Genomic DNA, 288,358 nt, shown 5'->3' with positions numbered 1-288,358 from the left:
CAACCACTGCTTCCCTTTCATGTCCCTCGACTCTTATAACTGCCATCTGGTTTCTGTACAAATTGTAAATAGCCTTTCGCTCCCTATATTTTTACCCCTACCACCTTCAGAATTTGAAAGAGAGTATTCCAGTCAACATTGTCAAAAGCTTTCTCTAAGTCTACAAATGCTAGAAACGTAGGTTTGCCTTTCCGTAACCTATTTTCTAAGATAAGTCGCAGGGTCAGTATTGCCTCACATATTCCAACATTTCTACGGAATCCAAACTGATCTTCCCCGAGGTCGGCTTCTACAGGTTTTTCCATTCGTCTGTAAAGAATTCGTGTTAGTATTTTGCAGTCTTGGCTTATTAAACTGATAGTTCGGTAATTTTCAGATCTGTCAACACCTGCTTTCTTTGGGATTGGAATTATTATATTCTTCCTGAAGCCTCAGGTTATTTCGCCTGTCTCATACATTTTGCTCATTAAATGGTAGATTTTTGTTAGACCTGGCTCTCCCAAGGCTGTCAGTAGTTCTAATGGACTGACCTTAATTTGAGAAATTAGCCAAAACCAGGAGTAAATCTTGCTAAAAAAAGAGGTATCTTATCATTGTGTACATTTTTGAAACCACTTAGCTGAGAGGCTTACATGTGTCCTAAAGACGGAATGTGTGATTAATGATGCCCCAAATAACATGTTACATGTGAATCGGAATCTGAGGACTAAAGACTGTGCAGTAACCATAAAAATAATAGAGCTAGAACATTTGTAAAACAAAGATGGTGAACAGTAAATATTCTATGCAGTAACAGCGTTAATTGACTTTTGTTGTGTCCACCACACGAATCGGAAAAAAACACAATTTTCTTCACGTCCACATATATGGCCAACACTTTCTGAATAAAATCATACAAACATGAACACACAGACTGTGGTTTTTTTCTTGGTTCTGTTTCCAAGAAATAGCAGGAAGAGCTGCTACCATCATTATGGTAATGAATATTAAAATTATACAACGAAGGAAGTCGTTTGTAAAACTGTAACATTATATTTAATGTAGGTACAGGCACGTTCTGGGCATAATTAAATTCTAGAAAAGAATCATATCGTCAGAGACAGATTTAATTTCTTGCATCAAATCTGCCTTTGGCACATGCCTTAGGTAGGTTATATTTAACTTTACATTGGTCCTCAGGATTTTTTGCCAAAAACACATCAAACTCAGCATAAAAATCACACCTAACTGATCTTGGTTGCCTTAAAGAATATTGACTATGTTCCCTCCAATGCCTGTGGTAAGTGCTGTACTTCATTTTAAGTGATTTCCCCTCTAACTCATAAAAATGTTGCCTAAAGCATATATAAAGTTTATGAATAGTTAATTCAGGATTATCAAAATACATCCTTTTGGTGCTGGCAAAGCTGTATTGGGAGTCCTTATGAGGGAACTGGGACCAATGTTCTTCAACATGATGCCAAACTTTTTTTCTATCTTCTTGGTTTGATTATCGTGTTTACCCCTTTTGACTTCAGGAATAGCACCTGGAACATATCAGAACCACCCCAAATAATTTTTACTGAATCCGACTATTGAAGAGAATATTACAGACGTTAAAACAATATTTGTGACACGGGTAAGTCAGTGTTAACATATCATACCTATCTGTATTTATTTTGTACTGATCTCAGCCTCATTTCAGAAATCTGCAGCACAGATCGTAAAAATTCCTAGCGAACTATTTTTAGGAATCCATTGTTTGTGGTATACGTATTCCATCAAATCGCATCCTGAAGTATTTGTCACTACTATCCCAAAATGCAGTAAACAGTTGCTTCTGTTGATCGATTTGTAAACGCTGACAGCATCTAGATAGATTGCAACAAAAAAATGAGCAGAGCTATGTAATACTAAACTTTGTCCATTTGAAGGCATGGCAGAGAAAAATGAACAAATAAAACACAGACCACTTCTTGCAACACGATTCAACTGGCTTGAACTTCTTGGCTGATATTTTCTTTCCTGTACATTTTGCCAGAATTTCGAAGCTTCTTAGCAATATTTAGTTTCCACCCTTCCGAATTGCGTTCTCGTTTTAACCCTACACAGTTACTGTCATTGTCATCAACAATAACTTCTTCTTCCGAAGTAACATATTCATCACTAGCGTCCAGCTTCAACATGTGGCCGCGCTGCGTTTGTGAACAATGAACTAAAGTCATGGGTGCAACAAAAGCGATGCACGCGATCTTCTTTCCAAAGAGCTCCTGTCGTGTAACGACGTCATACGGAACTAATTTCTTTAAAGACGACAGTCAAATGTTTGAAGAATGCAATGCACGCGTTTACGCAATAACAGCGTTAGCCGTTTAACGATCTTGTTGCACCCAGGTACTCAAATGTAAGGACGCCGCTGTCTCATTGTCATAACAATGACGTAGAGCGCGAAAGAAACACATTCGTGCCAGAATAATTTTATTAATGTACGTACCAACCAAACACACTGTCATGTGGTTAGTGTTGCTAACTGACAGTTCTCAAAATAAGTAGCAAGAAAATAAGAACGTTACAATGCCAGTATTTCCATTTACAGAAATGTAACTCTCGATTTTAGAACGGTGTTGCTTGGTAGCTCTAAAGTAAAAAAATTACAAATTCACATTATCGATAGTAATGACCTACTGTTTATAGAAAGGAAAGCTAATTTTAGTAATTTAGTGAATGAGACATTAACATAATTTCGAAAAAAGTCAGTGTCTTTATATCGCAAAACTCATTTAGTGAATCATATTGAATGTTACCCCACACGTAATAAGCTAATACCCAGCCTAACAGATAGCAGAGGCTACAGAAATGTTACAGTCTGATGTCTGTAGTTGTGTTCTGATATCCTCATAATTGGGCGCATCTGGCTCAGGTTAGGTTCCCACACAAGCTTCTGACTGGCCACAATACCTCTCGTATTCTACGGGGTTCAGCAGCTGCAGTTTCAAGAGGACAGTGCGAAGCTGCGTACTGAATGACGGGAAAATTACTTTCTATGTGTCTCCGTACTTGCCCTAATAGCCTGGAAGATGTTTATGAATCACGATTGTGTCAGTTTTGCAACAATTTATTTAGTACTGTACGTAAAGATGTAAAATTTCGATCATTTTTCTACTCATATATTATTACCAGCGAACCTGGCATTGTTTCGCAATTGTTAAATATGTATGGGCACTGGATATACGTCATAACCTCCTCCTCCCCCTCTCAATGTCTATTTCCTCCCCCCCCCCCCTTTGTCCTCTTCTTGACCTTGAGCCTTGTATATTGTCTTTGCAAATTCAGATCCCATAGTAGTATTCTAATCATAAGTTGATAAACCATAACTACAACTTTTCTGTTTTCTGTGAAAACCGACTGCAAGGAAGAGAAAAAAGCAACGCAACGGCGTGTGTATCTAATTGTTTAAATAGCCTAGTAGCTTAGTACTGATTGCGAGAAAGCATACAAAACCGCACATATTCTCAGCAGACCAAAGCACAGCGTTTTCTTTTCACAGTCGGGTTTAAGGGAAAAACTATAAGTTGTTGTTAAAAAAAACATACAGACTGCGTCCATTTCAATATTTATTAGACTGTCCTGTAAAAATTTGAAGAAAGTTGGTCAAGGACTTCTCGAGGTTTCCGGTAACGATGTTAAAAAAATGGCTCTGAGCACTATGGGACTCAACTGCTGAGGTCATTAGTCCCCTAGAACTTAGAACTAGTTAAACCTAACTAACCTAAGGACATCACAAACATCCATGCCCGAGGCAGGATTCAAACCTGCGACCGTAGCGGTCTTGCGGTTCCAGACTGCAGCGCCTTTAACCGCACGGCCACTTCGGCCGGCTTCACGATGTTACCCTTTAGTATTTAAACATGTATTTATAGGTTATAAGCTGGCGCTCAAGTAAGTGGAGGTGGATGAAACTGCTGATTGAATGCAACGTTTTACCGTAATTTCAAAGCCATCGGTGAAGAACTTTTCGGGATTTAAGACTTTTAACAAACGAATATTTGCATTTTTATTTACGTAATAAAATTTGGCCGTGTCCTTAAGAAAAGGTCTGGTTTGGCACGCAACAACGGTTATCGAATGGGTGAGAGGTTGCTCGCTTGTGGTAACAAGCCGCAATGGTCTGGTCCATTTATTGTGGAGAATGTTCTGGTGTGTTCTCTACTACGTCTAAGGATATCAGCATATTAGTGTCACATGGTCCTTAAAAAAATAAATGACGGCGAAGGTTGATTTTTTACGCAAATGAGACGGAGCTGTTAAGGTAAACTTAGCTTTTGTTCTGCAGTTGATGACTTTTTGTAATCCTGCGAAATCATAAACGTTCCCTGAACCTGACAGAACATACAGACTGTCACTTAAAGTTGTGAACTCGCTCCCTATGCGCTGCGAGCACATCAGGAAGAGGTTCAAAACCTAATCCAGTGAGAGGATAAAGGAAGGAGCTCAGACGCACTTATCTTATTTACGCGAGATACGCGACGGTGGCAGCAGAACAACCGTGGTCGGTGCGCAGACGGCAGGGCAGGTCACGCGTGGGGAGACCGGCAGTGGTAGGGGTTGTGGACGGGCGCTGCGAGGGGAATGCCTACCTTTGGAGGGGAAGTGACGTTCCAAACTGAAGCCTACAGTCACATTTTTTTGTAAATATTCAGTGGGACACCTCCACGCCCACAACTCTACTGTGACCATTCAAAATGATCTCTCACCTCTGCTTTGGTTAGTACCTAAAAATAATTTCGTTGAAAATGGAGTGATCTATTTTTGCCTGGCTTGTTAACCATTTGTAACTTTCAGAGAAGTGTCACTAGTAGCGAATTTTTAGTAAAACCTACAAATTTCTCTGGCTGCCATGTTAAAGTTTGCTTCTTTTGCCAAAACACAGCTGAGTTTGTGTAAACTGTGTAGTGTTACCTCACTAACATGTCGTGAAGACAGAATTGCGAGAGAATTCTGAAACAATGTGAGGCGTAGCGCCACATACCGATCCTGCCTTGGAGGCGGTTAAGTGGGAGATGTGTCTCAGAGTTGGACAGTGACAGATGGTGACGCGAGACTGGACGAGCACGTAAAAAAATAGTTCAAATGGCTCTGAGCACTATGGGACTTAACTGCTGTGGTCATCAGTCTCCTAGAACTTAGAACGACTTAAACCTAACTAACCTAAGGACATCACACACATCCATGCTCGAGGCAGGATTCGAACCTGCGGCCGTAGCGGTCGCGCGGTTCCAGACTGTAGCGCCCAGAACCGCTCGGCTACCACGGCCGGCTGGGAGCACGTAATTTATGTATCAGCCGACAGAGGACAATATTGGATAGGGGGACTGTGATTTTAGTTTCGATTGTTCCCACTAGAGTGCACTAAAGTAATATAATGTTTTTCATAAACTGTTCTAGTATTTTCATAAAGTGTTATTATGTCTTTTTGTGTATGTAAAATGTTATAAATGTGTTTTAGCAGTTGAACGATGCGCGAGTGTTGTTTAAGGTTAATATGAAGATAACTGTTTAACGAGTTATGTAGTAGGATTTAGTGTGGGAACATTTCGAAGAAGTATGGATATGGACAAAGGGGATTTTTGTAGAATAGATTTGTAAAGTAAGTTTATGGTAAAGGGAAAGTTAATTCAGGTTTAAATAACAATAGTAAATAACTTTATGCATGAACAAAACTTCAGCATATTAGATAATTACGTCGGTAAAAAGTGCAGTCGTGAGGTTTACTATTTTGCAATTGGTTATGGATGAAAAGCGCGGACTGACGCGGGAGAATGTTGTTTTGCTATTGGCTGTTGAGTACAGTGACCAATGGTAAAGCAATATTCTTCGCGCGCCTTTCTCTGCTGGTAGAGAAGACTTGGTGTTCTAGAGAAGAGTCGAAGCCTAGCCATGAAACATATCGGACATGTGTAGTAGTAGTTCCGAAGGAAATGATTAGTTGCCGGATCTAGCAGTGTTTCATACATCACAAGTGTTGGAAAGTGAAGGCATAATTATTCCGATGTGTGTGTAGAAATTTCGGAATTTTTAAGTGAATTTTGTGACGTGAAAAGACATATATTCCGCGTGGAGTATTGAGCAGGTCGGTGGCTAAAAACTGTGACTGCATTTGGTACCGACAGACTTAATATTTGGCGAGCATTATCAATCAAAAACAGTCAGTATTTTGTAGCTATTACGTTTTCGGGAAATGCAACACCATAAACTTGCTAACGTGAGTGAAAGGGATTGTGAGTGACTGTGTTAAGGCTAGCACGGGCTTGGCAGTGATACTTGTTCACCTAAATTTCAGAATATATTAACTGGGGACAAAATTTCCAACCTTTCATTTCTTGTGAAAACTTTCTCCCGAAACGTAGATTAATGACCTTAATTGCAGCCTGGTTCACGTCGAAGTACAGTAGGTTTCGCTCGGCTTCCCTACTGATGAAATGCTGAGACAATGTTCGCAGGTAGGTGCAGGTTCGTCGTAAAGGGACAGAAAGAACCGCGCCACCGCAAATGGTTTACGTTTATTTAGTGAGCAAATGAGGCAAAGTAAGGTCAGAATTTTATGAAAATGCACATCCTCACCACAAAATAAATGTCTAATGTCTTCACTTACGTTGTTCCAAAACCTATAACATTTCTCGTTTCACCAGCTAAAAATCGCCCTTTAAAAAATCACATTCCTCCATCGAAAAAGTTTGTAGTTAGTGGAGTAACACGGTAGGAAATGAAGTTTCGCATAATAATCATATGGCAAGATACTCTCCTCTTTGCGTGCTATCATTTGCCAAAATCTCATTTCGGTATCTCAAACCGTTTACGAAATGTGAGGAATGTTGTGCATACTTCACTCTGGCTTTATCACTGGCGTGACGCGATCGCAAATGAGTGTGCTACATCAAATCAATTTTCTCGAGACTGGTGACAGATAGAGACGTCTACCAAAGTCTAAAGGAGAATTCAATATGTTAGCTAAACTTCATATGCAGTAACATATTACGTAATACGCACCAAATGCAAAATCAGATCGACCCCATTTTTCATTGGAAACTTTTTCCGATTTCGTGCAGTGGCTTACTTCCACGTAAATATCACAATAACTGTCACCATTAACGAAATGATGGGCACATCATATTGAAACTGACATATAAAGCTACAAGTAAAGCAGAAATGAAACTTTTTTGCCGAATAGATTCTGTAAAATCGGTTGAGAAAGATTGCAGGCCGTGCGCCTCGATTCTGTGATCGCTGACTGGCCGTAAGGTGGCAGACATTGTCGGCTCCCCTTTCCGAACAAACAAATGAACTCGCCCAGCGCTTTGGACAAAACTTGGTCACTGTGAATGGGCCACAGTATTCTGTGCAAACTCCGCACAATCTTCCTAGAATGCCGATTCTTCGAATTTACCCAGCTGGGCATTGAGGCCAGCAGGGAATCTAAATGCGATACAATTTGTGAGAAGATAGGTGGTAAGATGCATCATACATGATCGTCGAATGCTTTCAAAGACCCCTGCCTCAGGAGCGGTAGTAGCAGAACATTTCCTGGTCGTGGTATAGCACGAATATTGCTCGGCGGCAGGGGACCCGTACCAAGTAAGATTGATGCAGGGAATGGACAGATCCGAAGAAGAGAAGCACGTTTTACTACAGATTCATTTAGCGAGCATAAAAGCGTCACGAGATGATCAAGCAACTCCAGTGGTGGATGTTACAAGAGAGCGTTCGTTACCATTGTGTGGTTTACTGTTAAAGTTCCGAGAGCCAACAAATCTATTGGACCCTCCTACATATATCTCGCCAAGAGACCATCAAGATAAAATCAGAGAGATTCGAGCCCGAGCCCACACAGACGCTTACCAGCAGTCGTTCTTCCAACGAACTATTCGCAACTGGAACGGGGGAAATGACAGTAGTGCCCAAAGTACCCTCCGCCACCCATCGCAAGTTGGTCTACAGAGTATAGATGTAGCTACCGATGCAAACGTATCATTAGGTGGAGATTTCATCTCACCAGTTATAGACTGGCAGACTCAAGCTTCACAGGTAGTAGACACAGGGACTCATGTGAAGTTGTTGTACAAGCTTTATCCGTAAATTACCTTCAGTAGTTATTCAGAGAACCAATAGGTGAAAATAAAATATTAGATCTCGTGATCAGCAACAGGCCCGAACTTTTCGACTCAGAGTAGGTCAGGGAATCATTCAGTATACACTGAAGCGCCAAAGAAACTGGTGCAGGCATGCGTATTGAGATACGGAGATAGGTAAGCCGGCAGAATATGGCGCTACAGTCGGCAACGTCTAAATAAGACGGCAAGTGTCTGGCGCAGTTGTTAGATCGGTTATTGCTGCTACAATGGCAGGTTATCAAGATTTAAGTGAGTTTGAACGTGATGTTATAGTCGGCGCAGGGCGAGCATCCCCGAGGTGCGCTGAAGTCCGGATTTTCTCGTACGACCATTTCACGAGTGTACCGTGAATATCAGGAATCCGATAAAACATCAAATCTCCGACATCGCTGCGGCCGGAAAAAGATCCTGGAAGAACGGGCCCAACGACGACTGAAAAGAAGCATACAACGTGACAGAAGTGCAATTCCTCCGCAGATTGCTGCAGATTTCAATGCTGGGTCATCTACAAGTATCAGCGAGCGAACCATTCAACGAAACATCGTCGATTTGGGCTTTCGGAGCCGAAAGTGCACTCGTGTACCTATGATGACTGCACGATATGACGATTTACGCCTCGCCTGGGCCCGTCAACACCGACCTTCGACTGTTGATGACTGGAAACATGTAACTTGGTCGGAAGAGTCTCGTTTCAAATACTATCGAGCGGATGGAAGTGCACAGGTATGGAGACAATCTCATTAACCCATGGACCCTGTGTGTCAGCAGGCGCTGTTTAAACTGGTGGAGGCTCTGCAATGGTGCGGGGCGTGTGCAGTTTGATATGGAACCCCTGATAAGCCTAGATACGCCTTTGACAGGTGACACGTACGTAAGCGTCCTGTCTGAGCACCTAAGTCCATTCATATCCATTGTGCATTCCGACGGACTTGGGCAAATCCAGCAGGACAATGCGACACCCCACACGTCCAGAATTGCTACGGAATGTCTCCGGGAACACTCTTCTGAGTTCAAACACTTTCACTGACCACCAAACTTCCCAGATCTGAACATTATTGAGCATATCTGGGATTCCTTGCAAAGTGCTGTTCAGAAGAGATCTCGACCCCGTCGTATTCTTACGGATTTATGGACAGCCCTGCAGGATTCATGGCGTCATTTCTCTCCAACATTACTTCAGACATTAGTCGAGTCTATGCCACGTCATGTTGTGGCACTTCTGCGCGCTCGCGATGTCCCTACACGACGTTAGGCAGGTGAACCTGTTTCTCTGGCTCTTCATTGTAAGGCCGCTATGGAATCACTCAACACAGTTGTAAAGATGGATATAAAGAAACGTACGGTAACAAAATATTTCAGCTTATCAAGAGCAAGAAGACACAGATTTCAGATTACATAAGCGATCAACATGAAAGTTTCATCCCCAGCATAGACAATGTTGGGCAATAACGCACAAGGTTCACGAGAACTGTACAAAATGCTTTAGACCCGTAAGTGCCGATCAAAGTACTGAGGGATGAAAAATACCCACCGTGATGCGACAGCCGTGTCAGAAAGCTGCTACGAATGCAGTGAGACTTCTATTACAAATTTAAACGAAGCCAAAACCTCACAGAAGAAAACTGAATGAAGCCAAATTAGCATACAGTGAGACACGCTTAAGACGTTCGAAGAATTTTAAGGTAATATATTGACCGAAACGCCCAAGAAATTTTCATTTCGCGTTAAATCAGTAAACGGATCGAATATACCTGTACAAGCACTTTCTAAACATAATGGCACTGAAAGGGAGAAAATACAGAGAAGGCCGAAATACGAAACTTCTTCTATAAGTGTTTCACAGAGGAAGATCACATTCTAGTTCCTCCTTTAAATCGTCGCTCGAACGACGAAATGACAGATATCGAAGTAAGTAGCCACAGTGGATTTGTAACCCCTCTGACTGTTGATCTGTCCCCTTTGAAGTGTACCTCAACCGCAATTTTTAGGGACCGTTCAGAACCATTCGACGAAATTTGAACGTGATTCGAAGCAGCTAAGGATGTTTACCCTTCTTCATTCTTCCTGTTTCGCGCCCTTCTGTGGCATGATCACAGAGGAAGAAGTCATGCGACATTGACCCATACAAGAAAAAATGCCAAAGAGTCCTTCCAAGATTTCCCCCCCCCCCCACCTCCCACCCCCCAATTTGGCTACAGCCTGTGCCACCTGCGCACCTTTGTTGCGCACTTCAAGGTCTACCTGTACAGAGAAAACTCTTGACTGATTCCTAGACTCCCAGAGGCAGGCAAATTCTTTCATACCCTACAGCTAACCGGCAGTGCACTATTGCTTTAGCACCCAGTCGTGGGCATGCAGAATCTGAGAGGTGTCGAACGGGTTGCCTGTCCACATGTGCCTAAGAATCGGTCAAGGATTGTCTCTCTGCACATACATTTTTAAAGTGCTCGTCAATGGTACACAGGCGCCATTGAGGATGAGCCACAACTGGGGGTCTTAGAGGGACCCGTTTCCATTGTATTCCCCCACATGTCAGTGTCAAACCTTCCACTGGTCACACCACAGGAGGGTGCAAAACGAGCCGCGTGGGGTAATGCGCGGGCTTAGGGGTCTTGCCATGGTCCGCGCGACTCCCCCCTTCGGAGGTTCGAATCCTCCCTCGGGAATGGGTGTATGTGTTGTCCTTAGCGTAAGTTAATTTAAGTTGGATTAAGTAGTGTGTACGCCTAGAGACCGATGACCTCAGCAGTTTGGTCCCATAGGAACCTACTACCATCGCAAAACAGGAGAGGAGGAAAAGCATAAATACCCTTTGTTGCTTCAGATAGCGTTCCAGTTTTGACGAATAGTTTTGAACGGTCCCCAGTGGTTCCACCCTGTATACCAGATCAGAAATTGCGGTCCTGCTGCACTCCAAAGGGGTCAGATCACGTTCATGTGGTTGCAGCCACGCAATGTCCTTAGAGAAGCGTTGAATCATGCGGGCGGTGTCGGCGGTGTCAGATGTCGTTAAGAACGTAGTTCTGTTGAACATCTAACTGCAAAACTGTCGTCTTCGACCGGGAAATGAGTGTAAATGAACGTCCCAAGGGAAGGGATGGTTTCATTGACATTGTTTATGCCACCTCATGAGGCCTTTTCGCATCGATTTTGAGTGGTGGTGTGCCCGAAATATTTCCTCGGCCACCACCGGTAAGAAAACTGCGTGACTCAACCACGGGCGTCGCGGTTCTGACCTCCATTGCAGAGGCGTCAAATGAAGGGGTGAGATTAGGTTAAAAGGGGGGGCAGGAGTGATGACCTCTCCATGGTGTGACACTTCCACAGTGGCGTTGGGCGGAAGTGTGATGAAATTTGATGCCAACGTGACCTCATTATCCCACTTTACACTTGACATGTACCATTGAGCTTGCGCTTTTTTGTGCACGCGTTGACACCCTGCTGTTTGAAGCTTCACCGCACCAGATGGTGACAGTGCAGGACGCCACGCTTTTGCAGCATTATAAAGATTTTGGGCACTGTTGAGCCAAATTTTGCCCTGGAGAAAAATGACGGGATTTTAAAAACGTGACCCTTTAATTTTTTCGCACAGTATATACAGACCTAGTGAATAACGTCGGAAGTTCCATGAAGCTTTTCGCGGGTGATGCTGTTGTATACAGGGAGTCGCAACCCTAGGAAACTGTAGGGAGACTTGCAGAGGATTGACGCTTGGTGCAGGGACTGCCAGTTGGCCCTCAACGTAACTAAATGTGACGTACTGCGCTTAAGGAGACAGAAAGACCCATTATTGTATGATTACACGATTGCGGAACAATCACTGGAAGCAGTTGCACCCTTAAAATACTTACGAGTATGCGTACGGAGTGAATTGAAGTTGAAGAACCACATAAAACGAATCGCCAGTGAGGCAGTTGCCAGGCTAAGATACAATGGGAAAATCCTGAAGAAATGCAGTCCACCGACACAGGAGGTAGCTTATCAACCCTCGTCCAAACGTTACTTGTATACTGCCCGTCAGTCTGGGACATGCACCAGACAGGACTGACAGAGGAAACAGAAGAAATTCAAACAAGAACTGCGCGTTTCATTACAAGTTCATTTAATAAGCGCCAAAGTGTCCATGGAGATGTGCTCAGTCAGCTGCAGTGACTGGCGCTGCAAGAGAGGCGTTCTGCATCATGGCGTGGTTTACTGTTAAACTTTCTAGACGGATAAACCAATACACTGCGTCCTCCGACGTATATCTTCTGGAAAGGCCATGAAGGTAAAATATAGAGATTCGAGCTGGCATGAGGGCGAACCATTCACCACTGGGACAGTGATAGTGGTGCACGAAGTACTCTCCACACACACACACACACACACACACACACACACACACACTCACACACACACACACATCGTAAGGTGACCTGCGGAGCGTAGATGCAGATATAACTGAGTTAAGGGTTGAGCCCATAACACCGCTCTCAGATAACTGAGTTTCAACTCAGCTTCTGTTGGCCATGGTTGGCTGTTGGATTTCTGAATGGCGACACACGATTTCCTCAAATGACACTATCGTTCTAGAAGCCTTTCCAAGTCTAAAGCGTCTATGATGTATACATGCTGACTGAAGCATGTAACGGGACATCCTCTTCTAGTATTACTTTTCCTCAACAGTACTTGTCAAATGGTTCAAATGGCTCTGGGCACTATGGGACTTAACTTCTGGGGTCATCAGTCCCCTAGAACTTAGAACTAATTAAACCTAACTAACCTAAGGACATCACACACATCCATGCCCGAGGCAGGATTCGAACCTGCGATCGTAGCGGTCGCGCGGTTCCAGACTGTAGCGCCTAGAACCGTTCGGCCACTTCGGCCGGCTGTACTTGTCGATACCAGTACTATTTTTCGACTTTTGGACAGATCAGTATTATCTCAGTTGCCTTTCTGAAAACTTTCATATTGTATTATACACAGTAATCAATATTTCAGCGAGCCGTTGTGACCGAGCGGTTCTGGGCGCTTCAGTCGGGAACGGCGCTGCTGCTACGTTCGTAGGTTCGAATCCTACCTCGGGCATGGATGTGTGTGATGTCCTTAGGTTAGTCAGGTTTAAGTAGTTCTAAGACTAGGGGACTGATGACCTCAGATTTTAAGGCCCATAGTGCTCAGAGCCATTTGAACCATTTTTTGCAATATTTCAAGCTAAAATTTATGGACAGGAATTACCTTATACAAATGTTTTAGTTTCGATGTTACAATCCGTAAATACTAGTTCTGAATGCACAGTTAAAATTATTTTTTTAGAAACATCTGAAATTACGAATTTGTACACTTAAAATTTCTATTGTTAATTACGCAGTCCTATACTGTTTATTATGTTTAGTTCTGGATTCATTTATCAAATAATAATGGAAATTAATAATGCAACGAAAACTATTAGGAATTCATTTGTTAAGAAAAATTGTAAACCCCTTGGAGTATTGTAATTTCCGCAGAATGTGAGAGTCGTAATCTTGCCTCTGATGTGATTGGACGTATTTTTGAACAATAGGTGCGAACAATGTAATTTCGACTTGTTAATGCGAAAAATCAAAATACTGTATGATATACTAAAATGCGAGAAAATCGGTGGAAATATATTTACGTAAAAATGCTGCAACAAAAATCTTCAAATTTATTTAGTGAAAACCGACCGTGAGGACCTGAGGTAAGATTTTCATCTTCAAGAATCAGACCCCTAGACAAGAAGAACTGGAGCCATTCCAATATGACAGACTAAGTAAACTTGGAAGTTTATTGTAATCTTCACTCCTCTCAAATCTTCAAAAAACTTTGCTTATTAATTACTTGGGCTGGACATTGTTAAATATGGAAATAGATGGAAGAAGGAAAGAGGGGGAGAATGCAAGCAACGAATGAAAATTTGTACTAATGTCGGATTCGAACACGGTCTCTTCCTCACTAAGCAGATGTGGTAACAACTACGCCATTCTGGCACAGTGGCTTTGCACAATTGCATGGACTACCCTAGCACGTCTCCCTTCTCGATTCAAATTCCTATTTACACATCAGACCACTAAACTCGAACACCATTGTAGAGGCTCTGAACCGTATTGGAATAGCATCTCTGCATCGAACGAAATGGGGCATCCCGCCTGAAACCCAGGGGGAATACCACATGATGCTGAGGCGTCAGCGGGATTTTGGATCGAGGAGAAGGGTGTGCTAGGGTCCGGTCACTGTGCCTGGGTAGCGTAGTAGATAGCGCATTTGCCTAGTAAGCAACAGACCAAGGTTCGAATACTGGCACTGGTACGAATTTTCATTCATTACTTCAGTCTGCATATAAACAAATTTCCTGTATGCCAGAATGCATGATAGAATTTTGATTTAACGCTGTGGGCATTCGAGCAGGGCAAGGGTGGGGCAGTGGTTACTACACCTGATTCGCATTCAGACGGTTGCAGTTCACATCCTAGTCCATCTGAAACTTGTCGGTGGAGTTAGTATCCTCCCCCCATCTCCTTTCCCCATCCCCTGTACATATAGAAGACAGGCCCAGAATGGAATAAGCCGGCCGGTGTGGCCGAGCGGTTCTAGGCCCTTCAGTCTGGAATCGCGGGACCGTTACGGTCGCAGGTTCGAATCCTGCCTCGGGCGTGGGTGTGTGATGTCCTTAGGTTAGTTAGGTTTAAGTAGTTCTAAGCTCTAGGGGACTGATGACCTCAGAAGTTAACTCCCATAGTGTTCAGATCCATTTGAACCATTTTGAGCCAGAATGCAATCTCTGTTTCAAACTGCAACATTCATGACAAGATTTCAGTACAGACCTACTTGCAGCGAAAAACAAACCCAACGCGTTTTCTGAGTCCATAGCCAGGGCAAACCACAATAAGCTGAGTAAAGGAAGACAGAAAAATTATCCACGAAATACCTGTGGATTACAATTACGAGCAGTTTATAGTGGAACCACGGCACAGTATACGTTATAGGGAAAGCGAACCATAGACTGCATTTTATTGCCACAAAACTTAGAATACGTAACAGGTCTACTAAAGAGACTGTCTACACTAAGTACATCCGTTCTCTTCTGGAGTAATGCTGCGCTACATGGGAGTCTTACCAGATGGGATTGACGGAGTCCACCGAAAAAGTTCAAAGAAGGGCAGCTCATTTATCACGAAATAGGGAAGGAAGTGGATGGATATGATACGCAAGTTGTGGTGGTAATCATTAAATCAAAGGTATTTTTATTCATGGGGAGACCTTTTCAAGAAATCTTAGTCAGCAACTCACTCCTCCGAACGCAAAATATTTTGTTGCACCCCACCTACATAGGGAGAAATGACCGTCGTAATAAAACATGAGAAATCAGAGCTCGTGGGAAAGATTTACGAGGGCGTGCTGTTGTTGTTGTTGTGGTCTTCAGTCCTGAGACTGGTTTGATGCAGCTCTCCATGCTACTCTATCCTGTGCAAGCTTCTTCATCTCCCAGTACCTACTGCAACCTGCATCCTTCTGAATCTGCTTAGTGTATTCATGTCTTGGTCTCCCTCTACGATTTTTACCCTCCACGCTTCCCTCCAATGCTAAATTTGTGATCCCTTGACGCCTCAAAACATGTCCTACCAACCGATCCCTTCTTCTAGTCAAGTTGTGCCACAAACTTCTCTTCTCCCCAATCCTATTCAATACCTCCTCTTTAGTTACGTGATCTACCCAACTTATCTTCAGCATTCTTCTGTAGCACCACATTTCGAAAGCTTCTATTCTCTTCTTGTCCAAACTGGTTATCGTCCATGTTTCACTTCCATACATGGCTACACTCCATATAAATACTTTCAGAAACGACTTCCTGACACTTAAATCTATACTCGATGTTAACAAATTTCTCTTCTTCAGAAACGATTTCCTTGCCATTGCCAGTCTACATTTTATATCCTCTCTACTTCGACCATCATCAGTTACTTTGCTCCCTAAATAGCAAACCTCCTTTACTACTTTAAGTGTCTCATTTTCTAATCTAATTCCCTCAACATCACCCGAATTAATCCGACTACATTCCATTACCCTCGTTTTGCTTTTGTTGATGTTCATCTTATATCCTCCTTTCAAGACACTGTCCATTTCGTTCAACTGCTCTTCCAAGTCCTTTGCTGTCTCTGACAGAATTACAATGTCATCGGCGAACCTCAAAGTTTTTACTTCTTCTCCATGAATTTTAATACCTACTCCGAATTTTTCTTTTGTTTCCTTTACTGCTTGCTCAATATACAGATTGAATAACATCGGGGAGAGGCTACAACCCTGTCTCACTCCTTTCCCAACCACTGCTTCCCTTTCATGCCCCTCGACTCTTATAACTGCCATCTGGTTTCTGTACAAATTGTAAATAGCCTTTCGCTCCCTGTATTTTACCCCTGCCACCTTCAGAATTTGAAAGAGAGTATTCCAGTTAACGTTGTCAAAAGCTTTCTTTAAGTCTACAAGTGCTAGAAACGTAGATTTGCCTTTTCTTAATCTTTCTTCTAAGATAAGTCGTAAGGTTAGTATTGCCTCACTTGTTCCAACATTTCTACGGAATCCAAACTGATCTTCCCCGAGGTCCGCTTCTGCCAGTTTTTCCATTCGTCTGTAAAGAATTCGCGTTAAAGCAAAACCTCCGATCTTTTATTCTGTTCCCAATATCGACTGAGGTATTAACAGGGCCGATCCCAGGAAGTTTGCCGCTCCGTGCATGAATTTCAAGTTGCTCCCCGCCCCCCCCCCCCCCCCGCCTCTGCCGAACCACCCCCACCTCCCCCCATACATTTTCAGACACAATAACCTTTCCTAAAACGTCCTTCATCCATGACGTTTTATTTTCATACATCCCACCTACTGACACGTGTTTTTGACGTGTATACGGCTTTAAGAGCAGAGCCAGGTAGGTATAGGGCAACAGTCAGTGAAACAGAAGTGAAACGTTTACAGTGTAATACATTTTGAGTTACAATCCTGACAGATTACTCTGTAACTGCAATATACTGATATGAAGATGGGCAGCTAGCCTGAAACCGGTCACTGAAAATAAAAAATAGCAATCAAAGACTGAAATGCCATGTTTTTATTCTAAGAACGATCGCGCCAATCCCAATAAGACAATCATGTCTAGTTTTGATAATCCTAAAATTAATTGTGTCGACTAAAGTAATGACACTTGCAGAGTCTACAAAGTGTCGCAGGAGGAATTGCCAATATTCAAGGATATGACAGAAACGATCGTTCAGAGCAACGCCGCCTGGTAAACATGGGTTTTAAAATGTTTACCTTGCGAGCTAGGAGCACTTGTACGGTACAACAGAAGTATTTCATAGTAGCGAAGAGCAACAGGTGTTCATAGGTCTTAAGGTACGCACTTTAAAGCCCATGATTACTAGACGTCATTGCTCTGAACGGTCGTTTCTTTCATGTCCCTGAATATTGCCAATTCCTGCTGACACACATATCCGTAAGTAAAATCTGTTCACTTTTTTCTCGTTCCCTGAGGAGAAGGGATCGTGCGGCGTGAGACCTGAAGCAGGCAGCATAGCTCAGTACTGCATCGTAGGCGGTGTTGGTGGCGCTTCTTGCTGTACCGAGCAGAAGGTAATAGGGCAGTGGGTGACTTACAGATAGGCTTCATTTGTTGAAAAAAGTTTATAGATTGCCAGTTCATACTTAGTATATACAGGAAAAACTGTTGTGGTTGGAAATCGAGAAAGGGTACTTTCCGGTATGCCACGACCACGATTTATGGCTCAAAACAAGCAGTTCTGAAAGCACCTTTATTTATTGCAGCGAAAAGTAACAGTTAAAACCTAAATAAATTCGTTGAAATACGACGAAAGTGGATTAATAGTTCGTGCAGTGCAGTTTAGTTGTATCAGCTCCGAAGAAAGGTTTAGCCCTTTTTTTTTTAATTTATCGGCTTTCGGAACGTGTCCGTACAGTGATATCAGCACTGGAAATGTATTACAGTTTGTTTCGACGATTCAGAATATACATTAGTTTAAGTCGTGCCCTGGTATGCGGTTGCATAGGATTAACAACGGACAGATTCCGATGTAAAACGAACTTTACATCCACCGACACAAAACAAACATTACACCCACAGTATACTAGAAAGAGTAAACTAGACGAAAATACAACACAAGGCTACAATAATCCTACTAGTAACGAAATAAGAAATAATAAGTCGCAGTTGTTACAAATTTGGGAAATCCCCAATTCAGTCCATATTAATGACTACCTATCTAAATTAGCAGTAAAATGGCCTTTTGTATGTCCTGCAAGAATTCAAAAGCTGCGGACAGCGACTTGAATATTTGGTTCAAATGGTTCAAATGGCGCTGAGCACTATGGAACTTAACATCTGAGGTCATCAGTCCCCTAGAACTTAGAACTACTTAAACCTAACTAACCTAAAGACATCACAGTCCACCACGGCCGGCGAATATTTGGTGGTGCTGGTGGTGATGGTATACATAGGACGCTCAACAGCTGAATCATCAGCGCCCATACTCCACTAACGGAATACGATAGTGGTTATTAGTTGTTAACAGCATGCAACGAAATGTAAATTGGAAAATGGAATCTGCAGTCATCCTACGACTCTCTCATTCACACCGTCACACAAAAGAGCAAAAGGGAATTGAATATTTGTGCAGGTTTGTAAGTGTCATGTAGACAGAACATGGAATAGTATACATATGTTAAGTATTGCAGCTAATATGATCTTAATACCTGCTGTTTAAAATTTCAATATCGAGAAAGAAAAAAAGGAACGCGGGAAAACTCAAGAAGATGTTACAGACGACAAAGCAGAAAAATTAATTTACGGGAAAGTAGCAAGAAGAACAGCAATGTAAATCCTGTTAATGGCAGATCCGAAGGAGAGGGAGAGGCGGGGGGATGACTACATCAGTGCCTGGATTGAAAAGACTCTGCTATGTGATGGGGCAGTGCACATTTTACTTATTCTTTATTTATTTATTACGAACCATGAGGCGATACTGCACCAGGTGCTTTAGGCCATAATATGCTCACATTTATCTTCATTTCTTAATCATAAAGTTTTTCGCTTTTGTAGACCTCTTCAAACTGACGTGCGTGCATTTCAGTATTGTGCAGGTGCATGGTAGAAATTCAATTGGCAACGCCGATACTAACAAGATTTGTTACTTTGAAGAACGCAAAGAAGGTTTTTGTCGCCTGTTTCACAATACCGTAGATAATTTCCAGTAAGCCTCTAGAATTTATTAATGATTTGTATTTCCAACTTCTGTTTGCACTTCTTCGTTTATGCAAGACTTTCATTGTTTTCTACAATTCGTCCTTTTGGACCATATTAGCTTTCAACTTTTAACCGCCCCCTGAGCTCTGCGGCCATGGGTGCTGGCACGGTTCGCTCCCCCCCGCCAACCACCAGCCCGCACCATAGTCGACCACGGGATTTGCATGTCACGCGCAGTACTCATTACGCAGTCAACTTACCCGCTTCGCTTAAGCCAGCTGCAACCCTCTGCCGCTAGAGGGCTCCGAATAAGCGTGTAACATAGCGGTGTGTAACGAAACTACACTACTGGCCATTAAAATTGCTACACCACGAAGATGACGTGCTACAGACGCGAAATTTAACCTACAGGAAGAAGATGCTGTGATATGCAAATTATTAGCTTTCAGAGCATTCACACAAGGTTGGCGCCGGCGGCGACACCTACAGCGTGCTGACATGAGGAACGTTTCCAACCGATTTCTCATGCACAAACAGCAGTTGACCGGCGGAGCCTGGTGAAACGTTGTTGTGATCCCTCGTGTAAGGAGGAGAAATGCGTACCATCACGTTTCCGACTTTGATAGGATTGTAGCCTATCGCGATTGCGGTTATTCGTATCGCAACATTGCTGCTCCGCTGGTCGAGATCCAATGGCTTATAGCACCATATGGAATCGGTGGCTTCAGGAGGGTAACACGGAACGCCGTGCTAGATCCCAACGGCCTCATATCACTAGCAGTTGAGATGACAGGCATCTCATCCGCATGGCTGTAACGGATCGTGCAGCTACGTCTCGATCCCTGAGTCAACAGATGGCGACGTTGCAAGACAACAACCATCTGCACGAACAGTTCGACGACGTTTGCAGCAGCATGGACTGTCAGCTCGAAGACCATGGCTGCGGTTACCCTTGACGTTGCATCGCAGACAAGAGCGCCTGCGATGGTGTACTCAACGACGAACCTGGGTGCAAGAATGGCAAAACGTCATTTTTTCGGATGAATCCAAGTTCTGTTTACAGCATCATGATGGTCGCACCCGTATTTGGTGACAGCGGTGAACGCACATTGGAAGCGTATATTCTTCATCGCCATACTGGCGTTTCACCCGGCGTGATTGTATGGGCTGTCATTGGTTACACGTATCGGTCACCTGTTGTTCGCATTGACGGCACTTTGAACAGTGGACATTACATTTCAGACGTGTTACGACTCGTGGCTCTACCCTTCATTCGATCCCTGAGGAACCCTACATTTCGGGAGGATAATGCACGACCGCATGTTGCAGGTCCTGGACGGGTCTTTCTGGATACAGAAAATGTTCGACTGCTGCCCTGGCCAGCACATTCTCCAGATCTCTCACGAACTGAAAACGTCTGGTCATTGGTGGCCGAGCAACCGGCTCGTCACAATAGGCCAGTCACTACTTTTGATGAACTGTGGTATCGTGTTGAAGCTGCATGGGCAGCTGTACCTGTACACGCCATCCAAGCTCCGTCTGACTCAATGCCAAGGCGTATCAAGGCCGTTATTACGGCCAGAGGTGGTTGTTCTGGCTACTGATTTCTCAGGATCTATGCACCCAAATTGCGTGAAAATGTAATCATATGTCAGTTCTAGTCTAATATATTTGTCCAATGAATACCCGTTTATCATCTGCATTTCTTCTTGGTGTTGCAATTAGTGTATTTGTAAAATCTTTAAGAGTTTTCACATAAAACATTCGGCGACATCACTTTTCAGCACGCCTTTCTACGTGATTGCTTTCCCCAGCGTTACTCGAGACTACACAGTCGAAAGATAATATGAAAGTGATTGTATGAAGCCCCTGCCAGACACTTAAGTGTGTCAGAGTTGTCACGCAGATGTAGTTGAAGAAAAATCTGACTTTCAAAATGTAAGCGGAAATGACCGGAGGGGAAAAAAGGCTCACAGATTTCCCCTCATTTACACACTCGTACTATTGCCGTTCTTCTCAAACGTTTGGGCGTATGTTTTTCAGAAGCAAAATTATTTTTTCCGAATTACTATTTTTGGACGTAACGCAAAGTATTGTTTTATTCACTGATGTGAACAAAAAACATTATTAATATCTCATTATTATTTCTTTCCTTTCTCAGACGTTATGTATGGTTAAAAATGGAAAGTAACGCGGACCGTGATCAAGCGCGACTTCCTTTTAACTGTGCAGTATATGTTACATTGCATTTAGGAACTTTCGGGTAATTGAACATGTATCAATAATTACAGATTTCTGTAGTTGTATATATACGTTTGGATGTAGCTGTATTGCGTTGATGTACTGGTGGATATTGTGTGGTATGACTCCTGTAGTTGATAGAATAATTGGTACAATGTCAACTTTATCCTGATGCCACATGTCCTTGACTTCCTCAGCCAGTTGGATGTATTTTTCAATTTTGTCTCCTGTTTTCTTGTGTATTTTTGTTGTATTGGGTATGGATATTTCTATTAGTTGTGTTAATTTCTTCTTTTTATTGGTGAGTATATGTCAGGTTTGTTATGTGGTGTTGTTTTATCTGTTATAATGGTTCTGTTCCAGTATAATTTGTATTCATCATTCTCCAGTACATTTTGTGGTGCGTACTTGTATGTGGGAACGTGTTGTTTTATTAGTTTATGTTGTATGGCAAGTTGTTGATGTATTATTTTTGCTTCATTGTCATGTCTTCTGGGGTATTCTGTATTTGCTAGTATTGTACATTCGCTTGTGATGTGATCTACTGTTTCTATTTGTTGTTTGCAAAGTGTGCATTTATCTGTTGTGGTATTGGGATCTTTAATAATATGCTTGCTGTAATATCTGGTGTTTATTGTTTGATCCTGTATTGCAATCATGAATCCTTCCGTCTCACTGTATACAGTATATTGCCTTTTCTTAGCCATGTGTTGGATGCGTCTTGATCGATGTGTGGCTGTGTTAGATGATATGGGTGCTTGCCATGTAGTGTTTTCTTTTTCCAATTTACTTTCTTTGTATCTGTTGATGTTATGTGATCTGAAGGGTTGTAGAAGTAGTTATGAAATTGCAGTGGTGTAGCCGATGTATTTATATGAGTGATTGCTTTGTGTATTTTGCTAGTTTCTGCTCGTTCTAGAAAGAATTTTCTTAAATTGTCTACCTGTCCATAATGTAGGTTTTTTATGTCGATGAATCCCCTTCCTCCATCCTTTCTGCTTAATGTGAATCTTTCTGTTGCTGAATGTATGTGATGTATTCTATATTTGTGGCATTGTGAGCGTGTAAGTGTATTGAGTGCTTCTAGGTCTGTGTTACTCCATTTCACTACTCCAAATGAGTAGGTCGATATTGGTATAGCATAAGTATTTATAGCTTTTGTCTTGTTTCTTGCTGTCAATTCTGTTTTCAGTATTTTTGTTAGTCTTTGTCTATATTTTTCTTTTAGTTCTTCTTTAATATTTGTATTATCTATTCTTATTTTTTGTCTGTATCCTAGATATTTATAGGCATCTGTTTTTTCCATCGCTTCTGTGGAGTCACTGTGGTAATTCAATATGTAATCTTCTTGTTTAGTGTGTTTTCCCTTCACTATGCTATTTTTCTTACATTTGTCTGTTCCAAAAGCCATATTTATATCATTGCTGAATACTTCTGTTATCTTTAGTAATTGGTTGAGTTGTTGATTGGTTGCTGCCAGTAGTTTTAGATCATCCATGTATAGCAGATGTGTGATTTTGTGTTGGTATGTTCCAGTAATATTGTATCCATAATTTGTATTATTTAGCATGTTGGATAGTGGGTTCAGAGCAAGGCAGAACCAGAAAGGACTTAATGAGTCTCCTTGGTATATTCCACGCTTAATCTGTATTGGCTGTGATGTGATATTATTTGAATTTGTTTGGATATTAAGTGTGGTTTTCCAGTTTTTCATTACTATGTTTAGGAACATTTCAATTTAGGATCTATTTTGTATATTTCCAATATTTGTAGTAACCATGAGTGGGGTACACTATCAAAAGCTTTTTGGTAATCAATGTATGCGTAGTGTAGCGACCTTTGTTTAGTTTTAGCTTGATAAGTCACCTCTGCATCTATTATCAGTTGCTCTTTACATCCTCGTGCTCCTTTGCAACAGCCTTTTTGTTCTTCATTTCTAATTTTGTTCTGTGTTGTGTGTGTTGTATATTGTTGGTAGGCATGTTATGGGGCGATATTTCGCTGGGTTTGCTGTGTCTGCTTGATCTTTAGGTTTCAGATAAGTTATTCCATGTGTAAGTGTATCAGGCAATGTGTATGGGTCTGCAATGTAACTGTTAAGGGGCTGTGGAACGCCCTATACTTGCAATGTTAAAATAACGCTTATAAATTACATCTTTCCTCACAAAGTATTTGAGGTACGAAGTTGAACTTTTTACAGATTATTTATTGGAATATGGGCTACAACTTAACACAGAGATTTTACAAAATTTTAGTTCAGTTATTAAAGATGATTTTTTTTTCAATTGTAATGAAAATTCACAACATTTTTTTGCAATTTTTTATTTATATATTCAAAAATATACAGTTTTTTTGGAAAAAGGCTGTGTTAAATTATTCAGAAGGTACTGTGTAACATTTACTGAAAGTTTGAAACAAATATGTTTGGAAGATCCTTAGAAAACATGTAATTAGTATGAGAAAATAAAAGTTTTGGGAATCGAGCGACAAAGATTGGATTAACTTTTTAGTGCATTCCAGGTCCATAGGATGGATTATCTTCATCCTCTGAAAATTCCTCCTCCAGCTTCCTCTTGTTCCTCCTCCTGTTTACTCTTGCTTGTATTTCTAGACTCTTTACAGCCCTGTCTGCAGCCCGAAGGCATTCCTTGTCTAAAGCAAGCATCGCTCGTTGTTGTGTTCGTAGATTTTGCTACCATTTTCTTCAGTTGCAGTTACTGCAACACTGTTCCAGAAGGTGGTCATGTATGAACACTTATCACATTTCAGTTGTATTTCACTAGCAAGTCCTACGTGCTTTATTATGGAGAGTTCCAGACCAACTTCACTACAATGAATACATCTTACACAGTTTGAAAAAATTCCTTTGAGAACCGACATATCAAATATTTCATTCACATCCGATTCGCCCACAAAACATTCATAGTTTTCACTCATTGAAACAAGCTTCTTCTGTGAAGTATTTTCTTTCTTACTTTGACTGCTATGGGCAGGTGTACTTGAGAGGTTTGGTTCACTCACTTGGTTATCGCCTTTATTGTTTACAGTAATAACACATACCTTTGGCTTTCCAACATTTCTCCTTTTCTTAAAAGCCTTCAGAGGATTTCTAATAACTTTACTTTTACTCATTATTATACTTCAACAAAACAGAGACTCAAGAAACAGAATTAATTACGAATATTTTCAAGAGAACGACAGAGTAAATAAACATGAAACAATCGACAATCACACCAGCGATATATATTGAACCATCACAGGTTAGCCACAACACATACTTTATCTCACATCACTAAAATGTACCTGATGAACACGGACGTTAATAATAACACCATTTGACAGCAGTTTAACAGCGCCACGGTGGGTCACGCCCATGTAGAACACATTTCAAAAAAAAATTAAAAATAGTTGTAGTCTTCGGAATTGAATAAATTATATATCTATTAAAAGGTAATAGTCTGCAGATTCAGAAAACGCAAAAAGTAAAAATTGAACTTTTCATGATTTTGAGCCTTTCCGGAGCCCCTTAAATAATTTAGTTAGATGTGAATGTGTTGAGGTGAACTTCTTTAGCCAGAAATTTTCTATTTTATCTTTTCCAGGTGCTTTCTAACTGTGCGTAGAATTAATTGCTCGGGTGACTTCATGTTGCAAAATTGTCATTATTATTATTATTATTATTATCGTACCTCTTCAGGGGACACCGCCTTAACGAAGCACTGTCCGTGCGGGCGAGGAGGTTTGCGTGCCCTGGATCCAGAGGCTTATGCCGGCGGTAGCTTAGCTACCACAAGGGTCACCCAAGCTGGACAGGCCGAAGGGGAGGAACCAGACAGAGTGTGTCCCACAACGTCCTATCTATCCCCATTTTCCTATACTCATCCTGTCCTAGCCTTGTCTTTTCACCTACCATCCCTCGTTATAAGTCATCGGTGTAGGAGGCGGGTAACGTCGATAGGCAAATACTCACGGCTCCTGTATCGATGAGGCAAGGCATCTGTGATATGCCTTAAGGGCGTATGTCAGGATACTCCTACTGGCATGCGGTCATTCACTGCGTCCTCTGCCTCTCGGCAGTCGTATAGGCCTTGCGATCCACTTTCAACCTAGGTTAAGGACGAGAGAGTGGAACTGCACCTGCGCAACTGCTTGTCCACTTAAATATAGTCACGCGCAGATGACTCCGGCAAAGTGTCATGTTTAGGGGGTTCAAATACAGGCAACTGCAGTATTAAGCTGAACAACAAATATTTGGAAAACGTGTCACACTTTAAATATCTAGGTGGCCAACTCAGAAGCTACTACAGCCTGACAACAGAAATTGCAGCCCGTATACCCAATGCAGCCTCAGTTTTCGGCAAACTGAATCACCGAGTATGGAAATACTCAGATACAAACTAAAATTGCGGTCTACAAAGCAGTAATATTACGAACTTAACTCTACGGCTTGGAAACGTTATAAAGCTGAGATTAGGAGGCTAGACACGTTTCATCTTCGCTGCCTGAGATCCATTCTCCGCATGAAATGGGAAGACCGTGTTCCAAACACGGAGATTTTGCGTTGCGTGAAACTGCCTGGCATTGAAGCTCTCTTAATGAAACACCAACTGAGATGGAGTGGCTATATCATACGCATGGACGACAGTAGACTTCCCAAAGCGATGTTCTACTCAGAGCTCTCGTGTGGAAAGCGGCGGCAAGGTGGCCAACACCTGCGATATAAAGACACCATCAAACGCCACCTCACAGCCTGTGGCATTCGGAGCAAACGTTGGGAGCAGCTCAACTGTACACAATAGTGTGGAACAATTCGAGCATATCCGCCTAAAGAACCTGGACGATAAACGAAAGCTCCGCAAATCTAAGCCCAAACCTAATTACATCTATACGAATAACTCTACTGGGCAACTGTATTGCACTGCGTGCGACCGGATCTTCAGAGCAAAAGCTCGGTTTTGCGAGCACCATCCGAGCCCGCCACAATATGGACTGCACGAATGACGGAGTCGCTGTCGCCGGACATGGCGAGGAGGACATCATCATCATCATTATCGTACACATTTGTGGCGCGTCAAATGTGGGAATGACGGCAAGAGTAGGAGGGGAGGGAGACAATGCCAATTACAAACCGTGACAATTTTCCCCTCCGCCGCGGAACCGAGACTCGACCTGCTCATCAGCATATACGCTATTCAGCGGCAAACATGCTTCTAAATGCATAAATCCTCTTCTGTTGTTCTTATCCTGTTAAAGTTTTCACAGCTTCGCCCGCTGCTGCTAGCGAGAGTAGCAGCTCCTTCCACCTAGCGGCAACCGTTTGAACTACCAGCCGATGCCTTCGCCTCGTATCGGGCTAGCCTTTCATTTCCGTCGCTTCCGCTTTTATTTGGCAAATGTTTGAACGCTTTCGTTCGTCTTCTTATTTATTCATCGCATGATAACTCGTTCACAAATTTCAGGGAACTATCACGTGCTCCGATACACGACCAGCATGGAGAAGAAAACGTCAACCGTGAGAAACCCAACTCTTCACGAAATCCGTGATGAATCGAGGTAACTATAGCCGGATTAAAATTGCTTGATAGTTGACGTCTGTCACTTGCAGTTACAATGTTGCCACATCGGCTACCCGCTACCACTCGCTTATAGGTGACACACAAACACGGTGGGTCACTCCACAAATGTTGTTAACTTGTAACGCGGAGTAACGTTGGAAGCGGCCGCCGCGAGGTATGACGTAAATGAGAGATGGGACAGCTGATTTTAAATGAGCAATGACTTAACTGCGGCAGACGACGGGTTTTGTAGCTCTGAATTTAAACTCATGTCCTAACCTAACCACAACCACGTGATGTGCAATGCATCCGAGAAGACGGCGGTCAACAGTCAGTGGCAGAACTAAAAAAAATGGTTCAAATGGCTCTGAGCACTATAGGACTTAACTTCTGAGGTCATCAGTATCCTAGAACTTAGAACCACTTAAACGTAACTAACCCAAAGACATCACAAACATCCATGCCCGAAGCAGGATTCGAACCTGCGACCTGAGCGGTCGCGCAGTTCCAGACTCTACCGCGTAGCGTAGAACCAAAGCCGCGATGGCTTTGTTCACTCAAGACAGTTTCAGCACCAAAAAAAAAATTGTAATTTCTCGCTATCATTCATTTCTTACCTGAAAGTATTCTTACACTGACTACATGAACTGCCGTTGTATCAAGCGATGAGCAGTCCTGGTTGGCACTTGGTTGCACATTATAGACGATACTGGCACATTCCAAATGAAAAATGATAGGAAGAAAAATAGGGGCAAATAAAACAGTCAATACAATAATGAAAAGGAGGTGACAAAGTATCAGAAATTTAAAAACAAAATTACATTAAAATCAATTAATTGAATAAAAATAATAATGAAAGTCTTTTGATTACATTTAGAAAAAAATTGATGTTTCAAAAGTTTTGAACCTACAACTTTCTACACGACAGAACAATACGCTGACTTATGGTTCCCAGATGTCCCAGTTTTCCGGGACAGTCCCGGTTTCGGATTTTAAAAAATTGCTTTCGGGACGCCAGTTTCGTCTCAGTTTTGTGACGCCAAAGAAATACTCTCATACTGGCTATTTCTTCCCAAATGCTGGCGTGGATTTGTACTTTAACTGTCACTGTTAAGCAAAGTAATGATTTTTGTTTCATTGTTGCACCTGCCAGTGTCTATATAGGGATTTTATTGCGCGTAATGCATCTTTCTGTTATTGATTTTTGTCTTGGGATTCAGTTCAGTTAAGACGTTGCAGCTACGTGTTCTCTGTCCGAGGCTAATTGTGCTTAGTTTATATTTGCGTATGTGTGAAGTGAGCTCCAATGCCAAAGCGAAAGTGTTCCTTTCAAGACAAATATACAGAAGAATGGTCTTCCATTCAACGAGGAAGACATGACTGTGTAGTGGAATTTGGAATATGTAAATCATACGTTTCCATTTCACATGGAGGACGGGCAGATATTACACTACTGGCCATTAAAATTGCTACACCAAGAAGAAATGCAGATGAAAAACGGGTATTCATTGGACAAATATATTATACTGAAAGTGACTGTGATTACATTTTCACGCAATTTGGGTGCATATATCCTGAGAAATCACTACCCAGAACAACCATCTCTGGCCGTAATAACAGCCTTGATACGTCTGGGCATTGAGTCAAACAGAGCTTGGATGGCGTGTACAGCTACAGCTGCCCATGCAGCTTCAACACGATACCACAGTTCATCAAGAGTAGTGACTGGCCTATTGTGACAAGCCAGTTGCTCGGCCACCATTGACCAGACGTTTTCAATTGGTGAGAGATCTGGAGAATGTGCTGGCCAGGGCAGCAGTCCAACATTTACTGTATCCAGAAAGGCCCGTACAGGACCTGCAACACGCGATCGTGCATTATCCTGCTGAAATGTACGGTTTCGCAGGGATCGAATGAAGGGTAGAGCCACGGGTCGTAACACATCTGAAATGTAACGTGCATTGTTCAAAATGCCGTCAATGCCAACAAGAGGTGACCGAGACGTGTAACCAATGGCACCCCATACCATCACGCCGGGTGATACGCCAGTATGGCGATGACGAATACACAATATGCGTTCACCGCGATGCCGCCAACATGCGACCATCATGATACTGTAAACAGAACCTGGATTCATCCGAAAAAATGACGTTTTGCCATTCGTGCTCCCAGGTTCGTCGTTGAGTACACCATCGCAGGCGCTCCTGCCTGTGATGCAGCGTTAAGGGTAACCGCAGCCATGGTCTCCGAGCTGATAGTCCATGCTGCTGTAAACGTCGTCGAACTGTTCGTGCAGATGGTTGTTGTCTAGCAAACTTCCCCATCTGTTGACTCAGGGATCCAGACGTGGCTGCACGATCTGTTAAAGCCATGCGAATAAGATGCCTGTCATCTCGACTGCTAGTGATACGAGGCCGTTGGAACCCAGCACGGCGTTTCGTATTACCCTCCTGAACCCACCGATTCCATATTCTGCTAACAGTCATTGGATCTCGACCAACGCGAGCAGCAGTGTCGCGATACGATAAACCGCAATCGCGATAGGCTACAATCCGACCTTTATCGAAGTCGGAAACGTGATGGTACCTATTTCACCTCCTTACACGAGGCATCACAACAACGTTTCATCAGGTAACGCCGGTCAACTGCTGTTTGTGTATGAGAAATCGGGTGGAAACTTTCCTCATGTCAGCACGTTGTAGGTGTCGCCACCGGCGCCAACCTTGTGCGAATGCTCTGAAAAGCTAATCATTTGCATATCACAGCATCTTCTTCCCGTCGGTTAAGTTTCGCGTCTGTAGCACATCATCTTCGTGGTGTAGCAATTTTAATGGCCAGTAGTGTACTTATCATTAAGGCAGCCAACATCATAAATCAAAGATGTGCACTTCAAAAAAATTGACATTTTTTTTATTTCAATGTTATCGAAACAGAGCCAATCAGTAGCAGCAGCGGAATTAACAATGTTAAATATCAAATGTTTTTGAAATCTGTAGACTGTACTTCTGTCACAGCAAAGAGTGTGACGTTGGGCAGAACCAAATAACAGCACTTCTGAAAGCAGTTTTGGCGCCTGACTCTGTCAAGCAAATATGCGACGACCTTTCACTGGTTCGCTATTATTCAGTGGCTACAGATGCGGGTAATCACAGAGCTGAAAAAATATTTCCATTAATTGTTCAATATTTTACACCTCTGAATGGCATTCAAGTGAAATTGCTTAAATCAGTTGCGCTGCCAAATTAAATCACTTTTACAATAAGTACGTATTCCATTACTGCATTAGAAGAAAATAAAATTGATAAGAGTAAGTGTATTGCATTTTGCGGTGACAATGCTAACACTAGTTTTGGAGGAGTGCGACGAGCAGGTGCAAACAACTTATTTGCTAGACTGAAAAGTGAAGTAAACGAAAATCTTTTAGGAGTTTGTTACCCTGCTCAAATACTACTGCCAAGACAGCCGCTGACGTGTGAGTGTTGACGTAGAAACCTTTATAATTAAACTTTTCAATTACTTCTCTATATACGCAGTACGAAGAGATTGTTTGTTGCTGTAGAGAGAGTACTGAAGTTGTATGATGCTTTTAAATCATTCTTCCTCTTAGAAGACAAGGCACCTAAATTTCAGACAACCCTCTTCCTGAATCCGTTAACGGAACCATATTACTGCATAGTCAGTTGAGCGTGTTTCAGAGACAAATACTTAAACTTGAGAAAGCAGACAGCAGTGTCACATAAGTAGCTGCGATTTTGGAAAGTACTAGCAGAATCACAGAACGTCGCAAAGGGCAAAGATTTATTTCAATCAAAGTGACATCTCTCTTGCAGAACAGCGAGATTAACTAGTAAAATTCAAAAATTCCATGTTGATATGGAACAGTTTTATGAAACGTGTACAGCTTATTTAGAAAAATGGTCAACAAATCTCAATGAGTTTTCCATTTTTAAATGGATGTTGCTGGACGCAGAACCGTGGTGGAGCAATGTGACAACGACAATAACATTTGTACTAGGTAGAGGACTGTCAGTAGATGATAGTTTATTGTATGACCAGTTTTCTTTACAACAGTTCACTGAATTAGAAATCAGCAAAAATAGCGATAACTGGGGTAGTAAATTATGTCAGAAGGAATGGACCTATTCTTTCGACTGATTGGACGCGAAGAACAGAATTCTCAGTTGCTGAATCTGTGTGAATTCGTCTCCACTATTCCAGGGCACAATGCAAACGTGGAACGAGTATTTTCTTTCTTTTCATTGCACTTCAACATACAGTGTTTCTGTAGACAATTTTGTATCTAGTATTAATGTTTCAAAATAAAAAATTCATGTGTTACTATTACTAATATTGTAAAATGTTATTACGATTTGAATGCCCTTCCTTAGGTTTTATTAAATTAATTACAGTATAGTGTTCATTTATTTTACTAAATCATTTGAATACAGCAGTAATTTGCAAAATATTTCACTTTTTTAATGTTAAGAAAAGTGTCCCGAAATGTCACAGTTTACGATTCACTAATTATGGCCGTTTTTAGTTCATTTTAGAGAAACGTCCCGGTTTTCTAGCAAGAAATTCTGGCAATCCTACGCTGACCACAGCTCTGCGACACTATTCTGGGTACTTTGGTTACATTTATGACAATGATATTTCTGTAGCAACGACGAATTGCAGCCTTGAAAAAATTTGACTTCACATAATTTCGTGCAGATCTTCTCTAATGTAAGCCTATCTCTGTGATTATAGTAATTGAATATGTAACGTTGAATCGCGTCTTGTGCGGAAGTATCTAGTAGGGTTTAGTTAGTGCTGTGTATGAAATGCGTTTATGTCGTTAGCATCATAATGTGCTTGTGTGTGTGTTTATTGGTTATCATGTGTGATGAAACACGAAATTGAAGGGTCAGATCCAGCATTTGTGATCCCACCGCAACAAGAGAGAAAGCCGAAGAAAGTGAAGTGACCAATTGTTGTGGCAGTTTGACCACGGCGAACCGTTCGGGTGCGATGTTGAACGCACTGATTGGAGGAAACCAGCTCCTACTCATGAAGTATCAACTATCAAGCAATTTTAATAGGACAACAGGTCCGACAGGTGCTTCTAAAGTTTCTAAGAGCTTCTCATTCAGTACCACATAGACATCCACACTCCCTCTACGATTCTTACCCTACACACAGCCCTCCAGTACTAAATTGGTGATCCCTTGATGCCTCAGAACATGTCCTACCAACCGATCCCTTCTTCTAGTCAAGTTGTGCCACAAATTTCTCTTCTCCCCAATTCTATTCAGTACCTCCTCATTAGTTATGTGATCTACCCATCTAATCTTCAGATTCTTCTGTAGCACCACATTTCGAAAGCTTCTATTCTCTTCTTGTCTAAACTATTTATCGTCCACATTTCACTTCCATACATGGCTACACTCAATACAAATACTTTCGGAAACGACTTCCTGACACTTAAATCTATACTCAATGTTAGCAAATTTCTCTTCTTCAGAAACGATTTCCTTGCTATTGCCAGTCTACATTTTATATCCTCTCTACTTCGACCATTATCAGTTATTTTGCTCCCCAAATAGCAAAACTCATTTACAACTTTAAGTGTCTCATTTCCTAATCTAATTCCCTCAGCATCACCGGCTTTAATTCGACTACATTCCATTATCCTCGTTTTGCTTTTGTTGATGCTCATCTTATATCCTCCTTTCAAGACAGTGTCCGCTCCGTTCAACTTCTCTTGCAATTCCTTTGCTGTCTCTGACAGAATTACAATGTCATCGGCGAACCTCAAAGTTTTATTTCTTCTCCATGGATTTTAATTCCTACTCCAAACTTTTCTTATGTTTCCTTTACTGCTTGCTCAATATACAGATTGAATAACATCGGGGAGAGGATACAACCCTGTCTCACTCCCTTCCCAACCACTCCTTCCCTTTCATACCCCTCGACTCTTATAACTGCCATCTGGTTTCTGTACAAATTGTAAATAGCCTTTCGCTCCCTGTATTTTACCCCTGCCGCCTTCAGAATTTGAAAGAGAGTATTCCAGTCAACACTGTCAAAACCTTTCTTCAAGTCTAGAAATGCTAGAAACGTAGGTTTGCTTTTCCTTAATCTATTTCCTAAGATAAGTCGTAGGGTCAGTACTGCCTCACGTGTTCCAACATTTCTACGGAATCCAAACTGATCTTCCCTGAGATCGGCCTGTGGTGTCACCGCCAGACACCACACTTGCTAGGTGGTAGTTTAAATCGGCCGCGGTCCATGTAGTACATGTCGGACCCGCGTGTCGCCACTGGGATCGCAGACCTAGCGCCACCACCTAGGCAGGTCTCGTGATACGAGTGTGGACTCGCCCCAGTTGTACGAGAACCAAGCTACCGCCGAGTTGTACGCGAACCTAGCTATCGCCCAGTTGTACGAAGCCTTTCTCTCTCATTAGCCGAGAGACAGAATAGCCATCAGAAGTTAATGGCTACGAACTAGCAAGGAGCCATTTGTATCAGTGCCTATAGCTTCGAGTATTCCAGAGAGATGTATTCCAAGGAATAAATAAAAGATAAGTAAAAAGTATCTACATACTTTTCTTCTTATTCATTTATAAGTTCTCATGTTCCAGACTTCACGCCCGTCTGCTTATTGCCGTTCGTGCACTATCGGCCACAGCATTAGTATAGCGTAGTCAAGCTTTCTTTTTCAGCAATCCACTTCACAGTGTCGGTCCAGCTACCGATACTACATATGGCGACGAGATAAAGAGTTTGTATTACTTCGTTTGTTTGCTTCATTGGCGCCGTTTTAAAGTTTTCTGATTGCTTACATTTATTTGTGTCATGGCTTCGTCACATTCTCCAGATGTACTGTCCGAATTTTATCGCTTGCAGACTCAGCAGACGCAGGCGTTACTGGATGCCCTTGGACAGCTCGTCCAGGGTCAACGTACCATTCAAACCGATGCGGCCGCCGCCGCTTCTTCGCTACCGCTGCCACTGAACGCTGTTGCACCTCCCTTTCGACCATACGTGGCAGCCGATGAGACCTGGCAAGAGTGGTCTCGTCAGTTTGCATTTCACCTGGCTGCATACAGAATTCAAGGTAATGAGCGGCAGCCGTTTTTGCTTTCTTGTGTCGGTGTGTCCACATACCGTGTGATAGTGAAATTGTTTCCCCGACGCGACGTAGCAACTTTGTCCTACGAGGAAATTTTGTCTGCATTAGATGCCTATTTCAAAGAAACAGTTAATGTGGTTGCAAAACGGTATACGTTTTTTCGTACAAAACGTACGGCCGGTCAAACTAATAGGGAGTGGGTAGCAACATTGCAAGGACTTACTAGGGACTGTGCCTTTGAATGTGACTGTGGTCTTTCTTATTCAGATACCATGGTGCGTGATGCAATTGCACAGAACGTTTCTGATGTTCGCATACGGGAGCAAATTTTGAAACTAGTTAATCCCTCCCTTCAACAAGTGATAGACATATTGGATAGACAGGACACACTGGACTGTGCTCAGGAATCTTTTGAAACTTCGCCAGCCGTGTGTAACATTAACCGGCCCGCTGGACGCGCAGCGCGGCCAGGTAACCGGGCCTCGCGCACGGACGCACAGCGACCGCCGCGTGCTACGCCAGGTGTGCCGCGCCGGCCCACAAATGCAGTGAAATCTTGCCCGCGGTGTGCTACTAGACATTCGCGTGAACATTGCCCGTCACGCCACGCTATTTGCTTTTTCTGCAATAAGAAAGGACATGTTCAAAGTGTTTGCCAGAAAAAGCTCAGATCAGACTCTCACAATCATTCCAGGCCCTTTGCTTCGCGCCGGAATCGAACCAAGGACACTCAGGCTCGTGGACCTTCGCCTATGGACATTCATGTCGTTAATTCCACTTCGTCCAGTGACACTTTCTCTAACAGTAACTGTGTTCGTCCCACAAAAACTGTGCGTCGACGTCGCCGGAAATCACGTCAATTAGCAAGTGATTCTGTGCCAGTGTCTGTTCCCATTGCACAAAACAGTCGCTCTTGTCGTCAGCAGGACAATAAACTTTTTGTGGACTTAGACTTTGAAGGCAAAGTGATACCATTCCAGCTCGATACCGGAGCTGCAGTTTCATTGCTCAATCACGACACATACAAACAACTGGGCGCACCTCCGTTGCGTGCCGCAAATGTTAAGCTAACTACATATTCCGGACAGAAAATTCCTGTGTTAGGACAGTGCAGCCTTTTTGCAACATACAAGGGACAAACAAAACTTGTGTCCTTTTACGTTCTTCGTTCTTCTTCTGCTGTGAATTTGTTTGGTCTAGATTTATTTAAGTTGTTTAACATGTCTATTGTAAATCAGGTCCTCTCAGTGAATCAGACTGTGCCTACAGACAGTGTTTCTCGGCTGTGTGACGAATTTGCAGACATTTTTGCACCGGGCTTAGGTTGCGCTACAAACTATGAAACACATTTAGAACTGAAGGTCAACGCGCAACCGAAATTTTTCAGAGCGCGCAATGTTCCCCACGCATTGCGTCAGGAGGTCGCAAGAACATTGAACAATGTCGAATCACAAGGTGTGAGTCAATGTGCGCAATGCCTCTTCCATTTCAGCTCCGCTTCATCGCTTACGCCGTAAAGGTGTTCCGTTCGTCTGGACGACAGAATGCGAACGCGCCTTTCGCCAGTTGAAATCGGCGTTGCTTTCTAATACTTGCCTTACGCCATTCGATCCCCAGAAACCCCTTTTGTTGATGGTAGATGCATCGGATTTCGGGATCGGTGCTGTGCTTGCGCACAAAGTTGGCTCCCATGATCGCCCTATTGCCTTTGCGTCCAAATTGCTCTCGTCTGCGCAAAGAAATTATTCACAGATAGAGAAAGAAGCTTTGGCTCTCGTGTTTGGTGTTACTAAGTTCCATGATTTCTTGTATGGTCGTCACTTTACCATCATCACAGACCACAAACCTTTGACATCGCTTTTTCATCCGACCAAGCCTGTACCTCCACGTACAGCGCAGAAATTCATTCGCTGGTCTATTTTCCTCTCGCAGTACCGCTACGATATCTTGTATCGGTCCACTGCTAAGCACGGAAACGCCGATGCGTTGTCCCGTTTGCCTGTTGCTGAGGATAAAGCATTCGATTCTTCAGAACTTGCTTGCATGTTCATTGATTCGGAAACCGATGAAGTGGTCGAATCGTTTCCGATTGATTTTCGTCGTGTCGCTACAGCCACAGCTGCTGACCCTGTCCTTGCTACTGTTTTACGTTTTGTTGCTACGCAATGGCCTTTGTCAAAGTCTCGGATCGAGGATCCGTTGGGTCGCCGATTTTTTGCTCACAAGGAGAGACTTTTTGTTCGACGTGGTGTTTTGTTGTTGCGTTCTGATAATGATCAGTCCCGAGTCGTGGTCCCACGTTCGTTACAGTCCTCTGTTTTACGGCTTCTTCATCAAGGACATTGGGGTATAGTGCGAACGAAACAACTTGCTCGTCAGCACTGTACTTGGTTCGGAATCGATGCTGCGATTACGAATATGTGTTCTTCGTGCCCGGCGTGTGCCGAACAACAGTCCGCACCGCCGCGGAAAGTCTTTGCGTGGCCAAAAGCCACTTCCCCTTGGCAACGCTTGCACATTGATTTTGCTGGTCCATTCTGGAATGCTCGATGGTTGGTTCTGGTCGACGCCTTCAGTAATTTTCCTTTTGTTGTCCGGATGTCTTCCACGACGTCCTCCGCCACCATCCAAGCGTTGTCTGCTATCTTTTGCATTGAAGGTCTTCCGCAGACTATTGTTTCCGACAATGGCCCACAATTCATGTCCGCAGAATTTCAGTCTTTCTGCCAGGCCAATGGTATTCAACATCTGACATCCGCGCCGTTTTCGCCTCAGTCCAACGGTGCTGCTGAACGATTGGTCCGGACTTTCAAGTCACAGATGTTGAAATTGAAAGAGTCGCATTCTCGGGAGGACGCATTGTTGCTTTTTTTGTCTTCGTATCGCTCTCAGCCCCGAGATGGTCGCTCGCCGGCTGAGTTGCTCCACGGTCGTCCTCATCGCACCTTGATGTCTTTGCTGCCTCCGCCGCATCAGGTTCCTGTGCAGCGGCAGACTCCTGCTTTTGCTCCAGGCGACGTTGTATTTTATCGCAACTATCGAGGTTCACGGCGTTGGCTCGCAGGGCGCATTCTTCGCTGCCTCGGCCGCGCGATGTATTTGGTTTTGGGGGCCTCTGGTGAGGTGCGTCGGCATCTCAATCAGCTGCGCCTCTGTCGTCGCTCGGGTTCTGCCGCTCCCCGTCTGCTTTCAGCGACGGTGCCGTCCGGTCAGCGCCCTGGGGACCCATCTACTGGCTCGCCTCATCCCCAGGTGTTGCCGACGATGCCTTCCATTTTGCCCCATGGCGACGCGCCGCCGCCGCCGCCGCAGCAGCAGCAGCCGCCGGCGCCGACCGCATTCGACGCTTCGTTGCAGCCGCCAGGCGCCTCCCAGGGTCACGCGCCGCCGATCGCTTCCCGTGACCAGCTGTCCTCCGCCATGGAACTCCAGCCCGCACCGGACCACATGACGTCATCGCGCGTCGGCTACCCCGACGCCATGGAAATAGACCCTTCAGTACCTCATGTCTTATCACGGGCGCCTACACCGCATGTTGACGTGCACCCTGGACTAGTTTTGCAGGCGTTTCCTAGCTCCCCTCGGACCGGATGGCCGGGTGCGGGTGGCACAGCCTCGCCTGTTGTTAGGCTCCCCACCTCATCGCATACGTCAACATGTGGACCTCCCCACGGCGGGCGGAAGCCTTATTCCACGACCGTTCGCCGATTTGCGGGGGAGGAATGTGGTGTCACCGCCAGACACCACACTTGCTAGGTGGTAGTTTAAATCGGCCGCGGTCCATGTAGTACATGTCGGACCCGCGTGTCGCCACTGGGATCGCAGACCTAGCGCCACCACCTAGGCAGGTCTCGTGATACGAGTGTGGACTCGCCCCAGTTGTACGAGAACCAAGCTACCGCCGAGTTGTACGCGAACCTAGCTATCGCCCAGTTGTACGAAGCCTTTCTCTCTCATTAGCCGAGAGACAGAATAGCCATCAGAAGTTAATGGCTACGAACTAGCAAGGAGCCATTTGTATCAGTGCCTATAGCTTCGAGTATTCCAGAGAGATGTATTCCAAGGAATAAATAAAAGATAAGTAAAAAGTATCTACATACTTTTCTTCTTATTCATTTATAAGTTCTCATGTTCCAGACTTCACGCCCGTCTGCTTATTGCCGTTCGTGCACTATCGGCCACAGCATTAGTATAGCGTGCCTTTCTTTTGGCTACTACCGTGTGGCGTAACAGTCTTGTTACGTCACAACACGGCCTCTACCGGTATTTGCATTCGTCTGTAAAGAATTCTTGATAGTATTTTGCAGCCGTGTCTTGTTAAATTGATAGTTCGGTAATTTTCACATCTGTCAACTCCTGCTTTCCTTGTGATTGGAATTATTATATTCTTCTTGAAGTCTGCGGGTATATCGCCTGTCTCATACATCTTGCTCACCAGATGGTAGAGTTTTGTCAGGGCTGGCTCTCCCAAGGCTATCAGTAGTTCTAATGGAATGGTTTCTACTCCCGGGCCCTTGTTTCGTCTTCGGTCTTTCAGTGCTCTGTCAAACTCTTCACGCAGTATCATATCTCCCATTTCATCTTCATCTACATCCTCTTCTATTTCCGTAATAGTGTCCTCAAGTACATCGCCCTTGTATCGACCCTCTATATACGTCTTCCAACTTTCTGCTTTCTGTTCTTTGCTTAGAATTGGGTTTCCATCTCAGTTCTTGATATTCATACAAGTGGTTCTCTTTTCTCCAAATGTCTCTCTACTTTTCCTGTAGGCAGTATCTATCTTACCCCTAGTGAGATACGACTCTACATCCTTACATTTGTCCTCTAGCCATCCCTGCTTAGCCATTTTGCCTGCTTCATTTAAGGCATTTTATATTTCTCCTTTCGTCAATTAAATTCAATATACCTTCTGTTACCCAAGGATTTCTACTAGATGTCGTCTTTATACCTACTTGATCCTCTGCTGCCTTCACTATTTCATCTCTCAAAGCTACCCATTCTTCTTCTAGTGTATTACTTTCTAAAATTCTTGTCAATCGTTCCCTAATGCTCTCCCTGAAACTCTCTAAAACCTCTGTTTCTGTCAGTTTATTCAGGTCCCAACTCCTTAAACTCCCATCTTTTTGCAGTTTCTTCAGTTTTAATCTACAGTTCATAAGCAATAGATTGTGGTCAGTGTCCACATTTGCCCCTAGAAATGTCTTACAATTTAAACCCTGGTTCCTAAATCTCTCTCTTACCATTATATAATCTATCTGAAACCTTCCAGTATCTCCAGGCTTCTTCCATGTATACAACCTTCTTTTATGATTCTTGAACCAAGTGTTAGCTATGATTAAGTTATGCTCTGTGCAAAACTCTACCAGGCGGCTTCCTCTTTCATTCCTAACCCACATTCCATGACTATTAAATTTTCGTCTCCCTACACTATCTGAATAATTTCTTTTATCTCATCATACATTTCATCAATCTCTTCATCATCTGCAGAGCTGGTTGGCATATAAACTTGTACTACTGTGGTAGGTGTGGGCTTCGTATCTATCATGGCCACAATAATGCGTTCACTATGCTGTTTGTAGTAGCTTACCCGCACTCCTATTTTTTATTCATTATCCCTATTTGATTTTGTACTTATAAGCCTGTATTCACCTGACCAAAAGTCTTGCTCCTCCTACCACCGAACATCACTAATTCTCACTATATCTAACTGTAACTTATCAGTTTCCCTTTTTAAATTTTCTAACCTACCTACCCGATTAAGGGATCTGACATTCCACGCACCGATCCGTAGAACGCCAGTTTTCTTTCTCCTGATAACGACGTCCTCTTGAGTAGTCCCCGCCCGTTGATCCGAATGTAGGAGTATTTTACCTCCGGAATATTTTACCCAAGAGGACGCCATCATCATTTAACCATACCGTAAAGTTGATGCCATCGCGAAAAATTACGGCCGCAGTTTCCCCTTGCTTTCAGCCGTTCGCAGTACCAGCACAGCAAGGCCGTTTTGGTTAGTGTCACAAGGCCACATCAGTCAATCATCCAGATTGTTGCCCCTGCAACTACTGAAAAGGCAGCTGCCCCTCTTCAGGAACCACACGTTTATCTGGCCTCTCAACAGATGCCCCTCCGTTGTGGTTGCACCTACAGTACGGGTATCTGTATCGCTGAAGCACGCAAGCCTCCCCACCAATGGCAAGGGCCATGGTTGGTGGGGGGGCATGCAGATGTAGTTGAAGAAAAAACTGACTACCAAAACGTAGGCGGAACCGACAGGGGGAAAAAAGGAAAAAAAAAACATTTCTTTCATACTGAGGCTCGTGCTATTATCGTTCTTCTCAACTCTTTGGGCGTATGATTTTCAAAAATCAAAGTTAAATTTTCGTGAAATGCCATTTTTGGACGTTATCGCCAAATAATGTACAATTCTCTAATGTAAACAAAAACATTGATATTCCATAGTTATTTTTGTTAAAATCGTGCACATCTTGCGCAAGTTAAAAGCGCGAATGACATCAAGTTACATTAGTGTTGGAGGGAGAGAGAGTCAATTACAATCCTTCTCCACACCTCAAACCGATTCTGTGTCAACCAATGAGTATATACGTTATGCATCGGCGACACTTCCACGTAAATACATTTCAAAGTAAATAAATGCTCTTCTATTATCTCTTACTCTATTCAGTTCTTCAATTTCGTATACGAACGCAGCAGCTTCAGCCACTACCGTGAAGTAGCGAGAGCAGTCAGCTCCTGCCACCTAGCGCCAGCCGCTAGAACTACCAGCCGATGCCTTTGCCTCGCATAGGGATAGCCGTTTAGATACTTCCCGTTTTTATCTGGTAAATGCTCGAATGTTTTCGTTCGTGTTCTTATTTATTCTCCTCATTGTAACTGGTCCATAAATTTCAAAGAGCTATCACGTGCTCCAATAAACGTCCATCATGGAGACCGTAAACGTGAACCTTGAGAAATCGGCGTTTCTAAACTTTTTAACAGCTCCTGATTCAGTAGCGCACACAGACGTCGAATAAAGAAAATACAATCCTATAACGTCATGCAACCGACTGAATCGAATTTCTAACAGCAGAGCTGCTCCTCGATGGAGAGTCTCTAAATACGTATATTGAAATACGATCTAGACTCTAGAGTGCCTCAGAAGAGTGTCACGGGACTGTTACTGTTTGATAGATCAATGACAGAGGACAATATGAGACAGCCATATAAATTGTCTACTTTAGAACGATAATTAACAGAATGTTAAAACTCCCACTGCCGGCCGCGGTGGTCTCGCGGTTCTAGGCGCGCAGTCCGGAACCGCGCGACTGCTACGGTCGCAGGTTCGAATCCTGCCTCGGGCATGGATGTGTGTGATGTCCTTAGGTTAGTTAGGTTTAAGTAGTTCTAAGTTCTAGGGGACTGATGACCACAGCTGTTAAGTCCCATAGTGCTCAGAGCCATTTAAAACTCCCACTACAACAAAATGAAACGAGTAAGGATCTTCAATTCGGAAAAGTTCGTTTACAATTACCATTGTCACAAATAGTCGACAAATTATATTAAAATGTATAAGAAGGATTTCACAACAAACTTTTAACATCTTGTCGCTAGTAAAAATAACATTGAAGAGAAAACAATACATGTTGCGTCGTGACATACAACTGTTTCTGACAAAATGGGCAAATGGTTTCGGAAAAACAAGTTAAAAGCAAGTTTTCATTTCGAGAACACGCCTGGAAATAAGCTGAAATATAATACAGTATATCAAGTGATGCACAGGATGAATATTCGATTTCAGGAGTGTATGAACTGAAGTGCGGTAGTTTCGACGTAGAATGTATTGGTCAAACAAGAATAAACTCAATGACTCGAGGAAGATACGTACAAGCACACCAGTAGGGCTGCATGTGGTGAACACATCATTGCCACTTGTCATACACGTATCCCGTCCAACTCAAAAGTTTTTCTTCGCGAACAGGAAGGCAACATATTTAATGTACAGGAAGAAACTGAAATCCTTGCTAACCTGTATGGTAACGGCGAGGACGAATGTGAATAATGCCTACTTCGTCATTTTTTGTGGATTTGCCACAACAATGTTAATTGTGGCGGTATCTTTTCACAACTTGATTCCTGTCATTTCCTTCGTTACTCATTCTGTGAGCTAGCTGCTTGCCGGTGCCGACATCAGCGCAGCCTATCGGTGTCAACACGAGCCTGTGACGAATACAACGCTGCCACCTGACTGCATTCCATCGCTGACTTTTCTACGGCTGCTACACGTTAGTGGACTGTCCGCTCAGTGAGAATACTGAACAGCCACCTCCTAATCGAAACTACGTTTTTGGTGTATATTTTAGTTATACTCCTTTTTCATTTTGAGATGTATTTTACATTATCGCTACTACTTTCAAAATATCCGGTTATTTTTCTTTAGGTTCAGTATTTAACCATTGCACTATTTTCTATAACGGTTTGCTAAAACAATTCTTATATATAATTGGCAGATGTGGGATCCTCCCTTTTGACTATGCTTCTTAACGTTTAATTACTCTCAATAAACATTTGCTTTATAAGATCTGTCACTGTTGCCTCCACCACAGCCAAGATTTTTAACTGTCACTCATCATTTAAGAATTACATGCACTGTTTGTCGTTTCAATTAAGGACCACGTGTCCTCTACTTCGCTGCCTTATATTTAAATAATAAGCTTGCTTTTTTCGTGCTATTATGTATGTAACAGGTTCATGATTCACAAATTCTAAAATTTTCTTATTTTTTTTTCCTTTTAGAAGTCCGATGATGGCTTTAAATCAGAATCCGGCTATCTTTGTAAATAATGTAAAATGTGACAGAGACCGGGAAGTCTAAGAATTATTTAGGTTTCAAGACCACAGCTCTCCTGCAAATGGCAAAGCGGCCTCGTTTCGTGTTCTGTTCCAAAAGTAAATATGCATGCATAATATATGGAAAGAATTTTTACTTCTAACATAGTGCTACGTATTTTATCCTAGATTTACGTTGTTATCAACCTCCAATACCATTTTTCTAGTAAAGAAACTGACATGTAAGCGCAAGAATCTCCAGGCCGTTGAGGAAGCTTTGCAAAGTGTTCGGTTAATCAACTTTAGACGATACTGACAGCACTCTTATAGTGAATAAAAATTCTTTTGACTTAAGCAACAAATACCCCAGAAAATTATGCCACAGGGCAGTACTGAGTAGAACTGTCTAGTCAACTAGCGGTCCTTCGTGCAGCACAACGCAGTGAGAGATACACTCCTGGAAATGGAAAAAAGAACACATTGACACCGGTGTGTCAGACCCACCATACTTGCTCCGGACACTGCGAGAGGGCTGTACAAGCAATGATCACACGCACGGCACAGCGGACACACCAGGAACCGCGGTGTTGGCCGTCGAATGGCGCTAGCTGCGCAGCATTTGTGCACCGCCGCCGTCAGTGTCAGCCAGTTTGCCGTGGCATACGGAGCTCCATCGCAGTCTTTAACACTGGTAGCATGCCGCGACAGCGTGGACGTGAACCGTATGTGCAGTTGACGGACTTTGAGCGAGGGCGTATAGTGGGCATGCAGGAGGCCGGGTGGACGTACCGCCGAATTGCTCAACACGTGGGGCGTGAGGTCTCCACAGTACATCGATGTTGTCGCCAGTGGTCGGCGGAAGGTGCACGTGCCCGTCGACCTGGGACCGGACCGCAGCGACGCACGGATGCACGCCAAGACCGTAGGATCCTACGCAGTGCCGTAGGGGACCGCACCGCCACTTCCCAGCAAATTAGGGACACTGTTGCTCCTGGGGTATCGGCGAGGACCATTCGCAACCGTCTCCATGAAGCTGGGCTACGGTCCCGCACACCGTTAGGCCGTCTTCCGCTCACGCCCCAACATCGTGCAGCCCGCCTCCAGTGGTGTCGCGACAGGCGTGAATGGAGGGACGAATGGAGACGTGTCGTCTTCAGCGATGAGAGTCGCTTCTGCCTTGGTGCCATTGATGGTCGTACGCGTGTTTGGCGCCGTGCAGGTGAGCGCCACAATCAGGACTGGATACGACCGAGGCACACAGGGCCAACACCCGGCAGCATGGTGTGGGGAGCGATCTCCTACACTGGCCGCACACCACTGGTGATCGTCGAGGGGACACTGAATAGTGCACGGTACATCCAAACCGTCATCGAACCCATCGTTCTACCATTCCTAGACCGGCAAGGGAACTTGCTGTTCCAACGGGACAATGCACGTCCGCATGTATCCCGTGCCACCCAACGTGCTCTAGAAGGTGTAAGTCAACTACCCTGGCCAGCAAGATCTCCGGATCTGTCCCCCATTGAGCATGTTTGGGACTGGATGAAGCGTCGTCTCACGCGGTCTGCACGTCCAGCACGAACGCTGGTCCAACTGAGGCGCCAGGTGGAAATGGCATGGCAAGCTGTTCCACAGGACTACATCCAGCATCTCTACGATCGTCTCCATGGGAGAATAGCAGCCTGCATTGCTGCGAAAGGTAGATATACACTGTACTAGTGCCGACATTGTGCATGCTCTGTTGCCTGTGTCTATGTGCCTGTGGTTCTGTCAGTGTGATCATGTGATGTATCTAACCCCAGGAATGTGTCAATAAAGTTTCCCGTTCCTGGGACAATGAATTCACGGTGTTCTTATTTCAATTTCCAGGAGTGTATTTCTATAGGCCAAATTCCCTGCACTGATTTATTACGACTGAATAATTTTGTGCTAACCTACGAGTAGATAACTATCTCAATATGGAGTTTTGGTTGCATACGTAGCAGTTAACTCTTGGTTTCTTCTCTCTTTATATTTTTTTTTTTTTATTAATTTTGCCTTCTCCCACACGAAGGCGATGAGAGCTTACGCTCTTTTCAGCCATTTGTTTAGTTTTTTTTTCTATTTCGGCAAAATTTGATTGAAGGCAGTGAAAAAATTGGTTTGAATATGTTATCTTTCTTTCCCTCTAAGAACCTGCGTGGCGTTATATAGTAGGTTGATGACTGTTTCCTAATTTGGCTTCAAGAACTTGCCCGGAACTATAGCGTGGACAGCTATTACCTAGATTGCTTTTCTTGGCGTTCAGGTATTTGACCCGACCGCTGTGGCCGAGTGGTTCTAGGCGCTTCAGTCCGGAACCGCGCTGCTGCTACGGTCGTAGGTTCGAATCCTGCCTAGGACATGGATGTGTGTGATGTCCTTAGGTTAGTTAGGTTTAAGTAGTTCTAAGTCCAGGGGACTGATGACCTCAGATGTTAAGTCTCATAGTGCTTAGAGCCATTTTCAGGTATTTGAATATCTTGGAGTTAAAAAGTAATGTACATTTACACATTACTATACTTATGAACTCCAATGTACATGTACAATTACACATATAACTGCGAGTTTAATTATACTCCAGACTGTCTTTAATGGTTTATTACAAGATTCATCGTTCGAAATTAATGTACTGGCTGGTCAGCAAATATGAAAATGTTTGCCCTTCTAACATTTAACTTTCCCAGATACAATAATATTTCATATTAAAATGTAAAGATTCTCATTTACTTTTGTGTTCCATGAAACATGCGCTTCCACAGCTGTGTCGTGTTGTGAGATACAAGTTGCAGTCCCGTCTCTGTCGTGTTGAGGTTCGAAACCAACATCTAAGAAGGAGTGAGGTCAGATCGTCCAGCCCGTGCGACACAGCAGTTTTGACAAGCTGGGACATACTGCTCGAGGGACACTCGAAAGTAGCTCCTGTGAAAGAGTTTTCATCACTACGACTGTGTTTTCGAAAATCGAGGTCGAAGGTCATACAGCAGAATCCCTTTCCGCCAGGTGTAATAATTAAGCCTCTTAAAAATTAAGACATTTTATTTGTACGTATCAGGTCTCCGAACCTAATAGTTTCCAATGGATCCAAGAAGTGATACACTACTGGCCATTAAAATTGCTACACCACGAAGATGACGTGCTACAGGCGCGAAATTTAACCGACAGGAAGAAGATGCTGTGATATCCAAATGATTAGCTTATCAGAGCATTCACACAAGGTTGGCGCCGGTGGCGGCACCTACAACGTGCTGACATGACGAAAGTATCCAACTGTTTTCTCATACACAAACGGCAGTTGACCGGCGTTGACTGGTGAAACGTTGTTGTGATGCCTCGCATAAGGAGGAGAAATGCGAACCATCACGTTTCCGGTTTGATAAAGGTCGGATTGTAGCCTATCGCGATTGCGGTTTATCGTATCGTGACGTTGCTGCTCGCGTTGGTCGAGATCCAATGACTGTTAGCAGAATATGGAATCGGTGGGTTCAGGAGAGTAATACCGAACGCCGTGCTGGATCCCAACGGCCTCGTATCACTAGCAGTCGAGATGACAGGCTTCTTATCCGCATGGCTGTAACGGATCGTGCAGCCACGTCTCGATCCCTGAGTCAACAGATGGGGACGTTTGCAAGACAACAACCATCTGCACGAACAGTTCGACGACGTTTGCAGCAGCATGGACTGTCAGCTCGGAGAACATGGCTGCGGTTACCCTTGACGTTGCATCACACTCTGGAGCGCCTGCGATGGTGTACTCAACGACGAACCTGGGTGCACGAGTAGCAAAACGTCATTTTTTCGGATGAATCCATGTTCTGTTTACAGCATCATGATGGTCGCATCCGTGTTTGGCGACATCGCGGTGAACGCACATTGGAAGCGTGTATTCGTCATCGCCATACTGGCGTATAACACGGCGTGATGGTATGGGGTGCCATTGGTTACACGCCTCGGTCACCTCTTGTTCGCATTGACGGCACTTTGAACAGTGGACGTTACATATCAGATGTATTACGACCCGTGGCTCTACCTTTCATTCGATCCCTGCGAAACCCTACATTTCTGCAGGATAATGCACGACTATATGTTGTAAGTCCTGCACGGGCCTTTCTGGATACAGAAAATGTTCGACTGCTGCCCTGGCCAGCACATTCTCCAGATCTCTCAACAATTGAAAACGTCTGGTCAATGGTGGCCGAGCAACTGGCTCGAACAATACGCCAATCGCTACTCTTGATGAACTGTGGTATCGTGTTGAAGCTGCATGGGCTTTACACGCCATCCAAGCTCTGTTTGACTCAATGCCCAGGCGTATCAAGGCCGTTATTACGGCCAGAGGTGGTTGTTCTGGGTATTGACTTCTCAGGATCTATGCACCCAAATTGCGTGATAATGTAATCACATGTCAGTTCTAGTATAATATATTTGTGCAATGAATACCCGTTTATCATCTACATTTCTTCTTGGTGTAGCAATTTTAATTGCCAGTAGTTTATTTAGATTCGTTGCCTATAAACCTGAGGAGGAAAGCACCTGTTAATGGGGACGGAGGCCAAGCGGTATGTGCTTTACATTTAGATAGCTTGCCGCCTTCAGTGTAGCTAAAGTCGATAGGTACACTCACGCATACAAGCGTACTTAAGAAAATATGTATAAATATTTGCGATATCTTTACCTGATGTGGTTTATTAATTAAAACTCCGACAAATATCGTGTAGTCATATGTTTTACTGTTATAACGACTCACATGATTAATAAAAAATATCCTATCGTAAAAGGGAGAGAAAGAGAGAGATATTTCACAGCAATAATTGTTTAACACATTTAGTCGATTTTTCCTCTTCGCATTCCCTACGAAAACGGCAAAATATTTTTTTGTGGGGAAAAAAGCGCAGAAAAATGCAATACAATCATGGAGTCTGCATTGAAGATCAAATACGTGTCATCACAATGTACAGGCACATAAGCTGATTACTTTCTCTTTCTTCACAATAAAATTACGTTACGTAAAGCAGCAATATGTAAAATACGCGTCAGCTTTCATTTTGTTACCAAAGAGTAAAACATACCGCAAAAAGAGCGAGTTGAACGCCCGCGCACGTAGAATAACTAGACTAGATTTTCTGATGGGTATAGATACCCCTGTAGTCAAAGGATCGGATCGACTTCTGTCATCCCTGCCTTTTGTCTGATGATAGTAGTAACGGACTGATGGAATTTAGTGTTGTGAATCTGTGTTCAGCTTGGATTTCTAAGGTATGGATTTTTCTGGGAATGCAATCGGCTTGGTGGCTGCCTAAACCTTTTGGGAGGCGGCCAATTCGTGCCCCTTCCAGGTCCTTGGAGATCCCCACCGCCAGCTTCTTCTTGGGCGGCGGCGGGACTGGATCTGGCTCCGATTCCGTAGTGTCCATGTTCTCTGTGGTCTCCCGCCCCGAGAATAACTGTGGCCTGAAAGCAGTTTTTATATCAAGCAGGCAGCAGCATTCCAGTTACCTACATATTTCCTTATCAAGAACATGCGTAATCTGTAGAAATCAGTGACTATTCCATTTCTCAGAAACTACACTCCTGGAAATGGAAAAAAGAACACATTGACACCGGTGTGTCAGACCCACCATACTTGCTCCTGACACTGCGAGAGGGCTGTACAAGCAATGATCACACGCACGGCACAGCGGACACACCAGGAACCGCGGTGTTGGCCGTCGAATGGCGCTAGCTGCGCAGCATTTGTGCACCGCCGCCGTCAGTGTCAGCCAGTTTGCCGTGGCATACGGAGCTCCATCGCAGTCTTTAACACTGGTAGCATGCCGCGACAGCGTGGACGTGAACCGTATGTGCAGTTGACGGACTTTGAGCGAGGGCGTATAGTGGGCATGCGGGAGGCCGGGTGGACGTACCGCCGAATTGCTCAACACGTGGGGCGTGAGGTCTCCACAGTACATCGATGTTGTCGCCAGTGGTCGGCGGAAGGTGCACGTGCCCGTCGACCTGGGACCGGACCGCAGCGACGCACGGATGCACGCCAAGATCGTAGGATCCTACGCAGTGCCGTAGGGGACCGCACCGCCACTTCCCAGCAAATTAGGGACACTGTTGCTCCTGGGGTATCGGCGAGGACCATTCGCAACCGTCTCCATGAAGCTGGGCTACGGTCCCGCACACCGTTAGGCCGTCTTCCGCTCACGCCCCAACATCGTGCAGCCCGCCTCCAGTGGTGTCGCGACAGGCGTGAATGGAGGGACGAATGGAGACGCGTCGTCTTCAGCGATGAGAGTCGCTTCTGCCTTGGTGCCAATGATGGTCGTATGCGTGTTTGGCGCCGTGCAGGTGAGCGCCACAATCAGGACTGCATACGACCGAGGCACACAGGGCCAACACCCGGCACACTGGCCGTACACCACTGGTGATCGTCGAGGGGACACTGAATAGTGCACGGTACATCCAAACCGTCATCGAACCCATCGTTCTACCATTCCTAGACCAGCAAGGGAACTTGCTGTTCCAACAGGACAATGCACGTCCGCATGTATCCCGTACCACCCAACGTGCTCTAGAAGGTGTAAGTCAACTACCCTGGCCAGCAAGATCTCCGGATCTGTCCCCCATTGAGCATGTTTGGGACTGGATGAAGCGTCGTCTCACGCGGTCTGCACGTCCAGCACGAACGCTGGTCCAACTGAGGCGCCAGGTGGAAATGGCATGGCAAGCCGTTCCACAGGACCACATCCAGCATCTCTACGATCGTCTCCATGGGAGAATAGCAGCCTGCATTGCTGCGAAAGGTGGATATACACTGTACTAGTGCCGACATTGTGCATACTCTGTTGCCTGTGTCTATGTGCCTGTGGTTCTGTCAGTGTGATCATGTGATGTATCTGACCCCAGGAATGTGTCAATAAAGTTTCCCCTTCCTGGGACAATGAATTCACGATGTTCTTATTTCAATTTCCAGGAGTGTATTTAGTTGCAGGTATGATACATATATATAAAATTTCATAGTTTTCATTTGCTTTAATGACTGCACCCGATCCTAAACGGTAACGTCGTGACGTTTGACCTCACGAGTGGTCCCAGGATAATATGGCGAAGCTCCCCAAATTCGGTGGTTCGCAGGGTCTCATCCCTCCTGTTATTGTACGTTGCATTTCCTGTTATTGTACGTTGCATTAGCACTGAATACAGCCAGGTTTCTGTCATTACGCACTATGTGGATGTAGGTGACATATAGTCTAAATATTTTACATTTGAAAAGAAGAACTTTCTGTCTGAAATGAAGAACTGACTTTAACACCCGACCGATTAGTATTACACGCAGTACGGCAATTAACGGAATTGTGCCACATTCACAATGATTGTCGGTTAAACAAACTGGCCATCTGAAAGCCTAGCAAATAAAGTTTGTAAAGTTGTATATGCAGTTTATTTTGCGCTTAGGTCATACAAGCGCGAGGATCAAATTTTCTTGGTAAATTCTCTTTTTGCTACAGTGTGCGTCATTTATTTCACAGCTTCCACAGCGATGAAAGATAAAGTATTATTTTAGTAGAAAACATTTAGTTTTCAGACGAACCTCAAAAATGCATGCGATGTTTTTGACCTCCCATTCCATCAATTACGTCTGGTTTTTATGCTAATTTTTGTACAAATTATAACATGTCCCCACAAGCCGTGATCCTTACCGAGGTGGGATAACTTGAGTGCCGTAACAGTACAGATAGTCGCACCGTGACGGAGATTACTCAGAAGAATGTCATCAGGAAATACAAAACTGACGTCCTACGGATCAGAGTGTGGATTGTTAGATTCCTTAATAGGGTAAGTAGTCAGAGAATTTCAAAAGGAAAACGGATAGGATGTCGTTAGATGTAGTGGGAATTAGTGAAGAACAGGACTTCTGGCCAGATGAGTTCGGGGTTATAAATACAAAATAAAACAGCAGAATGCAGGATTGTAGCTAACAATGAATAAGAAAATAGGAATTTGGGTAAACTACTATGAACAGCACAGTGAACACATTATCGTAGCCAAGACAGATATGAAGCAAACATTCACTCACAGTATTCCCGATTTATTTACCAAATGTCTTCGCACCGGATCAGAGAGTGAAAGAATGTGTGTAAGATAAAAGAAATTTCTCAGTGAAGGGAGACGGAAATTAAATTATAATTCGGTGGGCCTGGAATTCGACATTATGAAAAGGAAGAGAAGGAAAAATAGCAGGAGAATGGGGGAAAGGAATTTAATACGTATAATTTTGCCTAAAGCAATAGTTAATCATTGCAAATACTTGGTTCAAGAATGATGAAAGTAGGTTGTACACGTGGAAGAGACCTGGAGAGAGAGAGGGAAATTTCAGACGGATTATATGATGGTGATATAGAGACTTCGAAACCAGATTTAAAACTAAGTCATTTCCAGAAGCAAACGCGTGCTCTGACCATAAATTATTAGTTATGAATTCCAGATTGAAACTGAATTAATTGCAAAACGGTAAAACATTAAGGACATGGTATAGTGAAGGCAGCACAGGATCAAATAGGTACAAAGAAATATGTCCAGCAAAAGTCCTTGGGTAACCCAGGTGATATTAAATTTAACTGACGAAAGGAACAAATATAAAATGCTCTAAGTGAAGGAAGCTACAAGGAATACAGACGTCTAAAAAATGACGAAGTGAAAAATGGGTAAATAGAAATGGCTGGAGGTTAAATGCAAGGCTGTAGAAACAAACATGGCTTGGTGAAAGATAGATGATGCCTATAGGAGAACTGAATAGATTTTTGAAGAAAAGAGTAGCAGCTCTATAAATATCAAGATCATAGATGCTGAGGGAATGGCAAGCTAAGAACGAAAATGTTCAAGGGGGAGGTAACGTGCAAAAGGTCCGTACGAGGGAAACGAACTTCAAGGCAGTAAGGGAGGAGGAAATACATGAAGATGGTATGGTAGACATGATACTGCGAGAAGAATTTGGCAGAGCACGGCAAAACGTAAATCGTAACAAGGCCTCTGGAGTAGACGACTTTCCCTCAGAATTAATGAGAACGTCGGGAGAGTCTGTCATGACAAAACAGCTAGTGTGCAGAATAGATGAAAACTGGCGAAATAACCTCACACTTGAAGAGTAATGTAATAAATCTGGTTTCCAAATGAGTTAAGGTCCGACAGGGGTGGATATTGCCGACTTATCATTTTAATAAGTCATGGTTGTAAAACACTGACAACTGTTTACAGAAGATTGGAAAAACTAGGAGAAGCCCAGCTCGCGAAGGACCGGTTTGGGTTCCGTAGAAATGTAAGAACACGCGACGCAGTACCTGCCTACGACTTGTCCATAAGATTGGTTAAAGAAAGGCTTTGTTGACTTGGAGAAAGTTTTAACAAAGTTGATTGGAATACACTCTTGGAAATTCTGAAACTTGTTGTTGTTGTGGTCTTCAGTTCCAAGATTGGTTTGATGCAGCTCTCCATGCTACTCTGTCCTGGGGAAGCCTTTTCACCTCTGAGTAACTACATCAACCTAAATCTTTCTGAATCTGCTTACTGTATTCTCTTGGTCTCCTACGATTTTTACCCCCCCCCCCTCTCCATGCTCCCCTCCAGTACTAAATTGGTGATCCCTTGATGCCTCAGAATATGTCCTATCAAGCTACCGCTTCTTCTAGTTAGATGGTGGCACAAATTTCTCTTCTCCCCAATTCTGTTCAGTACCTCCTCACTCTGAAAGTAGCAGGGGGAAAACACAGAGAGCGAAAGGTTACTTATAACTTGTACAATAATTAAACTTTAATTATAAGAGTCGATGGACGTGTGACGGTTGAGAAGGCAGTGAGACAATTTGTAAGCTACCGACGACTTATTCAACCCAGACATTGGGCAAAAAGTAAAGGAAACAAAAGAGAAATTTGAAAAGAGAATTAAAGTTCAGGGAGAAGGAATAATACTTCAGACCGTTTTAACTGAATTGTTCTTGTTAAAACATTGTAAATTAACTAAAGAGACACTGTTTGTTGCCCTGTTTCACAAATTATAGTATCGTTACTGCACAAACTACGTTGTCAAATACTTGAAAATGTGCTTTTAACCCAAAACGTAGGCTGTGCAGTAACCATAATAACATTTGTGAAAGAAGGCAGAAACAGTATTTTTAGTTAAAAACTCAGACATTTGCCAACGATACTGTTACTCTATCAGAGACGGCCAACGAATTGAATGGGTAGTTGAAGGGAATGGATATCGTCTATAAAAGAGGATATAAGATGAACAACAACATAACAAAGGAAATGGAATGTACTGGAATTAAATCAGGTGACGTTGAGGGATTTACATTAGGAAATGAGGCACTAAGAGTATTAAATCAGTTTTGCAGCAAAATTACTGATTATGGCTGAGTTGGAGTGAATACAGAATGCAGTCTAGCTGTAACAAGAAAAGCATTTCTGAAACAGAGTTATTTGTCATTCTTCAGGCTTTCCCGATAACTTGTTGACGTCTGGAGGTATCGGGTGTTCTGCCACATATCACTGTCGTCCATACACGTGCGTGGCAGACTGCCAACGCCTCAAGATCTCAAAGCGTTATTTGTTAACATCGAATATAAATTTAAATGTTTAGAACTTTGAAAGCAAATATTCTCTTGTGTAGTCTTGTACAGTTCAAGTGAAACGTGGGCAGTAAAGAAGTTTAGAAAAGAAGAGAGTTGAAGCTTTTGAAATTTTGTGCTACTTAAGAATGCTAAAGATTAGATGAGTAGACCATGTAACTAACGAGGAGGTACTTAACAGAATGAGGGAAAAAAGAAATCTGTGGCACAACTTGACAAGAAGAAGGAATCTGTGGATAGGACACACCTGGAGTATCAAGGAATCGTCTGTTTGGTTATGGAGGGAAATGTGAGGGTAAAAGTTGTAGAGGGAGACAAAGGCATGAATACAGCATCGGTTCAAATGCATGTAGGTTGCAATATTTATTCTGAGTTGAAGAGACTTGCACATGATAGACTATCGTAAAGAGTCTTCGAAATGAAGACCACAGCAACAATTAAATCCAGTACAGGTAACGAAACAATATCAAGATCTGTAGCAGAATATCTGACAAAGGTTTGATTGCTGAGAAAGGAATTGTAAGTACTAGGCTATCTAATCTGTGTTAGAGAATGAGGACAGTGTTCTTACTTGGTGGGTGTGACTGAAAAGTTTTGTTTCTGGTGACTGAGAATTTACGTTTCTAAGCATGGAGCGAAGAGATTTAGCAGATTCCTTTTGGTTAACAGCAATGAACACAAAAGCAAAATGAACCAGGAGTTGTGATACTAATAACACAAACGTTTCCTTAATCAATGCCTGTGGCACAGGAACACATCAGTTATTTAATGTTGTGTCAATCAAATTTTCTGCACTGATTCTGAACATAAACTGACAACGGTTCTCTTATCAACATTTTCAAGTGTATATGCAACGTTCTGATGACAGTGTTTTGCAGTTGCTGTATCATGAAAATTAATACTCTTTTTATGGGAGCTCTTATTCAGCAACAGTAACCATGCAGTTTTTCACAAATTTTTATCCAAACGAAACTGAACTTCAGCTAAATGTTGATTTTTGAACGACTGAAGCTCCTGCGGAACTTTTTTTTTTTTTCAGTCATATAGATAAAAGTAGAAATAAAAGTAGGAACTGAAGCCAATGCTGTGCTCTCATTTTGTTTGTATTTTGCTTCGCGTTTAGCACTTAAAAATGAAACCAAAAATTCAGAGAAATACTTAAGCACCAATTGCGTCTGAAATTGATGTATAATACTTCAATTTGCGTCGGAAAAAAATGACAGCTCAGCATTGGCTTCAGTTCCTTTCCGATCTCGCGTAAAAACATTGTTGTTTGCTGCATAGCTTTTTGTAGTCGTTACTCGTAAAATTATCCCTTTTCAAGACGGGAATACAAACATTACTTCGTACTTCATCTGTGACAAGCTGTTTTTAATTCTGAGGTTACGAAATAGCAAGTTACGAACAGGAAGAGAAAAAAAGAAGAAAGACCATGGAATTAGTATTTCATAAATTTCCGCTCGTCTTTTTGCGAAACAGATATTTTATGATGCTTATTATTAAATTCACATTTATACACAAATTAACAGTCTCAACAATTCGCATCTGTTCAAAAACGGTATCATTCCATAGCTTCAACTTATAATTCGTTGACGTGACCTGTAAAAATGAGTTCCCAATTTTTTAATTTTTAGAGCAACATTTGTTGTGGTACGAACTATCACTTCCTTACGTGTGCCATCCCACCCAACTAAAGGCCGTAGACACTTTCACCATTACGATCAAAAATATCTTGACTGAAAACACGACAATAAAAGAAATTTACATGGTGCCTGCAACCGGTATACAAACGTAAGCTAACAGAAATCTTGGTTTCAAGACATAGTGTCGACATAGTGTCGAGAGTTGTCTCCATTGACTCTGTCTCTCTGAACGAAGGCTGCTCTTGCAATGTGGCTGCGCACCATGTGCCAGTTTCAACATTAAATACTTCGAAAATCAACGTTTCAGCAGCCGCAACTCGTTAAAATAAGTCCTCGTAGTGTCTCAGAATTTCTCCACAGACCGTAAAACCGAGACAAGGAGGGTTAGGTTTCAACCACACAAATTGCGTGTACTGTAATCACTGAATTTATGTTCGTGGTCACCGTTGTGTATTTCGGTACTCTGGCCTTATGTAAACAACGGAAAGTCAAATACATGTTACGCATTTAGTTAAACAGTTATTCATTTCCCACAGCGTCCGTTGCGGTTAAAAGCTGATGAATTACGACAGCTATTGTGTACATGTACGCTGCCCGTTATAGCCCAACGTTAATAATTATTGTCCGGTGTATTTATCCAAAACGCTTATGCACTGATCAACAATATTCTAAGCATCAACTATTTTTCCGTCACGACTTTTACACAACATCGAGATTGGAATGATGTTGAACACTCCGGCCAGACTCTCACATTGCACTGTTTCTATTTTCCCCCTCTTTTGTTCGGTCATAAAGCTGGAATATCTTTGGAGTAAGTTTTCATGAGCGCAGAACAGACTTTCTCGTCGCCAATATACGTTGCTTCTAAAGTCTCCTGAATGCGTGAAGTTTCCTGATTTTGAGGTTCATAAGTGTTATGGGTTTTATATACACTGCTCAAAGCCGTCTTAATAATATGCTTTCGACATTTGGAATGAACTTGTTTAAAGGCTCAGAAGGGATAAATGCAACGGCGTTTCACTTGTCTGTCACAACTGTCATAGTTGAGTGACATCTCCTTCTATACTCCGCAAGCCATCTTGTGTGCGGCTGAGGGTACCTTGTGCACCACTATCACTCGCTTTCCTGTTCCAGTCGCGAACAGTTTGCGGTAGGAACGATTGCCGGTTAGCCTCCCTGTGGGCTGTAATTTTATCTCCATGATCTTCTGGCGTGGCATACGTTGGAGGAAGGAATCTATTTGTTGACTCTTCTAGAAAAGTACGCTTTCGCTACTTTAACCCATTTCTGATTAGCGTAACATATATGTCACGGAACAGCCTGTCATTGTTTTCTCTCATTGGCAACAATGTCTGAATTTGGAGTGGCTGTTGTTGTATGGCTTGCAGATAAGGAGGCTTTGTTAGGTAGGTTTCAGTCAGTTGCAAGCATTAAGTGGTCAGTGACTGGTGCTTCAAGTACGGAAGACTTTTCTGAGTGAGATTATGTCTCGGAATAAGAAGTAAATATCATTTTTTACTGCAAATTATAATACAATTTGTTTAAATTATGGTTGGTTATAACGTTAAAAGTACTGAAATTTACGTTAATGGTTATCTACAAAATGCTATTCTTATTTTTGTGGCTTCAAATACAGTTTTAATATTGCGTTGCGTATATGTCACGCTAAGCAAAACTGTGAATATAACGATTCGTTCTCTTTAGAGGTCTATCTGTCCATGAGATCATGGGGAGGAAGAAGATGCAACAGATATATTTATTGAACCTTCTGAAGCTAATGTAGATTCGGATGAAGAATCTGGGGAAGAAGATGGGGGCGGAAACGTCGATAATCTTGGACCAAGGCAACTCCAGGCTGGTGCAGAAGTGGTTTTAGCAAGTGAAAAAGGTAGTGAACCTGAGATTAATTTGTCTCCTGATGATAAACCAGATGAACAGGAAAAGTCACAGATCTTAAAAACTGTAATCAGAGATTGGAAAAAAGATGATCTGCGTAGTGTTAGTTCCGTATTTCCTGAGAGTGATTATAGTAAATGCAGAAACTTGTCTGCAGTTCCGTGCTTCGAATTATTTTGGAACCACGAAGTAATTGAATTTCTTCTCAATGAATCGACGAAGTATGCTTTGTTCATGAATCCTATCGAACATTTATGGGACATAATCGAGAGGTCAGTTCGTGCACTAAATCCTGCACCGACGACACCTTGGAAATTATAGGCGGCTATAGAGGCAGTCATATTCTCCATATAGTTTGTGTGATGCCCCCGTTTCTTCTCTTTCCTCGTTCTAACACACAATATTGTCATCCTAATCCTGCAACTATTCCAACCATTGTCAAAACTTATTCTCCAAAAACTTATTATCACTACCTCTGCCACAATCACCAATTTAGTTATTCCGCGTTTATTCTCCGGTTAGTCGTTGTTACCTCTTCGTACAACGCGTTTTCCGCGCTGTTCCGCGAACAGAACTTCAACAGCTGCTAACTGGGAACTGAACAACTGGCTCCAAGTAGTGTAACGATCTAGGAAAAATTTTCTGTCAAAATTTCATTTTCTTGGATACACCAACAAGACTAATATGTAATCTTTCTTACCTGTTATTCCTGTTAGTGGTTTATTTCCACTCTGGTAGTATGAATCCACGGATTTCGTTAGTAATTATAATAACGCTTATCACTCTTACACTCAATCAACTCTTGGTCTTGCGGTAGTGTTCTCACTTCCCGTGCACGGGGTCCCGGGTTCGATTCCCGGTGGGATTAGGGATTTTTCCTGTCTTGAGATGATTGGGTGTTGTTGTGTCGACTTTATCATCACCATTCATCTCCATTACGGTAGGAGGAAGGCAATGGCAAACCACCTCCACTAGGACCTTGCCTCGTACGGCGGTGCGGGTCTCCCGCATCGTCCCCTACGCTCCTCGAAGTATGGGACCTCATCATCATCAATCCAGTCAATCACATAAACAAACATTCACCCGTTCGTGTTTATTCAGCTCAGCTCGTATAGCCCCATCCCCTTTTGTCAGAGGGCAAGTTTTCTATTTCCTCTGGCACAGACGTTACATACACTACACACACATTCAAAGATCTGCTTATGATTCGTTCACAGATCAACTTAGAATATGTTCAAAATCCAAGAGGGACATGTTTCAAAATCATATGAATAATCGATAGACCAACGTGCGTTGGATGCTGGGCGTTTGTGAAACAAGGTTCTTTTGCTAAAAGAATATGAATTTGGCGCCGCCTGAAACTGCCGCCAGGGCCAGATACCCGGTTAGCTACCCCCCCCCCCCCCCCCACCGCCCCGCCTAGATCCGTGCCTGCCCTCAGCATGCCATCTATTGACAAACCAGTTCAATCCAGCCACCCACATATGTGTCAGATATCCAGCAAACGCGCAGCTTTCTCGCGGAACGTCATAGGAAAGCCGTTATTTGCCGTACTGTCGTGGACTGTAGTCTCCCGTATGGCTAGCGGTGTTTTCTATGAGCCATTGTAGCGGCCTGTTTTCAGAAGACTGGCTGAGTGATTGAGACGCGCAGACACTGTGTAGTATAAGAGAACAACTGTAGCAATCCTCTTCCGTTTTTCGCCTCCTCGTATCCCCATACCAAAGCTCTCCTCAGCATGTGCTATTGGATGGATGGATGGATGGATGGATGGATGGATGGTTGGATAGATGTGGGCGTCGGACGCTCAGCAGGAAGTGGAGCGCAGATAATGGCAAGCGCTCTTATTTTCGGCGCTGTCGCACTGCGCGGGAAACCACCGCAGCTATCTTCCCGATCCCTTAGGTCGCCTGGTCTGCTCCAATGTGCACTGGCTCTGTCTGCTGCAAAATATTGTCACAGCTTCCCCTCTTTCATCACAAATCTTTCACTTGTAACCATCAAAGCAAATAAGTCAGTTCAGTTATTAATGTTACTATAGTGGTCGCTCCCACTGGATTAAAGCCATATTTTTAATGTGTAACGTTTTAATCCTGAATGTCCACACGTTGATACGTCTGGAACTTGTGAAGGGCGTAAAAAAAATTACAAACCGAGACACAGAATGAAAGAGCCGAGATGGTTGGCGCTCCGTAAATGATAGTTCATAGGCGAAGGACTTCAAAATTTTCTGCTCGTATTCATGAAGTGAAAGAAATTTCAAAAACGGGATGATGTTGTAAGTATTGCCACAGATACCATGCTGAATCTGTCCCTTCTCGCCATATCAGTTGAGGTTCAAATGGCTCTGAGCACTATGGGACTTAACATCTGAGGTCATCAGTCCCCTAGAACTTAGAACTACTTAAACCTAACTAACCTAAGGACATCACACACATCCATGTCCAAGGCAGGATTCGAACCTGCGACCGTAGCAGTCACGCCGTTCCGGACTGAAGCGCCTAGAACCGCTCGGCCACCGCGGCCGGCATCAGTTGAGGAAGTGTTCTGCCTTCGGCAACTTAATGTTAGTGTGTTCAACATCTATTACCTCAAAACAGGACACGCAGCATTGTATATTTATCACGAAGATGTCGCAAAGAAGAGTCCCGTTGAAGTCTGTACTTTTCTGCTGGATTACATACGGAATGATTTGCCACCAAACATATAATACCTTTATATGATTTCAGGTGCCTGCCCAAGGTAGATCAAGAATAATACTACAGTAAGGTCTTTCATGGCATTTGCAGCATCTGGTCGTTTTGTCACAGTTAATCATTATTTCCCGATCCGGGGCCATTCATCCCAACCCTGGGACAGTGAGTTTGCGATGATTAAGAATAAAACTAGAGCTTTCGCTCTACACATGCAGTGTGTAGAACTTCTTGTTGTTGCAAGTACCTTACAAAAATACCGCGGTGATGCTGTTTCAAAAGTGGTGGCCAAAATATTGTAAACGCAAAGTCTTTACTTTGGAAACAATGAAGTGCAAAGTAATCCCATGAAATAAGAAACAGTCTTTCATCATATGAGACTTCATGGAATTTGAACACAAACGCGAGTGTAGTGGAAATGTGGCAGTGAGTCACACTTTTAGTTTACTTATTCATTTAAACACGACAGTAACTCTTCCAGCTGCTGCAGCATACGAGAACTGTGTTCCACTAAGTAATAAAACAGCTGACCTCAAGAGATTGTAGTCATATATTCCTGAAATGCAGATATCCTTTTATAAAGCATTCTACAACTGGCCTTCAGCAGGCTGTGAAGAGCCTGACTGTGAGTAAGAACTATGGGGACAAGCAATATTTCGCCAAACTTGTTATTTAATTTACTGTGTTCAGTAGTTAATATAACGGTTTTGGTATTGGGAAACAATAACGTTGATTTTCGGAGCCTATTATGTTGCGTTACAATAACAGTTTCTGTGTTGAAATCAATAAATTTTAAAAGAAACTGATGAGTAACATAGAATTATATTTGTGAAAGACAATTGGTTTCAGAAACAATACATGTCCACCGATATTAAATATGAAAACCATTACATAATCTAACTACAATATCATTGAAAATAGTGTCTGTATATCATCAGAAACTGTATCCTACAAAGTAAGATAGAAATGACAAAGAGAACAGAATACTTCGGCACATCACAAATTTTTCCGTTGTTCTCAAAGTCAGTAGGTATGGACTAGCGATGTTTCTGCAACCAGTCATTCAGTACATTTTGAAAACCTGTTGTGGCAAATGAATGGTAACTTACTATTATTATTATTCACATTTGTTTCAGCAAATGAAGCCGTTGAAGAGGATGACATGGCGGTCGGTCCGTCTGGAACATGGAGCATTATTTGTTCACTGTTTCTTTGTTCTCATATTAGTTTCATTTCCTCGCAGTGCGCTCTTTTCCTGTCGCCAGACAAAGCTGTTACTGTCTCCATGAGTTTTCTGCCAGGCCAACTGTTTAGTCGTGATTTTTCTGCTGCCTACAGAAATGTCTATCTGATGTATCATCTCTTACGATGCCTGCATGCTTTTGGTCTACCTTTACCGCCCTGGTCCTCTGTATTGTTTCACACATAGCTTTGCTGCGATTTTCGTATAACTCCACAACCATCTAGTTAATATTTCTGGTTCAATTCTTTTAAACTACCCATAGAATTTTAGCCTGTGTTTCTGTTTTTCATTTTCGAATAAAAGTTTATAAACTTCTCACTTTCCCTATTCGCTCTTCTTTTGTATTTCCTATCTTTAGTCTAATTTGAGCCTAAAGTTTTCCTGACTTAATTTCGTTCCTCTTTTGAATTACTCCCATGTCTTTCTCACTCTTCAGAATTAGTGTTTCAGTCCCATAAATACACTCTGATTTGGTGACTGCGTTGTATTGATGCATTTATTGCCACAAGTATCTTTATAATACTGAAGGCTATTTCCATTCTGCAGCAACTAAATTCATAACCAGTCTCTTCCAGTGGTTCCAGTCTCCTCATTCGTTTCGCCGAATTGTCTGAACAGAGCAACTCTCTCGATTTTCCCGTATTTAATTTTTAGGACTGTGGGTGCCAGATCGTTATCTTACAAGTATTACGACAGAGAGTCAATTTAAGTGTTTATTCTGTGTGATGATTTTTTAAACTGCTGTTTTCACAGTACAGACAAACTACAGTCACTTACATACTCTTCATCCAAATTAATCCGTCAAGCCTCTGATTGCAAGAGCAGTGTAGTGTATTGGAGGAAACTATGCGAAGGATCGCAAATCCACGAAAAACTAATCCCCGCCACCCGTTTTGGATTACTCGCGCCAATTTCACTGCTGTTTCCCAATATATATAAGCACTGACCGCAGTCGCAGTGACTTTTCACATTAAATCCGTCGAGTGAACTGTTCGGCGTAACGGCGCGCCGGTCAGTAACGTTACAGCAGAGAGGGCTGTGAGGCGATGTCAGCCAATAGTACGCTGACCAACCCTTCTCTAGGACGACAACGAAACGGCCGCGCCATCTACACGAAGAGAACATAAGCATCGCGACGTCTGGCAGTTGAGGTCTAGGCAATCTACGAGTTTGACAGCAGCGACTTAGGAAATTTATTGTTTCACTTTACTGGAATTGTATATACTGAATAACTTGCTTATATTTGTCTGTCACCATTTGCTTGCGGCGACACCATTGTAAATTGTCAAAGTTAAGTACTGTCGCCGGCGGTTGTGACCGAGCGGTTCTAGGCGCTTCAGTCTGGAACCACCGCGCACCACTACGGTCGCAGGTTCGAATCCTGCCTCGGGCATGGATGTGTGTGATGTCCATAGGTTAGTTAGGTTTAAGTAGTTATAAGTTCCAGGGGAATGATGACCTTAGATGTTAGGTCCCATAGTGCTCAGAGCCATTTGAACCATTTTTTAGTGTTGTCATTTATCTTGTAATGTATTGTATGGAACTGGGGACCTAGAAACGACGGAGAGGCTTCATCCCCTCCGTAGCCCTCAGTGGTTCGCAACCCCACAACGGGCTACAACAGTCCACTCACCCCACCGCCGCCCCACAACGAACCCAGGGTTATTGTGCGGTTCGGCCCCCAGTGGAGTCCCCCTCACCCCCACCCCCCGGGAACGTCCCACACCAGACGAGTGTAACCCCAATGTGGGTACAACAGCAAACAAACAGACAGCCATATGTGCATATGCGTATGTGTGAGGTCGAATCCTTATGTCCGTCCAGTTGACTACTAAAAGTTATATTTGTCAGTTTGATTGTGTCGCTCAGGCGTAACAGTTGACACACACGCTACCTTATCAATGAGAGTACTTGTTGCTCAAAGTTTCACTTTCTGTACAAAAGCTGTTCGTGCCTTTTAACACCATGTTGTGTCACTAATGATGGTTAATAGTAAGGTATGTCTATAAGCACACAAGTACTTGTAATGTGGACACACATACTGTAAGTAAAAATTACTGTACGACAGGTACTTTGTAACTTCTAGGTGTGTGTTTAAGAATGGGCGTGTCGCCGGCCGCTGTGGCCGAGCGGCTCTAGGCGCTTCAGTCCGGAGCCGCGCTGCTGCTACGGTCGCAGGTTCGAATCCTGCCTCGGCCATGGATGTGTGTGGTGTCTTTAGGTTAGTTAGGTTTAAGTAGTTCTAAGCCTAGGGGACTGATGACCTCAGATGTTAAGTGCCAAGGTGCTTCGAACCATTTCAACCATGGGCGTGTCAGCCCGAATCCGGTAACCACTTCAGCAAAAAGTGGTTCTTTGTGCAACTGAAACGAGCAAAATAAAAAAATTAACAAATTTCTACAATAAATAAATAAATTTATTGCACATAAATAAGCGAAGATATCCATTAGCTATCCAAAGCGAGCAAAAGTGGAATGACTAAATAAAAGAAAATTTGTGAGAAGTAGATGTCAGGCTGAAACTGACTGCAAGATTCTTAAGGAAATGTAATTCGTCCACAAAACCAGTGCCTCATAAAACCCTTGTAAGGCCGATTTCTGAGTATTAGTCTGCAGTTTGGCGCTTTTAGCAGATTAGATTTACAGAAGAGGTACAGAGGAACCAACGACGATCACTGCGATTCGTCGCAGGATCTTTTAGTCTGTGCGATAGGGTCAAGAAATTCTCATCAAACTCCAGTGGTAGATGCTACAAGATTGGCTTTCTTCATTACAAGGACGTTTACTGTTCTGATTCCAAGATCTTACATTAGAGAGCAGGGTACCATATTACTTGCTCTCTCATATGTATCACGAAATGACCACAATGAAAAAATTAGAGGAACAGCAACTCATGAAGTTTACTGACAATCATTCTTCCCACACACCACGTGAGAATGCAGCAGAGAAAGATGGAAAAAAGTATTCTCCGCCACACACCATAAAGTAGCTTGAGAAATATAGATGTAGATGTAGACATAAGAGGGTGTTCTGAAAAGTAACGCGTGTGAATTTTTTACGTGAAAACTCCAAACAAGAGACCAGTTTGTTGATACCATCATTATGGAATGTTAGATTTTTTTTGACGGTGCCACAACCTCACCTCTACCTGCTCTGCTTCATCACTATCAAAGCAAAGTCTTTTTTTTTCCTTTATTGTGAGTTCATTCCTCTGCCCCATATTGGCAGGGGAGGGCTGGCAGTGGCACAATCTGCTGCTCTTCATCTGAGTGGCATTACATTGAAATAAAAAGAGGAAACTATACATAAAAAGGGCGGAAAAAGGGGGACATAAAAACATAGTAAATGGAGACAATGGGGGTTAAAACATACATAGACTCAGGGACATTCTTTGTTGGACAGTTAAAAAGTCGACATAATGTTAAAAGAACACAGTTGGCGAGTCGTGGAGCACTTAATAGTCAATGGAGTCACACGCACAAGTTAAAAGTAGGCCACAGTATAAAAACACAAGAACAAGAGACACTTAAAGACACTTAAAAAACCACCATAAGCGATGGAGCACACATGAAAAAGAAAACCTGCTGGGAGGGACTTGCCGGGGAGAGGGGGCCTGAGAGAAGGGATAAAGAAGGGAGTGGAAGGTGCAGCGGGAGAGGGGGGCAGGAGGGGTGAGAGGAAATGGGGGTTTGGGGGGGCACACTAAGAGGCAGGAGATAGAGGGGCAGGAGATGGAGATGGAGAGTGAAGGCAAGTCAGGAGAGAGCACAGAGACACAGAAGGGGCCATGGGAAAAGGAGGGGATGTATGAGGGAGGAAAACCACTCAGGGGAAGGGAGGAAGAGGGGAGGGGGAGCCCTGAGGAGTAGGAATGGGGAAGGTGAGGTTAGAGTTGGTAGGAGGGATAGAAATCACAGCGAAGCTCATCATCCAGAAGGGGTAGGTGCTGGAAGTTGCATTGGGAAAGGAGGTGGAAATGAAATGAGCGTTTGGTTTCATTGGCTGGGAGGCCCCTTGCGGGACAGGTCCGGCCGCCTTGGTGCGGGTCTTATTACATTCGACGCCACATTGGGCAACCTGCGTGTCGGATGTGAATGAAATGAGAATGAAGACAACACAACACCCAGTCCCTGAGCGGAGAAAATTTTCGACCCAGCCGGGAATCGAACCCGGGCCCATAGACGGCAATTCGTCATGCTGACCACTCAGCTATTGGGGTGGGCAGGAAAGGAGGTGAAGGGTGTGGATAGGGAAAGAGGGTGGGACACCATGGTAAAGGCATGGTAATGGCCTGGGGCTGGGGGCAGATAGGATAGAGGACACCAGGAGTTGGGGGGGGGGGGATCGAGTTGGCAGACAATGGACATGGTGCGGATGTGTTTGAGGAAAAAAAGGAGATGTGGAAAGGGAATGAGGTCATAGAGGATTCGCTTGGGGACAGAAGGCAGACATGGAAGGTGAGTCAGAGTGCATGTCATTCGAGGATTTGGAGGCCTTTATAGAATCTGGGAGGGATGGAAACCAAGGCGATGCTGACATAACAAACTATGGGTCGAATCAAGGATTTGCAAGTGTGAAGGATGGTGAAAGGATGCAGTCTCCATGTCCGGCCGGACAGGAGATAAAAATCATAGAGTTGGAAGAGTGGGTGGTATGACCTATGATGATTGCCTGGGTCTTGGAAGGGTTGATGTGAATATGGTGAACTGGTCAAGGTGTGTGTGAAGGGTATGTTGGGACAGTTGAAAGGTAGGATAAAGGGCCAGGAAGGTGGTGTGATCAGCAAACTGGAGGAGGTGAACAGGCAGGGAGGTTTGGGAATATATACATTATACAGGAGATAGCGGAGAGGGAAAAGGACGGAGCCTTGGGGCTTGCTAGTAGTGGGATAGAAGGTATGGGAGTTGGTATTGAGGATAATGACATAGGAGAGACGATTGGAGTGGAACGATTGGAGAGCAACGAGATGGACGAATTTGATGGTTACAGCATAGGTCTGGAGCTTAAAGAGGAGCCTGGGATGCCAGACACGATCTTAGGCATTCTGGAGGTCGGCAAAGTGAAGTCCTCAAAGGTGTTCTTTAAGATGAAAATCGGTTGGGGCCAAGTCGAGACTGTATGGAGAATGATCAATCACAGTGAATCCAAGTCGTTTTTTTGTTGCAGATGTCGCAGCGCTGGTGTGTGGCCTGTCATTACCGTGCTGAAGGAGAGGGTACTCTACTTGTGGACTAACTCTTCGAATTCTAAACTCGATTACAATACGCTGTTTCTCACGCACCGACGTGGTTACGTTACACACCGCCAATGTTACACGTTACAATTTGGAACCCACTAGCGGCAGAGGACTGAAAATATGTAGACATGAAGCTTAAAGATGTAGAATGTTACTACTGTTTTTTTTATTTAAAAACCTTTTAATAGTTGTCGTACAAAAATTCGGAAGCATTACCTTTCAGCTCGCGCTCGACGTATCTGACCCACCTTTGTTTTATTGGGGGTATTGTACTGAGCGCTCGTAAAGTTTAAAACGAATGGAAGAACTTAAGAGGCGACATTGAAGAAGGAGTCAAAATCGTTCAATAAGACTGAGAAAGTATAATAACGACATCCAAAAGAAAATTGTACAAATTAATAATGAAGTAATGGAAGTAGCTGGTGATTCTTCAGTATTTAAGGAAGCTGAAGACAATTACAAGGCAGAGATAAAAAAGTGAAAGAAGCAGCGTTGGTCTGGAACGATTTCGGTACACCATATGGAGTTTACCAATTCTAAGTTTACAATGGGTCTTAAACGGAAAGTTTAAAACGTGTTTTGCCAGTTATGGTTTATGGTAGCAAGACATGGACTTTTAATACAAAATCCGTCAGAAACCAAAGACTGCTCAGCGATGAGTGCATGAATGCATACTGGGAATTGTTAGAAGCGAAACGAAAACAAGCAAATGTACAAAGCTTTCTTTTATTTTTTTGTCGTCTTTCATTTCTGTCTCGAGAGAGTAGGACGGTCTGTTGCGGGATCTCGTCCTTTTCACCCAAATATCCCAGCAGGCTAGGCGTGCGGCAGATTTGGGAGAAGATTAATAGTTCCTCCACTCGGCTGGTGAACAAGAGAAGCCTTCCGAAAACTTGGAGTGGAGTAGGTGACTGGAACTACTTTATTTAATTTATGGGACACCAACGTTGTCTACTGTTCCAAACAAATTTCATGGGGAACAATTTTGGTAAGAGACAAAGTCTTACTGGCCTTACCACTGACACTAGGCATACTTTAGTGCTCGCCGATCTTGGGACAACGAGATCGTATCTACAGGCAACTAGCAGGATCTACTAACCAAGTGTGCAAAGTACTGTCTAACCCAGTGAATTGATTGAGTGATTTTCAACAGGAGAACCATACAAAAGAGTGTGTCTAAGCAGAGAAAGATATTTTGGAAGCGAATCACGAACTTCAATTTTTCTGGGCCTACTGCTTTGACGCCGAGTAGATGACTGGATGATGTTCAACACACACAGTACTTACAAACGCTGCAGAGTGCCTACACCCAATCACATCTCTCAAGTATGTAACCAGTCTTAAACGACGCTTGGCGTCGACGGGAATCACCAGCGAAGATTTTGTCTGTAACAAAAGTTGGTTCACACGACGTGATCTGCCACCCATAGACGCTCGTCGAAAAGGCTTTGAAAGACTCCGCACATATATTTGTTTTGGAGATGTTTAGCTGGAGCCAGTCATAAGAAATACAGCACTGGCCATTAAAATTGCTACATCAAGAAGAAATGCAGATGATAAACGGGTATTCATTGGACAAATACTCGTATATTATACTAGAACTGACATGTGATTATATTTTCGCGTAATTTGGGTGCATAGATCCTGAGAAATCACTACAAAGACCAACGATCTCTGGCCGTAATAACGGCCTCGAAACGCCTGGGCATTGAGTCAAACAGAGCTTGGATGGCGTGTACAGGTACAGCTGCCCATGCAGCTTCAACACGATACCACAGTTCATCAAGAGTAGTGACTGGCGTATTGTGACGAGCCAGTTGCTCGACCACCATTGACCACACGTTTTCAGTTGGTGAGAGATCTGGAGAATGTGCTGGCCAGGGCAGCAGTCGAACATTTTCTGTATCCAGAAAGGCCCGTACAGGACCTGCAACATGCGGTCGTGCATTATCCTGCTGAAATGTAGGGTTTCGCAGGGATCGAATGAAGGGTAGAGCCACGGGTCGTAACACATCCGAAATGTTACGTCCACTGTCCAAAGTGCCGTCAATGCGAATAAGAGGTGACCGAGACGTGTAACCAATGGCACCCCATACTATCACGCCGGGTGATACGCCAGTATGGCGATGACGAATACACGCTTCCAATGTGCGTTCACCGCGATGTTGCCAAACACGGATGCGACCATCATGATGCTGTAAACAGAACCTGGATTCATCCGAAAAAATCACGTTTTGCCATTCGTGCACCCAGGTTCGTCGTTGAGTACACCATCGGAGGCGCTCCTGTCTGTGATGCAGCGTCAAGGGTAACCGCAGCCATGTTCTCTGAGCTGACAGTCCGTGCCGCTGCAAACGTCGTCGAACTGTTCGTGCAGATGGTTGTTGTCTTGCAAACGTCGCCATCTGTTGACTCAGGGATCGAGACGTGGCTGCACGATCCGTTACAGACATGCGGATAAGATGCCTGTCATCTCGACTGCTAGTGATACGAGGCCGTCGGGATCCAGCACGGCGTTCCGTATTACTCTCCTGAACCCACCGATTCCATATTCAGCTAACAGTCATTGGATCTCGACCAACGCGAGCAGCAATGTCACGATACGATAAACCGCAAACGCGATAGGCTACTATCAGACTTTTATCAAAGTCGGAAACGTGATGATACGCATTTCTCCTCCTTACGCGAGGCATCACAACAACGTTTCACCAGGCAACGCCGGTCAACTGCTGTTTGTGTATGAGAAATCGGTTGGATACTTTCGTTATGTCAGCACGTTGTAGGTGTCGCCACCAGCGCCAACCTTGTGTGAATGCTCTGAAAAGCTAATCATTTGCATATCACAGCATCTTCTTCCTGTCGGTTAAATTTCGCGTCTGTAGCACGTCATATTCGTGGTGTAGCAATTTTAATGGCCAGTAGTGTACTTCTTATTATGTCTTTCATGCGACGTCCGGTGTCACCGCAGGGCGTCAGTTTGTTTCCCGCTACACACACAATAGTATTTTTAAGCACAATTTTATGTTTTCATTCGATGGATAGATCGGTCCCAAATCAGTCTAGTTCGGTATTCGTCTTACCGACATGAATTAACAAGGACAGTAAACTACGAAGAATAACCAGTACACCAGTAGCTACTGATGTGTCACCCCGGCCCGCGCTGACTGCTACCGTGATGCAGCAACGCTCTCGAGTTGCTGTGGAGTACTGGTTATCCTTCCTGTTTTACTGTTCCCATTAATACATGTTGGTTAAACGAATAACAAACAAGACTGATTTGAAACTGCTCTATCTAACGGGCGCGTAAAATTCCATTTAAAGATAAATTTGTTTCTAACAGGATACTAACCGAAGATTTCCGTCGACAGTGGATGTCGCATGAAAGACGCGATAAGCAGTATTTGTTTGGGTTCCAAAAACGAAATAGCAAATATCTGCCAAAACACCAGAGAAAATTCTCCTGGCAGCTCCTAGAAGGGACACACAATTAATTGAAATTGCACTTTCAGTAAACTGCATACGAGAATCACTACCCAGAATGACGTCTAATTTGAACAGCATGCTACTGACACAGGGGGAAACGTCATGGAAGAAAAAAGTAACGGAAATTTCACCTACAGATGGCGCTGTAAGAGTCAGAATAGGCACACCAACCTGGTCGGGGTGGCCAAGCGATTCTAGGCGCTACAGTCTGGAACCGCTCGACTTGTACAGTTGCAGGTTCGAATCCTCCCTCGGGCATGGATGTGTGTGATGTCGTTAGGTTAGTTAGGTTTAAGTAGTTCTAAGTTCTAAGAGACCGATGACCTAAGAATTTAAGTACCATAGTGCTCAGAGCCATTTGAACCAAGGCACAAAAACAGTCACGCGGCACACGGACATTCTCAATTTGCGTTCAAGACACCCAGCATGGTTGTCTCCATGAAGGATCGCCTGGTGCTGGTAAAATTCCTTTAGAAGAACCGCGACTGTGCTCCAGTAGCCCCGCAGAAGTTCCGGACACTCAGGGGTATGAAAAAAGGCATTGGTTCAATGTCTCCTAGGGGACTGGAGAAAATGATTCTAAAAGACAGGTTCTATTGAAGTGCAGTGTAGCAGAGGAAGGAAAGCAGTTAATCCAGCATCGGTTGAAGATGTGGCCACAGAACTGCAGGAGTGGTCGAGTGGTGCTGCGCAAACATATAGTGCATGGGGACTTGCCTGAACATTGGACGTGCCTGTGAGCACGGAGCATATAGTCCTATGAAACTGTTGATTCCCGTCTACTCGTCGAATATGGGGAGTCTAGGAAACCTGATTTCTCGGATCGCTGTACAACGACTCAAGCAAAAAATGGCGATGAGCACTATGGGACTTAACATCTGTGGTCATCAGTCCCCTAGAACTTAGAACTACTTAAACCTAACTAACCTAAGGACATCACACACATCCATGTCCAAGGCAGGATTCGAACCTGCGACCGTAGCGGTCACGCGGTTCCAGACTGAGCGCCTAGAACCGCACGACCACACCGGCCGGCAACAACGACTCAAGCAAATCGTATTAATGAGTTTTATTACAGAAAATAAATTATGATATTTATCTTCGAGAAATACGTATGTGTCGCAAGCAAAGGGTGACAGAGAAAATAAGAAATCTCTCAGTATAGACAATGCTACATAGTAGAAGTGAAATGACTAATCTTGATGCTATTCTTGAACTCACTGCTATAGAACTGGGCCACGACCAGTCAGCGTGGCACTTACGTTCTCTTCGTATAGAGACCGCTGCCGTCGCATTTTAAGCCTGGAGAGCAGACGGTCAATCTCCAATTGGCTGACGTCTTCTTCACAGCCCTCTCTGCTCTCTCGTTTTGGACTACTGCTTGTTCTGTTGCAAACATAGGGATTGTATGTGACCCTTCTTGCCACAAGCGCAATACTGTGCTTATCCGGATGGGCAATCTTGACGTTTGTGCCGTGAATAGCACCGAGGGCATGACTTAATTCTGTTCGCCTGTTTAGAGAGCTGCTTATGCGGCGTGGAGAACCGTTTACGCGGCGTGCCGCGTGGAAGCTGCCACTGCCTAATGGGCTACTTGCAAACAAGACACGACTAGACCTGACAAATTGGTGGCTGCTCAGATTTATCGGCCGACACGGCATCTGAATCCTGCTGATCTAGCATTTGTGCAACATGCTGAAATGATGGATCGGACTGTTTCAAAATCTGTTCCCTGAATCTAACATCAGTTACATTGTACACGATTGCATTATACAACATTACATCTCAATTTAAAGCACCACAAGCACATCTGAATTTGCGTTTCCTCGTCATACCCTGCAAATCTGTTACCCACTGGCGATAATTTTGTTCTGACTCTTTCTTGCAATTAAAGAATTGGTACGTAGCTGCTACCACATTCACTTGTTGGTCATAATGGTTAGTGAGCGAATCAACAACCTGATTGCCGCGCAGGATTAGCCGAGAAGTGCCGGCACGGTAGCTCAGCGTGTTCGGCCAGAGGGTTAGGTGCTCTCTGTAATAAAAAAACACTGAGTTAATGGATTAACGCTGAACCGAAACGGGTGTCTTGCGACGTCCGCACCGAGCTGATACAACGAACGAAAACGAACAAAATGAGACTACAAAAAAAAAAAAAAAGGGACTGATGACCTTAGCAGTTAAGTCCCATAAGATTTCACACCTTTTTTTTTTTTTTTTTGTTGAACAACCTGATCATAGGAAAGTTCACTTGGAGTGGCGTTAGGGAATAACTTCTGGATGAGGCGGAACATTGCACTTCCTACCGTTGACACAAAATTGTGGGCCGGCCGGAGTGGCCGAGCGGTTAACGGCGCTACAGTCTGGAACCGCACGACCGCTACGGTCGCAGGTTCGAATCCTGCCTCGGGCATGGATGTGTGTGATGTCCTTAGGTTAGTTAGGTTTAAGTAGTTCTAAGTTCTAGGGGACTTATGACCACAGCAGTTGAGTCCCATACTGCTCAGAGCCATTTGAACCAAAATAGTGGAGTTTTGCAGTACCTGGTACGCTGTGAGCAATAGGTGGGCTTCAAACTGTTGCAACCACTCGAGCCACTCCTCTTGTTGTTCATTAAACTGGCTAAAAGGCGGTATGGTACTAGGAGCTACTGTAGGTGCCTGTTGTACTGTATTAGTTGTTGTTGTTGTTTTTGGGGAAGGAGATCAGACAGCGAGGTCATCGGTCTCTTCAGATTAGGGAAGGACGGGGAAGGAAGTCAGCCGTGCCCTTTCAAAGGAACCATCCCGGCATTTGCCTAGAGCGATTTAGGGAAATCACGGAAAACCTTAATCAGGATGGCCGGACGCGGTATTGAACCGTCGTCCTCCCGAATGCGAGTCCAGTGTCTAACCACTGCGCCACCTCGCTCGGTACTATATTAGTAGTTTGGATCACCAATGGCTGCTGTCCGAGTTAAGCAGCGATCCAACCTGTTGCATCTGAAACTGAAACATCTATGTTAGCTACGTTGCATCTATCGTTTGCAGCTGTTGTGCCTGAGCAGGGGGCGGGAGAGGCGGGATGGGCATGTTGTAAGAGAAAAGTGCAATAAACGGACAAGGCAAGCAACAAAAATAAGTACACAAGCAAAGAAAATTGCTGCAGCGCCCAGCTGAAAACACTGAAGTACAAAAACGCTATAAGACACACCATTAAAACAAGTAAACACACCCATACAAAGGCAACACAATGTCGAATTAAGGCGCCAACAAACAGAAAAGCACACGAAAAACTGTGGCTGCCAGGTACGGGGTTTCTCGTACAACTCGTCACCAATGTTGAAGCCTGCCTACTCGTCGTCAGTGTTGAATCCTGCCTACTCTTCGAATATGGGGAGTCTGGGAAACCTGCTCTCTCGGATCGCTAGGCAACAACGCAAGCAATTCGTATTAATGAGTTTTATTACAGAAAATAAACGACGATACTTAACTTCGACAACTAGGCAGGATGCAACAGAAACATCCTGCATTGCTATCCATAGAAAATCGCCCGTGTTCAGGAGTTGCTTCCTGCTCACCTGCCTGCTTCCTACTCCTTAATTTCTTGCTCGCACGAAAGTGGACAATGAATCCCCATGGACCATCCTGTGGACAAACGAAGCCCATTTCCAAGGATATGTCAACACGATGAATGGCGATCTTTTACAGAAGCTCGAAATGTAGCGCGGACATCAATACGAAATGTTTACAATAGTTTCCACGCGAAACTTTGTCCTGAAACCTCCAAAGGGATTCTAGACGTGCGTAAAGGATGCTAGTGGCAAGAAACAGTAAATGCCTTCCCTGTGCGATAGCAATGGGAATACTATTGACAGTGCTGCCAAAGCAGCGTAATTAAACACAGCATTCCGAAATTCCTTCACCAAAGAAGAAGAAATAAATATTCCAGAATTCGGATCAAGAACAGCTGCCAACATGAGTAACGTAGAAGTAGATATTCTCTTAGGAGTGAAGCAACTTAAATCACTGAACAGCAGCAAGTCTTGCGGTCCAGGCTGTATACAAATTAGGTTCCTTTCAGAGTATGGTGATACACTAGTGTTCTGTCCTGCCTACTCTTCGAATATGGGGCGTCTAGGAAACCTACTTTCTCGGATCGCTAGGCAACAATGCAAGTAAATCGTATTAATGAAGTTTATTACAAAAGGAAATGATTACAAAACTTTAATCAAACAATGGAAAATCCAGGATGGAACGTAACAATACCAGAGAAGGAAAGTTGCTACTCACCATATGGTGGAGATGCTGAGTCGCGTCCGCAGCTCGTGGTCGTGCGGTAGTGTTCTCGCTTCCCACGCCCGGGTTCCCGGGTTCGATTCCCGGCGGGGTCAGGGATTTTCTCTGCCTTGTGATGACTGGGTGTTGTGTGATGTCCTTAGGTTAGTTAGATTTAAGTAGTTCTAAGTTCTAGGGGACTGATGACCATAGATGTTAAGTCCCACAGTACTCAGTGCCATTTGAACCATTTTTTTGCTGAGTCACGATAGGCACAACAAAAAGATTCACACAATTATAGCTGTCCGTCATTAAGGCCTTTGCCAGCAGTACTCACACATACACACACGCACACACACACACTCACGCAAACGCAACTTGCACACACGTATGCAGTCTCAGAGAAATGAAACAACTTCAGTTCTCTGAGACTGCAGACGTGTGTGCAAGTTGCGTTTGCGTGTGTGTGTGTGTGTGTGTGTGTGTGTGTGTGTGTGTGTGTGTGTGTGTGTGTGTGTGTGTGTGTGTGTGTCTACTGCTGACAAAGGCCTTAATGGTCGAAAGCTATAATTGTGTGAATCTTTTTGTTGTGCCTATCGCGACTCAGCATCTCCACTATATGGTGAGTAGCAACTTTCCTTCTCTGGTATTGTTACATTACTTAACTTTGTGAGATACAGACGCGTCGCCAGCAAAGGGCGACAGACAGACAAACTTTAGCAAGCTTTTCAGTACATATAGTTCGTAACACAAGTGAAACAATACAGTTCCTAAGTCGCTGCTGTAGAGCCCGTAGAACGGCCAGGCGGCGTGGCGCTTATGTCCTCTTCGTGTAGATGCCGCTGCTCTCTCGTTGTCGTCCTAGAGAGTGGTCGGTCAGCGTGCTATTGCTGATGTCGTCTCACAGCCCCCTCTGTTCTATCGTTCCTGACCGTCGTGCCGCCGCTAAACTTTTACGCCGGAACAAACAGCTCCATAGTTAACAATCATAAACAACCGTTCGCTCGACGAAAGAGACGTGCCCAAAGACTGCACAGGTCACACCAGTATCCAAGAAAGGTAGTAGGAGTATTCCAGTAAATTATTGGTCCATATCATTAACGTCGATATGCTGCAGGATGCTGGAACATGTATTGTGTTCCAACATTATGAATTTCCTCGAAGAGAACGGTCTATTGACACACAGTCAACACGGATTTAGAAAACATCGTTCTTGTGAAACACAACTGTTTCTTTACATAGGGGAAGTGTTGAGTGCTATTGACAAGGGATTTCAAATTGATTCCGCGTATCTAGATTTCCAGAAGGCTTTTGACACTGCACCACACAAGCGGCTTGTAGTGAAATGGAGTGCTTATGGAATATCGTCTCAGTTATGTGACTGGAGTCGTGACTTCCTGGCAGAGAGGGTACAGTTCGTAGTAATTGACGGAAAGTCATCACGTAAAACAAAAGTGATTTTTGGAGCTCCCGAAGGTAGTGTCACAGGCCCTTTGCTGTTCCTTTTCTATATAAGCACTTTAGGAGACAATCTGAGCAGCCGTCTTAAGTTTTTTGTAGATGATGCTGTCGCTTATCATCTAGTAAAGTAATCAGGAGATCAGAACAAATTGAAAAAGGATTCAGAAAAGTTATCTGTGTGGAACAACAATTGGGAATTGAGCGTAAGTAGTGAGAAGTGTGAGATTATCCGCATGACTGCTAAAAGGAATCCGTTAAACTTCACTTATACGATAAATCAGTCCCAACTAAAGGCTGTAAGTTCAACTACATACGTATAATTACAATTACGAACAACTTAAATCGAGAAGAACACACAGAAAATGTTGTGAGGAAGGTAAACCTAAGACAGCGTTTTATTGGCAAAACAGAAAATATAACATATCTACTACCGAGACTGCCTACACTCTGCATGTCCGTCCACTTTTACAGTACTGCTGCGCGGTGGAGTGTCCTTACCAGACAAGATTAATGGAGTACATTCAAAGAAGGACAGCACGTTTTGTATTATCGATAAATAACGTAGAAAGTGCCTCTGAAATGATACAGGATTGGGAGAGGACATCGTTAAAACAAAGACGATTTTCGTTGCGACAGGATCTTCTCTTGAAATTTCAATCACCAACTTTCTCCTCCGAATGTGAAAATATTTTGACGCTGGCCTACATAGGGAGAAATGGTCATCATAATAAAAGATGGGAAATGAGAGCACGCACGGAAAGATATTGGTGTTCATTTTTGGTTCAAATGGTTCAAATGGCTCTGAGCACTATGGGACTTAACATCTATGGTCATCAGTCCCCTAGAACTTAGAACACTTAAACCTAACTAACCTAAGGACATCACACAACACCCAGCCATCACGTGGCAGAGAAAATCCCTAACCCCGCCGGGAATTGAACCCGGGAACCCGGGCGTGGGAAGCGAGAACGCTACCGCACGACCACGAGATGCGGGCTGTTCATTTTTCCCACGGGCACTGTTGGAGATTGGAATAAAAGGGAACTATCGTGAAGGTGGTTCGATGAACCCTCTGCCAGGCACTTAAATGTGATTTGCAGAGTATCCATGTAGATATAGATCCATGTAAATGTATAAGGGCAACGGAAGATCTGCACGCACACCATCCGGTGCCACTTCATTCTGTAGAAATTACAATTATATATCAATACCTTCAGCTGCTGACGAGCGTTATTATGTATCAACGAGGACAGGTGAAAATGTGTGCCCCGGCCGGAACTCGAACCGGGAATTCCTGCTTACATGGCAGACGCTCTATCCATCTGAGCCACCGAGGGCACGGAGGAGGAGGAGGAGGAGGAGGAGGAGATAACATCTTGGACCTACTGATAACAAACAGGCCCGAACTTTTCGACTCTGTAAGCGCAGAGCAAGGAATCAGTGAACACAAGGCCGTTGCAGCATCCCTGAATATGGAAGTAAATAGGAATTTAAAAAAAGGAGGAAGGTTTGTCTGTTTAGCAAGAGTAATAGGAGGCAGATTTCAGACTACATAACAGATCAAAACGAACATTTCTGTTCCGACACTGACAATGTTAAGTGTTTATGGAAAAAGTTCAAGGCAATCGTAAAATGCGTTTTAGACAAGTAAGTGCCGAATAAAACTGTGAGGGAAGGGAAGAACCCACCGCGGTTCTACAACAAAGTTAGGAAACTACTGCGAAAGCAAAGAGAGCTTCACTGCAAGTTTAAACGCAGCCAAAACCTCTCAGACAAACAGAACCTAACGATGTCAAAGCTAGCGTAAGGAGGGCTATGCGTGAAGCGTTTAGTGAATTCGAAAGTAAATTTCTATGTACCTACTTGACAGAAAATCCTACGAAGTTCTGGTCTTACGTTAAATCAGTAAGTGGATCGAAACAGCATATCCAGGCACTCTGGGATGGTGATGGCAATGAAACAGAGGATGACACGCGTAAAGCTGAAATACTAAACACCTTTTTCCAAAGCTGTTTCACAGAGGAAGACCGCACTGCAGTTCCTTCTCTAAGTCCTCGCACGAACGAAAAAATGGCTGACATCGAAATAAGTGTCCAAGGAATAGAAAAGCAACTGAAATCACTCAACAGAAGAAAGTCCACAGGGCCCGACACGATACCAGTTCGATTCTACACAGAGTACGCGAAAGAATTTGCCCCCCTTCTAACAGCCGTGTACCGCAATTCTCTAGAGGAACGGAAGGTTCCAAATGATTGGAAAAGAGCACAGGTAGTCTCAGTTTTCAAGAAGAGTCGTCGTGAAGATGCGAAAAATTATAGGCCTATATCTCTGACATCGACCTGTTGTAGAATTTTAGAACATGTTTTTTTGCTCGCGTATCATGTCATTTCTGAAACCCAGAATCTATTCTGTAGGAATCAACATGGATTCCGGAAACAGCGATCGTGTGAGACCCAACTCGCTTTATTTGTTCATGAGACCCACAAAATATTAGATACAGGCTCCCAGGTAGATGCTATTTTCCTAGACTTCCGGAAGGCGTTCGATACAGTTCCGCACTGTCGCCTGATAAACAATGTAAGAGCCTACGGAATATCAGACAGCTGTGTGGCTGGATTGAAGAGTTTTTAGCAAACAGAATGTTGTTCTCAATGGAGAGACGTCTACAGACGTCAAAGTAACCTCTGGCGTGCAGCAGGGAAGTGTTATGGGACCATTGCTTTTCACAATATATATAAATGACCTAGTAGATAGTGTCGGAAGTTCCATACGGCTTTTCGCGGATGATGCTGTAGTATACAGAGAATTTGCAGCATTCTAACTAACACTTTGCGTGGTTTCTGCGACTGTTTGTTCTAAGTCGTGTCTCCCTACCACTTTCGCGCAACGACGCTCTGAGCGCGTTTTTTAGGGAATTGACTAGTTTGAATCTGGGACTTGTTGCTGGTAAGGAGACCCCAGACCACACATGACATGTAGAGTTCAGAAGAGTTCAGTGAGACTAGCGATGATATAATCAAATACTTAATGATTTCAGCGTCAGCTCCACTGCACTCACTGTAAAAGAATCTTAATACTAACTAAATTTAGTGGATGGGGTTCAAGGCTTTCCTATTTTTAATTAGCTGGTAAAATAACGTCGAAAAAGCAGTTAAGTTTACCATTGGAAATTTTATTCTACTCACAAAACATTGTTTATAAATTGCACTATTGATAAAAGGAAATATTTTAATTCAGGATGATAAAAACCAACTTCGTTCAACAAAAATGTGAACGAATATTCCCTGAATGGGTTTCCAAATTCTGCAATGGATCGAACGATGACCTATGCCATATCACATCTATAATCTAGCTTTAAATTAAGTTTCATAAAAGAGAAAACTATCAGAATGGTCTACAGTGACCCTCAATTATCTTAAATTACTTATTTAACTTGTCATAAATTACAGCGGCTGATGTGGCTTCTCAATAATTATATAACAGAAAAATCACCACGTTTCAGATTTTAACTTCACGTAGCAAATGTGAATACCATGAGCTTTAATTGACGATCGACACTAGTATTACACAAAACGGGGGTGTAACAGATGAGACTTCTGCAGCTCTGAGTGAAGGTTTATGCGCTCTCATGCGGCATTGTGTGCATTCATTACCTTGTTGTTGGTTAGGCAGCGTCAGGGGGTGGCAGGCGGCGCAGCTCCACACCTCGCCGTCTCGGAAGCAACTCTCTCCAAACTTCTCCTTACTACAATTTACCGAAGTTGGTTTCAACTGACCAATCAGGGTCTCAATGTTAACCTTAAGCTCCGCCTGCAAAAATCTGTCTATCCAATGGAAAACGTTATACTTTTCGTGATGGGGCAATGTTTTTAACGTTTGCAACGTAACAGGGACGTGTATAGTCTCACACTAAAACTTTCAGCTGGTGTGGTCCTTTTAGTGTTATCGTAAGATCTATACTGTTCTTCTGGAGGGCTCTATCTTTTAACATGGTCTGGGGAGGGGGGGTTCTGTCGGTCGGCTGGCGACGTGGATGTCCGTCCCTTATCGTAGGGCCTCCTAGCCTACACGAGTCTGCTCTTGGCTTCTGTTCTCGTTTCTCCCCTCAGAACTGCGTCTGTTTCACGGTGGGAAGGTATGACATGCATTTAGGCGTTCTTGTATTAGTCTGTGGTAATCCATTTGCTCACTCGTTGATCGTATTACTTTAGTTAATTTAATGTCAGGATTTATTCGGAGCTATGTGACATACTGCCAGATTTGCAATCATGTCAGGGTTTACATGGAAGGTGTTGGATTTGTCTGACACCTTACAGTATTAGAAAATTGCAGAGAAATGCAAGAAGATCTGCAGCAGATAGGCACTTGGTGCAGGGAGTGGAAACTGACCCTTAGACATAGACAAATGTAATGTATTGCGAATACATAGAAAGAAGGATCCTTTATTGTATGATTATATGATAGCGGAACAAACACTGGTAGCAGTTACTTCTGTAAAATATCTGGGAGTATGCGTACGGAACGATTTGAAGCGGAATGATCATATAAAATTAATTGTTGGTAAGGCGGGTGCCAGGTTGAGATTCGTTGGGAGACTCCTTAGAAAATGTAGTCCATCAACAAAGGAGGTGTCTTACAAAACACTCGTTCGACCTATACTTGAGTATTGCTCATAGTGTGGGACCCGTACCAGGTCTGGTTGACAGAGGAGATAGAGAAGATCCAAAGAAGAGCGGCGCGTTTCGTCACACGGTTATTTGGTAAGCGTGATAGCGTTACGGATATGTTTAGCAAACTCAAGTGGCAGACTCTGTAAGAGAGGCGCTGTGCATCGCGGTGTAGCTTGCTGTCCAGGTTTCGAGAGGGTGCGTTTCTGGATGAGGTATCGAACATATTGCTTCCCCCTACTTATACCTCCTGAGGAGATCACGAATGTAAAATTAAAGAGATTCGAGCGCGCACAGAGGCTTTCCGGCAGTCGTTCTTCCCGCGAACCATACGCAACTGGAACAGGAAAGGGAGGCAATGACAGTGGCACGTAAAGTGCCCTACGCCACACACCGTTGGGTGGCTTGCGGAGTATAAATATAGATATAGATGTAGGATAGTGCGACTGCAGTGACTATCTCGCGCACGCCTACCGCGAGACCCACATTCTCACGTTATACGCCCACACACTACATTCGTAGTGTCCCTACCCAACACACTCATTACTCGTGGAAGATATTCTTACCAAGTCCCGTAAGAGTTCGGGTAATACGTGTGCATCCGCACAGAAGAAGAAGGTCATGGCCGGTATTGCCAGAACTATATACGTATATGGATATGGTGTCTGTTCTTTCGGACATGTCCCAAAGAACAGACACCATATCCATATATCATTCTGTAGAGGTTGAAGGGAGTATACTGGGGCACATTCGTATGTGGCACCCGAATATGATTTTATAAACGATGTATGTCTTTGATAGGATTTATATCGCAGACGCAGAAATACTGCTAGTGTTGGACAAAGAGAGCGCTTGGCACACAGTTGTAGGTAGCTGTCTGTGGGGGAATGACGATGGAGTAGCCAGTTTTTGTGGTGTGCTGTGTGAAGTCACCTAGTGTTAGATTAATTTACTTATGTCAGTATTTTCGAACTTGGCAGCAGAAGTCTTCATGCAACCTAGGTAAAGATGTTAAGTAATTACATTTTCGTTTTTGCCAGCGAGTTAGTATAGATGAGTTGGCTGATAACTTGTAATTGTTGAGTAACCCCAGAATGTACGTAAACCGTTTTGATAAAAGGCTAATTAGATATTTCATTTTTGTAATGCTTCTAAGATTTGTTAACAGAGCTATATGTAATTTGATAAGTTACGTTTATGTTGGATTAATCAAGTTAGATAATACCTGCGGTTTAAATCTCATTGTTTGTGAATCAGTTGTTAGTAATATAACTTTAATTGTCAGATTTTTTGAAAGGGCAAACTTCCAATATAATTTTGCTAAAAAAAACGGTGTTAGTAATTCACCACAATCAGTATTGCCTCCCTGTCCAGGTCATATATTTTTTAAAGAAGTTGGATTTTCTTAAATGTTTTCGTTTATCAGCCTAAAAAATTTCAAGTGCATTTCAAAGTATTATGGCCAGAATTGCACACTGCTGAGCCTGTAGCTAGCATATTTTCGATTTTTATGAAAGACCAGAATATATCGCGTTACTCTGTTGTTGCTTTAGAGGTAAGACAATTTAATTTATTTTTTATGTGCACAGGGACCAAAGTTACCAGTTTTGAACAGGGCCAAATGATTCAGCGCCTAAGGGGCTGAATATCTATTTTGCAGTGACTGTATTTCTTTATTGGTATTGGGAGTTGCATTGCCCAATCAATTCGTATAAAGTTTTGCCAACAATAACACAGAGTAAGCACACCACTTGCAGCTACAATACGCTACACGACAGTTCGAGTTATGCTTCCATTCCACGGTTCGGACATTCGCTCAACGCAATCTTAAAGCATTAATAGTTATAAAGAACGTTACAAGGTGACTGTGTGGTGCGGGTTGACGGCATCGTTTGTCGTAGGGCCGATTTTTTCAAGGAGACGAGTCCTGCGGATTCTGTTAGCTGTGCCGTCACTGGTTAACGCTATGAGAGTCTTTTGCGCATCAACGTCATTCCAGCGCTTCAATAGTGTGAATGTATGGGTAGGACATTTTTTATGCAAGATGGCACTGCCCCGCATATTGCCCAGCCAATGAAGCGACTGCTGTAGAGACATTTTTGAAATACTAGAATTATTAGCCGTCATTCCCCTACAGCCTGGTCGTCCACATCACCTGATCTTAATCCGCGAGACTTCTGGCTGTGGGTGGAGTGAAAGATGTTGTGTTCAGTGATCCAATTACGAACGTGGCTGAACTGAAGGCACGCATTACGCAACGCATTCTGAACGTGACCGCCGGGACACAACGACCTGTTGTGGGATATGCTCTTTATCGATGTCAACTTCTGGCGGGAAACCGTGGACACAACATTGAAAACATCTTGTGCCAGTTTCGCGACAATTATAAACCAATGTCATTTTGTATTTATACAGTTTTTGGTTCAAAATGGTTCAAATGGCTCTGAGCACTATGGTACTCAACTTCTGAGGTCATTAGTCCCCTAGAACTTAGAACTAGTTAAACCTAACTAACCTAAGGACATCACACACATCCATGCCCGAGGCAGGATTCGAACCTGCGACCGTAGCGGCCTCGCGGTTCCAGACTGCAGCGCTTAGAACCGCACGGCCACATCGACCGGCTACAGTTTTTGGTCCAACGACAGGAAGAAACCGCTGCCATTTTGCTTTTTATGCGGGTTTTGGCCTCAGGACAATTAAAAACCGGTTTTTCTGTCAGACACCTTGGCATGGTGGATATGGTGCAACAACTGTTGACTTGCCGAACCTGTATAGTCATGCACATTGAACCATACGGATTGTGTAATGTGCAACTCAAACCATAGCCGCCGTATTGCGATTAACCTGTCATTTGTAGCCGACTCGATTTACGTTATGATGTTACAGAGTCGTCTATTGGTAAAATTTTCGTTACTTTTTTTTCTTGTTCCATAGAGTTTTCCCCTTGCGTCAGTAATATGCGGTTCAAATTTGACGTTATTCTGAGCAGTGGTTTTCTTTCTACAGCCTTTTGAAACTGGAACTTTAATTATGGACTTCATGTGTGTGTGTGTGTGTGTGTGTGTGTGTGTGTGTGTGTGTGTGTGTGTGTATGAGGAGAGGGGTTATGTAAAAAAAAATTTAATTATCCCTGTTAATTCTGGCTGAAGTCTGTGGGTGTGGAGCGAATTACTTGAAGAAATACAGCAACCAGCCACTTTTTCTGTAGGCTTCACCGCATTTCAGTCTTCAGCTGGCCTGTGGATTTATATTTTCGTCAGTGTGACGTTTTTATCGACTGCATTTTGAACCTTGAAACGCCTTTTTGTTCTGTAATTTGTAGCTCCTTCTTCCGCTTTCATATTCATAGCATAAACGCTTCGTATGTTCATTGATGCAGCTCATCAGTGCAGTTAAAAGTGTTTTTCATTCATGATCAGCTACCTAAACTACACCCAGTAGCGAAAATAGTCTTTTCTCGCCGACATTGTATTGACGCTGGACGTAATATTTGAGTTGGAGACAGTGATTGACAAAGCGCAAGAGGTGCAGACACATCGAAGTGTATGTTTCATGATGTAAGGGGGAGAAATTGCAGTCCACTCAACATGACGTTTATTATAGTCATATAGTTATACAATTACTTCTATTGTTAACCGGTTTTCGGCTTACAAGGCCATCTTCAGACACTTACTGAGTACCGACGGAAGATTCTGTTAACATCATATGCGCTGTATTTACAATATACCCGAATCTTCATTGTGAAGCAGTTCATACGCGACTTTTCTCATTCAGTGTCACCTGAACTTTTTTTAGGTGAACTACAAACGGTACATTACTCATCTGTGACTAATGTTGTAAAGTACCATCTTTTTATTCTGGATCATTCTCCTCTCCTTCATGTATTTGCGAATCATTACTGGGCTAAACCAGTTAAGGGTACCAAAGAAACGGGGTTTGAGACAAGAGTATCAGCAGTGTGTCGCCATCGCTGCCAATATTCACTGCGTCTGATAACTATTACATAAATTACAAGTTAACACATACCTCTTTGAAAATACCTGTTTTCTTCCTTGGCGTTAATATGTAGAGGGCCATAACAACAAAAGGCTTTTGAAAGCCTTATGAAACGTCCCCTTAGAAAAATTATACAAGACTGTGCTTAAACTGACACACAATATTTTTTAGCGCAACGCAATCTGACTTTCAAAAATCCCTACAAATGAATGGCCCTGACTAACATTAACCTATACGTTTCACAAATCACTTACATCACAAAAATCTTCGTTACTCGAACAGCGAGCACCACTACTGCCAGCTAAATAAAAGATTCAAACTACGGAAGGCACTAACTACTGATAGGCATAGTTAGCAAATGAAAGATTTTAATAGAGAACAAACAATGTATTTACCTTAATAGTCATAATATATATAGCAGTTCATGACATCCAGTCTTACAAATTTCAAAACTCTGTCATCTCTCACCCCACATCCACCACTGCTGGCGGCTCACCTCCAACTGTGCAACGCTACGCGCTGTTCACATCCAGCTGCCCAACACTACAATGGCAGACAACAATCCAAACTAGCCACAGACTGCACACAGCACAGCCAGTGATTTTCATACAGAGCGCTACGTAACGTTGCCAATAAGAAAACATAAACAGCCTACTTACATAGCCCCCATGCTCCCCACAAAAAATTTTACAAATTGTTTTGGGCAGTGGCCAATAATGATTTGATAAAATTTTTCATAATTACAATAACAGAGATATCAAATGCACACACTTATTGATACAATGTTGGCCGAAAGCTAAAATTTTCTCACAGTCCATAAAGACAGTCCTAATCATTCATCACAGTAAAATAGCAGTGTTTTTCTCAATGTTTGAGCAGTAAAAGAAAATGCACACAGAAGTAGTGGATTTCCATGCAGTCTTGAAGAAGTAGTGTTGTCCTTCCAACGGAAAGACAGTGATGACTCGTGACATGCAGACAGGTAATGGTCCACAACAGAGCAAACCCACAGCAAAGTCATTCGAAGTTTTGAAGAATACTGGTAAGTAGGTCATCACAGAGCAGACCCACTGTAGTCCTGGTAGAGATTATGGTATTGGTGGGCTACCAGAGGTGCAGACCCACTGCAGTCCTTGTAGAAATAATGGTATTGGTGGGCCATCAAAGATGCAGACCCACTGTAGTCCATGTAGAGATGGTCAGCAGCCATCTGTTGCGACTGTGCAGGTGCACAATCACCATCAAAGTCTTGCGGAGAATATAGCAAGTCTATAAACCACCACTTGTGCACTCACAAAGTTTTTGGAATTGTCCTTAGAACCAGCAATGCTGTTAATCAGTTCCTTGCTTAATTATTAACACACGTGCAAACACTATCAGTCTCTACTTCTCACATATTGTCCATATACTACGACCAACAGAAACATGTGCAGTGAAATGTAACTTACAAGTTACTTAATCTGATGAACTGGTGTCCATTACAATTTTATAACATAAGAATACAATTACAAAGATACAGAATACATCATTAAAGAACATAACAATACAGATAACATTTGTAGTAATAGGGGCTTTACAAAAGAATAGAAATAAACACATACATCAGTGTTACAGGAATTATGACATAAGTAAATACATAAAAGATCAGAATCACTTTTGAAACATCAACTTCACACACAAGCATTAAAACAAAACAGAATAAATAATGTCTAAACATCTTTACAAAGTAAATAACATATTATCAGAAAAATTCTACAACGTAACTCTCATCAGAGAAACACATAAAGACAGGAAGAACATAAATACCCAAGGGTACACAAACACATAGTGGGATAACACAAGGAAAGGACAGGGTTTGTTTTACTGCAGTATTTTCCAAACAAAACTTTCTTTACTTCTCGGAGATCTCCCTTCATTCTTCATTATTTCCAAAAAGTCTTATCTATACCTGCTTTCTGTACTTTTTTCATATAACTTCTCAATGCATTTCTTCCAATGCATTGCAACTCATTCTCTTATATAGTCTACCCCCTCTTAAGCTAACTTAAATCTACTGAGCTCAGATGCTAAACTGAAGGACGAGGCAATGCAGCAGCACAAAACAATTAATACAAACAGCAATGAAAAAAATGGAAATTGCAAAGCAAGCTACAGTAAATCTAAATTACCAAGAAAATGCAACATTGCAACTCATATGAGCCAATGTGTAGCAACAAGAAAAATAAATCAGTAGTAAAACTGGCTTAACAGAGTAATACAAAGTGAAATTTAGTAGCACTATGCCTGGCAAACAGCAGCAGCAAATGCAATAACTTATATCTAAACATGACAAAGCTCAAGCAGAAAAATATTACAGTAAAGACAACAATGCAGATAAGGGAAATGTCTATTCACATCTTAATATCTATGTCATTAAAGTGGTGCACCACAAAAACTAATTGTACAAAAAATTAACAAGCACTTGAAAAGAAAATTATATATGCAGTTACTGTTATTAGTCCCTTCTTATTGTTCGTTCCATTCGAAGAGCTCCTTTTCGAAGAATGTGGATCATAAAATAATTATTTAATAGCTCTGTTGACAGAAAGTGTTCCCATTAGTAAATGCATTTAAGTTTATTTTATAAAACCAATGCTGCAACACAGCTGGAAAACAGATATCAAATGAAATAAGCAATTACGCAAACCACAGCATAAAAACATCTTTCAACAGCTATGTGGCATTTCATAAGTCAGTAGAAATTCTCTCAATTCTCGTAGAAAGACACTTGTCATAATCAGGTGTGCAGATGTACGAATATTTCCCATCAATTCATAAGCATTTCAGTAACACAAAGTATGAGTAATCATGTTTCCAAGTAATGAGCGTGTCGTATTTGCAATGCTTTCTACAAAGAAATGTCAATAGCGAGGATAATGGCCTCTTTTTTTCTCCACCTGTGCCTCTGAAAGGCACACACTAATGGCTTTTTTCCAGGCAGGTGGTACAGCTGGGCGTCCACGACGCATTACGTGAAGGTCACTTAACTTTCTTACCGAAATATTTACGACAGCAGTGACAGTCTCATATAGGAATTTCACAGGTCGAGAATTTGCGTTACAACTGTGAAGAAACAAAATCCTGTAAATATAACAGTGTCCAAAAAAATTTCGCTGGCGTTGTGATACATTCAAGCATTTACACACATTTCATAAATCTTGAAGTACGTTTCTTGATTTCCAACATACTTTTCCACAAATCAGAGTCCCTAACCACTACTCATTATTCATATACGTATTCGTCGACATTTCTTCAATATTTCATCAAAATAAATACGTAGCATAATCAAATTCCTCATTTACGGTAGCATCATCTTATTGATCATAAACATACCTCAACAGCATAATACACATTGTCGTCGAAAAAATAACATCATAACACTTCAGTCAAATCTCAAAAACGTCGTAGTTTCTGCAATAATGTCAAAACCTAAAAAAAATTCTCTGCTCATTTCAATAGTGTCATCTACCTTAAACGTACTTTAAAATCATGCTCCCTTACCAAATACATCATTCAAAGCTCTCATAGTATCACAATGGTTCCGAAAAAATATGAACAGTTCACAAAGTACAGACAAAATACAATTTCATAAGTGTGAAGTTACCCAACTGTGTAATTGCGTAAACATGTGTCACTGATTTAGTAAAAAAAAATGTTTATCTCTCAGTTAAATGATCAGATAGCTGTGTAATTTGTGTGTTAGAGAAACATGGTACCGATGTGTAAAGTTGTATAAGCAAATACCATATTAGCTAGGGCTCCTTGTGCTTGCCAAACACATGGTACACAAAGTAAGCGTGTACCCCCCTGAGGATTAATGTAATTATACCCTCAGGTGTTACAGATTACAGCAATGGAATGAAATGTATCACGGAAAACTTTCTTTGTAATTCAAAAATCTTGAAAAATAAGTCGTTTAAGTACAAAATTAATCACTCAAATGCGTGTCCTGTAGCGCTAAATGTGCGTCTTGCTGTAAGATTATTCTGTGGAAGTGTCATAGTTATCGTCCTCTGTAAGCAAAGTTCTGCTGAAGTCAATGTACTTACCTCATCATAAACGAAAGTGAAATGCTTTGCGTATATATATCGTAGTTATTACGTACCTTACCGTGATCAAGAAAGTACTATAATGTGATGTATTGTTGTGATACGAAAAAGGCTGTCTTATTGTAGCTATACCACAAAAGTTACTACTAAAACATGTTTTACTTCCCAGAATAATTCAGAAAAACTGTGCAGATGTTAAACAGAAACAGAAACCGCAAAAGCAACAATGTAAATTGTATCACATATTAATAGCGTCGTGATATAATCGTGTAGCTATCAAAGAAACCAAACGCTAAGTCATCATGAATCTCACCGAATGTACTTCAAATAAAGAGTATCTTTTCAAGTAAACCAAAATGTTGCATTAAAATCTCATTAGCAGCATAAGTTCTAAGTATGTAAGCCTGATAGTCGTTACGTAATCGTGCAACTTGTTGCAAGAATGTATAACACTGTATCGTCTGTTCACTATAACAATGTATTCGTAATTACTGTCTAAATAAGTTCCCCAGGTTCTTGACTGGATATTTATCTTCAAACATTGTTGCATGGTAACAGTTTCTTAAGTCTGACAAAGCATACTAGAAATGTGAAGTGAAAAGTTTTATGGCAAAGACAAACGGTTTTACATGTGAAATGTGGTGTAAACCTTTATTCTTCCTAGTACGCAGAGTTTCAACTTCAACGCAATTACCATGTGGTATACGTCGGATTCTGTAAGGTCCATCGTAAACTAGAAAGAATTTGTGACTCAAGTGTTTCTTCTTATGTGACAATGAATGAGCTTTAATGAGAACTTTCTGGCCAATATATAATTTCTTTGCATTTGCTTTACCGTGTAGTTTTCTCCTTTTGTCTGGTGCAGATTTTATATTTTTAATAGCCAAATCAATTATGTCTTTGTGTCGAAGTTCACGTGTATTCGGGAAAGGTACAAGCTCTCTGATTCTTTTCGGTGTGTAACGCTACCTCCCTGCTCGGACGTACGTTAGCTCTATAAAGCCTGTACTGTAATAAGTTCACGGGCTTCACCTTATAAACAAGGATTTTAGTACATAAGTTGACCGCGTGTACCTAATAGAAGCAAGATCGGACTTGTACTCAGTCAATAACTACAGTGATGCATCAAGCAAAAGCAAAGTATAATCACTCTTTCGCATGAACAAGAAGTACACACAGTAGATACTACCTATTATTAATAATTCGGTCGCCAGCCTAGTTAGGCAATGAGTGAGTTTTTCCTTGTATAAGTGGGTGCATGTACAAGCATAACTACACGTAGTAACGTTGCGTTATATGGCAAAGTTTGGAACCGGAAAAATCCACTGAACTAAAGTTTTCTCTTTTTGTACTAATTTGGACGAGTGAAAATTACACAACACCATACAGCAATGATTACTACGAACTGCATTTTGTATATTGATCAGACTGAAATCGGGCATAGATTGCCCTAGCATCGACAATCTTGAAAGTACACACACAATGTCACTATTAAGGATGGAAAAACACTAATACACTTAGGATTAATATAGAACTTAGCTTTACTGGACAAATCTGATCAGTACACTTCAACGTTTGAAAGAATGGACAAGAGAAGGGGGCGGGGGGGCCCTGAAACTGTTATGGTCGTTATACTGAAACTATTAGGTACTGAAGGGAAATTAACACTCAAAATTATCAATCTATGGATAACTACTCTTTTGTCTTACTTCTGAATAATTTAACTGTCATTATTTCTGTCTTAAATTAATTAAATAACATCGCTACTCAATCCAATAAAAACTCTCTTCCAATTTAGTCATACTTTTGTTCTTTACCAACATTTGTAATAACACACAGAACTGTAAACTTCTTTATAGCAAAGGTTTGACTGCTGATAATTCTTATTGACACTAATTTTAAACTTTCAGTTCAGGATACTCGGGTTGCACAATACGAGGTAAGGATCCTGTCTAGGTCAGTGATCAGGATAAGTCACGGCTAAGGCAATTCTGGTAAAAGTCACGTTATTATTGAACAGTTAGAAACAGTTTCGACACTGGTCCACGCAGATACACTTCTAAAGATGAAATAAATGTTTGACCTGTGCAAGTCGGTGCGGCGGATGGCGGGCAGCGAGATAGCGAGAAGCACGGCACACATGCAAGCACGGCTAAGGCTCTCACTGCAGCGGCACTTTCCTTCTTCTTAGCGTCGTTATCTTTCCAACTTTGTGCCTCAGAATATAGCCATGCCAAGTAGTCGTCGGAATCAGTTCATCCGAGGCTCAATGGAATCCACTTTCCCTGGGTAGCCTCCTCGGTACAGTACGTGTTCCTCTGACCGACACCCAACTCCGACCGACGCTCGCCTCCGACTGTTATACTGAGCCCGTTGTGCCGAACCGCGCCAGTGTGCGTTTTCCCGCGCTCGCCTTTTCCCGCTCCCCTACAGGTAGGGTATTCACCACAGGTTTTCTACTACACATATCCTAATGCGTTACCTTTCCTACGTATGGACCAAGTGTATAAATTACAATTTTCACATCTTACAATAGTTTTAACGTTAAATACACTTCCCTTTTGATTACCACATTATTTAAAATCTAGCATAAATAATAATATTCATTTCAAAAGTTACTCACAGTTTCTTTAACATCACGATACGAACCGAAAAAGAAGTTCAAAACATTACTTACATTAATTTATCTAAATTTATAAAGAAAAAAAAAATTTTTATATGTACAGTTGTCGTTACAGGTGGTTCTTCATTCTTCAGTACAAGAGTAGGTGGTAAAGCAGTGGAGTCATGAGGCATTTCATTCAGCACATTTTGAAATAAGTGTAAATATCTGTCCCAATGCTGATGCTTTCTGTGACAATAAAGTCTGCAAAGCTTATTGATTTCTTTCATAATCCGTTCACACGGGTTACAATGTGGTGAGTACAATGAAATAAAAACAGGTTTGATTTTATGGTTCCGAAGCATGCGTGACCAAACAAAAGATCTGAATTGCGGTCCATTATCTGAAATGACTTTAGCAACGTGGCCAACTTCACGTAAGAAATTTTTAACAAAGGCGTTGGATACAGACCATCCAGTGGCTTTACGTAACGGAGTGAAAGAAACAAATTTTGAACTAAGTTCAACAGCGACTAGAACGTACGAAAATCCATTCGATGTTCTGACAAGGGGTCCCAAGAGATCAACAGCAGCAAATTCTTTTAATTTAGAAGGAAAGATAGGAAACAACAGAGCACGATGTGAGATAGTAGATGGTTTCGCCTTTTGACAAAGTTTACAAATAGACAAGACTCTTCGAATTCTCTTTTCCATATTGTTAAAATAACAAGTCGTCCGAAGAATATGATAACATTTTCGTGGACCAAAATGTGCGTAGCTGAAATTATGTACCAAATGAGCTTGTTAACAAAATCATCTGGAATGCAAAGTACCCATAGCTTGTCATCAACAGTGCAGCGTTTGAACAGTATGTTGTTTCTAACCAGATAATAATACCGAATCTGTGTGTGTCTTTTCATGCCATTTACTTTTGATGTCTTTCCAAATCGGATCTTTATCTTGTTCATGAGCAATGTCCTTTAAAGATGTGGTGATGAAGTTTTCAAAGGCGACTTTCTGAATGTAAAGAATACTGAAATTTTTCTCGAGGTTGCCTTCTGTGTTACTTTTCTCAAGCCCACCCGTGCGCGTGACAGTGCGTCCGCAACAATGTTGTCCTTGCCGGGAATGTAGACTATTGTGAAGTGGAATTCTTGCAGAAACAATGCCCAACGTTTTAAACTGTCATGATTTAATTTTGAAGACATAAGAAATTGTAATGCACGATCATCACTGTATACTTTTACGTGCTCACCAGAAAGAAAGAAACTGAATTTTTTAAATGCCCAAACTATAGCTAAAGCTTCTAATTCAGTAACGGAATAATTTTTTTCAGCTTTTGTTAGCACCCGGCTGGCAAAAGCAATGGTTTTCTGAACAGTAGTGTCATTTTCTATGGCATCTTGAAATAAATGGGCACCAAGACCGACTTTAGAAGAATCCGTGCTAAGGCAGAAATCCTGTGACAGATCTGGACGAGCTAGTATTGGCGCGTTAAGTAGCGATTCTTTTAAAGAATTGAATTCCAACTGTGCTTGTTCGTCCCAGTTCCAAATAGTATTTTTTCCAGTGAGAGAACAAAGTTTTGGTGTAACTAGAATTTGCATATTCAGAAAACGACGGTAAAAATTTACAAGACCTAGAAAACTGCGGCCTTGTTTTTTTGTGGATGGAACTGGAATGGCTCTGATTTCTTCTAACTTTTCAGGATCCGGCTGAATGCCTTCAGAAGAAATAATATGTCCCAAAAACTTCACCTTTGTCCTACCGAATTCGGACTTTTCCAAGTTAACTGTAATTCCAGATTCTGCAAAAATATGTAACACGCTGTTGAGGATGCGATTGTGTTGTTCCCATGAGGCTTCTGCTATCAGAATATCGTCCACATATAAGGTGATGTGACGTTTTAAGAACTCAGGTAATATGGAATTTAGCCCCCGAATGAATGCTGCCGAAGAAATGTTCAAACCAAAAGGAAGTTTGCGAAACTGATAACAGACGCCGAAACAAAGGAAAGCTGTGTATTTTCTACATTCTAGATTAAGTTCGATCTGATAAAAGCTGGATCTGAGATCAATAGAATACAACACTTTTACGCCATTAAAATTTTGAAGAAGTTCTTCCATCGTTTGCGGCCTGTCTGTTTCAGGAATGATGATAGTATTGATTTGTCTCGAATGTAAGACAAGTCTGATCGATCAATTTTTCTTCTCAACAACATGTAATGGATTGTTGTATGAGCTTACTGCAGGCTCAATAATGCCTTCGTCAAGCGTAGATTGTATTTCTGTTCTAACACGGTCCCTACAATGTGCCGGAATTACGTATGGTCTAACACAAAATTTAGTATGCTCACGAACACGAAATTGGTATTGAAATCCCTTGATTGTTCCTGTTCTCTGAGTAAAAACTGTGGAATGTGCTTGTAAAATCTCAAAAAGGTCTTGCCTATCAGTGTCATTACAATTCTCAATTGTTTGAATTTTATTCTGAATTAACTCATTAGTATCAAATGCGCCATCGATATCATCCCTGTCAGTACTTGCAGAGTGATTGTTAGTGTCAAGTTCCGTCGAAAGTTCCATACTGTTGTCTCACAGGAGGTAAAGCCGATTAATTTCTTCGTCATGGTTTGAGAGCCAATCTTCAAATTTCAAAGCTATTGACTTACCTTCTTTCTCTAAACTTATTTCAGTATCGTAAAAGTTTAAGATTACTTTGTATTCATTCAAAAAGTCTACTCCCAATATAATTTCCGTCGACAATAATGAAACAATAAGAAAGTTCATAGAGAAGCTGTGGCTTTGACAAAAGAATTCTAAGTTGGTTTGTTGCCGTACATCTACACTTTTCCCAAAGATTGCACCTTGTAATTTAATCTTCCATAACGGAAGTGTGGGACAATCGTTCGATTTGTTGCATTTGCTAAAGGCTTTTCACTAATTACTGAAATGAGACTGCCAGAGTCAAGTACTGCTGTAAATTTTACGCCATTTACTGTAATGTGAATCACAGGATATGCAATGTTGTTATGTTTTACGTCGTGCTCCTGGAGTAAGATGTCCCTAATGTCTTCCATTTTTATGTAATTACTAGCTACGGCAGCTGCGTCGTCAGTTTCAGAAGTACGTTTTGTGGCTGCCAGCGGTATGAGTCATTGACTATTGTCTCTTTGTTGGCGCGCGTCGTTATTGGGATTTGGATACCTAACTTCTACAAATTCACCTTGTCGAGAGGGCCCCGCCCTGTTTGAATCCCGCCAGTTCTGATGCAATTCAGGTCTGTCGTTACGATCATATCGTCTGTCATCATGTCGGTAGATTCCATAGTTTCTTTCTTGTCGGTCACATGGTGGAGAATTTCTCCCTGAATCGTATCTGCGCGCTGGACCGTTGCGTCTAAAGTTATTCTGTCTCCCTTGATAATAATTATTTTGGTTCCCATATTGTCTGTTTCTCTGATTGTCTCTGTGATAGTCACTACCATGGAGAGGTGATCTTTCCCTGTAATTATTACTACTCTGCCAACGGTTGTCATACAGGTGGTGTCTGTTTTGGTCACGATTTGTGTTGTGAGAATAGCCTTGTCGTGTTCAGTTATTATTTCTTTCATCGCGGAATTGCGACGGATGTGGCCCGTAATTGTTGTGTTCCTGTTTTCGCATTCCGCGATTGTCAGTGTCAATTTCTAATTCTTGTACGAGTCCCTGAAAAGCTTCAATGTCGTCTTTGCAACGTCCTGCCAAAATAATATGTCGTAAATGTTCAGGCAATTTGATTAAGCAAATGTGGATGAGTTCTGAGGGGCTGTATGGGTTTAACAGGTACTGATTCTTGTGCAACATGTCTTCAAAATATTTCTCAAGACTGGAAAATTGAGATTGTTCGAAATGTTTTATCATTATGATGCTATGTTTTACTCGGTCTTCTGTAGCTTGAGACCAGTATGCTGAGAGGAAGGAATGATAAAATTCTCCTTCACTGTGGCAATCGTGAATGACCGATCGCATTCTTACAGCTGGTTCATTCTCTAAATAGCCACACATAAACTCTAATCTGTGCTGTAATGACCAGTTGGGAGGAAAACAATGAGAGAATTGATGGAGCCATGCTTGTGGATGAATGTCGTTGCCAGAGTTGTTAAATGTTTTGAATTTACGTGTAGTATTGAACAGCTTATAGTCAAAATCATCATGTCGGCGAGTCGCATGTCGGTCATTTTTACGTCGTTCCGGCGGTTCCATCTCAAAATTCGGTGTACCTTGCCAATTTCTTTCATAATTTCCGAAGTGCCCTGAGTTATTATTTTGTGGCTGTTCCGTATTTCTATGTCCCTCTTCCCGTATTGGAGCGCGAGTGGCCTCTAAAATATGTAATTCCTGTATTACCTGTGTCAACTGATCTTGTACTTCCCGGATTTCTCTTTGGTGTTGCGTATTAATTTGATTCTGATTTTGTTTGAATTTCCTAATTTGTTCGCACTCTTCTGTGTCATTAAAGACTACTGGTTTTGTGTCATTCAGATTATCATCTACCTTCGTAGATAAATTATTTAGCTGATCCAAAAGTTCAACTACTTTCTCTGATAATGAACTAATTTCCTCCATGTGTCTTTCTGAACCAATTTTCAGAGTATCTACTGTGTCCTTTAAGTTTTCCTGAGTTTTTGCAAGTTGCGTAACCGAATCGGTAGATGCAACTGAGTCAATTTTAGCTTGCAAGGTGTCGTGATTTTCATGACAGTTCCTTTATGGCTGCTTCGTGATTCTGTAATGCATTTTCATGACGCGAAAAAATAGGTTGGAAATGCTCACTAATTTGTGTTTTTACGTCATTACAGACTTTTTGACATTTCGATTCGATTTTATGTTACTCAGTAGTTAAATTTTCACGTGGTTGTTCAAGTGTGGTGTCTAACGTTTGAAGATTTTGTTCCATTGCGTCTAAATGTTGCTGTGTTTGTCTCTGGTGTTGTTCCATTGTGTCTAACTTTTGAAGATTTTGTTCCATTGTGTCTAACTTTTGAAGATTTTGTCCAATTCGTTTCTGATTTTGTTCAAGCGTTGTGTCTAACTTTTGAAGATTTTGTTCCATTGTGTCTAACTTTTGAAGATTTTGTTCCATTGTGTCTAACTTTTGTAGCCTTTGTCCCATTTGTTGCATTAACTGTAATAACAATGCACTGGTGTCTGAAACATGTTCCTCAGTGCTTTTCGGCAGTGAAGTTGCACCGGGAACATTCACATTTTGACAAGCAGAAAATGTGTCTTGACTTATTTGAGAAAACGGTGAGGACCCAAAACCTGAGTGTACAGTATTTGCAATATTGCGTTCTGTCATTTCGGATTCCTGAGGCGAGCTGTTGCCGATCGATCGATCGATAATGCTTCCCTGTTCACTACTTGTTTCACTGTCTACACCATTATTTGCCGCCCACTCCATTTCCCTATGCACAATTACCAAATTACTACAGTGAACACTTGTTAATTCATTACACGGTGGCGCTAACACACTGCTTTCGTCTTCACTGTCATTTCTCAGTTTACTTTGGAGCTAGTATTACGTTTTTCACACGCCATTATTGTCACAATATTTCACATGGCAACACAGAAAAGCACAATTTGAAGAGCACAACAAGAAAATACATTAACATAGCACTGAAAATGATATCTCGTTAACTGCAAGCGCAGCTGCGAAATACTTGGTGCAAATCTACATGCATGCCACAACTGTTTTACTGTACAAGAATGAAAAACTACAACTACAAAGGAAATTCTCTCTACAATTACGCGCTAGCAATAAACAAAAGCTACACTAATTACACAAACTACAAGAAAAAATCAGAAGACTCCAGTAAGGTGTCCTCGGCTAAGGGTCGACATATGAAACGTCCCCTTTGAAATATTATACATGACTGTGCTTAAACTGACACACAATATTTTTTAGCGCAACGCAATCTGACTTTCAAAAATCCCTACAAATGAATGGCCCTGACTAACATTAACCTATACGTTTCACAAATCACTTACCTCACAAAAATCTTCGTTACTCGAACTACTGCAATACAGTGAGCGCCACTACTGCCAGCTAAATAAAAGATTCAAACTACGGAAGGCACTAACTACTGATAGGCATAGTTAGCAAATGAAAGATTTTAATAGAGAACAAACAATGTATTTACCTTAATAGTCATAATATATATAGCAGTTCATGACATCCAGTCTTACCAATTTCAAAACTCCGCCATCTCTCTCCCCACATCCACCACTGCTGGCGGCTCACCTCCATCTGCGCAACGCTACGCGTTGTTCACATCCAGCTGCCCAACACTACAATGGCAGACAACAATGCAAACTAGCCACAGACTACACACAGCACAGCCAGTGATTTTCATACAGAGCGCTACGTAACGTTGCCAATAAGAAAACATAAACAGCCTACTTACAGCCTCTTCGAGTTTGCTGCCGTATCCTAAAATCAACTTTGTTCAATATTTCGGTGATCCAACTGTTCTCCATCTTCAGGAGAACGCTGCTTCTGCTTCTGAGCCCCGCAAGGAACTGGGTTCAGTGCTCAGCGGGACCCTGCAGCAGAAGTAGCGTTCTTCTGAAGATGGAGAACAGTAGGATCACCGAAATAGTGAATCAAATTGATATTAGGATCCAGCAGCAAACCCGAAGGAACTTTCAAGACTTATTACAGCGGAAAGCTACGAAGTCACAACAAATGACTTTGTTTACGTTCACAGTTCTTTATCCCCTCGTCTCCGTTCTGCGTGCTGCTTACGAGGCCTTTGATGAGATTAAATGATAATATTGTTCTCAGCTATCTGTGAAATCCGTTTTTCAGTTCATAAATTATCTTCTAAAAAGCTAAGTCTATGTCCGCACTTTTTACGCTCTGTAATCTTCTTTCATAGTTTCACGGAGAAAGGGAAGGGGAGATTAGTGCAGCATGGTCGTAAAATACGTTTGAAATGAGAAGGAAATGGTGGCAAAGAGAGCTCATCCGAATCAAAGTCCTTTTATCTTATACATTTTCATTATGTGTACTGAGCAAGCACAAAAGGAAACGAAGGTCGTATTTGGAAAGGGAATTAAAATTCAGGAAAGGCGATGGCATTGTAAGCCTGTCAGAGACAGAAAAGGACTCTGAAGATTGGCTGAACGGAATACAAAGTGTCTTGAAAAGATATTATAAGATGAACTTCGACAAAAGTAAGAGAAGCTTAATGGAATGTAGCCAAAATAATTGTAAGTGATGCTAAAAGAATTGAGTTAGGAAATGAGACACTATAAAAGTACAAAAATGTCGTGTGACTAGGGCCTCCCGTCGGATAGACCGTTCGCCTGGTGCAAGTCTTTCGATGTGACGCTACTTCGGCGACTTACGCGTCGATAGGGATGAAATAATGATGATTAGGACAACACGACACCCAGTCCCTGACCGGAGAAAATCTCCGACCCAGCCGGGAATTGAACGCGGGCCCTCAGGATTGACAGTCTGACACGCTGACCACTTTTTTCCCTTTATTAAAACAATAATATAAGCACATAAGCACAAAAATAAAATAATGAAGGACTGGAACTGTTTCAACACGAATTGTATCCTACAATAGACTGAAGAACACATTTCAATATAGTGCCATATAGTGCCATTAGTAAGCTTACGAAACAGAACAAAATGACAATAGCATCTTCAGTCCAGACAGAGAGATAGAACCAAAACGCAAACATATTAAAAAGAATTACAAAATATATATGACTGTCTTAACTAGAATTGCAGTTCTGTCAATTGATTCACAAACGTCCATAATCTTCACAGAAAGTCAGTTGGAGCATACAAACGAATAATAAAGACATGCACAGGCAACATAAATTAAGGAAAACGTCAAATGAAGTTAATAACACCATTGAGAAGTCGGGAGCAGTCCTAGGAACAGGTGTAACCCCTTATTCGTTGTGTATTGTGTTCACTACATAGTCTTGCACGTGATTTGTGTCCTTACCGGCGTCGAGAATTAACCTACCCCTTGTTTTTCAAACATTATGTCTAACATGTTACCAAACATCGTCCTGAAATCTGGGTAACGTTTCATCTTCCAACGTGCCGTTTTCATATAAGCCACGAAACTAATGAGATTATCTTCACTATTGTGAATGATGATATATGTCACAAACTGTTCTAACAGCCACATGACGGTGTTGTTCTTGGTGGCGGGAAAACGTTTCGCGTCCGGCCAGAGCAGGATGTCGGTGCAGTGGCTGCCTGGGCTGCTGCGGGTAATCAGGTCCAGCCTCTGCTGCACCCATTTCCAGTTAATGAGGTGACCGCCACAAGTGAAGCGATGGCGTAAGGTGTCGACCAGACCACAGCGGACGCATTTATCAGTGTCACTTAAACCGATTCTACGCAACCTTTCATTAGTGGGTATAACATCGTTTACCACTTTATACCATGTGGACCTCACTTCAGCAGTGTGGACAGTTAAACTTATGTTGTCCCAAACTGCCTTCCAATGAACACTCGGGTATTTAAGTTCAATGGGATTCCGGACTATTGAAGATGTCCATCTTTTTAATAACAGGTGCGTCGTCGGTAAATCCTGCGTGAAATAATGTCCATCAATATAGCTTACTTCAAGAAAAAACTGCTTGACATGTCGTAGTTTGTAACGTATTTTACCTACATCAATGGGTGGGTGCATATCGGTGGGTTGTAAGGTTCGGAAGAGCCAACTGGTTACGCTGAGAGATTCCTTGTCCAACAAGTGGGTGATTCGTTAATGCCAGGCATGTTGAGTCCGCCGGCCTGTCTGGAAGACGTCAGCGTAGTGTATTTCACTTTGAACAAATGCCCTTGCCAGATAAATCTATTAGAGAGTTTCATCACGTGTTTGGCCTGAATCTTGGGGACTGGAAATATTTGGGCCGTGTAGTACGCTTTACTGAATATATAACTGCTGAGGAGTCGTATGCGTTGGAGAATGTCAACGGACCGCCAACTGTTTTCATAGATGGCACCTTGCATTTTATTGGTGACCTGCTTCCAATTTTTTGCATTCCTTTTTAGCGGGCATTTGTCGATAATCATCCCCAGAGTGGTGTGGGTTTCGACACGCTTCGCCCAAGGTACAATGACTCCGTCGAATCCTCTGATGTTGACAAAGGTGCATTTACCGGCGTTGATTTTAGTACCGGAAGCACGTCAGTACTCGTCTACCGCGGTCTTGAGGGTTGATACGTCTCCGTCGTTGCGCAGTAACTCTCCGACGTCGTCGGCGTAAGCACGAACCACGAAGGACGTCCCGGCGATCGAAAGGCCAGCAAGTTTGTCATGAATAGAGCGTAAGAGCGGCTCGAGCGATAAAACAAATAACATCATGGAGAGAGGGCTCCCCTGCGGCACTCCTCTTTGGACCTCGACGGGTTGAGTAAGATGTCCATTTACGCTGACTCTGGTTGTAATGCCTGTGACGAAATGTTACACGACATTAATAACCTGTTGATCAAAACCACAGCGTTGCATTAGCTGTAGGAGGACTCGTGGCGGGCGCGATCAAAAGCCTTGCAAAAGTCGATAAACAACAATGCGAGATTCACGTTAGTGACTGACGCTATTATATCTCTATATTCCGAAAGGGGCGTCATAATAGTGCGACCAGAGAAGCATGATTGATGGTTGTGAATCACTTGCTTCATTAATGGAGACAATCTGCTGTTGAGTGCTCTGGCAAGGGTTTTGTAATCAAAACTGAGTAAAGTAATCGGTCGGAAGTTATCTAAGGTTTTTCGGTGTTTGCTCTTTGGTATCAGTACAATTCGACCTTCCTTCATTTCGGCCGGCACGGCACTCCCTCGCATCACTTCATTGAGAACATCAATAAAGGCGTGTCCGATTATGGGACAGAAATGCACATAAAATTCCCGTGGCAAACCATCAGGGTCAGGGGATTTATTCGATGGCGAGCCAGAAATCAGTTCAAGGACTTCGTCTGGAGCAAAATCGTGTATGACCGCCGAGTTCTCCGCAGGCGTGACTACGGTGGGCAGAGCACGCACGATATCGCCGCCGTCATCACCATATGTATCGCATTGCGAGTACAGATCCGTGAAGTGCCGGTAAAATGCAGTAAGAATATCACTCTGTCGGGTCAAACGGAGTCCATCATCTGTGTCCAGTTCCCCGATAAAAGCTCGCTTGTGATTGGCACGATGTTTTATGAGGTGATACAGCGATGCAAGTTCGTCCTCTTGAAGCGATTTTGCTTTGGATCTGATCTTCAGCCTTCAAGCTGCGTTCAATTTATGCCTATAAGCTTCGCCTTTATTTGTTTGATGGTCGTCAGCTGCGTGTTGGTTGGTGACGTAGTCGCATACAACTCTCGCAGAACTGTCTGGTAAAAATCAATCGTGCGTTTGAAATCTTGCACCCGTTGCCAACTGTAGTTTCTTAAGGACAATCGCAGTTTCCGTTTTACCATAGCATTCCACCAGGCTATCTTGCTCGGATATCTGCAGCATTGCTTGAGACAATCCGCCCATGTCGTGGAGATGACATCTTGTAGCGCGGCATCGGCGAGAATAGAAACATTTAGGCTCCACGGAATCCTATGTCATTTAGTATGCTGTTTGGCCAGATTTATCGTGACACAGAGGGCGCAGTGGTCGGAGAAACTAACCGGAATGACATCGGCGTCCAGAACATGGCAAATGTTCTCAGAAATGTACAAACGGTCTAGACGGCTACATGCGGTGGCGGTCAGGTACGTGTACTTTACCAGGGTAGGAAATTTCAGTTCCCACGCATCCTTCAGCTGCAGGTGACGCACCAGATCATGTAGATCCCTACAGTAATTAAAGTTTGGCGATTGATCTTTCCTGTGGATCACACAGTTAAAATCACCACTAATTATCAACTGGATTGGGTTGCGGCGTAACAAGTAGATGATGTCTAGTTTAAAGAAATTAGCTCTTTCTGATTTTAGGGTCGTTCCAGATGGAGCATAGATATTGACGAGGGTGACATCAAAAATTTGGCAATCTATGCCTCTACTGGAGTCCAACATTTCGATATTGCTCACTGGGATTCCGTCTCGTGATAGAATGGCCGTACCTGTACCCCCGTCCGCCGCGGTGTTTACGATTGTTGCAAATCCTGATACAGGAAAACTTAAGATAGACACTTCCTGTAACAGAACTATATCAGCTTCGGACTCATAGATAAACTGCCGTAGCATTGCTAATTTTAAATCTGTGCTAACTCTGTTGATGTTCAGAGACAAACACTTATAAGCTTGACTCTTGATCGTCAGAGACGTTTGGGTGCTGGGAAGCGTAGGAAGCCCAGTCCATCTCACCGTCGGACTTAGAACCTACATCCGCAGGTTTTGTACCAGTTTTTGCGCTGACTACTTTTTGACTTACTTCCAGCCACGGAGTTAATTAATTTAACTTTATTTTGCCGTCGCACAGTCGTCCGAAGCGTCATAGAAGACGGCGGAGTCGGCGAGTCATGGCTGTAAGCAGTATGTGAAAGTCCTGTCTTCGGAATGGGTGACGGCAAGTCCGAAGATGCGGCTTCACAGGCTCACTGTGTTTGGTTGGAGCCACACTGGCTGTTTGTATACAGCTTTCCGGTTCCTCGCGTTGTTTGAAAGCAGTTCCAAGGTGGAGGGTGTTTATGTTATGCTCTACACCGCGTGCATGTCCTCTGTGTTTACGATGTGCAGTTGACTGACTGCCGCCTCTTGTGTGTTGACCACCTGTGGCGAGTCGAGAAACGGCAGCGGAACGGATTGCTGTAAACACTCGACTGCACTCGTATTGACAGTTTCTGCGTCGGGAGTTTCAATGTGAATTTGGCGGGTCGTAACTGAGCCATCCGAAATATGCGTGTCCTGTGTGGAGGCCCGTGACTCCGCGTCATCGGTTTGATTTTTTGCGACCTGGTCACCGGAACCACTAGCGTCACTTGTATGGCGTTGTTTGTTTCCGGCAGATAATGCAACACCGGCGGCTAAGGAGTGACTGGCCACAGCTTTCTGAGGCAATGGTGGGAAGGTGTCGTTACAGAGGTCGTTGTCCTCTGACACAGATGCACTCGGTTGGGAGTCAATCACAGAAGGCGCCTGATTTTGAGTTAGGACATCAGCCAGTGTTAATCTCTGTCGTTGTTGCAGATTGTTTCGAAGTACGACAACGCGCCGTGGGCAATCTTTTCGTAAATGGCCACTCGTGTTACAGATAAAACAAGTGCCTACTTGTCCATCGTAAATGACATGAGCCTTATAACTACAAACCATTATATAGGATGGGATATTGACTTTAACGGCCATGTCAACTGAGCGAACCCCACTATAACATTGGAATTTGTGACGGCTCGACCATTTCTCGTTTCTAATCTGTCGGATGTCACCGTATTTGGCGAGGACATATCTAAGAAAACAATTCTCAACCTCAGGTGGCAAATTGAACACTCGCACTTGTTTATAGCCAATATCAGCGTTAGTTATTGAAGCTGTACTCACCGACTGATCACGATGTCGAAACTCTGCTTTCCCACCAGTATTCACCAAAATTTTCTCCAGTTTTATCTGGTCTAAAAACTTCACAAAGAAACAGTATTCCGCCATGTTATAATATGCTGTGTGGACCAGGCCGGACTTGATGCCAATGATATCTACTATCTAGTCATGGATTTCTAGAGAACTCGGTTGCACATTCCTGGAAGATTTCTCAAATGCAAAACACAGGGTATTTTTACGTGGTACCATGGGAACCATAACTGCACTGTATGAGCGGCCGAGACCGCTGTGAGTGAATTAAGAATCGTGTGTACGACGATAGTGAAGAAGCACTGAGAGTATCACAGGTCACAATCCAAGAATTTCTATAGACACGGCTTGCGGCGCTACGACCTCGTGGAAGTACCGACACGTCCGGTCGCTGTCGCGTCCCAAGCGGAACTGACCTCTCAGCTACCGGGGGCGGACAATGAGACACTGAAATTAGAAGAATAATTTTACTATTTGCGTGGTAAAAGTAAGTGGCAATGGCCAAAGTAAATATCTACTGTTCTGCTACCGATTGAAATCGATCCTTCAGCATTCGGTGGCACGCCTCTGATGGAGACAAGACAAAATCTCGCAATATATTTCGGTAAATGGTCAGTCCAATTCAGATGGCTAATGAAGTCGTATTTCACTTTACAATGGGCTTTGTTGTTTTGTTTTGGCGCCTCTAACGGCGAGTGGCGGTACTATATCGGAGGGATTCCAAAATGTATCCGGACTGCAGACATTTATCAGCAAGCAAACAATATTAACTGTATGTGATTTATATCTTCTGGGTGATAATTAAAATTTTATGACTGACGGAAAAACCTAAGGAGTTTTGGTCTTTCGTTTAATCAGTAAACGGATCAAAGTCCTCTGTGCAGACGCTCTTCGATCGTAAAGGCATCAAAACGGAGGATGACAGAGAGAAGGCCGAAATACTAAACGCCTTTTTCCAAAACCGTTTCACTGGTGAAGGTCTCTCCATTAGATCATCGTATGGACAGGAAATTGACAGATATCGAAATACGTGGCCCCAGGATAGAAAACCAATCGAAATCGATCAACAGAGAAAAAGCAACAGGGTATGATCAGATACCTACATTGTTTACATGTAGGATGTATCAAACCTTTTGGGTCAAATTCAAACAAATGGTAGTGTGAAATTACAATGGAATGAACACCCTTAGCTGCTTACAAGCGTTGACATATGTCAACGGGGACAGATGAAAATGTGTGCCCCGACCGGGACTCGAACCCGGGATCTCCCTCTATCCATCTGAGCCACCGAGGACACAGAGGATAGCGCGACTGCAGGGATTTATCTCTGGCACGCCTCCCGCGAAACCCACATTCTCAACGTATTGTCCCGCACTACATTCGTAGTGCCCCCGCCCATTATACTCATTACTCGCGGCGCGTTGCCGATTCCCGTAAGAGTTCGGGCACTGTTTGTGCATTCGCACTGTGGTGTGCGTACTGTAAGACCTTCGGTACACACACCATCAGATTATTTGACTTGTCGCTCTAACGAAGTAGGCGAGTGTCAGCAATATGTCTCGTGGTCTTATCGTGGCGTGTTTATCTTCTGCCGTTAAGTCAGAAATGCCACTTGCACGCTTAGAGTAGCAGATTGACGGTGACCAACTTTAAACAGAACTTTATTAATTTTCACACACATTTATTAAAATAATAATAATCATAAACCTTACTTAACTTGATTCTGGATGCTCTTTACAATTGACAATCTGAAGTTCCTTTGGTCTTGGTACATAAATCTTATTCTCACATATCTCTGATACTTGACAAAGCGTCTATACATTTCTCTTCATGACTATGTACAGGAATATGATAATCTTATTAGGCGCAGACTGAAACTTGACTACAGACTAATGCAGACTAATGCAGACTGACTAATCGGAGGTCTGTACACTCGTTATAATACCTCACTGCGCGAGTGTGATCCGCGAGGAGAAAAGGTTCAACGTTAGCAGCAATCTCATTGGCTGCGTTACATTTTAATACACGGATCGGCGGAAGGAGAATTTGGTCCATCTCTAAGACAGCGCCATCTCGTAGTGCAGAGATGGACGAGCGCTGCGCCTGCGCTGTTGTGCTTAGCGGGGCGCACTCTAGTGGGAAAGTTGTGTACACGCTGACTACGCGGAACTATGTACACAACACGCACAGAAGACGAAGATGGTCAAGTGGCCGGAAACCAATGGTCCGAAATGCATATTTATTGTGTTATGTGCATACACAGCGTACACCGCATAACAACAATAACAACAAAGTGGTTCATAATAAATGTCCAGAACGATGGGTGGGAGTCTTAATGTATGTACTGCAACGGCGCATGCAGTTCTGCCGCACTCTCGCGAACATCCCAGGAACCTGTTGCACACTGGGACAGGCAGTTGCCAATAAACAGCGCGCACCTCTGTCTACCGAGCACACATACCGTATACAACTTATCTTATAGCAAGTGTGTCATGTGAGGACTGCATGTGTCGCACCGGCGCAGTAATCAGTGCCGCACGCACACCACTATCCCTGACGTCAGCTGTCCACTGTATCAGGCGGCTTGTGATGTGTCCATCGTGAGGTGTGTTTCTTTTTACATTGCATAATGCATAATCAAAGATGGAATGTGACTCGTTACGAGAGTTGGCAGACATGCATTGAATGTCCGGTGCTGCAGTATGCAGTTCCTTTAAAGCAGCACGAATATCCAGAGGACGCTTTCCCAATTGGGAGAAGGTTATACCAGTGGATACCAACTTAAGGGAAACAGGATTGATCATGTGACAGAATTCTGCTTGAACACCACACTTCGAGGAGATGGTGCTGTATCATATGGCCAACCACACACCCGTCAACTTGACTGTGAAACACACACTTCGAAGGACGGTATGGCGTGTATTGACGGAACATGTATTAGACCACTATCATAACGTGTGCAAGCCCTGCATTAACTTCTGTCAATAGATTATCCATCGCACTGCTGTAGTGAAAAACTTCGTCGAGCTCATACTGTTTACGGATGAGGCCTCAGTCACCAGTGATGGTGTTTTCAGCAGCAGCAACAGCCACGTTTGGAGCGAGAACAACACCCACACCATCCACATTAGTGGCCACCTGCAGCGATTCTCTGTCAAAGTATAGACGGACACTGTCCGAGATCACTTAATAGGACCTTGTATGCTACCTCCCCATTTGACTGGTCCATATTACCTGATGTTCCTGTGAGATGTGCTGCCACACTTCTTGGAGACTTTCCCGCTGGGACCTAAAATCATGAAATTTGGCAAGAAGCAATGTTTAACAGTGCAAGTAAAGCAAAAGATCCGAAAATCGTTAATTTGCAATTATATCACATAAAGCAAAAATATTTTTTGCCATTTGTTTTCCTTGTGTCTGTCTGTCCATCTGCTGAGACCCCTTTTCTTCAAGAATGGGTAGAAGGATCAATTTAATATTTGTGTCAGTTACTAAGGTCTATTTTCCCTTGGCAGTCTATATGGCCATATTTTGATACTGGCAAACCCACTCATCAAAAACTACACAGGATGATTGACGCACCCCTACTTATGGATCTTATGCAACCAGCAATGCTTTCAAAAGCCAAGGCGCGAGATTATCATATTCTCTCTCTCTCACTACACGCCAACTATTAGTGTTACAGAAAAAATGTACAGGACGTTTTTACAGGAAATTTAATGTAGTTAAATTTTGTACTGGGATACGTTTCCGCTAGAGACCATAATTTTCGAATTATTCAGGAAGAACGTACAAAAGTGATCTACAAACATGCTTTTCTTGAATAACTTGAAAACTGTGGCCTCCAGCGAAAAGCTGTCCTAGTGCAAAATGTAAATACATAAAATTTCCTACAAAAAGCTTCATTTTTTCTGTACGACTAATAGTTTGTGCGTAGCAAGCGAGAGAATATAGAAATCTCGCGCATGGCTTTTGAAGACGTTGCAGGTTGCATAAAACCCATAGGTATGGGCAGCTGAGTCACCCTGTAGCTCAACTATCTCTCACTCTCACTCTCTCTCTTTTCTTCTTCTTCTTCTTCTTCTTCTCTCTCTCTCTCTCTCTCTCTCTCTCTCTCTCTCTATCCGAACAGGCTTCAGAAGGCCCAACGGTATCGACCAATCCCAGTGTCATCTTCAGCCAGTAGACATCACTGGATGCAGATATTGAGGGGTATATAGTCAGCGCACCGCCCTCCCACCTGTTGTCGGTTTTCGTGACCAGAACCGTTGCTTCTCAGTCAGGTACCTCTTCAATGGGCTTCACAAGGACTCAGTGCACCATGCGTGCTATCAGTGCTTGGCAGACGCAGATGGTCACCCATCCAGGTGGTCTGATGGAAACCGGTGTTACCACTGTGGCAAGGCCGCTTGTAACGTCGGAAATGCATATCCTCCTATTTCCATCTATTGTACTATAAATTTTTTCCTTATTTTGTTATCTGAATATATGACATTTCTGTGTCTTTATATATTGTAATTGTTTTACCATTTTATATATTACAATATATAAAGACACAGAAATGTCATATATTCAGATAACAAAATTATATATTGTAATTGTTTTACAATTTTATAAATATATATATATATATATATTACAATATATAAAGACACAGAAATGTTATATATTTCCTCATATATATATATATATATATATATACACACACACACACACACACACACACACACACACACATATATATATATATATATATATATATATATATATATATATATATATATATTTATGTCGATGTGTAATTGGTTTGTTTTGTAAATATTATTTGCATTTTTACGTTGGGTCTTGCCTAGGGAAAACTATGCAATCGAACGATTGCATCGATAGGTCGTGTGGAGAAGCAAAGTGTTTAGGATCTTGGGGAGTGTTAACACTGCCGCGTGGAGCGCGGGCAGAGCGGAATCTGGCTGGAGTAGGGCGGTGGAGCAGGTGTGTTGAGTGACGCTCCCACGTGTTGCCGCGCTTTCGGGGTTTGGCAGCATGTAATTGCGCTCGACTTGCTATGATAGTTTCTGGCACAGTGTCGCGGACGGGAAACATTAGCTGGCACACATCAAGAGCCCGTTTCGCCTGGTGACCGTGTCGAGAAGAAGGCACGTCAACATCCAGCTTCTGCAACAGCGACGGCTGACAATGAGTGATTGTCGCCACCTCCTCGATTGACGACTTCAAACCTTCAATCAACCAACGAGGAAGTCTGAAAGCACGTAAAGTTTTAGAACTGTATGGCAGAACTCAGCTTTTCAAACTGTTCCATTTGCATCACTAAAATACAGCAACTTAGCATGAACCTTTTTTGCTCATTGTCCCAATTGCATTACCAAGCAGGGTCCCTTTCATTTCCGAAATGAACCCGTGTGTCGTTGAAATTCAAACTCCAGCATTAAAGTAATATCATTCCAGTTCACTTCTTTAATTTCAAAGTTCAGTTAAAGTATTCTTAGCTGGTTACAATAACCAAACAGAACTATATTTAGATTACACAAGTACAAATTAAGAGTGCAAGTTTTGTTACCATATTTTAGCGTAGTTGTGACTGCAGCTCAGCTTGGTACGTACTAAATTTTACTATTGTTAATTGTTCAGAATCATTTAATTCAAGTTCAAAGTTAAATCTCTTATTTCTAAATTGCGTAGATTCAAGTTGCTTTTGAGATGATTGTTGGGGTAGCCCAAGACTAACCTTATTTTATTTAATTTCGAAGTGCTTCAGAAACAAAGTTCACTATTAATTTCAGTCACTAAATTAACTTTCAGTTTTCCGGTTTTATTAATTCTTTTGCTAAATTAAGTCAGAGTGTAGTGAAATTTATTACTTCTGACAAATATTCAGTTTTCGCACAACACGTGTCAACCTTCAGTTGCCACGCTTTTAGTGATAATTATATGTGCATTAACCTTTCTTTTCCAGTTATTACAGTAGTTGTGCATAGGACTGGCGACCGTAGTTTTCCCCAAATCTCAAATATCTAATTAACGCCACTTAATTGTTAACGTAACGACCGCACATCTACTTTCTTTATTACCCTGTACCCTTTGTCAAAATTGATTTCCACCAATTTCATTTGCAGTTTTCCTTTCCTTTAGATGTAACCCTTCTTCCCTCTTTACCGACAAATTAACTTCGGTGACGATTGCTTTTCCAGATCTCCATTAGGCACACGCGGCGACGCTGCAAAAGAAGACACCCGCCCCCGATGGCACCCCCACGGTGGTACGACAAGCTGGGGAGGATGTGTCTACACAAACGGACGTTGCTCCGGAACCTGTAGCAATACAGGAAACCGGGGAGACGCCCATGGACGTGGTGCAGCCTGTACCGCCGCCGCCACCGCCGGATGTGGAGAAGAGGCAGCAGCAGGACAAACAAGATCAAGAGGGAGGAGGGATGCACTCTGAAGTCATACCTTTCCCGGACGTCACGAACCTGCCGGCGATACTCAAGAAGATCGAAACCATGGTGCGAGAGGGGCGGTACGACGTCCAAAGAAAACCCTACCTGTGGCGGATATCGGGCAATTATGCTCGAATTCGTCACGAAGAAGGACCTCCACACCATCAACTCGAACCCAGTCTTCACGCCGCGCGACTGGGGCTTCATCTTGGAGGATGCGGTCGCGCGGCTGAAGAAAGAAGTCCGAGATGGAGAGAGGAAGCTCTCACCCGAGCTGGAGTCTGCACTGAACAACATCGCGCGCGAGGGGAAGAAGAACTAGTACACTAACAGCCAATATCACCACCATCATGCCTGCATGCTGGCAACCAGGATTTATCACCAATAACACGCAAGGACCATCCACAACGAGAGGCAACACTATTCCAACCCGTAAGGATCTTGGAGGAACAGCTATCCACAGCTTAGACTCCAAACCTCGGGCCAAGGACTAGGCCCGTATGTATAGCGTCAGCATCAGGTACACGCGGTTTAATTTTTCACTGTCATTAAGGTCGATAAGTGAGGGGGAGGTTACACATTGACGAACTATCTATATACTTACACATAATTAAGTCTATCCGAAACCCTCAGAGCGAGAGTCCTAGTCGCATTTGTACGGTTTTTAAGAACGAGAGTCGCAACGTAGTGTGTGGCATATTGCGGGGTACAGATGTAGATGTAGGAGTACCCCCAGTGGGTGAAGACGGGTGCAGGTCGTGCAGGGCGCTGCTGTGCTGCGGACTTGACAGCCAACGCGCGGCCGTTTCTCTGAAAAGGTGCAGCGCGTGATTCACCGTGACTCGGGACAAAGCCCGCTCCGGGAGGGAAATACGCCGCGGACCGCAGATCGGAGTCCCAGCTGTCGAGGCGTTTTCGCAAGTGTGTGCGGTGGCGCGGAAGAGGCGCGCGGCCACCGCTGTCTATATGTCGGCCCCCCTCTCACACCCCTCCCTCCCCCTGCTGACGGTGTAACCAATCACGCGGAGCGATAAGCCGGCAAGCGAGCGGACGTCGGCGTCGCGGCGCCGCGAGCCGTCAGTCGCTGAGGAGACGCCGGTGGTCGGTGGATGGCGCTGTCTGCGGCGACGACATGGAAGACGGCGTCCGCAGGAGAAAGGTAACCACAGCTCTGGCTCTCACACTTGACAGCCGGCGGTGAGCCTGCAGCCGAAGCTGCATAACTTAGCTGTTTCCACAATGTCATACCTCACTGGGGTATCAGGCAAAACTTGTGAATGGATTCAGGTTTTCTTGGTAGGGGGGAAGTACACAATGTTTGTCTTGGATGGAGAGTCACTGACAGAAGCAGAAGCACCTTGAGGAGTACAGGAGTGTGTTAGCGACCTTGTTCTTCGTGTTATACAGGGTGGTCCATTGATAGTGACCGGACCAAATATCTCACGAAATAAGCATCAAACGAAAAAACTACAAAGAACGAAACTCGTCTAGCTTGAAGGGGGAAACCAGATGGCGTTATGGCTGGCCCGCTAGATGGCGCTGCCATAGGTCAAACCGATATCAACTGCGTTTTTTTTTAAATAGGAACCCCCATTTTTATTACATATTCGTGTAGTATGTAAAGAAATATGAATGTTTTAGTTGGACCACTTTTTTCGCTTTGTGATAGATGACGCTGTAATAGACACAAACGTATAAGTAGGTGGTATCACGCAACATTCCTCCAGTGCGGACGGTATTTGCTTCGTGATGCATTACCCGTGTTAAAATGGACCGTTTATCAATTGCGGAAAAGGTCGACATCGTGTTGATGTATGGCTATTGTGATCAAAATGCCCAGCGGGCGTGTGTTATGTATGCTGCTCGGTATCCTGGGCGACATCATCTAAGTGTCCGGACCGTTCGCCGGATAGTTACGTTATTTGAGCAAACAGGAAGTGTTCATCCACATGTGAAACGTCAACCACGACCTGCAACAAATCATGATGCCAAAGTAGGTGTTTTAGTTGCTGTCGCGGCTGATCCGCACATCAGTAGCAGACAAACTGAGCGAGAAACGCGAACCTCAAAAACATCAACATCGATTGCACCCGTACCACATTTCTATGCACCAGGAATTCCATGGCGACGACTTTGAACGTCGTGTACAGTTCTGCCACTGGGCGCAAAAGAAATTACGAGACGATGACAGATTTTTTGCACGCGTTCTGTTTAGCGACGAAGCGTCATTCACCAACAGCGGTAACGTAAACCGGCATAATATGCACTATTGGGCAACGGAAAATCCACGATGGCTACGGCAAGTGGAACATCAGCGACCTTGGCGGGTTAATGTATGGTGCGGCATTATGGGAGGAAGGATAATTGGCCCCCATTCTATCGATGGCAATCTAGATGGTGCAATGTAAGCTGATTTCCTGCGTATAGTTCTACCGATGTTACTACAAGATGTTTCACTGCATGACAGAATGGCGATGTACTTCCAACATGATGGATGTCCGGCACATAGATCGCGTGCGGTTGAAGCGGTATTGAATAGCGTATTTCATGACAGGTGGATTGGTCGTCGAAGCACCATACCACGGCCCGCACGTTCACCGGATCTGACGTCCCTGGGTTTCTTTCTGTGCGGAAAGTTGAAGGATATTTGCTGTCGTGATCCACCGACAACGCCTGACAATATGTGTCAGCGCATTGTCAATGCATGTGCGAACACTACGGGAGGCGAACTATTCGCTGTTGAGAGGAATTTCGTTACACGTATTGCCAAATGCATTGAGGTTGACGGATTATTTTGAGCATCTGTTGCATTAATGTGGTATTTAGTGGTAATCACGCTGTAACAGCATGCGTTCTCAGAAATGATAAGTTCACAAAGGTACATGTATCACATTGGAACAACCGAAATAAAATGTTCAAACGTACCTACGTTCTGTATTTTAATTTAAAAAACCTACCTGTTACTAACTGTTCGTCTAAAATTGTGAGCCATATGTTTGTGATTATTACAGCGCCATCTGTCACAAAGCGAAAAAAGTGGTCCAACAAAAACATTCATATTTCTTTACGTACTACATGAATATATAATAAAAAATGGGGGTTCCTATTTGCGTTGATCTCCGTTTGACCTATGGCAGCGCCATCTAGCGAGCCAACCATAGCGCCATCTGGTTTCCCCCTTAAAGCTAGACAAGTTTCGTTCTTTGTAGTTTATCGTTTGACGCTTATTTCGTGAGATATTTGGCCCGGTCACGATCAGTGGACCACCCTGTATAGTAATGGCCTTGCGGACAATATTAATAGCAACCTCAGACTTTTCGCCAATAATGCACTTACGCACGAGGGCTATTCGGAGTGGAAACCATAGACAGCGAAAATCCAATCCTATGAGGCTTTGGATAGATGTGTTGGAGAGTGTCTCTAGTATGCCTGTCGATCGCGTCACATTGATCTTTTCAGTTCTCAGCGCACAGTGAGCACTTCAAGATGCCCGCAAAGTATGGATGCCTGTGAGAGATTTTGCCTGATTTCATCCAGCCCACATAACAGTCATGCATTTCCTTCTTCTTGACAATTCTCGGCCGCACACTGCAGTGGTAATGAGGACGCTCCTGCAGCGTTTTCGATGGGATGTGCTTGATCACACGCCGTACAGCCCGGACTTGGCACTCTCTCATCTTCATGAAAAAATTGTTCAAATGCTCTGAGCACTATGGGATTTAACATCTGAGGTCATCAGTCCCCTAGAACTTAGAACTACTTAGACCTAACTAACCTAAGTACATCACACACATCCACGCCCGAGGCAGGATTCGAATCTGCGACCGTAGCGGCCGCACAGTTCCAGACTGAAGCGCCTAGAACCGCTCGGCCACACAAGCCGGCCATCTTCATGAACCGCAGGCTATGAGGGCCAACATTTCGGCACAGTTGACGACCTGCAGATCAGTGTAGATAACTGGCGGAAAGCACAGGCTTCGGCGTTCAGTGACGATGGTACTGGAAAATTGGTACAATGCTACGAGAAGTGTCTCAGTCGGACTGGCGGCAATGTAGAGAAGAGACTGTAAGGCATAACTAACTGCTGAAAATAAAACATTTTTGATTTTCATTGTGGTTTCCATTTCGCGAACGGTCGGACCTTACTTTCCGAATAGCCCTCGTGTAATGCACTCCTTGACGAAAGCTGCGCAGGTATTCAACCACAGCTTGATAAATTTGCAAAGTGATGCGGAGTTTGACAACTTGCTTGTATAAAAACATAACATATTGCTCCTCACGAAGTTACAGAAACTTAGAATTCTATGACTACAAAGCAATAGTTCACAAGTGGAATTAGTCATTTCATACAAATACCCGGGTTCGATTCCCGGCGGGGTCAGGGATTTTCTCTGCCTCGTGATGACTGGGTGTTATGTGCTGTCCTTAGGTTAGTTAGGTTTAAGTAGTTCTAAGTTCTAGGGGACTGATGACCTTAGATGTTACGTCCCATAGTGCTCAGAGCCATTTGAACCATTTTTTTCATACAAATATGTAGGTGTAGCAGTTTGTGCAGATATGAAAGGGGACGATCTTAAAGGCTCAGAAGGTAGATAGCAGACTTCCGCTCATAGGCAAGATGTTGGAGAAATGCAGTCTGCCTACAGACTGCTGACAAACCACTCGTGTGTCTCATCTCAGGGCATTGCTCGGGTGTCTGGAACCCGTACCAAACGGGACTAACAGAGGATATTCGAACTGATGCACAAAAGGCGACAGGAATGGTCACAGGTCTGCTTGACTGAGAGGAGAGCGACACGAAAGTATTGAAAATTCTGAATTGCAGACTCATGTAGGTATACGAAATTATTTCCACGAAAGCCTAATTGCGTAAGATCGAGAGCCACTATTAAGTGAAGAATCTAGAGCTATTCGTCAGGTCATTACGTGTTCCTCCCACAGGGATAGTGTAGACTAAATTATAGTCCCATACACGAACGATGGCGATCCGTGCATGTCGAGGCACGAACGGAGATTGCATTGTTGACGATTCCAAGCGACAGTTGCGGTACGGGCATGCGCATGCTTTCCGCTTGAAGGAAGTGTAAATCCCGCAAATTATGTCTGTCGCGTACTTATGCAGAATTTATCACTTACCATCACAATTAGCGATAACAAATGGAATCGAAATTTAATAAACAACCCCCACGATCACGTTTAATGCTAGCATTAGCTATGGCATTCACAGAAGAGCGCTCAGAACATAATGAACACTCGTTGGCTGTCGGAGCATGTGTGACGTAGGTGTGCAGAACAAGCCTAAACTCGACGGCCGTCGTTCATGACTCTAGCTATAACTGCAGCATGAACGGAGATATCTAAGCAGCCATTCTTCACTTACTCCATTCGTGATTAGGTCAGGAAGAAACGTTAACATGTCATGCTATGCTAAATACCCCTTGCCATGCCGTTCATAGTGCTTCACAGAGTATCTATGTATGTGTGTAGATACAGATAGGATAATATTTTGGCCGGGCCGGTGTGACCGAGCGGTGCTAGGCGCTTCAGTCTGGAACCGCGCGACCGCTATGGTCGCAGGTTCGAATCCTGCTTCGGGCATGGATGTGTGTGCATCCTTAGGTTAGTTAGGTTTAAGTAGATCTAAGTTCTAGGGTACTGATGACCTCAGATGTTAAGTCCCATAGTGCTCAGAGCCATTTGAACTATTTTTTGATAATATTTTGGAAAAGTCAATCACCTGCAAAAACTGAAACAGTAAAATTTCTGTACAACAGAAAACCGAGTTGATCAGAACTATGTGTGGAGCCCATCCGAGGAGTTGATGTAGAAATCTATTCGAACAGCTGGACGTATTTCACCGTTACATGTCAGTGCGTACTTCCTCTTATGTCGTACGTTATCGAGAATTTTACATCGCACAAAATGAACAAAAAGTTAGCACGACCACAGTACAAAGAACAAGTAGCAGGCATGTCCGGAAAGTAAGTACCGATTAAAAAAAAAAAACATAAATCATTTTTTTAAATCAGAATTTATTTTACACGAAACAGCAATTCAAAAACTATTTTTCTACATTGTTGCCGCCATTGTTCAGACATTTGTCGTAGCGGGAAACCAACTTTTCTATGCTCTCTTCACTGAAAGATGCCGCCACTGAAGATAACTATTACTAAACGCCGTTTTTTTACTTCATTTTCTGCTTGTTGAGTTCCTTCGCAGTGGCGGGACCGCCAATACGGCACGATACAGTGAATCTCACGCGCGCAATTCAAGCGCAAGGCGTGGAATGCTCAGTGAACGCATTGCGTTGCTTTACGACAACGCACGCCCACCCCTTTAGCTGCTGTGACTCAAAACCTTTTTCAACAATTCGTTTGGGAGCAGTTCGACCATCTGCCGTATAGCCCCGATCTCGCACCCTGTAACTACAATCCGTTCATCATCAGAATATGTTGTTGTTGTTGTGGTCTTCAGTCCTGAGACTGGTTTGCCAAGCTGTCTCGCGTACTGTCAAGTACAACAATAAGGGTACGTTTTGTGCTGTGCGTGGCGCGCAATTCGACTTAGCGATACTGCGGGACAACAGCTTTACCGGGGCATTTAGCTTGGACACCACTGGCCGCTCAGCTGGTACAGCTAGCCTACAGTGACGTCGCCAGCTGCAGTTCACACGTAAAAAGAGAAGAGCAGAGGAGCAATACAGCTTCGAATGTCATTTAATTTTTAAACAGAATGAAACTATACACTGCAAATCTCCCACAATACGCTCCTTAGACGACTAGACGAAAACCGCAACAGGTTATCGTTTTTAGCTAACGTATTATTGTAAATGAAAACAAGAATGATGAAAATTCCTGACTTAACCACAGGGTAATTTTTTGCATAAGTTGTCTGTAACGTAAGAGAGTATTGAAGTATTTCACCGTATAGTTAAATATTGGAGCCACTGAAGGAATTACTTACAGTCAGTCGTCTGTTAATCTCTTAGCTCCTTCCTTATCCGAATCCGAGAAATACATTTCAGTTCTGGAAGTGTCACCTGCTACGTTGATAATGAGCCTATCAACAACAGAATCTACGAAGCCAACCAGGCGCAACATTTTCTCTTTTTCTTTTATGACGAGCCGTTCTATATCCCGCCAGCGTTCGGCAGTGACGTGTGAAAAAGCTGCGTGCCTTAGTTCCAAAACGTATGGCAGCTTAACAGCCGTGTTACTTCTAGGGCCAAATACCGTAGCTTGGCTCCAGATCTGTTCTATTGGGTTCATATTGTTATGGTACAGCAGCAAACGTAAAAATTCAGAAGTTGTAAGATTTGCTCGATGCTGTGAAAATGATGGTTTTTCATGTTTCTACGGTACTTATCTAACTCTGTGGTATAAAACGATGGACAGAGTACAAATAAAGAGGATTTGTTTTCTCATTTTTGCCTTAAAAATTAAATTGTTATGTTTTGTTCATTTAAAAAATTTTTATGAACAGATTTTCATGAAACATCGATAATTAAGAATTTCTATTTGAAATTGAAGCAGGAATTTCGCGTCTAATATGTAATTAGAAACAAGACGACGTGCATTATTCATAAAAAATGATAATGAGTTTTATAATTACGAGATGTAGGTATTTCAAATGGAAAGAGAAAAAAATTATACTGGGGAGATTTGAACCAACGCACGAATAACCGAATCGAGTTGATATTCCGTTATGCTGCGGACTGTCCTACATTTTCAGTATAGGTGTGTCTATTGGCTACAGTATATACAGTTGGGAAAACCTGAAAGCCGATTATCTCCGTAAATTTATGAAAAACATTAAGAACTGCCTATTTCTCGACACTTTTAACCGTGTTCCAAGCGCGTGTTTCACTACGGAACAGAAAGCAGCCTCAGCCATTTTCATACTGCGCATTAACAGCAGGACAATCAGAACACAACACTGCAGAGGCTGCGACTGTAGACAATTTTTTTGAAATAAAAACTACGTAGCTAAAGCGTGATTAAGAAAAACGTTGATGGCTGTTAATACATTTGAATATCTTAAAGATTCATTTAACGTAACTTAGTAACAAGATATCTAACACATAAGTTGGACCTAGTTTCAAGAGCGTAACAACACCAGTGCACGTGCGCTACGGCTTCTGACCAGTCATCGCGTTTGTGTTTGTTTACATCAGGTTTATTCTACTATGAACTGATCGTACCACTTGTCATTGACCTTCAAGAGTGATTTTCCAGGGAGGCTCTCTTACAGCGGTGATGACGCAAAAACCAGTGTTCAACAGTGGTTCTCTTCACTGGCGGAATCTTTCTACGAAGAGGGTATAGAAAAGTTGGTTTCCTGCTATGAAAAATGTCTGAACACTGGTGGCGAATATGTAAATCGTTTAAGAAATGCTCTTACTTGTAGAAATAAATTCCGGTTTGAAAAAATGTTTTTATTGGTTATTTTTCCAAAACGGTTCTTATTTTCTGGACGTGACTCGTATCATCGGTAGAAAGAGCTAAAGGATCTCAGCGCAGTACAGAACGGAGTGCGTAACTACGGGACGACGGCTTATATGATGCTCTTCCAGCCCATTTCTATTCCTTACAGGAATTTTATTATAATGCACGGTAGAGTTAGCGTTGTGTGATATGTTTACTATGAGTTTCATTGCTAACACCTACCTCTTCTTATAACTGACACTGTTTTATGTACAAAGGAATGTGTAAGAGAAACACGTACAGATTTATGGTAAAATGTATGGCACGTTCTACATCCTCGCGATTTATTCGCTCATTCGTCTGTGGAACAAGAAGTAAAATAAATGAATGTAAGTAAATAGTCCCCAAGTGACAGCTAGCGGACTGGACCTCTCCTGTCATCGATATAACAGTGGAAGCTCGTAGACTCCTGCCACTGTTGGCCGCTGCTGTGTGGCCACGCCCACTGCACACAGCACTGCGCCAGGCAGTTCGTTCAAAGAAATCATATCCAGACGATAGAATTCACCTGTTTCAAGAAAGAAATATAACTCTGCCACTCACGAAAACTAAAAACAGACTTCTGACATGTTTAGAGACGCAATAAACATCTATCCCTAACGTGAATTTAGAAGTTCTATGTCATTTTTGTAGCAGATAGTGACTTTTAACTCGATACTTGTTCGAGTTACACACTGACAAAACTGAGAAAAAATACCGCCATTTTCAGCAGCTAATACATAGCAAAAACAATGATGTACTAAACTTCGGAAATATATGTTGCGGAGGGTGTATTTTGATAATCAACAACAAGTCAATAAGGCGAGAAGAGATAAGGCGTCATCTGTATGAAATTGTTTCCCAGAAGGAAAATTTCATCCATTGAAGAAAAAAAATCACAGAAGAAAGTTAAGGTAGCTCTGATCCTACTAAAAACATAGAAGAGATTTTGGAAATGCATATAGACAGACACCTGTATCAAAAGTGAATATCACTTTTCTCCGTCATTTTTCTAGGAGACAGAAGCATTAAATGCGATTTTCTATCGCCACAGAGAATTATGGTGCCTCCCTGCAGACAGTAATCAGGCAGGAGAACTTCGCAACTTCGCACCTTGAACGTCATGTGTCAACCAACTTAAATTAGTCTACAATAGCTCTGTCAGACACGCGTGCGCCTTATCGACGATGTTGTACGCTTTAGCTTTAGAACTTCCAATGTGCATTCACCGCGATGTCGCCAAACACGGATGCTGTAAACAGAACCTGGATTCATCCGAAAAAATGACGTTTTGTCATTCGTGCACCCAGGTTCGTCGTTGAGTGCACCATCGCTGGCGCTCCTGTCTGTGATGCAGTGTCAAGGGTAACCGCAGCCATGGTTTTCGAACTGATAGTCCATGCTGCTGCAAACGTCGTCGAACTGTTCGTGCAGATGGTTGGTTGCTGTCTTGCAAACGTCCCCATCTGTTGACTCAGAGATCGAGACGTGGCTGCACCATCCGTTACAGCCATGCGAATAAGATGCCTGTCACCTCGACTGCTAGTGATACGAGGCCGTTGGGATCCAGCACGGCGTTCCGTATTACCCTCCTGAACCCACCGATTCCATATTCTGCTTACAGTCATTGGATCTCGACCAACTGAAGCAGCAATGACGCGATACGATAAACCGCAATTGCGATAGGCTACAATCCGACCTTTATCAAAGTTGGAAACGTGATGGAACGCATTTCTCCTCCTTACAGTAACGTTTCACCAGGCAACGCCGGTAAAGTGCTGTTTGTGTACGAGAAATCGGTTGGAAGCTTTCCTCATGTCAGCACGTTGTAAGTGTCGCGACCGGCGCCAACCTTGTGTGAATGCTCTGAAAAGCTAATCATTTGCATATCACAGCATCTTCTTCCTGTCGGTTAAATTTTTCGTCTGTAGCACGTCATCTACGTGGTGTAGCAATTTTAATGGTCAGTAGTGTAACATAGTAGGGCACTTAGTCTGACTGTCACTTGTCTTGAGAAGCCATTGTGGGCTAAATTATTGACACTCCCAATGTATTGTGTACTCATCAAAAATATGTCTGTTCTCGTTGCCTCGATCTGCTTCAGAGGAAATGAGTAATTATAAGATTCATTACTTTTTGTTTTCTTGCCGAATGCTTGAATACAAGGAAGAGATTCCAGTAGGCCAAACGCTTCGACGTCGTCTTTGCGCAAGGTGTGGTCGCGCTATTTGTGTCAAATGGTTTGCGGAAGTGTGAGCAGGATGCGTTGAGCAAGGGCGTGCGCTGCAGCTGCTTCCAGCGACCACGCGTTCGGCGCTTTGCCCGATAAATCGAAGGAAAGCGTGAGAGACAGGGTTGTAGTCTTTCCCCCATGTAGCTGTTCAACCCGCACACAAGCAGGTAGTAAAGGAACTGTGCAGAAATTCGTAAAGACAATTAAAGTTCAGGAAGAACAAATCGAAACTTTGAGGTTTGTCGTTGACGTTGTACTTCTGTCAGAGACAACAAAGGATTTGGAAGGTCAGACGAACGGAGCGGATAGTCTCTCGAAGCGAGATTATAAGATCAACATCAATGAAAGTAAACCAGCAACTTCAGTGTAATCAAATTACGCCATTTGATGCTGAGGGAATCAGATTAAAAAGTGAGGCACTACAGGTAATAGGTAAGTTTTGCTATACGGACAACCAAACAGCTGACCTTGGCCGAAGTAGAGACGATTTAAAATGCAGACTGGCAATACCAAGAAAACAATTTCTGTAAATGAGAAAACTGTTAACACTTAAAATAAATTTAAATCACAGGAAGTGTTTTCTGAAAGCATTTGTCCTGAGTGTAGCCGTGCACCGAAATGAAATAGGCACGACAAAAAACCGACCATTTCAAAGCTCCAACCCGAGCAAATTTTCAAGCGGTTTAGGGAAAGCAAGGATTGCCGGACGCCGTTCTTCGAATGCGAGTTCAGTGCCTTATCACTGCACCACCTCGATCGACGTGTGCGTCTGTAGTGCAGTATCATATTAAAGCGGAACACTGACAGCACGAAAAACGGCGTAGGCGACTGCGGATCGTTTGAAATGTTGTGCTACCAAACAATATTACAAATTATAGGCTCAGATCACGTGCAATATGAAGTTCAAATGTTTATGAAGTCCTATGGGACCAAACTGCTGAGGTCATCGGTCCCTAGACTTACACTAACTTACGCTAAGGACCACACACAAAAAGAATAAATGGTGAAAGGACTACGAGATGGCGCTTATCAGGAGAGAAATATAGGTTAGTGGGACATGTGCTACCGCATTCAAGAGTAATTTATTTAGCGTCACAATAAACAGAAAGGAAAGGAGATGGAATATGTGCAGGACTCGCTGACGAACATGTAGGGTGTAGCAGGTGATCAGACAGGATGCTTACATACGTGTCACCTGTAAGAGTCGTATCTAGACGTACCAGGGGTCCCATATCACTCCAACTGCACACACCCCACACCAATACAGAGCCTCCACCAGCTTGAACAGTCCCCTACTGACATGCAGGGTCCATCGATTCGTTTCTTATCATTACGCTGCGAGACTTGGTCGCAATTCGTTAAATCCATGTTACAAAGCAAAAAATGGTTCAAATGGCTCTGAGCACTGTGGGACTCAACAGCTACGGTCATCAGTCCCCTATAACTTAGAACTACTTAAACCTAACTAACCTAAGGACATCACACAACACCCAGTCATGTTACAAAGCAAGAGAGTGGTAATGCACTTTCGTTTTTTTTTTTTTTAGGAAACATTTAAGTAATCCTTACATTATGTTAAGAGAGGGGTACTTACGTGGAAGCAGTGACGAAGAATCCAGTGATAGCGACATGACTGTAAAAAGTGCAACTATAGATGACGATAGTGAAGAGGAAAATTCAGTACGTAAATCATATGCATCATGGATTTGGCAGGAAGCTAAAACCGTACCAGTCATTTGGGAATATTCTGAGGCTCGTGGTGTAAAAGCATCTGTTTCTAATCGTTTAAGTGAACTCCCAGGGTCGTTAGAACTATGTCCTATTACGTTCGAAGACAAATATTGGGAAATTCTTGTTACGGAAACAAATCTCTTCGCACGTCAGATTATAGACAACGAATGGAACGAACGGTAAGTGGGCGACACTTGGTACTCTGTTACTTTTATTTCTGCATAAAACACGAAGTACGAAACTAAACGTCGTGGGGATGCATGGAGTGTGAAGTGGCTTTAAACTACCACAGTGCTTTCGAAACTACCAGATATTGCAGAAACACTGAATTTGAGAGTTGTTGGGATTATTCTATTAGAAATTCGTTCAACGGGAGCTTTGCTTCTCGTAATTAAATTTTCTGTGACAATATCTAGTTTTAGGTGTCGTGTTATTATATTCGTCCTGAAGAAATCACACCTGACAACACACAAGAAGATCATGATTTCTATTGTATACGCATAAAAATTTATATTAATATTTTAATGTGTTGTTTAAAATATTGCACAAAATGCATAAATAGAGTTGCAACAAGAATTGGATTATTTTTGATGTCCACATGGTTTCGCGCACCACGATGGCCCGGTTAGCATGCCTCGTCTTCAGATGCTTGGGCACAGAATCGTCGAAGTAAATGGTTCGGCAGTGGGTTAATACAGGCAACAGCTGCCAAACAACTCAAGTATAAGGGCTCCACGTAGTTCTGAAGCACAGGCTCAGTTAACGAACAGTGTCAGGCACTGCGAGTTCAAATTGAATTAGCAACTACTAACCAGGTGTCTCTTGGCTGTGTGCACAGTAGGAGGAGAGCTACTCTAGATTCGTGAATACAGGGCAGTTCTTGCTACATAGCTTGTCAAATATCAGCGCCTGCCGAGGTTTCCACGAGTGTCGTTAGCATTGATTTTCTCGAAATCAATTACACACATCAACAAAAGTTTTGCATCAACCCGGTTCCCAGAACTCCTGAAGAAAGACGTTGACTGCGGATATTTGTATCACAGACACAGTCCCTTTGACTGTTCCGAGATGTCCTTAAAGCCGCCCGGAGATGTAAACAACCATGCATGAGTAGCGCCTATTAGACAGAGGGGGTCCGACAGCCGATCAGTTCAGTCATTCCACCAGGAAGGAGGTACACGGCTCGTATTGTCTGTAGTTCAACCACGCCTAGACGGTCAATACAGCGGTTCGATCGCGTCCGCATTGTTACTTTGTGCCAGGAAAGGCTCTCAACAAGGGAAGTGTCCTGGCGTCTCGGAGTGAACCAAAGCGATGTTGTTCGGACATGGAGGAGATGCAGAGAGACAGGAACTGTCTATACAAGCCTCGCTCAGGTCACCCAAGGGCTACTACTGCAATGGATAACCGCTACCTACGGATTATAGCTCGGAGGAACCCTGACAGCAACGCCACCATGTCGAATAATGCTTTTCGTGCAGCCACAGGACGTCGTGTTATGACTCAAACTCCGCGCAGTAGGCTGGATGACGTGCAAACTCACTCCCGACGTCTATGGTGAGGCCCACCTTTGCAACCACGACACCATGCAGCGCGTTACAATGGGCCTAACAACATGCCGAATGTACCACTCAGGATTGGTATCACTTTCTCTTCGCCGATGAGTGTCCATATGTCTTCGACAAGACAATCATCGGAGATGTGTTTGGAGGCTACCCGGTCAAGCTGAACGCCTTAGACACACCGTCAAGCGAGTGTAGCAACGTGAAGGTTCCCTGCTGATATGGGGTGCCATCCTGTGGGGCCTACGTACGCCGTTGGTGATCAGAGAAGATGCCATAACGGCTGTACGATACGTGAATGCCATCCTCCGACCGACAGTGCAACCGTATCGACAGCATACTGGCGAGGCATTTGTCTTCGTGGACGACAATTCGCGCCCTCATCGTGCATATCTTGTGAATGACTTCCTTCAGGATAACGACATCCCTCGACTAGAGTGGCCAGCATGTTCTCCAGACATGAACCCTATCGAACATGCCTGGCATAGATTGAAGAGGGCTGTTTATGGACGGCGCGACCCACCAACTTCTCTGACGAGTAGGACAATCTGGATTAACAGTGCCTTAATGAACTTGTGAGTAGTACGCCACGACGAATACAGGCATGCATTAATGCAAGAGGACGTGCTACTGGGTATTAGAGGTACCGGCGTATATAGCAATCTGGACCACCACCTCTGGGGGTCTTGCTGTATGGTGGTACAACATGCAATGTGTGGTTTTCATGAGCAATGAAAAGAGCAGGAATGATGTTTATGTTGATCTCTATTCCAGTTTTCTGTAGAGGTTCCGGAACTCTCAGAATTGAGTTGATGCAAAACGTTTTTTGATGTGTGTGTAGTCTTTGTTTTCTGAACCACAGAAAAACTAGCGGTCTTTCCATAGACATACCAAATGCGAAAATTGTCAGAAATATGGATAACGTGAAATCTAAGATCGTTATCCCACGAATTTTTTCAGCTATTATTTGTCATCGCAATCGATATGGTATATTCTTGATCTCACACTGCAATTTTTACCCCACATACTTGCTTTTATTGCCAAATTGGCGATTTCTTGGTACTTAATATGTGCCTTATCAGCCAATCCCTTTTTTAAAGCCGTTTATGCCAAATTGTTATTCTTTCCTGCTTTCGACATTAACCACTCCGTTCGACTTATCTTCCAAGTCTTTTCCTGTACCTCACAGATTACAGTGTTATCAGTAAACCTCAAACTTCTTACTTCTTCTCTCTGAATTTTAATTCTCATCCCAGATTGTTCCCTGATTTAATTTACTACTCATTGTACAGATTGGATGACCTGGGGGACAGGCTACAACCCTGTCTCACTCCTTTCTCAATTACCGCTTCCGTTTAGAATCCTTCGACTCTTATACATGCAGTCTGGTTTCTGCACAAGTTGTAGATAACTATCAGCTCTCTATATTGTTTCCTAGCAGCTTCGTAATTTCAATCAATTTGCAATCAGCATTGTGAAAATCTTTTCCCGAAAGTACAAATAGTATAAACATAGGTTATCTTTCCTTAAATCTGTCTTCTAAGATAAGTCGTAGGATCAGTATTGCCTCACGTGCCCCTACATCACTCTGGATCCTAAACTGATCTTCCTCAAAGTCCGCTTCTATCAGTTTTTTCCATTCTTCTGTAAATAATTCGGGTCAGTATTTTACGGTGCATTATAAAACTGGTCGTCTGGTAATACACTTGCCTTCTTTCGAGCGAGAATTATTACATTCTTAAGTAAGTCTTAGGGTATTTCGCCTGACTTATATAACTTGCATACGAGATGAAATAGTTTTGTCATGTATGGTTCTTCTGAGGGTCTCAATAATTCCTAAGGGGTGTCTTCTGCTCCAGGGACCTTGTTTCTAATTATAACTTTCAGTGCTCTGTCAGATCCTTCTACTAATATCACATCTCTCATCTCATCTTCATGTACATCCTCTCCTCTCTCTTGTACCAAATATCTGTATATTTCTTCCACCTTTCAACTTTCCCTTCTTTGCTTAATACTGGCTTGTAACCTGAGCTCTTAATATTCATACATGTGCTTCTTTTTTCTCCAAAGGTCTCTTTAATTCGTCTGGGAACACCGAATATCACTTCTGTTTTACTCTATGATTTTTCATCGATTACTGCTTACTGTGACGTTTCTGACAGGAAATCACGAGTCCAGTCGCACAACGGCATGCAATCTGATTACAAGTCCCTTGTGAGGAACTATGTCAGAAACCTTCTGTAAAGCTAGAAATATGGAATCAACTTGAGATCCCCTGTCGATAGCACTCATTACTTCGTGAGAATGAAGAGCTTGTTGTATTTCACAACAGCGATATTTTCTGAGTTCTTGCTATGTGTCAATAGACTGTTACCTTCGAGGTAATTCATGATGTTCGAGCATAGTGTATGTTCCGAAATCCTACTGCAAATCGACGTAAGTGATCCTGTCTACCTGCAGTTCAGCGAATTACTCCTATTTCCTTTCTTGGATATTGATGTGACTCGTGCAACGCTGCAGTATTTGGACACGCATCTTTTCGTGAGTTTCAGTTTGACGTGTGTCCGCTGAGTGGTCAGCGCGACAGAATGTCAATCCTAAGTGCCCGGGTTCGATTCCCGGCTGGGTCGGAGATTTTCATCGCTCAGAGACTGGGTGTTGTGTTGTCCTAATCATCATCATTCCATCCCCAAGTGGCGTCAAATCGAAGGACTTGCACCCGGCGAACGCTCTACCCGACGGGAGGCCCTAGTCGCATTACATTACGGATCTTTCGTCGAGTGAATGGTTGTTTATGATGGCTAAGTGTGGGGCTACTGTATCAGCATACCCGGAAACGAACCTTACCTGTAAGCTGCCTGAGCCGGAAGACTCGTCTTTATTACGTGCTTTAAGCTTCTTCGGTGATATCTGCTTCTGAGTTTCTCATGTTGGCATTTGTTCCCGATTCGTATTGGGGAATATCTACATCGTCTTCTTTGGTGAAGGAATTTCGAAAAACTGTGTTTAGTAACTTCGGTTTAGTGGCACTGTCATCGGTAATATTAGCATTGGTAACGCGCAGTGAAGGTTTGGATTATGTCTTGCCGCTGGTATTCTTCACACACGACCAGAATCTCTTTGAATTTTCTGTCAGATTTCGAGACAGAGTTTTATTGTGGAGTCTATTAAAAGCGTCTCGCTAAGTTTCGAGCTACAGAAAAGCATCAATCAATATTCCAGACTGTTGCCGCTGCAACTGTTGGAAAGGCTGTGCCCTTTTTTAGGAATATCGTGTTTGTTTGGCCTTTCCACAGATAACCCTACGATGTGGTTGCTGCTACGGTCAGAATATCTGTACTCTGTATTGTGGAGATACGCAAGCTACACCGCCTCGGCAAGGCCCATGGTTGATGGGTGCGGGTGCGGCAGAAGACCGGGGTGCTGGTTGATTCCACATTGCCTGAGAATGGAAAATCTTTTCCAAATTTTCGAATGCAATACACGTGTCCTCGTTTTTTTCTAAATCTGTTTTCTAATAAAAAAGAAACTGTGGTAAGATCCTATGGGACCAAACTGCTAAGGTCATCGGTCCCTAAGCTTACACACTACTCAATCTAATTTAAACTAGTCCGCAGCTCGTGGTCGTGCGGTAGCGTTCTCGCTTCCCGCGCCCGGGTTCCCGGGTTCGATTCCCGGCGGGGTCAGGGATTTTCTCTGCCTCGTGATGACTGGGTGTTGTGTGATGTCCTTAGGTTAGTTAGGTTTAAGTAGTTCTAAGTTCTAGGGGACTGATGACCATAGATGTTAAGTCCCATAGTGCTCAGAGCCATTTGAACCATTTACTTTAAACTAACTTATGCTATGGAAAAAACACACACCTATGCCCGAGGGAGCACTCGAATCTCCGACGGGGGTAGCCGCACTGACCGTGACAAGAAGCCCTAGACCGCGTGGCTACCCCTCGCTGCCTGTTTGCTAATATTATAATAGCTTCTGTAGTACCCCTTCTTCCCATGAAACTAAACAGGTCGTCGCCCAACATACTTTCAGTTTATGAAATGCAAAACAGCCACGAAGGATGTAGCTTACAGAACCTTCATCTGTTCTTGTGCTTTCCAAATCGAGGGCAAACTTTCTGTATCTCCTCCGTTTAACCCAGCTGGTAAGGGTCACGCACTGACGGGCAATACTCGAGTTCGGCTAATTGCAGATTCTGTGGGGTACTTCTCTCGTTTCGGAATTACATTTCCTTGGTATAATAGTGATTCAGAAACACCCAGAGTATTTAAGGAAGCGTGCACTTACACAGACACGAGCTTATTGCCGGTGCTTTCCTGTGCATGCATCCGCCCCTGGTAGCTGAGTGGTCAGCGCGACAGACTGTCAATCTTAAGGGCCCGGGTTCGATTCCCGGCTGGGTCGCAGATTTTCTCCGCTCAGGGACTGGGAGTTGTGTTGTCCTAATCATCATCATTTCATCGCCATCGACGCGCAAGTCGCCGAAGTGGCGTCAAATCGTAAGACTTGCACCAGGCGAGCGGTCTACCCGACGGGAGGCCCTCGTCACACGATCATTTAGTAGTTTCCAATTCACGTTAAACTCTTACCATCCCCGTAGCTGATGGTGTGAGACGGTTCTCCGGTTGCAGGAAGCCAAGATCACGCCCTCAAACTGCAACAACCGTAAAAAAAGGCATTTTCTGAAGCTGTGCTGTTTTAAAAAAAAATGGCTCTGAGCACTATGGGACTTAACATCTTAGGTCATCAGTCCCCTAGAACTTAGAACTACTTAAACCTAACTAACCTAAAGACATCACACACATCCATGCCCGAGGCAGGATTCGAACCTGCGACCGTAGCAGTCCCGCGGTTCCGGACTGCAGCGCCTAGAACCGCACTGCTGTTTTCACGTCAGCCTCTGAGGAACATGGTTGTTGATCTCCATTATCGAAGTTCACAATCGAGCTTTTGAATAAACAACACCGAAGATTAGATCCACGACAGTCTTCTCATGCACGTATCTATTTGATTACTGTCTGCTGCACAAATTAATTCTTATCGAAACTCTCAACATGTGCTTTAAATAACAAGTCTCACTGGAACCGAAGTGAAGTGATAACGCTACGCTTTCTTTGATTCATAGACTTTAGTCGCAATTCATTAATCCTGTAGTACAAGGATATACACTTTTACAGTTCATGAAGTTGTTCGCTTTGCGTATCTTAAAATGGTTCAAATGGCTCTGAGGACTATGGGACTTAACATATGAGGTCATCAGTCCCCTAGAACTTAGAACTACTTAAACCTAACTAACCTAAGGACATCACACACATCCATGCTCGAGGCAGGATTCGAACCTGCGACCGTAGCGGTAGCGCGCTTACAGAGTGATTTGCGTATCTACGTTAAGAGCAAAGTACCGGCATTTGCACCAGACTTATATTTTGTCGTGATCTAACCGGTCGAAACTGGGCCCGTGCGCGTCATAGTGACTGACGTCTCAGGGAGCTTTCACCGCGGTGAGCCTAACATCTTCCACAAAAGGGAAGGTTTATCGATTCATTTGAAGAGAAAGTGACATCTAGAGATTTTCTAGAAAACTAAATATTTGTTGTCTGAAGTGAACTGAAATGAAATGAGGGTATGGCATTGCTGGCCGGGAGGCCCCGTTCGGGGAAGTTTGGCCGCCGAGTGCAAGTCTTATTTCTGTCGACGCCACATTGGGCGACTTGCGTGCCGGTGATGAGGATGAATTGATGGAGAGGACAACACAATACCCAGTCCACGAGCGGAGAAAATCCCCAACCCTAACCCGGGAATCGAACCCGGGCCCGCTGCATAGGAAGCAAGCACGTAACCACGCAGCTAAGCAGGCGGACTGTTTGAACTAAAATATCGGAAATGGCGTAAGTAGTAAGGCTAGACAGACAAAATAATTACCAAATTTTCCCAGTATCGAAATTTTCGTCCCAAAAAATGCTTCCGTTTCTCAAAAGGTTCCCCAAGAAAGTACTTTTACCAAAAGTGCGTAATAAAACGCTCTGGAGTCGCTGGACATGGAGAAAAGAGTACGACCCACACCCGAAACGCCAGTCAAAAGAACGGCGTCGCTACGGGTCACCACGTATACAACGTAATGTGTGTCTGATCTGTTTGATCGATTGAGCTGGGGAGTGCTGTAACATCCACCATACTCCCCGGACTTATTATGCCCATGCCCGTGGATGTCTGTCCACCCAGGAAAAGGCGTTGCGTCCCAGATGGTAGGAAATTTTCATTCCTGCACCACTGTATTTTGGAATCCAAATCTATAAGAACTGGATGCCTCTAGTCCTGGACACAGGGCCCGAGGTATTTTGCTGTCAATATATGATGAAGATAGAGCATAACAGTTCCAAAAATGAGACATAAACTTCTAGATAAACAAAAAACTCAATCTCTAACTGGCTCCACAAAACCTACACCGATAGAGCGGTCCATGCTTGATTCATAAAATACTGATATGGTGCTAAAAATCATTTTTGTCTTCATTACAGACAATGCGAACGGCCTTTCTGCGGTGTAACACTGGTTCCCGTCAGATCACAAACGTTAAACGCTGTCGGTCGTGGCTAACAGATGGGTGACCATCCGGGCTGCCGAGCGCTGTTGGAAAGCGGGGTGCACTCAGCCCTTGTGAAGCCAATAGAGGAGCTACTTGACTGAGAAGTAGCGGCTCCGGTCACGAAAGCTGGCAACGGCAGGGAGAGCGGCGTGCTGACCACATGCCCCTCCCCGTCGACATCCAGTGACGTCTGTCGTCTGAGGATGACACGGCAATCGGTCGCCACCGTTGGGCCTTCCGCGACCTATTCGGACGGATTTTTCTTTGTTACAGACGGTACAAAAAACGTCAATACATTTTCTGCCTCTCTGAAAGAATAGATGTTTATGGAGGACAACAAAGTTGGGTACACTCACATGACTGAGGGTAGCAAGTTCCGTTCTCAAACTGCATGGCATTTCGATAACGCCTCCCTTGCAAGTTTTTTATCTACATCTGCGCCTACAGCCATATTCGAGAGCCACTGTGAAGTGCTCGGCATTGGGTACTAAGCATTATACCTCAAAATAGGGTTTCTACCCGTTCAGATCACGTATGGAACGTGGGAAGAATCCACAAAAGCCCGTAGGCACACTGTAATTAATCCAGTCATGTCCTCGCGGCCCTTTGGGACCGGTACTTGGGGGACGAAATATTTTTCTAGATTCGTCACGTAATGTTGGTTCTTGAAACTTCATAAGTTTGATTTCACGAGATAGACGACGTACATTTAAATCAGGTTGACAAACCTTATGCCACTTTGAAAACTTATTAAGATCTGATTGCATATTTGTGCAGATTTTTCAGACAGTACTTCGCTACAGCCACCTGCATCGTCTACAACAAGTATTAGGTTATCATTAACACTGCATACCAGGTTACTAGTGTGCAACGCGAACGGAAAGGGTTCCAGTACACTCTCCTGGCGCACACTTTAAGCTACTTCAACTTCTGTCGACGACTTTCCATCCACGGTAGCATGCTGCGTTCTCCCTACCAAGAAACGTTCAATCCAATCACAAATTTTGTCTGATACCCGCTAAAATCGCACTTTGCTTCAAAAGTCAAGAAATACATCACGCATCTGACTGGCTTGGTCCATGGATGACTTGTGAGAAAAAGGCGAGTTTGGAGTTTCGCATGAACGTTGTTTTCCGAATCTATGCTGGTTGGGATGGAGGAGGTCATTCTGTTCGAGATAGTTCATTATATTTGAGCTCAGAACATGTTATAGAATTCTGCAAGACGCTATAAATCACTGCCTGGAATTTTCTCAAATACTGGGTTGGGTTGTTTGGGAGAAGAGACCAAACAGCGAGGTCATCGGTCTTATCGGAATAGCGAAGGACGGGGAAGGAAGTCCACCATGTTCTTTCAAAGGAACCATCCCGGCATTTGCCTGGAGCGATTTAAGGAAATCATGGAAAACCTAAATCAGGATGGCGGGACGCGGGATTGAACCGTCGTCCTCCCGAATGCGAGTCCAGTGTGCTAACCACTGCGCCACCTCGCCCGGTATTCTCAAATACTCTCGTTTCCAGTAACCTTTAACTCCTCCTCTCTCCGGTATTCGAGATGCTGCATTATTTGCTTCTGCAAAACGACGTACCGAATACTCCTTCCCAGAAACAGGTTCTCGATGTTGCATCTTCCTACGGCTCTGTTAACTGTCACACGGACACGACACCATGCTCTCCTAAGGGTGCGTGGCAGCCACAACTAACGCAAACCACTAACCGCAAAATCGCAGCGCATTTACGTTGGTGCAGGGTACTCAGACAACAGACCGAGACGCTGGACTATGTTGTCACCACCCAGAATAATAGTGCTTCCAGCTGATTCGGGGAGAGAAAGATGCAAATAGCCCCTTGCCAGCCAATACCACAGTACACTACGTCAAGTTTACGAAACTTATTATCAAAACTGTAATACGTTTTAGGAACTGGGCTCCTTTTTCGACAATACTAGCTTAATGTAATCGTCCCGGACTGGCTACGAACGATTGTGTACGATATGTTCTACCCCTTTTCTTTATCTGTTTCTCAGTCGATGATGTCCTCAAAATCTCTTCTCGTATATCATGTAGCTTGGCAGTGCCCACGCATAACACTAAATCTTGCTCTACCCCCATCTCAACCATACCAATCTGGGACAAATTTCGGTTTTATCCATATCCACTCAGTAGTTACGAGGAGATGCAAGTTTTATCTGTTGCCATCGGCGTACTTTCCCTCTCAGCGTATCGCAGCTGCATCCTTTCTGTCCAACAGCGAACTCGTCTGCTCTCCTTTCGCTACCACTTCTCGATCTTCATCTGAACAGTAACTTCTTCTCCACGTTTGATTCCTTGTATGCATTTTTCTGTTAGACGTCATTATTCCCATTCGGCAAGACCGTACCAAGGAAATATTAGTAAGACATATTTCCTAAATCACATAATTCATTACCGTATCCACGTTCTTCTTCTTCTTCTCCTTCCTCTTTCTGCACTTCAAGATTTAGGCAGTAGTGTCTGTTTCGCCTTCACTTTTCACCGTCGCCTCAGTCCTGGTCTTTCTATATCCCTTCTTCCTCTTGGTTGGTAAACCGTGACCTGTCGTCGGATTTTCTCCACACTCATTCTTTCCAGGTGATGTTTTCATAACGTCTTAATTTTCTCAGTCTTTTCATCAGTATTATATCTACATCTACATGATTACTCTGCAATTCACAGTTAAGTGCCTCGCAGTAGATTGTTAACTTTCTTATCTCCTATGTGGTCTTCCCTGATAACACCTTTAATTTCCCTGAGAAATCTCATTTCAGCTGCTTGTAATTTACTTATATCCCATTTTTTTAGGGATCTATGATTCACTTCCATATACTAATACATATGTAGCCATTGTTTTATAAAATTCTAATTTTGTTTTATGCCGTGTTTTGTTGTGGAATGTTTTTTAATCTTTCCACATACTGGCTGATATTTGTTAAACTCATTTTCTATATCCCTATAGCTTAATCACGCCCTAAGAAATTAAAACTGGAGACTTGCACAAGTGGGGTACCATCTATTGTTACTTTAAGCGGTCAGTGTATTTCCCATGGTGAGCGATGATTTTATTTTCTTTACTGATATGGCAGTTTACATTCCCTTTTCCCGAATTGATGTAGTCTTGCATACACTGGTTTTTGTATCTCATCTTGTCTTTCTTCCAGAATTGTTACATTGTCTGCATACATAAATATATTACACATATTTATTTCTATTAATTTGTATACCCGAATTTACGTTCTCTTTCCAGTTCTTAACCAAATTACTCACTACTTAAACAAGGAAGGTGACAGACTACAGTCTTGTTTAAGTCCCTTATTGGTAGTGATTTCTTTAGTTTTATTATTGTCAACTTTTATACTTATTTTTGTGTCGTTGTATAAGCTTTTTATAGCTACAGTAAGATATATAGGACAACCAGTCTCATAGTTACTTTTTGACCACATTGTCGAAAGCTCTTTCTCGAAGTCAATAAAAACTACACTCCTGGAAATGGAAAAAAGAACACATTGACACCGGTGTGTCAGACCCACCATACTTGCTCCGGACACTGCGAGAGGGCTTTGCAAGCAATGATCACACGCACGGCACAGCGGACACACCAGGAACCGCGGTGTTGGCCGTCGAATGGCGCTAGCTGCGCAGCATTTGTGCACCGCCGCCGTCAGTGTCAGCCAGTTTGCCGTGGCATACGGAGCTCCATCGCAGTCTTTAACATTGGTAGCATGCCGCGACAGCGTGGACGTGAACCGTATGTGCAGTTGACGGACTTTGAGCGAGGGCGTATAGTGGGCATGCGGGAGGCCGGGTGGACGTACCGCCGAATTGCTCAACACGTGGGGCGTGAGGTCTCCGCAGTACATCGATGTTGTCGCCAGTGGTCGGCGGAAGGTGCACGTGCCCGTCGACCTGGGACCGGACCGCAGCGACGCACGGATGCATGCCAAGACCGTAGGATCCTACGCAGTGCCGTAGGGGACCGCACCGCCACTTCCCAGCAAATTAGGGACACTGTTGCTCCTGGGGTATCGGCGAGGACCATTCGCAACCGTCTCCATGAAGCTGGGCTACGGTCCCGCACACCGTTAGGCCGTCTTCCGCTCACGCCCCAACATCGTGCAGCCCGCCTCCAGTGGTGTCGCGACAGGCGTGAATGGAGGGACGAATGGAGACGTGTCGTCTTCAGCGATGAGAGTCGCTTCTACCTTGGTGCCAATGATGGTCGTATGCCTGTTTGGCGCCGTGCAGGTGAGCGCCACAATCAGGACTGCATACGACCGAGGCACACAGGGCCAACACCCGGCATCATGGTGTGGGGAGCGATCTCCTACACTGGCCGTACACCACTGGTGATCGTCGAGGGGACACTGAATAGTGCACGGTACATCCAAACCGTCATCGAACCCATCGTTCTACCATTCCTAGACCGGCAAGGGAACTTGCTGTTCCAACAGGACAATGCACGTCCGCATGTATCCCGTGTCACCCAACGTGCTCTAGAAGGTGTAAGTCAACTACCATGGCCAGTAAGATCTCCGGATCTGTCTCCCATTGAGCATGTTTGGGACTGGATGAAGCGTCGTCTCACGCGGTCTGCACGTCCAGCACGAACGCTGGTCCAACTGAGGCGCCAGGTGGAAATGGCATGGCAAGCCGTTCCACAGGACTACATCCAGCATCTCTACGATCGTCTCCATGGGAGAATAGCAGCCTGCATTGCTGCGAAAGGTGGATATACACTGTACTAGTGCCGACATTGTGCATGCTCTGTTGCCTGTGTCTATGTGCCTGTGGTTCTGTCATTGTGATCATGTGATGTATCTGACCCCAGGAATGTGTCAATAAAGTTTCCCCTTCCTGGGACAATGAATTCACGGTGTTTTTATTTCAATTTCCAGGAGTGTACATTTGTCTCCAAATTGACTTCTTGTAGTTTCTCTAAAAATTTTATGGTAAATATATTATCACTGCATGGACGGCCTTTCGCTTTGTTCTTCTAATAGGTGAGTATCTATCTATATCATAACTATAATATTATTATTAACATTATGTGGTATGCATGTGTGCTGTTGACTCATTAACGATGTCTGACTAGATGAATGAGAGCGCCAGAAGGCACTAATCTTTCCAGGTTAGACACATGCGTAAATAAATATTAAAGTAGGCTTTACGCGTACGGCTTCGAAGATAATGTTAGAAAGTGGCAAGGAAACGGGAAACCATGCCGCTATGTCATGTCTTGCTTTTCTGTGCAACGTACCTGGAACTCATTTGTCATAAGTTTAACTTTTCAGTTCATTTTGACTCACTGAAATTTCACTGTAAAACACCAGTATCGCACCATATTCTGTCCGCATGGGATGTGTCATAGGACATAGATTTGGTCAGCACTGTGCCGCACCGGATGTGGGGATGGACGTTGTCTCGTCAAATATGAGTGTAACACCCCACCAGTCACTTATCTGGTTTTGGTACGTGTTCACCCCAGGTAACTGACTAACAGATCAACAGAGAGTGCAAAACTGCCGCAGTGTCGGATAACGCAAAGAAAGTAATAAGGCACTATGACTCCTGATTGAACTACGGTGGCAGTGTTGACATTAATTGATTCAGAATTGATCCCTTTTAATTAGAAATGGGTGCACATTGATGTTATATTCAGCTATTGAACACCAGATGCAAATGTTGAACATAAATTTAATTAAGAAAGTGACTTGGGATTTCAACTACTTGACTGAAAACAGATGCAGTCGATTAGCACAGACTTATTTTAACTCACGTCCTTCAATCATCACTTATGTGACTCTCCTAACAGGCAGTGGTAATAAATTGCGTTTGCGTGGAGTAAAGCGCGATAAATCAAAAGTAATTCCTATATAATATTAAAGTAGACTTTATGCGTACAGCTTAAAAGATAATGTTAGCAAGTGGCAAGGAAACGGGAAACCATGCCGCTATGTCATGTCTTGCTTTTCTCTGCAACGTACCTCGAACTCATCCGTCGTAAGTTTAAATTTTCAGTTCATTTTGGCTCACTGAAATTTCACTGTAAAACACCAGTATCGCACCATATTCCGTCCGCAGGGGATGTGTCATAAGACATAGATTTAGTCAGCACTGTGCCGCACCGTATGTGGGGATGGACGTTGTCTCGTCAAATATGTGAAACAAAGTTTAATGTAAAAGAAGAAATCAAAATGTCAGCAGTAGAAGGATTAAAGCAAGTTGTGAAACGTAGAGAGCAACGTGACAGTGCCGCGGAGTCGGAGGGAAAGCAAAGTCTGATTCCATTCCAGCAAAATGCAAAAGAATTCCTCCGCAAGAAAAGTGGAAATCTGGAAAGCACGAGTGTCAGCCCTTCGTTACACGCCACTCAACCAAGACTGCATGGAGATATTTACTCCTGTCGTCCAACATTTACTTTTGCAGATAAGATTCAGTCTGAAGGCCGTACACGTCGTGGGAACTGAAGACAACGCAATTATACAGAAAGCCGCAGTTTTGAAGTGGAAGGTACCTTAGCTCTTTTAGGTTTAGATAATTTATTCACTGAATCTTTCGAGAACAATGATAAAAAAACCGCTTAAATGTCATCACTCGTCTTGTGCAATCGGAAGGCTGCCAGGAATTGGTGGATAACTAAATATGGGATAGAAAATTTTACGAAAATTGTTTCGGCACATTCAGAAAGATACACTACTGGCCGTTAAAATTCCTACACCAAGATGAAATGAAGATGATAATCGGATATTCATTGGACAAATATATTATGCTAGAACTGACATGTGATTACATTTTTCACGCAATTTGGGTGCATAGATCCTGAGAAATAAGTACCCAGAACAACCAACTCTGGCCGTAATAACGGCCTTGATACGCCTGGGCATTGAGTCAAACAGAGCTTGGATGACGTATACAGGTACAGCTGCCCATGCTGATTCAACACGACACCACAGTTCATCAAGAGTAGTGACTGGCGTATTGTGACGAGCCGGTTGCTCGGCCACCATTGAGCAGACGTTTTCAGTTGGTGAGAGATCTGGAGAATGTGCTGGCCAGGGCAGCAGTCGAAAATTTTCTGTATCTAGAAAGGCCCTGCTGAAATGTAGGGTTTCGCAGGGATCAAATGTAGGGTAGAAATGGCTCTGAGCACTATGGGACTTAACATCTGTGGTCATCAGTCCCCTAGAACTTAGAACTACTTAAACCTAACTAACCTAAGGACATCACACAATCCATGCCCGAGGCAGGATTCGAACTTGCGTCCGTAGCGGTCACGCGATTCCAGACTGAAGCGCCTAGAACCGCACGGCCACACCAGCGGCCTGAAGGGTAGAGCCACGGGTCGTAACACATCTGAAATGTAACGTCCACTGTTCAAAGTGCCGTCAATGTGAACAAGAGGTGACCGAAACGTGTAACCAATGGCACCCCATACCATCACGCTGGCTGATACGCCAGTATGACGATGACGAATATACACTTCCAATGTGCGTTCACAGCGATGTCGCCAAACACGGATGCGACCATCATGATGCTGTAAACAGAACCTGGATTCATCCGAAAAAATTACATTTTGCCATTCGTGCACCCAGGTTCGTCGTTGAGTACACCGTCGCAGACGGTCCTATCTGTGATACAGCGTCAAAGGTAACCGCAGCCATGGTCTCCGAGCTGATAGTCCATGCTGCTGCAAACGTCGTCGAACTGTTCGTGCAATGGTTGTTGTCTTGCAAACGTCCCCATCTGTTGACTCAGAGATCGAGACGTGGCTGCACGATCCGTTACAGCCATGCGGATAAGATGCCTGTCATCTCGACTGCTAGTGATACGAGGCCGTTGGGATCCAGCACGGCGTTCTGTATTACCCTCCTGAACCCTCCGATTCCATATTCTGCTAACAGTCATTGGATCTCGACCTACGCGAGCAGCAGTGTCGCGATACGATAAACCGCAATCGCGAAAGGCTACAATCCGACCTTTATCAAAGTCGGAAACGTGATGGTACGCATTTCTCCTCCTTACACGAGGGATCACAACCACGTTTCACCAGGCAACGCCGGTGATCTGCTGTTTGTGTATGAGAAATCGGTTGTTAAATTTCCTCGTGTCATCACGTTGTAGGTGTCGCCACCGGCACCAACCTTGTGTGAATGCTCTGAAAAGCTAATCATTTGCATATCATAGCATCTTCTTCCTGTCGGTTAAATTTCGCATCTGTAACACGTCATCTTCGTGGTGTAGCAATTTTAATGGCCAGTAGTGTATATTTTATGGGTATTTTCTAAACTTCTAAATTGCCAAAAGAGCTTTGTAGAAGCTGTGATTTTCAGTCCAAAGACTGGTTCGATGAAGCTCTCCACTTCAGTCTATCCTCTCCATCCCAGCGCGACTGCAGCATTATTCTGTAGAATTACATTTCAAAAGCTTCTATTCTCTTGTTGTCTGAAATACTCATCGTCCATTTTCACATTCGTACAAAGTTAGACTCGAGACATTAGCCGAGCGGTCTAAGGCGCTGCAATCATGGATTGTGTGGCTGGTCCCGGCGGAGGTTCGAGTACTCCCTCGAGCATGGGTGGTTGTGTTTGTCCTTAGGGTAACTTGGGTTAAGTAGTATGTAAGCTTAGGGACTGATGACCTTAGCAGTTAAGTCCCATAAGATTTCACACACATTTGAAGACATACACTCCAGACAAATATCTTCGGAAAAGACTTCATAAGAGTTAAATCTACATATATATTTGATTTTAACAAATTTCTCTTTTTCAGAAACTCTTTTCTTGCCATTGCCAATCTACATTTTGTATCCTCTCTACTTCGTCCATCGTTAGTCACTTTGCTACCCAAATAGCAAAATTCACCTACTACTGTTGGTGCCTAATTTCCTAATATAATTCACTCAACGTCGCCTGATATAATTCGGCTACACTGCATTACCATTGGAATACTTTTGTTGGTTTCCACCTTATAATCCCTTGTCAAGACACTATCCATACCGTTCAACTGCTCTTCTAAGTACTTTGCCATCACTGACAGAACTGCAATGTCATCGGCTAACCTCACAGTTTTTATTCCGTCTCTTAGAAAATCGGTTTCCTTTCCAAATTTATCCTTCTTCTCTTCACTGCTTGCTCAATGTTCAGATTGAAAAACATCAGGTATAGGCCACAGTACTAACCACTGGTTTCCTTTTATGTGTTTCAGCATTTCCAATTGCAGTTTGCTTTCTGTACAAATTGTAGATAACAGGTAGCTCTCCGTATTTTATCCCTGATACCTTCATAATTTCAAAAACTGTAGCCATATCAACATTATCACAAGCTTTTACTCTACATTTACAAATACTGTAAAGGCGGGTTTACCTTTCTTCAACCTATCTACTAACAGAAGTCGTAGGATCAGTAAGGGCTCCTATTGGATTCCGCCATTTCCCCCACCCTCAGAACGTCATCAGCTGAGGTCATGACAGAGATCTCTGGCGGCGCCGATAGGAACTAGACCTACACCACGTCGTGGATAGACTGGGTGCAGGCATCTTGAATAACGGTAATTGCGTCATGATCTGACGTCATGGTGGCGTCCTCTGTCGTTTCGACATTTCTCTGGAATCGATATTGGTCTCCTCCAAGGTCTGCTTCTGCCTTTTTTTCCATTCTTCGGTAAATAATTTGTGTTAGTATTTCGCAACTACCACTTATTAATCTGGTGGTCCGGCAGTACTTACAGTTTTAGCACCTGACTATTCTGAACTGGAATAATTACATTCTTCTTGAAGTCTGGGGATATGTCGCCTGTCTCATAGGTACAGAAGAGCTTTAGGTAATCTAATTCTTGGCAGTGCACCTTCCAAAATGTAGGCGCAATTACGAACGCTTGCATTAGGATAACAGAGCGTGTGTAAAAAAAATTAAGTGCATTAAATCACTCGCTTTTGGTCTTCGATAAATGAAATGAGCGTATGGCATCGTTGGCCGGGAGGCCCTCTCCAGGGAAGTCGAAGCCATATTGGGCGGCTTGCGCGCCAGTGGTGAGGATAACACAACAGCCAGTCCACGAACAGAGAAAATCTCCAACCCGGCCAGGAATCGAACCCGGGCCCACTCCTCGGGAGGCAAGCACGTTACCATCCAGCTAAGCATGGGTACTTGGTCTTCGATCCTGTAACAGAAGTCTTGTTTGCAGAAAAAAATATGGTAACGGAGCGTCATATATTTAAGCATAGCATAATATATTAAACCTAAATGTATAAGTATTGCATGGATCTTGGTGGGGCTCTGTGACTGTCATAAATTTTATAAACTATACCGCTGTTTCAGTTACGTTTAATAACAATACTTACTTTTCCACTACGCAGTTCGGCAGCACGCTGACATCATCATGTGCACTGACTACTTATGCCATAGCTACGACATTTTTGTCGTGATTCGTACCATCTTCACAGCCTAACCTCACTGACATATGCGACATCAAAAACATGTGACGTATGTAGTGAAACATCCCCTTTGAAAAATTAATGAATTACTGTGCTGATAAACCTCTACATTCTTTGATTTTCAAACAGCTGAGCAAAACTGAACGTACTCAGACATTATTCTCTTTACTTATTCTGATCAACACTAAACAGACACACAATATTTTTAGCGCAACGCAATCTGACTTTCAAAAATCCCTACAAAAGAATGGCCCTGACTAACAATAACCTATACCTTTCATGAATCACTTACCTCACAAAAATCTTCGTTACTCGAACTACTACCAGTTCATGATATCCAGTCTTACAAATTTACTCTTTCTAATGGACACACGTCCAGATCATCCGCTCTCAAAACTCCGCCATCTCTTTCCCCACATCCACCACTGCTGGCGGCTCACCTCCAACTGCGCAACGCTACACGCTGTTCACATCCAACTGCAAAAAAATGTTCAAAAGTTTGTGAAATCTTATGGGACTTAACTGCTAAGGTCATCAGTCCCTAAGCTTACACACTACTTAACCCAAATTATCCTAAGGACAAACACACACACTCATGCCCGAGGGAGTACTCGAACCTCCGCCGGGACCAGCCGCACAGTCCATGACTGCAGCGCCTAAGACCGCTCGGCTAATCCCGCGCGGCCATCCAACTGCACAACACTACAATAGCAAAAATTCCAACTATGCCAACCAGCCACAGACTGCACACACCACAGCCAGTGATTTTCATATAGAGCCCTACGTGGCGTTACTAACATAAAAACCTAAACAGCCCACTTACATATACAATAGCAAATATTCCAACAATGCAAACCAGCCACAGACTTCACACAGCACAGTCAGTGATTTTCATACAGAGCGCTACGTGGCGTTACCAACATAAAAACCTAAACAGCCTACTTACAGAAGTCATAAAAATTGTATTCAATCAATATATGTGCAAATGATGATCACAGTATGCTGCTGAAATGAATCGTGCTAAAGCAAATCGTGTTGTTAAACGTAACTGTACCAGAAAATTGTGTTGTTATAGAAAACTTATTATATTATGATCCTTTTTCTTTTTTTAAACAAGCATCTTTCGCCTCATTTTTGCTATCATCATCTTCATGCTTCATTAGGTCTTAATCTCTAGATGGCTAGCTTTTGTTGGACATTCATTAACTGGTTAGAGAGCTTGTGGGAGTTTGCACCCATGTTCTACACTTGCAGATGACGGCGCAAGAACATTGCACATTTTAGTGAATAGTAGTCATATGCCGAAATACTGAACTTAAAAGATTTAACATGTACAGTGTTTCTGCGCCTACATCTGCAAGTGATAAATCTGTGTGTGAAGATAAGAACAACGATTCAAATTCTCACAAGCCATCTGAACAATTAAAGACGTTCCAACCAAACTAGACCATCCGGAGGTTAAAACCTGAGCAGCATATAACCTCACTGATGACTGCAAAAATAAGTTGAAGCATATTTGGATAAAATAAGTAGTACAGTTGTGGAAAACAGTGCAAAGGCAGCCCTACGAAAGCAACAGAGCAATGTCTGAAGCATAAACGTATTAAATTTATTATGAAAATAGTAGACACATACACGGACGAGCCAAAACATTATGACCATCTGCTTAATAGCTTGCTGGGCCATGTTTGTGACGCAATATATCACCGATTCCGAGTATGATCGACTCTACAGTTCACTGGTAGATTTGTGGAGTTATGTGGCAGCAGGTTCCCGTAAATAACACTGAACAACAAATTTGAAATGAAAGTGTGCAAATTGCATGATTTTGACTTAGTTATGTTTATTTCAGTACAAAAAGATACAAAATCATTACGTTCCAAGATTCAGCATAACAAATTTTAAGTGAATAATTACTTGAATTATGTTATGTGTTAAGCATTGACAAATTTCAGTGCCATTCTGGAAGTACAAAAGTAAAATATTAAGAAAAAATGAAGATAATATTACATGAATGAAAATACTTTGTAAGTCTACTTTGTACCAGAACTACGTAAAGCACGAAAGAAAATATATAAATTAACTGGTCACAAATGTATATAAAGGATTACAAATGTTAAATGTCCCTATGTACAGTATATACAATTACATATTTTGTTGCTGGCCGAAGTGGCCGTGTGGTTAAAGGCGCTGCAGTCTGGAACCGCAAGACCGCTACGGTCGCAGGTTCGAATCCTGCCTCGGGCATCGATGTTTGTGATGTCCTTAAGTTAGTTAGGTTTAACTAGTTCTAAGTTCTAGGGGACTAATGACCTCAGAAGTTGAGTCCCATAGTGCTCAGAGCCATTTGAACCATTTTTTTACATATTTTGTTCAGAGATAAATTCAGAAGATGGCCGTTTTCGCTTGGCTTGACCTTTTTACACATACTCGGGAACATCCCTTATAACAGTCCAGCAGTAATCTGTTAAAATAGTAGGGCTCCACTATCCTTCATACCTCTTCTCAAATGTGGCAATATCTTAACGAAGTCGCACCCCACGTTCATCACTTACTGCACCACAATCTTTGAGGTAGAAGTCAAGATGACTATGTAAGAAACGCATTTTCGATGACATGTTGCAACCAAGTTTTTCATGAGATGACTGCATGTTATATACAATCTCCTTGTAATTTATTGCTCGTTTGTTCCCTAAGATATGTAAACAGACTGTCTTAAAACATTCCCATGCATGCTTCTCATCGCCCTGTATCATTCCAACAAAAGTATGGTCTCCAAAAAGTTCTCGAATCTGTGGGCCTACAAAGATGCCTCCTTTACTTTGGCATCAAGTAAGGGAATTTTTGCCTTCAGTACTTAAACGCGTCACCATCTTTGTTCATTCCCTTAACATAGTTTTTCACGAGGCCCAACTTGATGTGCAAGGGCGGGAGCAGAATCTTTTTAGGGTCTACTAGAGGTTCATTCTTAGTGTTCTTTACACCTGGTTGAAGAGATTTTCTGGTGGGTCATTCATGTTTACTGTAATGAGACACACGAGCTATCCCATTCACAGAGAAAGCACCAATATTTAGTACACCCTAACTGCTTACCTAATAGCAGTGCAACCACTTTCGAGTCACCACAAATCTGCCATTGAGAGTCATTATACTTGATGGGTTCTAGTAAAATTTCATGTTTTCGTACGACTGTTTCATATGCACGCTGTGCCGAACTGGAATAGAAGGAAGCTCATTACCAATATGTAAAAGCAATGCTTTTAAGCTCAACTTTGACGAATCAAGAAAGAGTCTCCGCTCATCGGGGTTGTAATTAATTCTGAGAGCCTTCATTAGACCATTTATGTCTACACATCACAAGTCTATCTTGCATGTTAAAAAAAGGGAGTGAATTGTTGCTCTCTTCTACAGTAGAATGAAACATTTACATTGCTTTCCAGAAAACTGCGCTGCTGCAATCTTGTGATTAAAATCTCAGCCTTAGCTTTAAGAGAGCTCCAAATCTCTAATGAGATCACTTAACTCATTTTGAGACAATTTTCGTAGACCATCAGTTGATGATATATTTCGAAGAAACTCTGGATCTTGTGCCGTACATGGTTCAGGACATTCAGAATCCCCATCAAAAGAAATCTCGTACTCTGTCGGTGGTTCAGGTATTGGCAATAGATCATTGTCCGCTTCTTCGTCTTAGGTATTCCCTTCTTAATAGGAGGAACCATACAAAAGTAGCAGTCACTGACATGGTTAGTTGGCTCACGCTAGATCATTGACACTGCAAATGGCATTGGACGTTCTTTCCCATGCATCCAATTCTTGAGGTTGCTGGCACAAGTGTTGCAGATCATATGTGGAGCCCAGGTTTTATCCTGATCATCTATTTCGCACCCAAAATAACTTTAAGCCTTTTTAATCAATGGAGTTATTTGCTGTTTTTGTGAAGCAAAAGCCACCTCTCCACACACGTAGCAAAATGTCAGCACTGTTAACACAAACTCGTGGAGTTTCTGTTCACTTTCAGTAGCAGTTAACTTGAACAACTGGTAGTTAATCTGGAAACAAATGTGCAAAAATTATTACATGCATTAATAAAGCCACTGAAGTTGAAGAGGTGAGAGACAGAAAGATCACTAAAATTGGTATCAAAATGTTTATATCCAAAATATTGCACACAAGTAAGACCAGGGACAATAATATAATCCATTGTTACTAGTTATTATGACTCTGACAAACCATTATAATATTTGATTTTAAACTTAACTTAAAAATCCGTATATAGTTGTCTCTACATCTACATCTACATTTATACTCCGCAAGCCACCCAACGGTGTGTGGCGGAGGACACTTTACGTACCACTGTCATTACCTCCCTTTCCTGTTCCAGTCGCGTATGGTTCGCGGGAAGAACGACTGTCTGAAAGCCTCCGTGCGCGCTCTAATCTCTCTAATTTTACATTCGTGATCTCCTCGGGAGGTATAAGTAGGGGGAAGCAATATATTCAATACCTCATCCAGAAACGCACCCTCTTGAAACCTGGCGAGCAAGCTACACCGCGATGCCGAGCGCCCCTCTTGCAGAGTCTGCCACTTGAGTTTGTTAAACATCTGCGTAACGCTATCACGGTTACCAAATAACCGTGTGACGAAACGCGCCGCTCTTCTTTGGATCCTCTCTATCTCCTCCGTCAACCCGATCTGGTACGGATCCCACACTGATGAGCAATACTCAAGTATAGGTCGAACGAGTGTTTTGTAAGCCACCTCCTTTGTTGATGGACTACATTTTCTAAGGACTCTCCCAATGAATCTCAACCTGGTACCCGCCTTACCAACAATTAATTTTATATGATCACTCCACTTCAAATCGTTCCGCACGCACACTCCCAGATATTTTACAGACGTAACTGCTACCAGTGTTTGTTCCGCTATCATATAATCATACAATAAAGGATCCTTCTTTCTATGTATTCGCAATACATTACATTTGTCTGTGTTAAGAGTCAGTTGCCACTCCCTGCACCAAGTGCCTATCCGCTGCAGATCTTCCTGCATTTCGCTACAATTTTCTAATGCTGCAACTTCTCTGTATACTACAGCATCATCCGCGAAAAGCCGTATGGGACTTCCGACACTATCTACTAGGTCATTTATATATATATTGTGAAAAGCAATGGTCCCATACACTCCCCTGTGGCACGCCAGAGGTTACTTTAACGTCTGTAGACGTCTCTCCATTGACAACAACATGCTGTGTTCTGTTTGCTAAAAACTCTTCAATCCAGCCACACAGCTCGTCTGATATTCCGTAGGCTCTTACTTTGTTTATCAGGCGACAGTGCGGAACTGTATCGAACGCCTTCCGGAAGTCAAGAAAAATAGCATCTACCTGGGAGCCTGTATCTAATATTTTCTGGGTCTCGTGAACAAATAAAGCGAGTTGGGTCTCACACGATCGCTGTTTCCGGAATCCATGTTGATTCCTACATAGTAGTTTCTGGGTTTCCAAAAACGACATGATACTCGAAAAAAAACATGTTCTAAAATTCTACAACAGATCGACGTCAGAGATATAGGTCTATAGTTTTGCGCATCTGCTCGACGACCCTTCTTGAAGACTGGGACTACCTGTGCTCTTTTCCAATCATTTGGAACCTTCTGTTCCTCTAGAGACTTGCGGTACACGGCTGTTAGAAGGGGGGAAGTTCTTTCGCGTACTCTGTGTAGAATCGAATTGGTATCCCGTCAGGTCCAGTGGACTTTTCTCTGTTTAGTGATTCCAGTTGCTTTTCTATTCCTTGGAAACTTATTTCGATGTCAGCCATTTTTTCGTTTGTGCGAGGATTTAGAGAAGGAACTGCAGTGTGGTCTTCCTCTGTGAAACAGCTTTGGAAAAAGGTGTTAGTATTTCAGCTTTACGCGTGTCATCCTCTGTTTCAATGCCATCATCATCCCGGAGTGTCTGGATATGCTGTTTCGAGCCACTTACTGATTTAACGTAAGACCAGAACTTCCTAAGATTTTCTGTCAAGTCGGTACATAGAATTTTACTTTCGAATTCACTGAACGCTTCACGCATAGCCCTCCTTACGCTAACTTTGACATCGTTTAGCTTCTGTTTGTCTGAGAGGTTTTGGGTGCGTTTAAGCTTGGAGTGAAGCTCTCTTTGCTTTCGCAGTAGTTTCCTAACTTTGTTGTTGTAACACGGTGGGTTTTTCCCGTCCCTCACAGTTTTACTCGGCACGTACCTGTGTAAAACGCATTTTACGATTGCCTTGAACTTTTTCCATAAACACTCAACATTGTCAGTGTCGGAACAGAAATTTTCGTTTTGATCTGTTAGGTAGTCTGAAATCTGCCTTCTATTACTCTTGCTAAACGGATAAACCTTCCTCCCTTTTTTTATATTCCTATTAACTTCCATATTCAGGGATGCTGCAACGGCCTTATGATCACTGATTCCCTGTTCTGTACATACAGAGTCGAAAAGTTCGGGTCTGTTTGTTATCAGTAGGTCCAAGATGTTATCTCCACGAGTCGGTTCTCTGTTTAAATGCTCGAGGTAATTTTCGGATAGTGCACTCAGTATAATGTCACTCGATGCTCTGTCCCTACCACCCGTCCTAAACATCTGAGTGTCCCAGTCTATATCTGGTAAATTGAAATCTCCCACATGCTGAGAAAATTTATGCGAAATGTATTCCAAAGTTTCTCTCAGTTGTTCTGCCACTAATGCTGCTGAGTCGGGAGGTCGGTAAAAGGAGCCAATTATTAACCTAGCTCGGTTGTTGAGTGTAACCTCCACCCATAATAATTCACAGGAACTATCCACTTCTATTTCACTACAGGATAAACTACTACTAACAGCGACGAACACTCCACCACCGGTTGCATGCAGTCTATCCTTTCTAAACACCGTCTGTACCATTGTAAAAATTTCGGCAGAATTTATCTCTGGCTTCAACCAGCTTTCTGTACCTATAACGATTTCGGCTTCGGTGCTTTCTATCAGCGCTTGAAGTTCCGGTACTTTACCAACGCAGCTTCGACAGTTGACAATTACAATACCGATTGCTGCTTGGTCCCCGCATGTCCTGACTTTGCCCTGCACCCATTGAGGCTGTTGCCCTTTCTGTACTTGCCCAAGGCCATCTATCCTAAAAAACCGCCCAGCCCACGCCACACAACCCCTGCTACCCGTGTAGCCGCTTGTTGCGTGTAGTGGGCTCCTGACCTATCCAGCGGAATCCGAAACCCCACCACCCTACGGCGCAAGTCGAGGAATCTGCAGCCCACACGGTCGCAGAACCGTCTCAGCCTCTGATTCAGACCCTCCACTCGGCTCTGTACCAAAGGTCCTGTCGATGATGCTGCAGATGGTGAGCTCTGCTTTCATCCTGCTAGCGAGACTGGCAGTCTTCACCAAATCAGATAGCCGCCGGAAGCCAGAGAGGATTTCCTCCGATCCATAGCGACACACATCATTGGTGCCGACATGAACGACCACCTGCAGATGGGTGCACCCTGTACCCTTCATGGCATCCGGAAGGACCCTTTCCACATCTGGAATGACTCCCCCCGGTATGCACACGGAGTGCACATTGGCTTTCTTCCCCTCTCTTGCTGCCATATCCCTAAGGGGCCCCATTACGCGCCTGACGTTGGAGCTCCCAACTAGCAGTAAGCCCACCCTCTGTGACCGCCCGGATCTTGCAGACTGAGGGGCAACCTCTGGAACAGGACAAGCAGCCATGTCAGGCTGAAGATCAGTATCAGCCTGAGACAGAGCCTGAAACCGGTTCGTCAGACAAAGCGGAGAGGCTTTCCGTTCAGCCCTCCGGAATGTCTTTTGCCCCCTGCCACACCTTGAGACGACCTCCCACTCTACCACAGGTGAGGGATCAGCCTCAATGCGGGCAGTATCCCGGGCAACCACAGTCGTGGTCCGATCGGGGGATGCGTGGGGCGAGCTGGCCGTCCCCGACAAACCCCCATCCGGAACCCCACAGTGATGCCCATTGGCAACAGCCTCAAGCTGTGTGACCGAAGCCAACACTGCCTGAAGCTGGGAGCGAAGGGATGCCAACTCAGCCTGCATCCGAACACAGCAGTTGCAGTCCCTATCCATGCTAAAAACTGTTGTGCAAAGAACGTCTGAACTAATCTACAGAGAGCGCAAACAAATCGACACAAAATTTAAACGGTTATTAAAATACAAGACTGCCTAGTAAATGCAGTAATGCTGCTACTTGCGCACTGCTGACACACTGCTCGGCGACGGAAGGAGACTACGCGATTTTACACTATTCAGGTACTAAAACGCAATGCTACAACTCTCAAATACTATAATACGCCCGAAATTTATGAATTAAACAATGCAAGTACCAAAAACACGCAAAGAAATTAAGAATTAAACTATGTAACAAATGAGTGAGCTAGGAGTATACGACTTGCTGCTGCAGCTGCTTATCCAACGGCGGCAGGGAGCACACTGACTGTGACCAACCGACACTGGCCGTTCAAAAGAAAAACAGAAGACAAACGACTACGCGAGTTTACACTATTCAGGTACAAAAACGCGATGCTACAACTCTCAAATACTATAATACGCCCGAAGTTTATGAATTAAACAATGCAAGTACCAAAAACCACGCAAGGAAATTAAGAATTAAACTATGTAACAAATGAGTGAGCTGGGAGTATACGACTTGCTGCTGCAGCTGCTTATCCAACGGCGGCAGGGAGCACACTGACTGTGACCAACCGACACTGGCCGTTCAAAACAAAAACAGAAGACAAACGACTACGCGAGTTTACACTATTCAGGTACTAAAACGCGATGCTACAACTCTCAAATACTATAATACGCCTGAAGTTTATGAATTAAACAATGCAAGTACCAAAAACCACCCAAAGAAATTAAGAATTAAACTATGTAACAAATGAGTGAGCTAGGAGTATACGACTTGCTGCTGCAGCTGCTTATCCAACGACGGCAGGGAGCACACTGACTGTGACCAACCGACACTGGCCGTTCAAAACAAAAACAGAAGACAAACGACTACGCGAGTTTACACTATTCAGGTACTAAAACGCGATGCTACAACTCTCAAATACTATAATACGCCCGAAGTTTATGAATTAAACAATGCAAGTACCAAAAACCACCCAAAGAAATTAAGAATTAAACTATGTAACAAATGAGTGAGCTAGGAGTATACGACTTGCTGCTGCAGCTGCTTATCCAACGACGGCAGGGAGCACACTGACTGTGACCAACCGACACTGGCCGTTCAAAACAAAAACAGAAGACAAACGACTACGCGAATTTACACTATTCAGGTACTAAAACGCGATGCTACAACTCTCAAATACTATAATACGCCCGAAGTTTATGAATTAAACAATGCAAGTACCAAAAACCACCCAAAGAAATTAAGAATTAAACTATGTAACAAATGAGTGAGCTAGGAGTATACGACTTGCTGCTGCAGCTGCTTATCCAACGACGGCAGGAAGCACACTGACTGTGACCAACCGACACTGGCCGTTCAAAACAAAAACAGAAGACAAACGACTACGCGAGTTTACACTATTCAGGTACTAAAACGCGATGCTACAACTCTCAAATACTATAATACGCCCGATGTTTATGAATTAAACAATGCAAGTACCAAAAACCACGTAAGGAAATTAAGAATTAAACTATGTAACAAATGAGTGAGCTAGGAGTATACGTAATAAAATAGTGTAAAATGAAAACCAGAGCTAATTTTGAATTGTCATTGTGATATTCGCTATCAACACATTAGAATTAATAGGAATTGGCTATTTACATTCGATTTAGATTTTCATTGTTGCACAGTGTAACTGGCCGCTGATTGCTGTACGCGGTGCTGGCGCTCGATAGCAACTCGGATGGAAACCATCGGATTCAAGTCAGGCGAATTTGGTGGCCAAGACGTTAACGTGATTTCACTGTCATGCTCCTCGAACGACTGTAGCACGATTCTGGGTTCGAGACACGGACAGTTAAGCTGCTGAAAGATAACATCGTCGCCAGGGAAGACATCAAGCATGAAGGGACGAAGGTAGTTCGCAGCCATCAGCGTGTCCTCGATTACTACCATAGGTCTCATGCATGCACAGGGGAGTGTCTGTCATAGCATAATACTGCTCCCGCCAGTTTGCGTCCATGGTGCGACGCAGCCGTTCAGCTCGATGACGGCGTCTGTGAAGACGACTGTCGACCTGATGCAGCAGGTGATTCTCCCGAGGGGCCGACACGTTTCCAGTGATACGCGGTCCAATCTCGCTAGTCCTGAGCCCACTACAATCTTGTTTGGCGATGTCGTTGGGTCAACATGTGAACATGCAGGTGTCGTCTGCTGCGGAGCCCCATGTTCAACAATGTACGCTGAACGGTGTGTCTGCAGTCGTGCATCAGCATTGTGCTCTTTCGACGGAGATGCCACGGATCACCATATGTTCTACTTTACAGAAAGCCCGTACCTTAATCTACTTTTCTACATAATTTCCGTCAATACTGAGGCACTTGTCATAACGTTGTACCAGTTTTTGAATACCCTCCTCATAGAAGTCTGTCGCCAGACTTGTTAACCACTGCATCACCACTGTTTTGACTTCATCGTCGTCTTGAAGACGCTGAACGTCCAGGTGTTTCTTCAAGTGCAGGAACAGATGGTAGTCACTGGGCGCAATATCGGGGCTGTACGGAGGATGATCTAGTTCCCATCGAAAAGTTGTGATGAGATCTTTGGTCTGATTCGTCACATGCGGACGGGCATTGTCTTGCAGCAAAACGATGCCCTTGCTCAGCTTCCATGGACTGTTGCTTTGATTCTGGGTTGACGTAGGCCAACCATGTTTCATTGCCAGTAACAATTTGGGTTAAAAAATCATCACCGTCGTTGTGGTACCGCTCAAGGAAAGTCAATGCACTGTCTAAACGTTTGGTTTTGTGCACATCTGTCAACATTTTCGGTACCCAACGTGCGCACAATTTTCGGTAATTCAAGTGCTCGGTCACAATGCCATACAAAACACTACGAGAAACATTAGGAAAGTCCAGAATGAGATTTTCACTCTGCAGCGGAGTGTGCGCTGATGTGAAACTTCTGCCAGATTAAAACTGTGTGCCGGACCGAGACTCGAACTCGGGACCTTTGCCTTTCGCGGGCAAGTGCTCTACCAACTGAGCTACCCAAACACGGCTCACGCCCCGTCCTCACAGCTTTACTTCTGCCAGTACCTCGTCTCCTACCTTCCAAACTTTACAGAAGCTCTCCTGCGAACCTTGCAGAACTAGCACTCCTGAAAGAAAGAACATAGCGGAGACATGGCTTAGCCACAGCCTGGGGGATGTTTCCAGAATGAGATTTTCACTCTGCAGCGGAGTGTGCGCTGATATGAAACTTCCTGCTAGATTAAAACTGTGTGCCGGACCGAGACTCGAACTCGGTACCTTTGCTTTCGCGGGCAAGTGCTCTACCAACTGAGTGCTCTACCAAGTTTCATTAGAAAAGTCATCCCGCAAGGAGGAAATCGTAATGCGTCTGTTTTCTCTCACCTTATAATCCACTTCCTGCACCAAACTTTCATTAACGACCGAAGGACGCCCACTCCGTTGTTCATCATGCACATATGTGCGGCCATCTGTAAATGCTCTCACCCACTTTCTTACCATTCCATCATTCATAATGTTTTCTCCGTAAACTGCACAGACCTCACGATGAATATCGATCGCTTTTAGGCCTTTAGCACTAAGAAATCTTATAACAGCCCTTACTTCACAGTCGGCGGGACTCACGATTATAGGAGGCATCTTAAACACTCAGTACACAACGTAAACAAGGAAGAACAGACTGTAATGGCGTCAGTGCGTAGATTAAGGACAGGCTTTCATATGAAAATAAAATTATTGAGATATCTTAGCACGTCTTTTTTTAATTTCAAAACGGTACTTACTTAAAAAACACGCCTCGTAGCGAGTGAAATTTGGACCAGCTTCGCCGTTTTCGAGCTACTCGTTCACAGGCTCTGGGCAATAACAGTGTGCCCCTTGGGAACGTTGCTTATCTCAGTGGATTTCTCCACTTGCAGCTCATATCTTCGCTAAGGTAATCCCCCATCCGTCTGTACCTAGCTTACATACCTTTCTTACCATGTCACGTGCCCGCAATGCGACCAGGAGGCATCCGGGCCTGCAGTGGATAGTGGCCACGATGTTTTGGCTTATCAGTGTGTAAGACATAAACAATAATGACAGAATGACATAGTTTCTTTCATAACACTTGTAAGAAAACAAGGCGTTTGCATTTCCTGGGTGGAAATTGGTGTAAAGGCACTTATTATCCTGTTGTGTTATTGCATTGTTAGTACTCTGTCCAGCGTCCGTTTTTCCCAGTTACCTTAAAAATTCTCTTCGGCATTGATTTTGTTAGGGTTTGCAGTTCTTGCAGTGTAATTGTGCGCTCTTCAGTACCGCTCTTTCCAGCTCACATACGGGCTCAAATTGCTTTCCATTGCGATAAATACGCCTTGCAAGAATTCCCTTAAGGCTTTCCAAGGGTTTCAAATTCAGTGCTACGTGCAGCCCAGGGCCTGTAGTAGATACATTATCTTGTTGAGACATTAGATTTTTATCCCCCAGATCCTCATGCATTCTAATCATTCTCTTTCTAACATCACAGTGTACATGTTAGAGTTCATTCTAGTGTTCAGAGAAGCAATGTATGATTTACCTTTAGCGCAGAAGGCTTCCCAAATCGTAACACGTCCATCATCAAAATTTCTGCTCATTCTTACCTGCTGTTCTGTTCTCAGATCACGCCAGTAATATTGATTCAATCCGGCCCTTCCAAATTCAACCTCTTTTCATCGCTGAAAATCACTTTATCCCATTCTGAAGTCCAGCAAAATTCGATCCAGCCAGTTAATATTTAGATTTTAGGGAAGGTTTCTGCAGTCATACCTTGAATGTCAGAAGTTTGTCGTATGACAAAATTTTTTGTACATGTCTGGCAGTTACTGGCAACTGTAAATCAGCAAAACGTTGAGAAGAGTAACAGTTTGTGGCCCTTGCTTTGCGTAAAAGTAATCGTTTCGAAGCCTCAGAAAAATTTCTTCTTTGCCCGTATTTTCCGTTCTGTCCATAGCGTGCACACAATCTAACAAAATTATCAATCATTGTACCAGCGTGGTTCAGTTTCTTGGCGCTTTGACAATTAAAGAGTCCAATTTCCTTGTACACACAGATTTTTGCTTGTTCATCTCATGATGATTTTTTCACATGGCATTGTCACAGTCTCGGTTTATGTACACAATACGCGCTGTCACTAGTCGCGTCTGTTTCCTATCTAGAACAAAGGAACGTATGCACGCACTAACATCCACAGAGCCTACTCACTATATACCGAGTTCCACCCTCTACCACCTGAACCGTTGATGTCTTTTTACGTACTGTACTACTGACATCAAATGCGATACCATTTGATTGCATTTGTCGGTATACTAGATCTCATACTATTGCATATACAGGGTGTTTCAAAAATGACCGGTATATTTGAAACGGCAATAAAAACTAAACGAGCAGCGATAGAAATACACCGTTTGTTGCAATAAGCTTGGGACAACAGTACATTTTCAGGCAGACAAACTTTCGAAATTACAGTAGTTACAATTTTCAACAACAGATGGCGCTGCGGTCTGGGAAACTCTATAGCACGATATTTTCCACATATCCACCATGCGTAGCAATAATATGGCGTAGTCTCTGAATGAAATTACCCGAAACCTTTGACAACGTGTCTGGCGGAATGGCTTCACATGCAGATGAGATGTACTGCTTCAGCTGTTCAATTGTTTCTGGATTCTGGCGGTACACCTGGTCTTTCAAGTGTCCCCACAGAAAGAAGTCACAGGGGTTCATGTCTGGCGAATAGGGAGGCCAATCCACGCCGCCTCCTGTATGTTTCGGATAGCCCAAAGCAATCACACGATCATCGAAATATTCATTCAGGAAATTAAAGACGTCGGCCGTTCGATGTGGCCGGGCACCATCTTGCATAAACCACGAGGTGTTCGCAGTGTCGTCTAAGGCAGTTTGTACCGCCACAAATTCACGAAGAATGTCCAGATAGCGTGATGCAGTAATCGTTTCGGATCTGAAAAATGGGCCAATGATTCCTTTGGAAGAAATGGCGGCCCAGACCAGTACTTTTTGAGGATGCAGGGACGATGGGACTGCAACATAGGGCTTTTCGGTTCCCCATATGCGCCAGTTCTGTTTATTGACGAAGCCGTCCAGGTAAAAATAAGCTTCGTCAGTAAACCAAATGCTGCCCACATGCATATCGCCGTCATCAATCCTGTACACTATATCGTTAGAGAATGTTTCTCGTGCAGCAATGGTAGCGGCGCTGAGGGGTTGCCGCGTTTGAATTTTGTATGGATAGAGGTGTAAACTCTGGCGCATGAGACGATACGTGGACGTTGGCGTCATTTGGGCCGCAGCTGCAACACGGCGAACGGAAACCCGAGGCCGCTGTTGGATCACCTGCTGCACTAGCTGCGCGTTGCCCTCTGTGGTTGCCGTACGCGGTCGTCCTACCTTTCCAGCACGTTCATCCGTCACGTTCCCAGTCCGTTGAAATTTTTCAAACAGATCCTTTATTGTATCGCTTTTCGGTCCTTTGGTTACATTAAACCTCCGTTGAAAACTTCGTCTTGTTGCAACAACACTGTGTTCTAGGCGGTGGAATTCCAACACCAGAAAACTCCTCTGTTCTAAGGAATAAACCATGTTGTCTACAGCACACTTGCACATTGTGAACAGCACACGCTTACAGCAGAAAGACGACGTACAGAATGGCGCACCCACAGACTGCGTTGTCTTCTATATCTTTCACATCACTTGCAGCGCCATCTGTTGTTGAAAATTGTAACTACTGTAATTTCGAAAGTTTGTCCGCCTGAAAATGTACTGTTGTCCCAAGCATATTGCAACAAACGGTGTATTTCTATCGCTGCTCGTTTAGTTTTTATTGCCGTTTCAAATATGCCGGTCATTTTTGAAACACCCTGTACGTTGTACACAACTATTCTAACTTTCCTGCAAATATTCATGCCTTTGTACTGATTTCCACTGCTGTGTTAAAAGCTTTTGGAGGTTGTGTAAAAAGCCGAAACACAATTTCTATATGTTGGTTTGATTGCGAGCACACGGACTTTAAAAAACCTCATCTATTGTGAGCTTAGAAAAACAAACGGATAGTGCCTAAGGCAGTGACTGAGGGAGTGACTGGCATTCGGGAGAAGCAGAGTTCGAATTTCCTTCTGGCCAACCAGATTTGCGTATTCCGTGGTTTTCCCTACACTGATTAAGATAAGTGCTGGAGCGGTTTCTTTGCAAAAGGAAACTGCACGTTCTTTTCCCGATCGTTGCCATATACAAATTTTTGCTCGGAAGATTACTGACCTGTTCGCTTGGTATTATGCCTTTCGTATGTTAAGTCGACGATAAGATAGAAATTGGCTTGAACTAACATGATACTTGAGAAATTTCAATCATAGTGACAGTCCGTGTGCTTACACATCTGCTCACACGATGATTAGCTTGCAGTTCACATTGTTCATTACTTTTTGCAGAATCAGGCCAGTAACCTACACAGATTCCACGGGGACTGACCTCGCTAGACAGGTGACAATTTATAGTGATTGTTCCAATACCGTTCTGAGGAAGAATGGCGATTTGCCAGCATCTGGCTGAGCACGGTTATGGCGACACGTTGTGGCGTAGCCCATGTTGTCTCTATAAAATTCCACACAGAATGTTCAACTTCAGAAAGAACTGCATATCTCATAATCACATAGAAGACAGGTATCATAGGCAATAATCGTATAATTTAACAATGAAGTTATTTTGATTAACTATTGGCAATTTATTCTTTACATTGCTCTGACTCCGGATTTACTTCATGAACGGTTTTATAATCGTGTAAATTTCCCCTAGCTTTCCTATTAACGTCCGCAAAATTATTCTAAAAATAAAATCTTACATTTAAAAGATTTCATTAACTAATGCGCTTTCTCCATTAATGCTCTATATTTTCAGAACAAAAAATAGGACTACAAATTGGTAATACTGAATTTTCGACAAGTTTACAGACGACACTTTGCACAGTTGTGTGTTTCTTACTACAACACTTTTGGACAGTGATAATTCCTGAACTACTAAATTTTGAAACAAGACGAAGTATTCTCCAGAGTGGGAGGAAAACAGATCTTTTAAAAGAATGTGTATTAACCCTGAAACAAACGCTTGTTAGTGGGGTCAAATTTTTAAGTGCTCGCGGTTTTATATGGAATTTTCCCTTCACTGAAATGCTTTTAATACAGAATGCTTATATCGAAGACATCAATCATATATAGACTGAGGTGAGAAAGGTCATGGGATGCCGATATGCACATATACAACGGCGTTAGTACCGCATAAACAAGATACAAAGCAGCAGCGCCTTGGCAGAGCTGCTATTTGTACTCAGGTAATTCGTGTGAGAGGGTTTCCGACTTGATTATGACCATATGACGGGGGTTAACAGACTTTGAAAGCGGAATGGTAGTTGGAGCTAGTCGCATGGGATATTCCATTTCCAGAATCGTTAGGGAATTCAGTATTCCGAGATCGACAATGACAAGAGCGTGGAGGGAATACCAAATTTCGGGCATTACATCTCACCACAAATGACGCAGTGGCCGACGGCATTCACTTAACGTGCCAGAGCGGCGGCGTTTGCGTAGTTGTCAGTGCTAACAGACAAGCAACACCGTGTGAAACAGCCACAGAAATCAGTGTGGGACGTACAACGATCGTATCCGTTATGACAGCGCGGTGGAATTGGGCGTTGATATGTGCAGCAGACGGCCGACGCGAGTGTCTTTGCTAACATCACGACATCGCCTGCAGCACTCTCTTGGCTCGTAACCATATCTGTTCGACCCTAGGCGACTGGAAACCATGGTCTTGTCAGATAAGTCCCCATTTCAGTTGGTAAGAGCTGACTGTAGGGTTTGAGTGCGGCACAGACCCCATGGCCCCAAGTTGTCAACAAGGGACTGTCCAAGCTGGTGGTGGCTCCATAATGGTGTGGGCTGTGTTTATTTTTTATTTATTATTTAATGTTCCGTGGGACCAAATTAAGGAGAAGTCTCCATGGTCATGGAACGAGTCAATACATGAAATTATAACACGATATTAGAAACAGATAAAATGAAATATAAAAAAAAACATATTCAGGTGACAAGTCTTAAGTTTAAATGAATAAAATCAACAGTGTAACACTGGAATTTGGTTAATTTTTTAGCTCTTCCAGGAGCTCCTCGACAGAATAGAAGGAGTGAGTCATGAGGAAACTCTTCAGTTTAGACTTAAAAGAGTTTGGGCTACTGCTAAGATTTTTGAGTTCTTGTGGTAGCTTATTGAAAATGGATGCAGCAGAATACTGCACTCCTTTCTGCACAAGAGGCAAGGAAGTGCATTCTACATGCAGATTTGATTTCTGCCTAGTATTAATTGAGTGAAAGCTGCTAACTCTTGGGAATAGGCTAATATTGCTAACAACAAACGACATCAAAGAAAATATATACTGTGAGAACAATGTCAGAATTCCCAGACTTTTGAATAGGGGTCGACAAGAGGTTCTCGAACTTACAGCACATATAGCTCGAACAGCCCGTTTTTGAGCCAAAAATACTCTTTTTGAATCAGAAGAATTACCCCAAAAAATAATGCCATACGACATAAGCGTATGAAAATATGCGAAGTAGACTACTTTTCGTGTTGAAGTGTCACTTATTTCAGATACTGTTCTAATGGTAAATAAAGCAGCATTTAGTTTCTGAACAAGATCCTGGACATGGACTTTCCACAACAGCTTACTATCTATCCGAACGCCTAGGAACTTGAACTGTTCCGTCTCGCTTATAATATGCCCTTTCTGTCTGATCAAAATGTCGGTTCTTGTTGAATTGTGAGTTAGAAACTGTAAAAACTGAGTCTTACTGTGATTTAGCATCAAATTATTTTCCACAAGCCACGAACTTATTTCATGAACTACATTATTTGTTACTGTTTCAATACTAGAAGGCATATCATTTATATAAATAAGAAATAGCAGTGGCCCCAGCACCGACCCTTGGAGAACGCCCCACTTAACAGTGCCCCATTGGGACTGAACATCACTACCACTCTCAATATTGCGGAGAATTACCCTCTGCTTTCTGTTATTAAAGTAAGAGGCGAACCAATTGTAAGCTACTCCACTTACTCCATAATGGTCCAACTTCTGCAGTAATATTTTGTGGTCAACACAGTCAAAAGCCTTCGTTAAATCAAAGAAAACACCTAGCGTTCGCAACCTTTTATTTAATCCGTCCAAAACCTCACAAAGAAAAGAGAATATATCATTTTCAGTTGTTAAACCATTTCTAAAACCAAACTGAACATTTGACAGCAAATTATGTGAATTTAAATGCTCCAGTAACCTTGTATATACAACCTTCTCGATAACTTTAGCAAACACCGATGGCATAGAAATAGGTCTAAAATTGTCAACATTATCAAGGAATGGATAGTTCCTTTGGTCCAACTGAACCGATCATTGACTGGAAATGGGTATGTTTGGTTACTTGGAGACCATTTGCAAACACTCGTGGATTTCATGTATCCAAACAACGATGGGATTCTTATGGACGACAATGCGCCATGCCATTGGTTTGATATTTACAATTCAAACGAATGATTTGGCCATCCAGATCACCCGACATGAGTCCCATGGAACATTTATGGGACACAATCTGGAGGTCAGTTCGTGCACAAATCCTGCATCGGCAACACTTTCGTAATTATGGACGGTTACAGAGGCAGCATGGCTCAATATTTTCTGCAGGGAACTTCCAGCGAGTTCATGCCACGTCGATCTGCAGCACTACTCAGGAAAAAAACAGGTCCAACACGATAATAGAAGGTATTTCATAACTTTTGTCACCGCAGTGTATACCACAACCTTTTATTAGTGTAAGCTAATCTTCAAAAGTATGTTGTGGTATGGTCTGGTTTGATGCAGCTCTCCATGCTACTCTATCCTGTGCAAGCTCCATCATCTCCCAGTAACTACTGCAACCTACATCCTTCTGAATCTGCTTAGTGTATTCATCTCTTGCTCTCCCTCTACGATTTTTACCCTCCACGCTGCCCTCCAATACTAAATTGGTGATCCCTTGATGCCTCAGAACATGTCCTACCAACCGATCCCTTCTTCTAGTCCAGTTGTGCCACAAACTTCTCTTCTCCCCAATCCTATTCAATACCTCCTCATTAGTTTTGTGATCTCCCCATCTAATCTTCAGCATACTTCTGTAGCACCTCATTTCGAAAGCTTCTATTCTCTTCTTGTCCAAACTAGTTATCGTCCATGTTTCACTTACATACATGGCTACGCTCCATACAAATACTTTCAGAAACGACTTCCTGACATTTAAATCTATACTCGATGTTAACAAATTTCTCTTCTTCAGAAACTCTTTCCTTGCCATTGCCAGTCTACATTTTATATCCTCTCTACTTCGACCATCATCAGTTATTTTGCTCCCCAAATAGCAAAATTCCTTTACTGCTTTAAGTGTCTCATTTGCTAATCTAATTCCCTCAGCATCACCCGACTTAATTCGACTACATTCCATTATCCTCGTTTTGTTTTTGTTGATGTTCATCTTATATCCTCCTTTCAAGACACTGTCCATTCCATTCAACTGCTCTTCCAAGTCCTTTGCTGTCTCTGACATAATTACAATGTCATCGGCGAACCTCAAAGTTTTTATTTCTCCTCCGTAAATTTTAATACCTACTCCGAATTTGTCTTTTGTTTCCTTCACTGCTTGATCAATATACAGATTGAATAACATCGGGGATAGGCTACAACCCTGTCTCACTCCCTTCCCAACCACTGCTTCTCTTTCATGCCCCTCAACTCTTATAACTGCCATCTGGTTTCTGTACAAATTGTAAATAGCCTTTCGCTACCTGTATTTTACCCCCGCCACCTTCAGAATTTGAAAGAGAGTATTCCAGTCAACATTATCAAAAGCTTCAAAAGTAAAGATCAACAAATTATATCTTGTACAGAATTTTGACATTTAAGGTAAATACCTAATATGGGGCACATTACACAACGAGAGAAAAAGTAGGAACACATGTTACAAGCGATATCAGAGCAAGTGGAGCTACGCTACATTGCTGTCTTCCGTCTCTGATGCTGGTGGTCGACGGGACGTCAAAACCTAATTGGCCTTGTTTATTTTTAAGATTCTACTGCATAAATACACCAGTATGGAGCCTTGTCTTTATTTCGGATGCCAAGAAATGAGTCAGTTTTGTATTGCTGTTAGTTCAAAATAAAGAAGGCTTGGTTCACTTGAAAGAGGTGTAAATCCGGCGGCCTGCCGAAAACCAGATGGGTGGCCTTGCTTGGCATGAAAGGTGTGGTGTGTTAAACACCAACGCCGTCACGACGTACAAGACAAGGCGGTTCTGCCTTCACGCCACGTCATAAGTATTATCCCGTGGCACTGTCCTGATAACTGCAAACAACAGACCGCGATAAGAAGCGACTCCGTCGTCTCAGTTTCGCAACTCCCACCAACACTAATCGCTGAATTTGACAGATATGAGAGACCTTCTGGTTTGCCGTTGCTGTGACTTGCCGCAGGTACGAGCGATCACTCAAATGTTACGTCGGATGCCGACGGATGGCGCTCAGGTCGTTTTCCACACTTCTCTGGGCGAATGTTCCGCTACCGAAAAAAACATACAAACATATAAAATACGAGCACACGCTACATGAAGTTTGAACGATTAAAAGGCGAATTTGGGAGCACAGGTTTTGTCGCTTAGAGTAACTGATGTTCCTGTCAGCTGCAAGGGCATCGATCTACAGAATAAAAATAAAACTTGTTACTTAATTTTGACGTTTTAGATCGGCCTGGCTGTGAATGTTGTGAGTATCAATTGCAAACATACAAATAACTCTAAGGGCTGTATTACCCTATCAAATTTTCTTTCACAAAGTTTCTTTGTCGGATAAAAATTGATAGTATAATAACGAACTTTGTCAAAGGTAGGCCTTGATCAGATTTTCTTTGATCAGCTGTAGCGTCTGCCTTAGATTTGATCAAAGACAGCATTCGTTTTCTGTTGACTGCATGGAGAACTGTAACAGCTTGGAGCGCTAACATCGCTGCAGCTGTCTGATCTCCAGTGTTTATCAACATGGCTTCGAGATTTGCTTGGTGCGTCGCATCTACAACGAAATTGACAGAAATGTATGAGGCAGATGAAGCAGTTTACAACTTGCGGCATGCCGAATACAAAAATAGGATAAAAAGAAGAATGAGCTGTAAACAAAATTGCGGAGACCATTAGCAGAGAAGTGGGGTCAGGATGTACCCCCGAGGAAATAAAGAAGTAAATCTACAACGTTTGTAGACATACAAGTATTTCTTAACGGCTGTAGTACATATTAAACAGTTATTTGCCTTCAGATACTTCTTCTTCAGTGTTTTACAAATACACTCCTGGAAATGGAAAAAAGAACACATTGACACCGGTGTGTCAGACCCACCATACTTGCTCCGGACACTGCGAGAGGGCTGTACAAGCAATGATCACACGCACGGCACAGCGGACACACCAGGAACCGCGGTGTTGGCCGTCGAATGGCGCTAGCTGCGCAGCATTTGTGCACCGCCGCCGTCAGTGTCAGCCAGTTTGCCGTGGCATACGGAGCTCCATCGCAGTCTTTAACACTGGTAGCATGCCGCGACAGCGTGGACGTGAACCGTATGTGCAGTTGACGGACTTTGAGCGAGGGCGTATAGTGGGCATGCGGGAGGCCGGGTGGACGTACCGCCGAATTGCTCAACACGTGGGGCGTGAGGTCTCCACAGTACATTGATGTTGTCGCCAGTGGTCGGCGGAAGGTGCACGTGCCCGTCGACCTGGGACCGGACTGCAGCGACGCACGGATGCACGCCAAGACCGTAGGATCCTACGCAGTGCCGTAGGGGACCGCACCTCCACTTCCCAGCAAATTAGGGACACTGTTGCTCCTGGGGTATCGGCGAGGACCATTCGCAACCGTCTCCATGAAGCTGGGCTACGGTCCCGCACACCGTTAGGCCGTCTTCCGCTCACGCCCCAACATAGTGCAGCCCGCCTCCAGTGGTGTCGCGACAGGCGTGAATGGAGGGACGAATGGAGACGTGTCGTCTTCAGCGATGAGAGTCGCTTCTGCCTTGGTGCCAATGATGGTCGTATGCGTGTTTGGCGCCGTGCAGGTGAGCGCCACAATCAGGACTGCATACGACCGAGGCACACAGGGCCAACACCCGGCATCATGGTGTGGGGAGCGATCTCCTACACTGGCCGTACACCACTGGTGATCGTCGAGGGGACACTGAATACTGCACGGTACATCCAAACCGTCATCGAACCCATCGTTCTACCATTCCTAGACCGGCAAGGGAACTTGCTGTTCCAACAGGACAATGCACGTCCGCATGTATCCCGTGTCACCCAACGTGCTCTAGAAGGTGTAAGTCAACTACCCTGGCCAGCAAGATCTCCGGATCTGTCCCCCATTGAGCATGTTTGGGACTGGATGAAGCGTCGTCTCACGCGGTCTGCACGTCCAGCACGAACGCTGGTCCAACTGAGGCGCCAGGTGGAAATGGCATGGCAAGCCGTTCCACAGGACTACATCCAGCATCTCTACGATCGTCTCCATGGGAGAATAGCAGCCTGCATTGCTGCGAAAGGTGGATATACACTGTACTAGTGCCGACATTGTGCATGCTCTGTTGCCTGTGTCTATGTGCCTGTGGTTCTGTCAGTGTGATCATGTGATGTATCTGACCCCAGGAATGTGTCAATAAAGTTTCCCCTTCCTGGGACAATGAATTCACGGTGTTTTTATTTCAATTTCCAGGAGTGTAGATTCGCACGATTTTGATATTATTTTCGCTAATGTGTACTGGGCTCTTCGAGGGCAGCACTGTGAACTACAGTAGCTTTTCCACGTTGCAAGAAATCGCAGTTTTACGGCAAGTCTGTCTTTCGTCCATGCAGCATTTCTGAGTTGAATGTTCTGCTTCGTAATATGACGAGCCACTTTCTTGAACAAATACTGAAATGAACTCTTGCCCATTCGCAAGTAATATTCATACAGTTTATCTCCTCGACTTCCAACTTCCGCAACAGACTTTGCGGGATGCTTTTTGCATTTCGCCGTGAAACTTCCTGCTCCACCCAAGTTCGTTTCCTTTTGCTTTTCTTCTGCTCCTCTTTCAAATGTAAGTACAGTGCAGTTGTATAGGCAACTGCAGAGCACAGTAGGCCAATAAGTCTTCGTCACCGATTCTGTAGGCACGATGACGTCAAAGATCTTTGTCAAAGAAAATCTGGAGACAAAGTAATTCCCCTATTTGTGCCACGTCAAGTATCTTTGTCAAAGAAAATTTGATGAATATTTGATCACATTTCTTTGTCAAAGAAAATTTGAGAGTGTAATACGGTCTGACTAATGACTTTTGTATCTCCTGAACCCACCTGATGTTGTCGTTTGTTGTTGTGGTTTTCAGTATGGAGATACAGCTCTCCACTCTAAACTATCCTGTGCAAGCCTGTTCATCTCTGCGTAACTACTGTTGGCTCTGGCAGGTGTATTTTCTCTTTCTAGTGTTGCTTTGATTTTCGGATGCGGAAGAATTGTCGGTCGCTCTTGCGAGCTAACATACCCATAGATGCTCGGGCGCACATGCGGTTCCTCTTCGTCGAAACGTCTTGGTTCCAACTCGTCTAGGGGTTGAACCGCGTGTGTCGCATTACACGTCTTAAATTAGGCACTTGTGACCCTTTGTATTTCGCAAACTTGCCAGGAGCCAGACAATTTAACCAAAGTTAACATACGATATATAACAGTAATAATAATATCGGGAACTAAATTAACGACCCATAAATGACGTAGGCCACACAGTTGCGATTTGGTTAGAATAATGTTTATTCAGAAAACAAACTAATAGCGAAAGTGGTCGTATTTAGAGTTACTGTTACACTTGAGCCCATATCCATTTGACCCAGCTCGATCATTCACAATCTCATCGCGAATTACAAGTCCATTACTCCACCAAGTCCAGCGATACCACACAACGCGAAATTTTCTGTCGTTTCACTTCCTAGCTGCCTAAAGACCGACCGCCCGCTTTTACGTCTCAATCCCAACTGTACCCTTTGGTGTCTCCAGCCGAACTGTCCGCTTTCCCAGTCTGCACCAGCACTGTCCCTCTGCCTGTCCCCGCCCGCGTTTCCCGCGCGCCGAATATCCTCGCTCAACTGACCAGGGCAGTTCCCTTTCCTGAAGCCGTCCATCTGATTGGCTACAGCTTATTCTACATTTACTTCTTAACATATTTAAATAATCAAAGCTTGCCCACTTTCACGTTCTAAATAAAGTAACAATAATATCCATTACATGATAAACGTTAAATTCTTTTACATGAAACGAATACAATTTCCTTCTTAGCTTTGAAAGCCAAGGCCAGTAGCCTTGCACCAATGTGCTTTCTGGTAAATAAATCAAGAAGAAAAGTAACAATTATGCACTAAACTTTACAACAAATATTCTGTTACCTAATGATTCAATAAGGTGCCAAGCTGTCTTCGTTCAATGTGTTTTGCGTGGAGGAAATAATCTGGTACTTAACTGAAAATACTGATAATTTAAATTTACTATATCTTTTACGCAAATGAAGTTACAGAGTTGATATTTTGCAACATTTGTCATTTTAATGATGCGCTTCTATATGAAATGTCGATCGTTAAGATCGATTAAAACGTTCAGATTTTAGCATTCAGCTCTTTGTTACAAAACTTGTGAATTATACCGTAACAGTAAATCCTAAACTATTATAGATATGATCTATATTCAAGTTTTATTGGGATCACCATGAAAATTTATGGAGGATGGCCTCATTCCCTGCATTACTACAGAAGTAAATAGTTTCCATAAATGTTTCCCTTTATAGCCGACCTTAGGTCCGCCATATTTACCACTGCTACGTCTCCTTGCCCACACATGCCTTCTACTGGGTTTCCCTATGACGTAGCCATCCATCTAATCTTCAACATTATTCCGTAGCGCCACATTTCAATTTTAATGCTCTTCCTGTCTGAACTCTCTCTCGTTCATGTTTCATTTCCGCACATGGCTACACTCCAGACAAATACGTTCAAAATCTCTTTTTCAGAAACGTTTTTCTTCATTACCAGTCTGCATTTTACACGCAATCTTCTTCAGCTATCATCAGTTATTTTGTTGTCCAAACAGCAAAACTAGCCTATTACTTGTAGTATATCTATCTAATCTAAATCTCGTCTACCTCACTCGCACACTACAGCGCTTAGACCTCAGTAGACAACAGACTCCTGTGAGTTTCCCCATCTCCTGGTGAATCTGCGCCTTTTGTGGCACACGGTCCTCGACGACAGGGATCGTTTCACAATTCCTGTAGGCTGACTCTTTCGGCCGTATATTTAAATGAGAGCGCAATGCTCGTTAACTCATACTTTTAATTGCAACATTTACAGGGGGCCAAAATTGTGTATTTGGAATGCGTGCGCGTGGAGGGTTTTTTCCTTGTCGCCCTCTCTCTACAAATTTCAAGGCAAGATTCCTTTATGCCTCAGGATGTCTCTTATCAACCGATTCTTTATTTTAGTCAAATTATGCCACAAATTTATTTTTCACCAGTTCGATTCTGTGTCTCCTCATTAGGTATTCGACGTACCCATCTAATCTTCAACATTATTCCGTAGCGCCACATTTCAATTTTAATGCTCTTCTTGTCTGAACTCTCTCTCGTTCATGTTTCATTTCCGCACATGGCTGCGCTCCAGACAAATACGTTCAAAATCTCTTTTTCAGAAACGTTTTTCTTCATTACCAGTCTGCATTTTATACGCACTCTTCTTCAGCTATCATCAGTTATTTTGTTGTCCAAACAGCAAAACCAGCCTATTACTTGTAGTATATTAGTTCCTAATCTAAATCCTTGAGTATCGTCTAATTTAATTAGACTACATTCCTTTACTGTTATTTTACTTTTGTTGATGTTCATGTTAAAACCTCTTTTCATGACATTATTCATTCCGTTCGACTTCTCTTCCAAGTCTTTTCCCGTCTCTGACCGAGTTACAAAGTTAACTGAATCTTCCATCGGTTATTGGCAGAACATGATAACAACGTTGGAATGGAAAACTCTTCTTAATGTTCTCGTGTATTGTATTTATTTGGTCACGAAGCGGCTTTCGGCATCTCAGGTCATCTTCAGGTGGAAAATGAATGTCGCAAACACAGACACCGGGTTCCCGGGTTCGATTCCCGGCGGGGTCAGGGATTTTCTCTGCCTCGTGATGACTGGGTGTTGTGTGCTGTCCTTAGGTTAGTTAGATTTAAGTAGTTCTAAGTTCTAGGGGACTGATGACCATAGACGTTAAGTCCCATAGTGCTCAGAGCCAAACACAGACAAACATGATGTATAGTTTACACGAAGATACAAAAATGACAAAGTGTTTACATAGGAAAATACTACAATAATTACATTAACTCAAAAAAGGAGTAAACATAGTTTGTCTGTGGAGATACATTTAAGAAATGATGAGAAATGCGGTGAACCTACAGTCTCAATGTCATCAGCAAATCTCAACGTCTTTATTTCTTCGTCTGAACTTCACTGTTAATTCCCTTTTCCAATTTATTCTTTGTTTCCTTCACTGTACCGACTGAATAACGTCAGAAATAGGCTACACTCCTATCTCACTCCCTTCTGAACTACTCCTTCTCTTTCATGTCCTTCGACTCTTATAACTACAGTCTGTCTTAAATGCCAGTTGTAGACAACTTCTCATTTCCTGTATTTCATCCCTGTTACTCGTATCTTCAGAATTTCAAAGAGTGTGTTTCCGTCAGTATCGTCAAAATCTTTCTGATGAAGGAGATATCACCCTCCGAAACGCGCAGTAAAAACATAAGTAAAAATTACTGAGTACAGCTATTTGTGTAATCCTATTGCCTAATCGTTAATGGTAGACTTTCCATTCTCCTCAGACAACGCAGTAATGTCCGGAGAAGGCGTGTAGTTAGATACGTGTTACTAAATGCTGACAGATTTGTAGTTTATAAGCGCTTAATCCAAAGGTTGGCGTGATTCGGAACATAGGTAAATGCAATGTAATGCCTGTAAATGGTCGAAACGCTCCGGCATCGTGTGACCTTGCGAACTGCAAACACTCACTGGAACTAGTAGGAGTCTTGGCCATCTAGTATCTTCTGTGCGGATTTACGTAAGCCAGAAACTCCTCATAAACATAACATCGAGGAAGACAGATGCCGGAGTCACATACACTAGAGTAAACTCTCGCACGAAACAGGTCGCTTAGAAGACTTTGTGCTATCGACTTCTGAGTACTGTTTGTCGGTGTGGTACCATTAGCAGTTTGGATTAATGGGAGTAATAGAAAAGATGCAAATATGAGCTGCACCATTCGTCACGAGTTTGAGTAGTCAATGTGAGATGGTCATTGGTATATTCGAGAAACACTGGAGATACTGCGAGAAGGGGATGGTTCCAATTACCGGAAGACTGCATTCCAAAACGACCCCATAAGTATACTACTTCCTCCGACTTTAATCTCGCAGAATAATCACGACTACAAAATTAGCAAAATCGGGTGCGTGGAAAAGAAAACGATTTAATGGAAAATAGCACGGATTCAGAAAATATCATTCTTGTGAAACACAAGTAGCTCTTCATTCACGAGAAGTAGTGAGCGCTATCGACAGAGGATCTCAAATTGATTCCATATTTCTAGATTTCCAGAAAGCTTTTGACTCCTTCCTCACAAGCGAATTCTAATCAAACTGCGTGCGAGTGACATACATTGTAATTGCGCGAATGGATTCGTAATTTCCTGTCAGAAAGGTTACAGTTCCTATTATTGACGGAAAGTCGTCGAGTAGAACAGAATTGCTATCTGACGTTCCCCAATGAAGTGTTACAGGCCCTCCGCTGTTCCTAACCTACATAAATGATTTAGGAGGCAGTCTGGACAGCCATCTTAGATTGTTTGTAGATGATACTGTTATTTATCGTCTAGTAAAGTCACCATATGATCAAAACCAATTGCAAAATGATTCAGACAAGATATATGTAGGGCGTGAAAAGTTGAAAAGTGGCAATTGACTCTAAACAATGAAAACCGTGAGGTCATGCATGCGAGTACTAAAAGGAATCCGCTGAATTTCGGCTACATGATAAATCACACAAATCTAAAGGCTGCCAGTTCAATAAAATACGTATGAATTATAGTTAGGAATTGGAAATATCACATAGATAATATGCTGGGGAAAGCGAACCAAACACTGCTTTTTATTGGCAGAACAGTTAGAAGATACAACTGCTAACGAGACTGCTAAACTACGCTTAGCCGTACTTTGGTAGGGTACTGTTGTGCAGTAGCGAATCTTTACCAGACAGAATTATCGGAGGACAGCGAGAAAGTTCGAAGGGCAGTTCGTCTCGTATTATCGCGAAATGGAGGAGAGAGTGACACGGACATGTTGCGCGAGTTGGGGTGGCAATCATTAAAACAAAGGTGGTTTTTGTTGCGACGAGATATTTTCACGAAATTGCAGTCACCGACTGTCTCCTCTGAATGCGAAAAAGTTTTATTGGTGCCCAGTTACATAGTGAGAATTGATCACTGTAATACGATTAAATACGATTTCAATCACCAGTTTTTTCCTCCGATTGTGAAAACATTCTGTTGGCACCCACCTTCATAGGGGGGAATGATCATCACGATAAAATAAGAGAAATCATGGCTCGCACAGAAAAATTTAATTGCTCATTTTGCCCGCGCGATTTCGAGAGTGGAACGGTAGAGAGACAGCTTGAAGGTGGTTCATTGAATCCTCTCACGGGCACTTTATTGTGAGTAGCAGAGTAATCATGTAGATGTAGACGTAGATGTAGATGCAGAAGGGTACCGACAATCTTTCTTCCGGCACACCGTACGCTGTGAACCCTGCGCCGCACACGGTTGCAAGTTCAGACCCAGATGCAGACAAGTGAGCCCTGAGCCAAGCGGGACAAACGCTTTTACCTCTTTACGATCGTTCGACATTCAGCCCACTATAGCTACGGTCCGCTCTCCACCTGACGTCCACGGCTGTCCCTTTGACGTAGGAGACTGCGAGAAAAATGGCCTAGAGGCGTGCCGACGCATGCGCGATTGCCCGGACTCCGCCGTCCTCAGCTATGCTCTCGGTCTCGTACATGCCGCCCGCCACGCATCGTCTGTGACGTCAAAGGCAGCAGCAGCTGTCAGCGAGGTCTTTCACAGTCCATTCCGCGCGCTGCTCGAGCATCGCTGCCGGACTGGGCCATACGGCATGCCACTCCTCGCTTTATGTATGGGATATGAATGACAGACCAGGAATTTAAAAAGGGCGTGAGACAGGCACGTAGTAATTATTTTCTAGTGTTTGACCTGTATGTCATACAAGCTATGAAGAAAAATCTTCAGATTGGAGGGCCAAAAGATGTGGTAGTCTTCCTATCGGAAAGTGAATGTTACGGCCGGTTTTACTAAGTCAGTTCGCTCTCTTAGCTTCTCGATCTCGCCGCGCAAAGATTCTACACTACTGGCCATTAAAATTGCTACACCACGAAGATGACGTGCTACAGACGCGAAATTTAACCGACAGGAAGATGATGCTGAGATATGCAAATGATTAGCTTTTCAGAGCATTCACACAAGGTTGGCGCCGGTGGCGACACCTACAACGTGCTGACATGAGGAAAGCTTCCAGCCGATTTCTCATACACAAACAGCAGTTGACTGGCGTTACCTGCTGAAACGTTGTTGTGATGCGTCGTGTAAGGAGGAGAAATGCGTATCATCACGTTTCCGACTTTGATAAAGGTCGGATTGTAGCCTATCGCGATTGCGGTTTATCGTATCGGGACATTGCTGCTCGCGTTGGTCGAGATCCAATGACTGTTTGCAGAATATGGAATCGGTGGGTTCAGGAGGGTAATACGGAACGCCGTGCTGGATCCCAATAGCCTCGTATCACTAGCAGTCGACATGACAGGCATCTTATCCGCATGGCTGTAACGGATCGTGCAGCCACTTCTCGAACCCTGAGTCAACAGATGCGGACGTTTGCAAGACAACAACCATGTGCACGAACAGTTCGACGACGTTTGCAGCAGCATGGACTATCAGCTCGGAGACCATGGCTGCGGTTACCCTTGACGCTGCATCACAGACAGGAGCGCCTGCGATGGTGTACTCAATGACGATCCTGGGTGCACGAATGGCAAAATGTCATTTTTTCCGATGAATCCAGGTTCTGTTTACAGCATCATGATGGTCGCATCCGTGTTTGGCGACATCGCGGTGAACGCACATTGGAAGCGTGTATTCATCATCGCCATACTGGCGTGATGGTATGGGGTGCCATTGGTTACACGTCTCGGTCACCTCTTGTTCGCACTGACGGCACTTTGAACAGTGGATGTTACATTTCAGATGTGTTACGACCCGTGGCTCTACCCTTCATTCGATCCCTGCGAAACCCTACATTTCAGCAGGATAATGCACGACCGCATGTTGCAGGTCCTGTACGGGCCTTTCTGGATACAGAAAATGTTCGATTGCTGCCCTCGCCAGCACAGACATTCTCCAGATCTCTCACCAATTGAAAACGTCTGGTCAATGGTGGCCGAGGAACTGGCTCGTCACAATACGCCAGTCACTACTCTTGATGAACTGTGGTATTGTGTTGAAGCTGCATGGGCAGCTGTACCTGTACACGCCATCCAAGCTCTGTTTGACTCACTGCCCAGACGTATCAATGCCGTTATTACGGCCTGAGGTGGTTGTTCTGGGTAAAAATGTAATCACATGTCAATTCTAGTATAATATATTTGTCCAATGAATACCCGTTTATCATCTGCATTTCTTCTTGGTGTAGCAATTTTAATGGACAGTAGTGTAAAATCTGAACCAGGAACAGCGCCAACCGAATGGGCCTCAATAAAGTCACTGATAATGCCCAATGATCAGTAGTTATTATGGCCGTGATAGAAATGTTTTCAACAAACTGCGTGGAGTTCATGTTGAAGATTGAATAAAGTTTAACTCACATGGAGGACGAACAGCTTCGTATTTAATTCAAGTGCTTCACAGTAACTGATTTTATTTCACCATAAATGACGACTTTCACTTTGAAGAAACTCCAGTAACAAATCATAACGATGGGAATTCATTTATTGGATGACGAATGCATTGTGCAGTCAAGTATCATAGGCTACTCACCGTGAAAATCCCTGTCTAACATTACATTCAATATTAAATACAGTCACCATTAAATACAGTCACCATTAAGTAAAGCCTTGGCCTTGCACATCGCTGATATTAAAATATAACGCATATATTATTTTAGGTATGTAGATGATACCCTCATGTTGGTATATGGCAGCCACGCAGACATCGAAAATATCCAACAAAAACTCAACCAAATGCACCCTAAAATTAAATTCACTTTGGAAACTGAAAAAAAATATCATTAACTATCGAGACCTCACAATTGGCAAAAATAATAACTGCCACATATTTTATGTCTATAGAAAAAATACCACTTCTGATAATGTTATAAATGCCAATTCCTGTCATCCAATGGCTCATCAACAAGCATTTTTCGATTCAGTGATTAATATATTAAATAACCTACCATTAGAAAAATCAGTAATTCAAAAACAACTTAACACACTTCGTTATATAGCTTATACAAATGATTTTGACCCCAACATAATCACAAAATTATACTACAAATGTAAAACGCCAAAGCAGAATACAATACATAGCGAGATATGCCTAAGTCGAGGAGCATCACCAACACGAAAAACAAGATACATGCCAGCAGTCTACCTTGGTAGAATCTCCAACAGAATTAATGCACTTTTTAAAGCCACAAATATTCAACTAGCCTTTCCAGCTAATAACAACCTTTTAATAGAATTACGTTCCGCTACCACTAGAACATCAAAATACAATAACCCAGGCATATATACATGTGGCAGCTGTGATAGCTTTTACATTGGCTAAAGAGGAAGAAATTTTAACGTGAGATATAAAGAACGCATTAGAGAGAGCAGATACAGTCAGCCGAATTTCTTTCTACACTTGAAAAATCAAAATCACATTGCTGATGCGACCGAAAATGCACTACAAATTCTGCACAAAATACAAAAAGGTTTTGTAATGAACATTCTTGAAGAATTAGAAATCTATATGTAAACGAGAAAATACCCACAAGAAATGTTGAACGAACATACAGAATTTAAACACAACTGCTACCTCAAAAAATTTGTTAAACTTTTAGAACACAAAAATGGATAAATCGGAAGTAATTAATGCAACAACTAAAGACAATTGCAACAAATTTTAGTTAATAAAATAATATCGCTGTTCATCCGCACAATCTTTGTAAACGTATAGCGTAGTAAAAGTGGAACTGTCGAACTGCTGTCACATCGTCATTGACATTGTATTTTTATCATCTTGACATCATTTACCACCTTATTAAAACAGTGATAGTGATAAGACCATCAACAAAAGCAAAACGAGGATAATGGAATGTAGTCGAATTCAATCGAGTGATGATGAGGGAATTAGATTAAGAAATGAGACGCATAAAGTAGTAAATGAGTATTGCTATTTGGGGAGCAAAATAACTCACGATGGTCGAAGTAGAGAGGACATAAAATGTAGACTGGCAATGGCAAGAAAAGCGTTACTGAAGAAGAGAAATTTGTTAACATCGAGTATAGATTTAAGTGTCAGGAAGTCGTTTCTGAAAGCATTTGTATGGGAGTGAAACGTGGACGATAAATAGTTTAGACAAGAAGAGAATATAAGCTTTCGAAATGTGGTGCTACAGAAGAATGCTGAAGATTAGATGGGTAGATCACATAACTAATGAGGAGGTATTGAACAGAATCGGGGAAAAGAATGGCTCTGAGCACTATGGGACTTAACTTCTGAGGTCATCAGTCCCCTAGAACTTAGAACTACTTAAACCTAACTAACCTAAGGACATGACACACATCCATGCCCGAGGCAGGATTCGAACCTGCAACCTTGGCGGTCGTGCGGTTCCAGACTGTTGCGCCTAGAACCGCTCGGCCACCCCGGCCGTCTTGGGGAGAAGAGAAATTTGTGGCACAACTTGACTATAAGAAGGGATCGGTTGGTAGGTCATATTCTGAGTCACCAAGGGATCACCAATTTAATATTGGAGGGCAGCGTGGAGGGTAAAAATCTTAGAGGGAGACCAAGAGATGAATACACTAAACAGATTCAGAAGAATGTAGGTTGCGGTAGGTACTGGGAGATGAAGAAACTTGCACAGGATAGAGTAGCATGGAGACCACAACAACATCAGTGATAAGACAGTTCACTAACGAAGTGATATGGACGTCATATCAGTCTAGACCTGAGTACAGAACAGCAACTTTAATACAAATGACTCTGACATCCATAGCTCTTTTCGCAAAAATTGTTAATAGCAGGTGCTTCAAAATGGCGATAAAGCCGAAACAGTGTGTCGCAAATAAAGATTACTTATTATAAGCAGCTATTTGATGCATCTACTCTAATAATCATGTCGTTATCAGACATATATTATGCTGCTGGCCCTAAAGAAGAAAAATTGTTGACGATAACGCATTGTGTTTAGTTTTCTTGAGCCGACGCTCCTGGGCGATCTTTGGCTGCCAGTGAATTATTGCCCCGCAGCACAGAGAGGCTCACTTTCGCCACGTGTTGCGAGCAGCACGGTCTAAAACTGCGTGACTCGTACATGTGCAGAACTCCTGCAAAATTCTTACTTCAACCATGTGCAGCACGCATGTCCGGTCAGCAAAGGTGACTGGTAATATATACTTATAACACTTCTGAATGTTAAAAATGAATGTTGATGGTCGCTCTAGACGAAACGTCACAAAGATTAAAAAGTCCTGAGGCAAGCATGCAATCATTCTCCTCTACTGTTTTAATCTTGCAGTTAAAATAAGAGGATTTAAATGCCAAGTTCACTGAAGAGAGTGAGGAACAATTACAGAATCTGTTGCATGGAATGAACGGGATACTAATGGGCGCAGGGTAAACCGAAGGAAGGTCGAAGTACTGAGAAGCAACACAATTGAGATCAGCGACAAGTTTAACGTCAAATCTTCTCGTCTGTGCTTCGGACATCCAGTTGCATCGCGCGAAGACAAACTCCCCTGCCGTCAGAATCTGTCTACATCTACGTCTATACGCTGTGAACCACAGTGAAGTAAAGGGAAGAAGGTAAGTCCTATTGTACCAGTTTTAAGGGTTCTTCCCATTGAATTCAAGTATGGAGCGCGGGAATAATGATTGTTTAAACGCTTCTGTACGTGTCGTAATTAATCTAATCTTATCCTCATGAGACCTATGGGATCGATATGTAACGGCTTGTAGTATATTCCTAGAGTCATCATCCAAAGCCAGTTGCAGAAACTTTGTAAGTGAGCTTTTTCGGGATAGTTTACGTCTATCATCAAGAGTCTACCAGTTCAGTTGTTTCAACATCTCAGTGACACTCTCCCACGGTTGAAAAAAACCTGTGGTCATCCGTGCTGCCCTTCTTTGTATACGTTCAATATACTCTGTCAGTCCTATTTGGTACGGGTCCGACACACTTGACCAATATTCTAGGGTGGGTCGCACGAGTCTCCTTTGAAGGCTGATTGCACTACCCCAGTACTCTATCAACAAACCGAAGTGTACCATCTGTTTTACCCACTACTGAGCCTATGTCATCTTTCCATTTCATATACCAACAAAGGGTGGCGTCCGGTATGAGTTGACAGATTCCAACTGTGACTCACTGATATTACAGTCATAGGAAACTAAGTTTTTTTTTTAATTTTGTGAATTGCATAATTTTACATTTCTGAACATTGAAAGCAACTTGCCAATCTTTGCACCACGTTGATATCTTATCAAAATCTGACTGAATATTTATTCAGCTGCTTTTAGACAGTACTTTATTATATATAACTGCGTCATCTGCAAAAAGTCTGAGGTTACTATTAATATCGTCCGCAAGGGCATTAATATACAACATGAACAGAAAGGGATCCTGGGGCACACCTGAAGTTACTTCTACATCTGACAGTGACTGTCCGTCCAAGGTAACGTGTTGCGACCTTCCTACCAAAAAGTTCTCAATCGAATCACAAGTTTCACTTGATATCCCATATGATCATACTTTTGACTATAAGCATAGATGTGGTACTGAGTCAAATGCCTTTTGGAAATCAGAAGTATTGCATCTTCCTGATTGCCTTAATCCAAAGCTTTCAGGATGTCATGTGAGAAAAGTGCGACTTGGGTTCACATGATCGATGTTTTCGAAAATCATGCTGGTTAGCATTGAGGAGATCATTCTGTTCAAGATGGCTCATTATGTTTGAGCTCAGAATATGTTTTAAGATTCTACAACAAATAGATGTCAAGGATATTGGACGGTAGTTTTGTGGTCATTTCTACTATCGTTCTTGTAGATGGGTTTGACCTGTGCCTTTTCCCAAGAACTGAGCACGGTTTTTTGTTCGCAGATCTACGATAGATAATAGAGAGAAGAGGGGCTAACTGCCACAAATTCAGTATAGAATCCGAGAGCGATTCCATCCTGGCCTGGAGCTTTGTTCAGTTTTAACGATTTTAGGTGTTTCTCAACTCCACTGACACTAACGCCCCTTTCGCTCATCTTTTCAGTGGTCCGGGTATTATACTGGGGCAATTCTTCTACGGTAGTCACTGAACGCTACATTCATTGCTCTTTGACAGCCGAACGTTTTCATTCAGCGTCTCTCTTTCTATAGCCCTACGCTTTGATTTACACCTATTATGCAGTACTCCTAGTTTCTTTAGAAGTTTCTTTAAAGTAGGAATTGGTTTACTAGGCACATATCCATCCAGCGCATGGTTATCTATCCTTTCAAACTTGAGCCATAGTCCCCCTACGTGCTGCTGTTCTGGCTAAAAGTTTCAAGCTCCTTGTTGAGATATGACACTGATGCTTTTTTAACCTAGTTTACTGAACAAATATATCGTTCTATTTGTTTTACTTGCCCTTTGTACTTTGGTAATCATTGTTGCCGCAACGACATCATGGTCTCTGATACAAATCTTCAAAGAGGTCAGGTCTGTTTTATTGTCATTAGATCTAACATATTTCCATCATTAGTGGGTTTCCGAACTATCTGCTGTAAGTAGGTCGCAGAGAAGGCGTTTAATAATGTTTCATCAAGTCTTGTCACGCCCACCACTTACAAAACTGTAATTCGATGGTTAGAGTCACCTCCTGTGTTTAAATTATTATTATGTAACTTTCGCACAGGTGAACTGCGGTTTCCTCGAAAGTTTTTGGTGCGTCTTGTGGTCGATAGGAGGATCCAATTACAGTTTTATGACCACCGCCGATAGTGAGTCTTGTCCAAACAGTCTCGCACGTTGCTTCAGTCAGCAGTCAGAGGTGCGCGGGGCGAATTACGCGACATACCGCTCGGCAAGCTTCCTCGGAACCGTCTGTTGACTGGCCTGGATTAATTCTCAGCATTGCAGCATGTACAGGGATGGGGAAAAACACGGAAAGACCCAAAACACTACACATGAGCATTCCTATTACGGTGGAGGGAAAGTGTAGGCATTCAAAACAGCTTCCAGTCGTCTTGGACTGGACACATAGAGACCCCGTACGGTTTTCAAGGGAATCTTATACCACTCTTCTTACAAAATACTGCCAATTTCAGGCAACGATGTTGGTGGTAATAGCGATCATGGATCCTTTTCTCCAAAATCGACTGGGCAAACTGCGTCAACAGGGACTCTGTCGCCTTGTAACACTGCATCACCACTGAGGGACCTGGACAGCCACAGTGTTCACACAGTAATGGGGCCTTGCACAGTAACCATGGCGCCCAAATCATCACCGATCCCCAACAAGTTTTACGCTTGCGACGCAAATTCGCCCATAAACTGAAACAAGACTCATCCGATCAAATGGTACTCTTTCATCGGTCCATAGTCCAGGTTTTATGGTACTGGTGTCACGTTTTCCTGTTATGAGCATTAGCATCACTGATGAGTGGTTCTGGAAATACAGTTTGCCCTGTATTTCCCTGCTTATGCGGCTCCATTCGTATTATTTTGGTGCTGACGGGGTTCGCGAGTGCAACATTCAGTTGTGCAGTGACTTTTGCAACTTTCGTTCTCTTATTTTTCGCCAAAGTCCTCTTCAGTGACCGTCCGGCACTCTCACTCAGTACAGACATTCGCCCGCGTTGTGACTTAGCGGATGATGTTTTTCCACTTTCTTATATTCGATATAAACGTGTGCCTCTTGAAAAACCAAACACTTCGCCTCCGATGGTTACAGAAGCACCCACCATACGAGAGCCAGCAATTTGCCCACGTTGTAATTCACTCAGCTCCGGCACCGCGCACTGACGACTGACTACACAGAACACTGTCGTGACACTCGCAGCATGTTGAGGACACACTGCACGGGCCTTGTTACAACAGCGCAACCTGCATGCTTCCCTGGGCGTAACATTGCAGAGCGAATAAGTGGGACAAGCATGTAATGGCAGTTGTGGTGAAGGTGGATTGTCGTCTTCGGTTCATTGGTAGAATTTTGGGAAGATGTGGTTCATCTGTAAAGGAAACCGCTTATAAAATACTAATACGACCTATTCTTGAGTACTGCTCGAGCGTTTGGGATCACTATCAGGTCGGATTGAGGGAGGACATAGAAGCAATTCAGAGGCGGGCTGCTAGATTTGTTACTGGCGGGTTTGATCATCACGCGAGTGTTACGGAAATGCTTCAGGAACTCGGGTGGGAGTCTCTGGAGGAAAGGAGGCGTTCTTTTCGTGAATCACTACTGAGGAAATTTAGAGAACCAGCATTTGAGGCTGACTGCAGTACAGTTTTACTGCCGCCAACTTATATTTCGCGGAAAGACCACAAAGATAAGATAAGAGAGAATAGGGCTCGTACAGAGGCATATAGGCAGTCATTTTTCCCTCATTCTGTTTGGGAGTGGAACAGGGAGAGAAGATGCTAGTTGTGGTACGAGGTACCCTCCGCCACGCACCGTACGGTGGATTGCGGAGTATGTATGTAGATGTAGATGTAGATGTAGATATAAAATTCAGACTGAAAATAGCAAGAAGAGCATTTGTAAATATGAACAAAAAATTAACAACGAATATAAATTTAAATAACTGCATTTACCTTACGTTCGCAGATTTGTTGACTGTTACACAGCCCAGTCACATTAACGTGACCACCGCGTATGTTCGTCGTCAACGTGCAATAACCACTCGCAGATTGTGGGTTGCAGAGGGTATACGAATCGTGTACCGGGAACGCGGAAACAGTGCGGTTGTTGTAAACGGAGCTATTTATCTGGTGTGAAAAAGGGCATGTCATAGCTTTTCAGGCTAAGGGAGGAAGCATTTTCGAAGTTCGTGAACTGTTCTCGTGCTGGTGTGTTTAAATATATTGTGCATGGCAAAATGGCGCCATCCAAAACCAGCGTCGAGACAATTGCGATGCCCAGGCATGAACGACGGCTGCGGAGATGTTTATAGGCGAATAAATGTGCAACTGTTGTGCTATTAACCGCGCAGGTGAACCAAGGGGCTACCCAAAGTGTCCCAAAGTGTCTCTTCAGCGAACGTTGTTACATATGGGCCTGTGCAGCAGGACCTGCTGCATGCATGCATGCATGCGGTAGCGTTCTCGCTTCCCGCGGACGGGGTTCCGGGTTCGATTCCCGGCGGGGTCAGGGATTTTTCCCTACCTCGAGATGTCTGGGTGTTGTTGAGTTGTCTTCATCATCATCATTCATCCCCATTACGGTCGGAGGAAGGCAATGGCAAACCACCTCCGCTAGGACCTTGCCTCGTCGGCGGTGCGGGTCTCCTGCATCGTTCCCTACACACTTCCGGGTATGGAACCTCATCATGACTGGCGACGAAGGCTGAAATTGGCATGTGATTACTGCAACTGGACGTCCACTGTGGCCCTTTTAGATGAATTACGTTTTATGATCCATTGTGAGGCGTAGCGCCGTATATCCATCCTGCCTTGGAGGCGGTTAAGTGGGAGATGTGTCTCAGAGCTGGATGGTGACAGATGGTGGCGCGAGACTGGACGCGCACGTTTTTTATGTATCAGCCGATAGAGGACAGTACTGGATAGGGGACTGTGATTTAGTTTCGACTGCGCCCACTAGAGTGCACTAAAGTAATAGAATGTTTTTCATAAACTGTTCTAGTATTTTCGTAAAGTGTTATTATGTCTTTTTGTGTATGTAAACTGTTATAAATGTGTTTTAGCAGTATGAATGATGCGTGAGTGTGGTTTAAGGTTAATATGGAGATAATTGTTTAATGAGTTATGTAGTGGGATTTAGTGTGGGAACATTTCGAAGAAGTATGGGTGTGGACAAAGGGGATTTTTGTAGAATATAGATCTGTAAAGTAAGTTTATGGTAAAGGGGAAGTTAATTCAGGTATAAATAACAATAGTAAATAACTTTATGCATAAACAAAAACTTCAGCATATTAGATAACGACGTCAGTAAAACGTGCAGTCGTTAGGTTTACTATTTTGCGATTTGTTACTGATGAAAAGCGTGGACTGACGCGGGAGAATGTTGTTTTGCCATTGGCTGTTGAGTAAACTGACCAGTGGTAGAGCAATATTCTTCGCGTGCCTTTCTCTGCTCGTAGAGAAGACCTAGGGTATTCTACAGAGGAGTCGGAGCCTAGCCATGAAACAGTTCGGACGTGTGTAGTAGTAGTTCCGATGGAAATTATAAGTTGCCGGATCTAGCAGTGTTTCATACATCAAAAGTGTTGTAAAGTGAAGGCATAATTATTCCGATGGGTCTGTAGAAATTTCGGAATTCTTAAGTGAATTTTGTGACGAGAAAATACATAAATTCCACGTGGCGTATTGAGCAGGTCGGTGGCTAAAAACTGTGACTCCATTAGGTACCCACAGACTTAATATTTGTCGAGCATTCTCAGTCAAAAACAATCCGTATTTTTGTTGCTATTACGTTTTAATGCAACACCATAAACTTGCTAACGTGAGTGAAGGGGATTATGTGTTAAGACTAGCACGGGCTTGGCAGTGATACTTGTTCACCTAAGTTTCAGAATATATTAATTAAGGACAAAATTTCCAACTTTTCATTTCGTGTGAAAACTTTCTCCCGAAACGTAAATTAGTGACTTTAATCGCAGCCTGGTTCACGTTGAAGTACCATAGGTTTCGCTCGGCTTCCCTACTGATGATCTGCTGAGACAATGTTTACAGGTAGGAGCAGGTTCGTCGTAAAGGGACGGAAGGAACCGCGCCGCCGCAATCTGACTGAGGTCCATTACCGTGCACGGCGGGAAATGTCTGCAAGCAAAGGTTCCAGACCGGAGAAGGCAGCGTTATGGCCTGGGGGATGTTTTCGAGGCATTCACTGGGTGACTTCGTCATTCTGGAAGACAGAATAGACGAACACAAGTCTGCATCTATCCTTGGGGACCATGTCCAACCCCACATGCAGTTTTTTTTTTTTTTTTTTTTTTGTCTCGGCACGATGGCACCTACCAGCAGGACAATGTAATATGTCATGAACTTCGCAGTATACGTCCGTGGTTCAAAGAGCACCAGGATGAGTTTACTGCACCCCACCTGGCGACCAGACTCTCGGGATTTAAACCAGATCGAGAATCTGTGGAACCATCTCGATGGGTCTGTCTGCACCACGTATGCTCAGCAGAGGAAACTAGAGCTAGTCCGGTACTGGAGTCGGCGTGGCTCAGTATCCTTGTCCGTACCTTCCACAAGCTCACTGACTCTGTTCGTGCGGGTCTTACTGGGCGGAAAGAGAACAGGAGCTTTTACAGTGTGCTGTCACACAAGACTGCTGAGTGTTAGGTGGACAAATACTGAGGAAGTACTAAATCGATTTGGGGAAACAAGAAGTTTATGACACTAAAAGGAGGAGTCGGTTGTTAGGGCACATCACGACCTATCATGCAATAGTGAATTTGCTAATGGAACGAAGTGTGTGTTGTAAAGTAACAGGTGTCTTACACAGTTTCACTAAAAGAAGGAATCATTTGTTAGGGCACATCATGGCCCATGTAAAGAAACTGGTTCTCTACTTCTGAAAAAAAAACTTTTAAATAATAAACCATGACCTATACAAGGAATCTGACTATTCCTGTTAGTCATGGACGAAGAAAAAATGGCATAATCTTTGTCAGAACGCGCAGAATCTTATGTGGGCCCAATAAGACGTCAATTTTAATCTAAATATGGTACGCCAATGTTTATGTAATAAAAAAATAAATTAGGTAATTCAGTACAATGATTATATAGATGCGATAAATCACTTCTGAAAGCTAGCTACTCTTTCTTCCTCTTTGATCGTCATATTGCCCACAAAATTAAATACAGTTAACCCAAGCAAAACACAAAATTACTCTGTCAAACTCTGAACTCGTACCTGAAGACTGCAAAAATTCGACAAGACAGCATTGAAACAATACTGTCCTCATGCTTAATGGTCGCCATCTGTAAACAAACTGCTTCTCTGCTTCTGAAATAAAACTCTTTTAAATAATTAGTCATGGACGAAAAAAAAATTGGCATAGTCCTTGTCAGAACGTGCAGAATCGTATGTCGGGCCAATAAGACGTCAATTTTAATCAAAATATGGTATGCCAATGTTTACGTAATAAAAAAATAAATTAGATAATTCAGTACAATTATTATATAGATGCGATAAATCACTTTAATGGGGGCCAAATGACAATTAAAGTCAATGTAATTCCAGTAAACCTGCAAAAGTAAAAAAAAAAAAAAAATTGTGTAGGGGCCTACATAGACATCGCATATCTGCTAGATGCCCACGAAATACGTAATTTTGTTTTGAAGCTGACAGCCAATGAGAAAATAGGTGCAAAAATACTATTGGTCAGTTTTCAAGCAGTAACAGCGGACAGCATGAGCTGGTAATATACGTAATTTTATGGTAGCTAATTTTATTGCACAAAAAATAAAATATGTACTCCCTCCAAAAGAAGTTACACTCAAACATTAAAATAAAATTATGATGAGCAGCAAAATGTCTGAGAAGAATTTTGAAAGAAAATTATTAATTAAACTTTAATTTGGCGGGTTTTCAACACTATCAACAAGACGAAATAATGGAAAGAATATTTATTGGAACTAAACAAAATTGAACCTTGATATTGTGACAGTATTTTTAAAACAGATAATTTAACTGCAAAATCTTTAATTTTGAAATGAGAGAGAGCGTAATAATTTTCTTTTAATGTCTTAGCTGTTGCTGCAGGCAGCGCGATAACGTCAGCGGTGGTCGGCGCGGACTATGTGTGAAGTTAATCCTGGTTCGTGGCGTGAAGATGATGATGAATCCTCCTGTTTCATTAATATTCCAGTTACGGCGGTGGTCCACGTCTCCGTTGTAGCCGAATCAGCTAGCAGCACTGGCGCGATAATAGTTCCAGTGTGTGCGTTGTCGTTACGCGCGCGACGTTTTATTATTAAAAGTTTATTAATCACGCGGTGCGGGTAGGTCGGAATTATGCAATGTCTTTAGTATTTACGATATATAGCCGGTTAATCCCAATACTTCGCACAGTTCTTTCACCGTGTTGCCACAGGAAATCAGTCACATGTGTTTATCACTATAACAGTCCGTTAAACATCAGTTCAATTTACGTCGTCGTCTTTAAGACAGTTTGGATGATGTAATAAACGTTTCTTGATCAAATCACAGCACTGTTTTTTTTACTTAACATTTTGGTTTGTTCCACTCACGCAATTCTAACAGTTAGTGTCTCCACACGACAATGGTGTCTGGTTCACGGCTAATTGTCACAAGTTCACACAATATGTAAAATCGTCACCGCAAACACTCGATATACTTTTCAGGTTTTACTGTTCACTTAGTAATGCACTATCTCCTATTAACACAGCGGACGCACTGTAATTAATTGTTCCTCCGCGTATCACCGTCTTTCACGCCGAACTTGCAACGTTTCTCCACCCGCGAACCAGCCACGATACACAACAACTCGCTCTCTATCGACAGTCGTTCGCTCTCTCTCTGACACAGTACTTCTCCTAGCCTAACCAAAGATTTACAAAGCATATAAAACCAGAACATTCATATTCGTACAATATAAAATATAAAACAGTAGCAAAATGAATGAAGAAACAATGTGACGTATTAATAAATAAAGAATAGTTGAAATAAATGATACATACATACTATGACAAGGTAATGCACAAAAGAAAAAAATATATGATCGACTTTCGGGGAAAGTAATGTCTTTACACCCATCAAGCAATAGTGAATTTGGTAATGGAAGGAAGTGTATACAGGTATCTTACACAGTTTCAGTAAAAGAAGGAGTCAGTTGTTAGGGCACATCATGATTCATCAAGCAATAGTGAACTTGGTAATGGAAGAAAGTGTGTTTTGTAAGGAATACTCCTATTTTGACGTCATAATGTATCGATGTTGTACTCCTTGCTTGTTCCTGGCTTTCGGAACTTTCGGAGCCTTTTGTCTGACGGAGCATTGTCTCACTGTATAATGGCAACAATGTCCCAGCACTAGTGCCTACGCACCATCTTGGCGTGCGGAGGAGAATCGGTGTTGAGCTTCGGTAGGGAGCGTGCGCGGAATGCCACACTGCGGTTGAATAACGTGCATAATTGGTAGAAAGTGGCGTTGAAAGTGTTACGTCGGTTTGTAGAAGAAAATTATTTTAGTAACTGCGTTATTTCGCGGAAAGGCGTGTGGGATTAATTAAGAGATTTATGGCTGATAACAGGGTTATGTTGCAGAATCACTCGTTGTCGTGGAGAAACATATTGTTAGTACAACCTAAATGAGAAGACTTCCGTGATCAGTAATTTCTTGTTTAATTAGTGTGGAAACGTAACGTAGCAATCGCTACTTCAGTGTGAGTGTGAAATAATCATAATTGTTAAATGAGACGAGGTGAGTGTAGGCATTGCTAGGGAAGTGCGTTACGTGCTACAGCTACAACAAAACGAAATAATTTGTTATGTACTGTTATTATTTCAAACTGACATTTTTCTTTCTTTAATTAAGTAACTTTAGTATATGAAAGCTACAAAAGACACGTATTCATATTAGGCACGTGGTCAGGTTATTTTTGTAATGAAGCGTGATCCGTGTGTAAAGTTCCCATACTTGAGTCCGATAACGGCAGAAATAAAGAATAAAGACACCAATAACGAGACGCAGGAGCTTTGGACAGTGTGTATGTGTGTGTGTGGGCGGGGGGGGGGGGGGGGGGGTAGGGAAATCGTATCGACAGACCAAGGCTACAATACAATCAGGAGGTTCAACTAGATGTTGGGCGCAGCAATTACGTGGATATGAGGTGGCCTACAGGCGATAGACTAGCATGGAGAGCTGCATCAAACTAGTCTTCGGACTGAAGAGTACAACAACATTGTAATAGCGATAACAGATTATTTTTGTAAATCATTTAGTTTCTTGAATAAACTGTGATCGAACCAACATAAACTTCTCCGGTTTCCAGTTGGTTGGTTCTTCGAAATGGTTCCACGTCTTGATGAGTCTCAGTCCCTTAGCCTTATCGCGAATATGATGTGAATGACATACACAGGAGTGTCGTGGCAAAACCCAAAAGTTTTGAGAAGTGTGCCCAAATGAAAAGTACAGTACAGTTACATGTAAATAAATGTTATTGATTATGTGGTAATTACAATTCATCTGGAACAGTACAACTACACTGATCCCAATGCGTAGGAAGGGAACGGATGGCTTCAGTATAGAAACCCGTGGGTTGCTGACGGATCCAGTTTTCCACTGTGTACTGCACCTCTTTGTCACAGATGAACCTCTGACTTTTCAGAGATTGTTTTGAGAAGCCAAAGATATTCAAGGGGAGATATCGGGGCCATAAAGAACCTTCCGTCGAAATTTTTGAAGGAACTCGAGGGTCTTCTTGGTCACATGTGACCTAGCATTGTCCTGGAGAAGCACTATCCCATTCAAGAACTTGATTGTGCACTTTTTCTCCAAGGCCTATTTCAGCCTCAGCAACGTGTTGCAACACTGCTTGGCGTTGACTATTGTGCCCTGTGGTAGCCAGTCAATAAGTAGAGGTACTTCTTCGTGGAAAAAGGAACTGAGCATCACTTTTGCGGCCTTCAAGGCAGAGTGGGCCTTTTTTTGGACGAGAGGAGCCGGGACGCCGCCACTCCATGCTCATCTGTTTGAAGGCAGAGGTGAAGTGATGACACCATGTCTCATCACATTGTGATGACCTCAACCCACAGGAAAAATAATTATCACAATCTGAACTGTGAAGTCATCCAAAATTCTGGTTGGAAACCACACTCTTTGTTATACTTCTCAATTGGTCACGATCCCACTTTGTTTATGAATTGAAAACTCTAATATTCACGAGAAACTGATCTGAAATTAACCTGAACCGACAAAATTGTGTATATATTCTCTGAAACTTTAAAGACATCTAAGACAATATCTGAAAGGAATTAGAAAAAGTGACCAAATTTCGTGAATCACACACAATACTGTTAATAATTGCATGAACACTGGGGGGGGGGGGGGGGGGGGGGGTGTTCACCATACATCTACCCACTTTTGAGTATAACCAGTGTCTCTTAATACTACGACTCGAAGCAATACAATATCAAAAACTTTTATTACTGGGTAAACAGTGCCTACGTGATTTGGCAGCTGACATTTATAATTCACGCTCACGTCAGGAAATGCACCAATACGAGAATAGCAGCTTTTATGTTATTGGTCAGAACGCAATCACTTATGGCGGTCGCCGTAATTTTCGCGCGACGCCATATTTCGCGACAAAATACTCTTATTAGTCACTGTCATATATCTAGTCTCATAACAATACATAAAACTACATAAAATAACTACAATAATTTTGACATGCAAGAAGAATTAGTTCTAATGAGAGGAAGAAGTTTATACACTCCTGGAAATGGAAAAAAGAACACATTGACACCGGTGTGTCAGACCCACCATACTTGCTCCGGACACTGCGAGAGGGCTGTACAAGCAATGATCACACGCACGGCACAGCGGACACACCAGGAACCGCGGTGTTGGCCGTCGAATGGCGCTAGCTGCGCAGCATTTGTGCACCGCCGCCGTCAGTGTCAGCCAGTTTGCCGTGGCATACGGAGCTCCATCGCAGTCTTTAACACTGGTAGCAAGCCGCGACAGCGTGGACGTGAACCGTATGTGCAGTTGACGGACTTTGAGCGAGGGCGTATAATGGACATGCGGGAGGCAGGGTGGACGTACCGCCGAATTGCTCAACACGTGGGGCGTGAGGTCTCCACAGTACATCGATGTTGTCGCCAGTGGTCGGCGGAAGGTGCACGTGCCCGTCGACCTGGGACCGGACCGCAGCGACGCACGGATGCACGCCAAGACCGTAGGATCCTACGCAGTGCCGTAGGGGACCGCACCGCCACTTCCCAGCAAATTAGGGACACTGTTGCTCCTGGGGTATCGGCGAGGACCATTCGCAACCGTCTCCATGAAGCTGGGCTACGGTCCCGCACACCGTTAGGCCGTCTTCCGCTCACGCCCCAACACCATGCAGCCCGCCTCCAGTGGTGTCGCGACAGGCGTGAATGAAGGGACGAATGGAGACGTGTCGTCTTCAGCGATGAGAGTCGCTTCTGCCTTGGTGCCAATGATGGTCGTATGCGTGTTTGGCGCCGTGCAGGTGAGCGCCACAATCAGGACTGCATACGACCGAGGCACACAGGGCCAACACCCGGCATCATGGTGTGGGGAGCGATCTCATACACTGGCCGTACACCACTGGTGATCGTCGAGGGGACACTGAATAGTGCACGGTACATCCAAACCGTCATCGAACCCATCGTTCTACCATTCCTAGACCGGCAAGGGAACTTGCTGTTCCAACAGGACAATGCACGTCCGCATGTATCCCGTGCCACCCAACGTGCTCTAGAAGGTGTAAGTCAACTACCCTGGCCAGCAAGATCTCCGGATCTGTCCCGCATTGAGCATGTTTGGGACTGGATGAAGCGTCGTCTCACGCGGTCTGCACGTCCAGCACGAACGCTGGTCCAACTGAGGCGCCAGGTGGAAATGGCATGGCAAGCCGTTCCACAGGACTACATCCAGCATCTCTACGATCGTCTCCATGGGAGAATAGCAGCCTGCATTGCTGCGAAAGGTGGATATACACTGTACTAGTGCCGACATTGTGCATGCTCTGTTGCCTGTGTCTATGTGCCTGTGGTTCTGTCAGTGTGATCATGTGATGTATCTGACCCCAGGAATGTGTCAATAAAGTTTCCCCTTCCTGGGACAATGAATTCACGGTGTTCTTATTTCAATTTCCAGGAGTGTATTTACTGGTGTTTCAACTATGACTACCAGGCAACTTTTAATTCACTGATTGTAATTTTATTTTCGTTAGCAGAAAGCAAACATAAAATAAACAAAGAATTTATTTGAATAGAGTCTGTAATTCTTATACTTTTAATAGAGAAAGGAAGTTTCTAGGTCAGGGGATAGCGTTCGGCTAAATCTCTTAACTTTTTGTTGCATACGAAGCGTTGCGTTGGGCAGCACGATGTCGGCGGGTTACGATGATGAGAGCAGGATACAGGCAGTTCCGCTGGTTAATCTTCTCCGGCGAAACGCAAATGAAGTTCCGGCACAGCTGTATCATTAACAAAGCACAAGATGCCAGTATACGACCGTCGTTGACATGTCCTCTCTTTCAAAGTACATTAAGTAGACATCGCTCGTTTTTACACTTTATGCACTGTCCGTGACGCTATCCTCAATAATTACACAGTTCTTCACATTCATATAGTCTTAGCCACAAATAAACAGTTCATAGAATTGTTCTTGTGTGTGAAGCACACCGTAAACAATGTCCACTCTGTTGTCGCATTTCAAACTTCGACAACGTCACTGAAAGTCATTTATATTGCACAGTTAATTGAAGTCTTCACTTTCACGGCTTGATAGAATGTGATAGACAACAGTTCCAAAACCCAAAACCAATACCAGCAAAGTTCATTAGCATAAAAGCACTGTTCGTGACGGATTGGTTCAAATGGCTCTGAGCACTATGGGACTTAACATCTATGGTCATCAGTCCCCTAGACCTTAGAACTACTTAAACCTAACTAACCTAAGGACATCACACAACACCCAGTCATCACGAGGCAGAGAAAATCCCTGACCCCGCCGGGAATCGAACCCGGGAACCCGTGCGTGGGAAGCGAGGACGCTACCGCACGACCACGAGCTGCGGACTGTTCGTGTCGGACACAACAAAGTATTGTTAGCGGCACTTTCACAGTCCGGTTTATTTGCTATTAAAGTTCGCTGGCGATGGCATTACATACCGCAGTGGTAAAGAGAATTGACAATCTGATAGTTCGGTACCACTGTCCATACAATTACGTAAACTTTTCGTAAAACACAGTACTATTTTTCCGCGTACGCTTCACAGACACACCATCCACCATCCCCTGTACTACACAACAACCTTTCGACTATCGATATCACTATCGCTGTCGCCTGTCTATAGATGTTATATCGTTATCGTAAATTACATAAATCTTTATAAATGTTATTGACTGCATTTTTCACAATTAATGATATTCCAAAAGAAAAATTTACAAACTTTACCACAGGTACAAAACAAGAAACATATTTATCCATTGGCAAACGAAATAATCACAATTACATCTTTACATTCAAAAACCACAGTAGAATGTAACATAATCACAATTAGAAATGCCCATATGAACAAAAGAAAAAGAACAGAAATCTAAAGAAAAACACGAAAAAAAATTTTAATGCGTAATTAGCAATGCTTTCACAACATCCATTTGAGATTCTCTGAATCTCTGAAAGATGCTTGGGAATCCACTATGCACAAACTTTACCATAACGAAGCTTCTCGTGGATCATGTAATGCAAAGTTCCTTTGCTTATTGACACTTCAACAGCTATGTCACTTATGATCCGACGATTCGTCCGTATTAGCTGCCCCACAGCCGAAAACGTGGCACTGGAGGTGACAACGTGCACCTGCCCAGGGCATGGGATGTTCTCGGGGTTTACACATCCCGCCTCATAACATCGGCACCGTGGAATGTTTTGCACAGTGCGAGACTCTCCGTACGCCTCTTCTCATCCTGCGAAAACAACTCTCCAGAAATGAGGAAATTGCTGCGAAGCCATTAACTCCGCTTGTGCAAGTAGAAACACCACCACGACATCGTTTGGAAAACCAGCCACACGCTGGGATTAAATACAAAGCCGCTACAGCGACGGTCTCCTTTTCAATTGGGCATACCTCATAATGGTTGAACTGCAGGGAAAGACGACGGGGTGAGATAATGCGAGCCTTTTTATTAGTATCCTGTAGTTCTGCTACCTGTGTACGGCGGCTAACACGCTCACTCGCTTCCAGCCGGGGGCGGATGAGGTACTGGGGCGGCTCGTGCTGCTGCAGTCGCTGGAGAGCGAACGTGGCCGGCTGGAGCTACGTCAGCTGCACCGCACCAGGTCGCGCCTGCGCGCCTCCTCCTCGGCATCCATCATCCTGTGCGCCTTCGCCATGGTGAGTCACGATGGACGCCAACAGTCGACTACAGTTACTTTGTTCATATTTACGATGTAGATAGGATAAGCTCTGTCTTCTGCAACTGAATGCCGGCCAGAGTGGCCAAGCGGTTCTAGGCGCTACAGTCTGGAACCGCGCGACCGCTACGGTCGCAGGTTCGAATCCTGCCTCGGGCATGGATGTGTGTGATGTCCTTAGGTTAGTAGGTTTAAGTAGTTCTAAGTTCTAGGGGACTGATGACCTCAGAAGTTAAGTCCCATAGTGCTCAGAGCCATTTGAACCATTTTGCAATTGAATGTTCATTTTATTTCTAACCATACATGTTTCGCCTGTTTGTCTAGGCACCATCAGAAGTGAAACTTCCTGGCAAATTAAAACTGTGTGCCGGATCGAGACTCGAACTCGGGACCTTTGCCTTTCGCGGGCAAGTGCAATATCCTTTCTTCCAGGAGTGCTAGTTCTGCAAGGTATGCAGAAGAGCTTATGTGAAGTTTGGAAGGTAGAAAACGAGGTACTGGCAGAATTGAAGCTGGGCGGACGGGTCGTGAGTCGTGCTTGGGTAGCTCAGATGGTAGAGCACTTGCCCGCGAAAGGCAAAGGACCCGAGTTCGAGTCTCGGTCCGGCACACAGTTGTAATTTGCCAGGAAGTTTCATATCAGAGCACACTCCGCTGCAGAGCGAAAATCTCATTCTGCAATCATCAGAAGTGTATAATGCAACGAAAATTTCTTCTCTGCTGGTCCCACAGCGTATACTGTACATGTTTCGCCTGTTTGTCTAGGCATCATCAGAAATGTATAATTTAACGAAAATTTCTTCTCTGCTGGTCCCGCAGCATATACCAGGTGGTTATAATTTTACTTTCCCTACTTAACACGTTATATCACGGAAACTAATTACCGTACGGATACCAGACTTAGTAGCATTAATGTCGAGAGTACGGGGTGCATGATATCCATGCGTCACAGCACCACCGTCCAGTTACAACTATGGCCACCAGGTGCCGTGATCAGTCATCGTGATGCATAGTCTCACACACCTGACCACTCACAGTGCACCTGTTGACGTGTCAACGTGAGCTTGGACAAAAGGAGCAGGCCATTATTGGTGCTCTGTTATCAGAACAACAGCAATACTGCAGCTGCACTTCGAGAATATCGCTGGCTGAAAGAATTATGGAAGGATCCTCTTTCTCCACCTGCTGTGCGGAGCATGATGAAGTAGTTCGAATCAACTGGAGAACTGGGTGCAGCTCCACGACTGGTTCAACCTCCCAGTGGTCGATGAAATCGCTGCTGGTATGGCAGACAACGTTGCTGTGATACTGGCATAAAACAGGAGGCCCACCACTTGCTACGTACTAACCAGAAAGTAAGTAGAACTCAGACTATACCAGATTTATGGAAATACACAATCTACACTCCGTCTGGTGCGATGCATAACTGTGTCACTTGGGCGATAAGGGTATCAGAGTGACGTGTGCTGTTCGTGCAGTACCTGCCCGTCACAGCGGCTTACAATCGTCTAGCACCGAGTAGTGGTCAGCACACTGGACTCGCATTCGGGAGGACGGCGGTTCAGATCCCCGTCTGGCCATCCAAATTTAGGTTTTCCGTGATTCCCGCAAATCGCTGGAGGCAAATGGCGGGATCACTACTTTGAAAAAGACCTTGTGCTCCGTCTCTAATGACCTCTTTATCGACGGGGCTTTAAACTCTTCAATCTTCCTTCCTTCTTCCAACCACCTAATACAAATACAGTCGACTCTTGCTAAATCCAACACCTATAAATCGAGTTTCTCGATAAATCGAAGTAGTTGTCAAGTGCCTTGAAAAAAGTCTCGATAAACTGAAGAAAGCCCGTGTGTTTTGGTACAATCGATAAGTGGAAACAATTCTCACTATAGATAGCTCCGCAAACACTCTATGGTTCGAAGTCAGCGGTATCCAACAGCCATTAATTCGAATTGATTCGTCAGTTGTTCACATAACTACTTCGTCATTCAGCTCTTCATGAGACTCCTTTGTTTTGTCAACTGTACATAATTCGCTATAGTCCATGAATCAGTTGTAAAAAAGACGTCAGGGCAGTGTCTGACTTTCGCAGAAAACAAGTAAATTATCGACCGTGTAATCAGTAGAGGAAAGAAAACAGAGTACGTAGCGAAAACGTCCCGGGTTTCCGTCATCTGTGCTGTCGACAGTTGTGTAACAGAAAGGCCAGTTTGCAGACAATCTGTCTAAAAAAAAGTACGAAGCTTACCCAGGGAGGTGATTTCCTGCGTCTGATTGAAATGTTTTGTTATTATTGTTGTTAGTCAATGTAGAGGACAAAGCATATCTTGTTATATCCTTAAAAAAAGTATAAGTCATTCGCTATTAGTATGAGGACTGAAGGTTCGACCGTTAGTGAGTGGTGGCTTACCAAAAAAAAAAAAAAAGGCCAAAATGTGACCGTTGATGACTGTGTGATCAGCTTGAAAACATTAATGAAACTGAAGTTTTTTTATGTATTTCCGGAAACCTGCACATGCCATTTCCTTTGAAATGTAGGTATCCATACATATTATACAAATGTGTGTGTGTGTTTTCCACATCTCCTCCTAAACCACTGGACCGAATTCAACCAGACTTAGTACGAATATACCTTACTGTCAGACAACAATCGCTGTGGGTGTAAAATCCCCCTATCTATCAAAGCGGTGGGGGTGGATAAGACGTGTGAATCCCCAGACTTCATTCACTCAGTATTTGAGAATGAGAGTACTTTGGGACTAACAACAAACTTAATATATAATTTCACACTTTTACGAACTTTTTTTTTCTTTCTAAGGACCCTTACAAAATGATGAAGGGAAAAATGTTTATTGCCTTCTACTTGCCCGCTGTTATAATTTATTACTTCTTTACTACTTACTGTATTCGCGACTCATTTTACAGCACACATAGCACTCAATGTTAAGCGCAACATTGTATCATTGTACGACACATACCTCACGAGAAATGACGTCATAAACAACGAGATGCGTGTAAAACAGATGCATCATGCGTGACTTTAATAAATTTGACAGAGAGTATCCACGTATGCCGCGGAATGTACCTCAATATTATATAGTTTTTCAACAAATAGTTCAGGAGATATGACGTCATAACCAGTGAGATGCGTGATAAACTACCGCGTCGTGCACAAAACTTAAATTTATTGCCTCGTCACTATTAACCCTATTTGCAACACACGTTGCAGACAGTATTCACATACGTCGCGTAACGTACCTACAAAATTATATGACCGTACGGCACATACTTCGGGAGATATTACGCCACGAACATTAGGCACTAGGCCAGGCGCTGCATGTTACTGACATGGGCGCACAGCTGTAAGTAAATACCTGGCCATGGATGGGTTTCTCCGCAAGTAAAAAATAATTAAATAGGTAAGAAATAAACTTCCTTTTCATTAAAATTGCAGTTGTTCCTTTCTACCTCCTTTTGTAAACAAAAAGAGTATTATGAGCTTATACTCTTGTTTTGACTTTTTCGTGATTCGACCTACACCATTTAACTTTCGCTAAATAGAACTCTCAATTATTTGAGATTTTTGTTGGGTTCCTTGAATTTCGAATTATCTAGAGTCGGCTGTACTACTGTTTTATGTCTGACGAGCACATGGCGTGTACAGATACAGCTGCCAATGCAGCTTCAACACGACACCACAGTTCATCAAGAGTAGTGACTGGCGTATTGTGACGAGACAGTTGCTCGGCCACCACTGACCAGACGATTTCAATTGGTGAGAGATCTGGAGAATGTGCTGGCCAGGGTAGCAGTCGAACATTTTCTGTATCCAGAAAGGCCCGTACAGGACCTGCAACATGCGGTCGTGCATTATCCTGCTGAAATGTAGGGTTTCGTAGGGATGGAATGAAGAGCAGAGCCACGGGTCGTAACACATCTGAAATGTAGCGTCCACTATTCAAAGAGCCGTCAATGCGAACAAGAGGTGACCGAGACGTGTAACCAATAGCACCCCATACCATCACGCCGGCTGATACGCCAGTATAACGATGACGAATACGCGCTTCCAACGTGCGTTCACCGTGATGTCGCCAAACACGGATGCGACCATCATGATGCCGTAAACAGAACCTGGATTCATCCGAAAAAATGACGTTTTGCCATTCGTGCACCCAGGTTCGTCGTTCAGTACACCATCGCAGGCGCTCCTGCTGTGATGCAGCGTCAAGGGTAACTGCAGCCATGGTCTCCGAGCTGACAGTTCATGCTGCTGCAAACGTCATCGAACTGTTCGTGCAGATGGTTGTTGTCTTGCAAATGTCCCCATCTGTTGACTCAGGGATCGAGACGTGGCTGCACGATCCGTTACAGCCATGCGGATAAGATGCCTGTCATCTCGACTGCTAGTGATACGAGGCCGTTGAGATCCAGCACGGCGTTCCGTATTACCCTCCTGAACCCACCGATTCCATATTTTGCTGACAGTCATTGGATCTCGACCAACGCGAGCAGCAATGTCGCGTACGATAAACCGCAATCGCGATAGGCTACAATCCGACCTTTATCAAAGTCGGAAACGTGATGGTACGCATTTCTCCTCCTTACACGAGGCATCACAACAACGTTTCACCAGGCAACGCCGGTCAACTGCTGTTTGTGTACGAGAAATCGGTTGGAAACTTTCCTCATGTCAGCACGTTGTAGGTGTCGCCACCGGCGCCAACCTTGTGTGAATGCTCTGAAAAGCTAATCATTTGCCTGTTACAGCATCTTCTTCCCGTCGGTTAAATTTCGCGTGTGTAGTACGTCATCTTCGTGGTCTAGAAATTTTAATGGCCAGCAGTGCACATTACGAAGGTATGCCGTCTCCCAATTCAATAAAAAAATTGAAACAAATGAAAGAAAAATAAGTGTATTTCTTATTAAATCTTTTTGGAAAGTACAGTATGTTTAAATATTAACACTTTTTTTTGGACACAAGATCATTTAAAACAGCTTGAAAGTTGATCTTTCCCTAAATAATATTTTCAATCGCCATTATCGCCAGTGTTCCGAGATACTGATGGGCGAATGTTAAATTTAATTTCGAAAAGTTACGTTCACCCGCGGCGTTTGTGATCATCTGACTCCTATATATTTGGAGTTACATTCGGGGAAGATGAGTGCGCCATGTTACCAGGTTTCTACAACTCCTCGGCAGGTACACTTTTATCTTTTCAGGCACCCTCTGATTGTACGGTGAAGTACTTGAACTGCACCATCCCGTCAGTAAACTCAGGCTCAATATCCTCGGAACGATGTTCCCTAAACTTTGTATAAGGCTCTCTGATTTCATTGTTGGATTTCGTCGAGAAATCTGCTGCAAATCCAAACAGAGAATTAATTTCTCCCGGTAAACTTATGGCCGCCGCGACAATGCCGTACCTACACACCATGTCTAGTAAAGCCAAATGAGTTTCAATTTTTAATTCCTCTTTTCCTCTGTGCCCAACGTCTTCTGCAGATCCCTCATCGTGATGCCGTTTCCTTCTTTGCACACGCTCATCTTCCTCACCGTGCCTAGTATCATTGCAAAGCTTCCTGGAAACCGTTGTAACATTTTGACAAAGCCGTAGTCGTATAGCCCGTTGCACCCCACCTTGTGTCGCATAGTCTTTTCAGAACTAATGACGAGTATGAGTTACGTTCATCGCCTTTTTCAAGATGTCTTAGCACATTTGTCCAGCGATGAGTTGACGCTGAAGAAAAGTTATGTGGTGCCACGTACTCCGGCCAAATTCAGTGAGTGCGCCACGCACGGAACGTAGTGTGCGATGTCATTTATTTTCTAATTTGCACCTGTAGACCATTGTAACAACCGGACATATTTGACGCATTAACATGAGACTGACCTCTCACATTTTTTTATATCGGTGTTATATTGGTTTAAAAAATTTTAAATTGTGGTGGCTAGTTCGTCCCATTTGTGACTACAGAATAAATGTGTGAAAACGTTCTGCAATTCTCCATTTGAAGTAGTCAAGTGATCAGTATGAAGTGTCGGGTGTCGAGTCGACGCTTATTAAGAAATATTTTGCTTCAATAATTTCATTAACAATGAATTTTAAAATCTTATTTCTCAACGAAATACAAGGTTTTTGATGTACTAGAGACTGAACGCAAGTCAACACTTTGAGTGCGGTTTTTCTGCCTCAAGCCGACAATACGACGATAGCAAAAGATTTTCTCTGAAACCATGTTTTTTTTCTGAAACATATAAGTGGTAATAAAATTAAACGAGAGTGGCTCATGTGTTCTCCGTCTGCTTTAAAAGTCCAGTGTTTTCCATGTGCTCTTTTAGGTGAAGTTCAAAGCCAACTACAATTTCAAACTATATTTTCTGACTATAATATATCTGACTATAATTTAAGACGGAATAGGTATGTAAAATAAAATTTCGTATTCAGCCTTACGTGGTATCGTAAATGTAATTTCAATTTATTACACTTGTCGTCCAGCACTTTTATCCAAATTCGTAGTTTTGAAACACAGTGAAACACGTATGTAACGCAGCAGCGATGGCGAGGCATTGTAGCATCTGTGACCAGAGAGTATGCGCTTGACCGCGCGAGTGTTGCGAGCGGTTCTCAGTCTGTCAGTTAGTCGTTGCGAGTCTGTAGCTGTGTCTAGTTGAGAGCAGTACTCTGTCAGTAGTCGTGCAGTGCAGTACGCTAATAGTCGTCATGCAGAGCGGTCGGTCAGTGATAGCAGTCCAGTGCGGGTGATGTAGGCGGTCGGCAATACTGGTCAAGATGCTGAATAAGGTATACTGTTAATTAATATAATCATTAGATAATGTAAAAATTTATTTGTTGTAATTATTCTCTAACAAGTGCCCCAATAATAATTTTTATTTCAAAAGCATTTTTTTCAAAATTTTAATTTTTATTGAACTAAAGATTTCGTTGCACTTCCCATTTCACTCCATTTCTTTTAAAGAAAATTTTCAGTAAAATCACAGAAAAAAGGAATATTATCATTTGCAATGAAGTTCCTCCAAGCCGTGCAGAAAGATAAGAGCAGAAATGTGACATCCATTTATTCTGAGGTAAGACTTTAACTCTGATTGTTTTACACAGGGCCAAAGACCGATGTTTCGGTTTAATTGAATTTCCTTATCACTGAATGGACTTTAATTTTTTTTGAAGGATTTACATTCGAGTCAGATTGCGTATTTCACATTTTTGTTGCCATTGTCAGTACATTTCATTGTGGGCAGGTTACGCTTACAGCAATGTCCATTAGCATCCCTAATTAAATATTGTCGTGTTTCTTTCTTTCAAATTTTTGTGGGGAGGTTACACTCGGCTCCCATTTGTATTAAATAATATTGTCTTTTTTTTTCTTTTAAAAATTACGGCGGGGAGGTTACACTTGGCGACCCTGCCAGGATCGTATTTCGTTGAGAATCTTTTGAAAAACAGTCAGATATCTGCTCTTGTTTGCTTAGATATAATTAGGATTTGGCGCAACGCTTTTACTAATTTTGTGACTTTCTTTCTACAGGTCAACGGCAATTCGTTGCTCTGTTGTATTTGTGTGTTGTTTTTGCATTGTGCTTATTTATTTTGTGAATAATTTTGACTATTGTTAAAATGCCGCGAAAGACTGTGAATAGTGTATCGCGAGGTATTATGAATGAAATTACCGACCCAAACAACTTTGCCGATAGGACATGCGACACGCAGTGTAATGATGACAATCCTGCGTTCACTAACAATCAGTGCATTCCAACCACTAATGATGACTTTCACCTTAATGATGAACAAACGAACTCAATTGTCTCGTCTGTTAATTTGACGACAATTGATGACGCAGAACGCTCTATTGTAATGAGCGCTGCCCAGCTTAACACACCCGATTCGGGAAACTCAAGTAATGTACAGACAAATTTGTCTAATGAAAATGAACAGGATACTCAAAGTACGATGGATCTATTTAATTCCGAAATAATGTCTGACAGTGTACATCCGACTGACAAACCTTTTTGTAAATCTCAGAATAACCAAATGGTTACAGTAAGCGAGAGAGTTCCAGATCCACCACTAAACAGTACAGAGAGTATAAACGCTAACTTTGGCTTTGAACAAATTTTGGTAAGATTGCTACAACAACAGAGTGAAAATTTCAAACAACTTAGGGAAGATAACAAACACTTAAATAAAAAACTTGACAATAATGCCGAAGATCTCAAACAACTTAGGGAAGATAACAAACACTTAAATGAGAAACTTGACAATAGTGACGAAAATCTCAAACAACTTAGTGAACAGGTCAGACAACAGAATGAAAAATTAGACGACAATTCCAGACAGCTTAGTGAACAAATTAGAGCCGTTGCCGCGCAGTGCCATGACACTAAGGAACAGTTGTGCGTGGAAATTGAAGCTTGTTCAAAAAAAAATAGCGAAGAAATTAAGTCTGTTGCGCAGGAATTAAGAGAAATGCAAACAGCCGCAACAGACACACTCAGAGACGAAATTAGCGGAGTCGCTAAACAATGCTCTGAAAAAACTACACAATTACGGGATGAGTTTAAAGCAATGACGGTAGAACTTTCGCGCACAATGGACGCAAAGATAGACGCGAAATTTGAACAACAGAACACTCAGATGAACGAGCGCTTTAATCAGCACATACAAAACAGTGATACGCGTTTCCGCAGATTTATTCAAGATCAAAACAAAGTAAAACGACAAGTCATGGAAACAATCACTGCACAAAGACAAGAGGACAAACGTAAAATGTTCGCGAAAGCAAAAACGTATGTAGACAATAATATTACTACAGTGTCCGACAAAATTAATACCATAGAACAATTGAACGCGGAATTACGGGATGAAATTTCTGATCTTAAATCAAAAACAGATACACACACAGTAAATATTCAAACAGTGACAGACAGATTCGAACAATTAGATCTAACACAGGATTGCAATGTCATCAAAGCTGATGTTAAAAAACTGAGCGAAACTACGCGTAAGTTGCAAAAACAGATTAATGCGTCCGATTCTAAAACCGATGATCAGGCAAAAATACTGACTGAAAAATATGATGAATTGGCCAGTCGTATTGATGTTATCGAAAATACTAATGACAATAAATCAGACGATACTGCACCGGTTTCATTTATCCAAACACCTGAATTTCAAAATTTACAGCAGACAATTAATGAGATCGATTCATCTAATAACACGTTACGTAGGAAGTTGTCAAGTTTACAACAAGAAGTAACAGAGATGAAAAACATTTCAGTTAATAACATACCACAACAGACGCCACTTTATGAACATGTGTCAGACTCACGCAGCGCGTACAATTTGGGTAATCTGCAGAGAGTACGGGACTTAGATTCCGAACAACCACAGTTCAATAGATACTCTTACGATCCTGAACCTGTTGCATCACACAGAGATGATAATTTCGATTACAAACATTTTCTGTCAGTAAGAAAGTTCAAAATATTTAAAAACGATAGAACGCAGATTCACCCACTGGATTGGATTCAACAGTTTAGCTTTGCTCTTCCACCGACTTGGCCTGTAACACATAAACTTGAATTTATTTGCAGTTTTTTGGAAGGCGAACCGGCAACTCGTATGAGACCGATCGCGAGACAGTGTTACTCGGTAGAGGAATTTTAGAATGCTTTTCTGTCAGCGTACTGGTCGAAGACGACACAGCGCGGAATTAAAGATCAACTAATTAGTTTGCCAAACTATGAAAACTCAAATTTTCCCAATGTAACGCAATTTTTTGAGCACATGGTACAACAAAACCAGTACCTAAGTGAACCGTACAGTGAATCCGCACTGATACAATTATGCATTTCCAAATTACCACGGTCATTACGAGTGTCACTCCTAACAGGTCAGCAAAAAGAAAATATTTCAGCGTTCAGAGATCTTTTACAGCTCTTGGAAGTACAGCAATCTGATTATTCTTTTGTAAACAAAAACTTTTCTTATAATAACCAAGGTCAACAAAAGTACAGCAATTATGATCAGACACGTAATTTTAATAGGAAAGATAACAGACGCTTTAGGAACGACAACTACCAAAAATTCTAATAACAGCCAAAATTCTAATTATCAATATCGTCAAACTTTTCAGCTTCACAACAACAACATCAAAACCAGCCGGTTAGCATACCTAACCAACAATGGAATGCACAAGGTCAACCAGGCTTTAATGTTTCGCCGCGTGGACGTATAGTCCCTGGTCCAACAAATAGTAATGGACGGCAGCAAGGAAACAACTACGTACAAAGAAGACAGTATTTCAATTCCCATCGCAATGCACCGTATAGGAATGACTATTACGACAGACGTAAAAACGATGAGCACAATTACCAGCGTACATATAATAACAGTCGGTCTCACCAACAGCAAAATCATACGCAAGAACATATTCGCATGAATGAACCCGACAGTAGGTACCATCCAGAGCGTAACACGTCTGGAAGAAGTAATAGGACAGTTCAAATAGTCGAAATGCCACAGAATCCGCCTAATAATAATAACACGTCAGATAGAATCTGACTAGATAATGTACAGGACGCATCTTCCAATAATACAAGCACTACTTTAGACACGCAAAATGTTGTTCACGAAAATGTAATTACTTTTGACGACATCAGAGACACTCTTTTACAGGAAAGACCAGTTATTCAGAAATCTATTTCACATCCTGTTATCGAAATCAAAATTGGTTCATCGAATTTCTCAGCAGTAATTGATTCCGGCTCACCGATGTCAGTAATAAATGAAGAGACTTTTAATGAGTGCAACAAAGAGAATACCTATCCGACACTACCTTTAGGCAAAACAAAAGTGAAAGGAGCAGTATCGAGTAAAGGTGTAGACGTTAAATTACAGACGCATTTATCATTTTGTATTGGAGGTCATACTTTCCACTCTAATTTTTGGATTGTTCCTTTATTGACAACAGACGTTATTTTAGGTACGAATTTTCTGGTACAACACGACGCAGTTATTGATTTTCAGAATTCTTATTTAATGTTAAAGGATGAAAATGTACAACTTGCTTTAGAATTTCAGCACTCACTATCTGCGGAAGAGCAAACAATTAACCGCACAGAGGTCATTTCCGCAACACGTGACATAGACTGTAATCCCACATTGTTCACGGATACGTACGTGCACAACTATAATACTCCAGACGAAGTGGACTACGACGTAATACAAATGATTTCCGATAAAGTTAGACAAAGCAGTGCAACTACAGACGACGAACGAACGCAATTACATAAAATTCTTTTACAGCAAGCTCCAGTTTTTGACAACATTCCTGGTACTATGTCCGGCTTTATGTATGAATTTCAAGTCAAACCGCACGACACATTTAAAGCAAAGCATTATCCCATTCCGTATATTCACAGAGAACAAGTTAAAAAAGAATTGCAGGATATGCTCGATCAAGGAATTATTGAACCAGCAGTTAGTCCGTACATAAACCCGCTACATATTGTTAAGAAAAAAGATGGCTCACTTCGCCTTGTACTTGATTCACGTCACATTAATGACATTATTATTAATGAAACAGATCGACCACAGACACTAGAGGAACTTTTACAGAAATTTCATGGTACTGCTATTTATTCAACATTAGATTTGAAATCGGGATTTTGGCAAATTCAACTTCATCCAAATTGCAGAAAATATACAGCTTTTCTCTGTTTCGGCGACTGTTATCAATTTTGCAAATTACCGTTCGGCTTAACTATTTCTTCTGCAGCTTTTATTCGCGGTTTGAACACAATACTTCCGACAGAACTTAAGGACAGAATTACGACGTATGTAGACGACATTCTTATCGCAGAAGCTAACTGGTCTGAACACAATGTGATTTTAGAACGTCTGTTACAAACTTTCCATGCACAAGGACTTACAGTTAACCTCAGTAAATCGCATTTTGGCAAAACTTCCATAAAATTTCTTGGACACGTAATTTCAGCAGAAGGCATTGCGCCTGATCCAGAAAAACTTCAGGCTCTACGTGACATTAGTGTTCCTACGACGAAGAAACAATTACGCAGTTTTTTGGGCTTAATTAACTTTTTTCGTAAATTTATTCACCATTCTGCTTTAGACACGCCTAGACTATGCCAATTAACAGGTAAAAACACTATTTGGTCTTGGGATAAGCAAGCACATTCTGAATTCATGAACCTGAAACATGCTCTGTTGAATGCTCCACTTTTATCGCACCCAGATCTTACTAGAAATTTTTCCATTGCCACCGACAGTTCCAACACCGCTTTAGGTGTACATATTTTCCAGGAAATAGAAGAAGATGGTTCAACAGTAATTAAAAACATCGCATTTGCAAGTCGCATTTTGTCACCCGCTGAACGAAATTATTCCGTTACAGAACTGGAAACATTATGTGTTGTATGGGCTTTCACGAGGTTTAGACACTTTCTTTATGGCAGACATACTACCGTCTACACAGACCACAGAGCAATACAATTTTTACTTTCGGCTAAATTCACTCACGACAGGTTAAGTAGATGGAAACTATATTTACAGGAATTTAATTTTACAATAGTTCACATTCCCGGCACACAAAATGTTATAGCAGACGCACTATCGCGTTCTCTCGGCAACAATCAGCAAGACGTAGCAACCAACTTCTGCAAAACAAATTTCAGTGTCATGTACATTCAACAAGTTGCATTTGAAAACTTTATTTCATCGTCATTACAGGACATAGCACGAGAGCAAAATAAAGACAATGTGTGGAAAGAAATTAAACAGCTTTGGCAAGATAAGAATAATGTTACGATTAGAAACCACTACACTGTACGCAATGACATTCTGTTTCGCCGCTCTCATCCTGACAGCAACAATTGGTTATTATGCATTCCTGACGAACTGGTTAACAAATTAATCTGGTACACTCATTTAAGTTACGCACATTACGGAGCAAGAAAATGTTTTCTTATACTGAGACAGAACTGTTATTTTACCAACATGGAGAAACGTATACGACGAGTTTTAGCGTCTTGTAAAATTTGCCAGAAAGCTAAATCAGACACCACTTCACATATTCCTCCATTATATCCCATTATACCTGTTAAATTAAGACACATGGCTGCAGTAGACATTTTTGGTCCGATTCCCAGAACTAACAGAGGTTTTTGCTACATCTTTGTCGCTGTTGAGCTCACTTCAAAATTTGTTACGTTCACTCCATTACGCAAAGCTACTGCCAAAACTGTTTCGAAAGCATTTGTAAAACATTTTCTATCTCATGTAGGGCATGTAATGAAAGTAATTTCTGACAATGGATCTCAATTTCGTAGTAGCGTATGGACACGCATGTTACGAGCCAGAAACATTTCTCCGATCTATATATCCAAGTACCATGCTTCTTCGAACCCCTGTGAACGATTAATGAAAGAAATTGGTAAGCTGTGCCGAATATACTGCCACAAAAGACATATTGATTGGGATACACACATACTCTCATTCCAATATGTAATTAATTCCATTCCAAATGAATCCACTATGCTATCTCCGTCTGTTATACTGAAAAATGCTGAACCACCTAACAAAATTAAAGAATTAATAACATTTCCTACATCTCGTCGATTACGACACCACGAAATAATTGACATTGCGCTGAACAACATCAAACGTGCCGCAGAGCGCCGGAGAAGACAGCAAAAACAGGTTTGTACACGCCGTGACTTTCACGTTGGACAGAAGATACTAGTACGTACACACTATTTATCCAGCAAATTAAAAGGTAAGTGCAGTAAATTTGAACTTCTATACGCAGGTCCATATCGGATTCGCAGCATCCCTCACCCCAATGTTGTACACGTCGAAACTTTGAGAACTAGAAAATCGAAAGGCAATCACCACATCTCAAACATTAAACCGTTTATTGAGTGAAACCACTGTATGATTCAACAGACTATGATGCCATTTACTAATGCAATTATATTCACCTGACTAATTACTGATGATTATCGTATTTTTTTCTTGGCAAGTGCCCGGCAAGGTAAGGTTAGCAGGTCGCTCTTCTTGTCGTTACACATCAGACCGTGCATATTTTTTCAGACACACTTACGTATTTTATGACTAATTATGCAATGTTAGCTAATGACATGTTAATTTCATTACATTTTTTTACTAAAGTCTTTAATTCTCGCCTTGATTAATTACACTACATACAAGCTGAACACAACGAACGTCACATTTTTGTCTTTTTATGTACGATTGTCTACATGTTTTGTTTATATGCACTGTGAAATAGTTAAGATATAACACACACCAGTTAACTTTGACATTTTTTGCTTTATGACATCTCAAGATCGTGACTGTTTTACATTTTTTGCTGCTGCATTGTATTATTCTGTGTACATTTTAGCATCTGAACACTGCCAATGTCTTTGACATATTACGTTTTCTGTCATGATATGCTGTATGCTTAAGTATGTTACCATAAACCAGTCATTATTTAGTGGGTATATGATTTAAATGCAGGACATTAATCTTTGTTCATGAATTTCAGAAAGAAATGATGCGTGTAAGAGATAAATTCAACAGAACTGGGAATTTCACCTACGGAATAAACGAAAGGAGATGCAATAACTTTATGAGGAAGAGTAAATGGATCAGGATTGGCAGGCATTAACAAGAATATACTATACTCATCACAGAATAGCAGTCTTAACTAATTTTTTCTTTCAGAATACAAGGTGATTGATGCAGGCTGTCAGACAGAACTACACATCTTAGTTTTAGTGATGAAATATGCTAGAGATAAGGAATAGTTGTATAATGAGTAATGAAGTGATTTTTGCAGATGATAATGAATGCTGACGAATAATGATGAAGGATTATGAATAATGAAGTTTTTCTTTACAGGTGATGATAATAGTGAAGTTATGATGATATGGATAATGAAGTTTTTTCTTTACAGATGAGGATAAGGTTGAAGTTATGTATTTATGCTACGTAGTTATTTAAGTATTTGTTGTAGTTTGCTTTGACAGCAGGTGTTACATTGCATAGTAGGATGACAGAAAGTTTTGGAAAGGACAGCTATAGAACACATTTTTATACACATTTCACTACCTGTTAATTCGAAGTTCACTGCTTTTCAGCATAGTGTGCGTTTCTTCTTTCAGGTTAATAATCCATTTTGTATTTTTTCCAGGAGAAGCTTTTCAGGATACTTACTAAACCTGTTAGTTATTATACCTGTTCTAGTACTTGCATTTTTATTTTTTACCCATTTGTGTTTATCACTTATAAATGTGTTCACATATACTGCCTTGTTACATAACCTTGCTACAGCTGACTCATGACGAATGACGTTATCTATCCTCATTTGCAGCAATAGGTCAAAAACAAATAGTGTTATGCCTCAGCAATTAATTAACGATCCCAACGCAATGCATTGCTAACAAAAAAAAATGTATTACCAGTCCCAAGTAGTGATACCAGTTTATGATAATTCTGAATAATACTGATTAGCTCTGAATAGTATGTCACTTCAGTAATGACTTCTTAATGAGACAAAAAAAAAAGTATATACACTCCTGGAAATGGAAAAAAGAACACATTGACACCGGTGTGTCAGACCCACCATACTTGCTCCGGACACTGCGAGAGGGCTGTACAAGCAATGATCACACGCACGGCACAGCGGACACACCAGGAACCGCGGTGTTGGCCGTCGAATGGCGCTAGCTGCGCAGCATTTGTGCACCGCCGCCGTCAGTGTCAGCCAGTTTGCCGTGGCATACGGAGCTCCATCGCAGTCTTTAACACTGGTAGCATGCCGCGACAGCGTGGACGTGAACCGTATGTGCAGTTGACGGACTTTGAGCGAGGGCGTATAGTGGGCATGCGGGAGGCCGGGTGGACGTACCGCCGAATTGCTCAACACGTGGGGCGTGAGGTCTCCACAGTACATCGATGTTGTCGCCAGTGGTCGGCGGAAGGTGCACGTGCCCGTCGACCTGGGACCGGACCGCAGCGACGCACGGATGCACGGCAAGACCGTAGGATCCTACGCAGTGCCGTAGGGGACCGCACCGCCACTTCCCAGCAAATTAGGGACACTGTTGCTCCTGGGGTATCGGCGAGGACCATTCGCAACCGTCTCCATGAAGCTGGGCTACGGTCCCGCACACCGTTAGGCCGTCTTCCGCTCACGCCCCAACATCGTGCAGCCCGCCTCCAGTGGTGTCGCGACAGGCGTGAATGGAGGGACGAATGGAGACGTGTCGTCTTCAGCGATGAGAGTCGCTTCTGCCTTGGTGCCAATGATGGTCGTATGCGTGTTTGGCGCCGTGCAGGTGAGCGCCACAATCAGGACTGCATACGACCGAGGCACACAGGGCCAACACCCGGCATCATGGTGTGGGGAGCGATCTCCTACACTGGCCGTACACCACTGGTGATCGTCGAGGGGACACTGAATAGTGCATGGTACATCCAAACCGTCATCGAACCCATCGTTCTACCATTCCTAGACCGGCAAGGGAACTTGCTGTTCCAACAGGACAATGCACGTCCGCATGTATCCCGTGCCACCCAACGTGCTCTAGAAGGTGTAAGTCAACTACCCTGGCCAGCAAGGTCTCCGGATCTGTCCCCCATTGAGCATGTTTGGGACTGGATGAAGCGTCGTCTCACGCGGTCTGCACGTCCAGCACGAACGCTGGTCCAACTGAGGCACCAGGTGGAAATGACATGGCAAGCCGCTCCACAGGTCTACATCCAGCATCTCTACGATCGTCTCCATGGGAGAATAGCAACCTGCATTTCTGCGAAAGGTGGATATACACTGTACTAGTGCCGACATTGTGTATGCTCTGTTGCCTGTGTCTATGTGCCTGTGGTTCTGTCAGTGTGATCATGTGATGTATCTGACCCCAGGAATGTGTCAATAAAGTTTCCCCTTCCTGGGACAATGAATTCACGGTGTTCTTATTTCAATTTCCAGGAGTGTATTTAAAATAATGCTTTGTCACTAGTTAATAACTGCCACTGTTTATTGTAATGAGACTACTTATAATGCCTATGATTACTAATGCTATGACTAATTAACTGATTTTAATAATGACTTTGTAATGATCTGAATACTACTGAAGGAGAAACACTGTTTATTGTAATGAGACTACATATAATGCCTGTGATTATTAATGCTATGACTGTAATTAACTGATTTTTAATAATGACTTCGTAATAATCTGAATAATACTGAATGATGATTCTATTCAATACTTGCAGGCCACTGAGTGCCAATAATTAATGTCACTTGAAGAATTGTTATTAATTATGCCATTAATTAGCCCTTTTTTTCCCATGTTGAGTTCTCATGTTTTGGTTAATGGCCAATGAGTGCCAATAATTTGTATCACTCAATGTATTATGTTAATGCTAGGCCAATAATTGACTCTCCTTTTCAACTAAGACTTCTGATGAACATTATTCTGTCATACTAAATATACTTTGTAACTGGCCAAGGACCGCCACTGTTTATTGTAATACGATTACCCATGATGCCAGCTAGTGATTCTTAATAGATTGGAATGACACATAATTAATTAACTATGGTACTGTTTAATAATGCTTTGTAATTAGGAGAAGACTAATAATTCTTACTATTGGAATGACAAATGATTAATTAACGACAAATGATTAATTAACTGTAATTAGGAGAAGGTTAATGATTCTTAATTACACACTGTAACTGAAAAGAATGCGATTATTTAATAATGCTTTGTAACCAGGAAAAGAAGGCTACTGATTCCATGTAAAACAATTAATGAACATTTTTTCTGTAATACTACATACTTGGTACAGAAATGTTCAATAACTGGGCTATGAATGCCACAAACTAATTAAGTCTCTAATTGTCAATATTATGTGACTTGATGTCCTTCACCTCATAAGCTGACTACCCTGAATTACTGCAATGTCCATTTGTCCTGTTTATCCTAGTGATCATGGAGCACTATCTTTGGTTTTGCACTAATTCTACGTTGGTGTGCCTTGTAAGAGCGTGGTGTTGACACGACATGCTGTCCACCACCGTGAGCAATGAAGACGTTATTATGGTCCCACTGTTTGGTGTACCTAATGTACTGCCAAAATGAAAACATGGAACATTACTACGACAGTTCAGTGTCTTGGCTACACTGATAAATTCTGATGGGAAAAGAACTTCAAGTTGTGTCACTTGGTGTTGTACTTCTGTGGAAAGATATGGACTTTCAGAGCAGCTGTGTGCAATCTAAAGTGCTACAACCATGATGCAATCCTTCCCTTTCCTATCCTGATTCTTGTCACATAAAGAAAAAAAAAAAAAAAAAATTTTTTTGGTAACATCATTTATGTTCATAGGTTATACATTTTTCGATTTGTTGAATTCCAGTGCGAGTACACTTGTGGCACTGGTCGACATGATTTTTTTGCCATTATGTTTATTTGTTGTGAAAATGCTAAAGACATTTCTCCAGTGCGTGTGCACTTTGGACATGATTTTTTGTCATTATGTTTATTTATTGCGAAAATGCTAAAGACATTTTTTTCGATTTGTTCTGGAGTACAGTATATGTACACTCTTGTCTTTTATATTGTATATACATTTTTTATTTTTTGATGTTATGTTCTGAACTACAGTGCGTGTGCACTTCTGTTAGGTTAATATGTTTTCTATTGAACTTCAGTGCCTGTGCACTTTTCTCATTTTTCAATATGTTTTCTACTATTCTGTATATTCAATACTTTAATGCGAATGCACTTATGCCATTTGTTACTAATTGTACATACATTTCATCAATTACTGATATGTTCTCAACTGCAGTGCATGTGCACTCATGTCACTTGTCAACATAATATTTTTTGCCAGTCTGTTTATTTGTTCTAAATATGCCAATGAATTTTTTCAGTGCCTCTGCACTTTGTTTTCTGTCAAATAATTTGTATATACATTTTTCTGTTTTGTTACTATGTTTTGTACTCACATTTTGTCTTTGTCTGATATATCTTGTACTTAGTGCGTGTGCACAACATTTACTTTATGTACTACATCTAATTATTCTGTAAATTGTAGAAGTTTATTAGTTAATTAAAAATTTTGCCGCGATTGGCAAGTCCAAATGACTCACCATCGCTGCCAAATTTTTGCCCCCCCAGTGGAGGGTTATGAAACACGTATGTAACGCAGCAGCGATGGCGAGGCATTGTAGCATCTGTGACCAGAGAGTATGCGCTTGACCGCGCGAGTGTTGCGAGCGGTTCTCAGTCTGTCAGTTAGTCGTTGCGAGTCTGTAGCTGTGTCTAGTTGAGAGCAGTACTCTGTCAGTAGTCGTGCAGTGCAGTACGCTAATAGTCGTCATGCAGAGCGGTCGGTCAGTGATAGCAGTCCAGTGCGGGTGATGTAGGCGGTCGGCAATACTGGTCAAGATGCTGAATAAGGTATACTGTTAATTAATATAATCATTAGATAATGTAAAAATTTATTTGTTGTAATTATTCTCTAACAAGTGCCCCAATAATAATTTTTATTTCAAAAGCATTTTTTTCAAAATTTTAATTTTTATTGAACTAAAGATTTCGTTGCACTTCCCATTTCACTCCATTTCTTTTAAAGAAAATTTTCAGTAAAATCACAGAAAAAAGGAATATTATCATTTGCAATGCAGTTCCTCCAAGCCGTGCAGAAAGATAAGAGCAGAAATGTGACATCCATTTATTCTGAGGTAAGACTTTAACTCTGATTGTTTTACACAGGGCCAAAGACCGATGTTTCGGTTTAATTGAATTTCCTTATCACTGAATGGACTTTAATTTTTTTTGAAGGATTTACATTCGAGTCAGATTGCGTATTTCACATTTTTGTTGCCATTGTCAGTACATTTCATTGTGGGCAGGTTACGCTTACAGCAATGTCCATTAGCATCCCTAATTAAATATTGTCGTGTTTCTTTCTTTCAAATTTTTGTGGGGAGGTTACACTCGGCTCCCATTTGTATTAAATAATATTGTCTTTTTTTTTCTTTTAAAAATTACGGCGGGGAGGTTACAACAGGTACACAGTAAACCTTTTAAAAAATTTAATTCACTGTCGCAAAACTCGCCGATCGCAATTATACAATAAAATGAAAATTAAACAATTGAAAGTGTTTCTAAACTTTTATGTGAGATACAACATCGGGGACTCCCCAAATGCTATATTCATGTGAATCAGTATTGCCAACCTTATGAACGTGATGTGGCCGTAGAATAAATGAATACATGTACCAATAAGTAAGCATTCACGATGCAGAGTTTTTGAAGCACATTTCCCTGCCATCCTTGATTAATCATCATTAAAACTGCCGCCATAAAATATAATATTATTCTATAACAATTTGAAATGCGTTCCAAAATGGGCTGAAACATGACGAAGAGATATCAAAAATACCTAGGCAGTAATGCTGTTATTGAGAGTTTGCTACAAGCAAATATTCAAATTTAATTTTCACTCGAAAAAAATATTTTCGGAGAAGTTGTTTTTCTTTCTCGGGGTGTGGGGCTTGTAGCCGATGTGGGGCCCCTAGGCAGTTGCCTACACTGCCTAGTGGATAATAAGGCCCTCATTTTACATGTACTCAGACAGGAATCGTCTGTGACGGCATGACGCGGCAAATGTCAATACGTGCATACAGTGCACCGATACGAATTGTTTGGCAAGGGGTGACAGCAGCCCGCTTTGCAAATATCTTCATTGGGTTGCCTATCTGCAGGCGCCAACTAATTAGATACGACAATGCGAGGCATAGCCTTAACAATGATTCTTGATAACAGCACAACTTACAGGTGCAGTCTGCAATCAGAAGGATTCTGGAAACCATTAGCGAGTTAGCTTTCACCATCGAGACATTGATATGAAGCCATAATATATAGCAGTTTCCCACTGGATCTCTGATAACCTATCGTGGGACCCATATGTGTCAATGGTAGAGAAAGCATTAAATTGTGGACTCTCTTAGTGTCAAAAGTGGCTTAATTTGTTCAAACCCACTGATAAAACTCTCGTATAGACACCACGAGTTGATAGATGCCATTCTACTAGTAGCTGATGGTCTTTGTGTTGGTGTTGTGGTGGTAGTGGTGTTCAGTCCAAAGACTGTTTTGACGGTAGCCTATCCTGTACAAGCCTCTTCATCTCTGCAACTTTTATCCATCTGAACATCCAGAACAATGCGAACTGCTATGAGACCCCAGTGTCAACCTCACAGCCCGTGGCATACCGTGCATACAGCTTGCAATGAAACCGTTGAATGATTTCACATAACATCCTGTGCTGAGCTAAAGAGTACTCGGTCTCGAGCTGCTCGAGGAGTTGTAGGGCGAGAAGCTCCATCATCCACTCAAGCACACTACTCGGGCGCGTCAGCTGTGCCACTGCTTTTAAGATGACGTACCCAAAGTAGTTAACATTAAATTGCTCTTTGCGTGCAAAGTAGAGTGACAAAATTTTCCAGGTTGCCATACAGGATGTTGTGTACATGGTTCCGCGTAGTCAGTGCATACACAACTTTCCCACTAGAGCTCGCCCCGCTAAGCACAACATTGCAGGCGCAGCGCTCGTCCATCTCCGCACTACCAGATGGTGCTGCCATAGAGATGGACCAAATTCTGCTTCCGCTGATCCACATATTAATATGTAACGCAGCCAATGAGATTGCTGCTAACGTAGAACCTTTTCTCCTCGTGGATCACACTCGCGCAGTGATACATGAATGCGCGAGGTATTATAACGAGTGTACAGACCTCCGATTAGTCAGTCTGCAAGTATGTACGAGTTCTACATTTGTCTTTACCAGTTTATAGTCAAGTTTCAGTCTGCACCTAATAAGATTACCATATTCCTGTACATAGCCATGAAGAAAAATGTATAGACACTTTTCTCAAGTATCAGAGATATATGTGTGAATAAGATTAACGTACCAATACCAAAGGAACTTCAGATTGTCAATTGTAAATGGCATCCAGAACGAAGTTAAGTAATTTTTATGCTTGTTATTATTTTAATAAATATGTGTGAAAATTAATCAAGTTCTGTTTAAAGTTGGTCACCGTCAATCTGCTACTCTAAGCATGCAAGTGGCATTTCTATCATCTGACCTAACGGCAGAAGATAAACACGCCACGATAAGACCACGAGACTTATTGCTGACACTCGCCTACTTCGTTACAGCGGAAAGTCAAATAATCTGATGGTGTGTGTACCGAAGGTCTTATAGTACGCACACCACACAGGATCAGCCACTTTTTTTGAAAAATACTGCTTGTGGTCAACTAAAAACTGTAATGACCATCTGAAATTATCTTGTATAGCCTTCAACCTACAGAGAACACACAACCCATTCTTCCATCTCAGAACTGACGACTTACGAGTGACTCCACCATTGGGGTATCTTCACATATACTATAGCTCACGCCACGTAAGACGACGCGTCCAGGCGTAAGGGGCAGAGCAGCAAAGGGATGAGAACTGCGCATGCGGGGCAGCAGAGAGCGAGCAAACAAAGTCCTTGTTGCGAAACTGCATTGCTACGGACAACAAACAGGCTCATTTGCCTACGGTACATCGTATTACATGAGGGTTGAATGAAAAGTAGTGCCTCCACCTTTGTTAATTGTGTTTGGATGGGAATATTTTAGTAAATGGAATGCAGAAATAATCCATAGAATGTGATCTTTAATTACAAATATTCACTTTTCCACATAATCACCATCCAATTGGATACATTTCTGCCAACGATGAACAAGTTTTCTAAAGCTGTCACAGAACAAGTTGACACTCTGTTTCCACAACCAAAGTCTCACAGTTCTCTCCTCCTCTTCATCAGAAGCATAATGATGTCCCCACAGATCGTTTTTCATTCTTGGGAACAGATGGAAGTCAGACGGTGCTAAATCTGGCCTGTATGGAGGATGCCGTACGGTGGTGAGATTCGGTCTTTGAAGTTCTGCTGTGGTGGCACGTGAAGTGTGTGGTTTGACATTGTCATGCTGCAGGAAAACATTTCCCTTTTCTGGGACATTCTTGCAAAATGCCGATTGTGCTTGCAATTTCTCTCTGATTGATACGGCGACCGTCCTGAATCAATCTGTCAACATTTTGTTTGTGAAACTCGGTGGTTGCTGTCACAGACCATCCAAATCTTTTTTTGTCACTCAGGTCAAATGTTCTGCCTTAACATCTTTAAACTCACTCACCCAACGACGCACAGTACTCACATCAACACAATCACCATAAACTGCTTTCATTCTCTGATGAATCTCCTTCGTGATGACACATTCTGCTGTCAAGAATTCAATGACTGCACGTTGCTTAAATCGCATTGACCGATCGTCTGCGCAGGGTTCCATACTTTACACGGTAACAACACAACCGTTCAGTGCTAAGGCTTCTCATCAACTGGAGCTGTAGAGAACAGGCTAGGAAACAAGCCAGTACCTGCCGCATACCAATGCTGCCAACTGTTGAAGAGTTACGAAGGTGGAGGCATTACTTTTCAGTCAACTTCGTCCGTTCAAATCTATGAGGGGAGTAATAAATATTAAAACCAATTTCGATCAGTCGTCATGAGGGAAACATTAATTCACGTCTTGACTACGTTGCGTCCACTGCTCCACAGATTTACTCCCCGTGACATTGGGAGGCGAGAACAGCTGACACAGCTTTGTGAAGACGTGAATAAAGTTTTCTCAAAATGACAATTGTCTAATGACAAGATCATTGAAACTACTTGCAATAATTAACACCAAGCAAAATCGAAATCATTAAATTTGCCTGACAACTGCTTCCACTCAATAGAATTTTTGAAAAATGTATATAAGGTGTGTGTGTTGATTTGTTTTAAGTGTAATCACTGCGCATAAAAAAGAATTAGTGGTAGAGAAGATTAATGAAAAGGCTATCGTAAAAATGGTGAGTAATTGTCATATTTTTCGCGATTAACGGGCATTATGAGTGTAAACTAATTCGCTGGACATTACAGTGAGAGACCGCATTCATAATTCATTGGACAAGCAAATAATTAACTATCATCTGCGAATAACTCCAGGGAATGATGACCGATAACATCGAAAGCGATCGATATCTCGACAAGTAATAGTCACTGTGATTTTCGGGCCTTATCCCATTCGTACCTTGAAAATGGCAGGGGTTTACATGTGGGAATATCGGACTTTAGACGAATTTATCCAGCTGCATTCTCGCGTGTTATTAGAGTATACAACATGATGGGAGACCCTTAACTTCTCCTTGGGCAATATGCTGAACATAATAGCAAAAAGGCTAGGAAGTTCTCATTATTACGTAAGCAACCGATGTGTTGGAAAACACATTTTTTAAACCACGAGTCTTTAAAACTAAGAAATATTATTACTTTGTTCCAAAGTCTACGTCGCAATACCACCGTACTTGTATTTGAATCTGTTTCTGAGCAACCTGATTGTAAATTTACGATGACAGGTTCAAGGCTTGTAACCATCATTACTTCCCTGACAAATTATTCTCTCTGAAGCTTTTCAGCATGCCGTACAGACTGTGCCCACGCTGCAGGTGGGATGTTGTCTATTGCCTCATGAACAAGAGATTCAGTGAATGTTATCTTGAATTTTTTTTCCCCACATAGCCTTATCCTTTGCCCAAATTGATTCTATAAGGCTACATTAACAATGACACGTGGGTAAACGCAAAACTGTGTGACCCCATTCACGTGCAAGGAAGTAAAGTATGTACGTGAGTTGTATAAATTAACAAGCTGTAGGAGATTGGCACCAGTCTGGTTTATACTGTGCTTAATATTTTTATTTTTAAGCCAGGGAAAAATATTCGCTTTTCTGGTGTTTATACTTGGTGCTTTCTCTGTAACAGTTGAATTATAACTGGCAATGGCCGACTTCGAAGCAAGGTATGACAAGAATTGTGAATCACGTCACGAAACTGACAGCGTTCATTTCCGAATAGTAGTCACTGCTGTTTTCCTTACACATAAATACCAGTTTATTCTCAGAAACAAAACCAGACTTAGAGTCAGCATGCAGAATAATTATCCGAGAACATAATCCTACGAACACTTTAGGACCGGCAGTACCATCACTCATTTTCCAGCAGATCTTCCTGGAATGATTCTAATTGACCCATGTTTCGTCAAGCTAATACACTGTTGAAGTACCTCCTTCTCTTGGACCGTGAATCTTTATGTGGATGTAGTTCGTGCTTCACCTACGTCACTTCTTTGAACTAAAAACTCTCTTCTTAACATATCAGGAACAAACGTCATTTAAAATTCTTTACATTGACGAAGCTAATTTTCCCTGCATAACTGTAAAACGTTTTTGTGATGTCGGGCATTCATCATTCACATGGAGCACTTTAAAACATCGTTGTTAAAACCATCAATTTATGTTACAGGTTCCTTGCGATTTCGATGCTTTCCAGGCGAGACGAAACCAACTTTTTCTAAGCTCTGACACTATCGTTTTCAAACCCCTTTACAGTTCTCTTGCCAACACCACATGGTTCTGGAGTCCGTTCTTGTGTCTTCAAATGTCAACAGTAGGACACCAGCTTTCAAACACACGTTTGAAAAAGTTATAATTGCTGTAAATAACCCACTTCGCCAGCTTGTGAAGCACTTCACATATATTGCCGTCACCAGACTCTTTTTTTCTAATCGCACTTAAAACATTTAAAGATACACATTCACACCTATACTGCTACAAGAAAAAAAAGAATACAAAAAAAAAAATCTGACCATGAATGAATAATTTGGCTGTCGCGAAGTACGGTAACGGTGCAGACTGTAGGAGGGAGGTTCTCGCTGTGTTATCTGTAACTCGCTGCTTCCCGCTCGTAATTTATGTATGTATGGTATTCTGCCTTACGGCCGGTCTTGTCATGGGTTAAGCCTGTTCCACTTTTGTCTGTCCATAGGCAGTCTTTTCATTTCTGAATATTTGCCTCCTTTGATATTGTCCAGCATTTTATATCTTCTTTTTCCTCTTCCCCGCTCGGAAAGAGAATGAATATTGTTGGCTGCCAGTGGGTAGTGGAGGCGGATGAGAAGAATAGCTGAAAATTGGTCCGCCTTCCAACATGATGCGGACTTCAACATCACATTCCACTCAAAATAGTATAACTTCACTTAACTGAAAATTAATCTCATTCAGACAAAAGCTTGAAGAAAGACGCCAATTATCCTACGAAAGCCTTCATACCAAATTTTGAGAACCAACATTACGTGATGAATATATGAATATGCTAGAAACCCCAAGGTATCTCTCCTCTGTGAACGATGAATACAAGGTCAGATTAGTTACAGCACAGACAGAGGCACCCGAACGCTTTACGCGAATCGAACGGGAAGAAGCTCTAATAAGTGGTGCAGGGGGAAGTACACAACTCTGCACAGTGGTTGGTTACAGTGTAGATGTGAATGTACATACGTGGTTCTCTATAGTCTGCAGCACTGCTAGGTCTTTTCGGTTGCCCCTCACTGAAGCAGTTAATTCAAGTGATATTATACACTGAAGAGCCAAAGAAACTGGTACAGGCATGCATGATCAAATATAGAGATACGTAAACAGGCACAATGCGGCGCTGCAGTCGGCGCAGTTGTTAGATCGGTTATTGCTGCTACAATGGCAGGTTAGCAAGATTTAAGTGAGTTTGAACGTGGTGTTATAGTCTGCGCACGAGCAATGGGATACAGCATCTCCGAGTTAACGATGAAGTGGGGATTTTCCTGTACGACCAATTCAAGAGTGTACTGTGAATATCAGGAATCTGGTAAAACATCAAATCTCCGACATCGCTGCTGCCAGAAAAAGATCCTGCAAGAACGGGACGACGACTGATGAGAATCGTTCAATGCGACAGAAGAGCATCTGCAAATTACTGCAGATTTCAATGATGGGCCATCAACAACTGTTAGCGTACGAACCATTCAATGAAACATCATCGATATGGGCTTTCGGAGCCTAAGGTCCACTCGTGTACCCTCGATGGCTGCAAGACACAAAGCTTTACGCCTCGGCTGGACCCGTCAACACCGACGTTGGAATGTTAATGAATGGAAACATGTTGCCTGGTCGGACGAGTCTCGTTTCAGATTGTATCGAGCAGACGGACGTGTATGGGTACGGACACAACCTCATCAATCAATGGACCCTGCATGTCAACAGGGAACTGTTCAAGTTGCTGGAGACTATAATACTGTGGGACGCGTGCAGCTAGAGTGATATGGGACCCCTGTTACATCTAGACATGACTCTGAGGGTGATACTTACATAAGCATCCTGTCTGATCAACTGCATCCATTCATGTCCATTGTGCATTCCGACGGACTTGAGCAATTCCAGCAGGACAAAGCGACACCCTACACGTCCAGAATTGCTAGAGAGTGGCTCCAAGAACGTCGATGCCTTGCAACGTGCTATTCAGAAGAGATCTCGACCCGCTCATACTCTACGGATTTATGGTCAGCCCTTCAGGATTCATGGTGTCAATTCCCTCCAGCACTGCTTCAGACATTAGTCGAGTCTACATCTACATGGATAATCTGCAAAGCACCTTTAAGTGCCTGGCAGAGGATTAATCGAACCACCTTCACAATTCTCTATTTTTCAAATCTCGTATGGTGCGCGAAAAGAATGAACATTTATATATTAACGTACGAGTTCTGATTTCCCTTTTTTTATCATGGTGATCGTTCCTCCCTGTGTAGGTCGGCGACAACAAAATATTTTCGTATTCGGTGGAGGAAGTTGGTGATTGGAATTTCGGGAGAAGTTACCTCCGCAACGAAAAACGCCTTTGTTTTAATTATATCCACCCCAAATCCTGTATCATTCCAGTGACACTCTCTCCCCTATTTCACGATGATACAAAACATGCTGTCCTTCTTTGAAATTTTCCGATGCACTGCGTCAATCCTAAATTTTTCGATGCACTGCGTCAATCCTATCTGGTAAGGACCCCACACCGAGCAGCAGTACTCTAAAAGAGGACGGACAAGTGTAGTGTAGGCAGTCTCCTTAATAGATCTGTTACATTTTCTAAGTGTCCTGCCAATAAAACGCAGTCTTTGGTTAGCCTTGTCCACTACATTTTCTATGTGTTCCTTCCACTTTAAGTTGTTCGTAATTGTAATTCCTAGGTTTTTAGTTGAGCTTACGGCCTTTAAATTTGACTGATTTATCATGTAACCGCAGCTTAACGGATTTCGTTTGGCACTCATGTGGGTGACCTCCCACTTTTCGTTATTTAGGGTAAATTGTAAATTTTCGTGCCATACAGATTGTTGTTGTTGTGGTCTTCAGTCCTTAGACTGGTCTGATGCAGCTCTCCATGCTACTTTATCCTGTGCAAGCCTCTTCATCTCCCAGTACTTACTGCAACCTACATCCTTCTCAATCTGCTTAGTGTATTCATCTCTTGGTATCCGTCTACGATTTTTACCCTCCACGCTGCCCTCCAATACTAAATTGGTGATCCCTTGATGCCTTAGAACATGTCCTACCAACCGATCCCTTCTTCTAGTCAAGTTGTGCCGCAAACTCCTCCCCAGTTCTATTCAATACTTCCTCATTAGTTATGTGATCTACCTATCTAATCTTCAGCATTCTTCTGTAGCACCACATTTCGAAAGCTTCTATTCTCTTCTTGTCCAAACTATTTATCGTCCATGTTTCACTTCCATACATGGCTACACTCCATACAAATACTTTCAGAAACGACTTCCTGACGCTTAAATCTATACTCGATGTTAACAAATTTCTCTTCTTCAGAAGCGCTTTTCTTGCCATTGCCAATCTACATTTTATATTCTCTGTACTTCGACCATCATCAATTATTTTGCTCCCCAAATAGCAAAACTCCTTACTACTTTTAGTGTCTCATTTCCTAATCTGATTCCCTCAGCATCTCCCGACTTAATTCGACTACATTCCATTATCCTGGTTTAGCTTTTGTTGATGTTCTTCTTATATCTTCCTCTCAAGACACTGTCCATTCCATTCAACTGCTCTTCCAAGTCCTTGCAATTTGTTTTGATCTTCTGATGACTTTACTAGTCGATAAACGGCGCCGTCCTCTGCAAACAACATAAGATGGCTGCTCAGGTTGTCTCCCAAATCGTTTACATAGATAAGGAACAGCAAAGGGCCTATAATAGTACCTTGGGGAACGCCAGAAAGCACTTAAATTTTACTCGATGACCTTCCGTCAATTACTACGAACTTTGCCCTCTCTGACAGGAAATCACCAATCCAGTAACATAACAGACGATATCCCATAAGCACGCAGTTTCACTACAAGCCACCCGTGTGGTACAGTGTCAAAAGCCTTCGCGAATCCAGAAATAAGGAATCAGTTAGAAATTTATCAATAGCACTCAACGCTTCATACGAGTAAAGATCTAGTTGTGTTTCACAAGAACGATGTTTTCTAAATCCGTGTTGACTGTGTGTTAATAGACCGTTTTCTTCGAGGTAATTCATAATGTTCGAACACAATAGATGTTCCAAAATCCTGCTGCATATCGGCGTCAGTGATGTGGGCTTGTAATTAAGTGGATTACTCCTACTGCCTTTCTTAAATATTGGTGTGACCTGTGCAACTTTCCAGTCTTTGGGTACGGATCTTTCGTCGAGCGAACGGTTGTAATATGATTGTTAAGTATGGAGCTTTTGCATCAGCATACTCTGAAAGGAATCTAATTGGTATACAGTCTGGACCAGAAGGCTTGCTTTTATTAAGTGATTTAAGTTGCTTCACTACTTCTACGTTACTCATGTTGGTAGCTGTTCTTGATTCTAATTCTGGAATATTTACTTCGTCTTCTTTTGTGAAGCCATTTCAGAAGGCTGTGTTTCGTAACTCTGCTTTGGCAGCACTGTCTTCGATAGTATCTCCATTGCTATCGCGCAGAGAAGACACTGATTTGCGTCTTGCCGCTAGCATACTTCACATACGACCAGAATCTCTTTGGATTTTCTGCCAGGTTTCGAGACAAAGTTTCGTTGTGGAAACTACCATAAGCATCTCGCATTGAAGTCCGTGCCAAATTTCGAACTTCTGTAAAAGATCTCCAATCTTGGAGATTTTGCGTCTGTTTAAATTTGGAATTTGTTGTTGTTTTTGCTACAGTGTTCTGACCCGTTTTGTGTACCAAGGGGGATCAGCCCCGTCGTTTGTTAACTTATTTGGTATAAATATCTCAACTGCTGCCGATACTATTTCTTTGAATTCAAGCCACATCTCGTCCACAATTACATTGCTAATTTGGAAGGAGTGGAGCTGCCTCTCAGGAAGGCGTCAAGTGAATTTTTATCTGCTTTTTTGAATAGGTATATTTTGTTTATTTTTGGAGGATTTGGGGGTTACAATATTCAGTCTCGTTAAGACAACCCTGTGTTGATCAATCCCTGTATCCGCTTTCATGCTCGTTATTAGCTCAGGATTATTTGTTACTAAGAGGTCAAGTGTGTTTTCACAACCGTTAACTATTCACGCGAGTCCATGCCACGTCGTGTTGCGGCCGTGCTCACGTGGGCCCTACACGATATTAGGCAGGTGTACCAGTCTCTTTGGCTCTTCAGTGTACATACAGTACACACGATGTGTGGCTACAAAATTACAGCATGGATGCCATGACAAAATAACGACATATGCGCCAAAGACGAACGACCAATAGCTGAGAAACGTGAAGCCTTCTTAGTGGAATGTGTTATCTGTAGTGCCTGTAGGCAAATCAGTGTGACTGTGGCCTTCGTTTGTGCAAGACCCGTTACTTAGTTTTGCCGGAAAAGTGATAAGTGTAATAATTGGACAACGAATTGTCATGAAGTTTCACATGAAACTTGGAAAAACTGCTACTAAAACCAATCTTTTGCTAAAAGAAGTGTATAACAAAGACTGTTTATTAGGTACGAGAGTTTTTGAGTGGTTTGAGCGCTTCCGAGATGGACGAGAAGACGTTGAAGAATACACACGCCTGGGAAGCCCTTCAGCATCAAAAACGCATGAAAATAGGTAATCTAATTCGATCTGACCGTCGGCTAAGTGTTCGACCGATTGTTGAAAGCAGCCGGCCGGAGTGGCCGTGCGGTTCTAGGTGCTACAGTCTGGAGCCGAGCTGCCGCTATGGTCGCAGGTTCGAATCCTGCCTCGGGCATGGATGTGTGTGATGTCCTTAGGTTAGTTAGGTTTAATTAGTTCTAAGTTCTAGGCGACTGATGACCTCAGAAGTTAAGTTGCATAGTGCTCAGAGCCATTTGAACAATTTTTGTTGAAAGCATAGGAATTGACAAAGAATGCTTAAGACAAAATTTGTATAACCAAGTGTGTGCGAAACTGGTGCCGAAGATGCTCCCGATCGCACAAAAAGAAGCTCGTGAAAATATTTGTCTGACACTTTGGATATCATTGACAAGATCCTAATTTCTTGGTTTTTCACATGTGATCCAGAAACCAACGGCCAATCCATGCATTGGAAGGGCCCAACTACATTAAGAGTGAATGAGTAAATCAAGATTCAAAGTGATGATGACCACAGTCTAACTAACATAACCGGCGTGACACTCAATGCTGTAAAGTTGTTATCTTTTGACAGCTGGAGCGACACTAGCGCTCGAAGCGGCGAGAAAGGAGAACGTAAGATGCGTCGTAAGCATAATGTTTACTTTGCAACCCTCTCCTGCGTGTTTTACGAAATATTTGAATTACTTTTTCACCTCCAAGAGTTTTTGTAATATCAGACGATATAGATGTTTCTAAAAATAATTCTTAAATACGTGCAAGTAGGGATAAGAATCATGAATCCAACAGTAAACTAAAACACATTCGTGAAGAAACACTTGCGACGTTGAATAGAGTTGTAGCGTACCACGTTGATATCAAAAGAATATCAACACACAGATTCACACGTAAGAAGCATGGACAAATACCTCTATGTGCAAACGGGATCGACACCCCATTTGTCGTTCCGTAGGTCTACTGTCCCTCCCATGAACCATGGACCATGCCGTTGGTGGGGAGGCTTGCGTGCCTCAGCAATACAGATAGCCGTACCGTAGGTGCAACCACAACGGAGGGGTATCTGATGAGAGGCCAGACAAACGTGTGGTTCCTGAAGAGGGGCAACAGCCTTTTCAGTAGTTGCAGGGGCAACAGTCTGGACGATTGAGTGATCTGGCCTTGTAACACTAACCAAAACGGCCTTGCTGTGCTGGTACTGCGAACGGCTGAAAGCAAGGGGAAACTACAGCCGTAATTTTTCCCGAGGGCATGCAGCTTTACTGTATGATTACATGATGATGGCATCCTCTTGGGTAAAATATTCTGGAGGTAAAAAAGTCCCCCATTCGGATCTCTGGGAGGGGACTACTCAAGAGGACGTCGTTATCAGGAAAAAGAAAACCGGCTTTCTACAGATCGGAGGGTGGTATGTCAGATCCCTTAATCGGGCAGGTTAAATGGATAGGTTAAAGTTAGATATAGTGGGGATTAGTGAAGTTCGGTGGCAGGAGGAACAAGACTTTTGGTCAGGTGAACACAGGGTTATAAATACAAAATCAAATAGGCGTAATGCAGGAGTAGGTTTAATAATGAATAAAAAAACAGGAGTGCGGGTAAGCTACTACAAACAGCATAGTGAACGCATTATTGTGGCCAAGATAGACACGAGGCCCATGCCTACTACAGTAGTGCAAGTTTATATGCCAACTAGCTCTGCAGATGATGAAGAAATTAATGAAATGTATGATGAGATAAAAGAAATTATTCAGGTACTGAAGGGAGACGAAAATTTAATAGTCATGGGTGACTGGAATACGAGAGTAGGAAAAGGGAGAGAAGGAAACATAGTAGGTGAATATGGATTGGGGGTAAGAAATGAACGAGGAAGCCGTCTGGTAGAATTTTGCACGGAGTATAACTTAATCATAGCTAACACTTGGTTCAAGAATCGTAAAAGAAGGTTGTCTACATGGAAGCAGCCTGGAGATACCATAAGGTATAAGATAGATTACATAATGGTAAGACAGAGATTTAGGAATCAGGTTTTAAACTGTAAGACATCTCCAGGGGCAAAGGGGACTCTGACCACAATCTATTGGTTATGAACTGTAGATTAAAACTGAAGAAACTGCAAAAAGGTGGGAATTTAAGAAGATGGGACCTGGATAAACTGACTAAACCAGAGGTTGTATAGAGTTTCAGGGAGAGCATAAGGGAGCAGTTGACAGGAATGGGGGAAAGAAATGCAGTAGAAGAAGAATGGGTAGCTCTGCAGGATGAAGTAGTGAAGGCAGCAGAGGATCAAGTAGGTAAAAAGACGAGGGCTAGTGGAAATCCTTGGGTAACAGAAGAGATACTGAATTTAATTGATGAAAGGAGAAAATATAAAAATGCAGCAAATGAAGCAGGCAAAACGGAATACAAACGTCACAAAAATGAGATCGACAGGAAGTGCAAAATGGCTAAGCAGGGATGGCTAGAAGACAAATGTAAGGATGTAGAGGCTTATCTCACTAGGGGTAAGATAGATACTGCCTAAGGAAAATTAAAGATCTTTGGAGAAAAGAGAACCACTTGTATGAATATCAAGAGCGCAGATGGAAACCCAGTTCTAAGAAAAGAAGGAAAAGCAGAAAGGTGGAAGGAGTATATAGAGGGTCTATACAAGGGTGATGTACTTGAGGACAATATTATGGAAATGGAAGAAGATATAGATGAAGATGAAATGGGAGATACGATACTGCGTGTAGAGTTTGACAGAGCACTGAAAAACCTGAGTCGAAACAAGGCCTCGGAAGTAGGCAATATTCCATTAGAACTACTGACGGCCTTACGAGAGCCAGTCCTGACAAAACTCTACCATCTGATGAGCAGGCTGTATGAGACAGGCAGAATACCATCAGACTTCAAGAAGAATATAATAATTCCAATCCCAAAGAAAGGAGGTGTTGAGAGATGTGAAAATTACCGAACTATCAGTTTAATAAGTCACCGCTGCAAAATACTAACGTGAATTCTTTACAGACGAATGGAAAAACTGGTAGAAGCCAACCTCGGAGAAGATCAGTTTGGATTGCGTAGAAATGTTGGAACACGTGAGGCAATACTGACCTTACAGCTTATCTTAGAAGAAAGATTAAGGAAAGGCAAACCTACGTTTCTAGCATTTGTAGACTTGGAGAAAGCTTTTGACAATGTTGAATGGAATACTCTCTTTCAAATTCTAAAAGTGGCAGGGGTAAAATGCAGGGGGTGAAAGGCTATTTACAATTTGTATAGAAACCAGATGGCAGTTATAAGAGTCGGGGGGCATGAAAGGGAAGCAGTGGTTGGGAAGGGAGTAAGACAGGATTGTAGCCTCTCCCCAATGTTATTCAATCTGTATATTGAGCAAGCAGTACAGGAAACAAAAGAAAAATTCCGAGTAGGTTTTAAAATCCATGGAGAAGAAATAAAAACTTTGAGGTTTGCCGACGATGTTGTAATTCTGTCAGAGACAGCAAAGGACTTGGAAGAGCAGTTGAACGGAATGGACAGTGTCTTGAAAGGAGGATATAAGATGAACATCAACAAAAGCAAAGCGAGGATAATGGAATGTAGTCAAATTAAGTTGGGTGATGCTGAGGGAATTAGAGTAGGAAATGAGACACTTAAAGCAGTAAAGGAGTTTTGCTATTTGGGGAACAAAATAATTGATGATGGTCGAAGTAGAGAGAATATAAAATGTAGATTGGCAATGGCAACAAAAGCGCTTCTGAAGAAGAGAAATTTGTTAACATCGAGTATAGATTTAAGCGTCAGGAAGACGTTTCTGGAAGTATTTGTATGGAATGTAGCCATGTATGGAAGTGAAACATGGACGATAAATAGTTTGGACAAGAAGAGAATAGAAGCTTTCAAAATGTGGTGCTACAGAAGAATGCTGAAGATTAGATGGGTAGATCACATAACTAATGAGGAGGTATTGAATAGAATTGGGGAAGGGTTTGTGGCACAACTTGACTAGAAGAAGAGATCAGTTGTTAGGACATGTTCTGCGGCATCAAGGGATCACAAATTTAGCATTGGAGGGCAGCGTGGAGGGTAAAAATCGTAGAGGCAGACCAAGAGATGAATACACTAAGCAGATTGAGAAGGATGTAGGTTGCAGTAAGTACTGTGAGATGAAGAAGCTTGCACAGGATAGAGTAGCATGGAGAGCTGCATCAAACCAGTCTCAGGACTGAAGACCACAACAACAACAGGCCTACTGTGTTTGTCATTGTCACCTTTATATCACTCTAAGTGGAAAAAGCAACTGTTGAAAACAAAACATTCTAACAAAACCTGCATGCCTGAATGCAGTAATACAATAAATTTAGAGCAAACATTTTATTTTCGTCTTTCCCCTCTACAGCACATTTCTCCTTCAGTGGCATGCTAATCTGGCTTAACAACAAGTAAATGATATCTTTTTTTAAATATCGGCATCCAGCTCAAGCTCTATCAACTTTCATAAGGACTTGTAGTATGAAACTATTTATTCAGACATCAAGAAACTCCCTGTTGGATGGCTCTCATCGAACAGTGAGGTCCCCCAAAAGGCATTGAGAATTCGCCACCTGAGACCTTCCTGGTTGCATGACATAGCACGCTGTCTAAGTACCCAGATGCAAGAAACTCTGTAAGAATGGGGAGGACCTTTCCCACACTGCAGCTCCAACTTATGCAGGCCTATCCAGGGTCACCCCAAGCTCTCACCAGGAAGCTGCACCAAAGCCCCAGCAACTGGAGCCACTACTTTGATTAACTTAATAACAAAATAATCTCTAACAGATGCTGCACTGTCTGTTGAAACATAGCATCAAGACGTATCTACCACACATGATCACAAAATGTAGTTTTCAGGGTAAACTCTACTCCTTTTCTTTTTAAACAGACCCAAAAACAGTAAAATATGGCAGACTCTGTTGGTAACAGCACATCTCAGAATTTTCCTCGAAACACTTTTCATTCACGGATACTCTGACCTCTCTTATGCTGCTTGTACCCAGAAAGAAATACTCTCTATTGGTATTAACAGAATCTTCCGTCGGTTCTTGGTAGAACAACATTATAATAATAAATGAAAAGCACCAGTTTGCTTTTGTTCTACAATATTATTTTTATTGCTAACCGGTTTTCGGCTTACAAGGCCATCTTCAGGCATTTACTGAGTATTATCACCAAAGAAGTTAAATGTTAGCAGACAACACTGGAAGAGAAGTAACACATCTAGAGTGAAGTAGAAAAATACAGTGAGTAACATCTTTGCAATGAAATAGTAAAAACTGAACAGTACATAAATAACAATGGAGTTGACAGGAAAACATTTAGCACAATATAAGAATAACATGCCTACATAACGGGATCTATTGATAAACAAAACTATTGAAATAAGATAAACTTAGTACTAGGCAAGGCTGCATCAAGAGGTATGAAACATGGAGAGTGATACACAACCAATTAAAAAAGAAGAGACAGTTGTCAATGTAAATACAGAATACACGAAGAACTTAAGCTATATCAATACGATAAACAGAAATTAATAAATGCAGGAAAATTGAGGTGTTTGAGGGAACCTACAGTTTGAGAGTGTGGTGGTACTGCATTTTAACATTAACTTTATAATCAAAGCAGTGGCTGTATACCAGTTTACATTAAATAAATGAGCAAAGTAAAATATGAACAGTATTTGATGAGACAACTACAAGGGGAGTTAAACATGGACAGTAATACAAGTACAAGTTAAAAGCAAACCCTTAACTATTGAAACTACAGCATATGTGGAATACAAAGACAACTGCAACAAATAAAACAACTTTTGACTACAGGAAAATGGGAATATGTAGGAAGAGAGGATGTGGGAAGTAATGAACAACAAAGATGATTATATGAAGTTTAGGAGAGGGGAAGTGTTGAGTTGTGTCTGGTCATTTAGGATGAGATCTGGACTGTGAGCAAGATGTTTGTTAATTTCTCTATTGGTCTGAGAAATGTCATAGTTTGTTAAAAAGGTAAGCCATTCAAAACAATCTCACATAAATCTCTGCCTCTGGCACCAATTATAATCACATGACTTTTTACTCTATAGTTGGTAAATTGAAGTAACCCACCATTACAATGGCATGATCAGGGAAGTATCTTATGATACTGTGCAAGTATTCTCTGAAGTGCTCTGCCACTACAACTTTCCTAACGCTTAGTAACAAAAGTTCGATTGTACAATGCACCAAAGAAAATTTGTGACACTGAGGGTATCTTGGTAGGGAGAGTCGCCATCAGATACAGAAATAATTTCAAGAATCCCCCCCCCGAAGCATGTTGGGCCCCTGTTGTTCATATTATATATTACTGACCTGCAAAGCAATATTTAATAGTAACCTCAGAACTCTTTGCAGATGATGGAGTTATGTATAATGAAGTATTGTCTAAAAAAAATCTGCAGAAATATTCAAACAGATCATGATAAAATTTGAATGGGGTGCAAAGATTGGCAACCTATGACAAATGTTCAGAAACGAAAAATTGTTCATGTCACGAAACAAAACAAAAATTAATATCATATGATTGAAATATCAGTGTTTCACAGTTACAGTCACTCAACTCACACAAACACCTGGGTGTACTAGTAACACTTTGTAAGGATATGAAATGAAAAAATCAGAATACTGACAAAGTGCAGTCAGTTTACAAGGAGACTGCATATAGATCACTTGTGCGACCCATCCTAGTACACTGCTCAGGTGAGAGGGATCTGTATGAAAAAAGACTAACAGGAGATATTGAGTGTATACAAGAGGGATGGCACAGATAGTCACAGATTTGTTTGATTCATGAGAGAGCATCATGGAAATATTCAAAAACCTAAGCTGGCAGACCCTAGAATATAGATGCAAATTATCCCCCAAAAGCCCACTTACAAAATTTCGAGAACCAGAATTAGTCTAGATATATTTTTCTTCACTACTTATCACTTCTGTAGAGATCATGAAGGCAATTTTAGACTAACTCCACTACATTTGGAGGAATGTAAATAGTCAATTTTCCCATGCTCCATATGAGGATGGAACGGGATGAAACTCTTAATTATTAACAAACAGAAAGACCATGATGGACTAATGAAAATATTATCAAAAGAATGGATTGCTGCTCACCATATAGAGGAGATGTTGAGTCACAGACAAGCACAATGAAATGATTACTAAACACAAAATGTAGCAGTCTTTTCGTTATGCTTATCTGTGACTCAATGCTTCCTCTATATGGCGAGTAGCAATGTATCCTTTTCATAATACTGTTGCAACTATTAATATGCTACGCTAATGAGCCAAAGCATTATGACCACTGCCCATTATATTATGGGACTGTGGGCATGTGATTCAGAGGCTTGTCAGTTCTCTAAACAGGATAGGAGGAATCAGAGACAGATTCAACAACATTTTTTAGGCACAAGTGTTTTGCTACACAACGTTCAATGTACACTGTTCAACACAGTACTCTACAGTATGTGACCCTTACATGTTCTCATGTTGACCTCATCAATAACAATCTGTGGTAACGGCATGATTGAGATTGAACCAGTTAGTGATCATTTCTGGATATGCCATTATCCTGGCAAATGGCTTCTTGAAACATGCACTGTGCCCAAGACATAGCCTGGTGGGGGTAGTATTACACTATGGGGATCATTCACCTGAGCTTCCATGGGACCTGCAATAGTAATCGAAGGCACCGAGACAGCTGTGGACTACAATGAACATTATTGTGAACTCCCTGCATCTTTTTATCCTCAGTATCTTCCCTGACAGCTACGGCATCTTCCAGCACTATAACTGCACGTGTTAACAGGCCAGAGTCAAACTACAGCAGTTTGAGGGGCATGATAGGGAACCAAATTCTCATGGTCTGAATCCGATGGTACAACCTGAGCCACCAGCTGGCGACAACTCCATGTCTAGAAACCATTGGCCCATAATGTTGGGAGATTACTTGGGTTGTACATGGACATTTGGTGCTACACACCTCCGGAAACCTACCAAAGACTTGTTGAATTCATGCTACATAGAATCACTGCTGTTTTGTCTGCAGACGGTTCATCAACACACTGCTAAACAAGTGATCATAATGTTTTAGCTCATCAATGCAGGTAGTAGTTTACAGTGGTTTGCAAACTGTGTACACGGCAGGTGGCAGAGCATAAGAACCACACTCATTTTGTGTGCCCACAGCAGTCAATGGTGGAGCTGCAGGTGAATGTGCCGACACGCTGCCCGGCCTGGCTGTTCACCATGTTCGCGGTGTGCACCGTGGCACTGGTGGCGGTGCATACGGCTACTCTCGTCATCTCCACCTTCCTGATGCCTGACCTGCACGTGCCCCACCACCGCATCACCCACCCGCTTGTGGTGCGCCTTCTGACGCCCGCGCTGCGTCGGCTCATAGAGATTGCCTGGGGCTGCTCCTCTGTCGCTGGACTCTTCCTCTTCATGGTGGAGGTAACACCTGCCCCTGCCCTTGCATCAGTGCAATAAAACTTGCTCACATGTTCCATTTGCCAAGTGCCATATGGCATCCTGCAGATGACAAGTACAGCTGTAGGCACATATGTAAGTGTAGGCAGTGATGGCTCATAATTTTGTATTCTGGATATTCACAAATTTTTAGATTAAGGTAAGTTTGAGAGTGTGACATTAATAGCATATGCTGTATAACAGACAGTTGTGCTTATCAACAAGGTTATACAACTACAGCCATTGCCAACAATAGTAATAATACAAGGGTCATTCAATAACTAAAGAGACAAATTGGTCTGTAGAAGAAAGCATTTATTTTTAGAAGACAATACTTTTTCTACTTTTCAACATAATCCCCTTGAACATTTATGCACTTATTTCAATGGGCTTCAAGCTTTTATGTTTTGGCTGCAAAGAACTCTTTATCTTGATGTTTGAACCAATTTCCCACAAACTTTTTCATGTCCTCGTTGTCCTGGAACCTCTTTGCATGTAATGCCTCCCTCAGTGCACCAAACAAATGGAAATCACTCTTTGCTAAATCAGGACTGTAAGGGAGACGAGGCAGTACTTCCCAGCCCATTTTGTCAATGGTGTCATGGGTTAGTTGAGCAATATGTGGACGTGTGTTGTCTTGCTGGAGAATCACATCTCTCCTCTGAGATCCATGACGTCTCTCTATATCATGGCTGGCTTCACCTTGTTTGAAAGCAAATCCGAGTAATATTGGCTGTTCATTGTATGCTGCTCTTCGAGATAACAACAAAAACCTGGGCCTTCAGCATCCCAAAACACTGTCAACATGACTTTTCCTGCTAATGCTTGGGTTTTGAATTTTTTCTTGACAGGTGAGTTGGTGTGCTTCCGCTTCATGCTTAGTCTTTTTGCTTCTGGCTCATAATTGTGAACCCAAGTTTCATCACAAGTTAAAATTTAGTTGAGGAAGTGCTCACCTTCTCTTTCACAATGTTCCTTTAACTCTGTGCACACTCTCAACCTTGTTTCCTTGTGTAGCTGTGTCAACTCCTTTGGGACCCATCTTGCACATGTTTTATGGTACTTCAGATTTTTAAAGATAATGTTATGAACTGTGCCAGTACTAACTTGAACCTTATCAACTATCATTTCCACACTCACATGGTGGTTGGCACAAATAACGTCATAAATTCTACTTTCAAATGAGGGAGTTGAAACTGCAACTGATCGGCTAGAACGGTGCTCGTCAGTCACTGAGTCACAGCCATGTTTGAATTGTACTACCCACTTGTAAAAATTTTCACGATTCATACAACCTTCACCATAAACTTTAGACATTCTACAGTGTATATTCACTGGTTTCTCACCTTCAACAAGTAAAACATGAATTACAGAATGAGGTTCAACTAATGTGGATGTTTCAAGCAGACTCGCCATCTTGAGATGTATTTTTGAGGTTTTAAACAAAGCAATGATGATACATCAGCTGATCAGACCTCATCCCAGTGATACCAACTTAAAGCCATAAAAGTACCAAACTTGCCCCGCTAACAGTTTTTCCCCAGACCAATTTGCCACTTTAATTACTGAACGACCCTTGTAATAATAATATGCATAACTTGTCTTAAAAAGAAAGAATTGTTAATCCATTAAATTTCGGGCATGCAGCCGCGCAAATAAAATTTCTTCTACTGATATTTCGGCCGCGTATCGTCCGGCCATCTTCAGAAATACGCGGCCGAAATATCAGTAGAAGAAATTTTATTTGCGCGGCTGCATGCCCGAAATTTAATGGATTATTCATTATGCCGCGAGAAGTTGAAAATTCACAGAAAGAATTGTTTTTTGGAATTTTACTGTTTTGTACGTAATTAAGAACAGTTTATGCAAGAAGCTTTTGCTCCTCCCTGTTTTGCATTTTTGGTAAGGGGAATTTTGTGCTTTTTTATTTTTTTGGGCAAACATACAAGATCTGTAATGCATGTATTAGGCCACACTTTAACTTCTGGAACATTCTTACATTGCACCAACACAACACCTTATGGTTATTATACACATCTTTGTTAAATGTTAACTTTCTGACTGTCCCCACCCTCTTGTTGCCCAAAGTTGGTTTATTAATGTTTGGAGTTAGTTAGTAACTTGGGTGGCTGATCACATTTTCACAGCACCTGTCACACTTGGATAATGACACACTGCAGCCAGTGACAGGGACAGTCAAATTCAAATAACCAGTTCTGTTAATAATAAAAATACTCATCCTTTTTGTTGCTCTTCTTTGTTTGTATTGTTGGCTTGTCGTTCTCCTTTCTGTGATTTATCTTTTAATCATCTAAAGGATAATCGGGTTGATGTTTCAATGCTAATATGAATCCTGGTGGACCTTTTGCAGAGTTACACATATATTTCAGTCATTTCACTTCACAATACAAATAAATGAAACACACATAAATCGTTCTCTATCCTCGCACTTCAAACGCATATAATCAATGGCACAAAAGAACAAAGATTTACCTCTAGCAACATGTAGCTAAGAAATTACTATGACATATCAATCTATATTGTCTCTAATGACCTCGTTGCCGACAGGACGTTAAACACCAATCTCCTCCTCCTCCATCAATCTATATACACACATACATTTCATAAATAAACTACAATTAATTGACTATCTTTTTTTGAGAAGTCCATAATCATAATTGTAATTACATTCAGTATTTATAAACATTGACTTTTAAACATTTTCACATAGCTTTGTAGTAATGGATTTTTGGTTTTTGTGTCTTTGGTTCTGTATCATCTACTTCATATGATCCATGATTGGTTAGTACACTTATTTCACCATAATCATTTTTATTACAGCTTGTAGGCACATTTATTTGATTTTGTCACATTCTGAGCCAATGGATCTGGTCTGGGGGGCCTTAGTTCCTTTGTGACTGACTTATACTGGTAATTTTCTTTTCTGTTAGCATTTAATGCAGAGTTCATGTTGACACTGCACACGAAAGCCGATTCCATCACAGTAAACAACCCAACTCCAAACAAACTGCCATTTGTGGAAATGATTAGATTCAGGTAGTAATGTCTACCAGCATGATCACTTGGCTAGAATACAAATAAGGTACTGAGAACCATAAGGGCCAAAAGCACACCATCGTTGATCCAACATTTAAGTGAATATCAGACAAACTGGTGAGTCGGCTTTTCGTGAATGTTTATACAAACAATGTGGGCCTACAGCACAGATAAACCTGACTCACCATAAGACCATAAGATTTCACAAGTGATAAAATACCAGTGGTCACAAGTGTCAGAGGGATGCCTTTTTTAGGATAGGGAAGGGGGAAAGAAAACAAGTTTTAAGAGAGATTGGCAGACACACTCAGTTTGAGAAAACAGATGAACAGGAGTCAGATTTTAGCATACAGCCTCCATTTAAACAATGTTTAACAGAAAGTAATCAGAAACTGCCAGTTCATCTTTGCCAAAGCAGTTATAATCCCATTAGTATGCAGTATCAGTTACCTTTATTACACCAGAACATTCCGGGACTCAGAAATAAAGTTGATGAGCTACTCATTTGTATCAATCAAATGAATTCATCTAGCCAAATTGACATAATCTGCCTCTCTGAACATCAAGTGACCATTGGTATAGATATGTTACACATACTTCTGCAGAGTAGATATGGATGGAGGAGGAGTTGCCACATTTATTAAAAACTGCCATAAATTCAAGAACATTGACATTAATAAATTCTGTTTGGAGCAGCATCTAGAAGCATGTGCAACAGAAGTAGAGTTCCATAACACATCCTATATAATAGTAACTATCTACCGAGCACCTGCAGGAAATTATAATCTATTCATAAATCATGTAGAAGCTCCTTTGGGTTATTTAACAGGAAGAAACAAAGAAATTTTGATTGCTGGTGACTTTAATACAGATTTTCTAATGCAATCTTCCAGTAAACATTTACTGCAGTTAGTAGTGTTGTCTTTCAATCTAACTCACACTGTAAACTTTCCAACTAGGATCACTAAATCCTCAAGGACAGCCATTGATAACATTTTTATAGACAAATCAAAGGAACAAAATCATATCATAAAACCTGTAATAAATGGACTATCAGATCATGACATGCAGCTCCTTGTTTTAGATGTAAATTCTAAGCAGATTATCAAGACTGCTAAATCTGAGTACAGGAGAGTAGTCAATCAACCAAAAATTGAGTGTTTTAGAAAACTGCTCAAAGATATGACCTGGAAGGATGTTTATAGTGCTCATGACATGAATGAAAAATATAACACATTCATGACCAATGTCAGTACCATGTTTGAAAACTGTTTTCCTCTAAAAGTTACTCAAATTAAACAGATGTCTATAATAAAACCATGAATTACACAAGGAATAAAGATTTCCTGTAAGACAAAAAGGAAAATGTATCTATCGACCAAGAATAACTCCAGTGCTGACGATTTAGCTAAATACGAGCATTACTGTAAAATATTAAAAAAAGTAATTCAGACGTCTAAACAAATGCACTACGAGAAGAAGATAGCAATGTCAGGGAACAAAATAAAAACAATATGGGATATAGTGAAAGAGGAGACTGGTAGAACCAGAAAGGAACAGGAGCAAATAACACTAAGGGTAGATGACACTTTAGTAACCGATGGGCATAGTGTGGCAAATCTATTTATCAAGTACTTTATATCCATTACTGATAGAATGGGATTGTCAGGATCAGTAAATAATGCCCTTGAATATCTGAAACTAGCCTTTACAGATAGCTTCAGGTACATGAATATGTCACTCACTTCACCAAAAGAAAGAACTTCCAATGAAGAAAAACATTTTGAGGCTGCAGCAATACAGTTGAATATGCAAAAGAGTAAATTAATAATAATGTCAGTGTACAGATTACCATGTGGTGATCCTGAAATTTTTAGAAATAAGTTAGAGGCATTGCTCAAAATATTACATCATAAAAAATCAACAATAATTATAAGCGGAGATTTTAATGTCAACTTATTTACTGAAGATGCATCCAAAGATCAGTTCCTGAATGTTTTACATAGCTTCAATTTGTATCCACATATAACTAACCCTACAAGAATAACAAACTCTTCAAAAAGTCTCATAGATAATATCTTCACAAATATAGATGCCATAGAAATAGATGTAATAAATGTTGACCTAGGAATATCTGATCACAATGCACTTATCCTTAAATTTCCCATAGCCCCTGTGACCAAAAATAGTTCATACCAAATGTACAAAAGAACCTTCTCCACAAATAGTTGCAGTCACTTCATAAATACACTGACTAACCAATCATGGGCAGAAGTACTGTTACAAACTAGCACAAACACTGCATATAATGTTTTTTCTTCCCTGTTTATGTTGAATTTTGAAATGTGTTTTCCTAAGAAACTTGTCAAAACAAACACATATGGGCATACACATGCTAACTCCTGGATCACAACAGGTATTAGAAATTCCTCCAGGACCATGAAAATGCTTAACTATAGACTGAAAAGTTGGACTGACCCCAAGGTTAAAGAATATGTAACAAATTACAAAAAAATATATAGAAAAGTAATTACAAAAGCAAAATTACTAAGTAATGATAAATTAATAAGAAAATCAGGCAATAAATCAAAAACTATTTGGGAAATTGTGAAAAGGGAAACAGGTAAGGGCCTCAAGGATCAGGAAATAGTACTCAAAAATAGTGAAAATACTGAATTAAAAGATGAAACTCTGACAAATTACATTAATAATTACTTTTTAAGTGTACCAGTGTCATTAAGTAAAAACTTTACTAAACATGAGAAATTAACAGCCCCAAAAGTAGACAGTAGTATGTTGTTAATTCCCACAAATGATAATGAAATATTAAAGGTGATAAACAGTCTAAAATCAAAAATGTCTGCAGGTGTGGATGAAGTGCCTGTGTCAATAATAAAAAAAGTTGCCCAACAAATTATAAAGCCCCTGGTACATATTGCCAATTTGTCTTTCAGCGAAGGTGTGTTTCCTGAGAGGTTGAAAATCTCAAAGGTTAGACCTCTGTTTAAAAAAGGAGATCCATACAAGGTAGAAAATTATAGACCAATATCCCTTCTCCAATTATTTTCAAAAATTCTAGAGAAATTAATGAAAACCAGACTCATAAATTACTTAGATGCTCACAAACTTCTAAACTGCAATCAGCATGGCTTTCGCTCAGGCCACAGCACAGAATCAGCTATCCATGCCTATACCAAAGAGATTGTCAGGAGTCTCGACACTAAAAAATGTGTAGTGGGAATTAACTTAGATTTATCTAAAGCTTTTGATACAGTAAATCACAAAATTCTGTTAAACAAGATGGAGGCAATAGGTGTAAGGGGAGTTGTGAAGCAGTGGTTTGAATCTTACCTTCAAGATAGAACTCAGGTGGTAGAAATCATCGCAGAGCATAAAAATCAGAAAATCAAGTGGGTCTCAGATGCAAAGAAATTGGAAATAGGTGTCCCACAGGGCAGTGTTCTCGGTCCTTTTTATTCTTGCTTTATATAAATGACATAAAAAATCCTAATATTTCTACCAAAATAATGTTGTTCGCAGATGACACTAGCATAATTATAAGTGATGATAAAAAATCATTAACCACCACAACTGATATAGTCCTGAAATATATTCAACATTGGTTTAATGCTAATGAGTTAACACTTAATCTAAGTAAAACAAATTATATACAGTATGGCAAAGCAACTCAAGATATGGACCTCCAGTTAAAACTAATGGATAAGAAGATAGAGAGTGTACAATCCACAAAGTTTTTGGGCATGCACATTGATCAAAACTTAAGCTGGAAAGACCATCTCAAGTACTTATCCCACATGCTCAATTTGGCATGTTTTGCATTGAGGATATTATCTAGAGTATGCAGCACAGACTGTACTAGACTAGTGTATTTTGCTTACTTTCAGTCCATCGTGTCTTATGGCATAGTGTTCTGGGGTAAAACTAAATCAAGCTTAACAGATATCTTCAAATTTCAGAAAAGAGCTGTACGAATCATAACACATAACTCTCCAAGAACTCATTGTAGGCCCCTTTTCAAAGAACTGCAAATACTCACAATACCATCACTGTATATTTTTAAAAGCATTCTGTGTACAAGAGCACATATGAAAAATCTACGTACAAATGAGGACTGCCAAAATTATAATACTAGAACTCGTAAGAATTTGTATGTAGAGAGGGTAAGGACAACACAAACCCAAAAGCATGTAAGTTATTTTGGAATAAAACTCTACAATGCTCTGCCAGTGTACATGAAGGCAATAATAGATGAAGTAAAATTCAAGACTGAACTTAAAAATTACCTTTTAAGCAAAACTTTCTATGACGTAGATGAGTACTTTGATTGTGTGTAAATTTATTGCCAAAAATTTTAATTTGTATGTCTAAACTTGTACTTTTAAAAAATGTCTTGAAAGTGATATTCCATTATTATGTCTGTAGTACTTGTACTAGTATGATAACTTTGTTGTGACAATTCCTACATCATGTAAATGATATACAGGAAGACAATAAAATGAAATGAAATGAAAAAAATCTTTAAAAACAAAGCATTCTAGTGGTTACGATGAAATATCAACAAAGTTAATTAAGGCATGTTCTTGTGAGTTTAGTACAATTCTAAGTTACTTGTGTAACCAGTCAATTATAACTGGCACATTTCCTGACTGGCTAAAATATGCAGATGTTAAGCCTCTATTCAAGAAAAGGGATAAAGAGATACCATCAAACTGCAGACCGATTTCACTTTTGCCAGCATTCTCAAAAATTTTTGAAAAAGTAATGTACAGGCAGCTTCTCAACCATCTGACCACAAATAACGTATTATCAAGAACACAGTTTGGATTTCTGAAGGGTTCTGATGTCGAGAAGGCTATTTACACCTACAGTGAAAGTGTACTTAATTCATTAAGTAGCAAGTTACAAGCAGCAGGTATTTTCTGTGATCTGTCAAAGGCATTCAATTGTGTGAACCACAACATCCTTTTAAATAAATTAGAATTCTATGGTGTCACAGGCAGTGCTGCAAAATGGTTCAACTCATACTCCACTAACAGGAAACAAAGGGTGTCAGTGCAAGGGACTAGTGAATTAAGTCATCAGTCATCATCAGAATGGGAAGAAATTACATGTGGTGTCCCACAAGGATCCATCTTAGGGCCATTGCTTTTTCTTGTGTACATTAATGATCTCTCATCAGTTACACTGCCAGAAGCAGAGTTCGTTTTGTTTGCAGATGACACAAGTATTGCAATAAATAGTATGTCGAGTGTAGTTCTAGAAAGATCTGCTAATGATATTTTCATGGATATTAATAAATGGTTTAAAGCCAACTCACTGACATTAAACTTCAGAAGGACTCACTATATGCAGTTCAGAACCTGTATGAGGTTCCACCCAGCATATGCATTAAGTATGAAGAAGAGCAGATAGAAGAGGTCGACAGTCTTAAATTCCTGAGATTACAACTTGATAATAAATTCAGTTGGGAGGAGCACACCACAGAACTACAGAAACACCTTAACAAATCTGTATTTGCAATTCACGTGTTAGCAGACATAGGCGACATAAAAATGGAAAAGCTTGCATACTTTGCCTACTTTTATTCCATAATGTCATATGGTATAATATTTTGGGCTAACTCTTCAAGTCAAACAAAAGTTTTCAGAATCCAAAAGCGTGTAATATGTATTATTTGTGGAGTAAATTCACGGACGTCCTGTAGAAACCTCTTCAAAGAACTGGGTATACTAACTACTGCCTCTCAGTATATTTACTCCTTAATGAAATTTGTCCTAAATAATATATCTCTTTTTCCAACAAACAGCTCAGTTCATACATACAATACCAGGAACAAAAATGATCTGCACAACGACTTAAAAGCACTTACTTTAGTTCAAAAAGGGGTCCACTAATCAGGAACACTAATCTTCAATAATTTGCCAGCAAACATAAAAAATTTGGTTACAAATAAAGATCATTTTAAAAGGAGCCTGAAAGACTTACTACTCCATTGACGAATTTTTTAATAGAAACAAATGATGTATTGTATATATTCATACTATTAGTACTGTTATTTCAGCTTAAAAAAAAAAAATTGACATGTTCCACATCCACGAGGATCTCCTCAGCATGGATCTATGGAATGAAAAACTAATCTAATCTAATGAATCATGAATATCTACATTCTTACAGTTGACAAAGATGTGCTTTGTGGTTCTCAGCACCTCAACTGGATTACTATATGATAAAATTCAAAACTAAATATCCTATAACTCATTCAGAAACACGCAAAATAAGTTTTTCTGTCAGTATAACTATAACATACACTGACATCCAAACTAATTTTGCTATGTTGTTGAGTGAATTGATATATCTGTGGAGGGTGCTACCATGCAGCAGGATTTCTGCCAATCAAATGGGGTTAAAAGTCTGCTGCAGTGTGCTACCACCCGAAGGCACTGAAGTAAACTTGTAGTTGAGTGGCAGGGGCTAGCTATGCATGCCATGAACCATGCATGTTGTTTTTCAAATCCATATGTATTTGGCCTGTAAGGCAATTTCATGAGCCAGTTGCCCGCAGCTTGTGGTCGTGCGGTAGCGTTCTCGCTTCCCACGCCCGGGTTCCCGGGTTTGATCCCTGGCGGGGTCAGGGATTTTCTCTGCCTCGTGATGACTGGGTGTTGTGTGCTGTCCTTAGGTTAGTTAGGTTTAAGTAGTTCTAAGTTCTAGGGGACTGATGACCGTAGCAGTTAAGTCCCATAGTGCTCAGAGCCATTTGAACCATTTTTTGAAGGTGTGCTCATGACACTGATGCCAAGTTTCATAAAGTGTACAGCAGTAGCAATGTAGCATAGTGCAGTAGATTTAGTCCTGTGTATTTCAGATCACTGCATCTACATTACATATAACAGCATACGAAAGAAAATAACCAAAAAACATGCAAGGTGTTGAAAGTTAGGGTGTTCATGTGCTCTTGTGCTCTTACACAGCAGCTGATACTGTGTAGGTGCAGGTGTAGATGTAGATGTAGATGCAGATGTAGATGTGAATGTGGAAGGCCACAAATAAATCAGTTACCACACAATAGATGAAGAATTTAACTCTCTTCTGATTTATTCTTGCAGTATATTGAAACCAATGCTCCTTCACAGTGAATCAGGAACAATAGTATGTTGAGGAAAAAACAAATGACACATTATACATGAGAAACAAACAGATTCAAGTACGAAGCAAAGGTGACTGGCAATATTATTAAGAGTGAAGTGAATAAGTTCAGTATAGTAAATTATGTTGGACTACCCGATAACAGTATCTGCATGGCAGATGATGTTAGATTAAAATTATTGGCCATGAAATTCAATGAATTCTTCCCAACAATGGTAGAAAACATAGGGGCAGGAAACTGACTGCCAAAAGCAAATCCACTAGATTTACTTACAATGGTGTTGTGTACTTCTTCATAATGCATCAGTTTTGCCAGCTCCACTCTTAGAGTGGAGAGCAGCTACGAAGGTGGAAGAGGGTCGCGTTCTGTGCAGGGAGATAGGGAAGATACATTGCAATGCTGCCAATTTCCTTCCTTCAGGTCATGCTCTGAGACAACTGATGGCAGGCTAGCATAAACATCGTTCCACAGTGAACTTTAAGAACTGCATTCCGAGAATCCTTACGTGCGCGCACACACACAACCTTCCACATAGAATTAATTAATATTGAATTCAATCACAACATTCCCAATTATACAAAATGTTGGGATAAATGATTTCTCTACATTAAGTTCTATATGGTTGAAGATGCAGACTCCGAAAGAAAAACAGCTGTAAAGAAAAACATAAAGAAAAACAGGAAAACCACTGCATGTGGTAACAAGATATATATGCAAAAATTTATGCTGTTTTCAGATTTGTAAAAACTTTCTTAAGAACACTAATTTACATATATGTAAGTAATGACAAACATTTTTCCTATTGTATAACAAAAAGCAAATGAAATCCCAGCGACAATGCTGGAACCTCAACGAAATGTCTCTGAGGGATAGCACAAAAAGAAACAGTTGTGTTTTGCTCAAGGTGGATCCCTTCCAAAAGTATAGTTTATTTGTAAAGCAAACAGAGTTGGAAGAGCTTCAATCTCAAGATGATACACACACTATTTTGTCAGTAATCACTATGTAGCTTCATTCTTTCTTTAAATACTGTCAGTGTTTAGTGTTCCATCTTTGAATGACAAGGATTTGTTTTGTTAATCAAACGAATTTTTGCATTGCTTACATTAGGCACCCACAGTGATCAAATACATTTACATTTAAAACATTTTCAAGTTTTAATAAGTTGTGACCATAAGGATATCAGAAATAGGTCATTTAATGTGTTGCTAAAAGCTAATTTTCTTTCACTGTGCAACCTACTATGGCATTATAGTGTGTGCACTCATTTGAACGAAATATGTGTTATGAAGAAAACAGCATTGTTACGAGGTCAGAGATGAAACTTGAGCTACTAATAATTTTTTATGCTGCTGCAGGCACAGTCACACAAAGTCATAAATAAGTAGCAGTAATTGGTGCTTACATACTTCAGTCCTGACAAAACTCTACCATCTGGTGAGCAAGATGTATGAAACAGGTGAAATACCCTCAGACTTCAAGAAGAATATAATAATTCCAATCCCAAAGAAAGCAGGTGTTGACAGATGTGAAAATTACCGAACTATCAGCTTAATAAGTCACAGCTGCAAAATACAAACACGAATTCTTTACAGACGAATGGAAAAACTAGTAGAAGCCAACCTTGGGGAAGATCAGTTTGGATTCCGTAGAAACACTGGAACACGTGAGGCAATACTGACCTTACGACTTATCTTAGAAGAAAGATTAAGGAAAGGCAAACCTACGTTTCTAGCATTTGTAGACTTAGAGAAAGCTTTTGACAATGTTGACTGGAATACTCTCTTTCAAATTCTGAAGGTGGCAGGGGTAAAATACAGGGAGCGAAAGGCTATTTACAATTTGTACAGAAACCAGATGGCAGTTATAAGAGTCGAGGGACATGAAAGGGAAGCAGTGGTTGGGAAGGGAGTAAGACAGGGTTGTAGCCTCTCCCCGATGTTGTTCAATCTGTATATTGAGCAAGCAGTAAAGGAAACAAAAGAAAAATTCGGGGTAGGTATTAAAATTCATGGAGAAGAAATAAAAACTTTGAGGTTCGCCGATGACATTGTAATTCTGTCAGAGACAGCAAAGGACTTGGAAGAGCAGTTGAATGGAATGGACAGTGTCTTGAAAGGAGGATATAAGATGAACATCAACAAAAGCAAAACAAGGATAATGGAATGTAGTCTAATTAAGTTGGGTGATGCTGAGGGAATTAGATTAGGAAATGAGGCACTTAAAGTAGTAAAGGAGTTTTGCTATTTGGGGAGCAAAATAACTAATGATGGTCGAAGTAGAGAGGATATAAAATGTAGGCTGGCAATGGCAAGGAAAGCGTTTCTGAAGAAGAGAAATTTGTTAACATTCAGTATTGATTTAAGTGTCAGGAAGTCATTTCTGAAAGTATTCGTATGGAGTGTAGCCATGTATGGAAGTGAAACATGGACGATAAATAGTTTGGACAAGAAGAGAATAGAAGCTTTCGAAATGTGGTGCTACAGAAGAATGCTGAAGATTAGATGGGTAGATCACATAACTAATGAGGAAGTATTGAATAGGATTGGGGAGAAGAGAAGTTTGTGGCACAACTTGACCAGAAGAAGGGATCGGTTGGTAGGACATGTTCTGAGGCATCAAGGTATCACCAATTTAGTATTGGAGGGCAGCGTGGAGGGTAAAAATCGTAGAGGGAGACCAAGAGATGAATACACTAAGCAGATTCAGAAGGATGTAGGTTGCAGTAGGTACTGGGAGATGAAAAAACTTGCACAGGATAGAGTGGCATGGAGAGCTGCATCAAACCAGTCTCAGGACTGAAGACCACAACAACAACAACATACTTCACAGCAAGCAATCCACTCCATCATCTTTGCTCTCTGACATAGATGAGTCAGTCTCATCAAGACTTATGATGAATGGTTCCATAACCATGTCCCTCCCAATTTCCCTGTTCTAACTTTCATCTTGCGGTTTTTCTGCGTGTCTTACACAAGCTGCCCATGCAGATGTTGAGATGCTGTCAATTGCCTCATGTGTAAGTCCCTCACCATCTGCAGTTTTGAATGTATTGCTCGTTTCCACAAGATATGCTTTCATCTGAGCCCATACCAGCTCAATTGGTTTGTAATGGCAATGGTATGGGGGTAATCTAATGATACGATGTTCATACTGCTTTGCAGTTTCATCTATCTCATAAACTCTGTATGCAGGGTTGTGTTGATTGACAAGAACCAGCAATTGTGCTCTAGTATGCGACGAGTTATGAGGTATTCCATTAGATGACAGCCATGCAATAAAGTCTGTCTCTTTGGAGTTCATTTTGGAGTTTTGTTCACTTGCACTAAGTGGATGCTTGCATTGTCCATGACTATAACTGAAAATGCAGGAATATGTGGCAATAATTGTTGTGTAAACCATCTTTTGAGGACGCTGTATGTCATTTCAGAGTGGTAATCATCAGAATTCTTAGCTTTAGACGCCTCAAAAGTCAGCTTACCCCTAGGAATAAAGCCAGTATCTGCTGATCTGACATGAAGCACTATAATTCTGTTACCCTTACCAACAGGAACTTTTAATCCATCGTACCCATCGCTCATTTTCCAGCACATAGTCCTTTTGTGGTTCTGATTAACAAAAGTTTCATCTAAGTAATAAATTCGAGATGTGCCAACTTCTCTGATCTCCTGCATTGTTCTCAAAAATGCAGTCCTTGCAGTTACAATATTGCTTCGTTCCATTATACCTGAACCCCATGTCTTTCAGTATCCTCAACATGGTCCATTTGCTTCTGTTAAAATTTTCAGCTGTTGGATACTCGCCTTCAGCATACATGCTGAACACTATGTGCCGCAAAACGTTTTCGCAAAATCGTCTTGCTCACCCACTTCTTTTTTGTGGTTATGTTGCTTCCCTGGTGATTTGAAACCAGCTGAGCCGCAGGCTTGGATAGACATCTTAGCTTCACTGGATATTCTCTGAATGGTCCTCAAACCAATACCACAGGCTTCAGCTGTCTGCTCCTGGTATTTGGCAATGGCATGACCCGCGCCTTGTGCTGGCGTGGATTCAGTGGAAGATTGTCTCTTAAAGTACACACGGAACACTATTCCTCTTGCTTGTTTGTGTAGCACTTGGCGTGATTGCTTACCATCACTAACACTATGAAGGCAGTCAGCACTCAGCATGGAACACAATGACTAAAATAAACAGTTAGAACTTCCAAACACAGCACAACCTGCACAGAATGAAGACAAGAATGTCACTGGCATGCAACTAGCTGTGAGTCATGTGGTACTTCTGCGCATCCAACCCTCACCCGCCTTCATAGCTGCTCTCCACTTTAAGACCTTATGAAAATCATTAAGTAAGTGAACAGTGATGATTATTAAGCTATGATGGTTTTTCAACTCAAATGCTCAAATTTTCTGCTGACTTGATAGCACTTATTTATTTAGCGTATGGCTAATACAGACATATCATGAAATTAAATTACCTATACATATGTACGTATTGACACACAAGAAACTTAAGTTTGTCTTTACAACTGAATATCCAGTCCTTCAATCCAGTGCACTGCATCTGGAGTTGCTAGCAGTCCTCTTTGGCGCCATGATAGGTTCGAATCCTGCATTCACTGACAATGTGGTGAACAGTCTGGTATGGAGCTCCGCAGTCACAAGCTGGATCAGGCAGCTTCTTCCACTTAAAGAGAGCATCCCTGCATCGGCCATGGCCGGTACGGATTCTGTTGAGAGTAGTCCAGGTCTTGCGTGGTAAGTCGAATCCACTTGGAAGTTTAGCACCTGAGAAGATGTTATGCAGGTGCACATCTGTCACTGCTTCCCACCGACCTTTCCATTCTTAAAGAGGTTTGAAATTCTTAGCAGCATCGCACAGAGTTGGATGGCGTGATTTCAGTCTCTTGCGATTTAAAAGTGGCAGGTCGCTATGCATGGGTAGGTTAGAATTCCTGGAGATCTTGTAGAATTCTCTCATAAGGGCAGTACATCTGCGTAGATCAGGAGGCATTATACCAGTTAACAGTGGAAGCCAATAAACTGGAGTAGATCTGATTTCACCTGATGATATGCACATTGTCGTATTCAGCTGGGTATCAACAAGCCTTGTATGATGACTGTTCATCCAAACAGGTGCACAATACTCAGCACTTGAGTACACCAAGCCCAGAGCTGAAGATCCCCAGGTAATTCCGCATAGCTTATGGAGGATATTGTTTCGAGTCCTCATCTTTTGAGCTGAGTTAAGAAGGTGTTGTTTGAAGCATACTGTACGATCCAGGATGACACCAAGATATGTTGGGTTCCAATTATGACGAAGAATTCTGCCTCTGAAACTTACTTCCAATTTTACGTTCGCCAGCCGGTTATTTATATGGAAGCAACGCGCTTCTGTTTTACTCACACTGGGTTGGAGTCTCCAGATTTTGAAGTAATTGTCTAATGCAGACAGGTCATTGGCTAGAATCTCTTCTGTTGTCTTCATTTCCTGGTGTTTTATGGCTAGAGCCAGGTCATCGGCATAGTAGTATTTTCTGGACGAAGTGTCAGGTAGATCAGATACATATAGGTTGAACAGTAAGGGCGAGGGAACTGATCCTTGAGGCAATCCATTGTTCAGCTTCCTTTCCTTACTTATGTTGCTTCCACTGATTACCTGGAACTTCTGATCACTTAGCATGCTGTTAATCAGTCAAGTATGATGTGGAGAAATTTGTAGATAAGGCTTTTCCTCCACACAGTGTCGAAGGCAGCAGTTAGATCAACAAATGCCACAGATGTTTTCTGCTTGTGTACAGAAATGTATCATCATATGACAATCATATGGAATAACAGAAAGGCTTGGACAAAATTTCCTCTTGGTTTAATGAATGCAGGTTTTTTTAAAAAGTGGACATGTGTAAGATAATGCCTGTAACAAAGATGAAGATCCCAATAGTACCTGACTACAAGATTGGTAGTAAACATCTTGAGCACAGAACATCACATAACTATTACTAACAAGCTATTTGAAATGGGAAGATCACATAATAAAAATATTAGGGTGGGTGAATGTAAGACTTGGATCTGTTTGAATGGTCCTAGGAAAATGCAATGCAGCTGTTAAGGAAATCACAAACAAGCTGCTAGCGTGGCCAATTCTTGAGTATTTTTTGAGCATTTGGAGTTCTTATCTGTTAGCATGACAGACACTGAACGAATTCAGAGAGGCATTGCTAAGAACATCATAGGTCAGTACAATCCATATAAAAATATGCTCATGAATCTTAAACAAAAATCCTTCAAAAAGAGCTTACCATGTTGAGTAAATTTAGAGAACCTTGTGGTGACAGCCAACATTGAACATGGAAAGACTGATTGTAACAAGAACTACTGTGAAGGACTTCATGATTATCTTTGACCCAGTCTCATTTCAGCTGTCATTGTGTGTGTTATGCCTCTTTTTGTATTGTGCTAAATTCAATAAAAGTGCTTTCTCCAAATGTTTGCTTTTGTGTAGATCATCTCCTTTCTTCATTAATTCGCCATGGGAATAGGAATTACCACACTGGTGACCATGTTTTCATGTATTCATGTAGCACGTTTATGATTTATGTCATAGTGCCAAAGCCTGCATAATGGACTGAAAACATTTTTGTGACTTGGACTCCTGCATGGGTACAGAGACAAGAGTCACACATTGTGTGTGTTATGCCTCTTTTTGTATTGTGCTAAATTCAATAAAAGTGCTTTCTCCAAATGTTTGCTTTTGTGTAGATCATCTCCTTTCTTCATTAATTCGCCATCGGAATAGGAATTACCACACTGGTGACCATGTTTTCACGTATTCATGTAGCTCGTTTATGATTTATGTCATAGTGCCAAAGCCTGCATAATGGACTGGAAACATTTTTGTGACTTGGACTCCCGCATGGGTACAGAGACAAGTGGTTTGTTTTTTTTTTTTTTTTTTTTTTTTTTTGTGACACTTTTGCCATTCAGCCTATACAAATTCCGCACTTGTTTGTAGCTACCAGCTTCCATCTGTCTGCAAATGTGAACTCTAGCCTCTCCAGGTTGCTGCCACCAAACACAGGAACCACACAAAGGCCCACATGTGCACTTCCACAGCATGCCAAAATATCTCGACTTCATTCCATGCCAAATCAAAGAAGGTGTGTCTGCCCCTTTCCCAGTGGCACCACACCAGATGTATGTACATAATGTGGGGTTACTCCCCTCTTCCACTATGACCAGACATGTACTTTCGTGCAGTCCCTGTACCACCAACATTACGGTTTGCTCATTTGTGACCACGGTCACATCATCCATGATGATGGTGGGCTCATCTGCACCAATTGCACCATGTGCCTTGTGTGGACAGTGTATCCCTACCCTCTCCATGCAGATTCGAGCAATGCACCACTTCCTTTGCGGAAAGAGAAACCCAAAATGTTATTTGTCTTGATTGATCACCTGTTGAATGTCCATGCAATTCTGAGTGGTGATCCATGCTTCATACACTCAGTTAGCCACTTACACAATGAGGCAGACTTGCTTAGTGACCTGGTGCTGAATCCACCATCATAACATAAATATGCAACAGCTCAGTGCAGCATTATCAAGTGCCTGTCATACCTTCCCGCTGAAGCAATTCACTACATTATACATGATGTGCAACTGTAGGATGGGATTCCACTTCAATTGTGCCATCATCTCCATGCCCAAGTGGTGCTCGACAAGCTGGACCCTTTGGCTGGTTAAACTGGCAGCCAGTCTTCAACTACATCTCCTGTCCCACAAGCCTGCTGTTTTAAAAGAGAAACTCCATCTTGCTGCCCAGGCCTACAGTATTATTCAGCATCACCGGCTCCTTCCCTCCAGCAGCTCTCATGTTGATTCAAAGGTTGGCAATACTCCTCCTGCCAGGTGCTTCCTCATCTAACAGGTAGAGGTCATGCCTGCAGTGCACACTTCCATCAGCTACCTACTATGCCATCTGACGTCAATCTCCGGTACTACCTGTGCCATCAGCTCCTCCTTCCCACTCTTCTCCTGTGGCTGAGCAAGTGTGCAGCACACCCTGCAGCTCGAGTAATGCACAGCAGATGCTGCATCCGGCATACCCATTATATTAATATCATGTAACTTTTGGCAACTCCAAAAAGTCTTGTCATTTGCCATGTGAGTACTCAAATTCTGGCTGTGAATCCATGTAGGTGCCATGACTCACTGCCACGCTACAGGGTGCCATTCCTCTACTCAGTTGTCCAATACACTGGCTCCACCCACTGGCAGGCTCTAAATTTTTGACTACACCGGCATTCTCAACTTCGTCATTGACACCAGGGGCCATGCCAGTATCAATCCACCGTAGTGTGCCCCTTCAAGCCTTTTCCCTGCATCATTGTTACTTCATACGGCTAACAACTCTGACATAGCTGTCTATGGCTCAACTGACCATCTCCAGCACACACCAGACCTACTGTCCGCCTGCTTAGCTGGATGGTAACTTGCTCACCTCCGATGCAAGCGGGCCCGGGTTCAATTCCCGGCCAGGTTGGAGATTTTCTCTGCTCAGGGCTGGGTGTTGTGTTGCCCTCAGGGCTGGGTGTTGTGTTGTCCTCATCATCATTTCATCCTCATCACTGGGTGCACAATCCAGCATCAACTGAAAGAAGACATGCACTTGGCGGACGAACTTTCCCGGATGGGGCCTCCCGGCCAATGATGCCATGCGCTCATTTGATTTTTTTACCAGACCTACTCTTCCTTTGGACTTTCCAGGTAGCAGACATCGACAGCCTCAACATCAAGACCAATTTTTTAAACATTTTGATCTCTTACCAATCCTCTAGTCAGCCACACTGCTTCATCACACATCGAACTCCCACATTTCACGTATCTTGCAGCCTCACACCCCTCTCCTCCCATTCACTGCAACATGCTCATCTCCACTGTCTCCAAGTGCACATGTCTGATGATGGAATTCATCAACTTGGTGGCCCAGGTCGTGACTCAACATTGTGAGATCATCAGTCATCGTTCTGACAACAGCAAACAATGCATCAGCTGATCACCGATGCCTCTGCTAACCTGGCACTTGCTCTCGGCACTATGGCCACATGACATCATCAATGCTTCACCTATTCCTGACCGATCTCCATCTTTGACTTCGCTGCAAACTCTGCAGGTCAGGGACAATCAAACTACCAGTGTTTCATATGTTCCAGCTCCACTGTCCAGTATTGTTACACATGTGCTACCCTCATTCATAGGTACTATCACTAACAGCACCTGCCATAGGCTAGTTACTACAGAGGGCTCCCCAAACCAGTGTATGGCTCACTGCCTCAATGCCATGCTAAAGTTGCAGCCCAGGACCTCTTAGATTCTGAAACTGTGCATCCTTTGGACAGTAATTTATGTCCCCTATACACCTAGTACTAAGAGAGCTGGTTCTTTCTGCTTATGTGGGGACTATTGCAAACTCAATGCTTCAACAATCCTCAACAATTATCCAATACTGTACATACAGGATTTCATGCAACAATTGTACGGTGCACAGATTTTCAGCAATACTGACTGTCACAAGGCTTATCACAAAACCCCCATCACCGTGGTGATATACCTAAAACTGTTAGTATCACCCATTCATCTTATTTGAATATTGTTACTTTTGTTCTCACTCCCTTTTATTAAACATATTTTGATCTGTTTCTCTTGAAGAACACATTTCCTGGGCCAGACCGTCTCTGCCAATGTCATTTGCCCTATATCCAATCATGTCATGTTCATCCATGATTTGCCATTAACCAAGACATTTTGCAACGTCTGACATTTCCTTGGAATGATTATTTTTTCCAGCATCATATTTCTCATACTGCATCCCTGCAATACACTCTGACAAATGCCTTGGCAAGCAAAAACACTTCTGGCACCTGCAAAGTGCTATGGTCGGATGACATGTGGCATGCTTTCAACATGCATAAAATCACACTGGCCAATGCTGTCATGCTCATTCACACCTTCACTGATGCACATGTTTCTATCACTACCAAGATGAACCAATCTTTGATCAGCACCATCCTATAAAAGCACCTTGGTGGCTCAACACAGCCCCTTTGTTTCTTCTCCAAGAATCTCTCTGCCTCACTACATAAGTGGTCTGCTTTCCATAGGAACTATATAAAAGGTGGTCCACCAATTTCGTGAAGACATAGAAAGCTGATTTGTAACTAATTACACATATCACAAACCACTATCAGATGCCATCCGTAATCATGCTAATGACTTGTCACCCCGGAGCATTCATCACATGGACCTCATTTGCCAGTACACAACTGAAGTCCATTATATCAAAGGAGCCAATAATGTTATCACAGACTACATGTCACAAGTACACACCACCGCTTTGCTTTTGGAGTTGGTTGAACTGGCATGCCCACAACAAGATGATCTGGATACCTGGATATCTGCCATTTACCACAAAATGATGCTACCACATTGGCTATTGAGCCACACCGCCTCCCTGGCTCTTCATGCCTTGCACTATGTGATACCTCTGCAGGTACTGGGTGTCCCCTCAATCTGGTCTCACTGCACTGCAGTCTTCTAAGCAATTCATGACTCGCTCATCCTGGCATTAAGGCCATTACCCGTCATGTCACCAAACTTTTCATTTGGACAGGGGTTAAGTCAGACTGCAGACTGTGATGCCTGGAAAAATGCATGCTTACTATGTCAACATAATAAAGTTGGATGCTATGTCTGACCTTCACTAGGCCAATTCAGCATCCCCAAAGGATGGTTTCAACATGGTCATAACAAATGAAACTCCCTGGCAGATTAAAACTGTGTGCGGGAATGAGACTCGAACTCGGTCCGGCACACAGTTTTAATCTGCCAGAAAGTTTCACATCAGCACACACTCCGCTGTAGAGTGAAAATTTCATTCTATGGTCATAACAACCTCATTGGTCCTTTGCCCCTTTTAGATGGCTAAAAATACATACCATATATTATCGACAGCATCAGCAGGTGGGTTGAGGCTGTCCCTCTCCCAGACACTGTGGCGGTTCCACCTGCTTTAATTTCTTCGTTTGTTGTCCTCAGTGTCGATGTACTGGCTGAAAAATGGGTTATATGGATTCCAACATTGACCACTTTAAATGATATAGCCGACCTATGCACAGTTACGCTTCACAGTACTTTAATTTCACTGTTCACAACCCCCTAATAATACACAGTTATATGGCCAGTGCACTGTTGTTTAACCTTTGATAAGCCTCATTATTAGGTAGCTTGCAAAACTCCACATACTGCTATGATAGTTTACTGTTGAACAGCTATGAGTAGTAAAACCTAACCAAAAAGTTCACAGTTCTTGAAGAATAATCAGATATGTATGGAGCAGACACTGTCACTGTTTTTACACATGGCCTAATTGTTTAACACTTGTTCCACAGTTAATTTGAAGCATTGTTGTTGTTCTAACCAGCACAGGTTACTTGTCTGAAACTCGGCCGTGGACTGACTGTCTCAGGACCAAAAATCGAGCCCTTATATACCATCACAATAATCGGTACTGAAACTACACATTGTTTGAAGTTAAATTTACAGAAATCACAATTAAAACTTAACTCATTAAATTAACTGAATATATCAAAAAATTGCGTCTTTTTAACAGTTTCTTCTACTATGAGGTTTAGGCCAAATTATTTGTTTAAATCATGAAATTAACAAACATAATTATGCAAACAATACTGTTGACAGAACTGTTATTACTTTGGAATTAATGAAGGGCTGGCTTTTGCTAACATGTTTTCAAATGGATCCAAATACATACTTTAAGAATGCTATTAGTTCATCTTCCAGATGTTTTTAATTAGTATAGAATTTATATTTCTTTATATGTCAACAATAGAATTTAATTTACAAAACAATCACCGATTTCACCCTATACTGAAAGATACTAACTAGGAATAGCCAAAATAAATTAAAAAATCAATTACATACATAAAAATAAGCACAAAATTAGAGCTGGTGTAATTTACTTTAAACTGAAGGCCAATCTTTCTCTTTTATGGAAATGCAGATTATATTCACGTATGTTAATGATAATTAGTTAAAAGTAACAAAACGCATTTAAGGAGTCAGATGACAAAACAGGAGGGGAATTAAAATTATCCCAGCTTGCTTTGTCACATCACTGCAGATACTGTCACTTGTGCATTTGTCACCTCTTGGATTGTTCACTATGGTTGCACCTCTTGTATTACTACTGATCAAGGGCAAAAGTTCATATCAGTCCTTTTCAGCAGGCTATGCGATTTGTGCAGTGCCAATAAATTTTGCACAACTGCTTACCATCCCAAAAGTAACTGGTTGGTTGGACACTGCCACCACACCCTTAAAGCAGCACTAATGTACTAATGTGTCATTCCTCTTCCTGGTCCAAGCCCCCCCCCCCTCCCCCTGGGTTCTGCTCAGAATTTGCACGGCATTTGAGGAGGACTTACAGGCTTCACTGGCCAATGTACTTTACAGCAAACCACTGATCTTGCCTACTGAATTTGCCATCAATTTTATCCTCATTTCTTTTTGGGAAGAACGAAACTCAAACTGCTTTAGGAATATGTTTCAGAAAGAGTTAAATTTTGCGCCCAAACAAAACACGCTTCACTTCAGCCTCATCCTCTCGAAGCACTAAGAAATATCATATTAGGACTGCTATGAATGTTTTGTTCCCATTATATCTTGCACCATTAATTGTCATGTCTGTATACCTGGCATGTTTTGCACATACACTCCTGGAAATGGAAAAAAGAACACATTGACACCGGTGTGTCAGACCCACCATACTTGCTCCGGACACTGCGGGAGGGCTGTACAAGCAATGATCACACGCACGGCACAGCGGACACACCAGGAACCGTGGTGTTGGCCGTCGAATGGCGCTAGCTGCGCAGCATTTGTGCACCGCCGCCGTCAGTGTCAGCCAGTTTGCCGTGGCATACGGAGCTCCATCGCAGTCTTTAACACTGGTAGCATGCCGCGACAGCGTGGACGTGAACTGTATGTGCAGTTGACGGACTTTGAGCGAGGGCGTATAGTGGGCATGCGGGAGGCCGGGTGGACGTACCGCCGAATTGCTCAACACGTGGGGCGTGAGGTCTCCACAGTACATCGATGTTGTCGCCAGTGGTCGGCGGAAGGTGCACGTGCCTGTCGACCTGGAACCGGACCGCAGCGACGCACGGATGCACTCCAAGACCGTAGGATCCTACGCAGTGCCGTAGGGGACCGCACCGCCACTTCCCAGCAAATTAGGGACACTGTTGCTCCTGGGGTATCGGCGAGGACCATTCGCAACCGTCTCCATGAAGCTGGGCTACGGTCCCGCACACCGTTAGGCTGTCTTCCGCTCACGCCCCAACATCGTGCAGCCCGCCTCCAGTGGTGTCGCGACAGGCGTGAATGGAGGGACGAATGGAGACGTGTTGTCTTCAGCGATGAGAGTCGCTTCTGCCTTGGTGCTAATGATGGTCGTATGCGTGTTTGGTGCCGTGCAGGTGAGCGCCACCATCAGGACTGCATATGACCGAGGCACACAGGGCCAACACCCGGCATCATGGTGTGGGGAGCGATCTCCTACACTGGCCGTACACCACTGGTGATCGTCGAGGGGACACTGAATAGTGCACGGTACATCCAAACCGTCATCGAACCCATCGTTCTACCATTCCTAGACCGGCAAGGGAACTTGCTGTTCCAACAGGACAATGCACGTCCGCATGTATCCCGTGCCACCCAACATGCTCTAGAAGGTGTAAGTCAACTACCCTGGCCAGCAAGATCTCCGGATCTGTCCCCCATTGAGCATGTTTGGGACTGGATGAAGCGTCGTCTCACGCGGTCTGCACATCCAGCACGAACGCTGGTCCAACTGAGGCGCCAGGTGGAAATGGCATGGCAAGCCGTTCCACAGGACTACATCCAGCATCTCTACGATCGTCTCCATGGGAGAATAGCAGCCTGCATTGCTGCAATAGGTGGATATACACTGTACTAGTGCCGACATTGTGCATGCTCTGTTGCCTGTGTCTATGTGCCTGTGGTTCTGTCAGTGTGATCATGTGATGTATCTGACCCCAGGAATGTGTCAATAAAGTTTCCCCTTCCTGGGACAATGAATTCACGGTGTTCTTATTTCAATTTGCAGGAGTGTATTAATATTAATATTAAGTTAAACATCTTTATGGTGCAGATTAAACAGCAGTCATAACTCATCTTTATTGCTACAATGCCATATTCACAGTATATCATAACATCTGCCATTTGAAAATCTTGAAATAATAAGCACTGTAATCATTGTAAATAATTATTTTTAAAAAAACTATTTTGATTTTATTGGAACAGTCGCCAATGTACATCATCAAGAGACAGAAGTTTGAACAATTTTGAAAGTATACTCATCTGTAGGATGTCTAATTCTGTCTGGATATTACTAATCTTAATGAACCAAAACACTGTTTTATATTACTTGTCATTTACTGCTCCCAATTTTACCAGACAAAGAAAAATTTTATTTTACGCACTCCTGGCAATAACTAACACAAGCTACCTTCCTTAAAAATAGCTGGAATTGGACTCTCCTTTGGCAGGCACTGCCACAGCAGTATAAATACATATAGCAATCAACTTATTTCACATTACTGTTTAGATGATACCTAACTGAAATTCTAAGTAAAAGCTCTAAATCTTTGACAATTCAAACATAGGATTCGTTAACACAACATGTAATTTCAAATCTTATGTGAGCAGAATTTATACAGAGAAACAGTTTTAGATCGAAATTTGGGGAATTATGTATTGCAAACAATTAGCACAGATTAAGTCAATATACATTTTAATTACTTGGTGCCTCTTGCTACAAACATTCTCTTTAAGTCTTTGACAAAAGGTGAAAATTTATTATAGTCAGCACTTTTGTAGATATGGGATGAATATTTTTAAGTCAGTTACAAAAAATAAAGTCTTTTGAAATCTTCCATAGATCATGATTTTATACAAAATAACAATACTATGTCATAAACAGTATTTTTGTTCAATGAGATTTCGGGATTACAGCTGGATCACGTTGACTTCTTGCCAGCCGAAATATCGTAGCAAGGAGTCAACGTGATGTGGCTGCAATCCCGAAATCTCATTGAACGTTCAGTACACTGGGAAAGCTTCAAAAATCACATCAGTATTTTTGTTAACTCTAATTACATTTGAAACCCGGCATAACATAGAAATTACACGGAAATTGTGAATGTCGGAAAGTTAACAATAATTACAGATGTAGTCATTCCCATGACCTTTGTACAGGTTGTATACTGAAGTTACAGGATCAGACTGTATACTAGTCTGTACCATTATGATATCAGATATGTTAACTATATCCTTTGGTAAGCTTGTAGGTTAACCTACCTGTGTTTAAATTTTTCAGATTGTTTTGCTGAACTGGGTGAAATTCTGGGACTACACACTAACAGCATGCTGGGCTGGTACAATTGCTATGATGCCATTCATGATAGCCTTTGTTGGTTTTTGTATCTACTTCCATCGGACATTTCTGGAACATGGTTATCAGTTTCATCAAGAACAGATTGTCGCCATCCATAAGCAGTATGAAAAAATGTTGTGTGAAGTATGAAAGGACAAAAAAGAAAGTGTTAAATTATTTATTGCTGTTATTAGTCTAACAGGACTGTTGTACTAATAATAGTGAAATCTGTAAATACTGATCAATAGCGTTAACTACTCTGTACTTAAATATGTGTAGTAACCACGTTAGTGATGGCCTCAGAAGAACATGAACAGGGATCAGGATATATCTTGCAGGTCTGAAAACACAGAGTTACTTGCAATGTAGATAAAGACTGTTTTCACACAAATATTTATTGTAATCTTTGTTTCCATCAGATGCTAATAAGTTTGTATCAACTCTAGTTTAGTGTAAGAGTAAAAAGAAATTGGCTCTCGTATAAATCATTCCGTAAGTACACTTCAGGACTATGATAAGGCACAACAATAAATTACATGGAAAAATGTTTTATGGTATGACTGCAATTACAACAAGTGGAAGGATTTACATGCTGAGAAAAGTAGGTAAAGAGCTAGCATTAGTTAATATCTCAATAAGGAACTTGAAATATTTAGCACTGGAGAGAAGCTTGTAGCAGAAGTATGGCTTAGGTTTAAAAGATTAGTTGATCATGCACTAAATAGAATAGAATAATTCTTGATGGTGGTGGGACTCTCTATGGTATACAGTTACTGTAAAGGTACTTCTAAACAAACAGAGGCTACTGTATAATATGTATAAAACAAAGCGAAGAACTATAGACAGGAAGATGCTGAATGAAATGTGTTTGGCAGTCAAGAGGGCAATGCATGAAGTCTTCAATGAGTACTGCAGCAGAATATTATTGAGAGGTCTCTCACAAAAACCAAAGAAATTCTGTCCATATGTAAAGGCCATTGCAGTACCTAAGTTGGTGGCCTGACATTCATGGATGAGACATGGACTGAAATACAGTGTAGCAAAGCAAAAGTACAAATGATGAACTTTATTTTCAAATGTTCATTTGTTAATGGATATCAGGGCCTGACGGAATCCATATTGGATTCTATACTGAACTTGTGGCTGAGTAACCCCTTTTTTAAACCATACTCTGTCTTAGATCCCTCAAACAAAATCCATGCTGGGTGGCGGGAAGACAGCACAGATCACACTTGTCTAAATGAAGGGTAGCAAGTAACCCACAAAGGACCATCCAATATGTTTAACATCAGTTTGCTGTAGAATCTTAGAATATATTTTGAGCTAAAATGTAACAAGGTATGTTGAGGGGAAGGACCTTCTCTATGCCAGTCAGCATGGATTCTGAAAATATCAATCATGTGAATCCAACTCATATTTTTCTCACATGATATCCTGAAATCCATGGATCAAGACAGTCAGGTAGATGCACAATTTTTAGATTTTTAGGTTTCTGCATGTAAATCGATAAAAGTAGAACCCTAAAAGTATCACTCTGTTGTCTGTCTGCCTGCCTGTCTGTCTGTCTCTTCGTCCAACAGTTAAGGCCCCTTTTTCTTAGGAACAGGTAGGGGTATCGAATTGAAATTTTTGTCACTTACTGAGGTCCACAGTCCCTTGATAATTTGAAACATTTAAGCATCTAAATCAATGAAATCGAAAGATATGTCCATTTATGTCACATACTTCAATACTCATAAACCCACTCATCAAAACCTAGAGGTCACTTCCCTTTCCCTTAGAATCATAAATGTAGGCAAGAAGCAAAGTGAAAAATCCAAAAATTGTTAATTTGTAATTATATCACACAAAACATAGTTTTTTGCCATTTGTTCTCTGCTTGTTTGTCTCTCTGTCTTTTCAGACTCCTTTTTCTCAGGAATGGGTAAAGGTATTGAGTTGAACTTTATGATAAGTACTAATGTCAATGGTCCCTTGGCAGGATAAATAATTTAAGCTTCTAAGTTAATGCAATCAGAAGGTACAACCATATACGTCAAATATTTTGATATTCACAAACTCACAAATCAAAACCTATAGATGAACTGTCTATATAAATATCAAGCCTGGTGGTCTAGTGATTTATTGTAATATAAGTTAAAATATTTCAGTAGTCAATACCTTATCACACTGTATTATAAATTGTAACTTCATTTAACGTTGTCAATTGCTGTAATGGCCTAAAGACAATAAAATCTTTATTATTATTATATTATTACTATTATATATAGAGAAGGGCAGTGCAAATTGTCACAGTTTTGTCTGACCTGTGGAAGAATGTCACAGAGATGGTGAAGAAACTAAACTGGCAGATGCTTGAAGATAGATGCAAACTATCCAGGGAAAACCCTATTTACAAAGTTTCAAGAACCAAATTTAAATGATGCATCTAGGAATAGACTATGTATCACCCCTGTAGGGATTGTGAGGACAAGTACAGTACCATGTTCCATATGTGAATGGAATGGGAATAAGCCCTAACAGCTGGTACAAGGGGAATTACCACTCTGCCAAGCTCCTGACAGTGGTTTTCAGGGTATGAAAGTACAGAGGTTGGTCAAAAATTTGAAAACACCATGAGAAACACATGCTTGAACATAAATGCAGATGACAGCCAAGCCTGCCAGTGGTGCTGTTGTATTTAATCATAAGTGGCACCTGTGTAATCTCAACATGTTGCAAGTGCCAGTCTTGGTCAGAATAATGTTCTGTGTAATTGTGAGTGCACATGTCAGAGCTAAGAGAATTCAAATGTGGAAAAAATTTTGATGCTCACATGGAGAGTGCTCCAGTAACTGTGGGAGATGGAGTGTTTGATGTTGCAAGAGGCACCATATCAAAGATTATACCACATACAGGAAAAGCAGAAAAAATCACACACTACGTAATAAGTCAGAGTTCATGCTGAGTGATCATGACGGACTGTCATTGAAGAGGTTTGCGATGAAAATTAAGAGGGTAACAGCTGCAAAAGTCACTGCAGAACTGGAAGTCACACTCATGAACCCTGTCAGCACCAAAACAACATGAAGGGAGATCTATAAGCAGAGAACTGCAGGGCAAGCTGGATAATGATGTTGATGTTAATGATGATAATGAGGAGGAGGAGGATTATGTGTTTAAAGGGACTAAACTACTGGGTCATCAGTCCCTCCATTTCAGGAGAGAAACACATAAAAAGGTAAAAGAGTGAAGAAAGTGGGGACTTGGCTGCTCCACCTATATAAGCAAGTCAGAGAGTTTCAAAAAGAACATGACAGTAAATACACAATAGGTAAAAGAAAATTGAGATAACCCAGGCAGCATTGTGCACAAGAGCATCTAAAAGCACAACGAGTTGAGGGGGGAAAAAAGTAACCTGTGGTCACATGGGGGGTACCTGCAGCAGGAGGCGACTCTCCTTCCTCCACAACCACCCCTAACACTGAAAGTGAGGGAGTATTATACTTAAGTGTAAAATCAGCTTTCCCTCAGGAAGTTCAATACTTTGGCAGTGGCTGTCTCATCATCCTCAAGCATCTGAGACAGTGAGGTAGGCAATCGGAGAGAGTGCCGCAGATCATCCAGCAGGGCACACTGAACAAGACTACCGCAGCTGCAATGAGGAGGGTCCTTCTGATGCAGAAGGAACTTGTGGGTGAGTCTCGTGTGGCCAATGTGTAGTCTGCCCAAAACAATGACATCTTTCTAGATGTATGCCACACCTTAGTGTACCCCTTAATCGCTCTTAACTTGTTTTGGGTCATAGTAGCCTACCATTCCAATGCCCAGAGCCTCAAAATATTGCATTGAAGTAGCAGTCATAAGTCTGAGCCTGATATTCCAATGTCAAGTTGATTCCCTGTAGTGGTGTCGAATGCCTATCTGGCTTAGTGTCCAGATGGACGTCACTGTCTTTCCAGAGCTGTAGAGGTCAACCAGTAGGTCCTGGGCGTTAGCAACTGAAAGATATTTGGGATAGCACAGGGATATGCCTTTTAAGCAACTTACGGAGTCACTACAAATCAGAAAGCTCATTATGGCAAGGGATTTGACATACCGCAAAGCCTGAGATACGGCACCAAATATCCAGTGTGTACACTGCAGGCACTCAACAGGTAGGGCTTCTGGTGTCCTATTGCATGTGCAAAAATATAACTAACCCAGCAATTGATTTTCAATCCATCTAAGTAGATGCATTAGATTAATTGTGGAGGATTGAATGAAACAGGTGTCAGAGAAGGGTAGAATCAGCATCCTTCTTGGGGCCACAAAAGATATCAATCCACATCACAGGACAGGGTACAGACCATGAGGCATGTCAAGAGGGGACCCTAGGAACACGGACTAAAGGAGGCTGTTGGAGGTCCTTCAGTAGAGTATCGAGCCAGATCCCATCTGGTCTACCCAGTTTTGGGCAGTACACAAACAGTTTGAACTGTTAGCTGTGGAACAGAGTTGAGTGACATGGGTGAGTAGGCATCTGACATTGCGACTGCATAATCAGCCAGAGGCTGTTGTTATCTAACTCACAGCTGTGGGACACTGGCTTCCATCAGGAGGCTGTCAACATGGCTCATACAGAAGGTCCCCACTGCAAACCACATGCCAATGTGGTGAACAGGTCCAGCGAGCTCAGTATGAATGGTGCTGCTACCCATATAGAACATATCCATAATCCAAGCGAGATGAAATCAGTGCATTGTAAAATCTCAGAAGAACTATGCAGTACATGCCCCACAAGGAGTTACAAGGAAAACAGAAAGCATTAACTTCTTCATGCAAGTTGCCTTGATGCAGCAGACATGTTGCAGCCAAGTTATCTTTTTGTCAAATAAAATACCTAAGAATTGAGAAGTTTCAATCGCTTCAAGTAACTGGTCACCAAAATAAATTTGTAGGAGGGGGTGCAGGGTCCAGAGTCAGTAAAAATGCACAACTTGTGTTTTTGTAGGAGAAAAGTGATAGCCATGATTCAAAGCCGAGTCATGCACTCCCCAGACAGCCCCCTGAAGTTGGTGTTCTGTGGTGTGCAGTGATGCAGAGGCATAGTGCAGGCAAATATCATTCACATATAGTGACATAGACTGTGGAGCCCACTGCATTTATGATGCCATCAATGGCCAAAGTGAACAGCATTACGCTAAGATCTGATCCCTGAGGTACCCCAGTTTCCTGTACATGTTGGTTGCTGAGAGTTGAACCTATCCAGACCTGAAAAAGTTGGAGAGACAGGAAATTCTGGATAAAAATGGGTAAACTGCCCTGGAAACCCCATTCATGCAGTGTAGACAGGGCGTGATATTGCCAGGTGGTATCATACACCTTCTGTAGGTCAAAGAACAAAGCAATCACATGTTGGCGCAATGCACAAAAGCTTTGTGCCCTGCCGATTCCACATGAACCATGTGACTCATGGTGGACAGGAAAGCCTGAAAGCCACTTTGGAGTCATGGTATATACGCTCTGGCTTCAAGGCAGTTGACTTATTTCGAATAACTTACAAGCTCACTCGTCAGAGAGATTGACCAGTAGTTAGTTAAAACATCTACATCTAAATTTATACTCTGCAAGCCACCCAACAGTGTGTGGTGGAGGGCACTTTATGTGCCACTGCATTACCTCCCTTTCCTGTTCCAGTCGCGTATGGTTCACAGGAAGAACGACTGCTGGAAAGCTTCTGTGCGCACTCGAATCTCTCTAATTTTACATTCGTGATCTCCTCGGGAGGTATAAGTAGGGGGAAGCAATAGATTTGATACCTCATCCAGAAACGCACCCTCTCGAAACCTGGAGAGCAAGCTGCACTGCGATGCAGAGCACCTCTCTTGGAGAGTCTGCCACTTGAGTTTGCTAAACATCTCCGTAATGCTGTCACACTTACCAAATAACCCTGTGATGAAACATGCTGCTCTTCTTTGGATCTTCTCTATCTCCTCTGTCAACCCGACCTGGTACGGATCCCACACTGATGAGCAATACTCAAGTATAGGTCGAACGAATGTTTTGTAAGCCACCTCCTTTGTTGATGGACTACATTTTCTAAGGACTCTTCCAATGAATCTCAACCTGGCACCCGCCTTACCAACAATTAATTTTATATGATCATTCCACTTCAAATCATTCTGTACGCATACTCCCAGAAGTAACTGCTACCAATGTTTGTTCCACTATCATATAATCATACAATAAAGGATCCTTCTTTCTATGTATTTGCAATACATTACATTTGTCTATGTTAAGGGTCAGTTGCCACTCACTGCACCAAGTGCCTATCCGCTGCAGATCTTCCTGTATTTCGCTGCAATTTTCTAATGCTGCAACTTCTCTGTATACTACAGCATCACCCGCGAAAAGCCTCATTGAACTTCCCAACACTATCTACTAGGTCATTTATATAATTTGTGAAAAGCAATGGTCCCATAACACTCCCCTGTGGCAAGCCAGAGGTTACTTTAACGTCTGTAGTTGTCTCTCCATTGAGAACAACATGCTTTATTCTGTCTGCTAAAAACTCTTCAATCCAGCCACACAGCTGGTCTGATATTCCGTAGGCTCTTACTTTGTTTATCAGGCGACAGTGCGGAACTGTATCGAACGCCTTCCAGAAGTCAAGGACAAATGGCATCTACCTGGGAGCCTGTATCTAATATTTTGTGGGTCTCATGAACAAATAAAGTGAGTTGGGTCTCACACGATCACTGTTTCCAGAATCCATGTTGATTCCTACAGAGTAGATTCTGGGTTTCCAGAAATGACATGATACGTGAGCAAAAAACATGTTCTAAAATTCTACAGCATATCGATGTCAGAGATATAGGCCTATAGTTTTGTGCATCTGCTCGACAAGCCTTCTTGGAAACTGGAACTACCTATGATCTTTTGTAATCATTTGGAGCCTTCCGTTCCTCTAGAGTCTTGCGGTACATGGCTGTTAGAAGGGGGGCAAGTTCTACTGTATGTACTGTGCCAGCTTCAAACCAAAGAGGATGCATACAGAAGTAAAGAGGTATATAGTATAAAGATAAACACAACTATGTAGGATGAAAAGATGCGTGAATGGCTAAATAGGAAAGGGAAAGAGGAGAAGACTGAAGAGAAAATGGGAGTGAGGTTGGTTAACATAGGTTCAGTTCAGGGGGATGGCGGGATGAAATGATGTGTTGGAGTGCAAGTTCCCATCTCCAAAGTTCCGAGGGACTGGTGTTCGGTGGGAGAAGCCAAATGGCATGTACGGTGTAGCAGGTTCCCAGGTCCCTAGACTTATGCTGGAGGGCATGCTCTGCTACTGGGTATTGGACATCTCCTAGGCAGACAGTTTGTCTGTGCCTGTTCATGCGCTCAGCCAGTTTAGTTGTTGTTATACCAATGCAAAAGGCTGTGTAGTGCTGGCATGTCAGCTGATAAATGACATATGTTGTTTCACATGTGGCCCTGCCTTGAATTGTGTGTGTCTACTCTCTGACACCTCAATCTACAAAGTTATTATCCACGATCCCATTCCCTCCATCGATCCCACTCCCTCCATCCAGACTGAGCTGCAGAAAATCCTAAAAATCCAAGGTCCCTCACAAGGCCTCACAATGGCTTCCATAGACCTACTCACTCCACCTGAGCCACGTACCCCTACCTTCTACCTATTACCCAAAATCCACAAAGAGAACCATCCTGGCTGTCCCATTGTGGCAAGGTTCAAAGCCCCAACAGAACGTATCTCAGCTCTGGTAGACCACCACCTCCAACCTATCACCCGCAGACTCCCATCCTACATTAAAGACACAAATCACTTCCTAGAATGCCTCAAATCCATTCCCATTCCCCTCCACCCTAAAACCTTTCTTATCACCATAGATGCTACATCTCTTTACACAAACATCCCACATACCCATGGTCTCTCTGCCCTTGAACGCTACCTCTCCCAACACCCATCCAAAGATCTTCCAAAAACCTCATTCCTTACCACACTTAACTTCATCCTCACCCATAATTACTTCACTTTTGAAGGCCAGACCTACAAGCAAATCAGGGGAACGGCCATGGAAACCAGGATGGCTCCATCCTATGCCAACCTCTTCATGGGCCGCATGGAAGAGGCTTTCCTGAAGACCCAGGAGCTGCTTCCCCTGGCCTGGTATAGGTTTATAGATGATGTCTTTGTGGTCTGTACTCATGGTGAAGAAACACTCCTTAATTTCCTCCATAACCTCAACTCCTCTTCGAATCTGAATTTCACCTGGTCCTCCAAAGCCCAAGCCACCTTCCTGGATGTTGACCTTCGTCTTGTTGAAGCTCAGATCCACACCTCTGTCCACATCAAACCCACAAACAAATTACAGTACCTTCACTTTGATAGCTGCCATCCATTCCACATCAAACGCTCCCTTCCCGACAGCCTAGATATTCGTAGCAAATGTATCTGCTCCAGTGACGAATCCCTCAACAATTACACAAGTAACCTGACCAGTGCTTTCCTCTCCTGCAACCATCTTGCAGACCTTGTCCACAAACAGATCTCCCGAACAATACATTCCTCCCCATCCAACAACAATGTTCCTACCCCAGACCACACAGATGCATCCCCCTTGTCACCCAATATTATCCTGGCTTCGAATACATCAACAAATTACTCCGCCAGGGATATGACTTTCTCAAGTCAAGCCCTGAAATGACATCATCCCTTGACAATATTCTCCCCACACCACCCAGAGTTGCCTTTCATTGCCGCCCCCCCCCCCCCCCCCAACCGCCGTAACATCCTTGTCAAACCCTACAATATTCCCAGACCACCTTCTCTACCCAGCGGTTCCTACCCCTGTAACTGACCCCGCTGCAAAAACTGCCCCTTGCAGCCCCCCACAACCACCTACTCCAGCCCCACTACTGGTAAAACATACACAATTCAAGGCAGGGCCACATGTGAAACATCACGTGTCATTTATCAGCTGACATGCCTGCACTGCACAGCCTTTTACATTGATATGACGACAACTAAACTGGCTGAGCACATGAACAGGCACAGACAAACTGTCCACCTAGGAGATGTCCAATACCCAGTAGCAGAGCATGCCCTCCAGCATAATTCTAGGGACCTGGGAACCTGCTACACCGTACATGCCATTTGGCTTCTCCCACCCAACACCAGTCCCTCGGAACTTCGGAGATGGGATCTTGCACTCCAACACATCATTTCATCCCGCCATCCCCCTGAACTGAACCTACGTTAATCAACCTCACTCCCATTTTCTCTTCAGTCTTCTCCTCTTTCCCTTTCCTATTTAGCCATTCACGCATCTTTTCATCCTACACAGATGTGTTTATCTTTATACTAGATACCTCTTTACTTCTGTATGCATCCTCTTTGGTTTGAAGCTGGCACAGTACATACAGTAGAATATCTTTGGCTTCCCTCTGACACCCATGCCTCCATCTTTGCTACCCTCCCTGTTTACCTTTCCCCTGTTGCTTCATAACCTGGGTTGTGAGTAATGGAATCCACTTCCCCTTCTTCCCCTTTTTTCCCCTCTCCTCCCTGACGACGGAACAGAGTTCCGAAAGGTAGGATAAAAATTTTCTGTTCTGTTTTGTGTATCTATCGGGTGTGCTGAGCTGAGGTAAGTACTGGCCAGCCCCTCTATCTCTTTGTTAGTATTTGTTTCACATCTTTATATCAGATTTTCCATTAATCATTTTGATATGACAATATGACTGATTTGGTAACTGTTACAAGGGGCCTGACTGCTTGGCAGTGCGTGCCAAGAATTATAATCCTACTGTCATACCCTTTGTGAGTGGGTTACCTAATGCCACATATGAGCAGGATAATGCAAAAACCCACACTCCAGTCCACACCACAAGTGCTCTGAGGAAAGTACAGATTCTTGACTGGCCTACCTGGCCCTCTGATTTGCCACCCACAGGGCATAAGTGGGAATTGGTGGAAAGATGTATGCTTTCATTCTTGCCTCCAACCTTTAACCATTCTGAACTGATGCTGCTCATATTTCAGGCATGAGAAGAAATTCCTCAAAGTTGACTGTCAGAGTCTGTTTGCTTCCATGACATAACAAACACAAGAATATTGGTTTGGCCATGTCAGACAGACCTCTTACTGATGCTGAGAATGGAATTAAAGTCTATCAATTTAATATCTGTTATGTGATGAACATCTTCACAGAGTTTTATGCATCAGACTGGTGCTTCACGTTGTAACGATTTCCATTTCTGTTGGTGTATATTGCAAGGAGACAAAATTAGTTATATTCCAGAAGCAAAAAATAGAAATACTGCCAAATGATGTGCTTGAAAGTGGAAAAGACAATATGCAGCTTTTGGAGCTATAAGCTCCATCCTCAGAGAGAACAGAATGATAGCTTGGGGTTGGAAAGGATGGGCAAGTCACTGAATCTCCAGGATGAGATGAACCCCCATGTTGTCAGAACAAGAGGTTATATGTAAGACTGATAACAGATCATTACTCACCAAATAAAAGAAAAACTCTCTCTCTCTCTCTCTCTCTCTCTCTCTCACACACACACACACACACACACACACACACACACACACACACACACACACATATTCACACACATGTACCTGCCCCTCTGATATCTCAGCACTTTTGTTTGAGAACATGTAGATGCATGCAAGGGATGTGGTGGGAACCTACAGAGGAAAGCAGTGGCAAAGCCTTGTACAACAACATTGAGGAAAAGAGTAAAGAGCGCAAAATAGAGAAGCTGAAGTAAGAAAAGTAGAGAGAGACAAGAAAAGATTTCAATGGTTGAGTGAGAGTGGAGTTGTAAAGTATGAGGGAGGATGGGAGGCTGATGTTACCAGAAGGGGAGCTTGAGCTGGGAACAGGAAAGGAGGAGGACAGGGACTGCAAGAGATCGAGACCTGGAGGTTGTGGGAGTCAAGGATACATTTCCAGCAACACATTTCAAAAAATGATCTAGTAGATGAGAATCCAAATGGTGTCTTTTGTCTGTAAAATGAACCACATTACATGTGCTGCATGCTACATAAAGCTGTAATGTAAGACAAAATTTTGGAACGTACGTAATTTTGTGCCAATGGTGTGTTGGAGTGAAATGTGCTTGGGATCCCTGCACATGCCTGTGTTTAATGTGTAACAACCAAAAGTTTCTTCATTGTAAGTCTGTTAGTAATTGCTCAGTGCTGTATTCAGTAGAACATTGTGTCATGCAGTTTGTGACTTTCAAGATGGCATAGTTCGAGGGGCGACACATATGTATTAAATTTTGCATGAAATCCAAGAAAACATTTACACAGACACACCAAATTATGTGAGGAGCCTACAATTATGAGTGCTGAAGCCATATTTGATGTTACGAATGGTTCACACCATTTAAAAATGACCCAATGAAAGTTATAGATGACCCACATTTATGAAGCCCTTCGACATCTACCAATGACACCCATGTCAGGAACGTGAATGAAATTGTGCATGCCAAACGAAGATTGAATGTCCAAGAGATTGCAGAGGAATATTACATTTCAGTTGGAGCATGTCATGAAATCCTGACACAGCATTTTGGAACGCACCATGTTGCCACTAAGTTCATCCCATGGCTCATGAGTCAAGACCAGAATGACTTTTTCCTCACAATCTATGAAGAGATTTTGGACTGCACAAATGATAACAAGATGTTGCTTAAGAGAATCATAGCTGCTGATGAGATGTGGGTCTATGGTTACGATGTTGAGACTGATGTTCAATCTTCACAATGAGTCAGGAAAGTTTCTCCAAGACCAAAAAAAGCTCTTCAGGTCAGGTCAAATTCAAAGCCATGTTGATAGCTTTCTTTGACTTTGAAGGATCAGTTCATCATGAATTTGTGCCAAAGGAACAAAATGTTAATTGATGGTACTGTCGGAATGTGTTGTGACGCCTGCAAGAAAATGTGAAGGAACCTGAAATGTGGCAAGACAATTTATGGCTCTTGCATCACGAAAAAGCACCTGCATATTCATCCTCGTTGGTGCTTGGCTATTGCATGAAAAATGTAATCACTGTGCTGGCTCATCCTCCATACTCTCCAGACCTGGCCCCTGTGGGCTTTTTTTTTTATTTCCAAAGTTGAAAACCCCATTGGAAGGACAAAGATTTGCAACAATAGATGAGATAAAAGAAAATTTGTAGACAGCACTATGCATGATCCAGCAAGAGGCAAACCAAGACTGCTTCTGGAACTTAGGAGTGGTATATCAGTTGTGGAGGAGAGTATTTTGAATGAGACCATACACAATAAGTAAAAGGTAAGAGTAGAAAAATTTTGTAGACAAAGTTCTGGAATTTTTTGAACAGACCTTTTATTTGGCCCTCGGCTCCATTTTGGACATTCATCCAACTGTATAATTTCTAGACAATCTCATGCAGAATGCTATGCAATTTATGCAGTGAAGTTAGATATACAATGTAGCTGTTACATTAAGTTTAATGTACAATTTGGAGATGGTAGAAAGTCTGGCAGAAAAAGTGATTCAGGTTCACAAGAAGACGTACCTCAGCATATCTCAGCAAGTAATGTCAAGTCTCCTACATATGATGTCACTAAGCATTTAGCTTCACTCTTGAGCCTATTGATCATACAATATAAGCTTTCATGGCTGGTACTGACATCACTTAAAGCTTTACCTCTGAAGATTTCTCCTGCAGTCAGAGAGGAAATGTTAGGAGAAAGTTTCATACATCGACTATGGCCTATTAGCTCAGAAGTTTTAAGCAATGTTTTCAGCCTCTTGTTGGTATGTGTCCCCATCTATCGGGCATTCGGCGTTTGGCAGATTTTATCAACAGGCTGCAGTCTCTGAGGCTCAGCAGCTCAGATTTAATGATCAGTTTTGATGTTGTGTCATTATTTACCAATGTCCTATTTAGAGTCCTTATCATGAACTGCAAAACATTTGAACAAACAGATTATAATATTAATGATATGAATATAATAGAGGGAAACATTCCAGATGGGAAAAATATATCTAAAAACAAAGATGATGTAACTTACCAAACGAAAGTGCTGGCATGTTGATAGACACACAAACAAACACATACTTACACACAAAATTCGAGCTTTCGCAACCAACGGTTGCTTCATCAGGAAAGAGGGAAGGAGAGGGAAAGACGAAAGGATGTAGGTTTTAAGGGAGAGGGTAAGGAGTTATTCCAATCCCGGGAGTGGAAAGACTTACCTTAGGGTATAAAAAGGACAGGTATACACTCTCACACACACACACACACACACACACACACACATATCCATCCGCACATACAAAATGTCTGCTTGTGTCTGTGTATGTGCGGATGGATATGTGTGTGTGTGTGTGTGTGTGTGTGTGTGTGCGAGTGTATACCTGTCCTTTTCTTCCCCTAAGGTAAGTCTTTCCACTTCCGGGATTGGAATGACTCCTTACCCTCTCCCTTAAAACCCACATCCTTTCGTCTTTCCCTCTCCTTCATTCTTTCCTGATGAAGCAACCGTTGGTTGCAAAAACTTGAATTTTGTGCGTATGTTTGTGTGTCTATCAACATACCAGAGCTTTCATTTGGTAAGTTACATCATCTTTGTTTTTAGATTATAATATTGTCTTACCATATACTCTACTCAACTTATTTTTTATTCAATAACAAATTTTATGAAAAAAATTGACAGGATTTCCATGGAAAGTCCCTTTCCACTCTTGGTGGCCAACTTTTTTTATGGAAGATCTTGAGGAGAAGGTTGTTGGACTCTGCAAGTTTTAAGTTTGTCTTCTTTTGGAGGTAAGCGGATGACATTTTTGTAGTGTAGCCCCATGGCGAGGAGACACTTTATTAGTTCTTGAATCATCTTAATCCCATTCATGGGAACTTTCAATTTACCATGGAGCTTGGGAAAGGATAGCTGCCACTCTTTCATGGACATCTTGGTTCATCATAAAACTGGCGGCACCCTGGGACCTGGCACCATTTACAATATTACACACATGCACACACACACACATCTGTATTTGTGAGAGGGTAACTGTTATCATCCTGCATAGGTCAGTGCTTTCTAAATACACTTATACACAAAGCACATATGACTGATAATAAGGAAGAACTCAAACACCTTAAAATGTTTTTGAAGACAATGGCTGTCCATTGTGGTAGTTCCAAAAGGTTCTGCAATTCAAATCAAATGTGAATGTCTCAGCTCAAGCAATGAGAGATGGGAGTAGGGGGGGGGGGGGGGGAGGGCAGAGGGGGCAAGAAGAGAGATTGTATAGGCAGTACAAAGTTCAATTTACAAATAATAAACAACACAATTTCAGTAACCCAAGTTTCCAATAGTTTGAACCGCAAATTACAAACACTTTGTTCTGTGACTGATAAATTCTTCCACTGTGTAAAAGTAATGTTCCATCAGAAATACCTGCTACTGTTTCAAATTACTAGGCTGACTACTGAATAATTTAACTATAATAAATGAAAAACTTTACTTACATATGCTATTGGAGATGCACTCATGTGGATACACCTGGTGCTTCCAATGTTCTAGACATGCATATGTTTATTTTGATGCAGTTCTCCTTTCCTGTTTAAGAGATACTCATTAACACACAGAATAGACTCATACACATAAAGGCAGGCAAGCTCTTTATTTGAAGCTGAATGAAGTGTGTCTGCATGGTTCACATTTCTTTAAGTTACGAATAGTCTCAACAGTCTTCTGTATTCTGAATACTTTTTTTCCTCCTGGTAACAGAGTTTCCCAAGAAGATTAGTCTGTACCAAAGTTATGAAAGAAAGTAAGGATAATAATATCAGGACAGATTTCTAATCACCACGTAAAGAAGATGCTGAGTGGCAAACAGTCGTATTTAAAAAAGACCAGTAGATAGTAATACATATTGCACTAACTCTTTCATCAGATATAGACAAAACAATCACACATTCTCACATGCATAACTCAAACAGACATCTCTGAGCACTAAAGCCTGACTGTGACTATGTCTGAGGAGAGCAACGACCTATGCTGGGGTGGGTAATGGCGATACAGAAAAGGTGTGGGGTGGGAATAGGGAGAGAGAGCAGGTTAGGGATGGGGGGAGTTGCTGTAGTGCTACCTAAGAGAGTGTGGAGGGATGTGCTGTGGACAGGTTGACAGGATAGTGGGCTGCTAGATGCAGCATCAGGAGACAGCAATGCAGGGGGGGGGGGGGGGGGGGAGAAGAGGAGGGCAAAGGACAGAGGAGAAAAGAAGAAAAGGGGCAAGTGCTATGCAGGTGTGCTAGCTAGAAAGAAGGCATGTGTAGGGTTGGTGTGGGAGCAGGGAAGGGACTATTGAAGGATGATACCTGGGAGGCTTACAGGAACGAAGAATATGTTGCAGTGATAGTTCCCACCTGTGCATTTCAGAAGAGCCGGTGTTATTGGGAAGAACCCAGATAGGAAAGTTGATGAAACAATTGTTGAAGTCCAGCCCATCATGTTGAGGGACATTCTCAGAAATTGAGTGTCCAGCTGCTCGTGGCCACAGTAGGTGGTGGCCATTCATTTGGACAGACAGCTTGTTAGTGATCATGCACACACAGAATGCATCACTGTGATTACAGTGGAGCTGGTAGATTGAATGGCTGCTTTCAATGGTGGCCTCACCTTTGATGGAGTAGAAGATGCCTGTGACAGAACTGCATTAGGTGGTACTAGAGAGGATTTATGGAGCAGATCTTACAGCCAGGTTTATAGCAGGAATATGTGCCCTGTGTCTACAGATTGGTAGTAGGGCTGGAATATTGACAGACTAGGATATTGTGTGAGTTTGGTGGGTGTTGGAATACTAGCGCGACAGGTGGAGAGGATATTTCTCATTTCAGGGCATGATGAGAGGTAGCTGAAACTCTGATGAACAATGAGATTCAGTTGTTCCAGTTTTGGTTGGTGCTGAGTCATGAGGGGGTATTAATTTGCAGTTGGACAGTGGATATATAAGGGGATGGTAGGTGACTGGGGATATAATGGAAGGGGAGATCAGTTTCTGGACAAGATGGGAGGGGCAATTTTTGTCTATGAAGGTCTCAGTGTCACCCTCAGTGTATCTGGAGAAGGACTGCTCTTCACTACAGATTCAATGCATATGGGTGACTAGGCTGTATGAGAGAGACTTCTTGATATGGATTGAGTGGCTGCTGTCAAAGTGGAGGTATTGTTGGTGGTTAGTAGGTTTGATGTGGGCAGGGGTATTGATGTAGCCATCCGCTAGATGGAGGCCAACATTGAGGAAAGTGAATTGTTAGACTGAGGAGCACCAAGTGAAGCAAACAGGAGAGAAGGTGTTGACATTTTGGAGGAATGTGAATAGGGTGTCATTCAGATCAAGAAGACATCTTCTGTGAATCTGAACCAGATGAGGAGGTTGGGTGGATAGGAAGGATTCCTCTAGGTGACCCATGAATATGTTGCCATTGGATGGTACCATGCAGGTGCCCTTTGTTGTACCAAAAATTTGTTTGTAGGTGATTCCTTCAAAGAAGAAGTACTTGTGGATGTGGTCAATAATGGTGACCATAAAGGAGGCTGTAGGTTTGGGGACAGTCAGGTATTTGGAAAGGCAGTGTCCAACATTGGTGAGGTGATAGGTATTGGCAGTGTCTGTATAGAGAGAGGTGCCATTGACAGTGACAAATGGGTGCAATGGGTGGAAAAGTAACAAGAACTACGAAGAGTCAATAGAGGAAATGGTTACTATCTTTTATACAGCAGGGTGGGTTATGGGTAATACACTGAAGATGCTGGTCCATGAGGGCAGAGATTCTCTCTGTGGGAGCACAGAATCAGGCGCAATGGGGTGTCCACGATGGTCAGGTTCAGGCACTTTAATGTTGCCTAGCTCATTACCCACCTCTGGCTGCACTCCTCCTTCCACAATAATCTCTGTTTGTTCAAATTATGCCTCACCAACATAGTCCAGCAAAACCATATAAAAGGACCCAAAGACCTTGCGCTACCTCCCAGACTCTCAAATCTATTAATTGATGACTTTCTTACAATCTGGATTGAGGGTGAAGATACCCTATCATTATTCATCCAGAACCTCAACACTGTCTTCTCCCCCTTGCTTCACCTGTTCCTCCTCAGTCCAACAATCCACCTTCCTTGATGGTGACACCCTACCCCTTTCAAGAAGCATACGTTAGTGCTACCTCTGTCCACATCAAATAAACTACCAAACCAACACCACCTCCCCTTCAACAGCAGCCATTAATTTCATGCCAAGAAGACCCTTCCATAAAGCCAAGCCAATTGTAGTTACTGCATACATAATGACAAGCAGTCCCTCTCCAGATATGCAAAGGGTCTCAGTGGATGCCTGCACAGACCAAAATTACCCTCCACTTCTTGTTCAGAAACAGATATCCCATATCTTGTCTCCTCAGTCACTTACCATCCCCCACATACCCACTGTCTCACCACAAATGGCACCCCCTCATGACTAAGTACCACACAGGATTGGAGCAACTGAATTTTGTTGTCTGCCAGATTTTTTAATACCTTTTGTTGTGCTCTGAAATGAGAAATACCCTTCTCATCCCTCCCACAGTGGTACTTCAGTACCCAGGCAACATACACATTATCCTAGTCTGTCTGTATTCCACTCCTACTCCCACCTCCTAGCCCCATGGCCCATCTTTTTTGCAGTTGACCTACATGAAGACCACTCCCTTACATTCTCTCGTTACCCATTACCGCATACTCCAGTCCTGTCACAGGCACTTCTACTACATCTAAGCCAGGAACACCTATGAATTTATTTATTTTATTGCAATATGTATTCCACAGATCCATTTTAGCGTGGTAATGCATGGATGTGGAAGGAGTCAAAACATTTAATTCGTTATTACATTTGTTTCCATGAGGACAATAAACAAAGATTTAGAATACATATTGAAAATAATAATAAAGTAACACAACCAGTAAGTTCTAATTACACTGACAAACAGAAGTAAAGATACAACTTTCAGATCTTATCTAAATAATTTTTATAGAGTAAAACTGACAATCTTCTTGACTTACAGATCACCAATTAATCTAATTAAGGCAGCAAGATATACTGAATCAGGAATACACAACAACACATGCTAAATAATCTTAGCTATCTCTGCTATAGAATTCTTCTGGAGAATAGAAACTTTTTTCAAGCAAGAACTTCTTTAGCTTACTTTTAAATAGAACATTATTACCTCATAGGCACTTAATATTACTTGGAAGTGCATTGTATTTGTGTATTTTACATCTTTTTGCACCAGAGACAAATTTTTCAGGTCACAGTGTGTGTCACATTTACTGCTTGTGTTGCAATGATAGTATGTTTCATTTATTTCATATTCAGATGGACTGTGAAGCATGAATGTCATGATTGAAAAGCAATATTGCGAGGTAGTGGTTAGCATTCCTGTTTGCTTAAATAGGTTGCAACATGAGGTTCTTCCCTCTACAAAAAATTCGGACTACCTTTTTCTGATTTGTAAAGGCTTTTTTTAAGCAGTGGTGAATTGCCCCAGAAGATGATTCCATAACACATAAAAAAGCATATTTTGATACAGTGATGTCTCTAATTTTGGTGATTATCCAGAAGAAAATGTTGAACTAAGCCTTTTTGGGGTTTTGTGGATGTGGTGTCCCCAGTTAAGTCTCTAATTTTGGTGATTATCCAGAAGAAAATGTTATTGAACTAAGCCTTTTTGAGGTTTTGTGGATGTGGTGTCCCCATATCTGTATTTATGCCCAAGAATTTCAAACCATCTACCCTCTGTATCTGCTGGCTCTCATGTGCAATGTTTATCTCCTGTGGGCTTTTGTACTGAGGTTTATAGGTAGAGAATTTACTGTGTACCAATTCAGAACGTCCTCATGTAACTGGTTGGCATTTAATTCTAGGTCAGAGGATGTCTTACTGTCTGTCACGATACTTGTGTCATCTGCAAACATCGTAAAGTTGCTTGATTTGTTAGAGGACAAAGGTAGGTCATTGACATAAGTGAGAAATACCAGGGGACCAAGGACAGAACCTTGAGGAACTACATACTTTACTGTTCTGTCAGACTCTACTTCTCCTACCTGCACATTGTTACCATGTAACACTATTTTCTGTTGCCAGTACTGTAGATAGGATTTGAGACAGCTACGCATTTGCCTTCAGAGTCCATACTGCTGTGCTTTCTTCATAAGTATTCTATGATTGGCACAGTCAGAGGCCTTAGCCAGATTGCAAAATGTGCCCACTGGCAATGTCTTCTTGTCAAAGCATTCCAAAACGTTATTGGTAAGTGAAAATATAGCTTTGGTTGTGAAGATTTGTTCTCTGAATCAAAACTGGTTTTTGGTCATTATTGCAGTGTTTTTCTAGGTGACTGACTATCCTGGCATATATTAATTTTTTGAGAACTTTAGAAAATGGAGTGAAAATAGAGATAGGACGATAGTTTGTAACATCTGAGGCATCCTTTTTTGTAGTGGGGCTTTATAATAGCATACTTCGTCCTGTCAGGCAAGATACCTTGTTTCAGAGAGGCATTGAACATATGAGCAAGGACTTCACTGAACTGATTGCAACAGGCTTTTAGCAGTTTGCTTGAGATGTTGTCAACATCAGTTGAATTTTTGCTTTTTTAAAGAAATAATAGTTTTTCTTACTTCCTGTATTGTTAAAGGGGCTATACCTATCTGCTCTATGAAATTTGGGAAATGACCTTTCACTATTTTTAAGGCCTCTTCTAAGGAGCCATTGTGTCGTGCTTTCTCAGCAACAGTCATTTGATCTGCCAGCTTATCTGCAATGACTGTGGCACATTCTGTGTGGGCATGATCATTAACAAATTGTCTGTGCACATGAATGGCCATTGCCAATGATTGCTCCACAGCCTTTGCCTTTTGGATTTTTCCCACCAATATGAGCCTTTCTCAGCTGCACAGACACGAACTGTCCCTTCATTTCTCCAAACCCCCTCGCATCAGCCTTCACTAATCCCGGTCCTGCACCTGCCTATCCCCTTCCCTGCTCCCACTCCAGCCATACATGAGCCTTCTATTCTGCTAGGATACATGTTTGTCCTTATCACTTCTCTACTTTCCTCTTCTGTCGTTTTCGCTCTGAATAACATTGGTGATACACTACAACTGTGTTTCTCTCCTTTCTCAACCGCAGCTTCACTTTCATGTCCCTTAACTCACATAGCTGCTGTCTGGTTTCTGTGGAAGTTGCAATTAACCTTTTGCTCCCTGTGTTTTACCCCTGCTACCTTCAGAATTTCAAAAAGTGTATTCCAGTCAACATTGTCAAAAGCTTTCTTTATGTCTACAATTCCTATAAACACAGGTCTGCCTTTCCTTAACCTGTCTTCCAAGAGAACTCGAAGGGTCAATATTTATTTATTATTTATTTGTCCTGTAGATCAAATCAGTACAATGGCTTGTACAACTGATATGAGATAAGTCAATACAAATATACAGTTTACAGGAGTCTAAAACAGTAAACAAGATCACAGAAGAATGATTATTTTGCATTACCTACAAATTATGTTACTTAAAGTTACAGCTTTACAGAGAATTGTTACATGATGTGACATAATTGACTTAATAACATTCAGCTTTGATACATTATCATGCACTAAGACAATTTTGATTCCAAATATTCCTGGATGGTATAAAAGCAGTCTTTTATTAAAAGAGATTTCACTGTCTGTTTGAATTTATTTATTTCTAGGATTCCTTGTATAAAAGTTGGAAGATGGTTATATAATTTTATTCCCATGCACTTGACACCATCACTGTACAGTTTTGTTGAGTGGGGAAGTATTCTTAGAGAGGTTTTTGATCTTGTGTCATAATTGTGGTAATCCATATTTTTGCTAATTTTGTTGATACTTTTTTTGGTAAAGAATAATAATTCTAGCATATATTGGCATGGGAGGGGCAAAATATTTAGTTTCTTAAATAATGGTTTACAAGTGTCTCTCTGTTTTTTGAACCTAATTGTTCTGACTATCTTTTTTGCAGTTTGAATATCTTAATTGATTCAGAATTTTGACCCCAGAAGATGATTCCGTAGTTAAGTACAGAGTGAAAGAGTGCATGGTACATTGTGGTTAGGGTACTTGTGTTAGTGACGTTCCTTATTGATCTAATCATGAAGCATACTTTACTAAGTTTTGTGCTGGTAACGTCAATGTGCCTTTTCCATGTGAGCGTATCAGTAATAGTGACCCCCAAAAATTTTATTTCATTTTCAAGTTTAACATTATTTTTTTACAGTGATATAGTTGGTTGTAATGGATTTCGGTTTTGAGCAGTGTGGAAGGTTATTCCAATTTTCTTTTTTGCGGTAAGAAGCAGCCTGTTACTTTGAAGCCATCGACTTATTTGATCTGTGGTCCTATCTATATTAGATTGGAGAATTTGTTTGGGTGCAGATATGAGTACAGAGATGTCATCAGCAAACAAAAGGGTTTTTGTGTCTGGTAGGCTGTGAGGAAGGTCATTTATGTAAAGTAAGAACAGCAAGGGGCCCAAGACGGAGCCTTGGGGAACGCCTTGCTTTATGGTATGTATGGAGGAATGTACAGTGCTAGCTGTACCTGAGAGCTTAGTTTCATTTAATTCGACATACTGCTGTCGATCTTCCAGATAGCTTTTAAACCTGTATAGGCATTTCCTCTTATTCCATAGGAATGCATTTTTTGCAAAAGTATGCTATGATTAACCATGTCGAAGGCCTTTGTTAGATCTAGGAAGATACCTATGGCTGGAAGTTTTTTGTCCACAAGCTCCAGTGCATGATCTAGAAATTCTTGTATTGCATCAGTTGTAGCTTTCTTACTTTGGAGGCCGAACTGAGCAGGTGACAGGATATTTTCTTTGTCTAGAAAGGACATGATTCTGGTGGCCATTATATATTCAAATACTTTACTAAAAGTTGAAAGCAGTGCAATGGGTCGATAATTACTGGGATACTCTTTGCTTCCTTTTTTGTGGACAGGTATAATTTTTGCAATTTTGAGCATACCAGGAAATGCACCATTCAGGAATGAGAAGTTTATTATGTGGGCTAGGGGTTTACTGATAAAGTTACTGCAGTTATGAAGGAGGAAGCATGGAATTTGATCTTGTCCAGCAGATGATTTTTTTTTTTTTTTTAATTTTGCTATGAAGTGTCTTTTCTATTTCAATTTCAGATGTAGGCCTTAAAAATAGTCTCAGAGCATAAGTTTGGTTCTAGTTGTAAGGGACAGTTATTTTTAAGATGATTAGCCAGGTTTTCTACTGTTTCTGTAAAGTAGTTACTGAATTCCTCTGCTGTTTCTTTCCCACTGGAGACTAATTTTCCATTCATTTTTAAGGTAATATCACTTTGTAGTTGTTTTCCTCTATTAGTATTCATATTAATAAGTTGCCACATGCTTTTGCTCTTATTTGATGACAATTTGAGGTAGTTATCATTCTGTAGCTTTTTGGCTGTGTTTACTATGTTCCTTAATATCTTTTTATATAGAGTAAAGTATGACTTAAATGCTTCACTACTGCCTAGTTTGGATTTGCTAATGTAAAAAAGTTCTCTTTTTCTTTGTGATGATCTAATGATTCCTGGGGTGATCCAGCTGGAGAGTTTTCTATCTTTGTTGATACATTTTGTTTGTAAGGGAAAGCGGCAATTAAAATAATAACAAAAAATATTCAAGAATGCTTCATATTTGCTGTCTACTGTTTGAGCTTCATATACATTTTGCCAGTTTTCATTTTGTATATCAAAGAGGAAAGTATGCATGTGGGTTTTATTGAAGTTTCTCCTCTGTACAGTGATTTTATTGTGTTCGTGACTGACTGTTATTTTGCAACCAGACCTGCATAATTAATGCATTGTGGTCTGAAAATCCTAGTTTGATGGAGGATACAGTACAATTTATATTGCTTGCTACTTGATCCAGACAAGTGGTACCGTGATTTGTTATCCTGGTTGGAGTGTTGACCATTAGGTCTAGGTTGTAGCTGTTCATAAAATTTATAATGCTTAAATGGCTAGAGTTTTCTAAGAGAAAATCTATATTATAGTCACCACATATTAGAACACTGTATGATTTTCTTTTACTTAGATTTTCTATTACTGGTGCTAGATTTTTGTAGAAAGTCCCTATGTTACCAGAGGGTGACCTGTAAAGTGCTGTTATATAAACGTTTAGATCTGTAAGCTCTGCACCTGACAGTTCTATATCTTTTTCAATACTATACGAATTGCAAATATCAAGAGGTGTAGCAGTAATGTTGTCTTTTACAAATATGCAACTACCTCCACCTTTGTAAGATGTTCTTGAGAAGTGACCTGCGAGTTTAAAATTTGGTATCACAACACTTTCTATTTCAAAAGACCTCATGAAATGTTCATTAATACATAATATCTGTGTATCTGACAGTACACTTGCGCTTGATAACAAAATTTCTAATTCATTAAGTTTGGTTTTGAGCCTTTGTACATTATGGATGTGTACTTTCAGATCAAGAATTTTTTTGTTTAATTTTTTTATACATTGGTGAGAAGGTTCAGACTTTATCTTATTTACTACAATTTGCTGATTGAGTCCTTTGCAAGTTTTATGGCTTATCTGTAACTTGTTTGATGATGCTATCTTTAACTTGTTTGGTGATGCTAAGTTTTTTCTTTTCTCAGAGGGGGATAGAAAAAATCCTCCTTCTTGGGTATATTCTGCCTTGATCTTAAATTAACTCTTACAGGTGTAGCTGCTGCAGTCCTTTGTGGATCTTCTGATGTCCCCTCTTTCCTGCTTTCTTCATTCTTGTCGAATTAGCTTTCCTCATTTTTGCCTGTAAGTCTTTCAGGAAGCTGATAGACAGATCTATTTAGTAATATTGCCTCATGGGTTTCTACGTTTCTCCAGAACCTAAACTGATCTCCCCCAAGCTCAGCCTCGCCAAGTTTTGTCATTCTTCTGTAAATAATTCATGTTAGTATTTTGCAAAAATTACTAATTGAATTGGTAGTTTATTAATATTGACACCTGTCAGCATCTGCTGTCTTTGGAATTGGAATTATTACAATCTTCTTGAAGTCAGAGGATACTACTACTGTTTCACACACCGTGCACACCAAGGATATCAGTAGTTCTGACAGAATGTCATCTACTCCAGGGGACTTATTTTGACTCACATCTTTCAGTGCTCATAAATTTCTTCTCGCAGAATCGTATCTCCTCATCTCATCTTTATCTACACCCTCTTCCCTTTCCATAACACTGACTTCATGTTCACTTCAGAATGAGATTTTCACTCTGCAGCATAGTGTGCACTGATATGAAACTTCTTGGCAGATTAAAACTGTGTGCCAGACTGAGACTCAACTTGGGACCTTTGCCTTTCATGGGCAAGTGCTCTACTGGCTGAGCTACCCAAGCATGACTCACAACCTGTCTTCACAGCTTCAGTTCTGCCAGTACCTTATCTCCTACCTTCCAAACTTCACAGAAGCTCTTCTGCAAAAGGCAAAGGTCCTGAGTTGGTCTGGCACACAGTTTTAATTTGCCAGGAAGTTTCACGTACACTTCCCCTGTATAGCCCGCCTACATAATCCTTCCACCTTTGAGTTTACCTTTCTTTGTTTATTAGTGGTTTCCCATCTGAGCTCTTGATGTTCATACAGCTGCTTCTCTTTTCTCCATAGGCCTCTTTAATTTTCCTATAGGTGGTATGTATCTTACTCTTAGTTGTATATGTTTCTATATTCGTACTTCTGTCCTCTAGCTATTCCTTCTTAGCCATTCTGCTCTCCCTGTCTATCTCATGTTTAAGACTTTTGTATTCCCTTCCGCCTGCTTCATTTTTATATTTTCTCCTTTCACCATGAAACTTTCAAATACTCGGAGTCATCCAACTTATCCAGGTCACATCTCTTTAATGTCCTACCACATTGTAATTTCTTCAGTTTTAATCTACAGTTCACAACCAAGAAATTGTGGCCACAGTCCACATTTGCCCTGGAAATGTCTTACAGTTTAAAATCTGTCTTACTATTATATAATCAGTCTAAAATCTACCAGTGTGGTCAGATCCCTTCCATGTATACAACCTAGTTGCATGATTCTTAAACCAAATGTTAGCAATGATAAAATTATGCTCTGCACAAAACTGGACCAGATAGCTTCTTCTTTTGTTCCTTTCCCCCAGTCCATATTAACCTACCATTTTTCCTTCTCTCCCTTTTCCTACGGTCGAATTCCAGTCTTCCATCACAATTAATATGAAAAATTTCTTTTATGAAATCATACATTTCTTCAGTCTCTTCATCATCTGCAGAGCTAGGTGACATAATCTTGCATTACTGCAGTGGGCATTGACTGCATGTCTATCTTGGCTGCAATAACGCGTTCACTATGCTGTTCATAGTAGCTAATCCACACTCCTACCCTACTTGATTTTGTATTTATAACCCTGTACTACCTGACCAGAAGTTCTGTTCCTCTTTTCACTGAACTCCTCTAACTCCCACTACATCTAACTTCAACTACCCATTCCCTTGTCATTCTCAGATGGGACTTCTTGCAGGCATTACAAGGTCACAGGCCATGGAAGATCAGAGCATGAGACTGACAAATCTATTCCAATAAGCACACACTATTAGTATTGGTCTGGGCAGTTGTTTGCCGTTAGGGATGTCATCTGGCCATTATCAACAAGACAAGTTCCAGTTGTCAGTTGAGATGCACAGTTAAACTGTGAAGTTTTTATCCATCATTAAATATTACTCAGACTCATAAAAGAAATCTACATGCCCGCAACAATCAATAGCATTGTGGAGGTCACGGAGAACTTTAGATCAGCAGCCACAACTCATCCCTAAAGGTATGTGTGTAATGACAACTGAACAAGTCGAGGAAGGGCAACTTACTGTCATCGAGAAAGAATCATGATTTGTCATCACTGCAGACATCCTAGGGGAGGAAGCTACTATCAAACTGCCAATATAATTTGTTCTGACCAAAAAACGTCGGTGAGTGTAAGCCACTCTTCATCAATTTTTGGATGCTTTCAAATAAGGAATGGAGAAAAGACAGACCATGTGATCCATGATAAAGCGACATATCAACACTGGGGATCATCCACTAATTAGCCAGTACTCATATAGAGTCATCAGCTGAACGATGCATAGTCTGGGAGGAAGTGGAGAAGATGCTGCAAAATGAGATTATTGAACCTTCAGAAAGTGCTTGGATCTCTCCGCTGGTCCTTGTGAAGAAGTAGTATGGCACATGGCATTTTTGCATCTACTACCAACAACTAAATGAAATCATGAAGAAAGATTTCTATCCATTGTTGCCCACTGATGTCACCCTGGACTGCTTGAAAGATGCGAAAGTATTTCTCAACTGTGGACATGCAGACAGGCTACTAGCCAAATGTGGTTGATAAGGTTGACTCAGAAAAGATTGCCTTCATAACCCCTGACAGCTACTATGAGTTCAGAGTTATGCTAGTTGGACTATTTAATGATCCAGCCACCTTTGAACATATGATGGACAACCTGCTTCGACACTTTAAATGGACGACATGTATTTGCTATCCAGATGACACTGTATTTTTGAAGATGGAAAGAACACAGAGCCAACAGATGACCATGTTGAAATGTGTTCACACTGCAGGTATCCCAACTGAATCCAAATAAATGCCCCTTCCTCACCCATGAAGTAAAAATCTTTGGGCATCTGGCAATGGAGTCAATCCTGATCCAGAGAAAATAATACCAGTCATATGTTCTCTGCTTGTCACATTTGTGATGAGAGAAGTTCTCAAAATGTGTTAGCACTACTGGTGATTCATAAAGGACTTCTGTACCACAGCAGGTCCCCTGCAAGAACTATTGTTGGGAGATGCCAGAATTTCCTGGAAATAGGAGCATGAAAGGTCTTTTCTTGTCCTTAAGGAGTTGCTATCATCACCACCAGTTCTAGCATTTTACGAAGAGAATGGTAAGACAGAACTTCACACTGATGCTAGCGGTTATTGGATTGGTGCGGTTCTAGTATCAATTCAGGAAGGTGCTCAAAAGTTGATAGCTTGTGCTTCCCGAATACTCTCCAGGTCTGAGAAGAACTACTCTACAACTGAGAAAGAGTGCCTTGCAATTGTTGCGGCCATCAAGTTTGGCCACATTTATTACACAAACTATTCAAAATTGTGACAGATCACCATTCTCTGTGGTGGCTGACAAGCCTGAAGGAACTGTCAGGTTACATGACAAAAGATGGGCATTGAGGCTTCAGGAGTACTATGTCACAATGGTATACAAAAATGGATGCAAACACTAGGACGCTGATTGCTTTTCAAAGAATCCTTTGCAGAACACAGCAATATAGATTAAATCTGTCATATCTGCCTTAAATGACACTATGCTGAACTGAGAGGAGATCCAGCATTGCTGAAAAGCCTTGAAGAATGAGGAATCAATCAGAGGAGGATTCCAATTAATAAATGAAACATTGTTTAAGAGGAACTATAATCCAATGGAGCAGAAATGGTAAATCATTGTCCCAGATCATCTAAAGCCACCAACATCTGCTCACACGGGATTTGTGAAGACTTCAGACTGAATCAAATGCAGGTATTACTGGCCAAGTCTCTACCAGTTCGAAGACACTATGAGAAGAACACCAATGGCAAAAGCATGTGCTGCAATTACCTCCAGCACATTTAGTACCAATCCTGCCTGCAACAGTGCCGTTTCACAGAACTGGAATCAACTTCTTGCAGAGGTTCCATAAGTCAACAAATGGAAATTGAGGGATAACAGTTTGTGCTGGTTACGTCACCTGCTATACCGTCACCAAAGCTGTGTTGACTGCTGAAACCACAGAAGTTAAAAGAGTTCCTTGAATAAGACATAACTGTTCATTTACAGATGCTGTGTGTTTCTAAAGATATTTCTGCAAATAACAACACTTGGCAGCTGCTGTGCATACCAGATGGAAATTTGAAATTTCTTGAATATCAGATGGCGAGACTGGCTAATTCTTTTACAAGAATTTATATCAAATTATTTGTTTCACTGTTGATTACTGAACATTATCACCGTCAAAGTGACCAAAATGGTATTTCATGTTACATATAAAGCTTCTTACATGCGAGAGATGGAATTTGATACAAAATCCTTTGGAATATACACAGTTGGAGTAAACTTCTGTTTCAACATGTTGGCAAAATTATTTTGTTTAGGATCACTATTTACGTATATCATAATAAGACACTGTGATAGTAAGGGATCAGGTGAATAATTCCATATATAGTATTCTACACATATAATGGCCTGGTAAAGACAGTTGAATTTATAACTGTTTGGAACTACCATGATCCATCTCACTTGACTTCTGTCATTAGGTGGGACTGCAGTAAGTATGGTTTTCACCTTATCGATAAAGGGCTGGGGAAACTCTACGACAACAGCAAAAAATCTAAGTGGAAGGGAGTAGATTGTCGTGAGTGATAAAGTACGAATGGTTGCACCAATTAGAGCAGGACCTTTATCAGGTTGGGGAGGAGAGAAAGAAATGTGTTTTGAAAGACATTTGTGGTGCAATCAATTTGAGGAAATACCAGAGATAAATTATAGTATAAAGCCATTAGTTGACTGTTTTAAGCACTTGTCCGAAATAATTATTCCAGTCACAACAATACTGTCAATATACATCAAGTTTTATTACAGCATCTGAATATTTGTGGACTGATGAGGAACATTAAATAATGTCGTATTCACAATGATGAAATACACATGTCAAACCCAGTTAACAACATTTCCTCCTATGAACATAATGTGACCACTAGTAGGTTCGTGTTAAGCATTTTAGGTTAACATTTTACACATTTCTGTATTGTAGTTATAGAGAAACGATGAGTTATCACAGGTATCAGACACTGCAATGTATCTGCAAGCATTACTATTAATAAAAGTGGATTGGAATGAAGTCTCACGCCATATACCTAAACAAGTACAACATTCCACAGCTTTTTGAGAACAGTACTTCAGTAATAAGCCTTGGGAACATACAAGATTATGGTTCTGACCAAATAGAACCCCCACCTCCCCAAACAGAGAAAATTTCAAATTTGCTTAAGTAATTAGAAATGACACAGTTAGTGTAAGTAAGTGGCAAATCACTGTATGTGGAGACTGCAATACTGATTTCATATCAGGTAGTACTGACTAAGGGCATTTACTTGTTTCTGGCGAAGGGCATGAAAGAGGAAGCTGTGTGGTAGAATTTTGCACAGAGCATAATTTAATTGTCGCTAAGACTTAAATTAAGAATCATGAAAGAAGGTTGTCTACATGGAAGAAACCTGGCAATATTAGAAAGTTTCAAATAAATCACATAGCTGTATGACAGATTTCAAAATGAGATTTTAAGCTGCAAAACATTTCCAGGGGCAGATGTGGACTCTGGCCATAATTTATTGAGTACGAACTGCATATTAACACATTCCGATCACCGCCCATAGAAACTACGAGCGCGTATTTATTGCCATAACAGGCCGCACTGGGAGAATCTCTGAGCACCGCCTTCTTGATTTTTATTTCAGGTTGCTGCACATTATATATGTGCGGTGATGTCTGGAGTTGAGTTTTTCATTCTTGTAGTACATCGGACAGCTGCTAGATGGTGTTCCTGCCTCCTCTTAGTGCTAGGTGACTCGAAAAAGGCACCAAAACAAGTGATTCAGCAACAACATATGTTTTGAACTGTGAAGTGTACACTAGTGCAGGTGAAAAAGACAACAGTGCAGATTCAGTGGTGCTAAATTTGTGCAACAGTTATCTACATAAGGGTCATACAATGTATATGGACTGGTTTCATTATTTGAAAGATTGTTTGATGAGAGCACGTCTGCTGTTGGCACAGTAATGAGAAACAGAATAGGCCTATGACAGGAATTCAAACAGAATAAGGCAAGAAGAGGTGAAATAGTATTCAAGAGAAAAAATTCCGTGCTAGCACTTCACTGGAAAGATACTAGGGATGTGTTTGCCCTTTCTACCAAACATAGAATAACAAGCAGTGTTACAAAGACAAAATCCAAGGCTGGCATGGTAGAAAAACTGAAGCCTGATCTCATACTTGATTATAATAAAAATAAAACTGTTGTTGATCATGGTGATCAGCTAGTGACCTATTATTTTCAACGATGAACAATGAAATGGTGGAAAAAGGTATTTTTTTGTGTATTTATGATGTGCGTGGTCAATTCTTACATTCTGTACAAGACACTTCGGCCTGTCTCTCACAAATGAACCAGCTTGTTTACTTTTATGGTGAACCTGTGAAAACAAATACTCGAGAAATAAGGTGAAGTTTTAAAGGAAGATGAAAAGTGGGGTTCAGTAGCAAACAGGCTAACAGCAAGGCATATACCCCCACTCATGTCCCATCAACAACAAGCAAGAAGTATGCATCAAGATACTGTATTGTTTGCTCTGAGAAGAGTGCATGCAGTACTGGCAAATGAGTGAGAGGGGAGACCAGATGGTGGTGTGAAGAATGTAATGTAGGATTGTGTCTACCTGACTGTTTCAAGCAATATCACACAAAGTCAAATTTTGCTCAACGAAAAGAATTGTATAAATGCAATGAAATAGTTTGGTACATTTATTTTATAATAAATTCTGATTTATTGTAATTATAAACTTTTTTCCTATCTCTGAATCTTCTAATTTTCAAAATATAATGATTCTGTAAATATGAGACATCTTTCAAAAAACTTTAAACAAATGTTGAGATATATGATGATAATACAAACATCAGTTCAAAGGTTTTGCTTTTATTCATTATCTTTTGACCACGAGCCATGCAAAAAAGGTGCAAAAGTGTACGACTTCTAAGAGATTTCAGCAGTCCATGTAGCCCGACCGCAATGTGTTAAACTGAAGAAACTGCAGACAGACAGGAAATTATTAAGAGAAGAAGAATAATTTGACAGATCATTCAAAGAAAAACATTGGAAACAAGACACCTGGAGTAGACGACATTTCCATAGAATTACAGATTGTTGAGCACACCAATGATGCCAAAACTGTTCCATCTTGGAATGTTTCAGGTTGATTACATAACGGTAAGGCATATATTTTGGAACTAGGAGAGAACAAAGAAAATGGTTCAAATGGCTCTGAGCACTATGGGACTCAACATCTTAGGTCATAAGTCCCCTAGAACTTAGAACTACTTAAACCTAACTAACCTAAGGACATCACACACACCCATGCCCGAGGCAGGATTCGAACCTGCGACCGTAGCAGTCCCGCGGTTCCGGACTGCAGCGCCAGAACCGCTAGACCACCGCGGCCGGCAGAGAACAAAGAGATTGTTGAGAGTTTCAAAGGGAGCATTAGGCAATGACTGATTGATTGAAATATAGTATAAGACAAATGGCTAGCTTTGTGAGATGAAATAGCAAAAGCAAAGCAGGATGAAATAGGTAAAAAGACAAGGCCTGGTACAAATCCTTCGATATTACACGGCACTCTGAATTTAACTGATAAAAGCAGAAAATATAAAAATGTGGCACATGAAGTGGAAAAAGTTATTAAAGAAGACTAAAAAATGAGATTGACATAAAGGGCAAAATGGCTAAGCAGGAACAGTTCGAGAACAAACATAAGCCTACAGAATCATGGATAACTAGGGAGAGGTAGATACCACCTACAGGATGATTTAAAGAGGCCTGCGAAGGAAAGATGAGCAACTGAATGACTGTCAAGAGCTCAAAAAGAAAACCAGTCCCAAGCAAAGAAGGAAATGCTGAAGGATGGAAGGAGTATATA

General features: G+C 42.2%; 1 protein-coding gene across 1 annotated transcript; it reads left to right on the top strand.

Annotated features, from left to right (window-relative positions):
* Positions 1-111,124: 111,124 nt before the first annotated feature.
* Positions 111,125-258,657, top strand: LOC124711740 (calcium release-activated calcium channel protein 1-like). Its single transcript, XM_047241951.1, has 4 exons — positions 111,125-111,190; positions 190,923-191,072; positions 230,453-230,719; positions 256,437-258,657. Exons 1-4 carry the CDS (start codon positions 111,164-111,166, stop codon positions 256,641-256,643), a joined length of 651 nt encoding a protein of 216 aa, XP_047097907.1. The 5' UTR covers positions 111,125-111,163; the 3' UTR covers positions 256,644-258,657.
* The last annotated feature ends 29,701 nt before the right edge of the window (positions 258,658-288,358 follow it).

This window comes from Schistocerca piceifrons, chromosome 8, assembly GCF_021461385.2.
Source record: "Schistocerca piceifrons isolate TAMUIC-IGC-003096 chromosome 8, iqSchPice1.1, whole genome shotgun sequence".
Classification (NCBI taxonomy): domain Eukaryota; kingdom Metazoa; phylum Arthropoda; class Insecta; order Orthoptera; family Acrididae; genus Schistocerca; species Schistocerca piceifrons.
The sequence above is the reverse complement of the archived record's forward strand: the minus strand, read 5'-3'. Positions and strand labels throughout refer to the sequence as shown.

Bases quoted from the DNA above. Each gene is read 5' to 3' on its own strand.
- LOC124711740 (XM_047241951.1), top strand. From the start codon at position 111,164: ATGGAAGACGGCGTCCGCAGGAGAAAG. The intron at 191,073-230,452 runs GTGAGTCACGAT...GTGTGCCCACAG, and splicing joins TCCTGTGCGCCTTCGCCATG to CAGTCAATGGTGGAGCTGCA. The intron at 230,720-256,436 runs GTAACACCTGCC...TAAATTTTTCAG, and splicing joins TCTTCCTCTTCATGGTGGAG to ATTGTTTTGCTGAACTGGGT.